General features: G+C 33.1%; 7 protein-coding genes, 3 long non-coding RNA genes and 3 pseudogenes across 12 annotated transcripts; 8 read left to right on the top strand and 5 right to left on the bottom strand.

Moving 5' to 3' along the window:
* The first annotated feature begins 335 nt into the window (after window positions 1-335).
* Window positions 336-984, top strand: LOC128169765 (uncharacterized; annotated as a pseudogene).
* Window positions 985-5,684: 4,700 nt separating this feature from the next.
* LOC128169763 (uncharacterized) lies at window positions 5,685-10,028 on the bottom strand (annotated as a pseudogene).
* Window positions 10,029-14,991: 4,963 nt separating this feature from the next.
* Window positions 14,992-150,702, top strand: LOC128169753 (tetraspanin-9-like). Its single transcript, XM_052835840.1, has 7 exons — window positions 14,992-15,069; window positions 15,231-15,464; window positions 135,565-135,639; window positions 135,741-135,854; window positions 135,968-136,168; window positions 141,263-141,346; window positions 149,405-150,702. Exons 1-7 carry the CDS (start codon window positions 15,022-15,024, stop codon window positions 149,510-149,512), a joined length of 864 nt encoding a protein of 287 aa, XP_052691800.1. The 5' UTR covers window positions 14,992-15,021; the 3' UTR covers window positions 149,513-150,702.
* Window positions 42,849-46,921, bottom strand: LOC128169755 (uncharacterized). Its single transcript, XR_008241593.1, has 2 exons — window positions 46,657-46,921; window positions 42,849-43,141 (listed from the first exon to the last, which is right to left on the bottom strand). It is a non-coding gene; the product is annotated as an uncharacterized LOC128169755 (long non-coding RNA).
* LOC128169754 (uncharacterized) lies at window positions 61,783-63,811 on the bottom strand. The gene is made up of 2 exons (XR_008241592.1): window positions 63,198-63,811; window positions 61,783-62,079 (listed from the first exon to the last, which is right to left on the bottom strand). It is a non-coding gene; the product is annotated as an uncharacterized LOC128169754 (long non-coding RNA).
* On the bottom strand, window positions 63,908-69,015 carry LOC128169751 (uncharacterized). Of its 3 annotated transcripts, none has more exons than XM_052835839.1 (4): window positions 65,486-67,097; window positions 64,316-64,418; window positions 64,144-64,202; window positions 63,908-63,924 (listed from the first exon to the last, which is right to left on the bottom strand). In XM_052835839.1, exons 1-3 carry the CDS (start codon window positions 67,007-67,009, stop codon window positions 64,165-64,167), a joined length of 1,665 nt encoding a protein of 554 aa, XP_052691799.1. In that variant the 5' UTR covers window positions 67,010-67,097; the 3' UTR covers window positions 63,908-63,924; window positions 64,144-64,164. The 3 variants fall into 3 exon arrangements, 2 of the variants coding, with proteins under 2 accessions (XP_052691799.1, XP_052691798.1); XR_008241591.1 differs by lacking the exons at window positions 63,908-63,924; window positions 65,486-67,097 and adding exons at window positions 68,373-68,421; window positions 68,900-69,015 and having other exon boundaries at window positions 64,167-64,202; XM_052835838.1 differs by lacking the exon at window positions 63,908-63,924 and having other exon boundaries at window positions 63,932-64,202.
* LOC128169757 (uncharacterized) lies at window positions 136,573-139,326 on the bottom strand. The gene is made up of 3 exons (XR_008241594.1): window positions 139,051-139,326; window positions 137,961-138,026; window positions 136,573-136,727 (listed from the first exon to the last, which is right to left on the bottom strand). It is a non-coding gene; the product is annotated as an uncharacterized LOC128169757 (long non-coding RNA).
* Window positions 150,703-157,363: 6,661 nt separating the features above from the next.
* LOC128169761 (P2X purinoceptor 7-like) lies at window positions 157,364-158,967 on the top strand (annotated as a pseudogene).
* An 18,759-nt stretch (window positions 158,968-177,726) lies between these two features.
* Window positions 177,727-180,357, top strand: LOC128169758 (uncharacterized). The gene is made up of 5 exons (XM_052835842.1): window positions 177,727-177,857; window positions 178,652-178,841; window positions 179,108-179,163; window positions 179,254-179,748; window positions 179,895-180,357. Exons 3-5 carry the CDS (start codon window positions 179,139-179,141, stop codon window positions 180,098-180,100), a joined length of 726 nt encoding a protein of 241 aa, XP_052691802.1. The 5' UTR covers window positions 177,727-177,857; window positions 178,652-178,841; window positions 179,108-179,138; the 3' UTR covers window positions 180,101-180,357.
* Window positions 180,358-183,731: 3,374 nt separating this feature from the next.
* On the top strand, window positions 183,732-186,630 carry LOC128169760 (uncharacterized). The gene has a single exon (XM_052835844.1). It carries the CDS (start codon window positions 183,940-183,942, stop codon window positions 186,508-186,510), a length of 2,571 nt encoding a protein of 856 aa, XP_052691804.1. The 5' UTR covers window positions 183,732-183,939; the 3' UTR covers window positions 186,511-186,630.
* Window positions 186,631-187,755: 1,125 nt separating this feature from the next.
* LOC128169762 (uncharacterized) lies at window positions 187,756-188,841 on the top strand. Its single transcript, XM_052835845.1, has 2 exons — window positions 187,756-188,278; window positions 188,425-188,841. The coding sequence occupies exons 1-2, from the start codon at window positions 187,756-187,758 to the stop codon at window positions 188,628-188,630; spliced, it is 729 nt and encodes a 242-aa protein (XP_052691805.1). The 3' UTR covers window positions 188,631-188,841.
* Window positions 188,842-192,249: 3,408 nt separating this feature from the next.
* LOC128169759 (uncharacterized) lies at window positions 192,250-195,150 on the top strand. Its single transcript, XM_052835843.1, has one exon. The coding sequence runs from the start codon at window positions 192,460-192,462 to the stop codon at window positions 195,028-195,030; it is 2,571 nt and encodes an 856-aa protein (XP_052691803.1). The 5' UTR covers window positions 192,250-192,459; the 3' UTR covers window positions 195,031-195,150.
* A 1,125-nt stretch (window positions 195,151-196,275) lies between these two features.
* Window positions 196,276-197,344, top strand: LOC128169750 (uncharacterized). Its single transcript, XM_052835837.1, has 2 exons — window positions 196,276-196,798; window positions 196,945-197,344. The coding sequence occupies exons 1-2, from the start codon at window positions 196,276-196,278 to the stop codon at window positions 197,148-197,150; spliced, it is 729 nt and encodes a 242-aa protein (XP_052691797.1). The 3' UTR covers window positions 197,151-197,344.
* Window positions 197,345-254,625: the final 57,281 nt, after the last annotated feature.

Here is a 254,625-nt window from a genome sequence, read left to right on the forward strand (position 1 = left end):
TGAAATTGTGTATACCTTTGAATTTTTACGCACAGAAAAAGATGTCGTCGGGATCATATTCTTAATTCTTTAAAAATCATTTATACCAACTTATATTTGTAATAATCCAGATTAATAACAACATTCGGTGCATTTTGATGTTTTGAGATGACCGCCTAATAACAATCGCAACATAAATCTACACATTCCTGTAGTAAATGCCCCTGTTATAGATTAAAAGAGTTGGTTTATTTTCACATTGATAAAAAGAAAACATTTTTTTGTAGTTTTTATGCAAAAAAATTCAAAGTCGGCCGCCTTAAATGAAATTTTGATTCATTGTTTTTCACTTTCATTTTTTCCTAGAAACCGAAGTTTTGTTTGATATGGTTTCCAGAAAGCTATCAGCATCAACACCATTTTTTATGTTCTTCGGTGAATTAGGACAGGCGTATTCCGAAAAGAAAACATTTAAGGAAACAAAAGACAGCGAATGTTACTTTCTGGCAATGTATGAGTGGTATCAAATGTACCCAGATATAGATCACAAAGAAAAGCTTATAAGTATTCTATCCACACTTGAGCGACAAGACATCATCGACTCTATAAACGACTTCAGTGAAATAAGGTTTCAGGAATTTCATATACATAATGAATGCACAAGTATAGAGGAAAGGGACATGCGTCTTGTCTGTGAATATGAAACGAGATATTTTCGTCATCTGCTTAGATATCTTGGTTTGCGTCAATATGAGTTAGACTCAATAGAAATGGATTACGCAGAAAACACAAAAGAGAAGATCTTCGTGTCTCTTAAAAAAATTACAAGTCAAAAAGTTGTGACTCGAATTGATTTGTGCAGTGCGATCGAATATGCAAGTCAAAATAGATTGTTTATCAGAAAACTTAATTCAGAATGGGAACCAAGGTAATGAATTCTTTTTGTTACATACTTAATGAGAATAATAATTTTGTTGTGACAACCCAGCTAAATGTAGTTGCATGGTCGATTTCTTAAAAGTTTTCTCTATAAATGCACTTTTGGCAGAATTGCAAGTAACTAATACTCGTCTTGGGTGGGGAGCCCCTGGTTTTATGTGTATTTAACTTTGTCAGTAACGATAAGACTTTGTATTAAGAGACGCAAAACTATTAAAAAGTGGGGTGGTATATGCTGTGGTTGTTGCTGGTCAGGTTGTCGAAAAAGGGCTAGTGACAGAGATAAGAAAGGTTCTTCCAAAGACACTGTATTTTGCTGTGTGAACCCAGAGAGTGGATCTCTAGTGACATTACTGAACTTGAACCAATCCCGAAAAAACATTAGGATCCAATAGAAACCCCGACGGAGCGGAAGACTCAAATCTCACAAAATGACCAATAGTACGGGAACAAAATCGACCAAACTAGCACAACAATTACTTGGTACTTGGTACTTGGAAGAAAAATGAAGAATCTCCAAGGGCCAAATACTATAGACCAGACCCAGAGCTGGCACGTTAATACCTGGAAGAGAAGGCCGCGATGTCTACGCAACAGAGGAACGTAGGAGACGCTCAGCGAGAAGTCGCCTCGCCATCCGCGCCGACCCTCTATCCACGGGTGCCGATGATGTATTAATATTTAAGCTGCAGCTGTGAAGAAGTTGTGTATTCCTTATAGAGGAATTGTGATATTTTGTGAAGTAAATTAATGCAAAATGTGTAAAAAGTGCTAAATTTTCCGTATTCGTTCTGGAGAACTACAGGAAGAAACCGAAGACTACGAACCTATGAAGCTAACATCACCCCTCATAAGAAAGGATATTTTGTGGACTTAAAAGCATGCCTTGACTCCGTATATAAATGTGACATTAAGCTGAACCATACTTAGTATTACTTTGATGATGAATTACTATGATCTTCAACTATGGTTATTTCATCTTGGTCATTATTGTCATACTTTATTCATTATTGTTTACATGGTTGAAATGCGATATAATCAAACTATATGATTTTATGTATACATCCTGGTCATAGATTTGTTTTTGTATATAAATGATGTTCCAAGCTGGATGTGGAAACATGTCACTTGATACTATCTCTTAACATAGATGTTCTGACTGATATGTCACTAGAAAGTTCGTCTGACCAAGGGTAGATCAAGGACGCTTTCCTATTCCGGGCGTCAGACATGAGAAATCTCCCTTCGGGTTATTTCTTTTGTTTGGGGGACGTATGTAAACAAATAGCCATGCTATGACCTTGAATTGCTAGTATTACACAATGGTCACTATGATATTTATGTGTACTGTGCAATGAATTGTGGTAATGATAACTAACAGAATAAACTCTGTGACTCTTGTAGCACTGCGTAGTATTCCTAAATGATGTTATGAAACCAGGTGCATAATACGGGCATAAATAAGTGTCATATTTGGCGATTATGTGTCTGCATCGATAGCTTTGGTACTTTATATTGAGTCATGTATTGCATATTCTATATCACTTTTGTAACCTTTGAAACCATTAACTCATGTATACTTTTATATATGATATTTCTATAATGCACGCAAGCGATGCGTTATAATACAATGTAAGTCGGGACACTCAAAGTATAGAATGATTTTATTTGAAAAATTCCGAAAAAAACATGCGATATGTCCTCTAATGAATCAAAAACTTTTTTTACAGAGTGCATTGACATGTTCCTCCAAGAAACACAACACATTATTTTTCATAGTTATATTTGTTTACAATTATACATTCACCATTGTTTAAAGGCACTTAGACACGATCTGACTTAATCGTTTCAAATATTATTTTTGCATTTTCAATGTTTATAATGATATAAATATAGAAGTTTATAATGCTATGTCAAAATGTGTAAGTCAAATATCAAGTTATAAGCAAGATAGAGTTTTTCATACTTCTTTACTTTGTAAACAATGCTCGAATATTGTTATTGTTTACATATGTGTTGTACTGGTGTAAGTTTCAATCAAATGTATCTTTCTTTTGTCGATAATAGTATTTATGAAGGTATCGAATTAGTTTAAATTGTTGTTTACATGTCATTTAGTGTAAGATATGGTATTTTTGTCAACTCTTAACTCTAAATGTTTCTGCTTTGTTTGATTTTAAATTGATGAACTAAAACACATAGTTGAATCGAAATTTGTCATTTAATAACAAAATGACGATAAACTTTATCACATATATACAAATTATATACAACATGTAAATAATATAAAAAACAATGCTTAATACTTGAACATAGTTAAAATTTTGCCTTTAAAATCAAAGGTGAGGGATCAACTTTTGCCATTTTTGACAATAATATTGGTAAACAGTTCTTGGCAAGACAAATATGGAAAATCCAGACAATGAAGACACAGTAGACCAATCAACACTCAATGTTTCACTAGAACAAATTTTGGCCAGACAATAAAATGGTAAATTCATACAATAAGAAAAAAGAGACATTTACGGGCATATATAAGTGACTTAAGGAATAAAAACCTATACCTAAAATTCAGGCAAGTAAAAACTCATAATAAACAATTTTGATTAAACTGATGACGTAAATGACCAATACATGTGTACCTATACCGATATATAATAAACGAATTACGGTTCATTAGGGAGGGATTTACAGATTGAACATCTTTTTAAACTTTCATTTTGGGTGCGTTGTTTTGATTCAAGCTGCCACCTAGTGGTGAAATGGGCAGACAACTCTACCCGTACAAATTACTACAACATTGCCACCTACCGGTTAAAAAGGTTAAAGGGAGATAATTCATGATTGCCAAAAATGCATTTATTTGCATAAATGTAATTTTTTGTCAACTCTTAACTCTAAATGTTTCTGCTTTGTTTGATTTTAAATTGATGAACTAAAACACATAGTTGAATCGAAATTGGTCACTTAATAACAAAATGACGATAAACTTTATCACATATATACAAATTATATACAACATGTAAATAATATAAAAAACAATGCTTAATACTTGAACATGGTTAAAATTTTGCCTTTAAAATCAAAGGTGAGGGATCAACTTTTGCCAAAGTATTACTTAACAAGTAATACCCCCCACCCAGAAATCATTCAGAGTACTTATAATTGTGCAAAAATATTTCATTATACCCTTTTAAGTTGAAACAGAGGCCCCTGACCCCATGTTTCTGTGATGTTAAACTTGAGGCAAGATACTTAAACACAAACCATGTTAAAGCTTTAACCTAGAACTGCAAAAAGAAGTTCAATTAACAAAAATGAAAAACAGAGGCCCCTGACCCCATGTTTTTCTTTTATAACCATAAGTAATATAATGTTATAGCAAAACAAAAATTTGTTTAGAAACTACATAGAACATCGAAATAATGCATGCTAACGAAACAGAAGCCCCTGACTCCATGCTTCTTAGTAAACATATATATAGGACAATATTGTTGCAACAGAAATTATAACAGTCATTTTCATATGTCCCCAAGAACTGCTGTAATTAACAATACGAGTAATCAGAATGTATAATAGTTCAAAGCTCAACCTTCATACTGTCAAAACAGAGGCCCCTGTCCCCATGTTCTCCAGTTTGTTAAAATAATTTGTACCCATTGGATAAACTAAATATTTAACAAGGGAATGCGAATATATTTCCTGTATGCGTTTGACGTCCATCGTCCAAGCAATTGAATTTGTTCATCTGATATTCCCTTTGATTTCGCTAACGTAGCTGCACCTATTCGAAACGAATGCCTTTTGTACAGTTTTGTGTCATAATCTAAATAATTGAGTGATATTTTTAATTGTTGATTGAAATAATGCCTAGAAACTGGTGATTTGTCCTGAAACATGAAAATGGTCCGTCACAATCTCCTCTTATTGATCTATATTCCCACATAGCTGAAACTGCACACAATTGTGGATTTTCTTTGTTTGCCTTTAAATGAAATGTTACTGGAGGTTTCCCTCTGTGATGTTTATAATCAACCATTGTCAAAGACATACTTTCTGGAACACCATTCGGTTGATGACCAAATGAAATTGCTGATAAATTCATCGTATTATTCGTTGTTGACGTAATCTCTCCCACTCGTAAGAAGGCATGAAATGCTAATTAAAACATTGCCTTAAAAAGTGTTCTTTGATAAAAGGATTGGGTACACTGCGGTAGAGCATTTACAATTTTCTGCAAGATCACTGGTGTGATTGAAAGGCGTGTGTCTGGTCTTGCTTTGAGCTTTTGAAACCCCTGCAGTGTCCGTTTCACAATGAAATCTTGGGTTGGATCAGGAAAGCCTTCCATTTTGTTAAAATGTGCCAATGCGGACAATTATGTTGTCACAGTTTGTGGAGACAGTTGTTTTTGATAGCAACAAGAAATAAATAAAACAATATGTTCACTTGACATTGGAAACAATGGTGCACCTGTAAAGTACTTTGATAAAAAAATTTTGTACATTAGTTTCGCTCTGTTGTAAGCATTCCAGGTTGATACTGTCAACACATTTTCTGCTAAATATTTGGACAGGGACATCAGAGTTTGAACATCTCCTCCGGTACTGGTGCCGAATGATGATCCATGTAAGGTGCTAGCTTGTGAAACTCCACTATCTGTAAACGAGATAATTTGTCGCTGAGCACATTATTTACTCCTGGAACATGTTTAGCAACAAATAAAATATTAAATTTTAAACATTGCACAACGAGTTTACGCAGAAGTTTCATAATGGTAGTTTCTTTTGCAGTTTGTTTATTAATTACATGCACAACTCTCTTATTTGACATTTCATGTCCCCATAACTGAACCGCTACCACAATACAAAAAAGTTCTTTAATAGTTATATGATAATTACGCCAATCTGAAGTCCATTGTCCATAGAACCATTTGTTTCCAAATATACCACCGAATCCCAGGCCACTAGCATCTGTGTACAGTTGTAAAGTGATAGATGTTTGCCATGTATCCTCAAGAAACAAAGACTTTCCATTGAAGTTTTGAGTGAAGAGTGACCATGCTTCAAGGTCTGCTTTAGCTTCTCGGTTTAGCCGTCACCTATGGTGAGGTTTGCATAATCCTTTAGTAAGGTCAATTAAGCGGCGTAGGAATGTGCGACCTGGCTGCACTACTGCACATGCAAAATTAAGGAGCCCTACGAGTGATTGAAGTTCCTGTAAAGTGATCTTTTTCCTTTGTTTGTACAATGAAAGTTTTTCACGAATTTTTTGCAATTTCTCCATAGGAAGTCGAATCTCCATATCATTAGTATCCAATTCTTATCCTAAAAATGTTAACATTGTTGTTGGATATACAGTTTTTTCTTGCTTCAAAGGAACCCCTATCTGTTGCATAAATCGCAAAAATAATTCTACTTGACCTGTACATAGAGAAAGACAGGGTGGGCCAACTAACAAAAAATCATCTAACATATGTACACAACCTTCTATACCTAGCTTATTATTGACAATCCAATGAACTTAAACCCATGGGCAATGTCTTGTCATAATAAATATCATGTCCAATTGCAAATCCTAACAACTCATGGTCCCTTGGATGGATGGGAATGTTTTTATATCCATGCTCAATGTCAGTTTTTGCAAGTAATGCCCCCTTTCCAAATCGCTTAATGAATGTCACTGCATCATCTACAGTCTGGTACGTCACAGCAGAAAATTCTTTTGGAATACCATCGTTAATTGATAATCCCACCGGAAAAGACAAATGATTAATAACTCTGATTTCCCCTGGTTTTTGTTTAGGCACTAAACCAAGTGGTGATATTTGAAGGTTTCTAAATGGTAACGTACTTGTAGAAAATGGACCAGCAGCACGCTATTTCTGAGCTTCAAGATCAATTTTTTGTTGAAGAATATTTATGTTTTCTCTGGCTGATTGAAGATAAGTACAATGTCTAAACTGTTTCGACCCACAATAAGGAATCTTAAACCCAAATGTAAACCCATCTAACAAAAATTTAGATTTTGCTGAATCATAACCTTGTAACCACATTTCGAAAGCTTTTACATTAACAGGAGTAACAACACCGGGATTCAGGCTGACCTCATTTTCTGATTTGGTTGGTTGGGTTCTGTTTATTGGAAGTTCCATAAATTCTTTTGTTTGACTCTGATGGTCCATGGCAGTCTTTCTTGGAATGCTCCCCAAAACATCTGCTGCAGATGTGTGAGTATTCACAGCTCGGTCTGGTACAGTTACCATTGTTGTTGTTGTAGCTGAAGCATGGTTATTTGGACTTGCCACGAAAGGGCTGCTGTTGAAATGACTTTTGTTTAGATGTTTTTTCTTGACCATCAAGCCGACTTTTCAACCCAACCTGCAATGCCTCCATGTGTAATTCAGCATTTATTTTTTCCCAGGGCATTTGGGCTGGATTTTCAGCTCTCCACATTCGGAAATGTTCATCGTAATAAAAAGCTGCCTTGTCCCCTACATCATTGCTAAGTTTTTGAATTGTTGCTATGTATTTCATTAAACAAGGCGCTTGCGCAGGGCATTTCTCGCAGTACACCGCTACAAAGATATGAAATGCATTCATCCACTGCTGTAGATTTCTGAAATAATACTTATGTTCCTTTTGCTGAAAAGTAAAAGAATTATCTTTTCCTTGTACTGCTTCAAGTTTAGCAGAGCTCTGTTTGAAAATGAGGGATCCAAGGGGAATGTATTCTTCAGCCCAGATTTTTGACTTTACTTTTACATCGATACCTTGTCCTAATGGGCGGCCTGCATGCAGAGGACCTGTTACATTGCGCAAATTACCGTTTGAGGGCGTTGAGACGACTGAATCAGGTACTTGGTTTGCATTGTCCAATGTCTGCTGCTGCTGTTCAATCGCATCATCCCCAACTGATGTTGCTTGGCAGATTGCGTTGACGTTGACTGGACCTGTCACAAATGTATTCTGTTGTAATTGAGCTACCACTGCACTAGCAATTGTTGAAATAGCCTCTGCTACCATTTCTTTTACGATTTCTTTCACTTTATCCTTAAAACTTTCTGCTGTCCTTCTCCTTTTCCTCGCTTGTGACATTGTGAGCTGTAAAAAAAATTTTAATTTTGAAATTGCTATCGCAAAACAAACATTAAACATAACTGTTAACACAGTATACTTTCCTCTAATTAAATTCAGTTACCACAAAATATGGCAAAACAGACACCAACGTGCCCAAGTTACTTAGCTACCGCTAATAATTGTTACACTGCAAACACAGCTAGATTATCAGAAAATTCAGTTAACACTGATGAAATTCCAAAATAATTAACATTAGCATTATATGTTCTGATCTCAGTATTATATTGCGTAGTAATTAGCCAGTTAGCACCACCTAGTAGTAGCAATCCCATGTGTATTATATAGTAAACACTGTCATTCATTCAATTATGTAATAACGTACACAGTGAGCACTGTCTATAATGCTATGACAAAATATTACTTTGTCCAGACACTATCATGTACTTCAATACATAGCACTTGATTAACACCAAGTGTTAGCTAGTCTTTACCTGAATACTGTTAAACATATTTATAACAGTAAACACTGTTACATACATGTACAGGACAAGGACTAAAATATTCAGTCATTCCTAATGGAATGTAATACACATTAAAACTTGGCTAGCACCAAATATCTTAACCTGTAACCACAATTTAATGTGGAGATAATTTTTTAATCAATGATAAAATAACTGTGTTATACACAATCAACGGCCAGTTACTGAGTTAGTTGATCAGTTCAGCAGAGCTATCACTCCAGCTGTTCTTTTCTGTACTTTGATTGCTTCAAAATAAATCATTACAAAACAAGTGTCATGCAACCAAACTAACAGTAGCACCAGATCATATCCTATTTCCAAGACAAAATACATGCAAGATTTTTCATTATAAACATAATCGAGGATGTTGACAGAATTATTAAATACATAAGCATAATGATGATCACACTCACTGTCACAATTAACAATAATTTATGTAAATAATATCACATATATATCAAGTAAATGGCAAACATCAAGGTATATCCTTTTCTCTGGACTCCATCTTACCCATCACAGTTTATTGCACATAAAATTGCTCCACGGATATTCCTATAATATTTCGGAAGGCCAATTTCCCAATTTAAATGTACCCCATCCTTAAAGTTAGAATGTTCATTTTGTTTAAGTCCTTTTAAATTCCAATAAAAGACATTTGAATCCGTTGCAAGTTCATGCTTTAAAAGTTTGTTTGCTTCAATAACCAAGCTATTATAAATTGAAGGCAAAATATGTCGTGTATTCTCACGAAAGAGGAGTTGACATGCAATGATTTTCACAGAATGTCGTCTAGCAATAAGTTTTAAAATGTTCACAAACCGAAGGATAATGATGCGGACTTCGCTAATTACAATATCCTTTGGGTCTATGTCATTCCCACACAGCTGGAACACTGCATACTTTGGAAGAAATCTACATATGAAATTTTTAAAACGTTCTATATGATCCGGATTAGCGAGTCGTCCACCTGGAATTCCACAATATTCAACACTAATGTTTTCAATTCCAAAATTCTTAAATTTCACATCTGAATCGATATATTGTTTCAGTTTTACGATATGCGAACTCCCCAAAAGCACAACATTGGCCATGATATTTTTAGAACGCTATTTCCGTCTATTTTTAGCCATTCTGATAAATAACGCACACATGACATTGGCGATTCGGAATTGATCTCAGAATAAAACTTCCAATACCATTTTTAGTTAACAAATAACTGTAGATAGCTCGGGCACTGCATAGCTGCGTTTACTATCCTCAGAGACATACATGTATAAGTCCTTCTTTACTCTTAACTTATGAACACATTACGTAACAACCCACGCTATCTTTTAAATCGGATAACCAACGTTATCAATATATAATTTTCGGCATCTAACTGAAGTATCTGATGAATGCACTTACACTGATATTGCTGGCTTAAATTACACAAGCAAATTCCTTGTATTATTTACAGATTGAAGATCTTTTTAAACTTTCATTTTGGGTGCGTTGTTTTGATTCAAGCTGCCACTTAGCGGTGAAATGGGCAGACAACTCTACCCGTACAAATTACTACAACATTGCCACCTACCGGTTAAAAAGGTTAAAGGGAGATAATTCATGATTGCCAAAAATGCATTTATTTGCATAAATGTAATTTTCTCTTCATTGCTTGTTTTGTAAACAACTATAAGGGTTTTGTTTATATAACAATCAATTCTTACCTCTGGATCTCGCTTGTAACTTGGACTTAACATTCGGTATTTTGGTTAATAATTTAAAATGCATACATTTATACATAAAAAATAAAAATTGCATGTTTGATCTCAAATCGTGTCCAAGTCCCTTTAACAGTAAATTTATCCGATATACTAAAAAATCCAGAAACTGTCATAAGACAAAAAAAGCAAAAAAAAAAAAGGTATTCAAATTAGGGTGTTTGGTCTCTATTGAGACATGAATTAATATAAAGGTAATGGAGTTAACATTGCATTGAATAACTGAACATTGCTTTATTAATTCTGTAGCCTTTGATAAACTGTCCTTTAAACAATTATCGGTAAATGAACTACTACAAGTATAACTGAAAAAATCATTTCTATTAATTTGTTTAAAAAAATTAAGCTCCAACATTGCTGCTTCGTGTTGTGATGTTACAAAATCTCCTATGTCGATTTCTTATTTTACCTTAACGAGATTGACACCATTTGATATGACCTATTTGTAAAAGTAAATTTTAACAAAAATAGAATAACCTTTATGAAACCAATGTAATAGTTGGACAATTTTTTATTCATCGTTCATTGAGGTTTCGGTTTCGAACTGGATATGTATCCGAATGGTTAAGCTTTTTAAATGAATTCCATTCTATTATTCTAAATTTTCGCTTTTGTTTGGTGTTTTAAAATCACTCAAATATTTTGTTTGTGTAATGCTGGTTTTTTGCACGGTTGATAAACTTGTATGCATTAAATACAAATATAAATTTTAGCGAACAAATGAAGCAGTCATATTGTTCGATTTTTGTTCGAAGACTTCAGGTAAGATTTTTTAGGTGTTCGCAATTACAAACATTTACGTATAAAAATGTACAGATTAGAAGTCTATTGATTTAAGATTAAATTTATAAAATTTAATTCTATTCATTCCATGTGTGTGATATTTTGATAAATATATAAATCAGTTCCGTGAAGAGATATAAATTTATTAATCATTTAGATAGTAAATAGAAGATACAAACAGACAGCTTGTTCTTTGACTTAAAAAAAAAAACCAGCGTTACTAATGTATTCTACTGTTCAGCTGCACAGTAATCTCATATCAAAATAATTAAATGCATGTATAACATGATTCATCACTGTTTAGTTTTGACTGACCGATACCTTATACACTCATACAAAACGATAAACAACACCAATAATTTATTTAAACCTGTGTAAATAAGACCATTTGCCATGGAAATCTCTTTCTTAAAGCGGCCTTTATGCTTTCCAAATACTGTTATCGGATATTTGTAAGCGAATATAAAATAAAACATAAAGAAGATAATTATAGAACTGAATATCAACGGAAAGAAGGACAAAAAGAAAAATTAAATAAAACAATACAATGCTGCAATCGTGAAAGTTGACAAAATAAACATATCGTAAATTTTTTTTTACCATTTCCCGCCATTTTCTCATTTTAATCATAAAATGTCTTGTTTTTAAGCAGTTTTTCTTTTAGAAAACATTGAGCAACTGCTTGAACAAACAAAATATTTTCACCAAAGATGTATCTTTCCAATACTTATAAGTGACAAAAACTTCGTTCTTGTTCAAAGAGTCGCTCTATATTTCCCATTCGAAAAAAGATAAGAAAAATGTCAATTTTTGACTGATTTTGATTGAATTATAAAAAAATCGTCACTTCTGACGTCATATACAGCCAGTGAGTGGATATAAATCAAATGAATAGGTGAAACACATATTTTATGTCAACTCTTTTATAAAATAATACAACAAATCAATGTATCTGAATCATTTTAAAAATAGCGAATTATGGGGGCCAAATTTGACTAATATCATATATAGTTCTTTGTAATGAAAACCATGTAACTTAAGTCTATGTGAGAGGTGAAGTATCTTTAAACTGCGAGCATGTATAATGTGATTGTTATTTAAGTAGATAATCGAATGACTTTCGGAGGTGGTCATGCGAGACAATTTTTGTTAAAACTTGTGTCAAATAGCAGAATCCACCTGGCTGGGTGGAGAAGTAGTCGCCCTACCAAGTTTAATATTTGTGGAAATCAGGAGTATTTGTATTGTGGTACATTATTAAAGCTTCAAATTTCTTGCAATGAGGTGAATTATGTGATGTTTTAACCCACAAGAAACAAGGCTAAGCTTGAAGGTGAGCCATGATGAACGATGCAGCTTTTAAATAAGGGAGTACTTAAATTATTGCGTGTTGGAAGTACTGCAATAAGTCTCTGGGTGACACGAGAAAAAGTGATGTTTGAGAAGTTGATCAGATCAATGCTATATAGTTGCCAGGATTTGAGATCATGAAATAATAAAAATATGTCTGAGGCTTACATGGACCATTAGATTGTAGATGAGGTCCTCAAAGTAGTAGATTAAAATATAACGTAATGCCATTTCCTGACAACTACGATGGAATGTGTTCACTTGTAAAATGCACACCGGTTAAATGTATACCGCTATTAATTACCATTTCGATGGTAGACTATATTGAACCCTACCTGAAGGAGGCCCTAGATGTTTACAGTTGATTGATGCTGTGTATGCATATGAGCTACAGAAAAATTTGTATCGTCTGCAAGTAGAATTTGGACCAACACACTAATGTCCCTCTGTTTCTATAACACACTACATTCAATCATGGCTATTTGCCTTCGACTGCGTTAATGAAACAGGCTTACGTTAGTTGTAATGGTAGATGTTGTTGTAATGGATATATCCCGTAATTGGATCATATGTAAGCCCATTCCCTAGGAATTAAACACAGGTACTTTTAATCAATATGTGTAAAGAATCTGTGCATAGAGACCATGACTTTCCAGGAAGGGACATGCAGAGTAAATGAATGCAACAAACGAGAAATATTGGTGGTCGTGACAATAAAGTTGACCGCTTAGTATTTTACCTAAGGTGTAAAGATATATGCAAGATATAAGATGATTTGACAATATGACTGGCAAGATGATTATTGGTGCAATTAAAATGCAATTTAAGAGCTGATGATGTTACTGATATATGATATATAGAGATAATTAATATTGATGGGACACCTGATTTAGCAATGAACACACCACACACCAAAAAATGTAGAGTTTGATCCAAAGATAAACATTAGGATGGACTACTAACTTAAAAAGATAAGGTAAGCATTTGACAAACAAGACATCATAAAGAAAATGACAAAAATCATACTAAGTAACACGGGTTACGTAGTTATACAATTTGTTTTTAGATAGAAAATAAACCTGCATCTATCAAATTTGCAATGGGATTAAATGAAGAAAGTATATTACAATCGGACACGTATAATTATGAAAAGGCCAAAACCAGACCTAGTTAATGTTATAATTATCAAGAGGTCTTAAATTGGAAATGAAAAAAAAATACATGACAGTGTAAATGAGGATACAAATCAACGCTAAGGCCTTCTTGAATTTATGAGTATTTAGCTAAATTTGATCTGATCTATTTTGTTGGATACATTCCAAAAAGGAGGTGCCGAGCTTGAGAAAAGCCTGGCAGCATAAATGTACACTAAAATAAAACTGAAACTCTACAAGGCGTAATGACTCTTATCTTATCAAGATTTTACCATAGAGTTAAATGGTATTAACAGTGAAAGCATAGACTGTTTAAGTTTGACTTGTTGAAAACCTCAGAGGATTGATCCGAAGGTTGGCGAAATGACTAATATGAAACTGTAGTTTGAAGACAAAAGTGTTATATATGTTATGGTTTCCTGCACTTTTGGAATGTATAAATTAGAAAGTATGAACAGTAAGACAATCTGCAATGTATACAGTATAAGAGTTAAACGGTACAATTATGCTAATTGCCTGCAATGAGCAAGCCAAACCTGTGTGGTTTGTTTTGGGTGCAAAGTGCTTGAGTTTGTGGGATAATAAGACTTTATATTAAGCAATGAGAGCTAAATCAATATGACCAGAGATGTGAATGGCTGGCAAATACGAGGATTGAATGTGCATTTCATACCTAGACAGGGGTTTTCTAAGATAATTAGACATGTTAACTTGAAGAATGAACTGAAAGAGCTATTCTTGATTGCCACAGGTTACACGTGCAAAATATGTCCTGTTATCTTTTAATTTTTTTTTAAAAGAAAAGGTCCTATGTGAGAACCTTTAAGCATATTGATTGAGGTTGTTTAGTTGTATTTTAATAGGGAAGATACTGTTAGAATATCTCTGGTGTTTGGTATCTATGTAGAAATGAGGATATAAACATTTGATAAAGGCCTGAAGAAACCAATAATATAATGTACTATGATGTCATGATTAATTGTTGATGACATCATCACAAGTCAAGTATTCGGGTATTTAAAAATGAATGATGAAGATGATATCTCTATACTGATATTGTAACACAATACTTTAAGAATTAAGTTTTTAAATAAAAAAATGTGTCATAGAATTCAATGCGCGATTTTTTCATAAAGGTGATGCCTCGTCTCTTTGAGCTCTTTAATGTTTGATGATGTATGGTTATTCCATAAGTTCGGTATTGTGCTTATTGCTTTTAAAATTAAAAATGTTTCGTTAATTTGAATGGGGTGGCTTAGCATCAACCGATACAGAAAGTAATTATTTTTTCAAGTTGATTTTATAGCATGCCCCTTTTTCATATAATGATGTACTAAAATGCTACATTTTTATCATATGTTATCATATAAATAAATAAATAACATGTAGGTTATTTTGGAATTAATATTGAGTATTTTTTAATTGTAGCTACAGAAAATAGAACCAGAGCATAAAAATGGCATTGCTAGATATAGTATTTGGTTTTATGACGTTCAGTACTTTTGTAAGTTATATCGACAGGAATGAGGTTTTTGTTTTAAATATAATAACAAATTCTAGTAATAAAAGTAAAATTTACATATTTTTAAATGAAGTTTTGACTTATCATTTTGCAAACTAACGACATTTTTATAAATGAAATGAGCCCGTGTTTGTATTTTACAGGTACTGGGAGCGTCAATGTTCGTATTAGGAATTTTGGCATTTAAACCTGCAGTAGACATAAACACGGTGGACGTCAGAGATCTTCTTGATTCAATTACAGCATCTTCTTTTCACGTTGGCATCATTTTCGTTTTCCTCATTGTTTTGTTTACACTATCTGGCTTATTTCTTTTGATGGCAGTTGGATATTTTGCATATGGATGCTGTTGTAAATCCAAGATTGGTTACAAAAGGGTAAGTATTTTTGGAATAGTTAAAACAAATAGCCACAAAACCCCCCAAAAACAACAACAAATGAAAATTAAATTACTAACAGTACTGGAATACGGGGTCTTCATGCTTGAGTTAGCCATTGTCCACAGATAAATAGTAAATGTTAAATGAACTTAGGGATTTAGTGAAGGAACGAACAATAAGTTTTGGTTTGATATGCGATAGAAACAAAAGGGGATCACCTAGTCTGATATTACCCTGGGAAGATAGTTCAATATATGCGTAGGAATAATTAATAAAACTAGATACGATCTTGTTACGAGTAACGAGTGGGTCTTTCGTTCAATTTTTTAAACGAATTAACAAAAACCTATTTGATTTTAAGAACGACTTAACAAAAAAAATCCAAATGAGTTTAAGTACAACTTAACAATTATTTTTGGTACGAGTTAACTTTACTTTAAACATTACGCTATTTTTTAAACCAAGGACGAGGAATCAAAATTTCCGGAGAAATCAATTTTTAAACCCCGATATCTCTGTAATACATCGTCCGATTTTAAAACGGCTTTCAGTGTTAGATTCAGCTTATTAAGTTTTACAAAACATATATTCATTTTTGATTTGATCAAAAAATTCATTTTTTCGATAAATTTGTTTCACTTCCGGTTTCGACCGGAAGTGATAGATTTTCATTTTGAGCCTTATTACAGTGGTAAATCGACCAAATCATAACCATTGAAAATTTCAAGCCTCTGTCTTAAAGTGTTTTTGAGAAAAGTCCCGGACGAAATGACTTTTTAATTTTTTTTTAAAAATGATGTCACGTCTAAATGGAGGTGACGTTCTCTTTAAAACTTTCACATTTTTGAGGGACACTAACGTGCAAAAATCTCAAAAAATTCCATCAAAATCGGTTAAAAACCTTTTGAGTTATGAAGCAAAAAAGGACTCAGAAGAAAAGAAAAAGAACTAGAGCAAAGCTCGTTGCAAAGCAACGAGTGGGTCTTCCGTTAATGTCGGAAGTAAAGCTGGAAGTTCCTGTAAGAAGCAGAGCTCTTTAACCGATAACAAGAGTTACTAAAATAAAATGATGAAGAAATCGAATTATTCCTGGTACGACTTCACAAAGTTCAAATGATTTAAAGTACGACTTAACAAAAGCCTTTCCAAAATCAAGAACAACTTAGCAAAAAAAATTCGAATGTGTTACATTACGACCTTACAATTATTTATGGTACGAGTTAACTTTATTTTTAACATGACGCTATTTTTTAAACCAAGGACGCGGAATCAAAATTTCCGGAAAAATCAATTTTTAAAGCCAAATATCTCTGTAATGCATCGTCCGATTTTAAAACGGCTTTCAGTGTTAGATTCAGCTTGATAAGGTCTACAAAACACATATTCATTTTTGATTTGATCAGAAAATTCATTTTTTCGAAAAATTTGTTTCACCTCCGGTTTTGACCGGAAGTGACAGATTTTCATTTCGAGCCTTACGACAGAGGTAAATCGATCAAATCATAACCATTGAAAATTTCAAGCCTTTATCTTAAAGCGTTTTTGAGAAAAGTCCGGGACAAAATGACTTTTTCAAATTTTTAAAAATTACGTCACGTCAAAACGGAGGTCACGTTTTCTTTAAAACTTAAGATTTTTGAGGAACGCCAACTTGCAAAAATCTCTGAAAATTTCATCAAAATCGGTTAAAAAGCTTTTGAGTTATGAAGCAAAAAAGGAGTCAGAAGAAAAGAAAAAGAATAATAACTAGATTCGATCTCGTTGCGAGCAACGAGTGGGTCTTCCGTCCAATTTTTGAATAGATAAGATTAGAGTTATCATTTCAAAGATAAATTCGTAGATCGAAGCGAAAAAAAGAGAAAAATTTTTTGCGGCACTCGAGGCTTGAACCCGGGTCGCCGGGGCCATGTCCACGACTATATCGACTGAGCTACTCGGACTCTCGCTTCAGGACTATGACGCTTAATTTCTCGAGAATGCCTCTATCGATTTTAAAACAAATTACATATTCTGAATCAGTAAAAGGGTCACTATCAGGTGTAAAAATTTCAAAGAAAAATATTAAAAAATAAAAAAGTCGAAAAATTCAATTTTTCAAAATTTCTTCCGGTGACGACCGGAAGTGACGGCGGACATTCTCTATACCGAGGTGCACCAGGAAATTGATAGATCTATCATCTCTGAAAGTCTCAGCTCTTTATCTTTGCTCATTTTTGAAAAACCTGAGAGACAAAATTGACTTTTTAAAATCGTAAACGGACGATAACTTCCGACCGGAAGTGAATTTTCAAAATCTGTTTCAGCGGTATAAATTTCAGATAACGAGACTTTATTCCTGAAAATTTGAGAGAAATCGATCGTCCCATCTCTGAGAAATCGCCTGCACAAAATTTGTAAGACAAAAAAAGAATAATAACTAGAGCAAAGCTCGTTGCAAAGCAACGAGTGGGTTTTCCGCTAATGTCGAAAGCAACGCTAGAAGTACGTCTAAGAAGCAGAGTTCTTAATCTAGTAACAAAGAAACCTAAGTACAAAAAGATAAAAAAAAATCGAATGATTCTTGGTACAACTTAACATAATCCGAATGTTTTTAAGTACGACTTAACCAAAAACCCTTAACCATTTCAAGAACGACTTAACAAAAAAAAAATGTGTTTTAGTACGACTTAACAAATTTGACTTCATTTTAGGTACAAGTTTACTTTACCTTGAACTAACATCTTTTTTCTTAACCCAGAATGCAAAATTAAAATTTACGTAAAAAATCAATTTTGTTTAAAACATAATTCTGAGCAACTTTTCCTCTTCACTGCTTTTCAAAGGATTGACCTTTCGTACTGTGTGCTCGTTGCGTCATTAATTGTCAGAAACTTATCGATGTAAATTTTACTTTACTGTACCTCTGTGAATATTTTCTATGCAAAATTACTATGAACCAGACAACATTGAAAAGGTGAACATTTCAAAGGGCCCCGCTTTTGTTATTTCAGAGAATTCTGCTTTGACCTTGACCTATAACTTGAAATTTTTCCAGCTGGCATAGAACTTTTAATTCAATTTCATTCCCCCTAACATACATGCATTTTTGTTCAATCTGACCAAGATTAAGCATATTTGGAAAATAATCTACTGTCTAAAACTAATTTTAAAAAGATCTGCTATGACCTTCACATTGACAGACTTGGTTCAAGGTCACTGCACGCCATTAACCAATAAACTCTGTAAAGGTAAAATATTAGCCAAATAGGGGCTAAAAGGAAAGTATATCTATGCTCTTAAAATATGGATTTTTGTGTGAACTGATATGACCTTGACTCTTCATCTACAAATATCATTCGAGGTCATTGCATATATTTTGATCAAAGGCATCATGTGGGTGAAGTATGAGGCTGAATGGAGCAAAGGGAGAGACGATATACTCTGGACAAGGATTTTTAAAACTATAATTCTGATATGACCTTCACAGTTTCTTTTCACTGAAAATAGGTTCAAGGTCACTACACACCCTTTCACCCTTTACTCAAAAGCTCTGCTTATGTGAAGTCTGAGCCAAATAGGGGTTAGTAGAAATTACATATGCTCTCAAAAAAAGGATTTTTGCATGATCCGATATGATCTTCACCCGTTACCTAGAAATTTCATGCAAGGTCACTGCACATCGTTTAACCATAGAGACACTCTGTGAGTATTAGCCAGATTGGACCAAAGGGAAAAAAGAAATGCCCCAGACAAGGATTTTATATATATAATTCTGCTATGACCTTAACCTTATACCTAAAAACATGGTTCAAGGTCACTGCACATCCTTCAACCAAAGGAACCCTGTGGATGAGGTATGAGCCAGATTGGGCCAAGGGGAGAGAAGCTATGCTCCTGTCAAGCCATCTCGGATGGACAGACCGACAAATTGATCACTAGAAGGCGCCCGCATAAACATGCCTTTTTATCTAAAATAGTATCCATGCTATCTGCCCATGGTGAATAGTCATCAAAACCATTCATTAGCAGAATTTGATTTCCCTCCTTTTTAAGGTGGTATGGGACATCTGTCGATATTAATGTGGATTAAAGTACTATATAATTGAAAAATTTTCACCGGTTTAGAATTTTCAAATTTTACAATATTTAACCAAAAAATAGCTTTTAAAAATATTTGAAAAGGTAAAAATTGTAAAAACCCCAGCGGGATTCGAACTCATGACTTATAGGTTCCTAGTAAACCCTCTAACCCACTGTGCTAAGGAGTTAGGTGACCATTTTTGAGAAGAAACTACATGTACTTATATAATTACACTTTATTTTATTGTTTATTTCGATAAACAATACGTCACAACATGGAAGTGTCCCATATCACCTTAAACTCGGAACACCTCTGACCTAATAAGATCGCCGCATTAAATACAAAGTTTGATTTAACTCTAATTTGTTTATCATCAAGAAATTCTGCATCGCTGACAAATAAAGTTTTCTTCTGTATAATGAAATACCAATTAACTGACTATTCAGACAATAGCAAGTTTATTGTCCCATTCAACAGCTACTATTTCCCTTGGCTTTGCCTCATTAAATATTTGCTGTCTTGGGGGACAATAAACTTGCTATTGTCCTCAAACCCAGTAAATACTAAATAGGCATATAATATCCTATCCACCTATATTTCATGTTATATAACCTCCCGTTTGTAACCTTCAATTTCACTGTAAAGTCAACATATCTGTCATAGCCGCAAGTTTCACAATTTATTACTGCTTCTCATGTACTTAAAATTTGGGGCCTTAATATTGCTTACCAATTCCAACAAAAGACATCCCTCTAACTATTGGTAATCATTAAAATTCATTTCATGAATCTACGCAACAATGATAAACCTTCAAGTACAGTCACTCTCAATTTTACAAAAATATTGACGGTACTTTATCCGAAACTGTTCCTTGTATCTTTAACTTAGTACACTAACATTTTTATGAAAAGACGGTTTGTCTTAGAATAAGAAAGCTAATGCAATTCTGAGAAAAAGAATACCACATATATTGCCAATTCCATTGAGGTTTAATAAAAATATGGCCATTTAAGTGAACCCACCATTTCCAATTTCCTTTAGTAAACACAGATTTACAGGGTTCTCCATAGTAAAACATCTTTATCTGACCTTTTAGAGGTCAACTTTTGTTCAACCACCTTTAAAAAGAAACCTTATTAGAATAAGAAAGCTAATGCAATTCTGAGAAAAAGAATACCACATATATTGCCAATTCCATTGAGGTTTAATAAAAATATGGCCATTTAAGTGAACCCACCATTTCCAATTTCCTTTAGTAAACACAGATTTACAGGGTTCTCCATAGTAAAACATCTTTATCTGACCTTTTAGAGGTCAACTTTTGTTCAACCACCTTTAAAAAGAAACCTTATTCAATACAACATATGCCTACATGATATAATCATGATAAAAGCTTCACATCACTTAGAAATACCCTTACATGTATACCCCCCACCCCCCAATCTTTTGATTTTCATAAAAAGACATGGTTTGAAATGTTTTACCTAATTTTATGAAACATGTGGCAATTTCCTTGAGTCATTTCTCACACATATTTGAAAACAATCATCAATGATTCTAAAATGTGATCTTTATTTGTTTATTGTATGATTTGTACCATTTTAATTAACAAATAGACAGCTGTCCTGCTTGTGATTTCTTGTTTTCATGAAAAAAGTAAGCTAACAATCATATTTAGTGAATATCTAATCTATTCTGATTTCTAGTCTTCTTCTAACCATGCTAAAACAGTAAGTTACAACCTACAAGTTAGACATCTGCCTTAAATTAGAATTAAATTCAAACACACCCAGGTAGCTGGAGACAGAGTTGATTTCAATGAAAAATGTTCAAATTTGACATGTTTTTCTACTTTTTTATGCATATATACCTTAGAAAGGTAGAAATAGGTTGTTTCTTGTTCATTTCAAAAGTAATTATCATAGCTGCAGATGTTATTTCAAAGTCAAATGTACATTTACATATCCTACATGTAATCTTAATGCAGACAATTAAAAAGAGGGGGGGGGGTTCAATTATGTAAACACATCTAAATATCTTTATGAAATAAAAAATAAAGGAAACATAATTGTATACTTTTATTGAAAAACAAATTTTCACAGCAATTATGAATTTCTTTAAACAGCCTTAATTTTGTTTTCATAATTTCTTATCAAACACAAACCACAACATGGCATGATGCTTTCTTCAAGTTCCATTATTGTTCATGCATTATCGGATTTAATTTGAATTACCAGTAAATAGTCTGTAGAACACAAGGAATATGCATGTGGATAGAGGTGACAGGTTAATCCCAGGAGCTGACCCACAAGAATCAACAGGTACCGGTAAAAGCCATGTGGTAACAAGAGTCTGTTTTGAGCTGAAATAAATAAAAAAAATAATTAGCTGTGTTTACATACATGTACTAGTAATAGCTGTGTTTACATTAACATATGCATAGTATTTCTGTAAAAAATACACTGACCATGCAGTGTAATAAGTATGACATATCCCAATACATGACATAACATTTAGGCAGTACAAGATCAAAAATTTGCATATCAAGTCATAATATAATATTAAAAAATTTTCATAGGTATAAACACTTATCAAATTGAGAAAGAGAGAGAGTTTGAGAGAGAGAGAGTTTATTACCATACTTGTAGTGCAACAGTCAATATTTCAATTCGTAAATTACAAACGAATATTACCCACCGAACAGCGTCAAAGTACATGTACTGGTATTAGCTTCTGGTATACCATTTTTTTATCAATTCTACTGTGTATTTTTTGTTTGCAAATAAATTTAGCGAGGGTTTTTGTTTATTTTCTTATAAATTACATGTTTTAAAAACAATACTACGTGTAATAAGCATAAAACATGTATGAGTAAACTTAATGAAGAATTTTTAATAGATTATTTTTCAAAGAATGTGGTACATTACATGTATGTCAATCTTTATAAAACTAGCGTATATTTCGTGCGCCATAAATTGCAAGTTTTTTGTAAATATCATTTACTTGCATGATAGGTATATATGGTCTAACCAAAATTTTCTTCATAAAGCTACAGCTGTATGTACCACATATATGTTTTGTCACAAGTATACATTTTAAAAAAAAATACCCAAATTCCAACAGTTTAAATAAACTCAACTCATTCTCTGATAAGTTCATTGTGTTTTGTGCGTGCATATCTTATTTGTCTGCTGCAACAGCAGCCAATCAGCGGTAAGCTGAATCCACAAAAAGAAAGTTTGTGTTTTAGGAGCGGGTAAATTGTTTATGCGACACTGTCAAGAAAACCACACCAAATAATAACAAGAAACAAAAATATTCACTTAAATGTATTCTGTTGTAAAGTAAAGGTTTTTAACACTTATTGCATCTTGCAAAACATGTGATGACCTTAATCATCTGTCATATATCTGATATACATGTATATGTAAAAGATGGGAGAAATAACGACGGAACAAAGTGGGATTCGAACCTGGCCCTCTGAATCTCTAGTCAAGTGCTCTACCAACTGAGCTACATGTATCTGGCACCAGTATTCAAACCAGTCTGACCGTCACATTCCTCCCCCTTAAATGATCTTCACCCTCGAAGATCATCCCTGGCAGGATCGAGTTAACCTGTTAGTTCCAGGGGTTGGTCACAACACCAATATTGTAACAGGATGGGAGAAATAATGAAGGGATTTGAACCTGGGCCCCCTGAATCTCTAGTCAGGTGCTCTACCAACTGAGCTATCTGGCACTGGTATTCAAACCGGTCTGATCGTCACATATATAAAGAATTATTTTAAACAATGTTGTTCAATTAAAAATAACACTCGCAACCTTCAGTTTTTGTCTGTAATTAATCAATACTGGCGTGCGATCAGTTCTCGCCGAGTACCATTTCTCACCAGTGCATTGTTACGTCATTTTATCAACACATAAAATTATATACGAAAATATGATGTAACAGTGCACCAGCGAGAAATGGTCCTCGGCGAGAACTGCTCGCACGCCAGTACTGCCAGTAGTCAGATTAAAAAAAGAGAATAAAAAATTACATTTAAAACATTAACAAGGACAATTTAAGTACACATCATAACTGCTAAACAAGAAAAATTATGTGAACTGGTAGAATGGTAGGCATAGTTCTAACTTGTAACCTACATGTACAAGTACATGTACCGGGTACCCGTTGGTCTGCTATACCTCTTTAATGATACAATGATCGGCATCATAAAGATATTAAAGTCATGTTTTAACTCTGAAGTCTGAAGTATACAATTTTATTTACTTGAAGTTATGTCTACAGGGTATTCATGACTACATTTGGAGTCCTCTGCACAAGAATATATGATATGTTTGTAATTAGACCCTGCTTTGAATTTTGAGTTGAAAATTCACAATCTGTTATTTTTTTAAATAGATAAATTCAGTTACCCTTTCCAGTCCCCCATGAACCTCGAGCGAGTCTGAACACACATGAAACATGTAAAAATTACCGGTCATACTAAAACACGCCTGCCGACGCCTGCCGGGGAAAACACGCCTGCCGAGAGAAAACCGCACGCCTGCCGTTTACCTGATGGATTACTTTAATATTTTCTTTGATATTTTATTTAACTTAACTAAATTAAGTATCATAATAACAAAAAGTTGACTTTATATTGATTATTTAGCACAAAATTAGCAAAAATGTTCAATGTTGGTAAAGATAGATAACTCTTACGTAGAATTCATACACCTGCCGAGGAAATCTAGACGCCTGCCGTTTATTTGATGGATTATTTTACTTTTTTCTTTGATATTTTATTTCTTTTAACTAAATAGATGATAATAGAAATCAAAAGTTGATTTTATATTAATTAATTAACACGAAATAAGTAACTATCGAGTAAGCTGATCGCTCTTACGAAGAAATCATACGCCTGCCGATAAAATGTATACGCCTGCCGTTTATTTGATGGATTATTTTTATTATTTCTTTGATATTTTAGTTTACTTAGCTTAATAATTGATAACAGAAATAAAAAGTTGACTTTAAATTCGTTAATTAACACAAAATTGGTAAAAATCGGTAAAATAGATAACTCTTACGCAGAATGCATACGCCTGCCGAGAAAATCTATACGCCTGCCGTTTATCTGATAATTTGTTTTTCTTGGATATTTTATGTTTCCTAACTAAATACATGATCAAAGAAATAGAAGGTTATTTTGTATTCGCTGTTTAATGAAAAATATTATTAAAAATGTTCAAATTATGTAAAGAAGACAGAGTTCTTACCCTTACGCCTGCCGAGATACTGAGTTGTAAGCCTGCGGATTTAATCATTTAATCATGTCTTTTATTTTTATTTCTTGAAAAACAGCTTTTTACATAGTTATCGTTATACTGTATTAGTGTTTTCATACCCTTATTCTTTTGTTGCAACTAATTAAAGATATATTACAAACTCGAATCAGGGACATATGTACTGTTATAATATACATGTACATGACTTTTGTATGTCTCTGCTCGAATTTTAAGATTAAAGATGGTCTCTAGTTTTTCGAAGAACCCTTAAATTATGCATGTATTTTACGTATAATCAAAATATTTTATGTTATATATTCATACGATCTAAAAGAGGTGTCTGAAATAAGAAGGGAAGTATACTGGTGTGAATATATATAATTAATGCACTGTTATACTAAGTTCAGAAATACGTATGGAGTCAAACTGTAAATACTGTGTTGGGTGAACATGTAAATACAAAATTCAAGACATGTAATGGAAATTAATATAAACACCAACTCAATTAATTCAAAAGATGCAATTCGACAATTTCATTTCTTTAGAGAAGTGGACTGGCATAACCTTTATCCGTGTATGAAGGCTATATAATGTATTTCTTAAACAAACAGGCTAGCGTACTTAAATTGTGTAAGCATTCCAGATTTTATAAATAGTTATGCTCCTAAATTATTAATTCTAGTAAATGTATATGGGGAAAGGTTAGACTTTTTAAGCAAAGTGCATTTACATTTTCGTACACAATTAGTTCTGTACAATGTTTGTAACTGTTTACATCTTGAAAACTTTTTCATCTCAAGACATTCACTGCCTAGTTCACCAAACAATATCTAAATCTCTAGATTCTGATTCTGTTTCGCTGCGTTTTTAAAATCAAATATTTACATGTACAGGACATTCATAAGCCTGTAGCAAAATTTTACATTGCATGATATCGGTGTAGCGGATAATTATCCATTCAAGGGAAAGAGGGGTATGGGGGTATCAGTTTGAATATTTAAAAAAAACCGGCTTTTTCTAACAAGAAAATCTAACATAGACTCAATCATACCCCACTATAGACTTTTTAAACCCAATACACGCTTAACCTTCCAGTGATGACTTATTCTGTTCGTAGAAGAAAAAAAGCAGACTTATAGAGCATGCAATTACCAAATCAAAGCAGAACTCTGTAGGTTGATTCAATATTCAACACAATCAATACACCGGTATAATTATTGCAGCTTCATGTTCAGTATATGCTTTATTTTGAGGCTATCATTCAGTATTAAGTTCGTTTCATTTTCCCAAGCTGATGAAAATGTGACCGGGTTAAAATTTTACGATTTACGGTCTCAGTTTTTAATGGAGAAAAAAAAGAACCCTGGTTTAACGTTGTAAAGTGATTCAAATCATGTCAATATTCTTGGTTATTATATAAGCCTGGACTGTCTCGTAAATAATAATGAATGATAATTTCCCCTACAAAATAAGTTTTGTTTTTCTGTATATTTTATAAGCTTCTCGAGGATATACATCGTCGGATACATAGTATCCATACTTAGGAAGATCGACTCGTTCATAACTATTTTTCTGAGTCACCTAAAACACATGAGAGAGAGAGAGAGAGAGAGAGAGAGAGAGAGAGAGAGAGAGAGAGAGAGAGAGAGAGAGAAAGAGAGAGAGAGAGAGAGAAGGGGGCTTGTGTACAAGGTGTGTGATTCACGGTCGTCTTCCAATATACAGGTAGGTAAGGTCTATTGTTTCTTAAGAGACAAAAACCCGTTCAATTCACACAGAATACACAAGAAACTAACACGTGTATGTATACACGTGTATCAGTAGAGCAACGATCATCACCCAAACAAACAAACCCTAACCCAAACAACAAACACCCACACCATAACAAAAACATCTAACAGTGTGCACGTACTTACATGTACATCTATACTATATACTAAATTTTAACCAGTTAACAAGAAACTTTAAAAGGAGTAAAAGCCTCACCTTCTTCAGTAACATCCACATAAATCACACACTTTAATGTCCATCTTTTCTCCTTTATTGCTCGTAGCTTATCAACGGCTGATCGTCGACAGAAGTGTGGCTGTCAGAATTTCCTCGTAAACGATTCACACGAGAAAAATATCCTCCAAACAAATATGTAGTATTGTTCCCTGTGCATGTTCATATGTTTCACAGCAAATTGAAAATGCATGTGTACACCGAAAGAATACACAACTTCTCTTCTGCATTACGGCTCTCTCTTTTCTACAATGCCGTTCGTTACTGTTTACATTCGGCGCGCGCGCGCGGGGGTCACAAACAGGGGAGCCCCGACAAATAGTTGCACATAGAACGTTTAAATAATGTGTGTTCATTTAATTCATAAATGATATAGATGAAAAAAATGAAATTGAATCACAACAATTTATCTAAGACGCAACACAACGTAATGCAGTAAATGCCTGGGCCTTAATGTGGCATTTGTTCGCTTGTGTGTCTATGTAGACATATTAACTCGTTCATGTACGATTCTCACATATTTGTTTTATGAAATTTGAAAAAAAATATAGGACAGAACTTGTTTAATTTGATACCAAATGACATTATTTAATATATTAACAATAACTAAATTAATTTTTTTTCATAAAATGATAACGATTTTTGCTATCAGAAAAATACGTGTATGAGCTGCTGACCCCTAATTATAGGGGCCAGCCCTTTTTTCTTAATTTTAAATGAAAGCTCTCGTTATTCTAAACAATTTTTGTTCTATATGTATTAACAAAATATTTTTAGTTTAAAGGTTATAATACAAAAAGCAACAAAATTTCAGCCCCGAAAAAATCTTAAATGTTGGCGACAAATAGCTCAAAAACTAACAAAGAAATTACCAAAATTTTCATGCCAGCAAAATTATAAAATGTTACCGACAATTTCGCCAAATTTCATGCATCTATCATCTGTAGTTCCCGAGATCAACTCTGGACAAAAGACCCCCCAATTTTCAATTAAAGGGCAATAACTCATTACCAGAAGTGAATTTTAAAAATTTGAAAAAAACGTCTAGAGATATTAATATCATCTACGTACCCTGAAAGTTTCATAGCAATCAGACAAAAAATGTTCGAGAAATCTCGTGCACAAAATTTGCGGGAAAAAAAAAATAATAATAAGAAACAGTAGAATAACAGAAGGGTTTTCCGTTGAAAAACGGAAAACCCTAATAATAATAATAATAATAATAAGAAAAGTGAAAAAGAAACCGAAGAATAATAGAAGGGTCTTCCGCTGAAGACGGAAGACCCTAACTAGAGCAAAGCTCGTTGCAAAGCAACGAGTGGGTCTTCCGTTAATGTAGGAAGTAAAGCTGGAAGTTCCTGTAAGAAGCAGAGCTCTTAAACCAATAACAAGAGTAACTAAAATAAAAAAATGAAAAAAAATCGAATTATACCTGGTACGACTTAACAAACCCGATTGATTTTTAGTACGATTTAACAAAAACCTTTTTGATTTCAAGAACGACTTAACCAAAAAATCCGAATGTGTTTAAGTACGACTACACAATTATCTTTGGTACGAGTTAATTTTACTATAAACATTACGCTATTTTTTAAACCAAAGACGCGGAAACAAAATTTCCGGAAAAATCCATTTTTAAACCCCGATATCTCTGTAATGCATCGTCTGATTTTAAAATGGATTTCAGTTTTAAATTAAGCTTAATAAAAGCTGCTTTGTTGCTTTATAATAAATATCAAATTATTGGTCAGAAAAGGTTTATCATAAAAAGACTTAATAGCCCTTGTACCCCCTAATTTGTGGGCCAGTCCCTTTTTCTTGATATCAAATAAAAGGTCTCGCTAATATAAACATATTTTGTTCTACAAGTGTTTATGAATTGTAAACCGTTCTCGAGGTATATGTACAAATGTGTTTTAGGGGCCGACCCTTTAATCCCTTACCGGGGCCACTAACAACAAAATTTTTGGTTTAATATTGTTCAGAACATTATTTTGAACAATTTTTGTTCTACATTGCTTTTTGAAATATTTCTTCTTTTTCAGCTATTAATGATCATAGTTTTGAGTTCTGGCCCCTTGAAACCCCTAATTACGTAATATATGTCTTAGGTATAGTACTGTTTAGTTGAACAGCTGTACAATGAACATTTTTGCTTCTATAATTAATAACAAAATATTGTTCAATAAAGAGTTATTGTAAAAAGATATAAGAGCCCTTTTGGCCCCTAATTTGAGAGGCCGGCCCCTTTTTCTTGATATCAAATTTAAGGTCTTGCAAATTTAAACATATTTTGTTCAACAAGTGTTCATGAAATGTTAACCGTTCTCGAGATATCTGTACAAATGTGTTTTAGAGGCCGACGCTTTAACTCCTAAATGGGGTCATAAACAAAAACATTTAAGGTGGCATATTGACAAGAACTTTATTTTAAGCAACTTTTGTTCTACATTGTTTTTTAAAAATATTTCTCCTTTTCCAGCTATTAATGATCAAAGTTTTGAACTTCTGGCCCCTTGAATCCCCTAATTACGTAACATATGACTTAAGTATGATACTGTATAGATAAACAGCTGTACAATGAACATATTTGCTTATATAATTAATAACAAATTATTGTTTAGTAAAGAGTTATTGTAAGAAGACTTTAGAGCCCCCTTGGCCCCTAATTTGAGGGGTCAGCCCCTTTTTCTTGATATCAAAGGAAAGCTCGTGAAAATTGAAACAACTTTTGCATTACATGCTTTAACAAATTATGTGCACATCAAAAGGTATTACAGAAAATGTGCAAAAATTTCGTAGAAAAATTTGGTGCTAATTTTCAGGTTCAGGCGAGCTTCGAGGCCTTGATCAATTTTCATAATTGGAAGCATGGGGGTAAATCTACAGACATTCATCTACAAACCCTGAAAATTTTAAGCTTCTATCTTGATTAGTTTCGGAGGATTTGCGTGGACAAAATGACCCTTAAAAATTTACAAAATCGTCTATATCTGAAACCGAAAGTGACGTCATCATGCAAAAATTTGAGAATATGTAGCGACGATGATGTTCTATCACTCCTAAAAATTTCAAGCAAATCAGTTGGGTAGTTTTTGAGAAATAGCGCTCCAAAAAAGTCAGAAAAAGAAAAAAAAGAACTAGAGCAAAGCTCGTTGCACAGCAAGGAGTGGGTCTTCCGTTAATGTCGGAAGTAAAGCTGGAAGTTCCTGTAAGAAGCAGAGCTCTTAAACCAATAACAAGAGTAACTAAAATATAAAATATGAAAAAAATTGAATTATTCCTGGTACGACTTAACAAAATAAGAATGATTTTAAATACGACTTAACAAACACCTTTCCGATTTCAAGAACGACTTAACAAAAAAAATCCGAATGTGTTCAAGTACGACTTAACAATTATTTTTGGTACGAGTTAATTTTACTTTAAACATTACGCTATTTTTTAAACCAAGGACGCGAAATCAAAATTTCCGGAAAAATCAATTTTTAATCCCAATATTTCTGTAATGCATCGTCCGATTTTAAAACGGGTTTCGGTTTTAAATTCAGCTTAATAAAAGCTTCTTTGCTGCTTTATGATTAATATCAAATAATTGGTCAGAAAAGAGTTATTATGAAAAGACTTAGTAGCCCTTCTGGTCCCTTATTTGAGGGGTCAGCCCCCTTTTCTTAATACAGTCATTTCATGCATATCTTTTACAATTTTATGATATGCTATGGTATGCAATTTCAATGATATGCTATGAGATTTGTATGCTATGCTATGAGATTTGTATGCTATGCTATGAGAAATGGAATGAAGAGATGAATGATATGTTATGATATGCTATGCTATGGTATGCTATGCGATTTGAACAAAAAACGCATCCATACACAAAAGAGTTCCACACATTTCGAAGTAAAATAATAAGAAGCCAAAGTTTACCACAAATCTATTATATGAACATTTATTTTTTCAAATAAAAACATTTAAAGCCGAGTTAAAATAGTGTTGTATGCTATGCTATGGTATGCTGTGATATAATATGACGAATGCGATTTTATGAGATTGTATGCTATGGTATGAGATTCAAATACTATGCTATGAGATTTCAATGCTATGCTATGAGATTTCAATGCTATACTAAGCTATGGTGTATGTTGTAAAAGATATGCTTGAACCGACTGTATCAAATAAAAGGTCTCGCTAATATAAACATATTTTGTTCTACAAGTGTTCATGAATTGTAAACCGTTCTCGAGATATCTGTACAAATGCGTTTTAGGGGCCGACCCTTTAACCCCTTACCGGGGCCACTAACAACAAAATTTTTTGTATCATATTGTTAAGAACATCATTTTGAAGAACTTTTGTTCTACATTGCTTTTAAAAATATTTCTCCTTTTTCAGTTATTAATGATCAGAGTTTTGAGTTCTGGCCCCTGAAACCCCTTATTACGTAAAATATGACTTAGGTATGGTACTGTATAGATGAACAGCTGTACAATGAACATTTTTGCTTCTATAATTAATAACAAAATATTGTTCAGTAAATAGTTATTGTAAGAAGATTTTAGAGCCCTCTTGACCCCTAATTTGAGGGGCCAGCCCCTTTTTCTTGATATCAAATAAAAGCCAGTTCGAATTGAAACAGCTTTTGCATTACATGTTTTAACAAAATATTTATACGTCAAATGATATTACGGAAAATGTGCGAAAATTTTGAGAAAAAAATTGGTGCTAATTTTCAGGTTCAGGCGAGCTTCTAGGCCTTGCGCATTTTTCGCAATTGGAAGCATGGAGGGAAATCTACCGACATTCATCTACAATCCATTCAAATTTCAAGCTTTTATCATGATTAGTTTCAGAGGAGATGCGTGGACAAAATGACCCTTAAAAATTTACAAATCGTCCATATCTGAAACCGAAAGTGACGTCATCATTTGAAATTTTATTAATCAGTAGCGACATTGATGCTTTATAACTCCTAAAAATTTGGTGTAAATCGGTTGAATAGTTTCTGAGAAATAACGCTCCAAAAAGTCAGAAAAAGAAAAAAAAGTATAACTAGAGCAAAGCTCGTTGCAAAGCAACGAGTGGGTCTTCCGTTAATGTCGGGAGTAAAGCTGGAAGTTCCTGTAAAAAACAGAGCTCTTAAACCAATAACAAGAGTAACTAAAATATAAAAGATGAAAAAAATCGAATTGTTCCTGGTATGACTTAACAAAATACGAATGATTTTAAGTACGACTTAACAAACAACTTTCCGATTTCAAGAACGACTTAACAAAAAAAATCCGAATGTGTTCAAGTACGACTTAACATTTATTTTTGGTACGAGTTAATTTTACTTTAAACATTACGCTATTTTTTAAACCAAGGACGCGGAATCAAAATTTCCGGAAAAATCAATTTTTAAACCCCGATATCTCTGTAATGTATCGTCCGATTTTAAAACAGGTTTCGGTTTTAAATTAAGCTTAATAAAAGTTTCTTTGCTGGTTTATGATTAATAGCAAATTATTGGTCAGAAAGGAGTTATTATGAAAAGACTTAGTAGCCCTTCTGGCCCCTAATTTGAGGGGTCAGCCCCCTTTTCATGATATCAAATAAAAGGTCTCGCTTATATAAACATATTTTGTTTTACAAGTGTTCGTGAATTGTAAACCGTTCTCGATATATCTGTACAAATGTGTTTTAGGGGCCGACCCTTTAACCCCTTACCGGGGCCACTAACAACAAAATTTTTGGTATCATATTGTTAAGAACATAATTTTGAAGAACTTTTGTTCTGCATTGCTTTTAAAAATATTTCTCCTTTTTCAGATATTTATGATCAGAGTTTTGAGTTCTGGCCCCTTGAAACCCCTAATTACGTAATATATGACTTAGGTATGGTAATGTATAGATGAACAGCTGTACAATGAACATTTTTGCTTTTATAATTAATAACAAAATATTTTTCAGTAAAGAGTTATTCTAAGAAAACATTAGAGCCCTCTTGACCCCTAATTTGAGGGGCTAGCCCCTTTTTCTTGACATTAAATGAAAGGTCTTGTAAATATAAACAAATTTTGTTTAACAAGTGTTCACAAAATGTTTACCGTTCTTGAGATATCTGTACAAATGTGTTTTAGGGGCCGACCCTTTAACTCCTAAATGGGGTCATAAACAAAAGCATTTAAGGCAGCATATTGTACAAAACATTATTTTGAAGAACTTTTGTTCTACATTGCTTTTAAAAATATTTCTTCTTTTTCAGATATCAATGATCAAAGTTTTGAACTTCTGGCCCCTTGAAACCCCTAATTACGTAATATATGACTTAAATATGGTACTGTATAGCTAAACAGCTGTACAATGAACATTTTTGCTTCAATAATTGATAACAAATTATTGTTCACTAAAAAGTTATTGCAAATAGACTTTAGAGCCCTCTTAGCCCCTAATTTGAGGGGACAGCCCCTTTTCCTTGATATCAAATAAAAGCCCGTGCAAATTAAAACAGCTTTTGCATTACATGTTTTAACAAAATATTTATACGTCAAAAGATATTACGGAAAATGTGCGAAAATTTTGTGAAAAAATTTGGTGCTAATTTTCAGGTTCAGGCGAGCTTCTAGGCCTTGCGCATTTTTCGCAATTGGAAGCATGGAGGGAAATCTACAGACATTCATCTACAATCCCTGCAAATTTCAAGCTTTTATCTTGATTAGTTTTAGAGGAGATGCGTGGACAAAATGACCCTTAAAAATTTACAAAATCGTCCATATCTGAAACCGGAAGTGACGTAATCATTTGAAATTTTAATAATCAGTAGCGACATTATTGCTTTATAACTCCTAAAAATTTGGTGTAAATCGGTTGAATAGTTTCTGAGAAATAAGGCTCCAAAAAAGTCAGAAAAAGAAAAAAAAGTATAATAATAAAGAAAAAGAAACCGTAGAATAACAGAAGGGTTTTCCGTTGAAAACGGAAAACCCTAATAATAAAGAAAAAGAAACCGTAGAATAACAGAAGGGTTTTCCGTTGAAAACGGAAAACCCTAATAATAAAGAACGAGAGTAAAGATGGAAGTTCCTGTAAGAAGCAGAGTTATGATACCAACTACAAAGAAAATAAAAGAAAATATTTTTAAAAAATCGAATAATTCTTAGTACGACTAAACAATGTCTGAATGATTTCAAGAACGAATTAACAAAAACCTTTACAATAGAACGACTTAATAAAAAAAATGTCCCGAATGTCTTCAAGTACTAATTAACAATTTCAGAATTATTTTAGGTACGTGTTCATTTAACTTTGAACATAACACTATTTTCTTAACAAAGAACATGGAATCAAAATTTCCGGAAAACTCAATTTTTAAATCCCAATTTTTTTGTAATGCTTAATAAAAGCTCCTTTGTTGCTTTATGATTTATATCAAATTATTGGTAATAAAAGAGTTATTATAAAAAGGCTTAATAGCTCTTCTGGCCCCTAATTTGAGGGAACATCCCCTTTTTCTTGATATCAAATTAAAGGTCTCGCCAATATAAACGTATTTTGTTCTACAAATGTTCACGAATGGTTAACCGTTATCGAGATATCTAAACAACTGTATTTTAGGGGCCGACCCTTTAACTCTTTACCGGGGCCACTAACAACAACACTTATGGTATCATATTGTTCAGAACATTATTTTGAACAACCCTTGTTCTACATTGCTTTTAAGAATATGTCTCCTTTTTCAGATATTAGTGATCAGGTTTTTGAATTCTGGCCCGTTGAAACCCCTAATTACGGAATATATGACTTAGGTATGATACTGTATAGATCAACAGCTGTACAAAAAATATTTTTGCTAATATAATTAATAACAAATTATTGTTCAGTAGAGAGTTCTAGTAAGAAAATTTAAGACCCCTCTTGACCCCTAATTGGAGGGGCCAGCCCCTTTTTCTTGATATCAAATGAAAGGTCTTGCAAATATAAACATATTTGTTCAACGAGTGTACACGAAATGTTAACCCTTCTTAGGATATCTGTATAAATGTGTTTTAGGGGCCGGCCCTTTATCTCCTAAATGGGGTCATGAGCAAAAAATTTAAGGTGGCATATTGTACAGAACATTATTCTAAGAAACTTTTGTTCTACAATGCTTTTCAAAATATTTCTCCTTTTTCATATATTAATGATCGAAATTTTGAATTCCTGGCCCCTTACACCCCTAATTAGGTAACATATGACTTAAGTATGGCACTGTATAGGAAAACAGCCCAACAATGAACATTTTTGCTTCTATAATTATTAACAAATTATTACTCAGTAAAGAGTTATTGTAAGAAGATTTTACAGCCCTCTTGGCCCCTAATTTGAGGGGTCAGCCCCTTTTTCATGATATTAAACGAAAGCTCGTGTAATTAGAAACACCATTTGCATTACATGTTTTAACAAAATATTTATACATCAAAAGATATCAAAGAAAATTTTCAAAAATTTCGTGAAAAAATTTGGTGCCAATTTTCAGGTTCAGGCGAGCTTTGAGGCCTTTAGCAATTTTCATCATTGGAAGCATGGGGGTACATCTACATATATTCATCTACAATCCCTGAAAATTTCAAGCTTCTATCTTGATTAGTTTTGGAGGAGATGCGTGGACAAAATGACCCTTAAAAATTTACAAAATCGTCAATATCTCAAACCGGAAGTGACGTCATCATTTAAAAATTTTATAATATGTAGCGCCGATTATGCTTTCTTTGTCCGACAAATTTCGTTCGAACCGGTTGGATAGTTTCTGAGAAATAGCGCTCCAAAAAAGTCAGAAAAAGAAAAAAAAGAATAACTAGAGCAAAGCTCGTTGCAAAGCAACGAGTGGGTCTTCCGTTAATGTCCAGAGAAAGGCTAGAGGTACCTGTAAGAAGCAGAGTTCTTAAGCCAAGAACAAGAGTAACTAAAACAATAAAAAAAATCGAATAATTCTTGGTACGACTTAACAAAATCCGAATGATTTTCAGTATGACTGAACAAAAACCTTTCCGATTTCAAGAATGTCTTTACAGAATAAACCCGAATGTGTTCATGTACGACTTGACACGATTATTTTTGGTACGAATTAATTTCACGCTATTTTTTAAACCAAGAACGCGGAATCAAAATTTCCGGAAAAATCAAATTTTAAATCCCAATTTCTCTGTAGTGCATGGTCCGATTTTATAACGAATTTCAGCGTTAGATTAAGATAAAAAAAAATTCTTTGTTTTTGCTAAATGAAGGATATCAAATTATCGCTTAGAAAAAGGTTATCATAAAAAGACTTACTAGCCCTTTTAGCCCCTAATTGGAGGGGCCAGCCCTTTTTTCTTTATATCAAATAAAAGGTCTCACAAAAACATATTTTGTTCACATGTATTCACGAATTGTTTAACGTTTTCGAGATATCTGAACAGCTGTGTTTTAGGGGCCGACCCTTTAACTCCTTACCGGGGCCACCAACATAAATTGTTTAGTTGCCATATTGTTAAGAACATTATTCTTAACATTTTGTGTTCTACATTGCGTTTAAAGATATTTCTCCTTTTTCAGATATTATTTGTGATCAAAGTTTTAAACTTCTGGGCCCTTGAAACCCCTAATTACGTAATATATGACTTAGTTATGGTACTGTAAAGATAAACAGCTGTACAGTGAACATTTTTGCTTCTATAATTAATAACAAATTTTTGTTCAGTAAAGAGTTATTGTAAGAAGATTTTAGAGCCCTCTTGGCCCCTAATTTTAGGGGCCAGTCCCTTTTCCTTGATATCAAATTAAAGGTCTTGCAAATATAAGTATATTTTGTTCACCAAGTGTTCACAAAGTGTTAACCGTTCTCGAGATATCTGTACAAATGTGTTTTAGGGGCCGACCCTTAAACTCCTTAATGGGGCCATCAAGAAAAAATTTAAGGTGGCATAATGTACAGAACATTATTTTGAGCAATTTTTGTTCTACATTGCATTTCAAAATGTTTCTCCTTTTTCCGATATAAATGATCAAAGTTTTGAACTTTTGGCCCCTTGAAACCCCTAATTACGTAAAATATGACTTAGCTATGGTACGCTGTAGATAAACAGTTGTACAATGAACATTTTTGCTTCTATGATTGATAACAAATTATTGTTCAGTAAAAGGTTATTGTAAGAAGACTTAAGAGCCTTCTTGGCCCCTAATTTGAGGGGCCAGCCCCTTTTTCTTGATATCAAATTAAAGGTCTTGCAAAAATAAACATTTTTTGCATTACAGTGTTAAACAAAATATGTATAGATCAAAAGATATTTCAGAAAATGTTCAAAAATTTCGTGGAAAAATTTGGTGCTTATTTTCAGAATCAGGCGAGCTTCAAAGCCTTGCACAATTTTCCTAAGTGAAGGCAATGGGGTACATCTACATACATTTATCTACAATCTCTGAAAATTTCAAGCTTCTATCTTGATTAGTTTCGGAGGAGATGCGTGGACAAAATGACCCTTAAAAATTTACAAAATCGTCAATTTCTGAAACCGGAAGTGACGTCATAAGTTCAAATTTTAATAACCTTGAGTATTTACGATACCAAACAAGTTCTAAAAATTTCGTGGAAATCGGTTGAATAGTTTTTGAGATATAAGCCACCAAAAAAGTCAGAGGAAGAATAATAATAATGAAAAAGAATCCGAAGAAAAACAATAGGGTCTTCCGTTGGAAACGGAAGACCCTAACTAGAGCAAAGCTCGTTGCAAAGCAACGAGTGGGTTTTCCGTTAATGTCGGAAGTAAAGCTGGAAGTTCCTGTAAGAAGCAGAGCTCAAAAAATAATTAAATAGTAACTAAAATATAAAAGATGAAAAAAATCGAATTATTCCTGGTACGACTAAACAAAATACGAATTATTTTAAGTACGACTTAACAAACACCTTTTCGATTTCAAGAACGACTTAACAAAAACAATCCAAATGTGTTCAAGTACGACTTAACAATTATTTTTGGTACGAGTTGATTTCACTTTAAACATTACGCTTTTTTAAACCAAGGACGCGGAATCAAAATTTCCGGAAAAATCAATTTTTGAACCCTGACATCTCTGTAATGCATCGTCCGATTTTAAAACGGGTTTCGGTTTTAAATTAAGCTTAATAAAAGCTTCTTTGCTGCTTTATGATTAATATCAAATTATTGGTCAGAAAAGAGTTATTATGAAAAGACTTAGTAGCCCTTCTGGCCCCTAATTTTAGGGGTCAGCCCCTTTTTCTTGATAGCAAATAAAAGGTCTCGCTAATATAAACATATTTTGTTCTACAAGTGTTCATGAATTGTAAACCGTTCTCGAGATATCTGTACAAATGTGTTTTAGGGGCCGACCCTTTAACCCCTTACCGGGGCCACTAACAACAACATTTTTTGTATCATATTGTTAAGAACATTATTTTGAAGAACTTTTGTTCTACATTGCTTTTAAAAATATTTCTCCTTTTTCAGATATTAATGATCAGAGTTTTTGAGTTCTAGCCCCTTGAAACCTCTAATTACGTAATACATGACTTAGGTATGGTACTGTATATATGAACAGCTGTACAATGAACATTTTTGCTTCTATAATTAATAACACAATATTGTTCAGTAAAGATATATTATAAGAAGACATTAGAGCCCTCTTGACCCCTAATTTGAGGGGCCAGCCCCTTTTTCTTGACATCAAATAAAAGGTTTTGTAAATATAAAATATTTTGTTTAACAAGTGTTCACAAAATGTTTACCGTTCTTGAGATATCTGTACAAATCTGTTTTTGGGGCCGACCCTTTAACTCCTAAATGGGGTCATCAACAAAAACATTTAAGGTAGCATATTGTACAAAACATTATTTTGAACAACTTTTATTCTACATTGCTTTTCAAAATATTTCTCCTTTTTCAGATATTAATGATCAAAGTTTTGAACTTCTGGCCCCTTGAAACCCCTAATTACGTAATATATGACTTAAGTATGGTACTGTATAGATAAACAGCTGTACAATGAACATTTTTGCTTCTATAGTTGATAACAAATTATTGTTCACTAAAAAGTTATCGCAAATAGACTTTAGAGCCCTCTTAGCCCCTAATTTGAGGGGCCAGCCCCTTTTCCTTTATATCAAATAAAAGCCCGTGCAAATTGAAACAGCTTTTGCATTACATGTTTTAACAAAATATTTATACGTCAAAAGATATTACGGAAAATGTGCGGAAATTTTGTGAAAAAATTTGGTGCTAATTTTCAGGTTCAGGCGAGCTTCTAGGCCTTGCGCATTTTTCGCAATTGGAAGCATGGAGGGAAATCTACCGACATTCATCTACAATCCCTGCAAATTTCAAGCTTTTATCATGATTAGTTTCAGAGGAGATGCGTGGACAAAAGACCCTTAAAAATTTACAAAATCATCCATATCTGAAACCGGAAGTGACGTAATCATTTGAAATTTTATTAATCAGTAGCAACATTGATGCTTTATAACTCCTAAAAATTTGGTGTAAATCGGTTGAATAGTTTCTGAGAAATAACGCTCCAAAAAAGTCAGAAAAAGAAAAAAAAGTATAACTAGAGCAAAGCTCGTTGCAAAGCAACGAGTGGGTCTTCCGTTAATACCGGAAGTAAAGCTGGAAGCTCCTGTAAGAAGCAGAGCTCTTAAACCAATAACAAGAGTAACTAAAATAAAAAGATGAAAAAAATCGAATTATTCCTGGTACGACTTAACAAAATCCGAATGATTTTAAGTACGAATTAACAAAAACCTTTTTGATTTTAAGAACGACTTAACAAAAAAATCCGAATGTGTTTAAGTACGACAATTATTTTTGGTAAGAGTTAACTTTACTATTAACGTTATGCTATTTTTAAAACCAAGGACGCGGAATCAAAATTTCCGGAAAAATCAATTTTTAAACCCCGATATCTCTGTAATGCATCATCCGATTTTAAAACGGCTTTCAGTGTTAGATTCAGCTTAATAAGCTCTACAAAACACATATTCGTTTTTGATTTGATCAGAAAATTCATTTTTTCGAAAAATTTGTTTCACTTCCGGTTTCGACCGGAAGTGACAGATTTTCATTTCGAGCCTTATTACAGAGGTAAATCGATTAAATCATAACCATTGAAAATTTCAAGTCTCTATCTTAAAGCATTTTTGAGAAACGCCGCGGACAAAATGACTTTTTGAAAATTTTAAAAATGACGTAACGTAAAAACGGAAGTGACAATGTCAGGAAAACTTTTATCATTTTTGAGGGATAATAGTGTGTCATTATCTCTGAAAGTTTCATTAAAATCGGTTGGAAACTTTTTGAGTTATAAAGCCGAGAAGGAGTCAGAAAAAAAAAAGAAAAAGTATAATAACTAGAGCAAAGCTCGTTGCAAAGCAACGAGTGGGTCTTCCGTTAATGTCGGAAGTAAAGCTGGAAGTTCCTGTAAGAAGCAGAGCTCTTAAACCAATAAAGAGAATACCTTAAATAAAAAGATGAAAAAATCGAATTATTCCTGGTACGACTTAACAAAAACCGAATAATTTTACGTACGACTTAACAAAAACCTTTCCCATTTCAAGAACGACTTAACAAAAAAAATCCGAATGTGTTACAGTACGACTTAACAATTAATTTTTAGGTACAAGTTAATTAAATCAAGAACTTGATACTAATTTCTTAACCAAAAACGCGGAATCAAAATTTCCGGAAAAATCATTTTTTGAACTCGTATATCTCTGTAATGCATCGTCCGATTTTAAAACGGCTTTCAGTGTTAGATTCAGCTAAATAAGCTCTATAAAACACATATTCATTTTTGATTTGATCAGAAAATTCATTTTTTCGAAAAATTTGATTCCCTTCCGGTTTTGACCGGAAGTGACAGATTTTCATTTTCAGCCTTATTACAGAGGTAAATCGATTAAATCATAACCATTGAAAATTTCAAGCCTCTATCTTAAAGCGTTTTTGAGAAACGCCGCGGACAAAATGACTTTTTGAAATTTTTTAAAATGACGTAACGTAAAAACGGAAGTGAAGTTTTCAAAGAAACTTCACAAACTTTGAGGAATTATGTTTGCACACAACCTCTGAAAATTTCATCAAAATCGGTTGTAAACTTTTTGAGTTATAAAGCCGAGAAGGAGTCAGAAAAAAAAAGAAAAAGTATAATAATAACTAGAGCAAAGCTCGTTGCAAAGCAACGAGTGGGTCTTCCGTTAATGTCGGATTTAAAGCTGGAAGTTCCTGTAAGAAGCAGAGCTCCTAAACCAATAACAAAAGTAACTAAAATAAAAAGATGAAAACAATCGAATTATTCCTGGTACGACTTAACAATATCCGAATCATTTTAAGTACGACTTAACAAAAACCTTTCTGATTTCAAGAACGACTTAACCAAAAAATCCGAATGTGTTTAAGTACGACTTAGCAATTATTTTTGGTACGAGTTAATATCACTTTAAACAAAACGCTATTTTTTAAACCAAGGACGCGGAATCAAAATTTCCGGAAAAAATCAATTTTTAAACCCCGATATCTCTGTAATGCATCGTCCGATTCAAAAACGGATTTCAGTTTTGAACTCAGCATGAAAATTACTGTAAGATACGTACGTAAAATTTTTAAAATTGAAAAACATGAAAATTCAAAAAAATTGGTTTTGCTTCCGGTTTCGACCGGAAGTGTCCGAATTGAGTTTCCAGCCTTATGTCATAAGTAAAACGATTGTTCTATCTTCTCTGTAAATCTCATAGCTTTATCTTAAATCAAAAATGAGAAAAGCTCCGGACAAAATCACTTTTTAAAACGTGAAAAACGTCAATATCTGACGAAATTGATGACGTCATCAAATAACTTTTTCATATCATAGAGATCTTTTAAATACACATTACACCTGTAAATTACAAAACAATCGATGCAAGCGTTTTTGAAATATTTGAGTTGGAAAAAAAATAAAAAGAATAATAATAATAAGAATAAGAAAAAAAAGAAACCGTAGAAAAACAAAAGGGTCTTCCGTTGAAAACGGAAGACCCTAATAAAAAGAAACCGAAGAATAACAAGAGGGTCTTCCGTTGAAAACGGAAGACCCTAATAATAGAAAGAAACCGAAGAATAACAAGAGGGTCTTCCGTTGGAAACGGAAGACCCTAATAACTAGAGCAAAGCTCGTTGCAAAGCAACGAGTGGGTCTTCCGTTAATGTCAAAAGTAAAGCTTGATGTTCCTGCAAGAAGCAGAGTGTTTAAATCAATAACAAGAGCAACTTAAAGTAAAAGATAAAAATAAATACGAATGATACTATGTACGAATTAACAAAAACCTTAACGATTCTAAGAACGACTTAACAAAAAAAATTATTCCGAAGGTGTCAAAGTACTTAACAAAATTCGATTTATTTTTGGTACGAGTTTGAACTTTACGCTATTTTTGAAACCAAAAACGCAGAATCAAAATTTCTGAGAAATCAATTTTTAAACCCCGATATCTGTTATGCATCGTCCGATTTTAAAACGGATTTTAGTTTTGTACTCATCATGAAAATTACCGTAGGTTACATAATATGTTTAATTTTTAATATTGAAAAACAATGAAAAACCAAAACAAGAGGCAAGTTTTTGAGAACAAGATTTTCAAAGATTTTCTCTATATATTCCTATGTAAAACTTGATCCCCCTCTTGTGGCCCCTCCCTACCCCCGGGGACCATGATTTGAACAAACTTGAATCTACACTACCCGAGAATGCCTCCACACAAGTTTAAGCTTTTCAGGCCGAATAGTTTTTGAGAAGAAGATTTTTGAAAATAACCAACAAATTTTCAATAATTCTCAATTACCTCCCCTTTAAAGAGGGCGTGGCCCTTCATTCAAACAAACTTGAATCCCCTTCACCTAGTGGTGGTGCTTAGTGCCAAATTTGGTTGAAATCTGCCCAGTGGTTCTTGAGAAGAACATGAAAATATGAAAAGTTTACAACAACGACAACAACAAATTGTGATCAGAAAAGCTCACTTGAGCCTTTGGCTCAGGTGAGCTAAAAACAAAATAAAGGAAACATAGTTGCATACTTTTATTGAAAAACAATTTTTCACAGCTAACAATTGTAAATTACTTTAAACAGCCATAATTTTGTTTGTTATAATTTCTTATGAAACACAAACCACAACAAGGCATGATGCTTTCTTAAAGTTCCATTACAGTAACTGTTCATGAATTATCCGATTTAATTTGAATTACTGGTAAATAGTCTGTAGAACACATTAAGGAATATGCATGTATGTAGAGGTGACAGGTTAACCTCAAGAGCTGAAAAGAATCAACAGGTAAAAACCATGTGGCCACCAATAGCTGAAATTAAAAAAATCAATAAGCTGTGTTAATACATGTACCGGTACTTATAATAGCTGTGTTTACATTAATATATGCATAGTATTTCTGAAAAAAAAAATACACTGACCATGCAGTGTAATTAGTATGACATATCCCGATACGTGACATAAGATGGCACAGGACAGTTTTTTTGATACATTTCATTGTGGCCTGGGGACGTGTGTGTTCGGAACCCTGTAACTAGAATTTCGCATTTTACTTCTGAACCTCATGTACCTAACATATGGGGCCTACATATTGAATATCAATTTCAACAAGAGACATCCCTCTAACTAATGATAATCATTAAAAATCATTTCATGAATTTTAGCAACACTCATAACCCTTCAAGTACAGCAACTCTCAATTTTACACAAATATTGACGGGTACTTTATCCGAAACTGTCCCTTGCTACCTTTAACTTACATTAACATTCTCTGAAAAGTCATCTTGTCTTACACTTACAAAGCTTATGCTATTCTGAGAAAAAGTATACCTCATTTTGCCAATTCCATTAAGGATTAAGAAAAATATGGCCATTTAAGTGAGACCAGCATTTCCACTTTCTTCTATTTAACACAGATTCACAGGGCTCTCCATAAATAAAGCATCTTTACCTTATATTATAGAGGTCAACTGTTGTTCAACCTCCCTAAATAAGAAACCTTATTCAAAACTACATACATATACATGATATTATCATGACAAAAGCATCACATCACTTAGAAATACCCTTACATGTATACCCTCCCCCTATTTTTTGATTTTCCTAAGAAGCATTAGTTTGAACACTTTAACCAAATATTATGAAACTTGTTGCAATTCCCTTGAGTCATTTCTGACACATATTTAAAAACAACCATCACTGATATTGAAAATTGATCTTTTCTTGATAAATGGATGAAATGTAACATTTTTTTTCACAAAAAGACATGCCGCCATACATGTGATTTCTTGTTTTCATGAAACAGTAAGCTTAATTTAATCATTTTTAGTGAATATCTTATTTATTCTGGTTTCTAGTCTCCTTTTAACTTTGCTAAAATAGTAAAACCTACAAGTGTGATGTCTGCTCTTAATTAAAATGAAATTCAAACACAACCGGGTACCTGGGGACGGATGAGAATTCCATGATAAATGATCAAATTTTACATGTTTTCCTACATTTTTGATGCATATATACAATAAAAGGGTAAACATTTGTTGTTTCTTGATCATTTCGAGAGTAATTATTATAGCAGATGTTATTTCAAATGTACATTTACATATCCAACATGTAATGGTAATGAAGACAATTGGAAAGAGGGGGTAGCTTTTTGAATTCCGTAAATATATCTAAAATATCACTTTTGGATAGGAAGGAGCAAAAACTTGAGTTTTTTGACATATTGTATACTTTGATAACTGCATTTGTCTACATGTGAATTTTATTTGAAAGAAAAATATGCTGTTTTAAAAAAATTGAGTTATATAAGTCAGGTTGCTTGATGTTATTTCATGAAAGCAGACAGCAAAATTGCTGCAAATTTATCATTTAAATAATTCAATTGATCAAAACTCTTTTACTGTGCAGTATTAATTCTTATCTCAGTAATTAACTTAAGCCTATTAATTGTCATCAGGATAGGAAATACCTACTTTCTAAGCCAATTTACTCTAGTGGTGGTAATTCTACACATTTAAAAGGGATTTACTTCCCTTGTATATTATAGCTAATAAATCATGTAATGACATATATAACCAACAAAATCATCCATTTTCCCAAAATAGACTACTTTTGGTACAAAATCCACTCAAAATTACAGTTAAATGAAAAATCTGAAAATACCATGTAGTCTTGAAACTTACACTAACATTCTCTGAAAAGTCATCTTGTCTTAAACTTACAAAGCTTATGCTATTCTGAGAAAAAGTATACCTCATTTTGCCAATTCCATTAAGGATTAAGAAAAATATGGCCATTTAAGTGAACCCAGCATTTCCACTTTCTTCTATTTAACACAGATTTATAGGGCTCTCCATAAATAAAGCATCTTTACCTAATCTTTTAGAGGTCAACTGTTGTTCAACCTCCCTAAATAAGAAACCTTTTTCAAAACTACATACATATACATGATATTATCATGACAAAAGCATCACATCACTTAGATATACCCTTACATATATACCCTCCCCCTATTTTTTGATTTTCCTAAGAAGCATTAGTTTGAACACTTTAACCAAATATTATGAAATTTAAATGCTTCTATTCTGATCAATTGAATTTTTAAGCAGCGTGAAATTAAAACCATCGCAATTGAAACTTTAGTAAAAATCATGAAATTTTAACACGGTGGAATTAAAAAGACTTCCAGTATTTCATCCGAACAGCCTCAAAGTATAATTTTCTGCTATACCATTTTTTTTAAATGAATTCTACTGGGGTTTTTTTGTGCAAATAAATTTAGCGACAGGTTTTAAAAACAATATTATGTTTAGTATGTATAAAATTTCATAAACAATTTTACAAAGCTTTGGATTTTAGTTGCACAATGAAAAAATGAGGGATTGCACGATAATACATGCTCATTTTGAAATTTAAAGCATTGTTGATTTCTTTTCCTAGATAGAGATATGCACAAAATGATGTTGCTCTGTGATGCTTTGCCAAGATTAAAAGCATGAGAGAGAGAGAGAGAGAGAGAGATCTGAGGCGCATGTAGTATAAATTATTGCATACATTTGTCTTACTGTAAAAATTGTTTACAATGTAGATGTGTTCTGCATGTAAAGTTTACCTAAAATGAATCAATAAAATTCAATATATATAAGAGATAAACTAATCTCAAAGAATTTACAATGTTCTGTGAAATAATCAAATCTTGAGAAGAATGTTTTATAGATATCAGGGAACATTAACCTAAAATCTGAACTTAAAGTTCGTTTCATCTTGCACTCTGTTTTACATGCTCTTTCACAGGTGATAATCATATATAACGGCGAGCCAGACAAAAGTTCTAATTTTAATTAGACTGAATATTTACCATGTCAAATATATTTATTTTATTTTAATTAAGCACAAGCCTGTCTGAGTTCTTTAATTCATTAATTAAGTGGATGTGATATGGTAAAGATCTGCTATATTCAAATATTTAGGATAAAGTTATCATCATGCAAACATGCACTCTAATTACAACATTCTACTCTTGTGTGCCTTTGGACCCCCACCCCTTTTAATTACACTCTTTTACAGTGTGTGGTGTGTTGTTCAATACAAAATAAGACATACATAATAATAAATAGAAATTCAAAAGAGTAGTGTGCAAAACATACACGTGAAAATACATTGGACAGATAAAATCCCGAGATTTCTCAGACTCAAATGCCCGCTTTTATATTGTTACGCACGTCAAAAGCGGAGGTTGGGGTCAGAGGAATGTCGGATTAGATTGAAAAGTGCACAAACACTTTGAAAAGAAAAAGTCAATACGACATATCCTGTATTGAAACATACCTTTAAATCTGTCATACGTTAGTTGAGCTGAAATTTCCACTATCGCGGTCTTGCAGGCCATTCTTCTGACACACCGCTATCAGCTGTTGTTCGCGGTCAAAACATGGCGACTTGACATGGGGAACCGTACGATAATTATTTCGATTAAAACTAATAAGACTAATAAAAACTAACAACGTAATTATCGATCGAAGTAAGGAAATCGTTTCGATAAACACTCTGATTAACTATATAAAAAACGAGGTCGGTTTTATGACCTGTACGAAATCTTTTTAGCGGGAGTTACTTTCAGTGGGAAGTTTGCACTATTTTTTAAACCAATAACGAGGAATCAACATTTCCGGAGAAATCAATATTTAAAGCCCGATATCTCTGCAATGCAGTATCCGATTTTAAAACGAATTTCAGTTTTGTATTTAGCTTTGCAAACTATACAAAATGCATATAATTTTATGTTTTTTATACAGTTTTATGATCAGTACGAATTGTTACAGTAGGAGTTACTTTCAGTGTGAATTTTGCACTATTTTTGAAACCAAGAACGCGGCATCAAAATTTCCGGGAAAATCAGTTTTTAAACCCCGATATCTCTGTAATGCATCCTCCGAATTTTAAACGGTTTTCTTTCAGCATTAGATTCAGCTAAAAAAGCTCTACGTATACGTTTTTTGTTTGATCAAAAAATTCAATTTTTCGAAAAAATTGATTCGCTTCCAGTTTCGACCAGAAGTGACAGATTTTTATCATATAGCTTTGTTACAGAGGTAAATCGACCAAATCATAAGCATTGAAAATTTCAAGCCTCTATCTTAAAGCGTTTTTGAGAAAAGTCCCGGACAAAATGACTTTTTTAAAATTTTAAAAATGACGTAACGTCAAAACGGAAGTGACGTTGTCTTTAAAACTTAATCATCTTTAAAGGACGATAACTTGCTAAAATCTATGGAAGTTTCATTGAAATCGGTTGAAAACTTTTTGAGTTATGAAGCAAAAAAGGAGTCAGAAAAAAAAGAAAAAGTATAATAATACTAGAGCAAAGCTCGTTGCAAAGCAACGAGTGGGTCTTCCGTTTATGTTGGAAGTAAAGCTGGAAGTTCCTGCAAGAAGCAAAGCTCTTAAACCAATAACAAAAGTAACTAAAATAAAAAGATGAAAAAAATCGAATATTCTTGGTACGACTTAACAAAATACGAATGATTTTAAGTACGACTTATCAAAAACCTTTCCGATTTTAAGAACGACTTAACCAAAAAAAAAATCCGAATGTGTTACAGTACGACTTAAGAATTATTTATAGTACGAGTTAATTTCACTTTTAACATTACGCTATTTTTTAAACCAAGGACGCGGAATCACAATTTCCGGAAAAATCAATTTTTAAACCCCAATATCTCTGTAATGCATCGTCCGATTTTAAAACGGCTTTCAGTGTTAGATTCAGCTAAGTAAGCTCTACAAAACACATATTCATTTTTGATTTGATCTGAAAATTCATTTTTTCGAAAAATTTGTTTCACTTCCGGTTTCGACCGGAAGTGACAGATTTTCATTTCGAGCCTTATTACAGAGGTAAATCGATCAAATCATAACCATTCAAAATTTCAAGCCTCTATCTTAAAGCGTTTTTGAGAAAAGTCCGGGACAAAATGACTTTTTGAAATTTTTAAAAATGACGTCACGTCAAAACGGAGGTAACGTTCTCTTTAAAACTTTTACATTTTTGAGGGACGCTAACTTGCAAAAATCTCTGAAAATTTCATTAAAATCGGTTTAAAACCTTTTGAGTTATGAGGCAAAAAAGGAGTCAGAAGAAAAGAAAAAGAATAATAATAATAACTAGAGCAAAGCTCGTTGCAAAGCAACGAGTGGGTCTTCCGTTAATGTCGGAAGTAAAGCTGGAAGTTCCTGTAAGAAGCAGAGCTCTTAAACCAACAACAAGAGTAACTAAAAAAAAAAGATGAAAAAAAAATCGAATTATTCCTGGTATGACTTAACAAACCCGAATGATATTAAGTACGATTTAACAAAAACATTTTTGATTTCAAGAACGACTTAACAAAAAAATCCGAATGTTTTTAAGCACGACTTAACAATTATTTTTGGTACGAATTTATTTTACTTTTAACATTACGCTATTTTTTAAACCAAGGACGCGGAATCAAAATTTCCGGAAAATCAATTTTCAAACCCTGATATCTCTGTAATGCATTGTTTGATTTTCAAACGCATTTCAGATTTGAATTCACCATGGCAAGTTCTAAAAGACTATACTATTGTCTTATTTTGTTCCAAAAAATGAAAATTTCTAAAAATTGGAACTGCTTCCGGTTTTGACCAAAATTGATGAACAAAATTTTAAACCCCCCAGTACATTATAGAATTGATACATCTATCATCAGTAAAAATTTCAAAACGATATCTTTAAAGTTAAGGGAGATTTCTTCCGGACAAAATCACTTTTTTTAAATTTAAGAATGGCCGCCAAATTTGAACGGAAGTGACTTAAATGCTGAAACTTTAAGATCTTTGAGGCACGGTAACTTTACAAAAGCTCTGAAAATTTCATTGAAATCGAATGAAAACTTTTTGAGATATAAAGCCGAGAAGGAGTCAGAAAAAAAATAAAAAATAAAAAAATAATAAAAAGAAACCGAAGAAAAACAAGAGGGTCTTCCGTTGGAAACGGAAGACCCTAACTAGAGCAAAGCTCGTTGCAAAGCAACGAGTAGGTCTTCCGTTAATGTCAGAAGTAAAGCTGGAAGTTCCTGTCAGAAGCAGAGCTCTTAAACCAACAACAAGAGTAACGAAAATAAAAAGATGAAAAAATCGAATTATTCCTGGTACGACTTAACAAAATACGAATGATTTTAAGTACGACTTAACAAAAACATTTCCGATTTCAAGAACGACTTAACAAAAAAAATCCGAATGTGTTCAAGTACGACTTAACAATTATTTTTGGTACGAGTTAATTTTACTATGAATATTACGCTATTTTTTAAACCAAGGAAGCGGAATCAAAATTTCCGGAAAAATCAATTTTTAAACCCCGATATCTCTGTTATGCATTGTCCGATTTTGAAACGGCTTTCAGTGTTAGATTCAGCTTTATAAGCTCTACAAAACACATATTCGTTTTTGATTTGATCAGAAAATTCATTTTTTCGAAAAATTTGTTTCACTTCCGGTTTCGACCGGAAGTGACAAAATCATTTTTTCTGTACATTTGCCATAAGTCAATCCACAGATTTACAATCACAGAAAATTTCAAGTCTTTATAAACAACCGTTTACGAGAAAAGTGCTGGACAAAATCACTTTTTGAAAATTTTTAAAATGACGTAACTAGAAACCGGAAGTGACTTAATGACTAAAAGTTTGAAGGCTTCAAGGGACAAGAAATTAAAATAATCCCTGAAAATTTCTTGCAAATTGGTTGAATAGTTTTTGAGATATAAAGCAAAAAAGAAGTCAGAAGGAAAAACAAGAAGAATAATAACTAGAGCAAAGCTCGTTGCAAAGCAACGAGTGGGTCTTCCGTTAATGTCGGAAGTAAAGCTGGAAGTTCCTGTAAGAAGCAGAGCTCTTAAACCAATAACAAGAGTACCTTAAATTAAAAGATGAAATAATCGAATTATTCCTGGTACGACTTAACAAAAACCGAATAATTTTACGTACGACTTAACAAAAACCTTTCCGATTTCAAGAACGACTTAACAAAAAAAATCCGAATGTGTTACAGTACGACTTAACAATTAATTTTTAGGTACAAGTTAATTTAACCAAGAACTTGATACTAATTTATTAACCAAAAACGCGGAATCAAAATTTCCGGAAAAATCATTTTTTGAACTCGTATATCTCTGTAATGCATCGTCCGATTTTAAAACGGCTTTCAGTGTTAGATTCAGCTTAATAAGCTCTATAAAACACATATTCATTTTTGATTTGATCAGAAAATTTATTTTTTCGAAAAATTTGATTCCCTTCCGGTTTCGACCGGAAGTGACAGATTTTCATTTCCAGCCTTATTACAGAGGAAAATCGATTAAATCATAACCATTGAAAATTTCAAACCTCCATCTTAAAGCGTTTTTAAGAAACGCCGCGGACAAAATGACTTTTTGAAAATTTTAAAAATGACGTAACGTAAAAACAGAAGTGACGTTTTCAAAGAAAGTTCACAAACCATGAGGTATTATAGTTGCACACAACCTCTGAAAATTTCAACAAAATCGGTTGTAAACTTTTTGAGTTATAAAGCCGAAAAGGAGTCAGAAAAAAAAATAAAAAGAATAATAACTAGAGCAAAGCTCGTTGCAAAGCAACGAGTGGGTCTTCCGTTAATGTCAGAAGTAAAGCTGGAAGTTCCTGTAAGAAGCAGAGCTCTTAAACCAACAACAAGAGTAACTAAAATAAAAAGATGAAAAAATCGAATTATTCCTGGTACGTTTTAACAAAATCCGAATGATTTTAAGTACGACTTAACAAAAACCTTTCTGATTTCAAGAACGACTTAACAAAAAAAATCCGAATGTGTCCAAGTACGACTTAACAATTATTTTTGGTACGAGTTAATATTACTTTGAACATTACGCTATTTTTTAAACCAAGGACGCGGAATCAAAATTTCCGGAAAAATCAATTTTTAAACCCCGATATCTCTGTAATGCATCGTCCGATTTTAAAACGGCTTTCAGTGTTAGATTCAGCTTAATAAGCTCTACAAAACACATATACATTTTTGATTAAATCAGAAAATTCATTTTTTCGAAAAATTTGTTTTACTTCCGGTTTCGACCGGAAGTGATAGATTTTCATTTCCAGCCTTATTACAGAGTTAAATCGATCAAATCATAACCATTCAAAATTTCAAGCCTCTATCTTAAAGCGTTTTTGAGAAAAGTCCGGGACAAAATGACTTTTTGAAATTTTTAAAAATGACGTCACGTCAAAACGGAGATGACGTTCTCTTTAAAACTTTTACATTTTTGAGGGACGCCAACTTGCAAAAATCTCTGAAAATTTCATCAAAATCGGATAAAAACCTTTTGAGTTATGAGGCAAAAAAGGAGTCAGAAGAAAAGAAAAAGAATAATAATAATAATAACTAGAGCAAAGCTCGTTGCAAAGCAACGAGTGGGTTTTCCGCTAATGTCGAAAGCAACGCTAGAAGTACGTCTAAGAAGCAGAGTTCTTAATCTAGTAACAAAGAAACCTAAGTACAAAAAGATAAAAAAAAAACGAATGATTTTTGGTACAACTTAACATAATCCGAATGGTTTTAAGCACGACTTAACCAAAAACCCTTAACCATTTCAAGAACGACTTAACAAAAAAAACAATGTGTTTAAGTACGACTTAACAAATTTGACTTCATTTTAGGTACAAGTTAACTTTACCTTGAACTAACATCTTTTTTCTTAATCCAGAATGCAAAATTAAAATTTACGTAAAAAATCAATTTTGTTTAAAACATAATTCTGAGCAACTTTTCCTCTTCACTGCTTTTCAAAGGGTTGACCTTTCGTACTGTGTGCTCGTTGCGTCATTAATTGTCAGAAACTTATCGATGTAAAGTTTACTTTACTGTACCTCTGTGAATATTTTCTATGTAAAATTACTATGAACCAGACAACATTGAAATGGTGAACATTTCAAAGGGCCCCGCTTATGTTATTTCAGAGAATTTTGCTTTGACCTTGACCTTTAACTTGAATTTTTTCCAGCTGGCATAGAACTTTTAATTCAGTTTCATTCCCCCTAACATACATGCATTTTTTGTTCAATCTGACCAAGATTAAGCATATTTGGAAAATAATCTACTGTCTAAAACTAATTTTAAAAAGATCTGCTATGACCTTCACATTGACAGACTTGGTTCAAGGTCACTGCACGCCATTAACCAATAAACTCTGTAAAGGTAAAATATTAGCCAAATAGGGGCTAAAAGGAGAGTATATCTATGCTCTTAAAATATGGATTTTTGTGTGTTCTGATATGACCTTGACTCTTCATCTACAAATATCATTTGAGGTCATTGCATATATTTTGATCAAAGGCATCATGTGGGTGAAGTATGAGGCTGAATGGAGCAGAGGGAGAGAAGACATACTCCGGACAAGGATTTTTAAAAATATAATTCTGCTATGACCTTCACAGTTTCTTTTCACTGAAAATAGGTTCAAGGTCACTACACACCCTTTACTCAAAAGCTCTGCTTATGTGAAGTCTGAGCCAAATAGGGGTTAGTAGAAAGTATATATGCTCTCAAAAAAGGATTTTTGCATGATCCGATATGATCTTCACCCGTTACCTAGAAATTTCATGCAAGGTCACTGCAAATCGTTTAACCATCGAGCCAGATTGGACCAAAGGGAAAAAAGATATGCCCCAGACAAGGATTTTATATATAATTCTGCTATGACCTTAACCTTATACCTAAAAACATGGTTCAAGGTCACTGCGCATCCTTCAACCAAAGGAACCCTGTGGATGAGGTATGAGCCAGATTGGGCCAAGGGGAGAGAAGCTATGCTCCAGTCAAGCAATCTCGGATGGACAGACGGACAAATTGATCACTAGAAGGCGCCCGCATACATGTAAACATGCCTTTTTATCTAATTTAAAATAGTATCCATGCTATCTGCCCTTGGTGAATAGTCATCAAAACCATTCATCAGCAGAATTTGATTTCCCTCCTTTTTAAGGTGGTATGGGACATCTGTCGATATTAATGTGGATTAAAGTACTATATAATTGAAAAATTTTCACCGGTTTAGAATTTTCAAATTTTACAATATTTAACCAAAAAATAGCTTTTAAAAATATTTGAAAAGGTAAAAATTGTAAAAACCCCAGCGGGATTCGAACTCATGACTTACAGGTTCCTAGTAAACCCTCTAACCCACTGCGTTAAGGAGTTAGGTGACCATTTTTGAAAAGAAACTACATGTACTTATATAATTACACTTTATTTTATTGTTTATTTCGATAAACAGTACGTCACAACATGGAAGTGTCCCATATCACCTTAAACTTGGAACACCTCTGCCGCATTAGATACAAAGTTTGATTTAACTCTAATTTGTTTATCATCAAGAAATTCTGCATCGCTGACAAATAAAGTTTTCTTCTGTATAATGAAATACCAATTAACTGACTATTCGGACAATAGCAAGTTTATTGTCCCACTCCACAGCAACTATTTCCCTTGGCTTTGCCTCATTAAATAGTTGCTGTCTTAGGGGACAATAAACTTGCTATTGTCCTCATACCCAGTAAATACTAAATAGGCATATAATATCCCATCCACCTACATTTCATGTTATATAACCTCCCGTTTGTAACCTTCAATTTCACTGTAAAGTCAACACATCTGTCATAGCCGCAAGTTTCACAATTTATTTCTGCTTCTCATGTACTTAAAATTAGGGGCCTTAATATTGCTTACCAATTCCAACAAAAGACATCCCTCTAACTACTGATAATCATTAAAATTCATTTCATGAATCTACGCATCAATGATAAACCTTCAAGTACAGTCACTCTCAATTTTACAAAAATTTTGACGATACTTTATCCGAAACTGTTCCTTGTACCTTTAACTTAGTACACTAACATTTTTATGAAAAGACGTTTTGTCTTAGAATAAGAAAGCTAAAGCAATTCTGAGAAAAAGAATACTACATATTGCCAATTCCATTGAGGTTTAATAAAAATATGGCCATTTAAGTGAACCCACCATTTCCAATTTCCTTTAGTAAACACAGATTTACAGGGTTCTCCATAGTAAAACATCTTTACCTGACCTTTTAGAGGTCAACTGTTGTTCAACCACCTTTAAAAAGAAACCTTATACAATACAACATATGCCTACATGATATAATCATGATAAAAGCTTCACATCACTTAGAAATACCCTTACATGTATACCCCCCCCCCCAATCTTTTGATTTTCATAAAAAGTCATGGTTTGAAATGTTTTACCTAATTTTATGAAACGAGTGGCAATTTCCTTGAGTAATTTCTCACACATATTTGAAAACAATCATCAATGATTCTAAAATTTGATCTTTATTTGTTTATTGTATGATTTGTACCATTTTAATTAACAAATAGACAGCTGTCCTGCTTGTGATTTCTTGTTTTCATGAAAAAAGTAAGCTAACAATCATATTTAGTGAATATCTAATCTATTCTGATTTCTAGTCTCCTTCTAACCATGCTAAAACAGTAAGTTACAACCTACAAGTTAGACATCTGCCTTAAATTAGAATTAAATTCAAACACACCCAGGTAGCTGGAGACAGAGTTGATTTCAATGAAAAATGTTCAAATTTGACATGTTTTTCTACTTGTTTTCTGCATATATACCTTAGAAAGGTAGAAATAGGTTGTTTCTTGTTCATTTCAAAAGTAATTATCATAGCAGATGTTATTTCAAAGTCAAATGTACATTTACATAATATCCTACATGTAATCTTAATGCAGACAATTAAATAGAGGGGGGGGGGGGGGATTTTTCAATTATGTAAACACATCTAAATATCTTTATGAAATAAAAAATAAAGGAGTTCAAACATAATTGCATACTTTTATTGAAAAACAAATTTTCACAGCAATTATGAATTTCTTTAAACAGCCTTAATTTTCTTTTCATGATTTCTTATCAAACACAAACCACAACATGGCATGATGCTTTCTTCAAGTTCCATTATTGTTCATGCATTATTGGATTTAATTTGAATTACCGGTAAATAGTCTGTAGAACACAAGGAATATGCATGTGGATAGAGGTGACAGGTTAATCTCAGGAGCTGACCCACAAGAATCAACAGGTACCGGTAAAAGCCATGTGGTAACAAGAGGCTGTTTTGAGCTGAAATAAAAAAAAAAAATAATTAGCTGTGTTTACATACATGTACTAGTAATAGCTGTGTTTACATTAACATATGCATAGTATTTCTGTAAAAAATACACTGACCATGCAGTGTAATAAGTATGACATATCCCAATACATGATATAACATTTAGGCAGTACAAGATCAAAAAATTGCATATCAAGTCATAATATAATATTAAAAAATTTTCATAGGTATAAACACTTATCAAATTGAGAGAGAGAGAGAGTTTGAGAGAGAGAGAGTTTATTACGGTACCGTACTTGTAGTGCAACAGACAATATTTCAATTCGTAAATTACAAATGAATATTACCCGCCGAACAGCGTCAAGTACATGTACTGGTATTAGCTTCTGGTATACCATTTTTTATCAATTCAACTGTGTTTTGTTTTTTTTGGCAAATAAATTTAGCGAGGGTTTTTGTTTATTTTCTTATAAATTACATGTTTTAAAAACAATACTATGTGTAATAAGCATAAAACATGTATGAGTAAACTTAATGAAGAATTTTTAATAGATTATTTTTCACAGAATGTGGTACATTACATGTATGTCAATCTTTATAAAAATAGCGTATATTTCGTGCGCCATAAATTGCAAGTTTTTTGTAAATATCATTTACTTGCATGATAGGTATATATGGTCTAACCAAAATTTTCTTCATAAAGCTACAGCTGTATGTACCACATATATGTTTTGTCACAAGTATACATTTAAAAAAAAAATACCCAAATTCCAACAGTTGAAATAAACTTAACTCATTCTCTGATAAGTTCATTGTGTTTTGTGCGTGCATATCTTATTTGTCTGCTGCAACAGCAGCCAATCGGCGGTAAGCTGAATCCACAAAAAGAAATTAAGTTTGTGTTTTAGGAGCGGTAAATTGTTTATGCGACACTGTCAAGAAAACCACACCAAATAATAACAAGAAACATAAATATTCACTTAAATGTTGTAAAGTAAAGGTTTTTAACACTTATTGCATCTTGCAAAACATGTGATGACCCTTAATCATCTGTCATATATATATGTAAAAGATGGGAGAAATAACGATAGAACAAACTGGGATTCGAACCTGGCCCTCTGAATCTCTAGTCAAGTGCTCTACCAACTGAGCTACATGTATCTGGCACCGGTATTCAAACCGCCACATTCCTCCCCCCTTAAATGATCTTCACCCTCGAAGATCACCCCTGGCAGGATCGAGTTAACCTGTTAGTTCCAGGGGTTGGTCACAACACCAATATTGTAACAGGATGGTAGAAATAATGAAGAACCAAACCAGGATTTGAACCTGGGCCCCCTGAATCTCTAGTCAGGTGCTCTACCAACTGAGCTATCTGGCATTGGTATTCAAACCGGTCTGATCGTCACATATATAAAGAATTATTTTAAACAATGTTGTTCAATAAAAAATAACACTTGCAACCTTCAGTTTTTGTCTGTAATTAATCAATATTGGCGTGTGATCAGTTCTCGCCGAGTACCATTTCTCACCAGTGCATTGTTACGTCATTTTATCAACACATAAAATTATATACGAAAATATGATGTAACAGTGCACCAGCGAGAACTGCTCGCACGCCAGTACTGCCAGTAGTCAGATTAAAAAAAGAGAATAAAAAATTACATTTAAAACATTAACAAGGACAATTTAAGTACGTTATGTCTACAGGGTATTCATGACTACATTTGGAGTCTTCTGCACAAGAATATATGATATGTTTCTAATTAGACCCTGCTTTGAATTTTGAGTTGAAAATTCACAATCTGTTATTTTTTTAAATAGATAAATTCAGTTACCCTTTCCAGTCCCCCATGAACCTCGAGCGAGTCTAAACATCCATGAAACATGTAAAAATTACACGTTAGTAAACAAACACCCACACCATAACAAAAACATCTAACAGTGTGCACGTACTTACATGTACATCTATACTAGCCTATATACTAAATTTTAACCAGTTAACAAGAAACTTTAAAAGGAGTAAAAGCCTCACCTTGTTCAGTAACATCCACATAAATCACACACTTTAATGTCCATCTTTTCTCCTTTATTACTCGTAGCTTATCAACGGCTGATCGTCGACAGAAGTGTGCCTGTCAGAATTTCCTCGTAAACGATTCACACGAGAACATATCCCTCCTTATACAAATATGTAGTATTGTTCCCTGTGCATGTTCATATGTTTCACAGTAACTTGAAAATGCATGTGTACACCGAAAGAATATACAACTTCTCTTCTGCATTACGGCTCTCTCTTTTCTACAATGCCGTTCGTTACTGTTTACATTCGGCGCGCGCGCGGGGGTTACAAACAGGGGCGCCCCGACAAATAGTTGCACATAGAACGTTTAAATAATGTGTGTTCATTGAATTCATAAATGATATAGATGAAAAAAATGAAATTGAATCACAACAATTTATCTAAGACGCAACACAACGTAATGCAGTAAATTCCTGGGCCTTAATGTGGCATTTGTTCGCTTGTGTGTCCATGTAGACATATTAACTCGTTCATGTACGATTCTCACATATTTGTTTTATGAAATTTGAAAAAAAATATAGCACAGAACTTGTTTAATTTGATACCAAATGACATTATTTAATATATTAACAATAACTGAATTAATTTTTTTTCATAAAATGATAACGATTTTTGCTATCAGAAAAATACGTGTATGAGCTGCTGACCCCTAATTATAGGGGCCAGCCCTTTTTTCTTAATCTTAAATGAAAGCTCTCGTTATTCTAAACAACTTTTGTTCTATATGTATTAGCAAAACATTTTTTGTTTAAAGGTTATAATACAAAAAGCAACAAAATTTCAGCCCCGAAAAAATCTTAAACTTTGGCGACAAATAGCTCAAAAACTAACAAAGAAATTACCAAAATTTTCATGCCAGCAAAACTATAAAATGTTACCGACAATTTCGCCAAATTTCATGCATCTATCATCTGTAGTTCCCGAGATCAACTCTGGACAAAAGACCCCCCAAATTTCAATTAAAGGGCAATAACTCATAACCGGAAGTGAATTTTAAAAATTTGAAAAAAACGTCTAGAGATATTATTATCATCTACATACCCTGAAAGTTTCATAGCAATCAGACAAAAAATGTTCGAGAAATCTCGTGCACAAAATTTGCGGGAAAAAAAAAAAAATAATAATAAGAAACAGTAGAATAACAGAAGGGTTTTCCGTTGAAAAACGGAAAACCCTAAAAAGAAACCGAAGAATAACAAGAGGGTCTTCCGTTGGAAACGGAAGACCCTAATAATAATAGAAAGAAACAATAGAATAACAAGAGGGTCTTCCGTTGGAAACGGAAGACCCTAATAATAAAACTAGAGCAAAGCTCGTTGCAAAGCAACGAGTGGGTCTTCCGTTAATGTCGGAAGTAAAGCTGGAAGTTCATGTAAGAAGCAGAGCTCTTAAACCAATAACAAGAGTAACTAAAATAAAAAGATGAAAAAAATCGAATTATTCCTGGTACGACTTAACAAAATCCGAATGATTTTAAGTACGACTTAACAAAAACCTTACTTATTTCAAGTACGACTAAACAATTATTTTTGGTACAAGTTAATTTTACTTTGAACATTACGCTATTTTTTAAACCAAGGACGCGGAATCAAAATTTCTGGAAATATCAATTTTTAAACCTCAATATCTCTAATGCATCGTCCGATTTTAAAACGGCATTCAGTGTTAGATTAAGCTGAATAAGCTCTACAAAACAGATATTCATTTTTGACTTGATCAAAAAATTCAATTTTTCGAAAAATTTGATTCACTTCCGGTTTTGACCGGAAGTGACAGATTTTCATTTTGAGCCTTATTACAGAGGTAAAATGACAAAATCATAACCACTGAAAATTTCAAGCCTCTATCTTAAAGCGTTTTTAGAAACGCTGCGGACAAAATGACTTTCTAAAATTTTTTGTTTAAATGACGTAACGTAAAAACGGAAAGGTCGTTTTCAAAGAAACTTTAGGATCTTAGAGGCATAATAGTTGCACATAATCTCCCTAAGTTTCATCTCAATCGGTTATAAACTTTTTGAGTTATAAAGCCGAAAAGGAGTCAGATACAAAAGATGTCACCTTTGACCTTCCAAACTGTGCTTGTTGCACCATCAAATGTCAGAAACTTAGCAATGTAAAGTTTATTATATTTCTGTGAATATTTCCTATGTAAAATTACAATGAATAAACATGCTATTCCATCTAACTGTGAAATAGTTTCTATGCTATCTGTCCATGGTGAATAGTCAACGAAAGTTCTCACCAGCAGCATACAATTTCCCTTTTTTAAACTCGGAACACCTCTGGTATAATCCGATCACAGCATTAAATTCAAAGTCCGATAATTCTAATTTGTTTATCATCAAGAAATTCTGCATCGCCAACAAATAAAGTTTTCTTCAGGATAATAATTAAGATATCTATAGCTATTTACTGACAGAAAGACAGACTAAGACTGTTGTGTTGTGTGAGGATGACAGACAGTTTATTGTCCCCCTCAACAGCAACTATTTCACTTGGCTTCGCCCCATGAAATAGTGGCTGTCTTGGAGGACAATAAACTTGCTATCATCCTCATACCCAGTGAATAGGTATATAATGTCCCATCCACATAAATTTCGAGTTATATAACCTCCCATTTGTAACCTGCAATTTCACAGTGTAAAGTCAACACAACAGTCTTAGCCGCAAGTTTCACCATTCAATTTGCATGTACGTATTAAACATTAGGGGTTTTCATATTGCATACCAATTCCAACAAGGGAGATCCCTCTAATGATGATCATTAAAATTCATTTTATGAATCTTAGCAACACTCATAAGCCTTCAATTGTGCAGCATCTCTTAAGGTGGCTCAAAACACCTTGAAATATTTTCTCAAATCAGCAGAAAATTACTTGATTATGATAGATATCATAATTGATAAGAAGTGTTTAAGTCAAATAGGCAAAAAATATGCAAATTTGGATGAACAATTACATTTTCAAAAATTTAATTCAATAAACAGTAACAAAAGCTCCAGGCGGACTAAAACTCAAACGCTTTAGAAACCCAATACTTTAACCATTAAGCTATGACAATATACAACCCAATCAAACGATATTAAGAGTTCAACAAAACATTTAAATCGCCATCTTGTGAAGTAGTGTCTTAAAAAGTATAAATCTAGGTGTAGTGATGTACCTTAATTTTACAAAAATATTAACGGGTACTTTATCCGAATGGTCCCTTGCTATCTTTAACTTAGTACATTTTATGAACAGATGTCTTTGTCTTAGAATAAGAAAGCTAATGCAATTCTGAGAAAAAAGTATACCATATATTGACAATTCCATTGAGGTTTAATAAACATATGGCCATTTAAGTGAACCCACCATTTCCAATTTCTTTTACTCAACACAGATTTACAGGGTTCTCCTTAGTAAAACATCTTTACCTGACCTTTTAGAGGTCAATTGTTGTTCAACCACCTTTAATAAGAAACCTTATTCAATACAACATACATCTACATGATATAATCTTGATAAAAGCATCACATAACTTAGAAATGCCCTTACATGTATACCCACCCCCTATCTTTTGATTTTCATAAAAAGTCATGGTTTGAAATCTTTTACCTAATTTTCTGAAACTTGTGGCAATTTCTATAAGTCATTTCTCACACATATTTGAAAACAATCATCAATGATACTAAAATTTGATCTTTTTATGTTTCTTGAATGATTTGTAGCATTTTAATAATTAAATAGACAAGTATTCCTGCATGTGATTTCTTTTTTCGATGAAAAAAAGTAAGTTAACAATCATATTTATTAAATATCTAATCTATTCTGGTTTCTAGTCTCTTTTTAACCATGATAAAACAGTAAGATCAACAAGTTCAACATCTGCCTTAAATAAAATTAAATTCAAACACACCCGGGTAGCTTGAGGCGGAGGAGAATTACATTAAAAATGTTCAAATTTGACATGTTTTTTTCTACTTTTTTATGCATATATACCTTAAAAGGATGAAAATAGATTGTTTCTTGCTCATTTCAAAAGTAATTATCATTGCTGGTGTTATTCAAAAGTCAAATGTACATTTACATATCCTACATGTAATCTTATGGAGAAAATTGGAAAGAGTTTGGGTGATTTTTCAACTATGTAAACACATCTAAATATCTTTATAAAATAAAAAATGAAGGAAACATAATTGCATACTTTTATTGAAAAACAAATTTTCACAACAATTATATTTCTTTAAACAGCCTTAATTTTGTTTTTCATAATTTCTTATCAAACATGAACAAACCACAATAGGACATGATGCTTTCTTAAAGTTCCATTATTGTTCATGCATTATCCGATTTAATTTGAATTACCGGTAGATAGTCTGTAGAACACAAGGAATATGCATGTGGGTAGAGGTGACAGGTTAACCTCAAGAGCTGAAACCACAAGAATCAACAGGTAAAAGCCATGTGGTAACAAGAGTCTGCTTTAAGCTGAAATAAAAAAAAAATAAATTAGCTGTGTTAACATACATGTACTTGTAATAGCTGTGTTTACATTAACATATACAAAATATTTTTGGAAAAAATACACTGACCATGCAGTGTTATAAGTATGACATATCCAAATATATGACATTAACATTTAGCCAGTACAAAAACAAAAATGTGCATATCAAGTCATAATATCATAACATTAAAATAATTTCTTGGGTATAGACATATCAGATTGAGAGAGAGTGAGAGCAGGAGTGAGCGAGAGAGTTTGTTTTACTTGAAGTGCGACAGCAATATTTCAATTCATAAACTACAAAGGAATATTACCAATCCAAACAGTGTCAAAGTATAAGCTTCTGCTACGTGTATACCATGTTTTGTCAATTCTACTGGGGTTTATTGCGAATAAATTTAGCGAGGGTTTTTTTTTCTTACGAATTACATGTTTTAAAAACAATACTATGTATAATGCGCATAAAAATGAGGGATTAATAATACATGCTCATTTTAAAATTCAATGCACTTTGGATTTCTTTTACAAGATCGAGATATTTTTGTCATAAAATTAAGATGCCCTCTGACAGTTTCATGAGTCTTTGCCAAGATTAAAAGAGAGAGAGAGAGAGAGAGAGAGACAGAGAGAGATCTGAGGCACATGCAGTAAAAATTATTTACATACTATGTAGATGTGATATGCATGTAAAGCTTACCTAAAATGAATCAATATGTATAAAAGATAATCTAATCTCTCAAATTACAATGATTCTGTGAAATACTTATATCTTGAGAAGACTGTTTAATAGATATCATGGAACATTGACCTAAATTCTGAGCTTGATATAATATGAAATTTGAGACTTTTCATCTCGCACTCTGTTTTACATCCCTGTTACACAAGCAATAACCATATAGAGAGCGAGACAAAAGGTCTAATTTTAATTAGATTGAATATTTACTTTGTCAAATATATTTATTTAATTAAACACAAGCCTGAGTTTTTTAATTTATAAATTCAGTGAAGGCGATATTGTAAAGATCTGCTATATTTAAATATTTGGGTAAAGTTATCATCATGCAAACATGCACTCTAATTACAACATTCTATTCTTGTGTACCTTAGGACTCCCACCGCTTTTAATTTTAAATTCTTCATGCAATTTACTACTGATATCCTTTCTTCACTTGCCTCGGATAGTCTTTTAAACACCATCACCAGTCCCGTAAATTCATGTGGTCCACTTTGTTTACATGTAAAAATGGCGACTCTCGATCTCGATGTAAATTCAACATACTTGATTTTCCGAGGTCGGTAGCGTGTTTCGGAGAAAGTCTGAGGCAAATAAAGAGGCGATATCAGTAGTAAATTGCATGAAGAATTTAATGGTACTAATTGTTTTCACAGAATTTGCGTATAAATAAGGTAAATCAGTCCAAAACTAGCGCACGTTTTTCTGCGCAATAAATATACATGTACAATTTTTTCAATGGGTGGCCCTGTAGCTCTCCGGTCTGTCATTATTTTTTCCCGGAGAGCTACAGTTCTGCAGCTACCGTGAAAATACACTGGACAGATAATATTCCGAGATTCCGCTGACTCTAACGCCCGCTTTTATATTGTGACGTACTTCAAAAGCGGAGGTTAGAGTCAGAGGAATCTCGGATTAGATTGAAAAGACTAAGTGCAAATACTCTGAAAAGAAAAAGTAAATACGACATATCCTGTATTGAAACATACCTTTATAACCTGTCATACGTTAGTTGAGCTGAAATTTCCACTATCGACGTCTTGCAGGCCTTGCTTTTTTTTTAAAATGTAGACACACCGCTATCTAGCTATTCCACCTAAAATTAGAAAATGAGAACTCAGATTTAAAAATAATACCAATAGGTCTTGACCTTCAAAGCATGGCTATATATAAAACACATTTCATTGGTTCCTTGGTTATGAATAATTAACTTGCTATAATCACTAATAGCAGAGTAAAGACTATTGTACCAAAGGGCAATAACTCTAACTTTCTCCCAACCAAGAAAATGAATAAAATGAAAGATAACTCTTACCGTCTGTACTTATAGTCTTTTTCAAAATGTTGAATAACAGTGATCCAGGTTGGTTGTATCTGAAATAAAATAAATAAGAGATAAATAAACATATTAACTTTATATAAAAGAGAAAACAAATACTGTAAATAAATTTATGTACCAAAAAGCAGTGAATGCCAAAAAAATATACCTTTTATAAAAAGATTTCCTTCTTGTATGTCAATATTGATCTCTCTCTCTGTTAGTTCAAACTCATTGCCTTCCTTCTTCTCTTTATCATCCCAGTACACAACCTGAAATATAATTTATAGAATTATAATCCTGCCCTTATCAGGAAAATATTTTATAGTTCAAGTACACAGCCTAAAATATCATTTCTTGTTCCAAAATTTTTTCTATTCTTATTACTTGCACATAATATTTGCAATTAATTAAGGCATGTGGCTAATTCGTTCATAATTACATATGTGAAGTACTGTACATTTATATCAAAATGAATTTACCGGTAACTGAACATTTAGGCAACACACCTTACACCAAAAACATTAATATGAACAAATAACATTCAAAAACATGCACAATTAAGACATAAACATACAACCAATGATGATGAGTAGTGAATGCATCATGATGAAGAATTAAACGTTTACTGATGTATTTTCAAATAGATGTATAAAATTATACATGTGTAATAATATATCAAAATATTAATTATTACAGAGAGTGGGAGGTGATTTTCTTTTGTTTTTTGCACACCACCACCCCTCTTTTTGAAAATCATGAACATTTTCCTCACATTTGGGAGATATGATTAAAATATAAGCTAAAAAGTTAAAAACTAAGCCTGTTAGAGTATGTAATTGTGGACAAAGTTTAAATTAAATTTGTCAGGAGAAACAGACTGAAAAGAGATTCATTACATATATGGCAAACAATTCACAATATTTGTAAAAAAAAAAAAAATAAAAATCTTGATGCTTTCTTCTAATAGGGAATATCTGATAATTTTTAGAATGGGAAACTGCTTAATATGGATTTTATTTACACCTTAAAAATCATTCTTTTAGTCGTAGGTGGTAACCATATAGAAATGCATATTATATACAGTATTTTTATAAAAATATTCTCTAATTATTTACTTCGGTGGACCCTTTACAGTGTTGTTTTATTATAAAGTTACCATTTAAAAGGCCCTTTGGGCCCCTTGTATATTTATTTAAAGGATGTTTTACAAAATTCATAATGTTATTAAGTGCCATGCATATAAGTTTAATGCATTGATTATATATGTGAAACAGTGTAAACTCCTCATTGTTAGGATGAAATACTTGACGTATTTGAATATCTGATATTCAATTACTTTGAAAACACCATCTTCGAATCCTCTTATCTCTCCTTCATACTCTTTATTTTCTCCATTCTCCAGTGTCCATGTGTGTATGATGGCTTTGCCCACTAAATCACTTGCTTTGTATTTCGGTGTATTTCTCCTTAACATTATTAGTTTTGTAAGATTTTGTTGTAATTTGCTTATGTCATATATTTTGCCTTTTGATGAGAATTGTAAAAGTTCTTTATAATTTTTGTCGATCTCAAACACTTTCTTGTATATGTTTATTTGTTTTTTTAGGCTTTCCATTTTCCCCTTTTTGGTTCTCAATTTTTCCACCTCCTCCTTGATCTTTTCTTCACTCTCCCACAATCCTACTGTTCTCATGTCCTCTATTGCCTTGTCAATCTGATTAACTTTTCTCTCCTTCTTTCTCTTTGCTTCATTCTCTTTTTGTTCTAAAATCTTCGTTTGTTTAATAAAAAGTTCCTCTTGTCTCTCTCTGTCCTGTTTCATAAAAACTCGATTTTGTGATCTTGCACTATCTATAATTTCCTGCTGCTCTTTCGGATCTTTATCTTTAAGCCAATTTTCTGTTCTGTTGTTGGAATATAAAATGCAGCTTTCTATGCTGTTGACAGTTGAGGTAGAAGCTGCTTTAAGTTTAAAATCCAATTGTCCCATAAGTCTTTCTAAACATATATTATTAGTTGAACATGAGTTACATTCAGGTAAATCACCTTGATGAACATTAAAATACTTCCCTCCTTTTAAAAATTCATGAAACAATTTTGAAACTTTGCTTTTTAAAACAGAACATAAACGTTTTATAAAAACACAAGTAAGATCGTTGTTAAGCGAAGTTTTAAGTAAAAAATCAAAGACACCATCATAAAAACAAGGACCATAAAAAAGTGAAACTTCGTTATTCAATGCTAAAATAGGGTTTTCTACCAATAAATCTAAAACATATAAAAGTCTCTGGAATACACTGCCCATAAGTAAAATGTTTCCAACTTCTGTAGCTTTAACAAAATATGGTTCAGTAATAATTTTACAAATAATACCCAGAGCTCTCAGTAGAGTTAAAAATGTTTTGTTTTGCAAGCATAAAACAATAAAATTCTGAATAAAATTGTAAGAACTTTTCAAAGAATAAAAATACTGCAATATATGTTTATGCATAAAAAAAGTACCAGCAGCATTATAAAATAAAACATTAAAACGGTTACCTCTAATATTTACAATTGGAATATTTTCCACACCATGGTTTTTCATGTAAACCTGTAAAATATTTGGGTCACCTGTCCCATCTTTGTAAAATAATTTTGACACAGATTTTAAAAGAAACAAAATAAAAGGCTCTCTTAAAGAATGGGTATAGCCAGGAAATTTAAAACACAACTCTTGCTCAATATTAAAAATCTCTTCAATGCATACATCAGAAAACTGTAAAAGGGGGTGAACAGAACATTTAAAAGAATGTACAGCATGATCAATGTCTCTAGCTAAAATATCATTAACTTTCTGCTCTGTCGCACACCTGTCAGTCATAAAACATGAAACGTTATTTAAAATATTCTCACTCTCACCCTCTTTCTGCGATATATCACATAAAATTTCTCTTGTTACATCGACATAAGTCTCACCCTTTCCATCACACACCTCTCTCACACCTGCAGACAAAAGTTTCTCACCAGTATTAAATTGAACTCCATAAAAATGTTTTCCCTTTTTTGTAGTAGCGTCTCTATGCATTGTTATGTTACAATTATTTTTCATTTCTTCATTAATTTGATTTCTGGACACAACACCCATTTCACTTGTAAAAATTGCTGCTGTACTTTTGGAGGGAAGATTTTCAACATTGATATCAAATAAATCTAAAACACATTGAATTATTGGTCCAATATGAACCAAACCTATGTTTCTGCTTCTAAAATTGTAGTATAAGTTTCGTAATTTAAAATTATATGGCTTCCCTTTCCCACTCTCCCTAAAATCAATATTTTTTTTAACATGTACAAAATCATCATCAACATTTTCATTTTCTTTCTGAGACAGCAAATAATCAATTTCAGTTTTTAACTGAGCAATCACATTTTTTATGCTATTACACTGTACACTTTTGTCATTTTTTTGAACATTTTCTTTTCTCTTCATTTTTTTTATGACATTTTCTAATTTTTTTATTTTTTCTGTTTGTTTTTTTATTTTTCTGTTTGTATTTTTTACATTAAAAGACCTTATTCTGTCTTTGAGACCTGCATTTTCCCTCCTCAAATGAGTAATCACAATGCTCTGCTCAGATATTATCTCCTGCAGCCTTGTATTACATGTATCTTCCTTGAAATTCTCTTCTCTCTCCATGGATGAATTCGACTGTTTTTCTTCACATCCACTTCCATCACTTGAGGTTTTTTTCATATTGGGTAACTCAAATATATTGTTCACATACTTGTTCAACTTCTCTTTGTTTGTGTATTTCTTAAGTTTTTCTATTTCTTTCTGAATTCGCTTCACTTTATATAATAAACTTACTCGGTTCACCTTCGAATATTCAATTTTTAATCTGTCGCACACTTCATGATGTAGACATTTCATGAAGTTAGCACGGTCTTTGTGCTTCAAATATATTTCACTAACATTTAAGTACGTAAGTACCATGATTATGTGCAAAACAGTGAGTGTTATCTGAATTTTTACCATAAATGCTGTGCAAAATGAAATACCAAACAAAAAATGAAGACAGACACACAAACATAAAGTAAACAAAATGTACAAGACAAAGAAATATACTAAAAAGAAAAAAATAAAGAAAACAAACCAAATAAAATAATATGAAAATGATGAAATGAAAATATCAGGCATAAATTGGTTATGCATATGTAATATATATATAAATATATGTATTTACCTTCTATGGAAAAATTCAAGCACTGTGTCACTCTTTACTCTCTGAAGTCCTAAAATGATACAAATAAATTAATAATTTTTTTTAATGAGAATATCGTTGTCAATCTGCCTTCTTAATGACATTATGTTTGAAAGAATATCTGAAGTATAAAAAGAAATGGACTATATCAAGGGCAGGTAATTAGATTGAGACTAAATTACTGTGTTGACCAATCTACTTAGTTTTAAAAAAATCGTGCAAAAACGTGCAACATTACAAAAAAGAATTTCAATTTCAATAACCATCAATAGCATTTGAAAAATCATTTAGCATGTTTAAATGGATGCTACTTCTTATCTAATTCAAGAAATCACAAAATATACAAATGTATTGACCTTTCCTGCGGATATACTTATATTGGTTTTATTTTATTTAAAGAAAATTAGCAGGTTTTAAAGGGTTCTTGGCAAAGCACATAGTAAACCCAAACACCAACACAGCTTACACACCACTGTCATCAACATAAGAGTCCATCAAGTGAAACTTACCTCGATCTATCTATATGATCCAATCTCCGTACACTATAGCATGCAAATATGGCTACCAGGTGCCTTCCGGTTGTTACTATTTTAAGATTAAGATGGCGTTAACTGGAATAGCTACGCTATCAGCTGTTTAACATGGCGAGTTGAAATGGGGAATCGTACGATGATTATTTCGATTAAAACTAATAAGACTAATAAAAACTAACAACGTAATTATCGATCGAAATAACTTAATTGTATCGATAAACACTTTAATTAACTATTAAAAAACAGAGTCCTGTTTTATGACCTGCACGAATTGTTTTCAGCAGGAGTTACTTTCAGTGTGAATTTTACACTATTTTTTAAACCAAGAACACGGAATCAAAATTTCCGGAAAAATCAATATTTAAACCCCGATATCTCTGCAATGCATCATCCGATTTGAAAAAGAATTTCAGTTTTGTATTAAGCTTTGCAAACTCTACAATATGCATATAATTTTGTGTTTTATATATAGTTTAATTATCAGTACGAATTGTTTTCAGTAGAAATTACTTTCAGTGTGAAATATGCACTATTTTTAAAACCAAAAACACGGAATCAAAATTTCCGGAAAGATCAATTTTTAAACCCCGATATCTCTGAAATGCATCATCCCATTTGAAAACGAATTTTAGTTTTGCATTTAGCTTTGCAAACTCTACAACATGCATATAATTTTATTATTCGCTCAAAAAAATGAAAATTCCGAAAAATTAGAATCACTTCCGGTTTCGACCGGAAGTTACAAAATATTTTTTTTTGTAAATTTGCCATAAGTAAATCCGCAGATTTACAATCACAGAGAATTTCAAGTCTTTATAAACAACCGTTTACGAGAAAAGTCCTGGACAAAATCACTTTTTGAAATTTTTAAAAATGACGTAACTAGAAAACGGAAGTGACTTAATGACTGAAAGTTTAAAATCTTCAAGGGACAACTATTTAACATAATCTCTGAAAATTTCTTGCAAATCGGTTGAATAGTTTTTGAGATATAAAGCAAAAAAGAAGTCAGAAGGAAAAACAAGAAGAATAATAATAATAAAAAAAAACAATAGAATAACAAGAGGGTCTTCCGTTGAAAACGGAAGACCCTAAAAAAACAATACAATAACAAGAGGGTCTTCCGTTGAAAACGGAAGACCCTAACTAGAGCAAAGCTCGTTGCAAAGCAACGAGTGGGTCTTCCGTTAATGTCGGATGTAAAGCTGGAAGTTCCTGTAAGAAGCAGAGCTCCTAAACCAGTAACAAAAGAAACTAAAATAAAAAGATGAAAACAATCGAATTATTCCTGGTACGACTTAACAATATCCGAATCATTTTAAGTACGACTTAACAAAAACCTTTCTGATTTCAAGAACGACTTAACAAAAAAATCCGAATGTGTTTAAGTACGACTTAGCAATTATTTTTGGTACGAGTTAATTTCACTTTAAACAAAAGGCTATTTTTTAAACCAAAGACGCAGAATCAAAATTTCCGGAAAAATCAATTTTTAAACCCCGATATCTCTGTAATGCATCTTCCGATTCAAAAACGGATTTCAGTTTTGAAATCAGCATGAAAATTACTGTAAGATACGTACGTAAAAGTTTTAAAATTGAAAAACATGAAAATTCAAAAAAATTTGTTTTGCTTCCGGTTTCGACCGGAAGTGTCCGAATTGAGTTTCCAGCCTTATGTCATAAGTAAAACGATTGTTCTACCTTCTCTGTAAATCTCATAGCTTTATCTTAAATCAAAAATGAGAAAAGCTCCGGACAAAATCACTTTTTAAAACGTGAAATACGTCAATATCTGACGAAATTGATGACGTCATCAAATAATTTTTTCATATCATAGAGATCTTTTAGATACACATTACACCTGTTAATTTCAAAACAATCGATGCAAGCGTTTTTGAAATATTTGAGTTGGAAAAAAAATAAAAAGAATAATAATAATAAGAATAAGAAACTAGAGCAAAGCTCGTTGCAAAGCAACGAGTGGGTCTTCCGTTAATGTCGGAAGTAAAGCTAGAAGTTCCTGTAAGAAGCAGAGCTACTAAACCAATAACAAAAGTAACTAAAATAAAAAGATGAAAAAAATCGAATTATTTCTGGTACGACTTAACAAAATCCGAATGATTTAGGTACGATTTAACAAAAACCTTTCCGATTTCAAGAACGAGTTTACCAAAAAAAAATCCGAATGTGATCAAGTACGACTTAACAATTATTTTTGGTACGAGTTAATTTTACTTTGAATATAACGCTATTTTTTAAACCAAGGACGTGGAATCAAAATTTCCGGAAAAATCAATTTTTAAACCCCGATATCTCTGTAATGCATCGTCCGATTCAAAAAAGGATTTCAGTTTTGAACTCAGCATGAAAAATACTGTAAGATACATACGTTAAAGTTTTAAAATTGAAAAACATGAAAATTCAAAAAAAATGGTTTTGCTTCCGGTTTCGACCGGAAGTGTCCGAATTGAGTTTCCAGCCTTATGTCATAAGTAAAACGATAGTTCTACCTTCTCTGTAAATCTCATAGCTTTACCTTAAATCAAAAATGAGAAAAGCTCCGGACAAAATCACTTTTTAAAACGTGAAAAACGTCAATATCTGACGAAATTGATGACGTCATCAAATAATTTTTTCATATCATAGAGATCTTTCAGATACACATTAAATCTGCAAATTTCAAAACAATCGATGGAAGCGTTTTTGAAATATTTGAGTTGGAAAAAAAATAAAAAGAATAATAATAATAAGAATAAGAAACTAGAGCAAAGCTCGTTGCAAAGCAACGAGTGGGTCTTCCGTTAATGTCGGAAGTAAAGCTAGAAGTTCCTGTAAGAAGCAGAGCTCCTAAACCAATAACAAAAGTAACTAAAATAAAAAGATGAAAAAAATCGAATTATTTCTGGTACGACTTAACAAAATCCGAATGATTTAGGTACGATTTAACAAAAACCTTTCCGATTTCAAGAACGAGTTTACCAAAAAAAAATCCGAATGTGATCAAGTACGACTTAACAATTATTTTTGGTACGAGTTAATTTTACTTTGAATATAACGCTATTTTTTAAACCAAGGACGTGGAATCAAAATTTCCGGAAAAATCAATTTTTAAACCCCGATATCTCTGTAATGCATCGTCCGATTCAAAAAAGGATTTCAGTTTTGAACTCAGCATGAAAAATACTGTAAGATACATACGTTAAAGTTTTAAAATTGAAAAACATGAAAATTCAAAAAAAATGGTTTTGCTTCCGGTTTCGACCGGAAGTGTCCGAATTGAGTTTCCAGCCTTATGTCATAAGTAAAACGATAGTTCTACCTTCTCTGTAAATCTCATAGCTTTACCTTAAATCAAAAATGAGAAAAGCTCCGGACAAAATCACTTTTTAAAACGTGAAAAACGTCAATATCTGACGAAATTGATGACGTCATCAAATAATTTTTTCATATCATAGAGATCTTTCAGATACACATTAAATCTGCAAATTTCAAAACAATCGATGGAAGCGTTTTTGAAATATTTGAGTTGGAAAAAAAATAAAAAGAATAATAATAATAAGAATAAGAAAAAAAAGAAACCGTAGAAAAACAAAAGGGTCTTCCGTTGGAAACGGAAGACCCTAAAAAAAGAAACCGTAGAAAAACAAAAGGGTCTTCCGTTGAAAACGGAAGACCCTAATAAAAAGAAACAATAGAATAACAAGAGGGTCTTCCGTTGGAAACGGAAGACCCTAAAAAGAAACCGAAGAATAACAAGAGGGTCTTCCGTTGAAAACTGAAGACCCTAATAATAAAGGAAAAGAAACCGTAGAATAACAGAAGGGTTTTCCGTTGAAAACGGAAAACCCTAATAAAGAAAAAGAAACCGTAGAATAACAAGAGGGTCTTCCGTTTGAAACGGAAGACCCTAATAATAAGAATAAAGAAAAAGAAACCGTAGAATAACAAGAGGGTCTTCCGTTGGAAACGGCAGACCCTAATAATAACTAGAGCAAAGCTCGTTGCAAAGCAACGAGTGGGTCTTCCGTAAATGTCGGAAGTAAAGCTGGAATCTTCAGTTAGTAGCAGAGCTTTTAAACCGAATACAAGAGTAACTAAAATGAAGAGATGAAAAAAATCGAATTATTCCTGGTACGACTTACAGTGGTAACAACGTTATTGTTGACAAACGACACGCACGATTCTGATACACGAACGATCACGCACGATACACGGACGATCACTTACTTACTGAATGTTCACGATACACAAACAAAAACGATAAAACACGCAAATGAACGATTCTACACCATTAAACACGCAAAATCAAAATTAATTTTTAAGATTAGAATTAAGAAAACGTATTGCTTTAATTTGTATTGCTTTATGTTTGTGTTTTATTGAAAAGCGGCATGTACAGTAGCAATGCACTGTTTTAAATTTTACGAGTAAACAATTTACACATCCATACAAAAAAAACATATATGATTCATACACAAATTAATTTTTTTCTCTCCATAACGAATAATAACTTAAATGTAAATTAAATGAAGATAATGCATTAACTATACGAAATTATTTACATACGAGATGACTGTTTATGTGATCCAGTTCCCTTACGTACGATTTGAATATGCGGGATAGAGGAAAATTCGATTTTACACATTGAATATTTTCACTAATTACAGTACATAATTGATTTATTTCTATTTATTCTAAATTTTAAAGCGTCTATAAAATTTTTATTTCAAACAAATGTTTACACAATGCTCCAGATAGGAATGCGTATCGTATTCTCATTTGAAAGAAAAACGTTGGGGATAATCGTTTAGTTTAAAACGGGGAGTAGGTAAGATTGGCCGCTTCCATTCAACGTGTCGCTCTTCCTTATATGATTAAAATTATGTGTCAAGACACAATGGATGCTTGATAGAGGCTGACTATAACATAATGCAAAACTAACTCAACCGAACAAAGGATTGAATGAGCTCTGGAATACTTGATAAATGTATTTAACCACAAAAGAGAGAATGAATGTTAACAACTGTCAATGTTCTTCTATAAAAAAAAAAGTTTAAATCAACATTGTTTTACAAAAACTACTTGTCGTTGTTTTAAGAATAAATTCTGAGATTCCGTAAAAAAAGTTTCAAAACGAAAAAACCGCATGATCACGCACGAACCCGCACGGTAAAAAACGCAAACTATTTTTCCTGATACACGCACGATCCCGCACGTTACACGAACGATCACCCACGTTACACGAACTATTTAACACGATTGGCTTGTCAACAATAACGTTGTTACCACTGTAACAAAATACGAATGATTTTAAGTACGACTTAACAAAAACCTTTTCCGATTTCAAGAACGACTTAACAAAAAAATCCGAATGTGTTCAAGTACGACTTAACAATTATTTTTGGTACGAGTTAATTTAACTATTAACTTTATGCTATTTTTTAAACCAAGAACGTGGAATCGAAATTTCCGGATGAATCAATTTTCAAACCCCAATATCTCTGTAATGCGTCATACAATTACAAAACAGTTTTCAGTGTTAGATTCTGCTTATTAAGTTCTACAAAACACATATACGTTTTTTATTTGATCAAAAAATTCAAATTTTCGAAAAATTTGATTTACTTTCGGTTTCGACCAGAAGTGGCGGATTTTCATTTCCAGCCCTATTACAGAGGCAAAATGATCAATAAATAAGCTCGAAAAATTTCAACTTTTTATCTTGAAGCGTTTTTGAAAAAAGCCGCGGACAAAATGACTTTTTGAAATTTTTTAAAATGACGTAACGTAAAAACGGAAATGACGTTACTATAAAAAACTTTAACATCTTTGAGGCATTATAATTGCACATTATCTCGGAAAGTTTCAGAAAAATCGGTTAAAAACTTTTTGAGTTATGAAGCCGAAAAGGAGTCAGAAAAAAAAGAAAAAGTATAATAATAGAAAGAAACCGAAGAATAACAAGAGGGTCTTCCGTTGAAAACGGAAGACCCTAATAAAAAGAAACCGAAGAATAACAATAGGGTCTTCCGTTAAAAACGGAAGACCCTAATAATAATATTAACTAGACACGATCTCGTTGCGAGCAACGAGGAGGTCTTCCGTCCGATTTTTAAAAGGAAATTTAACATCATCGACTTTGATTTTCGACAAAAAACTTGATATGGAAAAAAGAGTGGAGAACTAATGCTTTTTTGTATCACATTTTATAACTTCTCTTATATTGTTTTTTTAAATACTTGCATTTCTTCAAATTAAGATAGAAAAAATATTAAACTTGTTTACCTCTGGCTCCTAAAAACCCTTATTAGGTAACGCAAGAGAAAATCATTATATTGTAAGGATATATAAATGTATTATAATAATTCAGCTTACATAACCTTTCACAAAATAGCTCTTAGTAAAACGCTATAGATCATTTTGAACAACTTTTCTTCTGTACTGCATTTCAAAATATTTTTCCTTTCTGAGGTATGGGTGATCATAATTTTGGACTTTTGGCCCCTTAAAACCCTTAATTACCTAACACATGGAAAAATCATTACATTGCCTGGATACATAAAGGGCTATAGATAAAAGACTTTAGAGCCGTTTAGTTCCCTAATTTAAGGGGGCAGCCCCTTTTTCTTGATATCAAATAAAAGGTCACTTAATTCTAAACACATTTTGTTCAACAATTGTTTACAAATTTGTTACCGTTCTTGAGATATATGAGAAAAAAGGTTTTAGTGGCCGACACAGGACGAAAAACCATCTTTAAGCAAGTCCTTAAAGGTGGCTTAAAGGTGACTTAAAGGAGCTTAAAGGCTATACAACCTTTAAGCCGCCTTTAAGTCACCTTTAAGCAAGTGCTTATAGGTCCTTAATGTCCAAACTTCTTTAAGCCACCTTTAAGCCACATTTAAGCATCTTTAAGTGGCATTTACGCTCTCTTTACACTGCCTTTACACTGTCTTTAAGTGGCCTTTAAGTCAATATTGATCAAGCTGAACAATAAAAAAATATATTAAATGCAAAAGCTCTTTTATAGAGATGGGAGGGGGTCATCCGAGTGATGATATAATTTCCAAGGAAGGGGGGGGGGGGGTTCCAGGCGGTTTTAATCGTCGCTCCATTAAACACAGATCGCTATCATCAGCACCGCTCCGATGGACACAGATTGCCGTTATGAAATTCTTTATAATTTTTTGGGGTTTCAAAATTATTGTAGGGATGAGCGCAGTCTCTGTATCTTAATATGTGCATAAAACTAATTAAAGTATGTTTGTTTCCTATTATAAATTAATCGGTGAAAAATCTCTCTCTCTCTCTCTCTCTCTCTCTCTCTCTCTCTCTCTCTCTCAGTTCATCCGGTTATTAAACAAAATAAAGATAATGAACAAAAAATGCATGATTTAATTTGTTAATCGGTTTAAGGTTTGTATTATTTTTTCAATTTTCATTATTTCTATCATTCTCTAGATCTGCTACATACATGTTAAAGATGAAAAGACTCTCAACTGCCTTTGTTATATCGGGCAGGATATTACTGCTTTGTTTGTCTAGACATAGTTTTGTTCGTTTGTGTATATCTAATTAGAGTCTATTGTTTGTCCAACTTAAGAAAACCCCCTGGAACTAACACAGAATATACAAGATATACACAACAGTTGTGTCGTGTGCCCAGGTGCATGTTTGTGTATATCTAATTAAAGTCTATTGTTTGTCCAACTTAAGAAAACCACTGGAACTAACACAGAATATACAAGATATACACAACAGGTGTGTCGTGTGCCCAGGTGCACGTCATGGTTTCTTAAGGTGTTGAATCTTAGTATGTACGAGTATACGATAAGTCTAATGAATAAAAGTTAATTTACATTTGTAATTTATTTTCAAAGTATTATTTCCTAGCTCTGGGTTTCAAAGATGTTACGTCTACAAATTAACGATACATGTATGTAAGAGTAAAATCTTGAGGCTAATTAATTAATGTACCGGTGATCATAAATAGGGGTTGATTATTTGAATATATGTATAAGGGTAAATATGTCAAATATACCCGGCCTGGCACATCATACAATTGTATGTACAAGTCATTTGCAATTGCCACATGCAGTAAATACGTCACCGGTAATTGGTAATTTTGTTTGTTATAGAATTGATAGTTTATAAATCATGTACATACAATTACATGTAAATATTTAAACATATTGAAACGGAGCCGCGATCATGAAAACCGGGAAATTGCGGGAAATTGAACAAATACCCTAATAGTATCAATGCATTTAATAAAAGAAATGATTTCATTTTCTTTCTTACATTTTTATAGCTATAAATAAGATGAACGTATATCTACTCGGTTTAAATTTATTAACTACATGTAAAAAAGCCTACTACAGTGAACCTAACGGTTTCCATTTAGGAAAATATTAATAATATATTTTTAATAATATATTTTAATATTAATAATATATTTTAATATTAATAATATATTTTAATATTAATAATATATTTTTGTTCACTGAAAACCAAGTTCCGTATTTCATTCTAAATACATGCATGCATGTAATTTATAAATTAGATATAATTGATTGTTACAAACTGAATGGTTTGTCAAAATCTTTTCAAGTAAACACATTCAATACAATGATTCAATATCCACTGATTTATAGGATATAAAAACGCTCATATATATGCAAGTTGTCGTGGCGCAGAGGATGAGTGGTAATGCTAGTAAAGTAAGGGTCCCGGGTTCAATTCTCGCCGTGGCCGGTTTTTTTATGTGTTTTTTTTTTTCATTTTTCTTTTTAGAACAAAAACCGTCTTAATACCTTTTCTTTCATAAAGTGAATACATTTCGTTGGAAATTAAGCACAATATTGAATTAATTTTTTTTTAACGGCTTAAAGGTGGCTTAAAGGTAGCTTAAAGGTGGCTTAAAGGTGGCTTAAAGAAGTTTGGACATTAAGGACCTATAAGTTGTCCTTAAAGGTGGCTTAAAGGTGGCTTAAAGATAGTCTTTAAGCTGCCTTTAAGCCATCTTTACGCTTTCTTTAAGCCACCTTTAAGCAATACATATAGCTTAAAGGTAGCTTAAAGGTGGCTTAAAGATCGTCTTTAAGCTACCTTTAAACACCTTTAAGCTATCTTTAAGGAGGACTTAAAGATGGTCATTCATCCTGTGCGATCCCTTATCTCCCTAAAGGGGCCGTTTAACGAAATTTTGAAGGTTGCATATTGTTAAAAACATCATTTTGAACAACTTTTCTTCTGTACTGCATTTCAAAATATTTTTCCTTTCTGAGATATGGGTGGTTACAATTTTGGACTTTTGGCCCCTAAAAACCCCAAATTACGTAACACATGATGAAATCATTACATCGATTAGATACATAACTGTGAGATGAACATATTTGCTTATATAACATTTCACAAAATATCGTTTAGTAAAGGGCTACAGATTAAAGACTTTAGAGCCGTTTGGTCCCCTTATTTGAGAGGCCAGCCCCTTTTTCCTGATTTTAAAAGAAAGGTCGTGTAAATAGAAACTAACTTTACATTACATGTCTTAACAAAATATTTTTCAGAAATTAGATAATTAAAGAAAACCACAAAAAATTACAACGTTTTTTAATCCCAATTTTCGGGTCCTGGCGAGCATCAAGGAAAATGGCTTCTCGACAAATCTAAAACAAGCAAGCATATCTACCATAACCACTCTGTCTTGCATATAAATTTCAAGTCTCTAACTATAGCGGTTCCTGAGGAGATGCGTGGACAACATCATGCTCCAAAATACAGGAAAAAGGGAGATAATTCAGAAGCGGAAGTGAATTTTCAGACAGGAAGTGGGATGCAAAGAGACATTCACCAAAGACATTATCCCTGTAAAAATCATTAAAATCGATTGAGAAATGGCTGAGAAATTAAGGATGTCTACCAAGGAGAAAAATAATAATAATATAGAATAATGAGAACCCGTAGAAAAACAGTAAGGTCTTCCGCTGAAGACGGAAGACCTTAGTAATGACAAAAGTAACTTAAGTACAAAAAAGATTTTAATAAAATCGAATGATTCTTGGTACGACTTAACAAAATCCGAATGGTTTTAAGTACAAATTAACAAAAAAACATAAACATTTCAAGACCGAGTTAACAAAAAAATCCGAATGTGTTTAAGTACGACTTAAGAAATTTGACTTCATTTTAGGTAAAAGTTAACTTTACCTGGAACTAACATCTAATTTCTTAACCCAGAATGCAAAATTAAAATTTCCGTAAAAAATCAATTTTGTTTAAAACATAAATCTGAGCAACGTTTCCTCTACACTGCTTTTCAAAGGGTTGACCTTTCGTACTTTGTTCTTGTTGCATCATCAATTGTCAGAAACTTAACGATGTATAGTTTACTTAATTTTATTATTCCTCTGTGAATATTTTTATTTGAAATTACTATGAACCAGACAGCATTGAAATGGTGAACATTTCAAAAGGCCCCGTTGATGTTATTTAAGAGAATTTTGCTTTGACCTTGACCTATAACTTGAAATTTTTCCAGCTGGCATAGAACTTCTAATTCAATTTCATTGCCCCTAACATACAGGCATTTTTGTTCAATCTGACCAAGATTAAGCATATCCAGGAAATAATCTACTGTCTAAAACTAATTTTGTTAAGATCTGCTATGACCTTCACATTGACATGGTTCAAGGTCACTGCATGCCATTAGCCAATAAGCTCTGTTTAGGCAAAATATTAGCCAATTAGGGGCTAAAAGGAGAGTATATATATGCTCTTAAAATATGGATTTTTGAGTGATATGATATGACCTTGACACTTGATCTACAAATATCATTCGGTCATTGCATATCCTTTGATCAAAGGCATCATGTGGGTGAAGTATGAGCCTGTTTGGAGCAAAGGGAGATAATATGTACTCCAGACAAGGATTTTTTAAATATAATTCTGCTTTGACCTTCACAGTTTACCTTGAAAATAGGTTCAAGGTCACTACACACCCTTTACTCAAAAGCTCTGCTTATGTAAAGTCTGAGCCAAATAGGGGTTAGTAGAAAGTATATATGCTCTGAAAAAAGGATTTTTGCATGATCCGATATGATATTTCACCCTTTACCTAGAAATTTCATGCAAGGTCACTGCTCATCGATTAACAATAGAGACAGTCTGTGAGTATTAGCCAGATTGGACCAAAGGGAGAGAAGATATGCCCCAGACAAGGAATTTATATATGTAATTCTACTATGACCTTAACCTTATACCTAACAACATAGTTCAAGGTCACTGCACATCCTTAACCCAAAGGAACCCTGTGGATGAGGTATGAGCCAGACTGGGCCAAGGGGAGAGAAGCTATGCTCCGGTCAAGCGATCTCGGATGGACAGACGGACAAACTGATCACTAGAAGGCGCCCACACAAACTAATGCTTTTCTATCTAATTTGAAATAGTATCCATGCTATCTGCCCATGGTGAATAGTCATCAAAACCATTCATCAGCAGAATTTGATTACCCTCCTTTTTAAACTCGGAACACCTCTGACCTAATCAGATCACCGCATTAATTACAAGGTTTGATAACTCTAATTTGTTTATCATCAAGAAATTCTGCATCGCTGACAAATAAAGTTTTATTCGGAATAATAATATACCAATTAACTGACTATTTGGACAATAGCAAGTTTATTGTCTCACCCCACAGCAACTATTTCCCTTGGCTTTGCCTCATGAAATAGTTGCTGTCTTGGGGGACAATAAACTTCCTATTGTCCTCATACCCAGTAGATACTAAATAGGCATATAATATCCCATCCACCTCCATTTCATGTTATATAACCTCCCGTTTGTAACCTTCAATTTCACTGTGTAAAGTCAACACAACAGTCAAAGCCGCAAGTTTCACAATTTATTACTGCTTCTCATGTACTTAAAATTAGGGGCCTTAATATTGCTTAATACCAATTCCAACAAGAGACATCCCATTAACTATTGATAAACATCAAAATTCATTTCATGAATCTACGCAACACTGGTAAATCTTCAAGTACAGTCACTATCAATTTTACAAAAATATTGACGGTTCTTTATCCGAAACTGTTCCTTGTACCTTTAACTTAGTACACTAACATTTTATGAAAAGACAGTTTGTCTTAGAATAAGAAAGCTAATGCAATTCTGAGAAAAAGAATACCACATATTGCAAATTCCATTGAGGTTTAATAAAAATATGGCCATTTAAGTGAACCCCCCATTTCCAATTTCCATTAGTAAACACAGATTTACAGGGTTCTCCATAGTAAAACATCTTTACCTGACCTTTTAGAGGTCAATTGTTGTTCAACCACCTTTAAAAAGAAACCTTATTCAATACAACATGCATCTACATTATATAATCATGAAAAAAGCTTCACATCACTTAGAAATATCCTTACATGTATACCCCCCATCTTTTGATTTTTATAAAAAGTCATGGTTAAAAATGTTTTACCTAATTTTATGAAACTTATGGCAATTTCCTTGAGTCATTTCTCACACATATTTGAAAACAATCATCAATGATTCTAAAATTTGATCCTAATTATTTGTTTATTTTATGATTTACACCATTTTAATTAACAAATAGACAGCTGTCCTGTTTGTGATTTCTTGTTTTTATGAAAAAAAGTAAGCTAACAATCATATTTAGTGAATATCTAATCTATTTTGATTTCTAGTCTCCTTCTATCCATGCTAAAACAGTAAGATACAACCTACAAGTTAGACATCTGCCTTAAATTAAAATAAAATTCAAACACCCAGGTGGAGACAAAGTTGATTTCCATGAAAAATGTTCAAAATTTGACATGTTTTTCTCCTTTTTTAATGCATATATACCTTAGAAAGGTAGAAATAGGTTGTTTCTTGTTCATTTCAAAAGTAATTATCATAGCAGATGTTATTTCAAAGTCAAATGTACATTTACATATCCTACATGTAATCTTAATGCAGACAATTGGATGGGGGGGGGGGGTTCAATTATGTAAACACATCTAAATACCTTTATAAAATAAAAAATAAAGGAAACATATATATATATATAATTGCATACTTTTATTAAAAAACAAATTTTCACAACAATTATGAATTTTTTTAAATAGCCTTAATTTTGTTTTTCATAATTTCTTATCAAACACAAACCACAACATGGCATGATGCTTTCTTTAAGTTCCATTATTGTTCATGCATTATCCGATTTAATTTGAATTACCGGTAAAAAGTCTGTAGAACACAAGGAATATGCATGTGGATAGAGGTGACAATTTAATCTCAAGAGCTGACCCACAAGAATCAACAGGTAATAGCCATGTTGTGCCATGTCAGAACAAGAGTCCGTTTTTAGCTGAAATAAAAAAAAAATAATTAGCTGTGTTTACATACATGTACTAGTAATAGCTGTGTTTACATTAACATATGCATATTATTTCTGGAAAAAATACACTGACCATGCAGTGTAATAAGTATTACATATTCCAATACATGACATAACATTTAGGCAGTACAAGATCAAAAATTTGCATATCAAGTCATAATATAATATTAAAAAAAATTCTTAGGTATAGACACTTATCAGATTGAGAGAGAGTTTGAGAGAGAAAGAGAGCTAGAGTTTATTTCTTGTAGTGCAACAATCAAAAATTTCAATTCGAAAATTACAAAGGAATATTACCCATCTGAACAGCGTCAAAGTACATGTATTTCCTTCTGGTATACCCGCATGTTTTATCAATTCTACCGGTTTTTTTTTTTTGGCAAATAAATTTGGCGAGGGTTTTGGTTTCTTTTCTTTTAAATTACATGTTTTAAAAACAATACTACGTGTAATAAGCATAAAACATGTATGAGTAAACTTAATGAAGAATTTTTAATAGATTATTTTTCAAAGAATGTGTTACATTACATGTATGTCAATCTCTATAAAAGTAGCGTATATTTCGTGCGTCATAAATTGGAAGTTTTAGTAAATATCATTTACTTGCATGGTTGCTATATATATGTCTAACCCAAATTTTCTTCATAAAGCTACAGCTGTATGTACTACATAATTATATGTTTTGTCACAAGTATACATTTTTAAAAAATATCCAAATTCCAACAGTTGAAAGTAACTCGATGAATTTTTCATTCTCTGATAAGTTCATTGTGTTTTGTGCGTGCATATATTATAAGTCTGCTGCAACAGCAGCCAATCAGCGGTATAAGCTGAATCCACTAATAAGAAAGTTTGTGGTTTAGGAGCGGGTAAAATTGTTTATGCATAATGTAGCTGACACTGACTTGAATGCGATGCTGTCAAGAACACCACACCAAATAATATCAAGAGACATAAATATTCACTTAAATGTATTGTGTTGTAAAGTAAAGATTTTAATACAATTATTGCATCTTGCAAAACATGTGATGACTCTTATAATCATCTGTAATATATCTGATATATATGTACAAGATGGGAGAAATAATGACAGAACAGACTGGGATTCGAACCTTGCCCTCTGAATCTCTAGTCAAGTGCTCTACCAACTGAGCTACATGTATCTGGCACCGGTATTCAAACCAGTCTGACCGTCACATCCCCCCCCTTAAATGATCTTCACCCTCAAAGATCACCCCTGGCTCTTCCCCTGGCAGGAGTAAACCTGTCAGTTCCAGGGGTTGGTAACAATACCAATATTGTATAGGGATGGAACGATCCACCGATGCACCACGGTATTTATTTTGACGATATTTGGATCGTTACATTTACCATTAATACATTACGATACCTATGCGAACTTTTTTTTTCTTTTTTCTTTCCAAAAATATCTTAGCTTCATATATCGTCTATTTTTAGTCTGCGCGCCTAATATGAAAGTACAAAGATGGCCGAAAACCTCGTAAAGTTGTCAAACCTGTTAGGAAGCTAAATCTGGAGTGTGGACAACTTTTGGATTACTTGTTAATGAAAAACTAGTGTATATGAGACTTAAGTAATTTGTAAATTGTGCAACGCTCTTTTTAAATATATCAAAATAACTTTGGACATGCGGTAATACATCAACAGATTGAATAAATTTTTAACCCTTATTCATGTTTTCATTTAGTTGCAATGTATCGTAATATGTATTGTATCGCATCTCATGTATCGTGATATGTACCGAATCGGCTAAGTACAGAATCGTCCAAGCCTTAATATTGTCACAGGATGGGAGAAATAATGAAGGACCAAACCAGGAATTAAACCTGGGCCCCCTGAATCTCTAGTCAGGTGCTCTATCAACTGAACACTGGTATTTAAACCGGTCTGACCGTCACATATATAAAAAGTTATTTTAAACAATGGTGTTCAATAAAAAATAACACTTGCAACCTTCAGTTTTTGTCTCAATTCAAGTACACATCAAAACTGCTAAACAAAAAAAATTATGTGAACTGGTAGAGTGGTACGCATAGTTCTAACTTGTAACCTACATGTACAAGTACATGTACCGGGTACCCGTTGGTCTGCTAAACCACTCTAATGATACATTGATCTGATCTAAAGACTTTTTAGTCATGTTTTAACTCTGAAGTCTGAAGTATATACAATTTTATTTACTTGATGTTACATGTATGTCTACAGGGTATTTATGTCTACATTTGGAGTCTTCCGCACAAGAATATGATGATATGTTTCTAATTAGACCCTGCTTTGAATTTTGAGTTGAAAATTCACAATCTGATTTTTTTTTAAATAGATAAATTCGGTCATCCTTTCCAGTCACCCATGAAACTCGAGCAAGTCTAAACATCCAGTAAACAATGTAAAAATTACACGTTAGTAAACAAACACCCACACCATAACAAAAACATCTAACTCTGTAATTCTTAAAAAATTCTTGACCCAGCAGATGTTAAATCATCAAGATATATTTGTAAATTCATACGTGATGCACATAACATAAGAAAATCTATGTACAGTACCAACTACATGTATATTTGTATACTGTATGTATGACTTTCGCCACATGTGGATTTTCTCAATAAATTGAATTATAATTTACACAAAATTCTGGTAAAAAGGAAAGGAAAAAAAAAACAAGTGAAAGGTAAAACATTTGGGATTCAATTCTATCAAAAGGATTTATATTGTCTGGACTAGAAAAATAACATACATAGTGACAGTGTGCACGTACTTACATGTACATTTATAGACTAAATGATAACCAGTTAACATGCTGACATTTTAACCACTATAGACAAGAAACTTTAAAAGAAATAAAAATCCTCACCTTCTTCAGTAACATCCACATAGATCACACACTTTAATGTCCATCTTTTCGTAGCTTATCAACGGCTGATCAATGGAAACATAAACATCCGTCGACATTGTCGACAGAAGTGTGGCTGTCAGAATTTCCTCGTAAACGATTCACACGAGAATATATCCCTCCTTATACAAATATGTAGTATTGTTCCCTGTGCATGTTCATATGTTTCACAGTAACTTGAAAATGCATGTGTACACCGAAAGAATACACAACTTTTCTTCTGCATTACGGCTATCTCTTTTCTACAATGTCTATAACAACATGAACAATGCCGTTCGGTACTGTTTACATTCGGCGCGCGCGCGGGGATTACAAACAGGGGGGGGGGGGCGAAAAATAGTTGCACATAGAACGTTTAAATAATGTGTGTTCATTGAATTCATAAATGATATAGATGAAAAAAAATGAAATTGAATCACAACAATTTATCTAAGACGCAACACAACGTAATGCAGTAAATGCCTGGGCCTTAAAGTGGCATTTGTTCGCTTGTGTGTCTATGTAGACATATTAACTCGTTCATGTACGATTCTCACATATTTGTTTTATGAAATTTGAAAAAAATAGGGCACAGAACTTTTTAAATTTGATACCAAATGACATTAATTAATATATTAACAATAACTGAATTCATTTTTTTCATAAAATGATAACGATTTTTGCTATCAGAAAAATACGTGTATGAGCTGCTGACCCCTAATTATAGGGGCCAGTCCTTTTTTCTTAATTTTGAATGAAAGCTCTCGTTATTCTTAACAACTTTTGTTCTATATGTATTAACAAAATATTTTTAGTTTAAAGGTTATTATACAAAAAGCAACAAAATTTCAGACCCCCCAAAACCTTAAACTTTACCGGCAAATAGCTTAAAAACTAAAAATTATTTTGCCAAAATTTTCATGCCAGCAACACTATAAAATGTAACCAACAATTCTGCTAAATTCAATGCAACTATCTTTTGTAGTTCCCGAGATCAACTCTGGACAAAAGACCCCCCAATTTTCAATTAAAGGGCAATAACTCAAGGGCACTAACCCCGGAAGTGAATTTTAAAAATTTGAAAAAAACGTCTAGAGAGATTAATATCATCTACATACCCTGAAAGTTTCATAGCAATCAGACAAAAAATGTTCGAGAAATCTCGTGCACAAAATTTGCGGGAAAAAAAAATAATAATAAGAAACAGTAGAATAACAGAAGGGTTTTCCGTTTTCAACGGAAAACCCTAAAAAAGTGAAAAAGAAACATTACAATAATAGAAGGGTCTTCCGCTGAAGACCCTAACTAGAGCAAAGCTCGTTGCAAAGCAACGAGTGGGTCTTCCGTTAATGTCGGAAGTAAAGCTGGAAGTTCCTGTAAGAAGCAGAGATCTTAAACCAATAACAAGCGTAACTCAAATAAAAAGATGATAAAAAAACGAATTATTCCTGGTACGACTCAACAACATCCGAATGATTTTAAGTACAACTTAACAAAAACCTTTCCGATTTCAAGGAAGACCGAACAAAGAAAATCCGAATGTGTTCAAGTACGACTTAGCAATTATTTTTTGTACGAGTTAATTTCACTTTGAACATTACGCTATTTTTTAAACCAAGGACGCGGAATCAAAATTTCCGGAAAAATCAGTTTTTAAACCCCGATATCTCTGTTATACATCGTCCGATTTTCAAACGGATTTCAGTTTTGTATTTAGCATAACAAACTCTACAAACCTCATAAATATTTAAAATTGAAAAGAAAAATTCGAAAATTTTAAAACACTTCCGGTTTTGACCGGAGGTGATGGAAACTAAATTCCAGCTTTTTGTCCAAATAAAATTGATAAATACTTCAACACAGAAAATTCCAAGTCTTTATATTCAAGCGTTTTTTAAAAACGCCCTGGACAAAATCACTTTTTTTTAATTTAAAAATTGACGTAACATTAAAACGGAAGTGACGTTGTAGTTCAAAATTTAATATTTTTGAGGCACGTGAATGCTTCATGATCCCTGAAAGTAGCTTGAGTTCTAAAATCGTATAAATCTCCTGTTCCGCAGGACTACCGCCATGTTGTTTCGAGACTTCTACTATAACGCTTTTGGCTACTCATTCTACACGCAATAATTCATGCTAAACGCTATTCTGGAATTTTTTCACCCGAATATGTTTCACTGTTTGCAAAAATTTGTAAACACAATTTGGAAAAATATGGCATTCATCGCTGTGGTAAGGTACTACTTAAGACTGACTTAACAGGCTGATATTCAGACACATTTATCTGTGCTCCCATGATAATTGAGGGGCGTATTCCTGTGTCTGTTATTTCAATACGCATGCGAAAACCCTTTACTATTGTATGTCGTGCGGTGACCGCATCAAAACCAGAACAAGGATTGTTTATTTCATTTTGTTGTGGAAACTGATGAAAATGACATCACATTATTATTTTTGTTGGATATATTGTAAGAATCAACAATATGATGCAAAAAGTATACACTCTGTATGAAATACAAAATTACCGGTATATGGTCGGCTGTGCACCCGAAGAAGGACTGCACTGTCCGTGCAAAATAATTTAGATAACTTTGTTAAATTACACTCTTGTATTTTCTAATATAAAGTGTAGTTTCTTGAGGATCGTAAAATATATTTACATCACATTGTTAATTAGAAATTGTTTTAATAATAATTCTCTAAAATCTATTGTGCAGGAATTGCTGTAAAATATTATAGTATTGCAAAAACTATATTGCTCAAAAAATGCTGTTTAAATGAAATCATGTATTTGGGAAAACTACCCCATTTATATTCTATGACATTTATACACATGAATCGGAATTAAACCACTGTTTTACAGCGTCCATAACATATATCATATATATTATCTAATAAAGCAACTGCAGCGATAAATTGGTAGATTGTTTTTCCATCTCCGAATCCAGTTTGAACTAGTTTTATTGCTTAAGATTCAAACAGATTTTAGTTGCAAAATCGTTTATCTTTGCTTAAATATATCAATCAATACAAGAGCCGGGTCAATGATTGTTTGAGCATATAGGCTGATTTTTTCATTGAGAAATAATAATACTTATACAATATACAAGAAACTTAAAGCTGACATGAATTCATAAATACGCATTATTTCCCTTTTATCTCAGACCCGATATCTCTGTAATGCATCTTCCGATTCAAAAACGGATTTCAGTTTTGAAATCAGCATGAAAATTACTGTAAGATACGTACGTAAAAGTTTTAAAATTGAAAAACATGAAAATTCAAAAAAATTTGTTTTGCTTCCGGTTTCGACCGGAAGTGTCCGAATTGAGTTTCCAGCCTTATGTCATAAGTAAAACGATTGTTCTACCTTCTCTGTAAATCTCATAGCTTTATCTTAAATCAAAAATGAGAAAAGCTCCGGACAAAATCACTTTTTAAAACGTGAAATACGTCAATATCTGACGAAATTGATGACGTCATCAAATAATTTTTTCATATCATAGAGATCTTTCAGATACACATAAATCTGCAAATTTCAAAACAATCGATGGAAGCGTTTTTGAAATATTTGAGTTGGAAAAAAAATAAAAAGAATAATAATAATAAGAATAAGAAAAAAAAGAAACCGTAGAAAAACAAAAGGGTCTTCCGTTGGAAACGGAAGACCCTAAAAAAAGAAACCGTAGAAAAACAAAAGGGTCTTCCGTTGAAAACGGAAGACCCTAATAAAAAGAAACAATAGAATAACAAGAGGGTCTTCCGTTGGAAACGGAAGACCCTAAAAAGAAACCGAAGAATAACAAGAGGGTCTTCCGTTGAAAACTGAAGACCCTAATAATAAAGGAAAAGAAACCGTAGAATAACAGAAGGGTTTTCCGTTGAAAACGGAAAACCCTAATAAAGAAAAAGAAACCGTAGAATAACAAGAGGGTCTTCCGTTTGAAACGGAAGACCCTAATAATAAGAATAAAGAAAAAGAAACCGTAGAATAACAAGAGGGTCTTCCGTTGGAAACGGCAGACCCTAATAATAACTAGAGCAAAGCTCGTTGCAAAGCAACGAGTGGGTCTTCCGTAAATGTCGGAAGTAAAGCTGGAATCTTCAGTTAGTAGCAGAGCTTTTAAACCGAATACAAGAGTAACTAAAATGAAGAGATGAAAAAAATCGAATTATTCCTGGTACGACTTACAGTGGTAACAACGTTATTGTTGACAAACGACACGCACGATTCTGATACACGAACGATCACGCACGATACACGGACGATCACTTACTTACTGAATGTTCACGATACACAAACAAAAACGATAAAACACGCAAATGAACGATTCTACACCATTAAACACGCAAAATCAAAATTAATTTTTAAGATTAGAATTAAGAAAACGTATTGCTTTAATTTGTATTGCTTTATGTTTGTGTTTTATTGAAAAGCGGCATGTACAGTAGCAATGCACTGTTTTAAATTTTACGAGTAAACAATTTACACATCCATACAAAAAAAACATATATGATTCATACACAAATTAATTTTTTTCTCTCCATAACGAATAATAACTTAAATGTAAATTAAATGAAGATAATGCATTAACTATACGAAATTATTTACATACGAGATGACTGTTTATGTGATCCAGTTCCCTTACGTACGATTTGAATATGCGGGATAGAGGAAAATTCGATTTTACACATTGAATATTTTCACTAATTACAGTACATAATTGATTTATTTCTATTTATTCTAAATTTTAAAGCGTCTATAAAATTTTTATTTCAAACAAATGTTTACACAATGCTCCAGATAGGAATGCGTATCGTATTCTCATTTGAAAGAAAAACGTTGGGGATAATCGTTTAGTTTAAAACGGGGAGTAGGTAAGATTGGCCGCTTCCATTCAACGTGTCGCTCTTCCTTATATGATTAAAATTATGTGTCAAGACACAATGGATGCTTGATAGAGGCTGACTATAACATAATGCAAAACTAACTCAACCGAACAAAGGATTGAATGAGCTCTGGAATACTTGATAAATGTATTTAACCACAAAAGAGAGAATGAATGTTAACAACTGTCAATGTTCTTCTATAAAAAAAAAAGTTTAAATCAACATTGTTTTACAAAAACTACTTGTCGTTGTTTTAAGAATAAATTCTGAGATTCCGTAAAAAAAGTTTCAAAACGAAAAAACCGCATGATCACGCACGAACCCGCACGGTAAAAAACGCAAACTATTTTTCCTGATACACGCACGATCCCGCACGTTACACGAACGATCACCCACGTTACACGAACTATTTAACACGATTGGCTTGTCAACAATAACGTTGTTACCACTGTAACAAAATACGAATGATTTTAAGTACGACTTAACAAAAACCTTTTCCGATTTCAAGAACGACTTAACAAAAAAATCCGAATGTGTTCAAGTACGACTTAACAATTATTTTTGGTACGAGTTAATTTAACTATTAACTTTATGCTATTTTTTAAACCAAGAACGTGGAATCGAAATTTCCGGATGAATCAATTTTCAAACCCCAATATCTCTGTAATGCGTCATACAATTACAAAACAGTTTTCAGTGTTAGATTCTGCTTATTAAGTTCTACAAAACACATATACGTTTTTTATTTGATCAAAAAATTCAAATTTTCGAAAAATTTGATTTACTTTCGGTTTCGACCAGAAGTGGCGGATTTTCATTTCCAGCCCTATTACAGAGGCAAAATGATCAATAAATAAGCTCGAAAAATTTCAACTTTTTATCTTGAAGCGTTTTTGAAAAAAGCCGCGGACAAAATGACTTTTTGAAATTTTTTAAAATGACGTAACGTAAAAACGGAAATGACGTTACTCTAAAAAACTTTAACATCTTTGAGGCATTATAATTGCACATTATCTCGGAAAGTTTCAGAAAAATCGGTTAAAAACTTTTTGAGTTATGAAGCCGAAAAGGAGTCAGAAAAAAAAGAAAAAGTATAATAATAGAAAGAAACCGAAGAATAACAAGAGGGTCTTCCGTTGAAAACGGAAGACCCTAATAAAAAGAAACCGAAGAATAACAAGAGGGTCTTCCGTTAAAAACGGAAGACCCTAATAATAATATTAACTAGACACGATCTCGTTGCGAGCAACGAGGAGGTCTTCCGTCCGATTTTTAAAAGGAAATTTAACATCATCGACTTTGATTTTCGACAAAAAACTTGATATGGAAAAAAGAGTGGAGAACTAATGCTTTTTTGTATCACATTTTATAACTTCTCTTATATTGTTTTTTTAAATACTTGCATTTCTTCAAATTAAGATAGAAAAAATATTAAACTTGTTTACCTCTGGCTCCTAAAAACCCTTATTAGGTAACGCAAGAGAAAATCATTATATTGTAAGGATATATAAATGTATTATAATAATTCAGCTTACATAACCTTTCACAAAATAGCTCTTAGTAAAACGCTATAGATCATTTTGAACAACTTTTCTTCTGTACTGCATTTCAAAATATTTTTCCTTTCTGAGGTATGGGTGATCATAATTTTGGACTTTTGGCCCCTTAAAACCCTTAATTACCTAACACATGGAAAAATCATTACATTGCCTGGATACATAAAGGGCTATAGATAAAAGACTTTAGAGCCGTTTAGTTCCCTAATTTAAGGGGGCAGCCCCTTTTTCTTGATATCAAATAAAAGGTCACTTAATTCTAAACACATTTTGTTCAACAATTGTTTACAAATTTGTTACCGTTCTTGAGATATATGAGAAAAAAGGTTTTAGTGGCCGACACAGGACGAAAAACCATCTTTAAGCAAGTCCTTAAAGGTGGCTTAAAGGTGACTTAAAGGAGCTTAAAGGCTATACAACCTTTAAGCCGCCTTTAAGTCACCTTTAAGCAAGTGCTTATAGGTCCTTAATGTCCAAACTTCTTTAAGCCACCTTTAAGCCACATTTAAGCATCTTTAAGTGGCATTTACGCTCTCTTTACACTGCCTTTACACTGTCTTTAAGTGGCCTTTAAGTCAATATTGATCAAGCTGAACAATAAAAAAATATATTAAATGCAAAAGCTCTTTTATAGAGATGGGAGGGGGTCATCCGAGTGATGATATAATTTCCAAGGAAGGGGGGGGGGGGTTCCAGGCGGTTTTAATCGTCGCTCCATTAAACACAGATCGCTATCATCAGCACCGCTCCGATGGACACAGATTGCCGTTATGAAATTCTTTATAATTTTTTGGGGTTTCAAAATTATTGTAGGGATGAGCGCAGTCTCTGTATCTTAATATGTGCATAAAACTAATTAAAGTATGTTTGTTTCCTATTATAAATTAATCGGTGAAAAATCTCTCTCTCTCTCTCTCTCTCTCTCTCTCTCTCTCTCTCTCTCTCTCTCTCTCTCAGTTCATCCGGTTATTAAACAAAATAAAGATAATGAACAAAAAATGCATGATTTAATTTGTTAATCGGTTTAAGGTTTGTATTATTTTTTCAATTTTCATTATTTCTATCATTCTCTAGATCTGCTACATACATGTTAAAGATGAAAAGACTCTCAACTGCCTTTGTTATATCGGGCAGGATATTACTGCTTTGTTTGTCTAGACATAGTTTTGTTCGTTTGTGTATATCTAATTAGAGTCTATTGTTTGTCCAACTTAAGAAAACCCCCTGGAACTAACACAGAATATACAAGATATACACAACAGTTGTGTCGTGTGCCCAGGTGCATGTTTGTGTATATCTAATTAAAGTCTATTGTTTGTCCAACTTAAGAAAACCACTGGAACTAACACAGAATATACAAGATATACACAACAGGTGTGTCGTGTGCCCAGGTGCACGTCATGGTTTCTTAAGGTGTTGAATCTTAGTATGTACGAGTATACGATAAGTCTAATGAATAAAAGTTAATTTACATTTGTAATTTATTTTCAAAGTATTATTTCCTAGCTCTGGGTTTCAAAGATGTTACGTCTACAAATTAACGATACATGTATGTAAGAGTAAAATCTTGAGGCTAATTAATTAATGTACCGGTGATCATAAATAGGGGTTGATTATTTGAATATATGTATAAGGGTAAATATGTCAAATATACCCGGCCTGGCACATCATACAATTGTATGTACAAGTCATTTGCAATTGCCACATGCAGTAAATACGTCACCGGTAATTGGTAATTTTGTTTGTTATAGAATTGATAGTTTATAAATCATGTACATACAATTACATGTAAATATTTAAACATATTGAAACGGAGCCGCGATCATGAAAACCGGGAAATTGCGGGAAATTGAACAAATACCCTAATAGTATCAATGCATTTAATAAAAGAAATGATTTCATTTTCTTTCTTACATTTTTATAGCTATAAATAAGATGAACGTATATCTACTCGGTTTAAATTTATTAACTACATGTAAAAAAGCCTACTACAGTGAACCTAACGGTTTCCATTTAGGAAAATATTAATAATATATTTTTAATAATATATTTTAATATTAATAATATATTTTAATATTAATAATATATTTTAATATTAATAATATATTTTTGTTCACTGAAAACCAAGTTCCGTATTTCATTCTAAATACATGCATGCATGTAATTTATAAATTAGATATAATTGATTGTTACAAACTGAATGGTTTGTCAAAATCTTTTCAAGTAAACACATTCAATACAATGATTCAATATCCACTGATTTATAGGATATAAAAACGCTCATATATATGCAAGTTGTCGTGGCGCAGAGGATGAGTGGTAATGCTAGTAAAGTAAGGGTCCCGGGTTCAATTCTCGCCGTGGCCGGTTTTTTTATGTGTTTTTTTTTTCATTTTTCTTTTTAGAACAAAAACCGTCTTAATACCTTTTCTTTCATAAAGTGAATACATTTCGTTGGAAATTAAGCACAATATTGAATTAATTTTTTTTTAACGGCTTAAAGGTGGCTTAAAGGTAGCTTAAAGGTGGCTTAAAGGTGGCTTAAAGAAGTTTGGACATTAAGGACCTATAAGTTGTCCTTAAAGGTGGCTTAAAGGTGGCTTAAAGATAGTCTTTAAGCTGCCTTTAAGCCATCTTTACGCTTTCTTTAAGCCACCTTTAAGCAATACATATAGCTTAAAGGTAGCTTAAAGGTGGCTTAAAGATCGTCTTTAAGCTACCTTTAAACACCTTTAAGCTATCTTTAAGGAGGACTTAAAGATGGTCATTCATCCTGTGCGATCCCTTATCTCCCTAAAGGGGCCGTTTAACGAAATTTTGAAGGTTGCATATTGTTAAAAACATCATTTTGAACAACTTTTCTTCTGTACTGCATTTCAAAATATTTTTCCTTTCTGAGATATGGGTGGTTACAATTTTGGACTTTTGGCCCCTAAAAACCCCAAATTACGTAACACATGATGAAATCATTACATCGATTAGATACATAACTGTGAGATGAACATATTTGCTTATATAACATTTCACAAAATATCGTTTAGTAAAGGGCTACAGATTAAAGACTTTAGAGCCGTTTGGTCCCCTTATTTGAGAGGCCAGCCCCTTTTTCCTGATTTTAAAAGAAAGGTCGTGTAAATAGAAACTAACTTTACATTACATGTCTTAACAAAATATTTTTCAGAAATTAGATAATTAAAGAAAACCACAAAAAATTACAACGTTTTTTAATCCCAATTTTCGGGTCCTGGCGAGCATCAAGGAAAATGGCTTCTCGACAAATCTAAAACAAGCAAGCATATCTACCATAACCACTCTGTCTTGCATATAAATTTCAAGTCTCTAACTATAGCGGTTCCTGAGGAGATGCGTGGACAACATCATGCTCCAAAATACAGGAAAAAGGGAGATAATTCAGAAGCGGAAGTGAATTTTCAGACAGGAAGTGGGATGCAAAGAGACATTCACCAAAGACATTATCCCTGTAAAAATCATTAAAATCGATTGAGAAATGGCTGAGAAATTAAGGATGTCTACCAAGGAGAAAAATAATAATAATATAGAATAATGAGAACCCGTAGAAAAACAGTAAGGTCTTCCGCTGAAGACGGAAGACCTTAGTAATGACAAAAGTAACTTAAGTACAAAAAAGATTTTAATAAAATCGAATGATTCTTGGTACGACTTAACAAAATCCGAATGGTTTTAAGTACAAATTAACAAAAAAACATAAACATTTCAAGACCGAGTTAACAAAAAAATCCGAATGTGTTTAAGTACGACTTAAGAAATTTGACTTCATTTTAGGTAAAAGTTAACTTTACCTGGAACTAACATCTAATTTCTTAACCCAGAATGCAAAATTAAAATTTCCGTAAAAAATCAATTTTGTTTAAAACATAAATCTGAGCAACGTTTCCTCTACACTGCTTTTCAAAGGGTTGACCTTTCGTACTTTGTTCTTGTTGCATCATCAATTGTCAGAAACTTAACGATGTATAGTTTACTTAATTTTATTATTCCTCTGTGAATATTTTTATTTGAAATTACTATGAACCAGACAGCATTGAAATGGTGAACATTTCAAAAGGCCCCGTTGATGTTATTTAAGAGAATTTTGCTTTGACCTTGACCTATAACTTGAAATTTTTCCAGCTGGCATAGAACTTCTAATTCAATTTCATTGCCCCTAACATACAGGCATTTTTGTTCAATCTGACCAAGATTAAGCATATCCAGGAAATAATCTACTGTCTAAAACTAATTTTGTTAAGATCTGCTATGACCTTCACATTGACATGGTTCAAGGTCACTGCATGCCATTAGCCAATAAGCTCTGTTTAGGCAAAATATTAGCCAATTAGGGGCTAAAAGGAGAGTATATATATGCTCTTAAAATATGGATTTTTGAGTGATATGATATGACCTTGACACTTGATCTACAAATATCATTCGGTCATTGCATATCCTTTGATCAAAGGCATCATGTGGGTGAAGTATGAGCCTGTTTGGAGCAAAGGGAGATAATATGTACTCCAGACAAGGATTTTTTAAATATAATTCTGCTTTGACCTTCACAGTTTACCTTGAAAATAGGTTCAAGGTCACTACACACCCTTTACTCAAAAGCTCTGCTTATGTAAAGTCTGAGCCAAATAGGGGTTAGTAGAAAGTATATATGCTCTGAAAAAAGGATTTTTGCATGATCCGATATGATATTTCACCCTTTACCTAGAAATTTCATGCAAGGTCACTGCTCATCGATTAACAATAGAGACAGTCTGTGAGTATTAGCCAGATTGGACCAAAGGGAGAGAAGATATGCCCCAGACAAGGAATTTATATATGTAATTCTACTATGACCTTAACCTTATACCTAACAACATAGTTCAAGGTCACTGCACATCCTTAACCCAAAGGAACCCTGTGGATGAGGTATGAGCCAGACTGGGCCAAGGGGAGAGAAGCTATGCTCCGGTCAAGCGATCTCGGATGGACAGACGGACAAACTGATCACTAGAAGGCGCCCACACAAACTAATGCTTTTCTATCTAATTTGAAATAGTATCCATGCTATCTGCCCATGGTGAATAGTCATCAAAACCATTCATCAGCAGAATTTGATTACCCTCCTTTTTAAACTCGGAACACCTCTGACCTAATCAGATCACCGCATTAATTACAAGGTTTGATAACTCTAATTTGTTTATCATCAAGAAATTCTGCATCGCTGACAAATAAAGTTTTATTCGGAATAATAATATACCAATTAACTGACTATTTGGACAATAGCAAGTTTATTGTCTCACCCCACAGCAACTATTTCCCTTGGCTTTGCCTCATGAAATAGTTGCTGTCTTGGGGGACAATAAACTTCCTATTGTCCTCATACCCAGTAGATACTAAATAGGCATATAATATCCCATCCACCTCCATTTCATGTTATATAACCTCCCGTTTGTAACCTTCAATTTCACTGTGTAAAGTCAACACAACAGTCAAAGCCGCAAGTTTCACAATTTATTACTGCTTCTCATGTACTTAAAATTAGGGGCCTTAATATTGCTTAATACCAATTCCAACAAGAGACATCCCATTAACTATTGATAAACATCAAAATTCATTTCATGAATCTACGCAACACTGGTAAATCTTCAAGTACAGTCACTATCAATTTTACAAAAATATTGACGGTTCTTTATCCGAAACTGTTCCTTGTACCTTTAACTTAGTACACTAACATTTTATGAAAAGACAGTTTGTCTTAGAATAAGAAAGCTAATGCAATTCTGAGAAAAAGAATACCACATATTGCAAATTCCATTGAGGTTTAATAAAAATATGGCCATTTAAGTGAACCCCCCATTTCCAATTTCCATTAGTAAACACAGATTTACAGGGTTCTCCATAGTAAAACATCTTTACCTGACCTTTTAGAGGTCAATTGTTGTTCAACCACCTTTAAAAAGAAACCTTATTCAATACAACATGCATCTACATTATATAATCATGAAAAAAGCTTCACATCACTTAGAAATATCCTTACATGTATACCCCCCATCTTTTGATTTTTATAAAAAGTCATGGTTAAAAATGTTTTACCTAATTTTATGAAACTTATGGCAATTTCCTTGAGTCATTTCTCACACATATTTGAAAACAATCATCAATGATTCTAAAATTTGATCCTAATTATTTGTTTATTTTATGATTTACACCATTTTAATTAACAAATAGACAGCTGTCCTGTTTGTGATTTCTTGTTTTTATGAAAAAAAGTAAGCTAACAATCATATTTAGTGAATATCTAATCTATTTTGATTTCTAGTCTCCTTCTATCCATGCTAAAACAGTAAGATACAACCTACAAGTTAGACATCTGCCTTAAATTAAAATAAAATTCAAACACCCAGGTGGAGACAAAGTTGATTTCCATGAAAAATGTTCAAAATTTGACATGTTTTTCTCCTTTTTTAATGCATATATACCTTAGAAAGGTAGAAATAGGTTGTTTCTTGTTCATTTCAAAAGTAATTATCATAGCAGATGTTATTTCAAAGTCAAATGTACATTTACATATCCTACATGTAATCTTAATGCAGACAATTGGATGGGGGGGGGGGGGTTCAATTATGTAAACACATCTAAATACCTTTATAAAATAAAAAATAAAGGAAACATATATATATATATAATTGCATACTTTTATTAAAAAACAAATTTTCACAACAATTATGAATTTTTTTAAATAGCCTTAATTTTGTTTTTCATAATTTCTTATCAAACACAAACCACAACATGGCATGATGCTTTCTTTAAGTTCCATTATTGTTCATGCATTATCCGATTTAATTTGAATTACCGGTAAAAAGTCTGTAGAACACAAGGAATATGCATGTGGATAGAGGTGACAATTTAATCTCAAGAGCTGACCCACAAGAATCAACAGGTAATAGCCATGTTGTGCCATGTCAGAACAAGAGTCCGTTTTTAGCTGAAATAAAAAAAAAATAATTAGCTGTGTTTACATACATGTACTAGTAATAGCTGTGTTTACATTAACATATGCATATTATTTCTGGAAAAAATACACTGACCATGCAGTGTAATAAGTATTACATATTCCAATACATGACATAACATTTAGGCAGTACAAGTTCAAAAATTTGCATATCAAGTCATAATATAATATTAAAAAAAATTCTTAGGTATAGACACTTATCAGATTGAGAGAGAGTTTGAGAGAGAAAGAGAGCTAGAGTTTATTTCTTGTAGTGCAACAATCAAAAATTTCAATTCGAAAATTACAAAGGAATATTACCCATCTGAACAGCGTCAAAGTACATGTATTTCCTTCTGGTATACCCGCATGTTTTATCAATTCTACCGGTTTTTTTTTTTGGCAAATAAATTTGGCGAGGGTTTTGGTTTCTTTTCTTTTAAATTACATGTTTTAAAAACAATACTACGTGTAATAAGCATAAAACATGTATGAGTAAACTTAATGAAGAATTTTTAATAGATTATTTTTCAAAGAATGTGTTACATTACATGTATGTCAATCTCTATAAAAGTAGCGTATATTTCGTGCGTCATAAATTGGAAGTTTTAGTAAATATCATTTACTTGCATGGTTGCTATATATATGTCTAACCCAAATTTTCTTCATAAAGCTACAGCTGTATGTACTACATAATTATATGTTTTGTCACAAGTATACATTTTTAAAAAATATCCAAATTCCAACAGTTGAAAGTAACTCGATGAATTTTTCATTCTCTGATAAGTTCATTGTGTTTTGTGCGTGCATATATTATAAGTCTGCTGCAACAGCAGCCAATCAGCGGTATAAGCTGAATCCACTAATAAGAAAGTTTGTGGTTTAGGAGCGGGTAAAATTGTTTATGCATAATGTAGCTGACACTGACTTGAATGCGATGCTGTCAAGAACACCACACCAAATAATATCAAGAGACATAAATATTCACTTAAATGTATTGTGTTGTAAAGTAAAGATTTTAATACAATTATTGCATCTTGCAAAACATGTGATGACTCTTATAATCATCTGTAATATATCTGATATATATGTACAAGATGGGAGAAATAATGACAGAACAGACTGGGATTCGAACCTTGCCCTCTGAATCTCTAGTCAAGTGCTCTACCAACTGAGCTACATGTATCTGGCACCGGTATTCAAACCAGTCTGACCGTCACATCCCCCCCCTTAAATGATCTTCACCCTCAAAGATCACCCCTGGCTCTTCCCCTGGCAGGAGTAAACCTGTCAGTTCCAGGGGTTGGTAACAATACCAATATTGTATAGGGATGGAACGATCCACCGATGCACCACGGTATTTATTTTGACGATATTTGGATCGTTACATTTACCATTAATACATTACGATACCTATGCGAACTTTTTTTTTCTTTTTTCTTTCCAAAAATATCTTAGCTTCATATATCGTCTATTTTTAGTCTGCGCGCCTAATATGAAAGTACAAAGATGGCCGAAAACCTCGTAAAGTTGTCAAACCTGTTAGGAAGCTAAATCTGGAGTGTGGACAACTTTTGGATTACTTGTTAATGAAAAACTAGTGTATATGAGACTTAAGTAATTTGTAAATTGTGCAACGCTCTTTTTAAATATATCAAAATAACTTTGGACATGCGGTAATACATCAACAGATTGAATAAATTTTTAACCCTTATTCATGTTTTCATTTAGTTGCAATGTATCGTAATATGTATTGTATCGCATCTCATGTATCGTGATATGTACCGAATCGGCTAAGTACAGAATCGTCCAAGCCTTAATATTGTCACAGGATGGGAGAAATAATGAAGGACCAAACCAGGAATTAAACCTGGGCCCCCTGAATCTCTAGTCAGGTGCTCTATCAACTGAACACTGGTATTTAAACCGGTCTGACCGTCACATATATAAAAAGTTATTTTAAACAATGGTGTTCAATAAAAAATAACACTTGCAACCTTCAGTTTTTGTCTCAATTCAAGTACACATCAAAACTGCTAAACAAAAAAAATTATGTGAACTGGTAGAGTGGTACGCATAGTTCTAACTTGTAACCTACATGTACAAGTACATGTACCGGGTACCCGTTGGTCTGCTAAACCACTCTAATGATACATTGTTCTGATCTAAAGACTTTTTAGTCATGTTTTAACTCTGAAGTCTGAAGTATATACAATTTTATTTACTTGATGTTACATGTATGTCTACAGGGTATTTATGTCTACATTTGGAGTCTTCCGCACAAGAATATGATGATATGTTTCTAATTAGACCCTGCTTTGAATTTTGAGTTGAAAATTCACAATCTGATTTTTTTTTAAATAGATAAATTCGGTCATCCTTTCCAGTCACCCATGAAACTCGAGCAAGTCTAAACATCCAGTAAACAATGTAAAAATTACACGTTAGTAAACAAACACCCACACCATAACAAAAACATCTAACTCTGTAATTCTTAAAAAATTCTTGACCCAGCAGATGTTAAATCATCAAGATATATTTGTAAATTCATACGTGATGCACATAACATAAGAAAATCTATGTACAGTACCAACTACATGTATATTTGTATACTGTATGTATGACTTTCGCCACATGTGGATTTTCTCAATAAATTGAATTGTAATTTACACAAAATTCTGGTAAAAAGGAAAGGAAAAAAAAAACAAGTGAAAGGTAAAACATTTGGGATTCAATTCTATCAAAAGGATTTATATTGTCTGGACTAGAAAAATAACATACATAGTGACAGTGTGCACGTACTTACATGTACATTTATAGACTAAATGATAACCAGTTAACATGCTGACATTTTAACCACTATAGACAAGAAACTTTAAAAGAAATAAAAATCCTCACCTTCTTCAGTAACATCCACATAGATCACACACTTTAATGTCCATCTTTTCGTAGCTTATCAACGGCTGATCAATGGAAACATAAACATCCGTCGACATTGTCGACAGAAGTGTGGCTGTCAGAATTTCCTCGTAAACGATTCACACGAGAATATATCCCTCCTTATACAAATATGTAGTATTGTTCCCTGTGCATGTTCATATGTTTCACAGTAACTTGAAAATGCATGTGTACACCGAAAGAATACACAACTTTTCTTCTGCATTACGGCTATCTCTTTTCTACAATGTCTATAACAACATGAACAATGCCGTTCGGTACTGTTTACATTCGGCGCGCGCGCGGGGATTACAAACAGGGGGGGGGGGGCGAAAAATAGTTGCACATAGAACGTTTAAATAATGTGTGTTCATTGAATTCATAAATGATATAGATGAAAAAAAATGAAATTGAATCACAACAATTTATCTAAGACGCAACACAACGTAATGCAGTAAATGCCTGGGCCTTAAAGTGGCATTTGTTCGCTTGTGTGTCTATGTAGACATATTAACTCGTTCATGTACGATTCTCACATATTTGTTTTATGAAATTTGAAAAAAATAGGGCACAGAACTTTTTAAATTTGATACCAAATGACATTAATTAATATATTAACAATAACTGAATTCATTTTTTTCATAAAATGATAACGATTTTTGCTATCAGAAAAATACGTGTATGAGCTGCTGACCCCTAATTATAGGGGCCAGTCCTTTTTTCTTAATTTTGAATGAAAGCTCTCGTTATTCTTAACAACTTTTGTTCTATATGTATTAACAAAATATTTTTAGTTTAAAGGTTATTATACAAAAAGCAACAAAATTTCAGACCCCCCAAAACCTTAAACTTTACCGGCAAATAGCTTAAAAACTAAAAATTATTTTGCCAAAATTTTCATGCCAGCAACACTATAAAATGTAACCAACAATTCTGCTAAATTCAATGCAACTATCTTTTGTAGTTCCCGAGATCAACTCTGGACAAAAGACCCCCCAATTTTCAATTAAAGGGCAATAACTCAAGGGCACTAACCCCGGAAGTGAATTTTAAAAATTTGAAAAAAACGTCTAGAGAGATTAATATCATCTACATACCCTGAAAGTTTCATAGCAATCAGACAAAAAATGTTCGAGAAATCTCGTGCACAAAATTTGCGGGAAAAAAAAATAATAATAAGAAACAGTAGAATAACAGAAGGGTTTTCCGTTTTCAACGGAAAACCCTAAAAAAGTGAAAAAGAAACATTACAATAATAGAAGGGTCTTCCGCTGAAGACCCTAACTAGAGCAAAGCTCGTTGCAAAGCAACGAGTGGGTCTTCCGTTAATGTCGGAAGTAAAGCTGGAAGTTCCTGTAAGAAGCAGAGATCTTAAACCAATAACAAGCGTAACTCAAATAAAAAGATGATAAAAAAACGAATTATTCCTGGTACGACTCAACAACATCCGAATGATTTTAAGTACAACTTAACAAAAACCTTTCCGATTTCAAGGAAGACCGAACAAAGAAAATCCGAATGTGTTCAAGTACGACTTAGCAATTATTTTTTGTACGAGTTAATTTCACTTTGAACATTACGCTATTTTTTAAACCAAGGACGCGGAATCAAAATTTCCGGAAAAATCAGTTTTTAAACCCCGATATCTCTGTTATACATCGTCCGATTTTCAAACGGATTTCAGTTTTGTATTTAGCATAACAAACTCTACAAACCTCATAAATATTTAAAATTGAAAAGAAAAATTCGAAAATTTTAAAACACTTCCGGTTTTGACCGGAGGTGATGGAAACTAAATTCCAGCTTTTTGTCCAAATAAAATTGATAAATACTTCAACACAGAAAATTCCAAGTCTTTATATTCAAGCGTTTTTTAAAAACGCCCTGGACAAAATCACTTTTTTTTAATTTAAAAATTGACGTAACATTAAAACGGAAGTGACGTTGTAGTTCAAAATTTAATATTTTTGAGGCACGTGAATGCTTCATGATCCCTGAAAGTAGCTTGAGTTCTAAAATCGTATAAATCTCCTGTTCCGCAGGACTACCGCCATGTTGTTTCGAGACTTCTACTATAACGCTTTTGGCTACTCATTCTACACGCAATAATTCATGCTAAACGCTATTCTGGAATTTTTTCACCCGAATATGTTTCACTGTTTGCAAAAATTTGTAAACACAATTTGGAAAAATATGGCATTCATCGCTGTGGTAAGGTACTACTTAAGACTGACTTAACAGGCTGATATTCAGACACATTTATCTGTGCTCCCATGATAATTGAGGGGCGTATTCCTGTGTCTGTTATTTCAATACGCATGCGAAAACCCTTTACTATTGTATGTCGTGCGGTGACCGCATCAAAACCAGAACAAGGATTGTTTATTTCATTTTGTTGTGGAAACTGATGAAAATGACATCACATTATTATTTTTGTTGGATATATTGTAAGAATCAACAATATGATGCAAAAAGTATACACTCTGTATGAAATACAAAATTACCGGTATATGGTCGGCTGTGCACCCGAAGAAGGACTGCACTGTCCGTGCAAAATAATTTAGATAACTTTGTTAAATTACACTCTTGTATTTTCTAATATAAAGTGTAGTTTCTTGAGGATCGTAAAATATATTTACATCACATTGTTAATTAGAAATTGTTTTAATAATAATTCTCTAAAATCTATTGTGCAGGAATTGCTGTAAAATATTATAGTATTGCAAAAACTATATTGCTCAAAAAATGCTGTTTAAATGAAATCATGTATTTGGGAAAACTACCCCATTTATATTCTATGACATTTATACACATGAATCGGAATTAAACCACTGTTTTACAGCGTCCATAACATATATCATATATATTATCTAATAAAGCAACTGCAGCGATAAATTGGTAGATTGTTTTTCCATCTCCGAATCCAGTTTGAACTAGTTTTATTGCTTAAGATTCAAACAGATTTTAGTTGCAAAATCGTTTATCTTTGCTTAAATATATCAATCAATACAAGAGCCGGGTCAATGATTGTTTGAGCATATAGGCTGATTTTTTCATTGAGAAATAATAATACTTATACAATATACAAGAAACTTAAAGCTGACATGAATTCATAAATACGCATTATTTCCCTTTTATCTCAGACTACCGCCATATTAGTTGTCGAATTCTATTGTTCTGCTCATCGCTACACACCCCCTATATAAGGCCGAGAGCACTATTCATGCTTCACCGCATTCAGGAATTTCATACACCCGAACACGTTACCTTGGACGAAAAGACTTGTAAAAACGCGTTTTGAACAAAAATGATATGACAACCACTGCACTGGCAAGATATATCCAATAAACGACGAAACAAGACAAACTGAAATCCAGGCTCAGATACTTCGAAAATTCCTCGATAATTGTAGACCGTTTTCCTGTGTATGTTATAACATCGCACATGCGCAAACGACACACTGTGGCAGATCGAGCAATGTCAATTATTGCATGGATTTTAGAAACGGGGCGTTTTTGTAGGAACGTATGGAAACGTTGTTACTTTCTTGGATTTACTATTATTCAGCTACTGTGTTGGATGTAGTGTCGCCGGGGTTTTCAAGAAGATGCAGACGTTATGCACTCTGTATGAACGACAAACGTGTTCGATGTGCATGCGAAGTAAGGCAGCTCTGTCTGTGCAAAATAATACGCATACCTTGGACATCCTTTCAAAGAATAAATATATTTTGTATTTCATTGATTGTTGTTTTCTTTATTACGACATTTTACTACAATGTGTAGTTTATGCATTTAGAAGTCCGTGCAACGTGAATGCCTCGCTCGGAAAGCAACCGACCGTAACTTTCTCAACCGGTATATATACCCCAGTGCCAGTAGAGGAGCGATCAAAACTAATATGGCGACTAAATGCTTTTATGAATTCATGTCAGCTTTAATATGGCCATCCAAAAGTTGAACATTTTCTATTCTTTCAAACTGTCTAAATAATATAGTAAGGATATGATACATGTTTGTAAAATTGTACTTCAAATACAGTGAAGTTTGATAAAGTATCCTCCTATCATTAGGCAACACTTCTTTGTTTAAAGCCTAATAACAACGTGCATTTTCACAGAGATAGAACTACAGCCTCATAGTAACTGTAAAATGTGGAGAACCTACCTGTGTGTGCTTCTATTGGATTTGAGATATAAACATGGTTTAATGTCGTTCCCCCCTCTGTAGTAAAAAAATTTACTATCTGTTTAAACCCGTTCTTAGTCAGAAAAGTTTGTATAAGTCCATTTGACTTTGCATCTTCGTTCACATCTCCCAGTAAAATGCACGTCTCGCCTTGCAATCTTACTGTATCTAAGAGAGATTTCAAAGATTGCAAGAAAACGGTTACGTTCAGTGTTGGTGGTCGATAAACATTTACTAGCACTATGTTTTTTTTCAACAACTTGACAACAATGCCTTCAATGTTTTCGACGAAATGATGAATAATCTGTTTTTCATCATCGTTTTCTTTGAGATACAAAGCGACCCCGCCACCTTTTGAATTGTGTAACGACATGTGTTCTCCGCTGTTGCTATACGCCTTCATTCTTGTAAGATGGTAAAACTGAAAGCCACTTAGGCGTAGATGCACAGTATCTTGATCAGACCGTAACCATGTTTCTGTTAGACAAACTACGTCTGCATTTTTAAATCGCTTGTCAGCTTTCATGTGGCAAAAGTGTTTGTTCAAACTTTGAATGTTATGAAGAACTACTATAGTGCTGTTAGAGTGGGATTCAAATGGTTCGTCAAAATCAAGCTTTTGCATGTCTTTCATAGCGGATTTAACATCTGGGTCAGCATACAATTTTTTTAACAACTTTTCTTTGTCATTCGTTTCGATGAATAATCCTTCTTTTGAAGTAACTCTCGTTAATGCCACATAAGCTTGACCGGGAGCAAATGTCTTGTCAAGGTTTACAACAACTTTGTCTACAGTCATCCCTTGAACCTTGTGAGCTGTACAGGCCCATGATAGTTTTAATGGAAACTGGTGTTTTACTATGGCGTTTGATTTTCTCACAACTATTTCTTCTTGAATTCTTTCAATCAAAACCATGTTTCCTTTCTTTGTTCGCTTTCCAGTTTTTCTACCAACGTTATGCCTATCAAATATAACAGCTATAGCTTTAACATTTGCTTTTTCTGCATCTGCATGTTCAAAGTGGGAAATGTATCCCATAACTCCATTGACTAAGCGATCTTTGACATCACAATTTCTTGTCAACATGACACGAGCATCAGCAGCAAAGAGTAACGAGCTTGATAAACTGTCATTTTTGGTTTGGCATGGTTTCTCTCTGAGGCAGAGTTTTCCTGAAGTTTTATCTTTTTGATAATCTTTTGCATCAATCTCTTTTAAGTCTTTGCACTTCTTTCTCAACATATTCAAATTTTATGTGTTCACTTCATCATTAGTTGAATATACATGAAGAACATCTTCAGGATCTTCTCTAATTCAATCATTCACTATGATCATTGTTTCGCTTGCTAAAGGTTCTTGTGAAGCTCTTGTACGGAGCAAATTTAAAGCTCTTGCAAATGGGACATCATTGCGTTGACACATTATCTCAGTCAATTCGACTTCATGGAATAAATCTTGCCAATGGTCAACTGGATATGATGCATTTTCTATATACAGTCTCTCGTCTTTTCTTTGTTTCACAGGTGGAAGTTGGAAAAAGTCACCAACGGCAAGTACACTCCAAATGGGTCCTTGCATTGTTTGATTTGCACCAGTTTCTCTTGAATGTAGTATAAAAGTCGTTTGTACACCATTGATACTTCATCTATTACAAGAATCTGCAAGTCTGAGAGTTTTACTCTAATTTCACTTAAAGTCTGTTCTTTCAATGGTTCGTATGGCAGTGGCATGAACTTTGTCAGAGAGAAAACACTGTGAATTGTACTGCCACCAATGTTGAAAGCAGCTGTGCCGGTAAAAGCAGTCAGTAACACTGATAACGCTTCTGGTGATGACAAACTTCTAGAGAAAAGGCGTGATGCTTCAAAATTAATAGCTTTGACAATCTGACTTTTTCCTGTTCCTGCACCTCCTGTTAAGAATATATGGAATGGCGCTGGGTTTTCATTTACTATTTTTCTGATACACCAGCCTCTCACGTAGTAGAACACTTTCTGCTGGATTTCATTCAAGTTTTGCACCATATTTAACATTTCCTCATTAGAGACGCTTGTTTGTTGAACTTGATACAACACATCAGCTTTGTTCGAGACATTTGGAATATCTGGTATATCTTCTTCAATATGATCGAAATTCTGCTGTGTAGATTTCATCATGACACATTCATCTCTATTCTGTTCTGTCTCGGGACATAGATTTGCCCATGCATCTTCAGGTTCTCCGATGCTTTCATACAAATCTTGGGCTTCATCAATAACATTCTCATTCCCAGCAAAGCAAACATGGTTTGATTCAACAATAACTTTCACTTGTTTTACAGATCTGGTGCCAGGCAATTTTACACATCCCTTGTCATAAAAAGTTGCGTACGTATCAAAATATTTCGGTTTTAGCTGTGATTCATTCCTATATGGTAGGAAAAGCTGTAGTCGAGATTGATAGAATTTCTCTGGTGTTTTCTCTGCGCTAAATCTGGGATATCTCACAACTGCCTCTTTGGTTCTTGTTCTTTTCTGAACAAAACCTTTAGAATTTTGAAGTTCAAAGACATTTTTGTTAACTCCTTTTGGGACTTGTGATTTGGCAAGGACGCGATAATCAGAGCAGAACTCGGCTAAACACATGTTATTAAAAGCCTTATTGTCTGGTCGGTTTTCATACCTTTCAACAATGTTTGTCATGAAAATTTCGTCGCTTTCATCTTCTTCTAGATCATCTTTAGCAACCTGGCATTTGGGCTTCATTTGAGAAAGCAGTTTTGTCATACGAGTAGGATTTTCTCCAACTGGTATAAAGATTACTTTTCTTGAAGCTTCTTTCATTCTCAAATTACAAACTCTGTAGACAGCTTCTTGTGCAGTAACTTCTCTGTGTGTCAAGTATGCAGATCCAATTTTTTTAAATGTTTGTTTGGCATCCATATTTCCTTCTTGGGCTTCAAGTTTTGTTTGTTTCAATAGCATTCCCATTTCCCGTCCAGATTTGGAGATGTATGAGACTATGTATACGATGCAACTGAAGGGATCCAAAACATATTGTATATCCATGTTTGCATCCCAACATTTTAAAAGACATGGGTTGTACTGATTTGTCCACAATTCATCTGGTTGCCTTTTGAGAACAACTGTTAATTTTTTGGACAAAACATTTAATGCATTTTCGTATACGTCTTGATTCAGACAAAGATCATTGAAGATATCCTCCGTTGTTTCAAATTCATGAGAACCACTTTGAATTTTATCCCAAACACTCAATAAAATTTCCTTTGCTTGAGACCTTGTAAGATGTGAATTAGTAACATTTTGCACCTTTTCGTTCTGATGGAGGCCTCGGAAAGTTGAATCTACATTCTGTTCCATTCTTTCTGCACGACTTTGAGTGCTTCTTACTGTGTTGTTGAACATCAAGTACAATTCTTCTCAGTTCCGAATCTTCATTTTCAGTTGGTACTGCACATGTCACGTATTTGTCGATAAATTCAGCCACAGCTTGCTTCCCATCAACACCTATCTTTGGAGCATTTTCCACCCAAAATAAACAATGCATGTGTGGTGATCCTCTTTGTTGAAATTCAACCCTTTGAAAGAAATCTGCTATTTTTCCGATAGGTTCTGACGGTGAATGGATAACTTCTCGTTGAAAGATACGAAACCTGTGTTCGAACATTCTGGCAATAGTAACAGGATTGCTACGCAAAATCTCATTTTTTCTGTCCAGTCTAACTTATCCGGATTTCTTTCATCATTGCGCTGTTTGAGCAAAGAACTGATAGCATCGTTCCATCCATATTCTGTTGAAGAGAACGAACAAAACCACGTTGGAATTCCAAGCTGTCTTAGCATAGCAAAAAGATCTTTTTGAATTGCTGACCAGTAGGCAGGGGTACCTCTTATCGGTTGCATAAATCTAATTGCTTCATCGCTCCTCAACAATTTTGATAGAATTTCTGGATTTTTTAGCATGTCTGAATTTATGACTTTTCCTTTTTCAGTTTTGGTAATCGATTTCCGAATGGAAATCTGAGTTTTTTCAATCACTTGATTTAATTCAGACATATGCTGGCTGAAGAAAATGTAATTTGTATCTTTTGCAAATCTATTATCTGCATTCATCAGTCTGTTATTGAAGTATCGAGCAAGTGTCAATCGTTTATCTCTTTGCTCATCAAATGAGAATTTCCCTGAAGGAAAATGCATCGGAAATGTTTTTGCTTCGTTTCCTTTTTCTTGGAGCATCCGTACCGGATTGTTTCCTTCTGCAGGGGCAATATTGAAGACATCATCAAAAAAATGGTCTAACACTTCCTGTGCAATATCTACAGGTTGGAGACAGCTGTCAATTGCTATTTGTAACTGTTCGTCATCTTCCTTTGATGTTTCAACTTCAATTTGTTCAGCATTTTCATTTGATGTTTCAACTTCATCTTGTTCAGTATCTTCTTCTGTTTCCAAACTCTCAATGTCTCTATTTATAGAGATTCCGGCATACCATCTGTTGTTTTGCTTCAAGTAATCAAGTGCAGTGACAACATGAGTTGGGTTTATGAATTGATATTCATAGAAACTTTTGTAGCTCAGTTTTCTCTTTAATTTAACTCGGAGCAAACGGTTTTCATCCTTGTTTAAAGGTAACAATGTTGTTTTCTTCAAATCAGATGGCACACAAACAACAGGACCATGAACATTCTTCTGTCCACCCTTTGGAAGAGCCATGCCTTTCATGAAAGGTATATGTAAGGAAATCAAATGCTGTTTCAAACTGTTTAAGCGCGAAAGTTCTTCAGGGACTGGCTCGAGAAACATGTCATTAGCTGCAGCTTCGGGTGGAATTTCACCATTAATTATTTATCGGTGGCATGTATAGCAAATCCACAATGATGACTTTGCACAATTTCCTGTGCAGGATGCTTTACAATGATGCAAAAACGTATCTTTAATACAAGCATTTGCCACTTTTGTCGATTTTTCACTTTTGGCATAAACTTCTTTATTGCATATCTGGACTTGAGTTTGAAACAACAATCGATCGCAACAACAACAGGCAAAATCTGGACCCTGAGCAGCATTTCTTTTGAATAGATTTATAACTTCCTTAAAGTTTTCGAGTTTGATTTTCTTATTCAACCTTGTTTTCTTTGACCTTTCTTTTTTCTTTTTATGAATACGTGGTCTAGAATGGTAGTAATGCTTGCTGTTTTCCTGGGACTTCAATCTGAAAGTTTCCACTGTTTTGTATTTCAATGAACTTGTACGAAGGAGCTTTTCTCTGAATTTTACATCACTTGTATATTTCTGTACGCTAGCCCTTTTAACCTTTTCTTTGTGAACATCATCCAAGCGATATTTAGTGATACTTCGTTCTTTCACATTTTCTCTGTGTTTCTCATCTAACTTGTACTTTTTTGAGCTTCTCATTTTCGTGTTATGTCTGTATATGTCATCAGTTTTGTACTTCAGTTTGCTTGTCTTCTTACAGGTTGATCGATGAACACTGTCTGTCTTATACTTCAAAACTCCCTTTTGCTTAATATTCTCTCTGTGTTCTGCATCAGTTTGATAGCGAAATTTTGCTTTTTCTAGCACTTGTTCTCTGTGATCATTGTATTGAGCTCGACTTCTCTTCATACTTTTGCACTGATAAGCTGGATTATTTTGGTATCTCTTTTTATTGCTTTCTTTCAGTGAAATTCTGTATTCATCATCTTCTTTATACTTCATTGAGCCTTTTAGAAGCTTTTCATTTCTGAAGTCAGAATTTTCTTTGTATTTTTTCGATACATTTCTCTTTTGTATTGATTTTTTTCTTTCCTTTATCAATATGTGCTCTTCGTTTAGAATGTACATCTGTTTCTTTACACTTCCAGTCTATTATTTTCCTATTGTTTTCATGTAGAGCAGATGATTCACCGACATCAAGGACAACGTCATAATGATTCTCATTTTTGTGGTTTAAATACAACCAATCGTGTTTTGTTTGGAGAGATACATAGATGTCTTTTCCAGAGAATTTGAGCCAATTGCCGTTTGAAAATGTGAAAATATTGACAGATAACATATCTGATAACGCAAGAATTTCTAATTCTGTGGCCCAGTTTCCTTCTTTTTCCATCACAGACACATGACTTTGCATTGATGATTCATTCGGTCTCAAAAATGACTGAAACTTATCCCTATATTTCAGAACATTACTGCATATCGCACTTCGAATAGCATGATGATGATTTTCTAAACATGTTAGACAATATGAAATAGCTCTGAAAAAGCAATTTCCATCTGCAGTGATATCTTTGCATAACGTAGGTATTCCACAATCTTGAGTTGGCCTTTCAGATGTACAAGCATTTTCTATTACTTGAGAAAACGGTATTCCTAACTTAGTGCATGACTCTTGTTTTGAAGCTTCTGACAGAGGAACAAATTCAAACCTATTTTCTTCTCTATGAAGAAATACAATTTCATCATCATCATCGTCATCATCATCATCATCATTTCCATTAGATAAATCCTCACAATGAATCGTTTCATTTTGTTCTGTAGGGGCATTGGATATTTTGTTGTCATTTTCCACTAATTTTGCACAACATTTTGCTCCTGTTATATTACATTCAACAGCCCTTGAATACCCCATAGAAATTGCAAGCTTCTGGATATGTTTTTCTAATCCCTTAACATCTTCAAACAAAAGTCTTGTACTTTTTCCACTACTACTGAATAAGCCTTGAGGTGATCTTGAATAAGAATCAAATGTAAAGAACAATCCATTTGTTTTACCAATAAGAAATGTATTTCCTCCAAAGCACACAAAACACCCACTTGACTTCAACAAAGCAATTTGTAATGCCTCATACAGAGGGTAAGCAATGAACTCTGCATAGCATGGTTCATCACCATTCAAGCTAATAATACTTGCTAATATTGAATTTGAAGTAAATTCAAATGCTCTGTTGAAACACTCAAAGAACTGTTGTAACTCATCTACTAGTAAGTATCTATTATGCATTGAAGAACTTCTCTGTAGATATGTGTACATTTCATCACCTGTAGCTAAGATCTTGTTCATGTCTTATGTAGTCCAATGCCTGCTGCTTTTAAATTGTTCAAATGCTAGTCCAGCTAAACAGTTTGCAACGCACTGAGTACCAGCATTGTCACCAAACATTGGATGAGCCTGATGGAAGGACCCCTGAACAGATTTTTGAAAAACTGTGTTGTTTACATTACTGTCATTCTCTTGCATAAATGTACCATTTTGAACAAACAATTTATGATGAATATCAATTTTCTCAAATGAAGATTCAGGTTCATGTTTTTTGATGTTCTCATTCATATAACCATTGTCAATGTCTGATACAATTTGAATACCATGTTTCTGGTTGCTTTTCAGCATATTACTATTCTGAATCTCATTCTTTGATAAAACTTCATGTCCACAGTTCATATCAATTTTTTCCATGTCACTATCTATTCTTTGATCATAACACATAGAGTTTTCGGTGACCAAGTCAGTACTGTTTTTACGTTTAGAAGCCATTTTCAAAACCGTCTTTGTTCTCTCATTGTTTTCCGTGACCAAGTCAGTACTTTTTGTACGTTCAGAAGCTGTTTTGAATACTGTCTTTATTTCCTCATCTTTTGATATACTGCTGGGCCCTCTTAGCACGGAGGAGTCCAGCTGCGCCTGACCTGCTGGGCTAGGCTCAAAGCCTTCATCATGCCCAGGTACCCTCACAGGAGTACAAACCCACGCTGGGGAGTCAGGGAACGGTGCCTTTGTCACGTTTTTGACAAATAGACGGCTTCTCCGAGGAGATGGCAACCTCGGAGCAGGTGGATGCATTTTTACACAAGGTGAGGCCTGCATCCTGGCCAGGGTTTTTTCCTCATTAGATGGAAACCCCATCCAACCAAACCCTGGAAAATTACCAGGGGGGGGGGGGGCTGAGATAGCCCCATCTAATGACCCGCAAGGGTCAATAGACTATGAAGTCTCATCTGGTGGTGCGACGTCAGAAGAATTGGCCTGCTGTTCTCTTTTAAATCTTTTCCTCGTCTTATCTTGCTGACGACTACGCCTATTATCTAACTTTGCTCTCTTTGGCATCTAAAATATAAAAAAAATCTGCATTGTATATATTTTTTAATTTAAAAAATTCACATCTTTTGTTTAAATAAAACAGTTAATGAAATGAGTGTTTAAAATAAAATGAAAATTGAATGGTGTTGAATAAAAAACTACAAATAACTAGAAACCATTTAAAATGAACTTCAGAAGTCCTCTTTAGGCTTATGTTGTGAATACATTTGAAAATTTCTTTATTCTAACAAGCATTCCTTGGTGAAATTTGTCAACTTAAATGTTCATTATCATTACTAATCTGAAAGTCAGTGATAGTCCATATTGTCCTTTAACAAATAATTCATATCATGTTTCTTATATGTACAATAACTCTACATGTATTTACTTTTATAATGAAATTAGGCTAAAAAAATTATTAAAGCAGCCAAACGAGAGGTGCTACACAAATCAGGTGCCTGTGCATTGATTATTAAGGTTTTCCGCTCTCAGCGGAAAACCTTACTATTATTCTGAATTTTTTTCAAATTAAGGTCTTCCGTTTCCAACGGAAGACCTTATTGTTATTCTTCGGTTTCTTTTTCCCTATTATTTTTATTCTTTTTTTTTCTTCCCATTTTTGTGCACGCGATTTCTCAGAAACGGCTCAATCGATCTCCATCAAATTTTCAGATGTGATAGATAGTGGTCTGAAGTTGATAGGAAATTTTTTGCACTGATGACGTCACATCCGTTTTGGAGATATTGAGATTTTTCTATTTTTTATATGGGTATTTTGTCTGCGGCCGTTCTCCTAAACTATAAGAGATTTTGAGCTCAAATTTCTACGGTTGGTAAACGAAAGACTGAAGTTTTGCATGATTGTTGTTTTGTATGTTTAGCACTACTGGCGCCAAAGCTCGCTATGGCTCGAAAATTGACATTAAAAAAGCGTCGTAATTTTTTGTGCTTTTCTCTCTTTATCTCTTTTCTGGAAAATATTTTGTTAAAACATGTAATGTAAAAAAAGTTTATATTTACAAGACCTTTCTGCTGATATCAGGACAAAGGGGCTGGCCCCTCAAATAAGGGACCTAAAGGGCTCTAAAGTCTTTTACCCATAACTCTTTACCGAGGGATATTTTGTAATAAATTATAGAGGCAAATATGTTTATCTTACAAATATGAAGCCAAGCAGTGTAACGATTTTCTCATATTTTACGTAATTAGGGGTTTTTAGGGGTCAGAAGTCCAAAACTTTGACCACCTATATCTCAAAAAGAAAAAATATTTTGAAATGCAGTATAAAAGAAAAGATGCTCAAAATGATGTACTTAACACCATGCAACCTAAAAAATTAGGTTCAGCGGCCCCAATAAGGAGATAAGGGACCGGCCCCTAAAACATTCTTTCTCAGATATCTCAAGAATGGTAACGAATTTCTGAACACTTGTTGAACAAAATGTCTTTATAATCAAATGACCTTTCATTTGATACCAAGAAAAAGGGGCTGGCCCCTAATATTAGGGACCTAGAGGGCTCTAAAGTCTTTTTACTATAGTTCTTTACTGAGGGATATTTTGTAATAAATTATAGAAGCATATATGTTTATCTTACAGTTATGAAGCCAAGCAGTATAACGATTTTCTCATGTGTTACGTAATTAAGGATTTTTAGGGGTCAAAAGTCCAAAACTTTGCTCACCTATATCACAAAAAGAAAAAATATTTTGAAATGCAGTATAAAAGAAAAGAAGCTCAAAATGATGTCCTTAACAACATGCAGCCTAAAAAATTTGGTTCAGCGACCCCAATAAGGAGATAAGGGACCGGCCCCTAAAACATTCTTTCTCAGATATCTCAAGAATGGTAACGGATTTCTGAACACTTGTTGAACAAAATGTCTTTATAATCAAATGACCTTTCATTTGATACCATGAAAAAGGGGCTGGCCCCTAATATTAGGGACCTAGAGGGCTCTAAAGTCTTTTTCCTATAGTTCTTTACCGAGGGGTATTTCGTAATAGATTATAGAAGCAAATATGTTTATCTAACACTTATGTAGCCTAACATTATAATGATTTTTCTCATGTGTTACGTAATTAAGGATTTTTAGGGGCAAAAGTCCAAAAATTTGATAACCTATATCTCAAAAAGAAAAAATATTTTGAAATGCAGTATAAAAGAAAAGATGCTAAAAAAAATGTACCTAATAACATGCAACCTTACAATTTTTGTTCAGCGGCCCCAATAAGAAGATAAGGTCCGGCCCCTAAAATATTCTTTCTGACATATCTCAAGAACGGTGACGAATTTCTAAACACCTGAAACAAAATAGTATCAGGCACTTAAAATGATGATCCTCTTTTCCTGTTTTAAATCATGTATAGCTGTTAAATAGCAAAATCAAGATCGAACATAAATCTCCATTTCTAAAATTAGACGGAAGACCTCCTCGTTGCTCGCAACGAGATCGTGTCTAGTTTCTTATTATTTTTTTTCTTCTAGACGCCAACTTTGATCCTTAATATGTCGCTCGTTTGTTCACCGATTGTTTTGAAATTTTTAGGACTGATAACATGCCGCGTGATGTTGTCGTTGCATATTTTAGTTGAGGAAAATCCCTACCCGGTTTTGAGTTATTCCCCTTTTAGTAAAATTTTACGACTTCTTTTGTCCAGGGGGTTTAGCTTTAACGATGACTGACAGAGTCTCAAAAATGGGCTGGTTTGGAAGCTAATGCATTGAATTTGTGCGAGATATATTTTATTTATTATTTAAATGCAAATAAAAGGGTTGGTATGGATGTTGAAACAAAGGTAAGAAAAAAATAAAAAAAAATTCGCGTATTTTCCGTATTAGTTTTCTACCTGATAAAAATTTGTTATAACATGTATTTTAAAAGTTCTTGGTCTTACCAAGACCTTTCATTCGGTATACCGAAAAAGGGGCTGGCCCTTATAATTAGGGAGTTAGAGGCGTCCAAAGTTTCTTGTCAATAACTAAAAAAGGAATAAACATTTCTAATGCATTATTGAAGCAAATTTGTAAAGAAATTAATTTTGAATCCTTCTATAGTATTCAATTAAATGTTTTCGTAATTTCTAGTCAGTATTTGCAGAAACAATTGTTGTCAGTTCGGTCCATTTTGTGTGGGGGTGCGCACGTTTATGAGGTTATGCAAGGGCTTCTTGTAATGCATTAACTGATACATGTAGCGCGCAAAAATAATTCCACATAAAATTCCCAAATGTTTTTAAACATATGTACATTTTCATTTCATATAGATAAACCTCTTTGACCTTATTTTTGTTGTTTGTTTCATAACTGTGCCCCTGTCTATATTTAGATGCATTACGAGTCTCAGGTAACCGATCGATAGGAGAGTGGCTAGCTGTATCCAGGCCGTCGCCTAGATGTGCTTGTAGAGCTGGACGTACACGTTTAACGCCCCACTGTGTTACTGTAACAGAGATATTTTGAATTGTTTCACTACTGGGAGATGTGTTAATAAAATGGTTCCAATGCATGGTAATTAAACTCAACTTTTCTACAATACGTATACACGGCCGTCATATAAAGCACAATGTGTATTACTGACATGACAATGTACGCTGGCAATTTGCGATGGATATAATATAATTATCATCGTGGAGATGATTTTAAAAAGTGAACTTAATATTCGTATACGATAATATTTGAATCCAAAGCCGCTAGTTTTAAGTTACGGTTATTAGGGATATTAATTATGACTTGCCCCGCGTTTCAGGTTTTTTACTTGCAAAACATCTACAAACGAAAATACCAAATAACCTTCAGCAGCAACTTATAAATAATTTATTCCATACACAATTCTAAAGAGGTAATTAAATACATTTTATAAATGCTTTATACTTGTATTCGCTATCTTCCATGGAAAAAAGTGGCATGGAAAAAATGTTGTTCAATGTTCATCAAATACGCTGTAGCCTTAGCAATCGAAAATAATTAAGATAGATTGACAGATCAACAAACATTCAGACCCGCAATGTGTTTTTATTACAAGTTCTATAAAATGTAGACTCAATGACTGAATTCTTTACCGTTTTCCGTGTGGGTTATTTTGAATCACGTGTGTACGTTATGTGTAGCCATATAGATGAACACTTTAAGTGTTTAATTTTTAAAAGAAATTGTGTACATGCAGAGCAACGCAATGCTAGGACAATAAAATTCCAACAATTTATATGGTGAGGCCGGTCAGACTGATACTGGTTCTGCTTGTTCTACAAATAGCGAATGTAAGACGAAGTATTTGGGTGTTATATTTTAAACAAATATAAGTATTGCTTTCTTAAAAGCTTGCATTACTCAACAAAGTATTTTATTGGAATCATTCTTAGTTACCTTAGCTGCTTATATGTACCGCTCTGTCTGTATCCCGGAAAAATTGACTACCATCCGAAATTTTTCATACAAGGTCTACAGACTTGCAGCTAACATTACCTTTAAAAATACATTTTAGAATTTGCCGCTGTTTATAAATTCATTAAAAAGACGCGCAGAATCAAGTGGTAATATATCGTTTGATATGGGATTTATGACGTCTATTTATATTGTTTTCATTAAAATTATTTCATTATTTCAAGCTTGTGGGTGGAATGAAATCAGTTTCACATGTTATATGACATAAAGATGTCCTCTCCCCACTTTTTCTCGAAGCAAACTGTTTTATAAAATTTACATAAAAAATTAAATAATCATGGAGTTGCCCCCCCCCCCTCCCCATTTTGGTAGCATGTAAAGAAAATGGTATGAAAATCATGAAATTATGAGTGAAATTTTGAAAATTTTGGAAAATTCAATTTTTTTTAAAAGTTTTTTTTGCTTGTCAAGATTTGTTGGATGAGTTTGCCCCTCCCCCCCCCCCCCCCCCGACTTTCAAAAACGATGCTACGTGCTTGGAAATTACTCATTTCTTTATTCCCCTCTTTAATAAACAAAACAAATTAACAAACATAACCGATCTAGATAAATATAATTACATGTATCAAAAATAAACTTAAAAAACAAACTACACACTCATTCTTCACCCACAATACTGCCTTTTCGATATTTGTCATCGTTGTAGACCCGTGTAACAATTTGTTAAGTAGGTGCTTGCACGAAAAAGAACCCCTTGCTGATCTACATTTTCATTAACGCATACAGAGAAAAAATATATTTTGATTTATTTTTGAATTTCTTTTGATGTAAAAAAAAAATAGAGAAGAAATTGGTTCTCAGTCTCTCTTTATGCCTGTTTGTTAGCGGTTAATCGGTTCATTTTGAATATCCTTTTGTAATTTAAAAAATGCGATGTAAATTTTTTTCATGCAATATTTCAGATAAAGCAATGAAGAGTTGTTTCTTGGAATATTATTAGACCATAAAATTGTAAAATGCTAACATTGACAATTGTGCCCGATTTCTTTTTTGTTTTTAGGTAAAACTTTATTGATTTAAAAAATGATTCTTTGAGACAAACAAATTGACATAATCAATAAGAGTTTGACAATCTCTAACTGCAGGTCTGTAGATTTTAGTCAGAAAAAGAATCGGATGGACGACCTAGGACACAGATTGTCCATCCGAATTTCTTGAAAATTGCCATTATTTTCGTACGCGGACGCAATACTCACCGAGACTAAATAGTTCGTATCTTAAGTTTTAAGTTTTAACTGCTTTGAAAGGTAATATTGGTTTTTGATAATTATGAACATGAATAATTAAATAAAAATGGTTAAAATTACAGTAAAATTACCGGCATCGGTCTTCTCCGTGCGCGGATCTAGAAGGGGAAGGGTTCCAGACCCCCCCCCCTCCCCCAGCGAAATTTCTTTCAATTACGTGTTCATTTTAAACTTACCAAATATGCATCGGACATCCCTTGGCAAACTCAAATAACCGTCTGACTTTTCAACCCCCACCCCGTAAAAATTTTCTGATCCGCGCATGTTCCCCCTCCTCGAAATACAAAATTATTCTTCAAAACCCCTTGTAAAATTTCCAGGATCTCCGCATATATACTAAGAGATTCATTGGCGCTTGCGTTCGATAAAAATGCGTGTAAAACGTTTGCCAATGGTCTTTTTACCTTCGTACCGGGCATAACCACAGTCCCACTCTGTGAATAAAATACGGCGAATCAAACTAGAAACAACGTGTTAAGATCTGTATTTGCTTATTAACATGTAGTATCATCGTGCAAAATGCACTGTTCAATTATACTTTTTTTACTTTACTTGTAAAATTCAACATCTGTTTAGTAATTTTTTCTCACAGTTTCTTTCTTACATAGTTACTTTTTTATTTAGTGATTGACACTTTTCAGACTTTATATGTGATTTGAAAGAGACAGAGTGTCATGTCTTAAGGACTGTTAATCTCTTAAAACAACATTGTGCAATTATCAGATTTTCATTTCTTGGACTCATCTCTTGATTCATTAAATTATTTTATATCTGTAAACCTTTCAATCAGCTTACTTATATCATTACCTGTCAATTTATACTCATTGTTAAGATTCTTATAAATAGTTATGTACAATTGTCAATGCGCAGTCTGGAATACGGCGGCCCGCCCCGGCCTCGTCCGACTCTCCCAGAGTCTTGAGTCCGGAGGCCACTTCTGGCCATATCCGACTTGTTTGTAACATGTCTGTCTGTTAAATTGTTTGTTGCCATCGTTGAGTCTCGTCCAATAATGTGGAATCCTGCATCAATTGCCTGTTTATTTCTCTGGAACTGTATATCGGTGGACCTTCGGGAATACGGCAAACCTACCCTTCGTTTTAGCTTACGGCCCACAGCGCGCCCCAACCTTTTACCTTATACACTTTACGCCAACATTCCCTCACCCAGTTCTTACTGCACACGACCGATGCAGATCCAGACGAATTCTCTATCACCGTAAAATCTACGCGGTCACAGAAATATAATACTTTGTTTCTCAGTGTTTACACGTCTAATATTGTACTATGGTCGGCTATCAATTTTTTGTAATACGTCACAAGTATGACGCAGCTACGACGAAAAACCTAATCGTTGCTTGCAACGAGCTCGTCTCTAGTTATATTAGTATTACATCACAAAGAGTATATTTCATGTCTTTCATTCATATTAAGGAAACAAATTATGTTTCATTTGTGTCTACCTTCACTGATTTAGCATCACTTGAGTGAAATTTATGTTATTTAGACAAAACTGATGATTTATAGTGCAATATAATCTGTCCATAACCTAATGCTGGATGATACTAAGGCAGTTATACAGGGAGAAAATGTGAAATCATTTTAGAAATACACTGTATAATGCAATCCAAATTTCATGCAAAGCAAATGTACACTTTTTATGCTTTTCAAGAAAGCTTAATGAAAACTTAACTAGTGGTTTCAGAGGATTGTGTTCACAAACAAATCATGGTGCAAGTTTGAACGTTCATTCATGGTAAAAATACAAACATGAGGCCTATAGGCCACATCGCTTTTAATTTAAAAAAGTAGTACTAGTACCAAGGTTTCTATCACGCAAATCCCTCTATTGTTTCCACAAATAAGAGATTCTAAAGAGTTACAACATAATGATGCTAACAGCAGTAAAACAATTGGTGATATTTTTGATTCATTAATTCCAAAATTCTTTTTTTTTAAATTATAAATTTGAGATCAATACTCAGACTTGAGACTGAGTATTATATCGACTCCAGAAAAGTTGGTGATGACGGGGCCTGATGAGGCCCCATCTCGCTTAGCCAGCTAAGCTCTCTCTCTCTCTCTCTCTCTCTCTCTCTCTCTCTCTCTCTCTCTCTCTCTCTCTCTCTCAATAAAGTCATTCCAAACTAAAGAATAATTTCAAATATTAGTATATATAAGGGTATCAATTGTTTTTCGATTTGCAGTACACTATTTTTAATGCAGTTGCACATTTCAATCTCTCTCTCTCTCTCTCTCTTTAATTTTAAGAGTCTGCGTATGTTTAAGCTACATTTTATAGAGTCATTTCAATGATGCATACTATTAATACTTAATATATATTATAATAAATAAGCCAAACAATTGTTTTCCGACCTGCAGTGTACTATTTGTAGTGCAATTGCACTGGTTCTATCGCATGCATTTTTGTGGTTGCAGCATGCTTTTGATGCCCGCGAAGTTACCGGCTGAATGAGTCTAGCAAACTTTGGCTGTCATGAAGTGGGAAAATCGATGGTATTTTGAAACGAGCTCTAATTAAAGATTTTTCTCTTATGAAATAATTTCCATCCCCATTATGGCCCCACCCTACCCTAGGAGATCATGATTTGAACTTACTTTAATCTGCACTACCTGAGAATGCTTCCACACAAGCTACAGCTTCTCTGACCAATTAGTTTTGAAGCAGATATTTAAAAAAAATGTTCTCTATATATTCCTGTGTAAAAATTCACCCCCTCCCTTGTGACCCTTCGCTATCCCTGGGGATCATAATTTTGGAATTTTGAATCCTCAAGGCGCGTAATTCTGTCATAAATTACTTAATTTATCGAAAATAGAAAATGACCTAAATATTATTATAAAGATAAACCTGTTTACCAAATTTCATTTCAGTAAGTGCAACTTCTGCAAAGAAAATGAACAGTAACAACTGCAAATAATTGGAATTTCTCTCAGTGTATGAGGTATATTTCTGTTGAAAAGGGCTCGATCATACCAAAAATCAAACTTGACCTTGATATTAAATTATGATAAATCAGAATACCAAATTGCATTTCAATATGTGTAACCTCTGTGTAGGAAATGAACGAAAACTACAAATAATTGGAATTTTTCTTTGTCCAAGACCCATAACTCTCAAAATTTGCTCGATCATACCCATAATCAAAGTTAACCTAGATAGTATTATGAAAAATCTGTATACAAAAGTTCATTACAGCATGCAACCTCTGCAAAGAAAACGCAGAGAAACAGCATATAATTGGAATTTTTTTTATGTCCAAGCATCATAACTCTGTCAAAAATGACTTGATTGTACAAATTTGACCTAGATCTTATTATAATAAATCTGTATACCAAATATCATTTGAATATGTGCAACCTCTGCAAGTAAAATGAACGGAAACTGTTAGTAACCCTACTTACAGACCAACCGACAAAGAGACAGACGGAGAGCAGCAGAGCAATGTGCCCTGCCTTCGAAAAAGGGGGGACATAAAAATGATTAAACTCAACAGCTAATATATTTTTATTTTTTTAAGTCAAAATCCATGTAATATGAACACCTATAAAATTCTGAAACATGTACAATTGATCTGCAAAACAATATCTTCCCATCTTTTAAACGGTAGGAGGACTTAACCATAGAATAGGGGTAGCAGTATGATACAAAAAATGATAACTAGTTCAACAGCTAATACTTTTATCATAATTTATCATAAATCAAAATCCAAGTAATGTGCACATCTCTGATTTATGTATTTTTCATTTACAAAACAACTTTCAATCTTGAAAAATGCAGGAGGAGTTATCCATACAGTAGTAGTACACTTTTGGCAGCCACCCGCCCCCATTTTCGCAAGCCAAGGGTTTTTGGTCCACTCCGTTCATCATAAACCCTTGGCATTTTTCATTACAAAAACTCTATGACAAGCTGTGTTTTATGATTGGCTGTAGCTGCGAGTAGCTGATCCAATCGCAGCAGTGAAAACAGGCGCTTGTAATTAAACTTTAAAGAAACACACCTGTGATCTTGGAGTGCTTTTAACAAGTTGAGACACAAGTGTTCGAGCTAACTGCCTCCCCAACGGTGGCGGCCACTTACAAGATCGCTTTAAAAACAATATATTTTACTGGTATTGGAAAGAGATAAACAAACTTGTCAAGGCTTGTGCGATAGCATGCGAAGCCAGTAAACATGGAAATTGTACATGTAAAAGTTGCCAATCCAGTTAGTATATACCTCTCTGCTAATGGTTATCTCTTTTAAAGGTTCAATGAACTGTATTTTATTTAATTTTGTCCGGAATATTGTTGATGACAATACCTAATTATTTCAAGGAGTGAAAGCTTTCATATATCAGCAACATTTATAGCCCCAGTACAGGTCCATACAAACACAATATACAAAACATTTTTGGCTTTTTCTAAGTTAAATATCTGAATTCCTATTTAATGGCATCGTTAATTATGTTCCGAAACTCACTAAACAACGTTTTCAAGTTGAATATATGCTGTAGCTTGTATATAACCCTTTGTTTCATTTGATTAAAATGTATATATATATATATATATATATATATATATATATATATATATATATATATATATATATATATATATATATACAGACAAGGGGCCCAACTCAAGTTGTTCGCTTGATCATGATGGCGCCACCGCATCAAGTTTTTGTGACAAAATCTGGCAAAGGTTTATGGGAAGCAGACTGGAATGAAAACATCTGGCTAGCAAAGATGCCCGCCCACTCGACCTTGATTTTCAATATTGAAAAAAAAAAATTCATTAATGTTAATTTAGTCTTCTATAAACATGATATATGCATTTATTCCCTTTCAAGGCAACATAAAATTAATATTTAATTAGATTTTTATCCTGATTTGCAAAAAATATGGGGCATATTTATCATTTTTTTATTCTTCAAAAACACCTTTTTCACCATTCATGTTCAGTAACAACTGCTCTATTCTTTTAAATTGTTAATGCTAATGTGAGTACACAAACCCAATTCTAATCGTTTAATTCCATTTCATTTCGACTTGACTGTAAATGTATGAAGAAATTTGTATCCATATGCATGATATAACAAACATGGCTGGAATCAAACGTTAATCCACATGTTTAGGCAGCCATTAAAATGTTTTCAATTTTTCTGTATACCAAGCCCAATCCCCCCCCCCCTCAAAATTTTATTTTCATAATAAAATGCATCGGGGCAGGCCATTTTCAGAGGGGCAAGCGAGAATGAGAATCTAAAAATTCATTTTATGTGGTGTAATTAACCACTTTATCTTCTAACTTGACTAAGCAAAGTGTAGAAATGATAACAATGAAAGATTAACAAAATGACTCCAAGACAGCACAAATTTAAACTATTCACACAAATATTTTTCTCTCTTTTATATTATTGTAAATTGAGAGGAAAATAATGACCTTCAAGTGGGGAAGTTCACTTATTTATCAAAAGTTTGAATCTATTGTAACAATTATCATTTATCATTCCATTTCGAAACAGATGTTACTAAAATGCAGAATGCAAAACTCGTTTGAACCTGGTAAAATAATAATATACACTTCTATTCTTGTAAATGAAGACATTTTGTCATTTAATTTCAAAATACCTGCACTAGAGTTACTGTCTACATCTTTTGTATTTCAAAATAATGTAGCTAGATGATATATGTATATCTAGTATATTGGACTTCCCAATACAGGTAATTATCGTAAAATAAATTAAAAAGACAAAAACCTACTTTTATTTTCATTAAACTAGCTCAAAATAGCAAAAATGACAGAAAGATGGTGAACACCATTCAACACATTAGTGGGGTCTAGCATCAAAATATATATTTCCAATAAAGCAATATTGAATAACTACATAAGAGTTAATACATTTTGCAGGAGCTTATCAAGAGTATATATATATATATATATATATATATATATATATATATATATATATATATATATATATATATATATATATATATATATATATATATATAATTTAAAATTTGACAAATGTTGAATAAATAAAATGAGCCAATGTTTTTAAGATACATATGCGGATGTAGTTTTGATTGCGACAGAAACTATAAGGCAAATCATAATGCATCTAGCACATACTTTAGATTGAGAATGATTGGTTTATAATAAAATAAACAAAAAAGATGAACAAATAAAATTCGTAAAAGTATGACTTTAGTTATGATGGGAAAACTTTCTAGTATGGCACTCGTTCACTACCGGTAATTAAGTTGATGGTTTCTTGTGCAGGGTGAGTTCATCATGCATCTATCAGGCATATAATATGGATTGGACAAGAAGAGCAATTCGATTTAAAATATAAAATTATGTATGCACTCATCCTTTCAGATTGCATAATATTTTCTAGACCACTGACAGATTGGTAGTTAACCTTATACATAAATTTGTGAAACATGAATATATTCTGTAAACAACTTTACACCTACACGAATTAATGATGTACGTAAACTGGGACTTTGCATTAGGAAAAGATGGAGTTGACTTTCCCCCATTTCTTGATATTAAAGCAGTCTTTTATGTGAAATTCATATTTCGGACAATGTTAAAAATTGTAGTGAAATTTGACGTAGAGAACAGAATTTAGAAAAGAGAAACAATGCATTACAATACCTCTGTGAATATTTTCTATGTAAAATTACAATGAATAAACATGCTTTTCTATTCAACAGTGGAATAGTTTCTGTGCTATCTGCCCATGGTGAATAGTCATCAAAACTATTAACTAAAGCCATTCAATCTCCCTCGTTTTTGTAATCCGGACAATAGTGAGTTCATTGTCACCCTTAACAGCATATATTTTCCTCAGCTTTGCCTTGTAAGATAGTTGCAGTCTCGGGGGACAACATACCTGCTATCCTCCTCATAGACATTGAATATGTAAACATTATTTACCCTTTCAAAGTTTTGAAATAATAATTCTAAATGTATATGTGTCATGCATACCTCTGTTCTAAAATACAATTTTGTGTTCTAATATTAATTTCTCCGACATCAGTTATCAAACTAATGATGTGCCAAAGACTGTTCAGTCGCCAAAACCAAAAGGAGTAATAATTAAAAGGTTTTGCTAATGAACTCTTTAAATTTCACCACAACATTTATACATTTCATTGTTCCAGTTTCACTCACAAGCAAGGCAATTTGAATGAAGGATATTGATAAAACAACCATAAATGTTGTTAGATATGAACAGATGATACAAAGAATACCGCTACTGTTTCTGATAAAAATGACATTACGTACTGAATGCGCTCAATTCCTAATTATGTTGGCCAGATGACCATTGAATGTTTATCTTCAAATATTTTCACCGATCAAAGACAAAATCCATTAGTTCCAGACCAATGCATTCATACAGTTTTCTCTCTGCTTTGACTCAATAGTACGACAAATGAAACGCATACGAATAACCCAAAACTGAAGATATCGCTCGTAACAAGAACGATAACTCTTGTTAAAAAAATTCCCTGTTTACATCCTATACAAAAATCCTAAACAAATTGTCTCATTTAAACAAAAACAATTGAAAATACTTTCAGATGAACAAGAAAATCAAACAAATTCTGACCAGTAATAGTTTTATGCCACATATGGGAAAGTGTTTACCCGCGTCAACTGCATGTGACCCGTTACAAAACAAAAACAAAACTTTCGACTACGTCTATAGCCTGCGGTGATAAGCAACAAAGGAAAAACCATGTGTTGTGGCTTCCCGAATCAACTTTCCAAACTTTGGCCAATACTCAATCAGTGAATTTATAAACAATACATAAATTTAGCAGTTGGCGTTAATAAACTCAGTTTCACTGGTAATTTTCTGTTCGTCCTTCACCTTCACATCAACCAGTAGTTAACTCGTACGATAAATTTTTCGAAAATACACAGTTAATATTTTCAACAAATTAAACCGTTTTCAAAGAAAAGTCGTGAAATCTTACCTTAAAAACACAAAACAATGAATTATGTAACTGTCTGTGCAAAACAATGAATATCTTCGAGTTGCAAGAAGAAAGCATAGGTGTTTACTATTCTCTTAACCAAGTCAGCAGGAATAAAAATTTCCGGAAAAATTGATTTTTAAAGTATTATATCTCAGCAATACATTGTCAGATTTTAAAAAAGAATTTCAGATCTGTATTCAGCATTATAAATTCAACAATACTGTTACCTATTTTTATTTCGATGAAATATTTGAAAATTTAAAAAAATCGGACCTACTTCCGGTTCCGAGGAAAACAAATCAATAAAAATTTTAACCCCCCAGTACACTAAAGAATTGATACATCTATCATCAGTGAAAATTTCAAAACGATATCTTCAAAGTTTATGAAAATTTCTTCCGGTTAAAATCACTTTTTTAAAATTAAAAATGGCCGTCAAATTTGAAAGGAAGTGACGTAAATGCTGAAACTTTGACATCTCTGAGGCACGGTAACTTTACAAAGGCTCTGAAAATTTCATTGAAATCGGATGAAAACTTTTTGAGATATAAAGCCGAGAAGGAGTCAGAAAAAAAATAAAAAATAAAATAATAATAAAAAGAAATGGAAGACCCTAATAAAAAGAAACCGAAGAATAACAAGAGGGTCTTCCGTTGAAAACGGAAGAACCTAACTAGAGCAAAGCTCGTTGCAAAGAAACGAGTGGGTCTTTCGTAAATGTCAAGAGTAAAGCTTGATGTTCCTGCAAGAAGCAGAGTGTTTAAATCAATAACAAGAGCAACTTAAACTAAAAGATAAAAATAAATACGAATGATACTATGTACGAACAAACAAAAACCTTAACGATTCTAAGAACGACTTAACAAAAAAATAATTCCGAAGGTGTCAAAGTACTTAACAAAAATCGAATTATTTTTGGTACGAGTTTGAACTTTACGCTATTTTTGAAACCAAAAACGCAGAATCAAAATTTCTGCAAAATCAATTTTTAAACCCCGATATCTGTTATGCATCGCCCGATTTAAAAACAGATTTTAGTTTTGTACTCAACATGAAAATTACCGTAGGTTACATATGTTTAATTTTTAATCTTGAAAAACAATGAAAAACTTAAACAAGAGGCAAATGGGCCACATCGCTCACCTGAGGAACAATAGGTATGATCAAATCAGCTTAATGGAGTCACAATGCAAACTATCTGGACAATGTACACTGATACAGTCATGTAGATCCTGTATAAATAAAATCCATTGGTCCCCTAAATATTCTTATGTTTATAATCATTAGTTCCTTTTCTAACAGGATGATTTTATATTGATTTTATTGTCATATCGCATGTTGAGCATTGTAGTTCTCAAAAAGATCCTTAACAATAGTTTATATATGGAATATAAACCTACATCAAATTCTGAACCTTCTTGTGAGGCCAAAGAACTTAACAATTATAAAGAATCATCTGGCTGATTAGTTTCTGAGAAGAAGATTTTTAAATATTTACTCTATATATTCCTATGTTAAACTTTGACCCCCCCACCCATTGTGGCCCAAACCTACCCCCGGGGTCATGATTTTCACAACTTTGTATCTACACTACCTGAGGATGCTTCCACATAAGTTTCAGCTTTCCTGGCTGATTAGTTTCTGAGAAAAAGATTTTTAAAGATTTTCTTTATATATTCCTATGTAAAAATCCATTCCCCCATTGTGACCTCACCATACCACCTGGGACTATGATTTGAACAAACTTGAATCTACACTACCTGAGGATGCTTCCACTTTAATTTGAGCTTTTCTGGCCTAATAGTTTTTGAGAAGAAGATTTTCAAAGATTTTCTCTATATATTCCTATGTCAAACTTGACCCCCCTCTTGTGGCCCCTCCCTACCCCCGGGGACCATGATTTGAACAAACTTGAATCTACACTACCTGAGGATGCCTCCACACAAGTTTAAGCTTTTCAGGCCGAATAGTTTTTGAAAAATACCAACAAGTTTTCAATAATTCTCAATTATCTCCCCTTTAAAGAGGGCGTGGCCCTTCATTTGAACAAACTTGAATTCCCTTCACCTAGTGGTGCTTAGTGCCAAATTTGGATGAAATCTGCCCAGTTGTTCATGAGAAGAAGATGAAATAATGAAAAGTTTAAAACAACGACAACGACAAATTGTGATCAGAAAAGCTCACTTGAGCCTTTGGCTCAGGTGAGCTAAAAACAAAATGAAGGAAACACAATTGCATACTTTTATTGAAAAACAAATTTGCATGGCTAACAATTGTAAATTACTTTAAACAGCCAACCCAGCCATAATTTTGTTTGTTATAATTTCTTATCAAACACAAACCTCAACAAGGCATGATGCTTTCTTAAAGTTCCATTACAGTAGCTGTTCATGAATTATCCGATTTAATTTGCATTACTGGTAAATAGTGTGTAGAACACATTAAGGAATATGCATGTGGGTAGAGGTGACAGGTTAACCTAAAGAGCTCAAAAGAATCAACAGGTAAAAACCACGTGGCCACCAATAGCTGAAATTAAAAAAATCAATAAGCTGTGTTAATACATGTACCGGTACTAATAATAGCTGTGTTTACATTAACATATGCATAGTATTTCTGAAAAAAAAAATACACTGACCATGCAGTGTAATTAGTATGACATATCCCGATACGTCACATTAGATGGCACAGGACAGTTTTTTTTATATATTTCATTGTAGCCTCGGGACGTGTGTCTTTGGAACCCTGTAACTAGAATTTCCTCAGTTTCCATTCAGCACAAATACCTTTAATTCACTTTTTATAAGGTCAATCACCAATTTCTGAAGAAAATTACTAATCAAAACCTGTAAAATTTTCTACATACTGGTTTTTATGAAATTTTGACCCTTCCATATTTTGCTAATTTTTCATGATTTTTCAGCTTTTTAGACCTCCCCAGCCAATTCCCTGGAAAGGGTTGACCTTCTGTACCATGTGCATGTTGCTTCATCACATGTCAGAAACTTACCGGTGTATAGTTTATAATGCCCCATCCACCTACTTTTCGTGTTATTTACCCTCCCGTCTGTAACTTGCATTTTCACTCTCAGTGAAGTCAACACAACAGTCATAGCCGCAGGTTTCGCATTTTACTTCTGAATCTCATGTACCTAACATATGGGGCCTACATATTGAATATCAATTTCAACAAGAGACATCCCTCTAACAAATGACAATCATTAAAAATCATTTCATGAATTTTAGCAACATTCATAAGCCTTCAAGTACAGCAACAATTTTACAAAAATATTGACTGGCACTTTATCCGAAACTGTCCCTTGCTACCTTTAACTTACACTAACATTCTCTGAAAAGTCATCTTGTCTTAAATCTACAAAGCTTATGCTATTCTGAGAAAAAGTATACCTCATTTTGCCAATTCCATTAAGGATTAAGAAAAATATGGCCATTTAAGTGAACCCAGCATTTCCACTTTCCTCTATTTAACACAGATTCATAGGGCTCTCCATAAATAAAGCATCTTAACCTGATCTTATAGAGTTCAACTGTTGTTCATCTTCCCTAAATAAGAAACTTTATTCAAAACTACATACATATACATGATATTATCATGACAAAAGCATCACATCACTTAGAAATACCCTTACATGTATACCATCCCCCTATTTTTTGATTTTCCTAAGAGGCATTTGTTTGAACACTTTAACCTAATATTATGAAACTTGTGGCAATTCCCCTGAGTCATTTCTCACACATATTTGAAAACAACCATCACTGATATTGAAAATTGATCTTTTCTTGATAAATGGATGAAATGTAACATTTTTTTTCACAAAAAGACATGCCGCCATACATGTGATATCTTGTTTTCATGAAACAGTAAGCTTATAATCATATTTAGTGAATATCTTATTTATTCTGGTTTCTAGTCTCCTTTTAACTTTGCTAAAATAGTACGACCTACAAGTGTGATGTCTGCTCTTGATTAAAATGAAATTCAAACACAACCGGGTACCTGGGGACGGATGAGAATTCCATGATAAATGTTCAAATTTTACATGTTTTCCTACATTTTTGATGCATATATACAATAAAAGGGTAAAAATATGTTGTTTCTTGATCATTTCGAGAGTAATTATTATACCAAGCGCAGCGAGAGGCGGGCAAAGCCCGCCTCGCGAAGCGAGGATTAATGGTAACACGTTTATATAAGAAAATGAGTGAAAATTGAATGTTGAATCAGGGGTACTAAGTAAAAAAAAAATTTCTTCCAGCTCTGGGCGCCGCCATATTGGCAGCCATTTTGTTTTTAAAAAGTTAGTTCGATCATTGATTGACTGGTTCTTATCGATGTTTATTGCCCCTAGACTCGGTTAAAATGTTCCAGTGTTTCAAAAGAAGGTAATTTGAATTGAAGGAAATAAAAAATGACACCAGATACGTTTCAATAGTGCTTCAATCAAGAAACACGACTAGTTTTATGTATGTCTTATCAAATTATCAGATGGAAAATAAAAACATTAACACCAATATGAACTGATCTTTTAGATACTGAATAAAGTATTCAATTAAATTACCGTTGCATTTATATGAATTAAATTGATAAACAATGAAAGAAGAAATTAAAAAAAAGTTCGGAATAAGGTTACTCTCCTCAGCTATATTTCCGAAGACAAAACGTTAAATACGTTTGAAACATGACGTCATAATGTAGACTGAGCACGCGACGTTTAGTTAAACTTTTGCTAATGATTTGAGTAGGCAACCAGGCGGATCCTACTGCGTCCGTTTCAAATAAATTTTGTTCTACAAAAATCAAACCGCAGTGTTAAATCTGCGCTCGGTCCAACGGTCACACCATTTACATATTAGCAGATGTTATTTCAAGGTCAAATGTACATTTACATATCCAACATGTAATGGTAATGGAGACAATTGGAAAGAGGGGGAGGCTTTTTGAATTCTGTAAATATATCTAAAATATCACTTTTGGATAGGAAGGAGCAAAAACTTGAGTTTTTTGACATATTGCATACTTTGATAACTGCATTTGTCTACATGTGAATTTTATTTGAAAGAAAAATATGCTGTTTTAAAAAGATGAGTTATAGAAGTCGGGTTGCTTAATGTTATTTCATGAAATCAGACCGCAAAACTGCTGCAAATTTCTAATTTAAATAATTCAATTGATCGAAACTCTTTAACAGTATTAATTCTTATCTCGATAATAAACTTAAGCCTATTAATTGTCATCAGGATAGGAAATACCTACTTTCTAAGCCAATTTACTCTAGTGGTAGTCATTCTACACATTTAAAAGGGATTTACGTCCCTTGTATATTATAGCTAATAAATCATGTAATGACATAAATAACTAACAAAATCATCCATTTTCCCAAAATAGAATACTTTTGGTACAAAATCTAATCAAAATTACAGTTCAATGAGAAATCTGAAATTACCATGTAGTCTTGAAACTTACACTAACATTCTCTGAAAAGTCATCTTGTCTTAAACTTACAAAGCTTATGCTATTCTGAGAAAAAGTATACCTCATTTTGCCAATTCCATTAAGGAATAAGAAAAATATGGCCATTTAAGTGAACCCAGCATTTCCACTTTCTTCTATTTAACACAGATTTATAGGGCTCTCCATAAATAAAGCATTTTTTATCGATCTTATAGAGGTCAACTGTTAAACCTCCCTAAATAAGAAACCTTATTCAAAACTACATACATATACATGATATTATCATGACAAAAGCATCACATCACTTAGAAAAACCCTTACATGTATACCATCCCCCTAAGAAGCATTAGTTTGAACACTTTAACCAAATATTATGAAATTTAAATGCTTCTATTCTGATCAATTGAATTTTTAAGCAGCGTGAAATTAAAACCATCGCAAATGATACTTTAGTAAAAATCATGAAATAATTAAAACGACTTACAGTATTTCATCCGAACAGCCTCAAAGTATAATTTTCTGCTATACCATTTTTTATTAAATGAATTCTACTGGGTTTTTTTTGCAAATAAATTTAGCGAGGATTTTTTTCTCTTTTCTTATTAATGACAGGTTTTAAAAACAATATTATGTTTAGTATGTATAAAATTCAATAAACAGTTTTACAAAGCTTTGGATTTTAGTTGCACAATGAAAAAATGAGGGATTGCACGATAATACATGCTCATTTTGAAATTTAAAGCATTGTTGATTTATTTTCCTAGATAGAGATATGCACAAAATGATGTTGCTCTGTGATGCTTTATATTCATCAACTGATAAGATTATCATATGCAAAAAAGTGGTTAATGATTCAGAAATTGCTATAATATCAAAAGGACATCTAATCAAATCTATTTGGATTGTTTCTTTTATTTTGGTCTTTATATTGTAAGTGTTTTCCTCTTTTCAAATACACTTTATGACATTTCCTAGTCAAAAGTGGTTTCAATCATTAAACCCCGATGGAAGTAAACATTCAGTTTTTGAAGATGACGACATTTGTTTTACGTTTTAAAAGGTTTGAAAAAACTATTCTTTTTTAGCGATACATTCTGACACTGACTTTCCCTCCCCGAAATAAATATTTACAGCCAACATAGACTGTGTGCACCCCATTTGTATATACACAGTTTAATAACGAAGAATGAACATTTTGGCCTTCATTTCTATACAGCTAATCAGCATTTCAAAACATCCAAGTCGAAAATAACATTAAACAGTGTAAACAAATGACAATTGTGAAGATGCCTGTAAAAACCTCACAGTTTAGGTTAAATTTTATTGAGTAAATTTTAACGTTTTTGGGCCATCAGAAGTGTTAACAAGCAATCGTAGACTGTTTAAAATGACCTAATTATTAACTTGAAAAGCTTTAGTTTTAACCTCTAACCGAAAAACAAATTTTGAGCTACCTTTTAAAAGTACAAAGGAATCTAAATTATCGGTTACAATTTCAAATATTACACAGAAAAATTGCAGCAAACTACTTTTGAACGAAATTAAAACTAAAGGACAATGAGCTTTGTACATTTTGTAAGGTAGAAGTTGAAACCATTGAGCATATTTTTTATGATTGTCCTAATGTTAAAAAGATATGGTGTGCAGTTAAAGAAATGTTTCTATCAAGGTTTAATTTTCCAATAGCTTTTGATAAGATAGGTGTATTATTTAATACATTGAATTCAACAACAATAATGTTTTCAAAGTTCATAACTTATTGACACTTGTTTTGAAACAGTTTATTTTTGCCTGTAAATACAAAATGGTACCCAAATTGGATATGAGTGCATTGCTTACCATAATAACCGATAGATTACTTATTGAAAAATATTTTCTTTTCAAAAATTTTAATTTCACTCAGTATGAAAAACACTTGAAAAAGATTTGTGATCTACTCTGACTGATGAAATTTTCAAAGAAAAATCGACTTTGATAAATTCATGTATGTCAATAGATTGACAATTTTACTTATCTAAGTGCTCCAATACAATGTTTCTGTACATAATACTATCAGTCTTTCTTTCTTTCTCTCCTATTTCTTTTCTCTCCTATAACCTTCACTATATATATGTATATATATATATATATATATATATATATATATATATATATATATATATATATATATATATATATATATATATATTAGACACTAGCTGATGAGAAATCTTTTTTTTTAATTGTAATTTCACTTGCTATTATAAAAATGAGATGTTCATATGCAATTGTGAATTGAAAATGATGTCAAAATAAAAAAAAAATGTAAGAAAAAAAGAAAAAAAAAAAGCCCACACCGGCTCAAGTTTTCAACGTTGCAAAAACGGGTCAATTTTACATCCAAATCAATATTCTTCGTCACGGCGGACTTAATTTATCATGATACTTCTTAATTGTTGAAGGCTGGGCTAACTTTTAGACAGCTTTATGACCTTTTACCTTCAAATAAAACGTAAAAATTTGTAAGTTTGTATCATTCTTACTATTTCAGTATGGATGCTTAGTCCTGGGATTCTCTCTATTGACAGGTGCAATCTTTGCCTCAACTCTCACAGTAAAAATCGTTGTAGGTATTTTAACGTAAAAATTATAAATGCCTTTGAAAAAAATGAAACATTTTTACAATTTATTTATAATATGTAATTCTTGTAATATCACTATTTTTAGGTGGAAAGTAAAATACAAGAGAGAATGGGTGAATCGTTCAAAGATAATTATGTGGGCGATACGCTTACCAGCAGTAACTCAATATCGAATGCCTGGAATTATATGTTTATGACAGTAATGAATTAACTATTATATTTTTGACAATGATATTGGATAAAGAAATAAAAAAAAGATTGTTTTGAACACAACAAACTTATAATAATTCGAGATTTATTTCTTGTTAATAGATTGACTGTTGCGGAGTGAACTCTGTTCAATCAAAAACAAATGACTTTGATACAACACCTTGGTGTACTTATTCGGGAACATGCCAAGAGGGAAACTCGGAGATTCCCAAAACTTGTTGCTTAAGTGTTGACGAAGACACTTATTTACTTGCTCCAAATGACTGCTACGCAAGTGTTACATCGGGAACATACAATACAAAGGTAATACATAATAAATAAGAACGTTGAATATTGGATTATATTTAACAAAAATTGTAACGGTTTCAATATTTTCTCATAGTTTTGTTCACAGATTTTGGTGTTTTTTTCACTATGGTAAATTATATTCTTACTTCAAATTATTATTAAAGAAATTAAACACTTACTAAATTAATAATCTGCAAAAAACATTTCTGCTTATAAACCCACTTTCAGTGTCGCTGATTATTGAAGCTTTTAATATTTTGCCTAGGCTTGTAGATATTTTAACCATAACACAACCATCCAGTGGTTCAAATTGATTGTGTATGCAGTAAAAACTGAAGCAAATTCAAAGTATGAATTACTCATACGCTTTCAAAAACAATGTGGGTATAGTCCACTAATGCATTTTCCATAGGCGGTAATGTTAATGTTATGGTTCATAGCTCCGGCCCTAATTTTCGTTCAGCAACGAGGGACCTCTTGAATGAAAGCTCATCAAATTGTCTCTTTCCTGTTAAAATTTCGTGGTTTGAAGTCAGATTCGTTTTCCGGCAAAATGCGTCTGTATTGAAAAACTCTGAAAATGAAAGTAAAAGTAGGGAATTTATCAGTTTTGGAAAGGGTGTACATCAAACAATTTCAATTCTTTTCTTCAAATGATAATTCAATTTTGACACTTGTTTTAAAAATTGCAAATCCTCTTTTCTGACATGTATCAGGCATTCTGATTTAAAATGTCCCAATAAATGTATATACACTCTGAAAGTATAGGGACTATTTTGCTGAAAGGCACTACTTTGTTGTCCTACCGATTCTAAAATTAGTTAGAGGGATATACCCAATATAAAACAGTCATTGTGGTTATTTACAATTCTTAGCTAATATATTCACTCTAGACACTATACAGAACCATGATTCCAAATTTGGAAAAATTCAATACATAACTATGGATTTTGCAGCATTGATACACATGCATGAAATTTGAAGAAACAGTCCAGTCATAATTTACCTAAACAGCATATAGCTCATTGGCACTCGATGCTCTTCAAATTGCATAAATTGAGGAAACTTTAATCTCAAGGATTGAAATACATGTAAAACATAAACATTCAATATTTTACCAAATTTATTTTGTACATATTCTTATGAAAAAGCTCATTTATGTCTGATTTTATAAAATTGTTGTCATAAAAATCATGAGTTTTTCTTTAGTTACAAAAAAGAATTGTTTTCAAACACTACGAAAAATGTAAAATAGAAAAGTATAGGAATTTCCCTACCCATCAAGGTATTACACGTAGGTATTGGTTTATTAATAATAAAGTTATATGACTCTATAATGTGAGGCCCTCAGTTCAGTTTTTGCTCCATTTTGATGCTAGCTTGAAATTGTTTTTACTCGTATAAGTGTAATATTTGCTGAACTTTTATTTAAGCCTAATTTCGGAACAAATGCACCATGACTAAACTCATTAAATATATGTCATAGGGAAAAGAAACTTGCTAATAAGGATTTTATCTTTTGCTCTTGTATATTGTTACCATGGTAACAAATTTAACAAAAATTATCAAAAAACATATCCTGTGGAAGAGAGTATTCATGCATTTAACTAAAGTTCAAAATCCAGAAAAACAAGAAATACACACAAAGTCTGTCTGTGAAATATGTATAATCAATGTAAAGTTTCCCAGTATCTATAATATTCTAAATAATATGCATGTAAAATACTGGCCATGCAGGTAATGAGTTTTTATAGGTTCCTTCATTTAAACTTGGACGAGTGAAGTTACAAAAATAAATTTTACTTACATCAAGTGTGGCTCATTGTTGTGTTTTATTCTTTAAAGAAGACTTCCATTTCAATTTACATGTTATCTAAAATGAAATGTTTTGAAATAAATTCTACATTATCCAACACTATTCCCAACATTTGCAATTCCATGTCAAAAGCAGCCATATATTGAGAGAGAGAGAGAGAGAGAGAGAGAGAGAGACAGAGAGACAGAGAGACAGAGACAGAGAGAATTAGAGAGAGGGGGAAAGATACAGAAAGAGAGAACAGATAGGCAACAATAGCTACATCTTCATGCACAACACATCTATACAGCCTAAAGACCCCCCCCCCCCCCAATAACAATCAATATCAACCCCCACCCCAACATATTAATCTATTTTTTCAATAGTATGAATAAATAAATACTAGTAAATATCTACTTAAAATGATTACTGATAATATCATTCAATTTTGATTATGATAAACAAAGATAGATTTTGTGGATTAAGTACTAACCAACATGGTAGCTTCTACATGTTAAAGAGTGCATACCTACATCTTCGGTACATAGTCATGTCACATGCATGGCAAATTAATTTACTCAAATTTAATGCAAATCTATCATCATAAATATAGAATTGGAACCTACCGGACACTAATACAATTCCCTTACAACGCAAACTAATCTTAGATAGCTGGACACTGCTAGAATGAAGTATTTTTCCTCACCGGAAACTTTCTGCTTTTCTACTTTCACTTTTGCTCGCTTGAAATGATCGCACTAAAAACCCGAAGTGATATTTTGTCTCAAAATTTATAAAAGATGTCTTCTAAACTCATATATAATTAGAAACACGCCTACATTTTCATTTTTTTAAATGTAAAAACTCAAAATAAATTACATTCAAGTTAAAATCACAACTTCTTTAATTTAAATTGGTTTTTTGAAAATCCCGGGGGGGGGGGGCTGTTGTGATGGATATTTTCTTGGAAAATATGCTATTAAAATGATTAAACTTGTTGAACTTGTTGGAAATTTAGTTCATTCACATAAAATAGAAGATGTACAAAAGAAAAATGCACGTTTATCATAATAATTGCAAATAAACAAGAAATATGCCTTACCAGCATGGAGCTCAATATGGGTATAGTCCACTAATGCATTTTCCATAGGCGGTAATGTTAACGTTATGGTTCATAGCTTCGGCCCTAATTTTCGTTCAGCAACGAGGGACCTCTTGAATGAAAGCTCATCAAATTGTCTCTTTCCTGTTAAAATTTCGTGGTTTGAAGTCAGATTCGTTTTCCGGCAAAATGCGTCTGTATTGAAAAACTCTGAAAATGAAAGTAAAAGTAGGGAATTTCTCAGTTTTGGAAAGGGTGTACATCAAACAACTTCAATTCTTTTCTTCAAATGGTAATTCAATTTTGACACTTGTTTTAAAAATTGCAAATCCTCTTTTCTGACATGTGTCAAGCATTCTGATTTAAAATGTCCCAATAAATGTATATACACTCTGAAAGTATAGGGACTATTTTGCTTAAAGGCACTACTTTGTTGTCCTACCGATTCTAAAAATAGTAAGAGGGATTTACCCATGTATATGTAAGGACAAAATGCATATAATCATAGTTGGTAATGAAAGAATAGTAAAAAAGAAAAACAATCATCCAAAATAATGAATTTTAACACAAACAGGTTTCTGTAGAAAAATGTTACAGACGCAGTTTTATTTACTTGTAAACATTTTTTTACTTTTATTGGCAAAGACAAAATTGGCGTTCCATACTTTTTAGAGAGAATGAGAGATTTACTTATAAACTGCATTAATGTAAAAATTACAAAACAGTCCACATATAAATGAATAGCCGCGTAATAAAAACAAAAACACCTGAACACTACTTACAGTTTGTTGCAGCATACAAATACAAAAACATGTTGATTGGACTGTGTGTTCTTGTGTTAGTCACACAAAACACAAAACAGGAAGTCAACAATGAAGGAAAAGTAACTATAAATTTGCATAATGAAAGGATAACTCTAAGTTAAAATAAGAAAGATATCTGCAGAAAATACATGTGAATGAAAAGGTGATAATAATAAACTGTCAATCATCTCAATACATACAATCCATAAAACGAAATATGATAATTTAAGAAAACACTAGAATGTTTTTTGACAAAAATTGAACTTTGGCAAAAGTCATATATACAAAATGTTTATAAACATTGCAGTTATTGTTAAGTATGGATGTAAGAAACGGTTGAATTGTAGAATTTCACGTGCCATAGTGAACAAGATTGAATATATTGCTTTGTAAACAACATCTCTGCAATTGTCATACTTTACGACCTATGGAGCAAGTAAAAATTGTAAGTCCAGAGGATATAAACGTACATTTATACATATTATCGCCTGTCGTTTGTCTGAGTTGGTTATTTAATTAACCATTGAAAGCTATACGATCATTGCATTTGATATTATTTATAAAGGAAATAAATCTTATTGGGCTACAGTTTTGAATACCTCAATCAACTTGATTTTAAGTTTATAAATGTCTATATTGTATCAACCAGCAACTGCCTTGTTTTATCGATTGAAGTTACTCTGATTTTTTCTTTTTCGGATATTCAAGGCGTTAAACAATCCAATATATCCAGATAACAATTAAGCGATTGAAAACAATATGACGACCAAATACTTTAATGAATACATATCACCTTATGTTTTTTCAAATGTTGCGTTTTGAATTTCCTTGTTGTTTTTTGCACATTCCCTGTTTGCTTGAAATTCATTTCCATTTTTGTTTCTTTCTTAAATAATTTCTTTCGTCACTAAGTAACACAGCGGTATAATATATGTCCATTATGTGCGGTCCAATGCTTTGATCTGTAAAGTTGGCAGTCTATTTATAAGGTTTGTTGGGATAACGTTAAAAAATGAATTGAAACATGACAGAATATGTATTTTAAAAGATGGCAATAGCTGTAACTTATATCTTGTTATTTTCCTGATTAACAAGTGTGTTATGAACATCAATTGCATATTAAATATACTTGTAATTCACTTCTTAATACGTTTTTAAAGTTCTGTAGCAAAATTGCATACTATTTTTAATTGTATTTAATTTCCATAAAATCAGGATTGAAAACAAACGAATATTGTCAAAAATTGGTTATTTTTCAATTAAGATACGATATTGTACATATATAATTTGACTCTCAGGGTGATTAAAGAAATAATGTAAAATTGTGGATTTGTATGTGTTTGTTACAATAATATTACAAGTTATATACCATGAATTATTATCTAAATGTATCAATGTTTTACATACAGGGATGCTATGATGCTCTTGAAGATAAGGTCTTTATGGAAACAACAACTATAAGCATTGTTACAGGATTATCGACTGTCTGTGCGGTAAAAAAATTCTGTTTTTCATTATTAGTTATCAGTAATAAAAAATATTGAATGGTTTTATATTGAGACAATGTCCCTTTACTTACATCAAAGTAAAAAAAAAATAAGTCTTAACTGAAACTTAAATATATGCCCTTTAGCCAATGATGCCAGTGCTTTGATCACTGAGCTACTGAGATCTATTATTTTGATTGACAGTCATATAAATGCTAGCACAGTGCCTCTAAGTACAGAATGTATAAAGGAACGTTTTTGTAAGAAAGGACTAAACAATACAATACTTTTTTTCACTTATACTGATTTAATGCATCATATAAGAAAAAAGTTAACAGCAAATTCAGACTTTGAATCTGCTTTGGGTCTGCTGTGATACACAGATACTGTGATGCGAATAATGCTTAAAGAAGATACGCAAGATACTGTTAATTCCTTTTTTTACCCGAGTACTTAATCATGCAATTCACCTGTTCAGCACCAAATGGCGAGAACATAAAATCGCGAGCGCCATTTTTTTGTTTTAACTTATCATGGCTAAAAACTGTCAGGAAAATAAAAGCGAGATTTTAAAGTCCCTGAGGACTGCTGCTCGCGATTTTACGCCGATAGTAATTCCTTGCGTTTTATCAGAAGTGTACAGTACATATTTATATGAGAATGAAGATGATGTTTACTCGATATCGCATCAATATTGTCGACTTTGTGATATTTACGATATGGAAAGAGATATATGTATTGGACATGAACGTAAGCAAGCACAGAAAGCAGACCCAGGTTCGGAAAGGGCCTGATTTCTAGTAGGATTGATATGGTCGGAACTCCATATATTACATTTTTACAGTTTTTTGTGCACAACAACGCAGTTTCAAGTTAACCCTTAAGCGTTTCGGGTAAAACGTGTGAGAATAGTGTATAATGTTCATCAACAGTGGCGTCGGAAGCAAATTTAAAAGTTTATATAGAAAAATTCAAAAATGGGCCTTGGTAATGGTGATGTATAACTCTGCAAAAACGTGTGGGGGTGGGGGGTGGGGGTATGCAATCGCTGTCAGCAGGTGAATTCGAGACTGGGCGAACTCTAATGTGTCAAGTTATATCTCTATAAAAACAACTTTGTCTTGGTGACTGTAATACAGGGTGAAAATATATGCGAGTATAGAAGGGCAAACATAACATAGAAATAAAATGATCCACCATATGTAAGCCTTCTGTCTTACGGATCCAATTGAGGGTCAGCTCAAACTTAGTGATGACAAGTCCAGTATTTCTTTCTCAAGCGGTTTTATTAAGCGTGATCGTATAGTTACAATTACATCAGCTAATAGCAGCCCAAATCAAGAGTCTAAGAATCTCTATAAGCGGAATCGATCTAAATCTCTGTTCAACATCATTTTACATGGGTATATATAACATTTTACTTATGATGGACAGCTCTGACTAGTTCGGCCCATATACGACGATCATGAGTGAACATTTAGTGTTCAAAATTAAGATTAATATTTTATTTCTAAATAAAGTAACAAAACTGTCAAAACTGCCAATCAAAGAGTCTGGATGCAGGATGTGAGTCTCCGAGTCCTGGGTCTCGGAGTCCCCCACTTAGCATGAGGCATCACTTACTCATAATACGTTCATTCATACACGGCATAAAAGGTTACAAAGGTTAATATATAGAATACACAATACATGAGTCAATAAAGAGTACTAGAGCTATCGTTGCAGACACAGAATCGCCAAATATGACACTTGTTTTTATACTCTCAATTTGGATATTATTATGCCCGTATTATTTACCTGGTTTTATAACATAATTTAGGAATACTACGCAGTGTTACAAGATTCACAGAGTTCATTTTGTTAATTATCATTAACACCATTCAGTGCGCAGTATCTAGGTACACATAAATATCATAGTGACCATTATGTAATACTAGCAATTCATAGCATGGCTATCTGTTTACACATACTAGCATACAAAAAATTCATTTACTATGAATTGAACAATGAAATTGAAAATGAAAACTGTGACGGATAATTAAAACCAGTGCCAAAGTGGCATTTTTGCACCCGCTTAAAATGCAGTTTCCGAAAAATCCATATATACCAAATAATAGACAATTGTCTAGAGAGTATTTACCTGACAGGTGAGATATTTACCTTTAAAAATTAATATCCCTTAGGAAAAAATAATTTTTCGACAGGAAATATTGACAATCCTATAAAATTTTCTAAAAATCCCATAGAAATTATATTTCATGTAGGAGAATAGTATTTCCTTTCAGATTTCCTAACGTATTTTATCAAGCTTATCGAAATTGAAATTCCTTTTGGAAGTTCTTGTTCTCTGATTGGAAAATTCAAATTTCCTATTGGAATGTTGTTTTTCCTGTGGAAATTTTTTCTTCTGTAGGAATTTATTTTTGAAAGGTAAATATTTCACCTGACAGGTGAGAAACAATGATAACAAAGGTGGTTTTAACTCTGTTAGGATAATCAGCTGTTTTGTGTTTATGTTTGACGTCATAGCGCGCGATAGGATGTGTAAGGTCGTCTGCGAAGTTTAAGAGAGACGCCAGGGATCAGAAAGGAAAGACATTGATGAATCCTCGGTAATCGGCCATGCGGTGCGGGATCTACATTTAACTGTGACTGTTGGACCGTCTTTAACTTTCTGTGAAATGTGATCCGTCTTGTTAACTGTGATCGTCCTGTGAACTGTGATTCGTCCGTGTACGCGTACCGCCCCGTAAAACTGCACTGTCCTGTCGCCATTCGATCAGCTGAGTATCTGTGAACCTTTGTTAAGATTAATTGATTCAGTATTTGTTTATCGTTTGTGTATATATGTAATCTATTAAATGGGTAAACATTAATCGGTTTGACTGGTGTCTTTTGTAAGTGTCGCTAAATTTAGAATTGGTGAAAGTTTTGGGGATAATTTTAGATTTCTAGTTCGGCGCACGTTACAACTCTTCAAGCAATTGTCTATCATATGGCATATTTGAATGTTTCGATAGATGCAGCTTAGACGGGTGCAAAAATGCCATCTTGATACTGGCATTATTATCCGACACAGTGTTAAAGTTAAATGTTAAAAAGAAATACAGTTGATTTCTCTGATAAACTAAAGAATTAATTTTTTTATCAAACATTTTCGTGTTGTACTTCATTTTCCCCATTGCAATGATTTGAATTATTTTTTGAAGAAATTATCCAAAAAAGTGATATATAACTTTTTTTTTATCAAATTCAAATTTGTTTCTTCATTGTAATTATGTGCGGGGCATACTTTTTACAAGATTAATACAATAAAAGATATTGTTTTAAATACGATCAAAATTAGTATTTCTATTAACTCCTGCCTATTTTCATTAATTCTTTCTATTAGAGGATATATGCTAGAGAACCCGATTAAAACGGAAAATGATGAAAATAAAAGCGTGTCTAAAGCATGTGGAAAGCAAACAAGACATTTCGTGCAAATAAAGTTTCGTGTTAACCGTTCAGCATTTCATGCAAACCGTTTAGTGTTTCAAGCAAAGAGTTTAACATCTTTTTTAAACCGTTTACCGTTTCGTGTGACCGTTTAGCAAACGTGCAACAAGCGTTTGGTGTAGTAGTATGTTTTATGGTCTGTATGTTATTCCTTAACATTGATAAAATCAGTTGCGCAGGCACAAAGTATATTGTTAGAATGTCACTTGCCTTCCATCTACACTTACGTTCGGTAATTAGAAGTATGTTTAGGTTGTATGCAAATATGGAGGTCCAGTTAAGATCAGAGGCGGATCCAGCAATTTGGAAAAGAGGGGGTTCCAATTGATGAAAATCAATACGTGCAAAATTCATTACTTGTCAATAAACAATGACTTTTTGAAAGTTTTCCGTGCGTAAATTTAATAAACATTTATCTAGTCACTATCTATATCACATCTATTTCAACATCAGAATGCACTGTATTATTGAGCGTTTTGCTGTTTTGGTTTAGGTAAAGAAAATTTGCATAATTTCTAGCCCTAAAAAAAACCCCAAGTATCCAGCAATAAAAACGTGCGTCTATGCTTAATAGAAAAGAAACACTAAAAAACAAAAAATAATTCGGAATAATTATGACAAGTTATTATAGAATGGATTTTGTTGGTAATTTTTTATGTCTTTGATGCTTAAATTCTGAACTATTTATCGATTTTGATTTATATCGATTGCCTTCTTAAATAAAGGTCTAAATGATCCGATGTGATAAAAGAATGAGGAAAATTTATCTGCTGAATATATGGTACATGTGTAATACAATGGTACAAGCAATTGTTGTCCCATGGTACTTCTGTAATGGGTGCGCTACATGATCCGGTAGTAGTACAGATGCGATCATATATGTATTTAGGAAAGTTTTGAAAAGTTCTGCATTTTCATAATGGTTTACATATAACCCTTTTACTCGGTAGTTTTGTAACAGAATTTCCGATTGTTGGAAACAAAACAAAAAACAGAAAAAAATTCTTTTTTGTGTCTCACGTGGGTATGAGGGTAGCTAGCATTCCAGAAAAAATAGCATAACCCACGTGTTTATTCGGTGTAGTAAACACCGGATGCTGAAGGAGAGTAAAAAAATCGATAGGGTTTTTTTCATATAGGAACAAAATTACGGTACGTTGTACGAAATTCATTAAATAAGCAATTTCATAAGCATTTATTTGAGATTTTTAGAGTATTTATATTATAAATGGGGAAATTGTTTTTAAATAGGGATTAAAAGTTTTAAAAAAAAATTCATTTGTCCCAGAGAAGGGGGGGGGGGGGGGGTTCCGACCCCCGGAACCCCCCTCTTGATCCGCCAATGGCGATGACCAGTTATCGATACCTATCAGACCCAGACGAGTGTAAGAAGAAGGGGTGATTTAAATCAGACTGGATTATCAGTATGATAAAAGTAAGTTAAGAAAATCAGAAATAAACGATGATGCCTTCTCAAACCTAACGATGCATTATACGAGAGGTGCTCAGTGGGAGGGACAACTCTCTATATAATGTTTGGCCATGCAAGCTATGAGCTTTGTTTTTGCTTTGGGAAGAAATTTATCCGAAATCTATTAACAAGCTAATAAAGAAAAAAAAAACATACCCAAATCTTCTAAATCCTAATCCGTGAAAGTGGTAGGGGAGGGATATGTAAGGCAGCTCTAACGTTTTTGTTAAATATGATTTTGTTTTAACTTTGCCAAAAGATTTTATATTGCCTTTTCCTAAGAAGTGTGTGTGAAAGCGGGGGTGGGGGGGGGGGGGGGGGGGGCAATGCCCAAAATTCAATCAAAAAAGACCAGCTAGCAAGCTCACAAATGATAACCCCTCCTTGCTAAGAAAAAAATTCATAATTAAAGTATTTCTTTATTAGAATATAGTAGATGCTTCTTTTTCTTATAGTGACACTAATCTTGCACAATGACCAAAGTTCAGGTCAGGATATATTTACGTACATTTCACAAGCAATCTGTGTGTCAAAATTTAGCTTCTAATCATTTCCATGTATACAAGATATGACACAAACAGGAATTAAGCATTTTTTCCCAAATGAACTAGAACTTGCACTACTTACCCTCGGTCAAGATCATGACAGATCCTTGGGTCATCAACAATCTTCATATTAAAAAGTAACTTCCAATGTTTCTCCTTTTAAAAAGCACAAAGAAGATACAAATCATTAGATTTTTTCTTCCAATGACCTTGAACTTGACAAAATAAACTTGGAACAAATGCATTACACACAGTTAGGTCATTAGTTATCTTTATGTGAAGTAAGAACTTCCAATGTTTTTCAATAAAATGATATGAACCGGACACAAATTTAGCACTTTTATCTGCCAGTGACGTTGATCCTGCCCTAATAATCTTTGTTCAATATTATGACACATTAACAGTTCAAAAGCAACCATTGTTTTAGTTAATATTTTGAATATGCATGTACTGACCAATGTTTTGTATGCACATTTCCACTCTTCTCATCATCGTCGGAACCCAAGCGTTTCAAGGTAGTGCAAAAGAGATACGATAAAATTTTCCTACAATTCAATTTTTCTGATATTTTTATATATTTTTTTTTTGGAATGAAATCTTTTTATACTTTAAATTTGAAAAAAATCCGACCACACAATTTTTGCCCACATCGCCCAAAACCTATCATTGGAATCTCCTTTCAGTGGAGTGTAAAATGAAATAGTCATTGTTATAATTAAGTTATTTTTCAAAATATTACAAATATTTGTGCTGCTATTTAAACAGGAGACCATCCTGTTATTTGAAGATACTGAAATGAATTCTAACTGGTAACTTAAGATATTTCTCATGAGATATAATGTAAAACTAGTGCTTGTGAATACTCTTTTAAGACGAAAATTTGCAGCAGTTAACGGTATCTGAAAAGAAAATGTAAAATTCAAATTTGAATAAAATTTAACAGTATGATTGTCATGACCCTGTAATTAAAATATATCAAATTAAAGAAAATTTAACCATTGGTTTTAGATTAATTTAGGTTTAAGTATGTTTGACGGAGGTATAAATTGATGAAAATCCTAGAAGACGTCATCATATTTAACCTTTGACCTGTTAATATGACCTTGAAATTTCTTTGACATAAAGCCTATACACTGGTGGTGATTGTGTCCAAATTTCAGGTTTTTACTTTGAAAATAACACAAGTTACGCATTTTTAAATGAGATAAGGCTAAATTGCACAAAAATCATATGAACACCACCCAAATATATGTTCAAAATTTTAGTCTTGGGTAATTGATGGGTGTGATTTATATTTTTTTCTTATGATAATGGACTGAAATTAATTTTTACATAATATTAAGTCATTATTTTGTTTATTGAGAAAATATTTCAAATAAATAATTTTAGGGTGTTTCGTACTACCTTAAATCCGTTACACTGTGTCAATTTGAATGTAAATGATTTCTAAGTGGTAAGGTATTCAAAGCTTTTAAAAGTTTGGATACTGAATTTCTACGGTTCTAAATTTGATGTTAAAATATAACACCTTTTATATAATGATTTAAAAACAAAAAATACTCTTTATGGACTCATACAAATATATAATGTGTAGTGAAATCCATAAGTACATTATTTCCTTTATTTAGACTATTTCAGAGATAAAAATAAAAAAATTACTTTGTCTTTGAATGACTATTACAAATTCACAACAGTACATACTTTTTTTTTCTTTCTTTTTTTATACAATTTCTGCCATTTTTAAATCAAAATGAATACGTTTTGTTTTTGACAAAACTACAATATATTTTATATTTTAATTATATGTATTTTCAGTCAAGGCACGCCTTGATTCTTACATTAATACCAATTATTGAAACATTAAAACAGTTTTATAAAGGAATGGTGATTTGATATTGCAAGTTCCCGAGATGAGTTAAAATGACTAAAATGACATATTTTCTTCGTTTATTGTTCTTACAAGAAAATATCAATAAACTAACAATTGCATGAGGTGAAATATAGCCTATGTGTATGTTAAAACGCATTTCATTTTTGGTAAAGGATGTGGGCCCACTTTTTCTCTTTTCACCCGATAATTTGGTGTTTTCGGCTTCCATTAAGAGAAATTGTTTATGATTAAATGACCACTATTGTTAATATCTTGTTAGACATTTATGTTTCGATCATTATTGATCACTTAAATATTTTTTTTCAGAGCTCTGTTCTCAAAATCAATTCAAAACAGAGAAAAAATCTTGTATTACATAAATCCATTAATGCGGGATTTTAATTGTATATTTTTGGCATACAATTTTTTTCAATAAAGAATTTTTATTGTATTAAGTCGATGGAATGACTTATTTGTATTTAACCAGCTCTTGCTTTTTCATAATAGTGGTTATCTATTTCTTGAGGTGAAAACTTCTTTAAACTACGCAATTCTTACTTCTTGAAGTTTAACTGTAATTGACCTAACTTTTCGTTTGAAGGAAATGATTTGGTGAATGGATATTTGCATGTTTTGAGTGCATGAAAACAAAATAATCAAAAACATTTACATGTTTGCAGATAATAAATGGTGTCCTGGCGATTAAAATCCATAGAAAACCCCAAAATATGATAAAATCCACAGACGCCAACGATGAAACTGGATCTCAAAGAGATATTGATGATTGATAATTCTACACACAGCAACAAACCTGTTGCTAAAGGATATAATTTAATACGTAGTTATATGTAGTTGGATTTTTTTTAATACATAATATAATAAACGGTATCATTAAATCACAATCAGTAGAATCATATCTACAAGTGTGAAAAGGTGTGCAAAAAAAAATATAATGATCGTCTTTTTTATGAAACAAATATGAAATATACAAATCATAGAGAGAAAGAGAGAGTGGGTAACATGATATCGTTAATGTTCAATTTTTTAGGTCCTTGTTTGCTCTGCTTTTAATTTGTATTTCGCTACATAGATTTTTGAGACAGTTTACAGTTTGTTATTGTCATTTATTACTTTACTAATACAATGAACATGCAGATTATTATATCTTTTGGTTTGTTATTGTCTAAGATTTTTTAAATTTGGAATTTACAAGCATTACGATCGATTTTGTTCTGCGAAATCTACGGATTAACCCCAATTTTTTGTAAATCATTTTTGATTAGTGAAAAAGTGCATTAATTTGATAATTTTAAGGAATGTTTCAACAATTTCTCTCATAAACGAAATATCTATTTCAAGCCCAAGCAAAAACTTCAAAATTTATGATATATAACAGGATTTTTCTTAAAAATATTTTTGATTTAATGTCATTAATCACCTGCGTCTGTGCAAGTTAAATAGATCATATGCAATACGAAGATTCGCCCTTCACGTGATTACAAAGTTAATATGACGTAACAAAATTTCATCAAATATAATGTTTAACATGGTAGTCAATAAATGTAACACAGATTTTAAAAAATACTCCCGGTCAAAGATTTTTGCGATGATTCAAACAATATCGTTTTCCAGCCGTATTTTAGCCCCGGGACGCCTTAACATTGCTGCGTACGCTTAAATCTACAGGTCATGTGTAAAAAAAACCGGATGAAGTATAAACAAAATCTCATATCTCTAGTATAAACTTTGTAACATTACAGAGGCGATTCTTATGATAATAATTGGTACCCTATATTGCGTTTTGTCTAATTTTAGCAAAGTTTTGCTTGATCACAATCCACCCAGGGGTAAGAAATATTTTGTGTTTAAGAATGATCATTCTATAGCAACCTTTAAAAATTTGGACTACATTTATAATATCACCAGATGTTTTAAAAGAGAATCATGTTTTATATTGAAATAAACTGTCATTTGTTAATAAAATGCAATAAAAAATGTACATTTGTATTTAATAATAATTACTGTTAAACACCGGCAATTTTTTAACCTTTTTATCGGCAATTTACAATATTTCACAAAAAAAACCCCCAAAGGCTTTGGATGAAAACCAAGTTACACAAAATCTAAAAATTACTATTTAAAGTCTTCTATAGAATAAAAGATTCCCGAGTCCATTTTTGAATTATTTGTCTAAACTAACCGTCCTAACCGACCTACCTTATAGTAATTTAGCTCTCTTAAGGACGTTGGCACCTGCAATAATAGTAATGTCAATCATCCGAAAACCACTTGGATATAAAGATGGAGTCCTAAAATGTTCATTTATTTAGACTTTTCTACTTTCGGTCGAAAAGACCTATTGTTATTCTGATGTTTCTTATCATTTTTTTTCTCGACAGAATTTCTGTCAGCGATATTTTGAAAACAGAAAGACATATTGAAACAACCATGCAATAGTCTTATAGCACTTTCATATGACACGCGTATGTAAGGTTTTGGACTTCCAGTTCCGGCAGTTCCGGTTTTGACAAGGGAAATGCAAAAAATTCTTGGAAGCACAAAATCTTTATCATTTTTTGAGTTAGAACATTCAAATTTTAGAATTAGATGCATCTTGTCTAAATGTAAAAAATCAAAAGAGTTGACATTTCTTTATCTCTTACCGTTTTTGAGATATTAGAGCTCAAACTTGAGATAAGGGGAATGAAAAAGAAAAAAAAATCAAAAAACCTTAGGAATTTTATAAGACGCCTAGACATTGTTCAGATAGAAGAATTCAAGATATATTACAAGTTTCAATAAAATATATTGAGTACTTCCGGTTTTATGAGCCTATGAACAATTGTCTATGGGAGTTTCAATGTTAAACTCATATCACGTGTCGTTCGTTTTCTCAAAAAGTTTACAAGTTAACATTACAATATTTCAGATGTATAATAATACACACAATGTATAGTTTTTGGGTAGACAATTCGAAAGAATTGGGGATCTGCAGGGGCCAACGTACAAAACAGCCCTTTAGCGGTAACTTTTTTATTTCTCTTTTGATTTTAAAAATCTTTTTTTTATTATTAAAATAAAGAGTACAATCTTAAAATTTTGGTCCGAGGGGCAACTTTTCAAGTCCTTATAGGGGTTTGAAAGGCCCAAAGATCATCACTTGTTTAAATTTCAATTCTTTATAAGCAAGCGTTATCTAGCTTTGCTGTAAGAATGTAGAGCATAAATACTATAGTCATACCAAGTTTTGTGTCCAAGGAATGAATACTTACTTCAATATGATTTTTTGAAAATATTCTTCTGGAAATTAGAAGTGTAGCTACCTGCAAAGTTCTGGAGTTATCTTTCTTTTCACATTGCATTACTCATAAGTTCCCATCTAAGCAACTGGGGATACCAATGCGTTTAGAACACTTGGAAATAAATTAGAGAATAATTTCTTTAAACATTTAATTAAAAAGGGATAATGGGGCTGTCGAAAAGCCCTTACTTTTTGTTGAATACAAAAAAAGTTCTAGTTATTATTATTCTTCTCGACAAAGTTTCGTCAGCGACTTTTTGAAAACGGAACCGAATAATAAAAATTGAATGTAAGATTTTTAATGCAAATTGTTAAGATCTCCCGTATGTCCCTTTTTGGAGCTCTGGTCTATATACTTCCGGTTTACACCTGCAAAAAAACAAAATTTAAAAGGACCTTTGTATCTATTTTATTTTTTGATTATAAACTAAGAAAATTTGGATTTATATACTTCATAGTATGATATACAAAATTTTAAGCGACAACTTTTTTCTATCTTTTGCTGTTTTCGAGATATTATACTTCAAACTATGAAAAAAAGGGGGGGGGGTGAAAAAAGTAAAAATTGAAATAACCACCATTTTTTTTTTAATGAGGAATGGAAAATGTTAAAACTGTCATAATAATCATATATTTAAAGTTTCGTTTGAAACCATTGAGAACTTCCGGTTTTATACGTTGATAAAAAATCGTCTATGGGTGTTTTAATGTTAAACTGAACTCACGCGTGCCACGTTTTCTCAAACAGTTTTCAAGTAAATATTTTCATATTTAATATTCATATTGAGGGACCTAATTTGCAGACCGGAAAAGGTTTTGGGATTAAAATTTTGAAAGATAAGGGATCTAGAGGGGTCAAAGCCGAAAACAGCCCTTTAGCTGTATCATTTTTATTTTTCATCCGATTTTTAAAATATTTTCGGTTTTAAGTTTTGAGTAAAGAGTACAATTTAAAAATTATGGTCCGTTTTTTGACTTCTTATAGGAATTTAAGGGCGTGAATATTGCAACTTTTTTTAAAGTTGAAAAAGTGATTTAGAAAGAGTTATCTCGCTTTGCTTAATGAACGTAGAACATTAATACTCTAGGCATACCATGTTTTCTATTCGAGAAAAGAATAATTAATTTTTTATTATTTTTTGGAAATATTCTTCTAGAAATTAAAAGTATATTTACTTTTAAAGTTCTGAAGTTATCTTTCTTTGACATTGCATTATTTATAAGGTTATATTTAGGCAACTGATTATACCAAGGCGGTGAAGAATTTGTAAATAAAAAAAATAGATACAATTTTACCTGACATTTAAAATCAAAAAAGGGAAAGGGGATGTCGAAAAGCCCTTACATTTTGTTGAATACAAACAAAGTTCTAGTTTCATTTGTGACCCATGTCACATGCCATTTGTGTTAGAAATATAGGGCCGAAAACAGAAATAAAAATTTTCCTGAAACTTTTGCTAAATTTGAACATGGAAATTGATAATTTGAAGAAATAAAACAAATATTTATAGTCTGAACCATTATTTAGTTATGATTTTAATACTTATGAAGTTGAACACATGTAGTGACAATAAAATGAAAATCTAAGTCAAAGTTTAAACATCTTGCTTTACTGATGGCTTCTAAGGCCAGTACACTATGAACTCAAAAACAGATGTTACAACATTTTGGAGAAACTAAATCATAACGCCCAAAAAGAAATATAGCAATGTCATCTTTCCAAAAACTTTGCATACAAATAGACATACATTTCATGTCTCATTTAAAAATAAAACAAGTATCGGTCACATCTCGAAAAAATTAGATATAGCATGAAATAAGCTAATTTTAGGCCAAAATTGGAGTTACTTTTTCTTAACTTCTATAAAATATAAGCTAAATATGCCAAAATATATCGATATAAATATCAAAATATTCTTTAAAAATGTTTTTAGAATATCATGGATGTATCGTAATACACAAACTATCAAGAAGTTAGGTCTGCACTGAAAATTAGGAAGCCTAAGTAACAGTACTCTTATACTAGTGAGTTATGAAAATTCTTCATTTCCTTCTTGAAAACCTTCTGCCAAAAAATATAGTCCCTTACTTAACTCTGTAAATATGTAGGTTTTTAAAAACAATTTTATTCAATAAAGTTTGTTTGGCATTGTAAAATATAAATATACTACTAGACTTGATATGTGATGCAGAATTTTCAGACTAAAGATGACCCAAAATGGTTACCAAAAACCCAAGAAGTGAACCTCTTTAAGATGGTTTGATACACCTGTCGATATTAATGTGATTTAAAATACATTATAATTGAAATACTTCCACCGGTTTAGAATTTTCAAATTTACAATGTTTCACGAAAAAAAAAAATGTTTTTAAAACTATTTAGAGAGGTAAAAATTGTAAAAACCCCTTGTGGGATTCGAACTCATGACTTATTGATGTGTAGTTAACCCTCTAAACTTGTTCACTACGACGATAGGTGGAAAAATTGGGATAGATCTACTTATATAATTACACTTGGTTTTATTAGCTCACCGAGCTGAAAGCTCAAGTGAGCTATTCTGATCACATTTTGTCTGTCGTCCGTCTGTCTGTCTGTCCGTCCGTCTGTCCGTCTGTCCGTCTGTAAAGTGTAAAACCCCGACCTGCATAGTGTAAATTCTAATTTGTGAAAATCATGACCCTCGAGGGTAGGGTGGGGCCACAATGGGGGGTCAAAGTTTTACATAGGAATATATAGAGTAAATCTTTAAAAATCTTCTTCTCATGAACCATAAGACCAGGAAAGCTGAAACTTGTGTGGAAGCATCCTCAGGTAGTGTAAATTCACAGTTGTGAAAATCATGACCCCCGGGGGTAGGGTTGGGCCACAATGGGGTGTCGAAGTTTAACATAGGAATATATAGAGTAAATCTTTAAAAATCTTCCTTTCAGAAACTAATCAGCCAGGAAAGCTGAAACTTGTGTGGAAGCATCCTCAGGTAGTGTACATTCATAGTTGGGAAATTCATGATCCCCAGGGGTAGGGTCGGGCCACAATGAGGTGTCGAAGTTTTATTACATAGGAATATATAGAGTAAATCTTTAAAAATCTTCTTCTCAGAAACTAATCAGCCAGGAAAGCTGACACTTGTGTGGAAGCATTCTCAGGTAGTGTAGATTCAAAGTTGTGAAAATCATGACCCCCGGGGGTAGGGTGGGGCCACAATGGGGGATCGAAGTTTTACATAGGAATATATAGAGTAAATCTTTAAAAATCTTTTTCTCAGAAACTAATCAGCCAGTAAAGCTGACACTTGTGTGGAAGCATCATCAGGTAGTGTAGATTCATAGTTGTGAAAATCATGACCCCCGGGGGTAGGGTGGGGCCACAATGGAAGGTCAAAGTTTTACATAGGAATATATATGGTAAATCTTTAAAAATCTTCTTCTCAGAAACTAATCAGCTAGGAAAGCTTAAACTTGTGTGGAAGCGTCCTCAGGTAGTGTGAATTCAAAGTTGTGAAAATCATGATCCCCAGGGGTAGGGTGGGGCCACAATGGGGGTTCAAAGTTTAACAAAGGAATATATATGGTAAATCTTTAAAAATCTTCTTCTCAGAAACTAATCAGCCAGATGATTCTTTATTATTGTTAAGACTTTGGCCCCAGGACAATTCTTTGGCCTCACAAGAAGGTTCAGAGTTTATGTACGTTTATATCCCATATATAAACAATTGTTAAGGATCTTTTTGAGAACTGCAATACTCAACATATGATATGACTATAAAATCGTCCTGTTAGAAAAGGGACTAATGATTATAAACATAAGAATATCCAGGGGAAAATGGATTTTATTTATACGGGATCTACATGTATTATTGTACATTGTTTAGATAGTTTGTATTATGACTCCATTAAGCTGATTTTATCATACCTATTGTTCCTCAGGTGAGCGATGTGGCCCATGGGCCTCTTGTTGTTTATTTCGATAAACAATAAGTCACAATATGGAAGTGTCACATACCAACAATCTGTTGAAATTCCCATGGGTACCGGTTGTGCCCATTGTTAGCAGACCTATTTGTGTATTCTAATGAAGCAGAATTTATTCAAAAACTTGTACGTGAAAAAAATAAATCACTCGCTATGTCATTCAACTCAACATTCAGGTATATTGACGACGTATTATCAATTAAAAATTGTTATTTCCATACTTTCGTCGACTCGATATATCCCAGTGATTTTGAAATAAAAGATACTACTGAGTCTGCGTCACCTGTTTCATATTTGGCTATTTTACTAGAAATGGATTGTGACCTAACAACAAAACTTTATGATAAACGCGATGACTTCAATTTTTCTATAGTCTACTTTCCTTACTAATGTAGCAATATACCCTCATCACCTGCTCATGGTGTTTTTGTCTCTCAGTTAAATCGATACACAAGGGCATGCTCTTCGTATGAACAGTTTCTAAGGCGAGGCAAGCTACTGACAACAAGTTGATAAAACAGGACTATCAACAGTCTCGTTTGAAGTCATCTTTCCGTAAGTTCTATGGTCGATACAACGACTTTGTAAGCAAATACAATCTTCCACTGGGTCGCATGCTGACTGACTTTTTCATACTAATTGTCAGACCATTATTGATCACCTTTCCGGTTTTTTTCCCGATTACGACAAAGAGCACACGGCGGGTGTGACCGGTCAGCAGAGGATGCTAACTCCTCCATGGCACCTGATCCTACCTCTATCTTTTTAGAGATCCGTGTTGCTCTGCTTTGAATTTGTATTTTGTTTTATGGATTTTTGAGATGGTTGACAGTATGTTATTGTCATTTTTTCATTAACTTCAAAATATAAACGTGAAAAATGATTTGAACATATGTTTTTGTTAATATGATATGCAATGGGTTTGAACACAATTTTCCATCAACTTGCTAGGTTCTCATCCCGACAAAATACACGAGAAAGGTATTTTATGTACATTTTTTAATTGGGGGGGGGGGTGCAAAGACGTAATCGTTTTATTTATATTTAGACATCCTCTAGAAATAAGATTTTTGTTTTGATTTTATTCATAAAGACAGTCGAGAAGGATAAAAAGGATACAAGTACACACATCTTACAATGTAACATATTGTCTCTTAAAGAATAAGAATATAATTTCGGCCTAAGTCACATGTACTGTATATTACACATATAACTTGTTTCCAATGTGCCTGTACACTACTTAAAGTGATAGTGTCTACGGTTGTGGTGGGTTTTTTTAAGAGTTAAATTGCAAGAAAACTTCATAAGCATGGATAAAAACATGAAAAACAATTTAAAATATGTTCAATACACACTCTAAATACATATTTTGTCCGTAAACTTGCCATTCAGACTATCCATCGATCTCATTAATTATGCATTGTGAGCATTTCCGATGATTGCCGAGCGCTATTCTGGAGTCCCGGATTGCAACGCAATGGACGACGAGGTAATAGCACATGACAGTTGTAAAACATTTCTCATCAGTTTGTAATACTATTTTAAATGCATTTTCAATAATAAAGATACACCTTTTACTATAAAATTGATCTTGTGTAGTTTTTAGACAAACACACAGTCACAAACGTGGGCTTTCCATGATTTGAACAAAACATATCGGAAAGGGGTTCACAAGGGGTTTTTCGTGAATTGGGGAAACAAATAAAAACTTCGATTTTACCTCATTATATTTTAATTTTTGTTTTGCCTTTTCATCTTGTTACTTCTTAAATGGTTTACATAATTATAAGAATGTTCATTAAATTACCAATATAACGTTAAGACTTCATAATACCTGTACGTGTATAAAACTTACATAGATATCTGGCTACTCTAGCAGTACGAGATCAAGATCGCCACTAGCTGACGCGCCCACTTCAAGTCCCGAGATTACGGACAAGGGGAACAGCAGAGAAAGATCCAGAGGCAGGGGAAGATCTAGAGGCAGGGCAAGGGGGAGTCAATCCCGTGGAAGGAGTAGGGGTAGAGGTCGGTCAAGTTCGACTAGGCATGACCTCATCCGACAGCGGAGGGACGAGAGGTTATCCCAGCTAAAGATGCATATTCTTACATGTATATAACACGTGTATATTTCAGTGGGGTAATACATCAATGGCTTAAGTTTACATATGAGATCACTTATTTCCAGTCTCAAGTCGAGCAGATGTCGGCGGAGGGACTGAGGGAATTGGTGATGCAGGTCTGTGAGAGAGACCTATCACTAATTCTTGACGTTGTCCACCACACGTCACAGGAAGAGAGGGAACGTGGTGGCTATCACCCACTGCCAGACAGCGACTCTCCAGATTGGTGTGTTTGCGGTCAATGTCGCGAGATGCCAACAGAAGAGGAGAGAGAGTGCTGCAGACAAACTCCTGTGAACTGCATCTCCTCACAACCGGTATTTTTTTTCTTCATATTATGAAGTTCATAAAAAATATGATTAGGTATATACTCAGATGCAATTTAAATCTACCAAATGTGCTATCATTTCAGGATTTTGACTTCATAGTGCTTGATCCTTTGGTTTTATTGGTGGCTCGTAGGTACAGGCAAGTATTAATTCGCTGCTACACTGCCTGGGCTTTAAACATGTGGGCCTGTCATGATAATGTGAATACAGCAAAACTTTTTTATTTACATATACATTTTATATAGTACTGTGACCAGTATTTTTTTTTTATTGTAGACAGGATATCCTAGCTGCTGGAGAGGACCAGGATCTTAACAAGAGCAATCGACACGCTGCCTACAGACAGTTTATTCTTTGGCGGCATGGGCATCTAGGGGCTGGGAATCGCCGTGTTATTCCTAGTTGTTGTGTTTGGAAAATCGGAGATCAATATCCAGACAGTTTCGGCCAATACAGAGGTTTTGTTGGTGGACGTTTGGGTTGATACCTGATTTTCCAAACACAACAAGAAACAGCATGTCTTAAATACGGAATGTTGTAATTTTTTCTTTGTTGAACATAATCATCCATAAACATCACAATTCAGTATGTTATTATTTTGTTTATCTTAGTAAGTTGAATTTTATTTTGGCAAAGTCACCAATTTACAGCAATTACATGTAAAACAAAGAACTTTTATTGATCAGACACAATGTTTACCTCAAATAATTCAAAATTAAATAATATATAAGTTTGGAATCCTTTACTTGTTTAATTTCAATGTGTTAAATGAGAACACCTAAGATGTATTAAATACAAATTGCACTGGTAAAATACACAACTTGTTCATGAAAACAGATAATTGCACTCAATTTTTTAATGATTGACCCAATTTTAGACCTAAAAAGTGTGTCTAAATTTCACATTCAAATATCAATCCCCCTTTAAGAGCATCTCAATGAGAAAGAAGTGACAAAACATACATGTATATCCCATAACTAAAAGTGAACATTGTTAAACATTTGACTCCATCCAATAATCAATTGTTTTATCCAAATCTTCTTTGGGTTTGAACCTTGACTTTTGTTCATTTACAATTTGGCGAGTTGGTGGAGGTGGAATTGGAGCAAGATGGGCAGATACTCTCCTTGGATCATCTACTTCAAGGGCTACAATTTTGTTCATATCAATGTCGTCGTCTAACCGTTTCTGCAAAATTCTCTGCATAACCTGTGGAATATACTTGTATTCCTTCTGAATCTTGCAGGGGGTGACTGACCAACGGCTACTTTTCTTTTGGGAAACTCTCTGATATCTAAAAATATGATATATACACTGCTTCCTTTAAAAAGTTCACCACCGTTTTAGTATATTACGGTAAAATTATTATTTCAACAATCCATAAATTTTCAATCCGACTGATAAAAGGAAAGCTTGACTTTACCATTAAAGACTTAGGTGTCATACATACAATATCAATGAAGAGCTCTAACATGATTAACTAATTAAAAAAGTAATAGAATACATATTTTATGTATTTCTTATTAGTTGAAAATTTACCTGACAGAGCCATCTTTATTTGTGATCACCGTTCTGTCAAGGTGACCATTATGGTGCAAAGCTGCAAGGATATTTCTACATTGGTACACGGGAGGAGTGTACGAATGTCGTTTGGATGCATACAACAATATCAGATTCTGGAAATTTTCGAGTTCTGCTGTGCTTCTGTAATGTGGAGTGAAAATAATACAAAATAGTTTATGGAAATGTTGAACATAAGGCAAATGCTCTTCTGTGAACAAACACATAGTTTGATCCAACATATATTTTGTTTTACATGTGAAATGGCTTCACTTGTAACATATTTCAATTGATCCTTTTATGATTGAGTCTGGATGGTCGTGGCCATTTTTAAGCTACATTAAACTCTTTCAGATAAAAAGAGCTTTGTATAGAGGTCTAGCAGAGAATTCAAATTTCAAACATATTAACCTATTTTGATTTTTTCTTTAATAATCATTAGTTTATGGTCAAACTTGTCATATTTTATATGTTTAGTGCATATCTTATGGGTAATTTGTCGATCACCCATCTTCCTCAACTTATTTATAATTCATCAATTTCTCAGAAAATTACATAAGTCAATTTATAAAAACTGAAATATGTACCAGTACCTGAAATTTAGATAGTATGGAATATTATTTAAAAGCCTTTTGTCCTACAATGTGTCTGAGGGCCACATGTGCTGGACTGTCTCTTTCCAGCCACCCTTTCTCTCTTTCAGATGTAAGAAGTCTATGTTCACATTTGTTGGTGAAGCTGTATGGCAAAACCCACTCGTGAACATTCACAACATGATGTAAAACACCAATTCAGGTCCCCTGTAAGTTCAAACACAATGTAAAATAGACCATTTGTATTTAAATCACAATACATTTATTTTAGCATGATACAAGCATGCTTCAATCAAATCAAATTAGTATTTCTTTTACCACCCTATTTGCTCTTAAAGTACATTTTACTTTCATAGAAACAAAACAGAATGTTTCAATATATACTGGTATCAAAAGTCATACTAATCTTCACAACTGCAGCTTAATGAAATTTAACTTGAACAAAAATGGTAAGCGTCTTACCTTAAAGTCCTCTACTGATGAGGAAATTTTTGCAGTATACCAATAGTGGTTTACTACATCCTTCGTCCATGCCAACAAACCTTATTTTTTCTTTTCTTGTCCAGCCTACAAAAACATGTCTAATAATAACCAGAAGCAAAGAGAAAAAAATCTCAGGAATCACTCTCACAAGTAATATGTCTACTAACAAGTTAATTATTTCACTTATCATATTGCTGTTTTTTTCTTGTAAGTGAACCCAAGCAAATATTTAACATACCTTTATGATTTTTTCCCCTAAGTTCTTCGTCCCATGCCACACATCGTACGAATGCTTGATATTCGGATATTCTTTCTCTGTAACATGTAATTAAAAAGTTATATAAGTAAAAATTCGATAAAGTATATAGATTTTAGAAACAATTCCGTGCATTAGATGATCTTCCAGTGTAATGCAAACAATGCATAAGTCTACATGACTTGAGTTATGTAAGCTTTGATGTGAACCAAAAAATGCTACCAAGAATAAATTGTTGTTTTAAGGTTTATTTTTTATTTCAAAAAGGTTGGGGTATGTGTTTAAGACAGACTGCACTTGTAAGACAGCAGGTATTTCACTTACTCATCAATGAGGAAATCTGTAAGTGTGCATCTGTCACCACTTCCACCTCTTTCATGTCTTTACTCAGCAAAAACTCTAAGCCTTTCACAAAACAGGCCTTTTCTAAGTTGGTACTTTTCTTCTCTGTCATCCTTATCTCCAGGGTAATAATACATAGTATTCTTTTGGTGGTGTATTCCATAAATCTATAGGAACAATATTGGGCGCAGTGGCCCGGACTGTCCATTCTTCCATCACCTGAAGTGCAAAATATTGTCAGACAAGAACAATAGGACAATTGTGTAGTGTATACTGTGGTTTCATCAATATTCATGAGCAGCAAATTTGACAAAGTTTTGAGGATACTTAAATTCATAGACAACAATTTTATCAATACATTATTCAAATAAATATCATACTTCAATGAATATTTATTTTTTCTCTGATCAACTCCATCAATGAAAACCATAAAAATCGATATTCAACGAATAAATATAAACCACAGTCACCCAATGGAACTACAGTAACATTTATTTTATAAATCACAACAATATACTCATTAATTGCACATTGCCACCCCCCCCCCCAAAAAAAAAAAACAAACAAAAACAAAAACAAAAAAAACCCATTTATCTCTTAATCTTACCCAGAATAACCAAATCTAATCCTCTAAAATCTTCTAATACTGAATTTTGGTAGTCAATCCAGTGTTCTCCAACTGAAGGGACAATATAATGACGTAGCATTCTGTAAAAGGTTGACTCGCTAAGGATTGGAAGCTGTAAAAACTTGGCAAACATGGCAAACTTTTGGAAGTTACTCCCGGATAAGACAACACTAGCAGCAATCATTAAATCTCCACTATGCACCCGCCTGTTAAGGATAGGCTGAGAACACCATCTATGTACAGGGTTAGGGTTAGGGTAAAGGCACTTTGACGAGATGCGTGTGCGGGAATGCGGGACTGGGTTAGGGTTAGGGTTAGGGTGACTGTCAATCATTTCTTTCTATAACTATCTGATGATTTGGTTTCTTATCATTCTTTTGATTGTGACTCTGTTGGATTATATGGATTTTTCACTTCGCGGCTATGTGAAGGCTGTCCGAGGCTAAATATATATCGAATCAAAGTACTGAAAGTACTGATAGGCGGAAGCATGATTGCAAGTTGTCAATGTCATAGTGGTATTATAACTATTTTTACTATTATATGATAACTATTTTCTATTTAAGAATTAGTTTGATAACATAAAACATATTCTAATATGTCAATTAAGGTATATACATGTAGTAAATGTGGAAATACTCTGTTACTGCACCAGATTAGTCTGGATCATGCCTTAAATAAAGATTCAATGAGAAAAGCAATTCAAACATCAAAACAATTGTTTTGTGAAGTACATTCGTATAACAGTTGATACTTATATGCAAGCTGAAATTACAGGAATACATTTTCATTTATTATGCCGATTTATTAAAAATGTTCATTTTGATATCAAAATGATGAAAGAATATTATAGAATTAGAATTTAGTAAACTGAACTTCTGAAACTGTTGTATTTTATTCTTTACAATAAGGCAGAAGTTACATTTGTACATCACTTGATTAAAGTATTTTACAGAATCATGTAGTATGTGTGTCACTTTGCTTATCTGAGAAGCAATAGCCATTGAGAAATCAGCTTCATAGAATAATACACAAAATATCTATAATGTGTTGTAAAAAAGGTATTCAATAAAGAGATTTTGATGTTTTCTTGATATATTCTCAAGTTTAACAGTAACAGGATGATTTCAAAATCATTTTATATATGTGGAGAATTGCAGACCTCTAATTGATCCTCAGATTGCAGTTCATATATTCTGCTGACAAATGTTTAAAACTTAGAAAGAATGTATTTACTTACTGTACTGTATACCAAACATATTTTACAAAGATCAAACATATATGCAAATGTTGAGAATTACAATACAATGTAAAAGCCCAGTAATTTATGGCTAACTATATATTGATATTCAATAACGTACAAATTATGTGTCCTTTACAATTGCTCCATGTTGTACTGTCAAATCACAGGTCTCTAGTATTGAAGATTTTTGAACTTTGAACTTTTAAGTTTTTATTTTAATACAAATGGAATCTTCAAGAGAACTTCCATCATTACAGAACATAGACTTTCAAAGAATCCCTTTATGGCTGCATGCCGTAATAGTGTTTTTGGAAAGCGTGTTATCCTGGAGTGTGCCATTTGTGGTAACAACAATTTCAATTCACTAGTGTTGTCTTGCATCCATTATACCAATGAAAACTGTCTTTTTCAGCAGGATATTCTAAAATGTGTTGATGAAAAAATGAATAATGGATATGTTATCAAGCAATATTTCATTACAATATACTTGACCTCCAATAAAGAAAACATGGATTTAAAAAAAAAATTAATCTATAAAATAATTTGAATTAATATGTGTTTAACCTTAAATAATTTATTTTCAAAAGTATACATGTATTTTGCAAATAAAGGATGAGATATATAAGAAGATCACACAATATAATTATCAAAAATTGTAAGGTTATTTTGGTATATACATACAAGTAATGGAAAATATAGTGATTGAACTGTAAATGAAAGTTTAATTTTTTCTCTCCAAAATTCTTCAGTTTTTAATTGCAGTTAGTACAAGAATATTTACTATATTATTAAAGATATGACAACAAGATATCTGTGAGTCAATGCTCACTAGTGATACCCCTGCTCTGATGTGTATACAAAAAAGCATAGTTAACATTACATGTAATAGGAAGTAGACATCAAATATTTTGAAAAATCAATCCTACCGAATGGCATACCTTAACAAAGACTGAGTTAAAATTTCAAGCATCTGCGATTGTTGCTGAGATATCTTTGACAAAATTCGTGTTATAGACAAACAGACACACAAGGGTAAAACAATATACCCCCTCTCCTTCCGAGCATGGGTATATATAATTAGTTCATACTTAAACAAGAAAACCACGGGGAATATCGTATTTAAATTTAGTTGTATTTACTAACCTTGAAAATGGCGTTAAGGCCATTAAGATGAGGATTCCAGCATATTTCAGATGCCCTGCTTCCATTCAGAAGTTGCAAACGTGCAATGTTTGTCCCTCTTTAAAAGTGCTGAACTTGGAAGCCAACACCGCATTTTTATAGCATCCGTCTTTTTCTTTGTTTTGCTTGAATTTAGCTGTGCACCCAAATTTAGCAACTCTCCCCTTCACCAGATATGAAGAATGATGTTGAGCTCTCATTGTCTCCTCTTGTCAGTTAATGTTAATCAGTTTCTTGACATTCATCTGAAAGAACATATACATATAGAACAAATAGATATATGTTAGGTTATTATCTATAATCATTGTCAGGTATATAATTGAGTCTTTTTGGAATTGCAATTAATCATGAACATGGTAGATAAAAGATATACTGGTATATAGTCCACTTTTTCATGAATTGGAAATTTTAAAATTTAGAAACAAAAGATGCAGTCATCAAAATTATCACATAAATTATGATGTAGAGAAATTTCCATAGGAAATTTTAGTCACTTTCATTATAGAGTAATGATAAGGTAATTCTGATATACAAGTAAATACAGTAGGTAAAAGGATAAATCATATTGATTTTTTTAAAATGTACAATCAAATATCTTTGCAATTAATAGCCTATCTGGAATTTTCATTATATCAACCAATGAATTGTATCTTGTACGATACTTAAAAGCTATATTTGAGATATTTTTAGAGAAAATTCATTTGCATTATTCATGAGTCATTTTTAAACCAAGTTGAATATTGTAATTTGTTGTAAGCAAAATGAATAAACCCTATATCATACAGTGCAGTTCGTAACAAATCATAATATCACCATATGAACATATAGATCTACAAAGATGTCACAAAATATTAAAGGTTTAAAAAAAGGAAATGTTATCTTCCTTTTTATGCGATTCCATTGTGCTAAATTTTAATCTTTAAAGATATCCTGTAGGCCTCGCCTTGTACAGTATTCATAACAAAAGACCGACATTTCAGAATTATCGATGAATACCTAACACAAACAATATAAATTCTTTCATAAAATTTATGTACTTATCTGAGATTTCTCTGATTCTAACCCCCGCTTTTATATTGTGACATGTCTCCTCCGCACGTCACAATATACAAGCGGGGATTAGAGTCAGAGGAATTTCGGATTAAGAATGTACCAGCTCCTCGATCAAAATTATTGTAACATGAAAATCTAAAATGATAAGGCAAACGTTTATACAATGAGAAATAACACATTAATTATCTAACTTACCTTACGTTAGTCGAAGATGGACAGTCACCAGTTGTTCTCAACGTTGGTTTGATGACAAAAATTTTACACTGCATAACGTAATGCAGTATTGTCTGAGATTACTACGCCAAACGTTGGTATGTTTACAAATAATTTATGGACATTGTATCATTCTTATAATTTTTTTTAAATAGATTTATACACACCTTTGTTTTTTAAAAAAAGCATTCATTACCTGTTTCCCTATCAATTTTCCTTCTGTACTCATAAACACGCAATTTCAAATTGAACTATTTTTCCCTCGGAATTTCATCTACAGGCATCAGACTCCGTGCTTATCCTTTGTTTATGTCGCATACCATTGCAAGAGTTATCGTTCGTTCCTGTACTATCAAAAACGTAAATCTACCACCAGCTATCTTTGCTATAGGCATTTTCAATGGATAATTAAAAACGATGAAGTAAAAATTTAGAGACATACCACAGTTCTCTTATCAGAAACGATGTTTAAACGGGGGTCGAACAGTGGGGGGGGGGGGCATAGAGTTGTGTGCCCTTAGTTTAAATAACATCCGATAGTTTACCATGAAAAAGGGCAGGAATTTGACCTATGACGTAGAAGGTCATGAAAGCAATTGCAATAGGCGCTTCCGCCTCAAAATAATTATCATACTATTTTAATTATCGATTTTAACCGAGCGAGTTTTTTGAAACTTTTTTACATAAATTAACAGTGACATCCAACACTATATTTGATGTATTTTTGTGACGTCATATATTTCTCTTAAGCACGTGATGGGTGTATTCTCACACGGTAAATAATCTATAAAATCGCATCGGTGCAAGTGAATAAATATATTAAATCAAAAATATTTTTATGGAAAATCCTTCGATGAGTAATGTATTTTGCAGTTCTTGCTGGGGGTTCATATAAATATTTCGTTTATTTGAAATATTGTTAAAACATTTCGCACCGCCATCGAAATTAGGTACATTTTTACCTTTTAGGCTCGATTTACACAATATCAGGTCAATCGGTAGGTTCCCCCTAGCAAGATTCACATTGGTATTTATTTTCTCTCCCGATTTCACGTAAAATATACTACGATTTTTTTTATCTTTCACTTGCGCAAAGCCGTTTTTTATATGCATATACATATAACCATTCATTAGATTACATGTAGCAGGGGGAGTCTGCAAACCATTAGTTTAAGAATAGTTATTAACCTATTACGAAGCTTTAAAACTGTTGATTTTTTTTATGCTCCATATCGGTGATATTGAATTTAGTATCACTAGTATTTACAACAGTGTCTATGTAAAGGAATGAAGCGGTTTTATTATGCACAATGAATATCACTTATAACGTTACGATACATTCCCTAAGAACGATCAAAAGGAATGCATATCGTGACGTCAAAGTTAACTATGACGTCATATCTTATGAAGTACAGACAAGTGACTTTCTACATATCGCTGTAAAATTAATCGGGCAGCCTTAACATAGCCGCGTTGTTAAAAGTAAATGCATCTTTTAAAATCATTATTTATTTGCTCATTATTCTGCATTCCAATGTTAAGTAGCGATATATATGAAATTTTATAAAAATAGAAATTATTGCTGGGAGTAATTGATGGACTATTGAATTGATCTATAGTTTACAATTAAATTTTAATTGTAGCAAGATATTCATCAAATGTAGGGAATGATTGATATTAATGAAACCTTTTGATATACTTTATTAAGATAATTACGTTAAGAACTTGAGCTCATTAAGCTTAAGATCTAATATTGTTTTACTCTAAGTTAAACCCGTGTATACCCTGGATTCAACTAGTGTATACCCTTGGCTCAACAAGGGTATACCCTGGGTTTACCCTGGGTTGAACCCGGGTATACCCTGGGTTAAACCCGGGTATATCCTGGGTTTAACCCGGGTATACCCTGGGTTAAACCCGGGTATATCCTGGGTTTAACCCGGGTATACCCTGGGTAAAACCTGGGTATACTCTAGGTTAAACCCGGGTAAACTCTGCGTTAGGGTTAGGGTTAGGGTTGGGTTTGAATTAGGGTTAAGGTTAGGGTTGGGTTGGGTTAGGGTTAGGGTTGGGGTTAGGGTTAGGGTTAGGGTAAAGGCATTTTTACGAAAGCATTTGCTGTATCAATTCGTCATGTCACCGAATTGTCACGTGGTCTTTGAAGGGCGGAGTTAAAGCTGGATTGATATATATATATATATATATATATATAGTGATTGTTGTTTAGGTTAAATTTCTTTACCAGCCATTTTACCTTACATTTAAACCTGAAACCATAAACTTGTTGTTGAACCCTGTATGGGGGTTAAGTTTTGAACTTATACTTCGGAACAAGCTCTTTTAAAACAAGAAAGAAAAATCATTAAATGTTCGGGTTTGCATTAAAATTTACAGATATTAATTATTGTAAATGACGACTTCTTAAAACTCCCACAATAGATGTTAAGCTCTAATGTTTGATGTAAAAGGTTAAGGTTAAAAGATGAACCAAAAAGTCTTATAGAGTTTTCTAGGTATTAGTAAAGTTGTTTAAAGTCAACAACACAGACACAACCCCAAGTTTCAAATTTTACTTCTGATTCCCAGGAACCTAACATAAGAAGTTAGGGTTAGGGTTAGGGTTGGAGTTGGGTTGGGTTAGGGTTAGGGTTAGGGTAAGGGTAGGGGCACTTTGCGAAAGTGGGGGTTAGGGGGTTAGGGTAAGGGGGTTCGGGTTAGGGTTAGGGTATAGGCACTTTGACGAGATGCGTGTGTGGGAATGCGGGACTCCTCCCCTTTACTCACGTGACTGTCAATCATTTTTTTCTATAAATACCTGATGATTTGTTTTTTTATCATTCTTTTAATTGTGACTCTTTTGGATTATGTGGATTTTTCACTTGTTAAAGGTAATTGTATCTTTGAAAATCGATATTTATTTGCTCATTATTCTGCATTCCAATGTTAAGTAGCAATTTATATGAAATTTTTTAGAAATAGAAATTATTGCTGGGAATAATTGATGAACTATTGAATTGATCTATAGTTTACAATTAAATTTCAATTGTAGCAAGATATTCATCAAATGTAGTGAATGATTGATATTAACGAAACCTCCTGATAAACTTTATTACGATAATTACGTTAAGAACTTGGGCTCATTAAGCTTAAGGTCTAATATTGTTTCCTCTGAGTTAAACCCGTGTATACCCTGGGTTCAACTAGGGTATACCCTGGGCTCAACAAGGGTATACCCTGGGTTTACCCCGGGTATACCCTGGGTTAAACCCGGGTATATCCTAGGTTTAACCTAGGTATACCCTGGGTAAAACCCGAGTATACCCTGGGTTAAACCCAGGTATATCCTGGGTTAAACCCAGGTATATCCTGGGTTTAACTCGGGTATACCCTTGGTTAAACCCGGGTATACCCTGAGTTAATCCTGGGTATACTCTAGGTTAAAACTGGGTATACTCTGCGTTAAACCCGGGCATACTCTGGGTTTAGGGTAAGTGTTGGGTAAGGGTTGGGTTAGTGTTGGGTAAGGGTTGGGTTAGTGTTAGGGTTAGGGTTAGGGTTAGGGTTAGGGTATAGGCACTTTGACGAGATGCGTGTGCGGGAATGCGGGACTCCGCCTATTAATCCACGTGACTGTCAATCATTTCTTTCTATAAATATCTGATGATTTGGTGTTTTATCATTCTTTTGATTGTGACTTTGTTGGATTATATGGGTTTTTCACTTGTTAAAGGTAACTGCATTTTTTAATATCATTATTTAATTGCTCATTATCCTGCATTCTAATGTTAAGTAGCAATAGATATGAAATTTTATAAACATAGTAGTTATTCCTGGTAGTGATTGATAGACTATTGAATTGATCTATAGTTTACAATTAAATTTCAATTGTAGCAAGATATTCATCAAATGTAGTGAATGATTGATATTAATGAAACTTTTTGATATACTTAATTAAGATAATTACGTTAAAAACTTTGGCTCATTAAACTTAAGGTCTAACATTGTTTTACTCTGTGTTGAACCCGTGTATACACTGGTTAGGGTTAGGGTTAGGGTTAGGGTTAGGGTATAGGCACTTTGACGAGATGCGTGTGCGGGAATGCGGGACTCCGCCTATTAATCCACGTGACTGTCAATCATTTCTTTCTATAAATATCTGATGATTTGGTGTTTTATCATTCTTTTGATTGTGACTTTGTTGGATTATATGGGTTTTTCACTTGTTAAAGGTAACTGCATTTTTTAATATCATTATTTAATTGCTCATTATCCTGCATTCTAATGTTAAGTAGCAATAGATATGAAATTTTATAAACATAGTAGTTATTCCTGGTAGTAATTGATAGACTATTGAATTGATCTATAGTTTACAATTAAATTTCAATTGTAGCAAGATATTCATCAAATGTAGTGAATGATTGATATTAATGAAACTTTTTGATATACTTAATTAAGATAATTACGTTAAAAACTTTGGCTCATTAAACTTAAGGTCTAACATTGTTTTACTCTGTGTTGAACCCGTGTATACACTGGGATGGGTTAGGATTAGGGTTAGGGTTAGGGTTAGGGTATAGGCACTTTGACGAGATGCGTGTGCGGGAATGCGGGACTCCGCCTATTAATCCACGTGACTGTCAATCATTTCTTTCTATAAATATCTGATGATTTGGTGTTTTATCATTCTTTTGATTGTGACTTTGTTGGATTATATGGGTTTTTCACTTGTTAAAGGTAACTGCATTTTTTAATATCATTATTTAATTGCTCATTATCCTGCATTCTAATGTTAAGTAGCAATAGATATGAAATTTTATAAACATAGTAGTTATTCCTGGTAGTAATTGATAGACTATTGAATTGATCTATAGTTTACAATTAAATTTCAATTGTAGCAAGATATTCATCAAATGTAGTGAATGATTGATATTAATGAAACTTTTTGATATACTTAATTAAGATAATTACGTTAAAAACTTTGGCTCATTAAACTTAAGGTCTAACATTGTTTTACTCTGTGTTGAACCCGTGTATACACTGGGATGGGTTAGGATTAGGGTTAGGGTTAGGGTTAGGGTATAGGCACTTTGACGAGATGCGTGTGCGGGAATGCGGGACTCCGCCTATTAATCCACGTGACTGTCAATCATTTCTTTCTATAAATATCTGATGATTTGGTGTTTTATCATTCTTTTGATTGTGACTTTGTTGGATTATATGGGTTTTTCACTTGTTAAAGGTAACTGCATTTTTTAATATCATTATTTAATTGCTCATTATCCTGCATTCTAATGTTAAGTAGCAATAGATATGAAATTTTATAAACATAGTAGTTATTCCTGGTAGTAATTGATAGACTATTGAATTGATCTATAGTTTACAATTAAATTTCAATTGAAGCAAGATATTCATCAATTGTAGTGAATGATTGATATTAATGAAACTTTTTGATATACTTAATTAAGATAATTACGTTAAAAACTTTGGCTCATTAAACTTAAGGTCTAACATTGTTTTACTCTGTGTTGAACCCGTGTATACACTGGTTAGGGTTAGGGTTAGGGTTAGGGTTAGGGTTAGGGCACTTTGACGAGATGCGTGTGCGGGAATGCGGGACTCCGCCTATTAATCCACGTGACTGTCAATCATTTCTTTCTATAAATATCTGATGATTTGGTGTTTTATCATTCTTTTGATTGTGACTTTGTTGGATTATATGGGTTTTTCACTTGTTAAAGGTAACTGCATTTTTTAATATCATTATTTAATTGCTCATTATCCTGCATTCTAATGTTAAGTAGCAATAGATATGAAATTTTATAAACATAGTAGTTATTCCTGGTAGTAATTGATAGACTATTGAATTGATCTATAGTTTACAATTAAATTTCAATTGTAGCAAGATATTCATCAAATGTAGTGAATGATTGATATTAATGAAACTTTTTGATATACTTAATTAAGATAATTACGTTAAAAACTTTGGCTCATTAAACTTAAGGTCTAACATTGTTTTACTCTGTGTTGAACCCGTGTATACACTGGGATGGGTTAGGGTTAGGGTTAGGGTTAGGGTTAGGGTATAGGCACTTTGACGAGATGCGTGTGCGGGAATGCGGGACTCCGCCTATTAATCCACGTGACTGTCAATCATTTCTTTCTATAAATATCTGATGATTTGGTGTTTTATCATTCTTTTGATTGTGACTTTGTTGGATTATATGGGTTTTTCACTTGTTAAAGGTAACTGCATTTTTTAATATCATTATTTAATTGCTCATTATCCTGCATTCTAATGTTAAGTAGCAATAGATATGAAATTTTATAAACATAGTAGTTATTCCTGGTAGTAATTGATAGACTATTGAATTGATCTATAGTTTACAATTAAATTTCAATTGTAGCAAGATATTCATCAAATGTAGTGAATGATTGATATTAATGAAACTTTTTGATATACTTAATTAAGATAATTACGTTAAAAACTTTGGCTCATTAAACTTAAGGTCTAACATTGTTTTACTCTGTGTTGAACCCGTGTATACACTGGGATGGGTTAGGGTTAGGGTTAGGGTTAGGGTATAGGCACTTTGACGAGATGCGTGTGCGGGAATGCGGGACTCCGCCTATTAATCCACGTGACTGTCAATCATTTCTTTCTATAAATATCTGATGATTTGGTGTTTTATCATTCTTTTGATTGTGACTTTGTTGGATTATATGGGTTAGGGTTAGGGTTAGGGTTAGGGTTAGGGTTAGGGTTGGGTTAGGGTTGGGTTAGGGTTAGGGTTAGGGTTAGGGTTGGGTTGGGTTAGGGTTAGGGTTAGGGTTAGGGTGGGTTGGGTTAGGGTTAGGGTTAGGGTTAGGGTTTGGGGTTAGGGTTAGGGTTAGGGTTAGGGTTAGGGTATAGGCACTTTGACGAGATGCGTGTGCGGGAATGCGGGACTCCGCCTATTAATCCACGTGACTGTCAATCATTTCTTTCTATAAATATCTGATGATTTGGTGTTTTATCATTCTTTTGATTGTGACTTTGTTGGATTATATGGGTTAGGGTTAGGGTTAGGGTTAGGGTTAGGGTTGGGTTAGGGTTAGGGTTAGGGTTAGGGTTAGGGTTGGGTTGGGTTGGGGTGGGTTGGGTTAGGGTTAGGGTTAGGGTTAGGGTTAGGGTATAGGCACTTTGACGAGATGCGTGTGCGGGAATGCGGGACTCCGCCTATTAATCCACGTGACTGTCAATCGTTTCTTTCTATAAATATCTGATGATTTGGTGTTTTTATCATTCTTTTGATTGTGACTTTGTTGGATTATATGGGTTTTTCACTTGTTAAAGGTAACTGCATTTTTTAATATCATTATTTAATTGCTCATTATCCTGCATTCTAATGTTAAGTAGCAATAGATATGAAATTTTATAAACATAGTAGTTATTCCTGGTAGTAATTTATAGACTATTAAATTGATCTATAGTTTACAATCAAATTTCAATTGTAGCAAGATATTCATCAAATGTAGTGAATGATTGATATTAATGAAACTTTTTGATGTACTTAATTAAGATAATTACGTTAAAAACTTTGGCTCATTAAACTTAAGGTTTAACATTGTTTTACTCTGTGTTGAACCCGTGTATACACTGGGATCAACTAGGGTATACCCTGAGTTTACCCTGGGTATACCCCGGGTATACCCTGGGTTTACCCCGGGTATACCCTGGGTTTACCCCGGGTATACCCTTGGTGTACCCAGGGTATACCCTGGGTTAAACCTGGGTATATCCTGGGTTTAACCCGGGTATACCCTGAGTTTATCCCGGGTTTAACCCGGGTATACCCTGGGTTTACCCCGGGTATACCCTGGGTTAAACCCGGGTATACCCTGGGTTAAACCCGGGTATACCCTGGGTTAAACCCGGGATTATATGGGTTAGGGTTAGGGTTAGGGTTAGGGTTAGGGTTAGGGTTGGGTTAGGGTTAGGGTTAGGGTTAGGGTTAGGGTTGGGTTGGGTTGGGGTGGGTTGGGTTAGGGTTAGGGTTAGGGTTAGGGTTAGGGTATAGGCACTTTGACGAGATGCGTGTGCGGGAATGCGGGACTCCGCCTATTAATCCACGTGACTGTCAATCGTTTCTTTCTATAAATATCTGATGATTTGGTGTTTTTATCATTCTTTTGATTGTGACTTTGTTGGATTATATGGGTTTTTCACTTGTTAAAGGTAACTGCATTTTTTAATATCATTATTTAATTGCTCATTATCCTGCATTCTAATGTTAAGTAGCAATAGATATGAAATTTTATAAACATAGTAGTTATTCCTGGTAGTAATTGATAGACTATTAAATTGATCTATAGTTTACAATCAAATTTCAATTGTAGCAAGATATTCATCAAATGTAGTGAATGATTGATATTAATGAAACTTTTTGATGTACTTAATTAAGATAATTACGTTAAAAACTTTGGCTCATTAAACTTAAGGTTTAACATTGTTTTACTCTGTGTTGAACCCGTGTATACACTGGGATCAACTAGGGTATACCCTGAGTTTACCCTGGGTATACCCCGGGTATACCCTGGGTTTACCCCGGGTATACCCTGGGTTTACCCCGGGTATACCCTTGGTGTACCCAGGGTATACCCTGGGTTAAACCTGGGTATATCCTGGGTTTAACCCGGGTATACCCTGAGTTTATCCCGGGTTTAACCCGGGTATACCCTGGGTTTACCCCGGGTATACCCTGGGTTAAACCCGGGTATACCCTGGGTTAAACCCGGGTATACCCTGGGTTAAACCCGGGTATACCCTGGGTTAAACCTGGGTATACTCTAGGTTAAACCCGCGTTTAATCTGTGTTAAACCCGGGCATACTCTTGGTTAAACCCAGCGTATACCCTGGGTTTTACCCGGGTGTACCCTGGATTAAACCATGGTAAAGGCCGAGTTATATTTAGGTTTACCCCGGAATATACCCTAGACTATACTCGGGTTTAACCCAAGGTTGATCTTTGAGAATAGAGTTTAATATATATTTTTGTTAAACATTTAATTAATTGAGATATAATGCCGGGTAATTATTTCTTATCATCATCTAAGTTGAAAATTAGATATTATAAAAAAAAAAAAAAGCTTTTCTCATTACGAGTGTCTAAACACGTCATATTTTTTAAAAATTTTAGATGGATATGGAAGATACGAAACAAACTTTTTCTGAAACGGTGTTGGAGAATTTCAACCTAGCCAAGGCGTACAATTCTGTATCTGAAACACCACAACTCTTTTTAAGAAGGGATGATCGGATTTTTGGAAGATGCCTGACAGTCGATGAAGTAGAAAGAGAAGTATGGTTGAGATATTCCTTTGACATTGATGGATGCGTTGTGGAGTTTAAATCTTTGGCCGCAATAAGAATGCCCGTGAGACATATCACACTGTTTCCAAATGATAATGCAAGTCTACGGAACGTTAGAGGCTTTTTGAAAAAGCACGTCAGATTAACAGAATACAGTAAAAGCGAACTTATGACCTTCTCAAACAGCTTAGGGTTCCAGCTATTTTATGAAAGAGGGTGGGAATGTTGGATAGCTTTAATTCCTATGCACCAGATGCATTCAGTTGCATTATCCATTCAGCAAGTGAGACAACAAGCCATCGCCACATTTCTTCAGCTGAGAGAGAATTTTAAAAATACACTAATGGCTCTTGCTTTGCGTGGAGAGGCTAGAAGAACTCTCGAAAAGAATGACATAAATGACGTTCGAAAAATGTTCATTTTACCTGACGATTGTTATGCAATACTCGATGCTTTGCAAGCATCTTTAAACTAACTGACCCAAACTGGACTTTTGAGACCAATCATATTTTGCTTCCGCTTTGGTGAAAAAATGACCTGTGGATTATCATTGTCAGATTTTAATACCCAATTTACATTGCGTACAACTATCCATGTTGCTGCAAACATACTGTCAGACTCTGAAGAAGTTGATCTTCTTTGGTCTACTGCGGGATTGCAACAAATCATCGGCCACAGAGGAACACTTTGTACATGCTTATCATTCAAAGACTGTGCCAACTATCAGAGCAATCTAGATGGAAGACCAATGGATATCAAAACTTGTTTGCGGACGATTTGTCGTTTTCCACACGAGGTGCAGTTTGTTCAACTTTACGCTGACATTCCACATCGTCAACCCAATTGTCGATATCATCCAGTGTCGGGTTGCATTGTTGGAGATATGTGTTTCCCACGATCGACAGCAGAGGCATTCCTACGCGACGCTGATCATTATATATCTACATTGCAAAGCAACTGGACATTACTAAGGAGAAGTACATGTAGGATTGAATTTGTTGTTTCGCAGGATTCAGTTGCTGACCATATAAATGCTATGGATTTTATTAATTTAACCAATCTAGAAGTACTTTTAGAAACTGTACCTCTGTTGGTGCCTTTTCCTTTGCATATTCTAACCTGCATTCGACATTTGGGTTTATGGATTTGCAAGGAACTTAAAGAATTATTGAACGAGTATAAAAAAACAGGAAATGTGCGTGCCACCTGGCAATCCTATCAGTTGGAACTAGCCTCCGAAAAACTTTTGTGGGGAAAGCCACTTTGTGGAAGGAGTACATCTTACTCTGTCAATCTAGGACCAGGAGCTCTTGGTCCCAGTAGAAGTTCAACTGACCACTATGGATTTCTATCTTTAGAAGTGTACTCAACCTGTATGCAAAACGAATATAGCATTCCCCCACAAGAAATATGGACAACATCTGAGGTCATATCTAAGATGATAAAACGGTCAGTGGGATTGCACGATCACTTGGATGGCAGCTATGGAGTCATTGGTCGACATTTGGTTGTTGCCTTACTACATGACCTGCACGAAACTGGCAAGGCTGCCAGTTACGTTCTTTTTGAAGATTTCCTACGAGAGATAAAATCTTGCAAGACAACATTTAAGACAGTCGGTGCTGTAACAATTAGATCGCTGGTCAAACTGTTAACAACAAACAGAAGAACAAATTCCCAAATGGTTTTCCCCAGCTTGTACCTGCTCTTGGATAAAAGTAATATATCAGTGGCAGAAGTCATAAAAGCTGGTATTCTTGAACTTGACCTTAAACATTTTCCAGCTGTTACAACATATGACAGGCATGGGAATATGACACTGACTTGGTCATTTAATGATAAATTCTGGACGGTTGTATATGACAAACGTTCTACAGATATCACAGAAAACACACTTGTCACAATATCAGATTTAGTAAGAGGTGAATTGGAAAAACGGGGGCTAATATACCCAAGTAAGATTAAGAAAACCCCAAAGATTCTTCCTTGGTTAACAATGTGCCTTCGAAGGCTCCAGAAAGAAAATATGGATATGGAACAATTAGTAATAACAATGACGTATATCAGCTGTATTGCACTTTTGATGCAGGGCCAATATGTCGAATATGACAGGTTAGCTTTACTGACGATCGACCTACCGGTAGATAAAAACAAACTGATCGCCTTGGAGATTTTGTCAAAGTTGCAATTGGCCAGCTTTAGATTTCGCAATTTGCAGTTAAATCGCTTGCACTTCACCATCCCACATAAACTTGAAATGGTGACAGGAGCAGAAAAGAAAAGTACGAAGAAGGGAGAAACAAAGCAATCAGAAGAGGTTACTACCAATGACAATAAAATCGAAGAACTCCCCCCAAAATACGTCGATCATGACAATGCTGACGATGACCCTATTCTATTTGATAAAGACATCGGACATCGAAGAACTTCCACTTGCTTCCCGATTTCTACATCCTTGAAAGCTCCCTGGTCAGCCCAAGAGTTGGAATTCCTGCATGCTCAAAGGTTGGCAGAAGTTGCCATTCGTGAAAAATACGAACGCTTTAAATTACAGTGTTTAAGATCAAATATTCCTTTCCGTACATTTCGGGCTTTTGAAACAAAACTACAAAGACTTTCAAATAAGTAAATATATGCTGCAAGAAGCATAATTTAATTGCATTTACATTTAACAGTTATGTGAGTTATAAGTCATGTTTGATTATAAGCAGGATATTGTTGATTTCGGAATTTCTACATCGGCAATCACTAAAGCAAATAAATTTTGTCTAAGTTTATTTTTGTCTGAGTATTTAATTTGGAAGTAAATGTGAAAAAAGTAATCTTTGACTTTTATTTCTTTATCAAACATTTATCAGGGAGTTTGTGAAATTTAGAACATTTTTTTTAACTTCTTAAATAGTTTCCGTCGAGTCTATTTTTTGATAATGTATTGTGTAGAGAATGGAAGTACTTAAGAATAAAAAATTCTTTAGATGGCTAAAAGTTTCTTGTGAATCAACCTAATGAACTAAGAACTTCAATTAAATACTGAGAAAGGGTTTTTTTTCTTCAAGGTCATGATTTCACAAAGTCTCCATTTATGTTGAATAAGAAAATTGAAAATGTTTTTAATTTTTTTTTATCATAGTGTATAATTTTATTAATGGTTTAAGTTCGCAGACAGATCTTTGTCCGCAAACATAGCGTACTAAATAAATCACGCACAAAAAAGTATGAATGAACTATTTCACTTCTTTTTGAACTGTTTTATAATTTAAAACGGCAAGATAATCTTTTACCATAACTTGCAATTACAGGACAAAGTAAACTCTAATATTTGGCAGTTGCAAATGCTTACTCGAACGTTGAGCTTATGGATTGATGATACACAAGCCGTGTTAACTAGTCTTTCCCATCACTCAGAGCGCCTGCTAACGTTAACACAGAAAGCACAGTCATTGTTTCCTTGTCACTCCTTCAGTGCAGACGGTGATTTTCTTAGGAGAGGTAAGCAATTCATTAATTGAAAGTAATCAGTATACCTAATGATAAAGAATGTTTAGAATGCAAAATTAATTTCTTGTTTGTCTAAAGGAAGTTCAAATAAAAAAATAATAATATTAAATCATTCTACAATTTTAGAATATGTACAGACTTCCATAGATAAGATTAAAATGACTCAATCAAACACAATTGGTTTTGTTCTTATAAAACAAAATATTTTGTCACATACGTTTATTTTAATTATTTTACGATGTTCCTGTGCATTACAGATTCCTCACTTGTCTTGAATTAAATAGCAGTATGGAGAATGACTGGCTATCCGAAGGTAATTTTTATAACATAGATATTGAAACATTGTTTAATATAGCAAGCATATTACAACTTTACATGCATGTTTTTGAATCATATTTGATAGATGAAAACGATCCAAAGTATGAAGCCTTAAGAGAATTTGTCCTTGAGACTCTCGGGAAGTTCAGTCGTAAAATAAGAGAAGTTGGTATTAAGCTTGAAAACCTTGAAAAAAAATTGGACTCAGGAACAGAATGTGCCAAGTTCGAAGCTGATTTGGACCAGATTCATAAGAAAATTGATAAAGAGGTGAAGCCTGAATTTGAAAACGCACTTTCCTTCCAAATTAGTCAAGTGAACTCGAGAATAGACGAGTTAGAAATGGCTCTAGTAAATCCTAAAAAGAGAAAAATGATAGACAATGAAGAATTTGAAGAAGAGGAAACAGAAGCTAAGATCGCGACATCTGTGGAAGAATTAAATGAAAACATAAGAAAAGAAGTCGCGGAAGTGTTCAAGAGCATCGAAAGGAGCTACCGCAAAGAACAGGAAAAAGTTTCGAAGTTACAGCTAGCGTACATTCATTACTGGCTGGGATTGCAGGAAACCATTTCTCCAAGTAAGTATAATATACTCCATGTATAGCAACGGGGAAACGTTTATAAATAAATTAAAATAAAAGAATGAATGCCAGTTTCATTTATTCGTAATGCTTATGCTTTGAGATAGAATGAGAACTCAAAAAGTGTTGTTTTGTTACAATAGCAAAAATGGTAGACATCCAAAATTTGATAAAAGATGGTGTGGAGGATCGCATATGGAGCGAGGGATGGAAGCCAGACGTTCGCGGGGATTTCACCAACTATTTACAGGACAAAGTAAAGAAAATAGTCAAGAAGAAAAGAGCAATCAACGAAAGAACAAAGCTCCAGCAAGAGCTAGACAACTTGGTTGGGAATGATTTGCAATAAAAGTTTGCTTATGGTTTGTGTAAAAAGAAAAGCATCTGTTCACTAAGTATTGCTTATCATTTATGTTATCCTTTATGTAAACCTTTTGTTAGTGCAAGGAAATTTGCTAAAGTAATGAAAGGTAAAAGAAGCAGGAAGCTATATATTATATTAACATTATGTTGATGTAAGGAAAGTAACTTCATAAAATATATGTTGATGTCATTTTTGATAAGAGTAAAAAATGAGTATGTTTTAACAACAAATATGAAAACTAATAAACGAATGATCTTTAAAATAATTTGTTGGTTAGTTTTTCAACAGTCCGCCCAGCGCAACATCAGTAATACATAGTGGATAAAACTTTATCCCTTTAAAAATCCAAGTTTGGGAAAGTTTAATGTATATTTAATTTCAACAGCCTCTGTACAACATTATCCCCGAATATCAAGGTCTGGGATTAGATTTTAGATGATAAACCCGGGATGACCCTAAACATCAGGGTTAGCTCGGGGTTAGGGTTAGGGTTAGGGGTTAGGGTTAGGGTAAGGGTTAGGGTTAGGGTAAAGGCATATTTACGAAATCATTTGCTGTATCAACTCGTCAATGTCACCGAATTGTCACGTGGTCTTTGAAGGGCGGAGTTAAAGGTGGATTGATATATATATAGTGATTGTAGTTTAGGTTAAATTTCTTTAGCAGCCATTTGACCTTACATTTAAACCTGAAACCATAAACTTGATGTTGAACCCTGCATGGGGGTTAAGTTTTGAACTTATACTTCAGTAGAAGCTCTTTTAAGACGAAAATAAAAATCATTTAATGTTCCGGTTTGCATTAAAATTTACAGAAATCAATTAGGCCTACATATTGCAAATCAATTTCAACAAGAGTCCCCCCTCTAACTAATGATAATCATTAACAATCATTTCATGAATATTAACAACACTTATAAGCCTTCAAGTATAGCAACTCTCAATTTTACCAAAAAAATTGGACGGGTACTTTTTCCCCCCGAAACTGTCCCTTGCTACCAAAAGGTTCTTCGATTTCAACTGATTGTCTATGATTAAGATTACTGTAATATAAGCAATATATTCCAAAACATTTAGAAGGTTTCCTTGTTGATTGACCATACAGATAATTTAACGAGAAACAGAAAGTCATGGGCTAATTCATTGGGGTGGAACTTTTAAACAAAAGCATTTATCATTTAACTAATGCTGTCTATTTCTTTGTATTGATGTAATAAAAGATAGATTAGGCTGCAAATATTAAAACAAAGAGACTTAGTAGGTTTCCTATGTGATTAAATTGTACTGACATTTCAACGCGAAGCCGAAAACCATGGGTTCCCTCATGGAGGTTTAAATTCAAGTTAAAAGCACATTTCTTTGAAATCTTACTGGTTATTTCTTTGTATTGATGTTGAAAAGATACAGAAAAAGGTGCCAGGATAGATTCCAAAAGATTTAGGAGTTTCCCTTGGTGATTAACCATACTGATAATTTAATGAGAAACAGATAATCATGGGTTCTGTCATTGGGGTGGAATTTTTTAACAAAAGCATTTATCACTTAACTAATGCTGTTTTATTTCTTTGTATTGATGTTATAAAAGATAAGTTAGGCTGCAAATATTTACACAAAAAGACTAAGTAGGTGTCCTGTGTGATTAACTGTACTGACATATCAACGCGAAGCCAAAAACCATGGGTTCCTTCATGGAGGTTTAAATTCAAGTTCAAAGCACTTTTCTTTTAAATTTTACTGGTTATTTCCTTGTATTGATGTAATAAAAGTTAAAAAAGGGTGCCAGGATAAATTCAAAAAGATTTAGGAGTTTTTCTTAGAGACTCACTATACTAATTTTCTCTGTATGAACTGAAAATTATGAGCTCTTTTTTGGGCTGCAATTTCTGAATAAAATGATTTCTCACACTTAATTAATGCTGATTTTCCCTTGAATTCATTTAATAACAGGTAATTTAGGGTGCACATATTAATCAAAGCAGGTTTAGGGTTAGGGTTAGGGTTAGGGTTGGGTTGGCGTTAGGTTTAGGGTTAGGGTTGGGTTGGGGTTAAGGTTAGGCTTAGGTTAAGGGTTAGGGTTAGGTTTAGGGTAAGTGTTTCGGTTAAATTGAAGTAGGGTAAAGGCATATTTACGAAATCATTTGCTGTATCAACTCGTCAATGTCACCGAATTGTCACGTGGTCTTTGAAGGGCGGAGTTAAAGGTGGATTGATATATATATAGTGATTGTAGTTTAGGTTAAATTTCTTTAGCAGCCATTTGACCTTACATTTAAACCTGAAACCATAAACTTGATGTTGAACCCTGCATGGGGGTTAAGTTTTGAACTTATACTTCAGTAGAAGCTCTTTTAAGACGAAAATAAAAATCATTTAATGTTCCGGTTTGCATTAAAATTTACAGAAATCAATTAGGGTTAGGGTTAGGGTTAGGGTTAGGGTTAGGGTTATGTTGGGGTTAGGGTTAGGTTTAGGTTAAGGGTTAGGGTTAGGGTTAGGGTTAGGGTTAGGGTATAGGCACTTTGACGAGATGCGTGTGCGGGAATGCGGGACTCCGCCTATTAATCCACGTGACTGTCATTCATTTCTTTCTATAAATATCTGATGATTTGGTGTTTTATCATTCTTTTGATTGTGACTTTGTTGGATTATATGGGTTTTTCACTTGTTAAAGGTAGCTGCATTTTTTAATATCATTATTTAATTGCTCATTATCCTGCATTCTAATGTTAAGTAGCAATAGATATGAAATTTTATAAACATAGTAGTTATTCCTTGTAGTAATTGATAGACTATTGAATTGATCTATAGTTTGCAATTAAATTTCAATTGTAGCAAGATATTCATCAAATATAGTGAATGATTGATATTAATGAAACTTTTTGATATACTTAATTAAGATAATTACGTTAAAAACTTTGGCTCATTAAACTTAAGGTCTAACATTGTTTTACTCTGTGTTGAACCCGTGTATACACTGGGATCAACTGAGTTTACCCTGGGTATACCCCGGGTATACCCTGGGTTTGTCCCGGGTATACCCTTGGTGTACCCAGGGTATACCCTGGGTTAAACCCGGGTATATCCGGGGTTTAACCCGGGTATACCCTGAGTTTATCCCGGGTTTAACCCGGGTATACCCTGGGTTTACCCCGGGTATACCCTGGGTTAAACCCGGGTATACCCTGGGTTAAACCCGGGTATACCCTGGGTTAAACCCGAGTATACCCTGGGTTAAACCTGGGTATACTCTGGGTTAAACCCGCGTTTAATCTGTGTTAAACTCGGGCATACTCTTGGTTAAACCCAGCGTATACCCTGGGTTTTACCCGGGTGTACCTGGATTAAACCATGGTAAAGGCCGAGTTATATTTAGGTTTACCCCGGAATATACCCTAGACTATACTCGGGTTTAACCCAAGGTTGATCTTTGAGAATAGAGTTTAATATATATTTTTGTTAAAAAATTAATTAATTGAGATATAATGCCGGGTAATTATTTCTTATCATCATCTAAGTTGAAAATTAGATATTATTAAAAAAAAAGCTTTTCTCATTACGAGTGTCTAAACATGTCATATTTTTTAAAATTTTTAGATGGATATGGAAGACACGGAACAAACTTTTTCTGAAACGGTGTTGGAGAATTTCAACCTAGCCAAGGCGTACAATTCTGTATCTGAAACACCACAACTCTTTTTAAGAAGGGATGATCGGATTTTTGGAAGATGTCTGACAGTCGATGAAGTAGAAAGAGAAGTATGGTTGAGATATTCCTTTGACATTGATGGATGCGTTGTGGAGTTTAAATCTTTGGCCGCAATAAGAATGCCCGTGAGACATATCACACTGTTTCCAAATGATAATGCAAGTCTACGGAACGTTAGAGGCTTTTTGAAAAAGCACGTCAGATTAACAGAATACAGTAAAAGCGAACTTATGACCTTCTCAAACAGCTTAGGGTTCCAGCTATTTTATGAAAGAGGGTGGGAATGTTGGATAGCTTTAATTCCTATGCACCAGATGCATTCAGTTGCATTATCCATTCAGCAAGTGAGACAACAAGCCCTCGCCACATTTCTTCAGCTGAGAGAGAATTTTAAAAATACACTAATGGCTCTTGCTTTGCGTGGAGAGGCTAGAAGAACTCTCGAAAAGAATGACATTAATGACGTTCGAAAAATGTTCATTTTACCTGACGATTGTTATGCAATACTCGATGCTTTGCAAGCATCTTTAAACCAACTGACCCAAACTGGACTTTTGAGACCAATCATATTTTGCTTCCGCTTTGGTGAAAAAATGACCTGTGGATTATCATTGTCAGATTTTAATACCCAATTTACATTGCGTACAACTATCCATGTTGCTGCAAACATACTGTCAGACTCTGAAGAAGTTGATCTTCTTTGGTCTACTGCGGGATTGCAACAAATCATCGGCCACAGAGGAACACTTTGTACATGCTTATCATTCAAAGACTGTGCCAACTATCAGAGCAATCTAGATGGAAGACCAATGGATATCAAAACTTGTTTGCGGACGATTTGTCGTTTTCCACACGAGGTGCAGTTTGTTCAACTTTACGCTGACATTCCACATCGTCAACCCAATTGTCGATATCATCCAGTGTCGGGTTGCATTGTTGGAGGTATGTGTTTCCCACGATCGACAGCAGAGGCATTCCTACGCGACGCTGATCATTATATATCTACATTGCAAAGCAACTGGACATTACTAAGGAGAAGTACATGTAGGATTGAATTTGTTGTTTCGCAGGATTCAGTTGCTGACCATATAAATGCTATGGATTTTATTAATTTAACCAATCTAGAAGTACTTTTAGAAACTGTACCTCTGTTGGTGCCTTTTCCTTTGCATATTCTAACATGCATTCGACATTTGGGTTTATGGATTTGCAAGGAACTTAAAGAATTATTGAACGAGTATAAAAAAACAGGAAATGTGCGTGCCACCTGGCAATCCTATCAGTTGGAACTAGCCTCCGAAAAACTTTTGTGGGGAAAGCCACTTTGTGGAAGGAGTACATCTTACTCTATCAATCTAGGACCAGGAGCTCTTGGTCCCAGTAGAAGTTCAACTGACCACTATGGATTTCTATCTTTAGAAGTGTACTCAACCTGTATGCAAAACGAATATAGCATTCCCCCACAAGAAATATGGACAACATCTGAGGTCATATCTAAGATGATAAAACGGTCAGTGGGATTGCACGATCACTTGGATGGCAGCTATGGAGTCATTGGTCGACATTTGGTTGTTGCCTTACTACATGACCTGCACGAAACTGGCAAGGCTGCCAGTTACGTTCTTTTTGAAGATTTCCTACGAGAGATAAAATCTTGCAAGACAACATTTAAGACAGTCGGTGCTGTAACAATTAGATCGCTGGTCAAACTGTTAACAACAAACAGAAGAACAAATTCCCAAATGGTTTTCCCCAGCTTGTACCTGCTCTTGGATAAAAGTAATATATCAGTGGCAGAAGGCATAAAAGCTGGTATTCTTGAACTTGACCTTAAACATTTTCCTGCTGTTACAACATATGACAGGCATGGAAATATGACACTGACTTGGTCATTTAATGATAAATTCTTGACGGTTGTATATGACAAACGTTCTACAGATATCACAGAAAACACACTTGTCACAATATCAGATTTAGTAAGAGGTGAATTGGAAAAACGGGGGCTAATATACCCAAGTAAGATTAAGAAAACCCCAAAGATTCTTCCTTGGTTAACAATGTGCCTTCGAAGGCTCCAGAAAGAAAATATGGATATGGAACAATTAGTAATAACAATGACGTATATCAGCTGTATTGCACTTTTGATGCAGGGCCAATATGTCGAATATGACAGGTTAGCTTTACTGACGATCGACCTACCGGTAGATAAAAACAAACTCATCGCCTTGGAGATTTTGTCAAAGTTGCAATTGGCCAGCTTTAGATTTCGCAATTTGCAGTTAAATCGCTTGCACTTCACTATCCCACATAAACTTGAAATGTTGACAGGAGCAGAAAAGAAAAGTACGAAGAAGGGAGAAACAAAGCAATCAGAAGAGGTTACTACCAATGACAATAAAGTCGAAGAACTCCCCCCAAAATACGTCGATCATGACAATGCTGACGATGACCCTATTCTATTTGATAAAGACATCGGACATCGAAGAACTTCCACTTGCTTCCCGATTTCTACATCCTTGAAAGCTCCCTGGTCAGCCCAAGAGTTGGAATTCCTGCATGCTCAAAGGTTGGCAGAAGTTACCATTCGTGAAAAATACGAACGCTTTAAATTACAGTGTTTAAGATCAAATATTCCTTTCCGTACATTTCGGGCTTTTGAAACAAAACTACAAAGACTTTCAAATAAGTAAATATATGCTGCAAGAAGCATAATTTAATTGCATTTACATTTAACAGTTATGTGAGTTATAAGTCATGTTTGATTATAAGCAGGATATTGTTGATTTCGGAATTTCTACATCGGCAATCACTAAAGCAAATAAATTTTGTCCAAGTTTATTTTTGTCTGAGTATTTAATTTGGAAGTAAATGTGAAAAAAGTAATCTTTGACTTTTATTTCTTTATCAAACATTTATCAGGGAGTTTGTGAAATGTAGAACATTTTTTTTAACTTCTTAAATAGTTTCCGTCAAGTCTATTTTTTGATAATGTATTGTGTAGAGAATGGAAGTACTTAAGAATAAAAAATTGTTTAGATGGCTAAAAGTTTCTTGTGAATCAACCTAATGAACTAAGAACTTCAATTAAATACTGAGAAAGGGTTTTTTTTTCTTCAAGGTCATGATTTCACAAAGTCTCCATTTATGTTGAATAAGAAAATTGAAAATGTTTTGAATTTTTTTTTTATCATAGTGTATAATTTATTAATGGTTTAAGTTCGCAGACAGATCTTTGTCCGCAAACATGGCGTACTAAATAAATCACGCACAAAAAAGTATAAATGAACTATTTCACTTCTTTTTGAACTGTTTTATAATTTAAAACGGCAAGATAATCTTTTACCATAACTTGCAATTACAGGACAAAGTATACACTAATATTTGGCAGTTGCAAATGCTTACTCGAACGTTGAGCTTATGGATTGATGATACACAAGCCGTGTTAACTAGTCTTTCCCATCACTCAGAGCGCCTGCTAACGTTAACACAGAAAGCACAGTCATTGTTTCCTTGTCACTCCTTCAGTGCAGACGGTGATTTTCTTAGGAGAGGTAAGCAATTCATTAATTGAAAGTAATCAGTATACCTAATGATAAAGAATGTTTAGAATGCAAAATTAATTTCTTGTTTGTCTAAAGGAAGTTCAAATAAAAAAATAATAATATTAAATCATTCTACAATTTTAGAATATGTACAGACTTCCATAGATAAGATTAAAATGACTCAATCAAACACAATTGGTTTTGTTCTTATAAAACAAAATATTTTGTCACATACGTTTATTTTAATTATTTTACGATGTTCCTGTGCATTACAGATTCCTCACTTGTCTTGAATTAAATAGCAGTATGGAGAATGACTGGCTATCCGAAGGTAATTTTTATAACATAGATATTGAAACATTGTTTAATATAGCAAGCATATTACAACTTTACATGCATGTTTTTGAATCATATTTGATAGATGAAAACGATCCAAAGTATGAAGCCTTAAGAAAATTTGTCCTTGAGACTCTCGGGAAGTTCAGTCGTAAAATAAGAGAAGTTGGTATTAAGCTTGAAAACCTTGAAAAAAAATTGGACTCGGGAACAGAATGTGCCAAGTTCGAAGCTGATTTGGACCAGATTCATAAGAAAATTGATAAAGAGGTGAAGCCTGAATTTGAAAACGCACTTTCCTTCCAAATTAGTCAAGTGAACTCGAGAATAGACGAGTTAGAAATGGCTCTAGTAAATCCTAAAAAGAGAAAAATGATAGACAATGAAGAATTTGAAGAAGAGGAAACAGAAGCTAAGATCGCGACATCTGTGGAAGAATTAAATGAAAACATAAGAAAAGAAGTCGCGGAAGTGTTCAAGAGCATCGAAAGGAGCTACCGCAAAGAACAGGAAAAAGTTTCGAAGTTACAGCTAGCGTACATTCATTACTGGCTGGGATTGCAGGAAACCATTTCTCCAAGTAAGTATAATATACTCCATGTATAGCAACGGGGAAACGTTTATACTTAAATTAAGATAAAAGAATGAATGCCAGTTTCATTTATTCGTAATGCTTATGCTTTGAGATAGAATGAGAACTCAAAAAGTGTTGTTTTGTTACAATAGCAAAAATGGTAGACATCCAAAATTTGATAAAAGATGGTGTGGAGGATCGCATATGGAGCGAGGGATGGAAGCCAGACGTTCGCGGGGATTTCACCAACTATTTACAGGACAAAGTAAAGAAAATAGTCAAGAAGAAAAGAGCAATCAACGAAAGAACAAAGCTCCAGCAAGAGCTAGACAACTTGGTTGGGAATGATTTGCAATAAAAGTTTGCTTATGGTTTGTGTAAAAAGAAAAGCATCTGTTCACTAAGTATTGCTTATCATTTATGTTATCCTTTATGTAAACCTTTTGTTAGTGCAAGGAAATTTGCTAAAGTAATGAAAGGTAAAAGAAGCAGGAAGCTATATATTATATTAACATTATGTTGATGTAAGGAAAGTAACTTCATAAAATATATGTTGATGTCATTTTTGATAAGAGTAAACAATGAGTATGTTTTAACAACAAATATGAAAACTAATAAACGAATGATCTTTAAAATAATTTGTTGGTTAGTTTTTCAACAGTCCGCCCAGCGCAACATCAGTTATACATAGTGGATAAAACTTTATCCCTTTAAAAATCCAAGTTTGGGAAAGTTTAATGTATACTTAATTTCAACAGCCTCTGTACAACATTATCCCCGAATATCAAGGTCTGGGATTAGATTTTAGATGATAAACCCGGGATGACCCTAAAGGGTTAGGGTTAGGGTTAGGGTTAGGGGTTAGGGTTAGGGTAAGGGTTAGGGTTAGGGTAAAGGCATATTTACGAAATCATTTGCTGTATCAACTCGTCAATGTCACCGAATTGTCACGTGGTCTTTGAAGGGCGGAGTTAAAGGTGGATTGATATATATATAGTGATTGTAGTTTAGGTTAAATTTCTTTAGCAGCCATTTGACCTTACATTTAAACCTGAAACCATAAACTTGATGTTGAACCCTGCATGGGGGTTAAGTTTTGAACTTATACTTCAGTAGAAGCTCTTTTAAGACGAAAATAAAAATCATTTAATGTTCCGGTTTGCATTAAAATTTACAGAAATCAATTAGGCCTACATATTGCAAATCAATTTCAACAAGAGTCCCCCCTCTAACTAATGATAATCATTAACAATCATTTCATGAATATTAACAACACTTATAAGCCTTCAAGTATAGCAACTCTCAATTTTACCAAAAAAATTGGACGGGTACTTTTTCCCCCCGAAACTGTCCCTTGCTACCAAAAGGTTCTTCGATTTCAACTGATTGTCTATGATTAAGATTACTGTAATATAAGCAATATATTCCAAAACATTTAGAAGGTTTCCTTGTTGATTGACCATACAGATAATTTAACGAGAAACAGAAAGTCATGGGCTAATTCATTGGGGTGGAACTTTTAAACAAAAGCATTTATCATTTAACTAATGCTGTCTATTTCTTTGTATTGATGTAATAAAAGATAGATTAGGCTGCAAATATTAAAACAAAGAGACTTAGTAGGTTTCCTATGTGATTAAATTGTACTGACATTTCAACGCGAAGCCGAAAACCATGGGTTCCCTCATGGAGGTTTAAATTCAAGTTAAAAGCACATTTCTTTGAAATCTTACTGGTTATTTCTTTGTATTGATGTTGAAAAGATACAGAAAAAGGTGCCAGGATAGATTCCAAAAGATTTAGGAGTTTCCCTTGGTGATTAACCATACTGATAATTTAATGAGAAACAGATAATCATGGGTTCTGTCATTGGGGTGGAATTTTTTAACAAAAGCATTTATCACTTAACTAATGCTGTTTTATTTCTTTGTATTGATGTTATAAAAGATAAGTTAGGCTGCAAATATTTACACAAAAAGACTAAGTAGGTGTCCTGTGTGATTAACTGTACTGACATTTCAACGCGAAGCCAAAAACCATGGGTTCCTTCATGGAGGTTTAAATTCAAGTTCAAAGCACTTTTCTTTTAAATTTTACTGGTTATTTCCTTGTATTGATGTAATAAAAGTTAAAAAAGGGTGCCAGGATAAATTCAAAAAGATTTAGGAGTTTTTCTTAGAGACTCACTATACTAATTTTCTCTGTATGAACTGAAAATTATGAGCTCTTTTTTGGGCTGCAATTTCTGAATAAAATGATTTCTCACACTTAATTAATGCTGATTTTCCCTTGAATTCATTTAATAACAGGTAATTTAGGGTGCACATATTAATCAAAGCAGGTTTAGGGTTAGGGTTAGGGTTAGGGTTGGGTTGGCGTTAGGTTTAGGGTTAGGGTTGGGTTGGGGTTAGGGTTAGGCTTAGGTTAAGGGTTAGGGTTAGGTTTAGGGTAAGTGTTTCGGTTAAATTGAAGTAGGGTAAAGGCATATTTACGAAATCATTTGCTGTATCAACTCGTCAATGTCACCGAATTGTCACGTGGTCTTTGAAGGGCGGAGTTAAAGGTGGATTGATATATATATAGTGATTGTAGTTTAGGTTAAATTTCTTTAGCAGCCATTTGACCTTACATTTAAACCTGAAACCATAAACTTGATGTTGAACCCTGCATGGGGGTTAAGTTTTGAACTTATACTTCAGTAGAAGCTCTTTTAAGACGAAAATAAAAATCATTTAATGTTCCGGTTTGCATTAAAATTTACAGAAATCAATTAGGGTTAGGGTTAGGGTTAGGGTTAGGGTTAGGGTTATGTTGGGGTTAGGGTTAGGTTTAGGTTAAGGGTTAGGGTTAGGGTTAGGGTTAGGGTTAGGGTATAGGCACTTTGACGAGATGCGTGTGCGGGAATGCGGGACTCCGCCTATTAATCCACGTGACTGTCATTCATTTCTTTCTATAAATATCTGATGATTTGGTGTTTTATCATTCTTTTGATTGTGACTTTGTTGGATTATATGGGTTTTTCACTTGTTAAAGGTAGCTGCATTTTTTAATATCATTATTTAATTGCTCATTATCCTGCATTCTAATGTTAAGTAGCAATAGATATGAAATTTTATAAACATAGTAGTTATTCCTTGTAGTAATTGATAGACTATTGAATTGATCTATAGTTTGCAATTAAATTTCAATTGTAGCAAGATATTCATCAAATATAGTGAATGATTGATATTAATGAAACTTTTTGATATACTTAATTAAGATAATTACGTTAAAAACTTTGGCTCATTAAACTTAAGGTCTAACATTGTTTTACTCTGTGTTGAACCCGTGTATACACTGGGATCAACTGAGTTTACCCTGGGTATACCCCGGGTATACCCTGGGTTTGTCCCGGGTATACCCTTGGTGTACCCAGGGTATACCCTGGGTTAAACCCGGGTATATCCGGGGTTTAACCCGGGTATACCCTGAGTTTATCCCGGGTTTAACCCGGGTATACCCTGGGTTTACCCCGGGTATACCCTGGGTTAAACCCGGGTATACCCTGGGTTAAACCCGGGTATACCCTGGGTTAAACCCGAGTATACCCTGGGTTAAACCTGGGTATACTCTGGGTTAAACCCGCGTTTAATCTGTGTTAAACTCGGGCATACTCTTGGTTAAACCCAGCGTATACCCTGGGTTTTACCCGGGTGTACCTGGATTAAACCATGGTAAAGGCCGAGTTATATTTAGGTTTACCCCGGAATATACCCTAGACTATACTCGGGTTTAACCCAAGGTTGATCTTTGAGAATAGAGTTTAATATATATTTTTGTTAAAAAATTAATTAATTGAGATATAATGCCGGGTAATTATTTCTTATCATCATCTAAGTTGAAAATTAGATATTATTAAAAAAAAAGCTTTTCTCATTACGAGTGTCTAAACATGTCATATTTTTAAAAATTTTTAGATGGATATGGAAGACACGGAACAAACTTTTTCTGAAACGGTGTTGGAGAATTTCAACCTAGCCAAGGCGTACAATTCTGTATCTGAAACACCACAACTCTTTTTAAGAAGGGATGATCGGATTTTTGGAAGATGTCTGACAGTCGATGAAGTAGAAAGAGAAGTATGGTTGAGATATTCCTTTGACATTGATGGATGCGTTGTGGAGTTTAAATCTTTGGCCGCAATAAGAATGCCCGTGAGACATATCACACTGTTTCCAAATGATAATGCAAGTCTACGGAACGTTAGAGGCTTTTTGAAAAAGCACGTCAGATTAACAGAATACAGTAAAAGCGAACTTATGACCTTCTCAAACAGCTTAGGGTTCCAGCTATTTTATGAAAGAGGGTGGGAATGTTGGATAGCTTTAATTCCTATGCACCAGATGCATTCAGTTGCATTATCCATTCAGCAAGTGAGACAACAAGCCCTCGCCACATTTCTTCAGCTGAGAGAGAATTTTAAAAATACACTAATGGCTCTTGCTTTGCGTGGAGAGGCTAGAAGAACTCTCGAAAAGAATGACATTAATGACGTTCGAAAAATGTTCATTTTACCTGACGATTGTTATGCAATACTCGATGCTTTGCAAGCATCTTTAAACCAACTGACCCAAACTGGACTTTTGAGACCAATCATATTTTGCTTCCGCTTTGGTGAAAAAATGACCTGTGGATTATCATTGTCAGATTTTAATACCCAATTTACATTGCGTACAACTATCCATGTTGCTGCAAACATACTGTCAGACTCTGAAGAAGTTGATCTTCTTTGGTCTACTGCGGGATTGCAACAAATCATCGGCCACAGAGGAACACTTTGTACATGCTTATCATTCAAAGACTGTGCCAACTATCAGAGCAATCTAGATGGAAGACCAATGGATATCAAAACTTGTTTGCGGACGATTTGTCGTTTTCCACACGAGGTGCAGTTTGTTCAACTTTACGCTGACATTCCACATCGTCAACCCAATTGTCGATATCATCCAGTGTCGGGTTGCATTGTTGGAGGTATGTGTTTCCCACGATCGACAGCAGAGGCATTCCTACGCGACGCTGATCATTATATATCTACATTGCAAAGCAACTGGACATTACTAAGGAGAAGTACATGTAGGATTGAATTTGTTGTTTCGCAGGATTCAGTTGCTGACCATATAAATGCTATGGATTTTATTAATTTAACCAATCTAGAAGTACTTTTAGAAACTGTACCTCTGTTGGTGCCTTTTCCTTTGCATATTCTAACATGCATTCGACATTTGGGTTTATGGATTTGCAAGGAACTTAAAGAATTATTGAACGAGTATAAAAAAACAGGAAATGTGCGTGCCACCTGGCAATCCTATCAGTTGGAACTAGCCTCCGAAAAACTTTTGTGGGGAAAGCCACTTTGTGGAAGGAGTACATCTTACTCTATCAATCTAGGACCAGGAGCTCTTGGTCCCAGTAGAAGTTCAACTGACCACTATGGATTTCTATCTTTAGAAGTGTACTCAACCTGTATGCAAAACGAATATAGCATTCCCCCACAAGAAATATGGACAACATCTGAGGTCATATCTAAGATGATAAAACGGTCAGTGGGATTGCACGATCACTTGGATGGCAGCTATGGAGTCATTGGTCGACATTTGGTTGTTGCCTTACTACATGACCTGCACGAAACTGGCAAGGCTGCCAGTTACGTTCTTTTTGAAGATTTCCTACGAGAGATAAAATCTTGCAAGACAACATTTAAGACAGTCGGTGCTGTAACAATTAGATCGCTGGTCAAACTGTTAACAACAAACAGAAGAACAAATTCCCAAATGGTTTTCCCCAGCTTGTACCTGCTCTTGGATAAAAGTAATATATCAGTGGCAGAAGTCATAAAAGCTGGTATTCTTGAACTTGACCTTAAACATTTTCCTGCTGTTACAACATATGACAGGCATGGAAATATGACACTGACTTGGTCATTTAATGATAAATTCTTGACGGTTGTATATGACAAACGTTCTACAGATATCACAGAAAACACACTTGTCACAATATCAGATTTAGTAAGAGGTGAATTGGAAAAACGGGGGCTAATATACCCAAGTAAGATTAAGAAAACCCCAAAGATTCTTCCTTGGTTAACAATGTGCCTTCGAAGGCTCCAGAAAGAAAATATGGATATGGAACAATTAGTAATAACAATGACGTATATCAGCTGTATTGCACTTTTGATGCAGGGCCAATATGTCGAATATGACAGGTTAGCTTTACTGACGATCGACCTACCGGTAGATAAAAACAAACTCATCGCCTTGGAGATTTTGTCAAAGTTGCAATTGGCCAGCTTTAGATTTCGCAATTTGCAGTTAAATCGCTTGCACTTCACTATCCCACATAAACTTGAAATGTTGACAGGAGCAGAAAAGAAAAGTACGAAGAAGGGAGAAACAAAGCAATCAGAAGAGGTTACTACCAATGACAATAAAGTCGAAGAACTCCCCCCAAAATACGTCGATCATGACAATGCTGACGATGACCCTATTCTATTTGATAAAGACATCGGACATCGAAGAACTTCCACTTGCTTCCCGATTTCTACATCCTTGAAAGCTCCCTGGTCAGCCCAAGAGTTGGAATTCCTGCATGCTCAAAGGTTGGCAGAAGTTACCATTCGTGAAAAATACGAACGCTTTAAATTACAGTGTTTAAGATCAAATATTCCTTTCCGTACATTTCGGGCTTTTGAAACAAAACTACAAAGACTTTCAAATAAGTAAATATATGCTGCAAGAAGCATAATTTAATTGCATTTACATTTAACAGTTATGTGAGTTATAAGTCATGTTTGATTATAAGCAGGATATTGTTGATTTCGGAATTTCTACATCGGCAATCACTAAAGCAAATAAATTTTGTCCAAGTTTATTTTTGTCTGAGTATTTAATTTGGAAGTAAATGTGAAAAAAGTAATCTTTGACTTTTATTTCTTTATCAAACATTTATCAGGGAGTTTGTGAAATGTAGAACATTTTTTTTAACTTCTTAAATAGTTTCCGTCAAGTCTATTTTTTGATAATGTATTGTGTAGAGAATGGAAGTACTTAAGAATAAAAAATTGTTTAGATGGCTAAAAGTTTCTTGTGAATCAACCTAATGAACTAAGAACTTCAATTAAATACTGAGAAAGGGTTTTTTTTTCTTCAAGGTCATGATTTCACAAAGTCTCCATTTATGTTGAATAAGAAAATTGAAAATGTTTTGAATTTTTTTTTTATCATAGTGTATAATTTATTAATGGTTTAAGTTCGCAGACAGATCTTTGTCCGCAAACATGGCGTACTAAATAAATCACGCACAAAAAAGTATAAATGAACTATTTCACTTCTTTTTGAACTGTTTTATAATTTAAAACGGCAAGATAATCTTTTACCATAACTTGCAATTACAGGACAAAGTATACACTAATATTTGGCAGTTGCAAATGCTTACTCGAACGTTGAGCTTATGGATTGATGATACACAAGCCGTGTTAACTAGTCTTTCCCATCACTCAGAGCGCCTGCTAACGTTAACACAGAAAGCACAGTCATTGTTTCCTTGTCACTCCTTCAGTGCAGACGGTGATTTTCTTAGGAGAGGTAAGCAATTCATTAATTGAAAGTAATCAGTATACCTAATGATAAAGAATGTTTAGAATGCAAAATTAATTTCTTGTTTGTCTAAAGGAAGTTCAAATAAAAAAATAATAATATTAAATCATTCTACAATTTTAGAATATGTACAGACTTCCATAGATAAGATTAAAATGACTCAATCAAACACAATTGGTTTTGTTCTTATAAAACAAAATATTTTGTCACATACGTTTATTTTAATTATTTTACGATGTTCCTGTGCATTACAGATTCCTCACTTGTCTTGAATTAAATAGCAGTATGGAGAATGACTGGCTATCCGAAGGTAATTTTTATAACATAGATATTGAAACATTGTTTAATATAGCAAGCATATTACAACTTTACATGCATGTTTTTGAATCATATTTGATAGATGAAAACGATCCAAAGTATGAAGCCTTAAGAAAATTTGTCCTTGAGACTCTCGGGAAGTTCAGTCGTAAAATAAGAGAAGTTGGTATTAAGCTTGAAAACCTTGAAAAAAAATTGGACTCGGGAACAGAATGTGCCAAGTTCGAAGCTGATTTGGACCAGATTCATAAGAAAATTGATAAAGAGGTGAAGCCTGAATTTGAAAACGCACTTTCCTTCCAAATTAGTCAAGTGAACTCGAGAATAGACGAGTTAGAAATGGCTCTAGTAAATCCTAAAAAGAGAAAAATGATAGACAATGAAGAATTTGAAGAAGAGGAAACAGAAGCTAAGATCGCGACATCTGTGGAAGAATTAAATGAAAACATAAGAAAAGAAGTCGCGGAAGTGTTCAAGAGCATCGAAAGGAGCTACCGCAAAGAACAGGAAAAAGTTTCGAAGTTACAGCTAGCGTACATTCATTACTGGCTGGGATTGCAGGAAACCATTTCTCCAAGTAAGTATAATATACTCCATGTATAGCAACGGGGAAACGTTTATACTTAAATTAAGATAAAAGAATGAATGCCAGTTTCATTTATTCGTAATGCTTATGCTTTGAGATAGAATGAGAACTCAAAAAGTGTTGTTTTGTTACAATAGCAAAAATGGTAGACATCCAAAATTTGATAAAAGATGGTGTGGAGGATCGCATATGGAGCGAGGGATGGAAGCCAGACGTTCGCGGGGATTTCACCAACTATTTACAGGACAAAGTAAAGAAAATAGTCAAGAAGAAAAGAGCAATCAACGAAAGAACAAAGCTCCAGCAAGAGCTAAACAACTTGGTTGGGAATGATTTGCAATAAAAGTTTGCTTATGGTTTGTGTAAAAAGAAAAGCATCTGTTCACTAAGTATTGCTTATCATTTATGTTATCCTTTATGTAAACCTTTTGTTAGTGCAAGGAAATTTGCTAAAGTAATGAAAGGTAAAAGAAGCAGGAAGCTATATATTATATTAACATTATGTTGATGTAAGGAAAGTAACTTCATAAAATATATGTTGATGTCATTTTTGATAAGAGTAAACAATGAGTATGTTTTAACAACAAATATGAAAACTAATAAACGAATGATCTTTAAAATAATTTGTTGGTTAGTTTTTCAACAGTCCGCCCAGCGCAACATCAGTTATACATAGTGGATAAAACTTTATCCCTTTAAAAATCCAAGTTTGGGAAAGTTTAATGTATACTTAATTTCAACAGCCTCTGTACAACATTATCCCCGAATATCAAGGTCTGGGATTAGATTTTAGATGATAAACCCGGGATGACCCTAAAGGGTTAGGGTTAGGGTTAGGGTTAGGGGTTAGGGTTAGGGTAAGGGTTAGGGTTAGGGTAAAGGCATATTTACGAAATCATTTGCTGTATCAACTCGTCAATGTCACCGAATTGTCACGTGGTCTTTGAAGGGCGGAGTTAAAGGTGGATTGATATATATATAGTGATTGTAGTTTAGGTTAAATTTCTTTAGCAGCCATTTGACCTTACATTTAAACCTGAAACCATAAACTTGATGTTGAACCCTGCATGGGGGTTAAGTTTTGAACTTATACTTCAGTAGAAGCTCTTTTAAGACGAAAATAAAAATCATTTAATGTTCCGGTTTGCATTAAAATTTACAGAAATCAATTAGGCCTACATATTGCAAATCAATTTCAACAAGAGTCCCCCCTCTAACTAATGATAATCATTAACAATCATTTCATGAATATTAACAACACTTATAAGCCTTCAAGTATAGCAACTCTCAATTTTACCAAAAAAATTGGACGGGTACTTTTTCCCCCCGAAACTGTCCCTTGCTACCAAAAGGTTCTTCGATTTCAACTGATTGTCTATGATTAAGATTACTGTAATATAAGCAATATATTCCAAAACATTTAGAAGGTTTCCTTGTTGATTGACCATACAGATAATTTAACGAGAAACAGAAAGTCATGGGCTAATTCATTGGGGTGGAACTTTTAAACAAAAGCATTTATCATTTAACTAATGCTGTCTATTTCTTTGTATTGATGTAATAAAAGATAGATTAGGCTGCAAATATTAAAACAAAGAGACTTAGTAGGTTTCCTATGTGATTAAATTGTACTGACATTTCAACGCGAAGCCGAAAACCATGGGTTCCCTCATGGAGGTTTAAATTCAAGTTAAAAGCACATTTCTTTGAAATCTTACTGGTTATTTCTTTGTATTGATGTTGAAAAGATACAGAAAAAGGTGCCAGGATAGATTCCAAAAGATTTAGGAGTTTCCCTTGGTGATTAACCATACTGATAATTTAATGAGAAACAGATAATCATGGGTTCTGTCATTGGGGTGGAATTTTTTAACAAAAGCATTTATCACTTAACTAATGCTGTTTTATTTCTTTGTATTGATGTTATAAAAGATAAGTTAGGCTGCAAATATTTACACAAAAAGACTAAGTAGGTGTCCTGTGTGATTAACTGTACTGACATATCAACGCGAAGCCAAAAACCATGGGTTCCTTCATGGAGGTTTAAATTCAAGTTCAAAGCACTTTTCTTTTAAATTTTACTGGTTATTTCCTTGTATTGATGTAATAAAAGTTAAAAAAGGGTGCCAGGATAAATTCAAAAAGATTTAGGAGTTTTTCTTAGAGACTCACTATACTAATTTTCTCTGTATGAACTGAAAATTATGAGCTCTTTTTTGGGCTGCAATTTCTGAATAAAATGATTTCTCACACTTAATTAATGCTGATTTTCCCTTGAATTCATTTAATAACAGGTAATTTAGGGTGCACATATTAATCAAAGCAGGTTTAGGGTTAGGGTTAGGGTTAGGGTTGGGTTGGCGTTAGGTTTAGGGTTAGGGTTGGGTTGGGGTTAAGGTTAGGCTTAGGTTAAGGGTTAGGGTTAGGTTTAGGGTAAGTGTTTCGGTTAAATTGAAGTAGGGTAAAGGCATATTTACGAAATCATTTGCTGTATCAACTCGTCAATGTCACCGAATTGTCACGTGGTCTTTGAAGGGCGGAGTTAAAGGTGGATTGATATATATATAGTGATTGTAGTTTAGGTTAAATTTCTTTAGCAGCCATTTGACCTTACATTTAAACCTGAAACCATAAACTTGATGTTGAACCCTGCATGGGGGTTAAGTTTTGAACTTATACTTCAGTAGAAGCTCTTTTAAGACGAAAATAAAAATCATTTAATGTTCCGGTTTGCATTAAAATTTACAGAAATCAATTAGGGTTAGGGTTAGGGTTAGGGTTAGGGTTAGGGTTATGTTGGGGTTAGGGTTAGGTTTAGGTTAAGGGTTAGGGTTAGGGTTAGGGTTAGGGTTAGGGTATAGGCACTTTGACGAGATGCGTGTGCGGGAATGCGGGACTCCGCCTATTAATCCACGTGACTGTCATTCATTTCTTTCTATAAATATCTGATGATTTGGTGTTTTATCATTCTTTTGATTGTGACTTTGTTGGATTATATGGGTTTTTCACTTGTTAAAGGTAGCTGCATTTTTTAATATCATTATTTAATTGCTCATTATCCTGCATTCTAATGTTAAGTAGCAATAGATATGAAATTTTATAAACATAGTAGTTATTCCTTGTAGTAATTGATAGACTATTGAATTGATCTATAGTTTGCAATTAAATTTCAATTGTAGCAAGATATTCATCAAATATAGTGAATGATTGATATTAATGAAACTTTTTGATATACTTAATTAAGATAATTACGTTAAAAACTTTGGCTCATTAAACTTAAGGTCTAACATTGTTTTACTCTGTGTTGAACCCGTGTATACACTGGGATCAACTGAGTTTACCCTGGGTATACCCCGGGTATACCCTGGGTTTGTCCCGGGTATACCCTTGGTGTACCCAGGGTATACCCTGGGTTAAACCCGGGTATATCCGGGGTTTAACCCGGGTATACCCTGAGTTTATCCCGGGTTTAACCCGGGTATACCCTGGGTTTACCCCGGGTATACCCTGGGTTAAACCCGGGTATACCCTGGGTTAAACCCGGGTATACCCTGGGTTAAACCCGAGTATACCCTGGGTTAAACCTGGGTATACTCTGGGTTAAACCCGCGTTTAATCTGTGTTAAACTCGGGCATACTCTTGGTTAAACCCAGCGTATACCCTGGGTTTTACCCGGGTGTACCTGGATTAAACCATGGTAAAGGCCGAGTTATATTTAGGTTTACCCCGGAATATACCCTAGACTATACTCGGGTTTAACCCAAGGTTGATCTTTGAGAATAGAGTTTAATATATATTTTTGTTAAAAAATTAATTAATTGAGATATAATGCCGGGTAATTATTTCTTATCATCATCTAAGTTGAAAATTAGATATTATTAAAAAAAAAGCTTTTCTCATTACGAGTGTCTAAACATGTCATATTTTTTAAAATTTTTAGATGGATATGGAAGACACGGAACAAACTTTTTCTGAAACGGTGTTGGAGAATTTCAACCTAGCCAAGGCGTACAATTCTGTATCTGAAACACCACAACTCTTTTTAAGAAGGGATGATCGGATTTTTGGAAGATGTCTGACAGTCGATGAAGTAGAAAGAGAAGTATGGTTGAGATATTCCTTTGACATTGATGGATGCGTTGTGGAGTTTAAATCTTTGGCCGCAATAAGAATGCCCGTGAGACATATCACACTGTTTCCAAATGATAATGCAAGTCTACGGAACGTTAGAGGCTTTTTGAAAAAGCACGTCAGATTAACAGAATACAGTAAAAGCGAACTTATGACCTTCTCAAACAGCTTAGGGTTCCAGCTATTTTATGAAAGAGGGTGGGAATGTTGGATAGCTTTAATTCCTATGCACCAGATGCATTCAGTTGCATTATCCATTCAGCAAGTGAGACAACAAGCCCTCGCCACATTTCTTCAGCTGAGAGAGAATTTTAAAAATACACTAATGGCTCTTGCTTTGCGTGGAGAGGCTAGAAGAACTCTCGAAAAGAATGACATTAATGACGTTCGAAAAATGTTCATTTTACCTGACGATTGTTATGCAATACTCGATGCTTTGCAAGCATCTTTAAACCAACTGACCCAAACTGGACTTTTGAGACCAATCATATTTTGCTTCCGCTTTGGTGAAAAAATGACCTGTGGATTATCATTGTCAGATTTTAATACCCAATTTACATTGCGTACAACTATCCATGTTGCTGCAAACATACTGTCAGACTCTGAAGAAGTTGATCTTCTTTGGTCTACTGCGGGATTGCAACAAATCATCGGCCACAGAGGAACACTTTGTACATGCTTATCATTCAAAGACTGTGCCAACTATCAGAGCAATCTAGATGGAAGACCAATGGATATCAAAACTTGTTTGCGGACGATTTGTCGTTTTCCACACGAGGTGCAGTTTGTTCAACTTTACGCTGACATTCCACATCGTCAACCCAATTGTCGATATCATCCAGTGTCGGGTTGCATTGTTGGAGGTATGTGTTTCCCACGATCGAGGGTTAGGGTTAGGGTTAGGGTTAGGGTTAGGGTTAGGGTTAGGGTTAGGGTTGGGTTAGGGTTAGGGTTAGGGTTAGGGTTAGGGTTAGGGTTAGGGTTAGGGTTGGGTTAGGGTTGGGTTAGGGTTAGGGTTAGGGTTGGGTTAGGGTTAGGGTTAGGGTTAGGGTTAGGGTTAGGGTTGGGTTAGGGTTAGGGTTAGGGTTAGGGTTGGGTTAGGGTTAGGGTTACGGTTAGGGTTAGGGTTAGGGTTAGGGTTAGGGTTAGGGTTAGGGTTAGGGTTAGGGTTAGGGTTAGGGTTAGGGTTAGGGTTAGGGTTAGGGTTAGGGTTAGGGTTTGGGTTAGGGTTAGGGTTAGGGTTAGGGTTAGGGTTAGGGTTAGGGTTAGGGTTAGGGTTAGGGTTAGGGTTAGGGTTAGGGTTAGGGTTAGGGTTAGGGTTAGGGTTAGGGTTAGGGTTAAGGGTTAGGGTTAGGGTTAGGGTTAGGGTTAGGGTTAGGGTTAGGGTTAGGGGAGTGGGTCAAAAAGCACACTTTTTGTAACTTAAAAGCACACTTTTTGTAACTTAAGCCAAAAAAGTGTGCTTTGTAACTTAAAGAAGTGTGCTTTTGTAACTTAAGAGTGTGCTTTGTAACTTATAAAGTGTTAATCGTAACATAAAGTTTCAGGGTTTGCCGACTTTGTCTGTTTTCATTTTTGACCGTTAGCGTATCCTTAAATAACATCGAAAACGGTCTCTAACCCTCTGGGTCCCGTCGCAATATCTTCGATAGTCTCTGAGATAGCTAACCCCGGTAGCGACACTTTTGTAACTTAAGGACCATCATGGATCAGATATCCAGAGTCGGGGGGTGAAATTGTTGAACGCTTATAAATCGTTAAAATAAACATTATATCGTTAACTAATGAGGTTTATCGCATTGTCTGGACATCGAAATACTTGAATTTACATAAACGTATTCATGTTGCTGTCTATTTTTGGAGATTTTCTGACCCGAACTAGTCACTTGATGTATTTTATTATTTGATAGGGTGAATTTTTTTAACGAGTCGAAATCGACAAAAACTCGATTAAATTGTTACTCGATTAGTATTGTCGCATTGCCCTGTCATGGAAATACTTGAATTAATGTCAAGATAGTCCTTTTTCTCTATTTTTTTGGAGATGTTTGAACCTGATTGTTATGTATTATCAATGCAGCTCTGACTATGCGGGGCCACTAGGCTATCTGCCCACTTTGCACCAGCTTTCTGTTCCATTATGCCTAGGGAGGGAATTGAACCCTCGTACATAGTCATAGAACTGCATACTACCTACAAACAAACAAGATTTATCTCTGTCTCTCTCTTTCTCTCTCTCAATTAGATTACATAATCACCAATACAGCTGATATGGTGTATTCGAGCACATTTCCTGTTATCAACCAGGAAAAGGAGTGGGTTCAATTCCCACTGTCAACAAAAAATGGTGATACATGCACAATCTTATAAGTATCTTTTGTCAAGCACAACACTTCTTCTTATAGCTATTTGTGACATTTTCTCTAAGAAGCACTTTGAATGTTTTAGAAGCAATTTGTCCTATCATTATGTATACAGTTCTGACTATGTGGGGCCACTAGGCTATCTGCCCGCTTTGCACCAGCTTGTTCCATTATGCCTAGGGAGGGAATCGAACCCTCGTACATAGTCATAGAACTGAACTACTTACAAAGATCTCTCTCTCTCTCTATCTCTCTCTTAATTAGATTACATAATCACCAATAAAGCTGATATGGTGTATTCGAGCACATTTCCTGTTACCCCCCAAGAAAAGGAGTGGGTTCAATTCCCACTATCAACAGAAAATAGGTGATACATGTACAATCTAATGGTTAACTTTTATCAAACAAAACACTTGTTCTTATAACTATCTGTGTCATTTTCTCTAAGTAGCACTTTGAATGTTTTAGAAGCAATTAATTCTATCGTTATGTATACAGCTCTGACTATGCGGGGCCACTAGGCTATCTGCCCGCTTTGCACCAGCTTGTTCCATTATGCCTAGGGAGGGAATTGAACCCTCGTACATAGTCATTGAACTGTACCATTTACAAACAAAGATCTCTCTCTCTCTTTCTCTCTCTCTGAATTAGATTTCGTAATCATCAATAAAGCTGATATGATGTATTTGAGCACATTTTATGTCATCAACCAGGAAAAAGAGTGGATTTAATTCCTACTAGCAATAGAAAAAAAGAATACATGTACAATCTACTGGTTAACTTTTATCAAGCACAACACTTCTTCTATTTGTGACATTTTCTCTAAGAAGCACTTTAAATGTTTTTGAATCAATTTATTCTATTATGATTATAATTACAGCTCTGACTATGCGGGGCCACTAGGCTATCTGCCCGCTTTGCACCAGCTTTCTGTTCCATAATGCCTAGGGAGGGAATCGAACCCTCGTGCATAGTCATGGAACTGTACTACTTAAAAACAAAAAATAAACGGTTTAAAGGTTATTTAGCTGATAATCCTTCAGCATATGGAGAAGACCATCTCAGTAGTGTACATGAAGGGGTGGATACTGAACTTATAGCTAAATACATTAAATTTCATCCTGTTTCTACAGGATTAAAAGATAAAAATACCAAAGCAAAGTGATTAAGAATATAGATTTTTAAATGATAAATTCATAACAATGGCTTTCCTACAGGGGGTGTAAGTTCAAAATAATATGATTATCCTCTAAACTAATGGTCATTACTTCTTTGTATCAATGTAACTTAGGATAAATTAGGATATAAATACTGATCTATTAAGATTAAGGGGGTTTACTTAGCGGTTAACGATACTGATTTTTCAATGATAAAATGAAAATTATGGGTTTTCTGATGGGGGTTTGATTTTGAAATAAAGGGATTTTTCCTAAAGGTAAAGGTGTTTATTACTTTGTATTGATGTGATATAGGTTAAATTAGGGAACAAATATTGATCCCAAAAGATTTAGGGAGTTTCTTAAGTGATTAACTATACCGATTTTCAACAAGAAATTGAAAATTATGGATTGTTTTAGGGGGGTATAATTTCTTAATGAAAGAATTTTTCCTGAAACTAATGCTGATTATTTCTTTGTATTTATGTAGTCAAGAAGAAATGAGGGTGTAAGTCTTAATCCCAAACGTTTTTGGGGGTCTACTAAGCGTTTAACTATATCCATTTTTGAACGTTAAACTGAAGAATATGGGTTCTTTCCTAGGGATGTAATTTCTTAACTAAATGATTTTTCATTTAACTAATGCTGTTTAATTCTTGGTATTATTGTAATAAAGGATAAATGAGGGTTGAGGTAACAATTCTGAAACATTTATGGGGTCTCTCAAGCGTTTAAGTATTACCGTTTGTTAATGCTAAAATAGAAAAAATTGGTTCTTTCTTGGAGTTGATATTTCATAATGAAATGATTTTGCCTTCAACTATTGCTGTTTATTTCTTTGTATTCATGTAATGAAGAATAAATACGCATGTAGGTATTCATAACAAAAGATTTAGGGAGTTTCCTAAATGATTTACTACACTGATTTTTTAACGATAAAATGAAAATTATGGGTTTTCCCTGAAGGTGTTATTTCTCAATAAAAGGATTTTTTCCTGAAACTAAAGCTGATTATTTCTTTGTATTAATGCACTAAAGGAGAATTGAGGGTGTAAGTCATAATCTCAAAAGTTTTAGGAGGTCTACTAAGCGTTTAACTATATCCATTTTTTAACGTTAAAATGAAGAATATGGGTTCCTTCATGGGGATGTAATTTCTTAATAAAAAGATTTTTCATTTGACTAATGCTGTTTATTTCTTTGTATTCATGTAATTAAGATTATATAAGGGCGTAAGTATTCATACAAAAAGATTTAGGGAGTCTCTTAAGCGTTTAATTATATCAGTTTGTTAACGTTAAAACGAAGAATATGGGCTCCTTCATGGGGGTGTAATTTCTAAATAAAAAGATTTTGCCATAAATTAATGCAATTTATTTCTTTGAATTCATGTAATTAAGGATATATAAGGGTGTTAGCATTCATACCAAAAGATTTAGGGAGTTTCCTTAATGATTTAATATACTGAATTTTAAACGATAAACAGAAAATTATGAGTTTTCTCAGGGGGTGTAATTTCTTTATAAAAGGATTTTGCCTAAAGCTAATGCTGATTATTTCTTTGTATTAATGTATTAAAGGATAAATTAGGGTGTAAGTATTAATTTTTAAACATTTATGGAGTCTCTTAAGCGTTTAAGTATATCCATTTGTTAACGTTAAAATGAATAATATGGGTTCCTTCGTGGGGGTGTTATTTTTTAATAAAATGATTTTGCCTTAAACTATTGCTGTTTATTTCTTTGTATTCATGTAATTAAGGATATAAAAGGGTGTAGGTATTCATACTAAAAGATTAAGGAGTTTCCTAACTGATTTACTACACTGATTTTTTAACGATAAAATGAAAATTTTGAGTTTTCTCAGGGGGTGTTATTTCTCAATAAAAGGATTTTCCCTAAAACTAAAGCTGATTATTTCTTTGCATTAATGCACTAAAGGAGAATTGATGGTGTAAGTCTTAATCCCAAAAGTTTTTGGGGGTCTTCTTAGCGTTTAACTATACCTATTCTTGAACGTTAATATGAAGAATATGGGTTCCTTCCTGAGGATGTCATTTTTTAATTAAGTGATGTTTCATTTAACTGATTTTGTTTATTTCTTTGTATTCATGTAATTAAGGATATATAAGGGTGTTAGCATTCATACCAAAAGATTTAGGGAGTTTCCTTAATGATTTAATATACTGAATTTTTAACAATAAACAGAAAATTATGAGTTTTCTTAGGGGGTGATATTTCTTTATAAAAGGATTTTGCCTAAAGCTAATGCTAATTATTTCTTTGTATTAATGTATTAAAGGATAAATTAGGATGTAAGTATTAATTTTTAAACATTTATGGAGTCCCTTAAGCATTTAAGTATATCCATTTGTTAACGTTAAAATGAATAATATGGGTTCCTTCGTGGGGGTGTTATTTCTTAATAAAATGATTTTGCCTAAAACTATTGCTGTTTATTTCTTTGTATTCATGTAATTAAGGACATATAAGGGTGTAAGTATTCATACTAAAAGATTAAGGAGTTTCCTAACTGATTTACTACACTGATTTTTTAACGATAAAATGAAAATTTTGAGTTTTCTCAGGGGGTGTTATTTCTCAATAAAAGGATTTTCCCTAAAACTAAAGCTGATTATTTCTTTGCATTAATGCACTAAAGGAGAATTGATGGTGTAAGTCTTAATCCCAAAAGTTTTTGGGGGTCTTCTTAGCGTTTAACTATAACTATTTTTGAACGTTAAAATGAAGAATATGGGTTCCTTCCTGAGGATGTCATTTTTTAATTAAGTGATGTTTCATTTAACTGATTTTGTTTATTTCTTCGTATTCATGTAATTAAGGATATATAAGGGTGTTAGCATTCATACCAAAAGATTTAGGGAGTTTCCTTAATGATTTAATATACTGAATTTTTAACGATAAACAGAAAATTATGAGTTTTCTTAGGGGGTGATATTTCTTTATAAAAGGATTTTGCCTAAAGCTAATGCTAATTATTACTTTGTATTAATGTATCAAAGGATAAATTAGGGTGTAAGTATTAATTTTTAAACATTTATGAAGTCTCTTAAGCGTTTAAGTATATCCATTTGTTAACGTTAAAATGAATAATATGGGTTCCTTCATGGGGGTGTTATTTCTTAATAAAATGATTTTGCCTAAAACTATTGCTGTTTATTTCTTTGTATTCATGTAATTAAGGATATATAAGGGTGTAAGTATTCATACCAAAAGATTAAGGAGTTTCCTAACTGATTTACTACACTGATTTTTCAATGATAAAATGAAAAATTTGAGTTTTCTCAGGGGGTGTTATTTCTCAATAAAAGGATTTTTCCTGAAACTAAAGCTGATTATTTCTTTGCATTATTGCACTAAAGGAGAATTGATGGTGTAAGTCTTAATCCCAAAAGTTTTTGGGGGTCTTCTTAGCGTTTAACTATACCTATTTTTGAACGTTAAAATGAAGAATATGGGTTCCTTCCTGAGGATGTCATTTTTTAATAAAGTGATTTTTCATTTAACTGATTTTGTTTATTTCTTTGTATTCATGTAATCAAGGATATATAAGGGTGTAAGTATTCATATCAAAAGATTTAGGGAGTTTCCAAACTAATCAAGTCTACTGATTTTTTTAACGATGAACAGAATATTTTGAGTTTTCTCAGGGGGTGTAATTTTTTTATAAAAGAATTTTATCTGAAACTAATGCTAATGATTTCTTTGTATTAATGTATCAAAGGAGAAATACGGGTGTTATTATTGATCCCAAAAGTTTTAGGGGGCTTCCGCAGCAATTAACTATATCCCTATTTTAACATTAAAATGAAGAATATTGGTTTCTTTCCAGGGATGTAATTTCTTTATAGAAATATTTGTCCTTAAATTAACACCGATTATTTCTTTGTAGGAATGTATTAATGGATAAATAAGGGTGCAAATATTGATCCGAAAAGATTTCGAGGGTTTCCTTAGTGTTTTACTTCACTGATTTGTTCACGTTAAACCGAAATTATTCAGCTCCTTGATGGGGTATAATTTTATAATAAAAGGAGTTTACTTGCACTTATGGAGATTATTTCTGTGTATTAATATCATTAAAGATAAATAAGGGTACAATCATTGATTACAAAAGACTTAACAACATTTTTTGTAAATGTCTCACATGTATACACACTTTTCTGTATATTCGTTCGTCATTGTATGAAGTTTACAACATTATTCTGAATAGTATATTTCATCGATAACACTTAAAAGAAACTATTATAACAGTTTAAGATGTGTAACTACATTTAGTTTAAACGCTTGACACCCAACATGTATTGTACACAATGTACATATAACATTCGTCAATTATATGTTGTAAATAAACAACTACGGGATCAACAGTTGACAAAACAATCAACTACAGTATAAAGAACAATTATTTACACTTATTTTATGCAAACCTACCTTGCATTTGTCTAATTTAATCCCAAAACACATGTATAATCCATGTCACCTTGAAATCATTTTGTCACAAATGTTTTTTTTCAACACCGAGCCCGATCGAATCTCGAACCCGATAATTTCCGGCTAGTGTTTTGGGCCTTTTTCTCTGTTGTAATTGGTGTAGAATAAAACTGAAATAGAACAAGAATATTTGATTTATTTCCAGTAACTCTTATTGCCATAATCACAAGAATTTATGGTCCTTACAAAAAAGTGTTACTTGTAACTTAATCCAATATTTTGGTCCTCTAAACCCCAGAGATTTATTTTAAGGAAATTCATGAAATATTGCATCAAATGGACATTTTCTTCATGATTTATTGTTTATTGTAAAGTTCTTAAGAGATTATAACTACAATATTTCACAGTTAAAGCCTCTGAAAAAATTTGGACCCCCTCGAGTAAGCCCATATTTCTCTACTTTTGGTCAAATAAAGCACATACTGTAGGGGGTCTAAATTTGTAATGCTCCTTGTAAATATTAATTTCTGCCTGATCTATTCTTTAATTACATGTATTCAAGAGAATATAACAAATGAATTTCACAATTAAAGCCCTTTAAAAGTTTAAGGGACCTTGGAGTAGACCCATTTTTTTCAATTTTGGATAAAATAAAGTGCATACTGCGCAGGGTGTAAACTAAAAATAAGTATCATATTGTTGATTTCTACATGATTTATTGTTTATTGTAAAGCCCTTAAGAGATTATAACTGAAAAACTCTACAGTTAAACCCTCTGAAAAAAATTTGACCCACTTGAAAAAGCCATTAAATTTCAATTTGACGATAAATATTGGGCATAGTAAGTCCCTTCGGAAACCCTCTAAATCTTAGGTATCAATATTTCAAGCATTATTTGTCCTAATACACATATATACAAAGGATATAGGACCCTTAGTTAAAAGAATTACCCCTCTGTTATGAATTTATACCCCCTCATTATACCAATAAATTTCAATTTGACATTAAATATAGGGCATACTAAATCCCTTTGGAAACTCTCTAATCTTTGAATACCAATATTTCAACCCTTATTTACCTTAATACACATCAATAAAAAGGAATAAGGACCATTAGTTAAAAGAAATACCCCTCTGTTATGAATTTATACCCACCTAAGAAAACCTATAATTTTTTATTTACCGGAAATAAGATGGTATAATAAATCCTATCTGACCCCCAATAAATCTCAAAGTATGAACAATTCAACCCTAATTTATCCTAATACACATTATAATGAAGGAATAAGAACCACTAGAGCAAAGGACCATCTCTTGATTATGAATTTATACCCCCCTCATTATACCAATAAATTTCAATTTGACGTTAAATATAGGGCATACTAAATCCCTTCGGAAACCCTCTAATCTATGAATACCAATATTTCAACCCTTATTTATCTTAATACACATCAATACAAAGGAATTAAGACCTTTAGTTAAAAGAATTACCCCTCTGTTATAAATTTATACCCAACTAAGAGAACCTATAATTTTCAAATTACCGAAAATAATATAGTACACTTAATTCATTCTGACCCCAAATAAATCTCAAAGTATGAACATTTCAACCCTAATTTATCCTAATACACATTATAACAAAGGAATAAGAACCACTAGAGCGAAGATCTATCGCTTGATTATGAATTTATACCCCCCTGAGTACACTCCTAAATTTTCATTTGACGACAAATATATGGTATACTAAATCCCTCCTGACCCCCACTAAACCTTTAAGTATTAATATTTATACCCTATTTTATCCTAATACACATCAAAACAAAGGAAGAAGCAGCATTAGTTTAAAGAAATACCCATGTATTATGAATTTAAACCCCCCTGAGAATACCCCAAAATTTCCATTTGACGTAAAATATGAAGCCTACTAAATCCCTCCTGACCCCCACTAAACCTGTGAGTATAAATATTTCTAGGCTACTTTATCCTAAAACACATTAAAACAAAGGATTTAGCAGCATTAGTTTAAACAAATACCCCTGTATTATGAATTATTACCCCCCAGAAAATGCCCAAAAATTCCATTTTGACGTTAAATATAATGAATACTAAATCCCTCCTGACCCCCACTAAATCTTTAAGTATTAAAATTTCTGCCCTATTTTCTCCTAGTACACATGAAAACAAAAGATTTAACACCATTAGTATAAAGAAATACCCCTGTACTATGAATTTATACCCCCCAGAGAATGCCCAAAAATTTCCATTGAACGTTAAATATTTGGTATACTAAATCTCTCCTGACCCCCACTAAACCTTTAAGTATTAAAATGTCTACCCTATTTTATCCTAATACACATCAAAACAAAGGATAAAATACCATTAGCTTAAAGAAATACCCATGTATTATGAATTTATACCCCTGTGAGAATACCCAAAAATTTCCATTTGACGTTAAATATATGGTATACTAAATCCCTTCGGAAACCCTCTAAATCTGTAAGTATCAATATCTCAACCCTAATTTATCCTAATACACATCAAAACAAAGGAAAAAATACCATTAGCTCAAAGAAATACCCCTGTATTATGAATTTATACCCTTCTTAGAATACCCAAAAATTTCCATTTGACGTTAAATATAATGAATACTAAATCCCTTCTAACCCCCACTAAATCTTTTAGTATTAAAATGTCTGCCCTATTTTATCCTAGTACACATTAAAACAAAAGATATAACACCAATAGTATAAAGAAATACCCCTGTATTATGACTTTATACCCCCCAGAAAATGCCCAAAAATTTTCATTGAATGTTAAATATTTGGTATACTAAATCCCCCCTGACCCCCACTAAACCTTTAAGTATTGACATTTCTACCCTATTTTATTCTAATACACATCAAAACAAAAGATAAAATACCATTAGCTTAAAGAAATACCCCTGTATTATGAATTTAAACTCCTCTGAGAATACCCAACAATTTCCATTTCACGTTAAATATAATAAATACTAAATCCCTCCTGACCCCCACTAAACCTATAAGTATTAATATATTTACCCTATTTTATCCTAATACACATTATAACAAAGGATTTAGCAGCATTAGTTTAAAGAAAAAGCCCTGCAATATGAATTTATACCCCCCTGAGAATACCCAAAAATTTCAATTTGACGTTAAATATAAAGCATACTTAATCCCTCCTGACCCCCACTAAACCTATGAGTATTAATATTTCTCCCCTTATTTATCCTAATTTACATTCAAACAAAGATGTTAGGACCCATAGATAACAGAAGTACCCTTGTATTATCAATTTATATCCCCCTGAGTATATCCATAATTTTCAATTTGACGTTAAATATATGGTATACTAAATCCCTTCGGAAACCCTCTAAATCTGTAAGTATCAATATTTCTACCCTTAATTATCCTAATGCATACTAAGAGCAAGGAGATATCATGACCAGTTTAAAGAAATACCCTTGTATTATGAATTTATACCTGCCAAAGTAAACCCATAATTTTGAATTTCCCGCTAATTATATGGTGTACTAAATCCCCTGGACCACCTCTTAATCTATAAGCATCAATATTTCTACCCTCATTTATCCTTATATACATTCAAACAAAGATGTTAGGACCCATAGATAACAGAAGTACCCTTGTATTATCAATATATACCCCCCTGAGTATACCCATAATTTTCAATTTGACGTTAAATATATGGTATACTAGATCCCTTCGGAAACCCTCTAAATCTGTAAGTATCAATATTTCTACCCTTAATTATCCTAATGCATACTAAGAGCAAGGAGATATCATGACCAGTTTAAAGAAATACCCTTGTATTATGAATTTATACCTGCCAAAGTAAACCCATAATTTTGAATTTCCCGCTAATTATATGGTGTACTAAATCCCCTGGACCACCTCTTAATCTATAAGCATCAATATTTCTACCCTCATTTATCCTTATATACATTCAAACAAAGATGTTAGGACCCATAGATAACAGAAGTACCCTTGTATTATCAATATATACCCCCCTGAGTATACCCATAATTTTCAATTTGAAGTTAAATATATGGTATACTAAATCCCTTTGGAAACCCTCTAAATCTCTAAGTATCAATATTTCTACCCTTAATTATCCTAATGCATACTAAGAGCAAGGAGATATCATGACAAGTTTAAAGGAATACCCTTGTATTATGAATTTATACCTGCCAAAGTAAACCCATAATTTTGAATTTCCCGCTAATTATATGGTGTACTAAATCCCCTGGACCACCCCTTAATCTATAAGTATCAATATTTCTACCCTCATTTATCCTAATATACATTCAAACAAAGATGTTAGGACCCATAGATAACAAGAGTACCCTTGTATTATCAATTTATACCCCCCTGAGTATACCAAGAAATTTCAATTTGACATTAAATATATGGCATACTAAATCCCTTCGGAAACCCTCTAATCTCTGAATATCAATATTTCAGCCCTTATTCACCCTAATACACATGAAAACAAAGGAATAAGGACCCTTAGTTAAAAGAATTACCCCTTTGCTATGAATTTATACCCACCTAAGTGAACCTATAATTTTCAATTTACTTGAAATAATATGGTATACTAAATCCATTCTGACCCCCACTAAATCTCTAACTATGCACAATTCAACCTTAATTTATCCTAATACACATTAAGATGAAGGAATAAGGACCACTAGATCAAAGTATTTCCTCTTAATTATGAATTTATACCCCCCTCATTATACCAATAAATTTCAATTTGACATTAAATATTGGACATATTAAGACCCTTTGGAAACCCTGTAAATCTCAAAGTATCAATAGTTCAACCCTTATTTATCCTAACACACATCAAAACAAAGTAATAAGAACACTTATTTAAAGGAATTACCCCTCTGTTATGAATTTATACAAATCTGAGTATTCCCATAAATTTCAATTTGAAGTTAAATATTTGGCATACTAAATCCCTTCAGAAATCCTCTAATCTCTAAATATCAATATTTCAGCCCTTATTTACCCTAATACACATGAAATCAAAGGAATTAGGACCCTTAGTTAAAAAAATTACCCCTCTGCTATGAATTTATACCCACCTAAGAGAACCTATAATTTTCAATTTACCGAAAATAATATGGTATACTAAATCCATTATAAACCCCACTTTTTCTATAAGTATGAACAATTCAACCCTAAATTATCCTTATACACATTATAACAAAGGAATAAGAACCACTAGATCAAAGGATTACCTCTTAATTATGAATTTATACCCCCCTAAGTGAACCCATTAATTTCAATTTGACGTTAAATATAGTGCAAACTAAATCCCCTCTGACACCCTCTAAATTGTTAAGTATGAATATTTTAACACTAATTTATCCTGATATACATAAAAGCAAAGAAATAACCACATAAGTTTAAAGTATCACCCCTTTTTTGAGAATTCGGAGCCCCTTAAGTGTTACCATAATGTTAAATAAACGTTAAAGATATGGTAGCGACATCTTTGAAGTTGTCGATCATGATCATTATCCTTACGTTAATTCAAGTATTTCGACATCCTGTCAATGCGATAACCCTTAAAAGTTAACGGTATTGACTTAATTTTAACGATTTTGATCCTCTCAAAAAATTTACCCTATCAGTGATGATGAGGAAAAAAGTGACAAAAACAGGGTCACGGTACTCCGAAGTTATCTATTATTTTGAAAATCTTTACGTTATTTCAAGTTTTTCGACATCCAATCAATGCGATAATCCTAAATAGTTAACGATATAATCTTGATTTGAATGATTTATATCCGTTCAACAATTTTCACTTTCCCCCACTTTTCAAGAGATTAAGTTACGAGGCACAGGACCAAGCCCGTGGTTAGACATGTCGTCGAGATCTGGGCCGCTATGGGAAATCTTGGATATTTTGACGCGGAATATGGTCTCGCGACATGAAATAAAGTGGATTACATAAAAAAGTAACCGATACAATCATATTTTAGATCTATTTTGACGCTTTTTGGATTTCCATTTGGACTTAGAAATTTTGACCGAAAATGCAATTTACAAGAGAGCACAGGGTAAACCGTACAAAATAGGATCCTTCTTTGCATATATCTGAGATATATCCACCGAAACATGATAATTTTTCCCCATGAGTTCAGAATATAGGAATAAATAAAAAAATAACAGCCGAAAAGGGATGTTTTTAGTGGAAAAATAGAGATTTTAGGGGGTCTCAAGGTCATTAACATAAGATAGGTTAAATGTTTGCATATATTTAAGATACATGTGATAAAACATAATGATTAATGCAAAAAAGTCTGCTAACCCTGCATAAATAAAAGAATTAGAGCCAAAAAAGGACAAATTGACCATTGAGTTACCAAAAATGTGCCAGATTGTAAGTTACAATACTCATTAATTAGATGTCCCAGGTGAGCTAAAAGTGACTAAGGTTAATGAGTATTGTCCAAAGTATCATTAGTAACCAATTGTTTTCCAATTACAGCATAAAAAATGCTAACCCCAGCATTGGACCAGTTACTATATAACATGATTAAAAAAATTAAGTTACAAAGCACACTTTTTAGAAGTAGTTCTCTGACGTTATTTCCGGTTATTTCTGTACCAAGTCTAGCTAAAGTATACAACTCATTAAAATCTTGCTAATTATACCTGAAAATAACTATTAGAACCAAAAAATAAGCTAACCACAGGTGGTTGAAAAGTGTGCTTTTGTAACTTAATCCCAAAAATCGGAAATTTTGAAAAATGCGATATTTTCCAAAAAAACGATTTTTGAGCAGGAATAAAAGCATAACAGTGTTCCTTATCTAAATTCCAATCTTTCCACCAAGTTTGAATGCTCTAGGACGATAAATAAGAAAAGTGTTGAGGAAGACTGAATTTTTTGCACCATAGTGAAGATGATCTGGAGATTTGTATACCCCACCAGACCTAAATTTTTTCCTGAATTTTGAGAGCTTTTTTACTTTTAGGGGGTTAGGTGGGGGTTTGAATCCATCTTAAAAAACAGAGAGCTAACCCCAATTGGCCACCCAGAACGTTTCTAACCCCCTGTAAATAAAGGACCAAAATGAAAAGTGTGATTTGTAACTTAAAAAAATTTTGAGTTCCAAATTTTTGGACTTCCAATAGGGGGTTAGAGGACTTTTTCATTTTAGATTGTAGCTTTGACCTATATAAACAATCTAAAACAAACAGGTCCTCTAACCCCGGGGTTTTAAGCCCTAACCCCAGCCTTTGAAAGATTAAGTTACAAAAAGTGTACCGCCGACGCTAATTAGGGTTAGGGTTAGGGTTAGGGTTAGGGTTAGGGTTAGGGTTAGGGTTAGGGTTAGGGTTGGGGTTAGGGTTGGGGTTAGGGTTAGGGTTAGGGTTAGGGTTAGGGTTAGGGTTAGGGTTAGGGTTAGGGTTAGGGTTAGGGTTAGGGTTAGGGTTAGGGTTAGGGTTAGGGTTAGGGTTAGGGTTAGGGTTAGGGTTAGGGTTAGGGTTAGGGTTAGGGTTAGGGTTAGGGTTAGGGTTAGGGTTAGGGTTAGGGTTAGGGTTAGGGTTAGGGTTAGGGTTAGGGTTAGGGTTAGGGTTAGGGTTAGGGTTAGGGTTAGGGTTAGGGTTAGGGTTAGGGTTAGGGTTGGGGGTTAGGGTTAGGGTTAGGGTTAGGGTTAGGGTTAGGGTTAGGGTTAGGGTTAGGGTTAGGGTTAGGGTTAGGGTTAGGGTTAGGGTTAGGGTTTGGGTTAGGGTTAGGGTTAGGGTTAGGGTTAGGGTTAGGGTTAGGGGAGTGGGTCAAAAAGCACACTTTTTGTAACTTAAAAGCACACTTTTTGTAACTTAAGCCAAAAAAGTGTGCTTTGTAACTTAAAAAAGTGTGCTTTTGTAACTTAAGAGTGTGCTTTGTAACTTATAAAGTGTTAATCGTAACATAAAGTTTCGGGGTTTGCCGAATTTGTCTGTTTTCATTTTTGACCGTTAGCGTATCCTTAAATAACATCGAAAACGGTCTCTAACCCTCTGGGTCCAGTCGCAATATCTTCAATAGTCTCTGAGATAGCTAACCCCGGTAGCGACACTTTTGTAACTTAAGGACCATCACGGATCAGATATCCAGAGTCGGGGGGTGAAATTGTTGAACGCTTATAAATCGTTAAAATAAACATAATATCGTTAACTAATGAGGTTTATCGCATTGTCTGGACATTGAAATACTTGAATTTACATAAACGTATTCATGTTGCTGTCTATTTTTGGAGATTTTCTGACCCGAACTAGTCACTTGATGTATTTTATTATTTGATAGGGTGAATTTTTTGAACGAGTCGAAATCGACAAAAACTCGATTAAATTGTTACTCGATTAGTATTGTCGCATTGCCCTGTCATGGAAATACTTGAATTAATGTCAAGATAGTCGTTTTTCTCTATATTTTTGGAGATGTTTGAACCTGATTGTTATGTATTTTCTATGCAGCTCTGACTATGCGGGGCCACTAGGCTATCTGCCCACTTTGCACCAGCTTTCTGTTCCATTATGCCTAGGGAGGGAATTGAACCCTCGTACATAGTCATAGAACTGCATACTACCTACAAACAAACAAAATTTATCTCTGTCTCTCTCTTTCTCTCTCTCAATTAGATTACATAATCACCAATACAGCTGATATGGTGTATTCGAGCACATTTCCTGTTATCAACCAGGAAAAGGAGTGGGTTCAATTCCCACTGTCAACAAAAAATGGTGATACATGCACAATCTTATAAGTATCTTTTGTCAAGCACAACACTTCTTCTTATAGCTATTTGTTATATTTTCTCTAAGAAGCACTTTGAATGTTTTAGAAGCAATTTGTCCTATCATTATGTATACAGTTCTGACTATGTGGGGCCACTAGGCTATCTGCCCGCTTTGCACCAGCTTGTTCCATTATGCCTAGGGAGGGAATCGAACCCTCGTACATAGTCATAGAACTAAACTACTTACAAAGATCTCTCTCTCTCTCTATCTCTCTCTTAATTAGATTACATAATCACCAATAAACTGATATGGTGTATTCGAGCACATTTCCTGTTACCCCCCAGGAAAAGGAGTGGGTTCAATTCCCACTATCAACAGAAAATAGGTGATACATGTACAATCTAATGGTTAACTTTTATCAAACAAAACACTTGTTCTTATAACTATCTGTGTCATTTTCTCTAAGTAGCACTTTGAATGTTTTAGAAGCAATTAATTCTATCGTTATGTATACAGCTCTGACTATGCGGGGCCACTAGGCTATCTGCCCGCTTTGCACCAGCTTGTTCCATTATGCCTAGGGAGGGAATTGAACCCTCGTACATAGTCATTGAACTGTACCATTTACAAACAAAGATCTCTCTCTCTCTTTCTCTCTCTCTGAATTAGATTTTGTAATCATCAATAAAGCTGATATGATGTATTTGAGCACATTTTATGTTATCAACCAGGAAAAAGAGTGGATTTAATTCCTACTAGCAATAGAAAAAAAGAATACATGTACAATCTACTGGTTAACTTTTATCAAGCACAACACTTCTTCTATTTGTGACATTTTCTCTAAGAAGCACTTTAAATGTTTTTGAATCAATTCATTCTATCATGATTATAATTACAGCTCTGACTATGCGGGGCCACTAGGCTATCTGCCCGCTTTGCACCAGCTTTCTGTTCCATAATGCCTAGGGAGGGAATCGAACCCTCGTGCATAGTCATGGAACTGTACTACTTAAAAACAAAAAATAAACGGTTTAAAGGTTATTTAGCTGATAATCCTTCAGCATATGGAGAAGACCATCTCAGTAGTGTACATGAAGGGGTGGATACTGAACTTATAGCTAAATACATTAAATTTCATCCTGTTTCTACAGGATTAAAAGATAAAAATACCAAAGCAAAGTGATTAAGAATATTTTTAAATGATAAATTCATAACAATGGCTTTCCTACAGGGGGTGTAAGTTCAAAATAATATGATTATCCTCTAAACTAATGGTCATTACTTCTTTGTATCAAGGTAACTTAGGATAAATTAGGATATAAATACTGATCTATTAAGATTAAGGGGGTTTACTTAGCGGTTAACGATACTGATTTTTCAATGATAAAATGAAAATTATGGGTTTTCTGATGGGGGTTTGATTTCGAAATAAAGGGATTTTTCCTAAAGGTAAAGGTGTTTATTACTTTGTATTGATGTGATATAGGTTAAATTAGGGAACAAATATTGATCCCAAAAGATTTAGGGAGTTTCTTAAGTGATTAACTATACCGATTTTCAACAAGAAATTGAAAATTATGGATTGTTTTAGGGGGGTATAATTTCTTAATGAAAGAATTTTTCCTGAAACTAATGCTGATTATTTCTTTGTATTTATGTAGTCAAGAAGAAATGAGGGTGTAAGTCTTAATCCCAAACGTTTTTGGGGGTCTACTAAGCGTTTAACTATATCCATTTTTGAACGTTAAACTGAAGAATATGGGTTCTTTCCTAGGGATGTAATTTCTTAATTAAATGATTTTTCATTTAACTAATGCTGTTTAATTCTTGGTATTATTGTAATAAAGGATAAATGAGGGTTGAGGTAACAATTCTGAAACATTTATGGGGTCTCTCAAGCGTTTAAGTATTACCGTTTGTTAATGCTAAAATAGAAAAAATTGGTTCTTTCTTGGAGTTGATATTTCATAATGAAATGATTTTGCCTTCAACTATTGCTGTTTATTTCTTTGTATTCATGTAATGAAGAATAAATACGCATGTAGGTATTCATAACAAAAGATTTAGGGAGTTTCCTAAATGATTTACTACACTGATTTTTTAACGATAAAATGAAAATTATGGGTTTTCCCTGAAGGTGTTATTTCTCAATAAAAGGATTTTTTCCTGAAACTAAAGCTGATTATTTCTTTGTATTAATGCACTAAAGGAGAATTGAGAGTGTAAGTCATAATCTCAAAAGTTTTAGGAGGTCTACTAAGCGTTTAACTATATCCATTTTTTAACGTTAAAATGAAGAATATGGGTTCCTTCATGGGGATGTAATTTCTTAATAAAAAGATTTTTCATTTGACTAATGCTGTTTATTTCTTTGTATTCATGTAATTAAGATTATATAAGGGCGTAAGTATTCATACAAAAAGATTTAGGGAGTCTCTTAAGCGTTTTATTATATCAGTTTGTTAACGTTAAAACGAAGAATATGGGCTCCTTCATGGGGGTGTAATTTCTAAATAAAAAGATTTTGCCATAAATTAATGCAATTTATTTCTTTGTATTCATGTAATTAAGGATATATAAGGGTGTTAGCATTCATACCAAAAGATTTAGGGAGTTTCCTTAATGATTTAATATACTGAATTTTAAACGATAAACAGAAAATTATGAGTTTTCTCAGGGGGTGTAATTTCTTTATAAAAGGATTTTGCCTAAAGCTAATGCTGATTATTTCTTTGTATTAATGTATTAAAGGATAAATTAGGGTGTAAGTATTAATTTTTAAACATTTATGGAGTCTCTTAAGCGTTTAAGTATATCCATTTGTTAACGTTAAAATGAATAATATGGGTTCCTTCGTGGGGGTGTTATTTTTTAATAAAATGATTTTGCCTTAAACTATTGCTGTTTATTTCTTTGTATTCATGTAATTAAGGATATAAAAGGGTGTAGGTATTCATACTAAAAGATTAAGGAGTTTCCTAACTGATTTACTACACTGATTTTTTAACCATAAAATGAAAATTTTGAGTTTTCTCAGGGGGTGTTATTTCTCAATAAAAGGATTTTTTCTAAAACTAAAGCTGATTATTTCTTTGCATTAATGCACTAAAGGAGAATTGGTGGTGTAAGTCTTAATCCCAAAAGTTTTTGGGGGTCTTCTTAGCGTTTAACTATACCTATTTTTGAACGTTAAAATGAAGAATATGGGTTCCTTCCTGAGGATGTCATTTTTTAATTAAGTGATGTTTCATTTAACTGATTTTGTTTATTTCTTTGTATTCATGTAATTAAGGATATATAAGGGTGTTAGCATTCATACCAAAAGATTTAGGGAGTTTCCTTAATGATTTAATATACTGAATTTTTAACGATAAACAGAAAATTATGAGTTTTCTCAGGGGGTGTAATTTCTTTATAAAAGGATTTTGCCTAAAGCTAATGCTAATTATTTCTTTGTATTAATGTATTAAAGGACAAATTGGGGTGTAAGTATTAATTTTTAAACATTTATGGAGTCTCTTAAGCGTTTAAGTATATCCATTTGTTAATGTTAAAATGAATAATATGGGTTCCTTCATGGGGGTGATATTTCTTAAAAAAATGATTTTGCCTAAAACAATTGCTGTTTATTTCTTTGTATTCATGTAATTAAGGATATATAAGGGTGTAAGTATTCATACCAAAAGATTAAGGAGTTTCCTAACTGATTTACTACACTGATTTTTTAACGATAAAATGAAAATTTTGATTTTTCTCAGGGGGTGTTATTTCTCAATAAAAGGATTTTTTCTAAAACTAAAGCTGATTATTTCTTTGTATTAATGCACTAAAGAAGAATTGATGGTGTAAGTCTTAATCCCAAAAGTTTTTGGGGGTCTACTTAGCGTTTAACTGTACCTATTTTTGAACGTTAAAATGAAGAATATGGGTTTCTTCCTGAGGATGTCATTTTTTAATAAAGTGATTTTTCATTTAACTGATTTTGTTTTTTTCTTCGTATTCATGTAATAAAGGATATATAAGGGTGTTAGCATTCATACCAAAAGATTTATGGAGTTTCCTTAATGATTTAATATACTGAATTTTTAACGATAAACAGAAAATTATGAGTTTTCTTAGGGGGTGATATTTCTTTATAAAAGGATTTTGCCTAAAGCTAATGCTAATTATTTCTTTGTATTAATGTATTTAAGGATAAATTAGGGTGTTAGTATTAATTTTTAAACATTTATGAAGTCTCTTAAGCGTTTAAGTATATCCATTTGTTAACGTTAAAATGAATAATATGGGTTCCTTCATGGGGGTGTTATTTCTTAATAAAATGATTTTGCCTAAAACTATTGCTGTTTATTTCTTTGTATTCATGTAATTAAGGATATATAAGGGTGTAAGTATTAATACCAAAAGATTAAGGAGTTTCCTAACTGATTTACTACACTGATTTTTCAACGATAAAATGAAAAATTTGAGTTTTCTCAGGGGGTGTTATTTCTCAATAAAAGGATTTTTCCTGAAACTAAAGCTGATTATTTCTTTGCATTAATGCACTAAAGGAGAATTGATGGTGTAAGTCTTAATCCCAAAAGTTTTTGGGGGTCTACTTAGCGTTTAACTATACCTATTTTTGAACGTTAAAATGAAGAATATGGGTTCCTTCCTGAGGATGTCATTTTTTAATAAAGTGATTTTTCATTTAACTGATTTTGTTTATTTCTTTGTATTCATGTAATCAAGGATATATAAGGGTGTAAGTATTCATATCAAAAGATTTAGGGAGTTTCCAAACTAATTAAGTCTACTGATTTTTTTAACGATAAACAGAATATTTTGAGTTTTCTCAGGGGGTGTAATTTTTTTATAAAAGAATTTTATCTGAAACTAATGCTAATGATTTCTTTGTATTAATGTATCAAAGGAGAAATACGGGTGTTATTATTGATCCCAAAAGTTTTAGGGGGCTTCCGGAGCATTTAACTATATCCCTATTTTAACATTAAAATGAAGAATATTGGTTTCTTTCCAGGGATGTAATTTCTTTATAGAAATATTTGTCCTTAAATTAACACCGATTATTTCTTTGTAGGAATGTATTAATGGATAAATAAGGGTGCAAATATTGATCCGAAAAGATTTCGAGGGTTTCCTTAGTGTTTTACTTTACTGATTTGTTCACGTTAAACCGAAATTATTCAGCTCCTTGATGGGGTATAATTTTATAATAAAAGGAGTTTACTTCCACTTATGGAGATTATTTCTGTGTATTAATATCATTAAAGATAAATAAGGGTACAATCATTGATTACAAAAGACTTAACAACATTTTTTGTAAATGTCTCACATACACACTTTTCTGTATATTCGTTCGTCATTGTATGAAGTTTACAACATTATTCTGAATAGTATATTTCATCGATAACACTTAAAAGAAACTATTATAACAGTTTAAGATGTGTAACTACATTTAGTTTAAACGCTTGACACCCAACATGTATTGTACACAATGTACATATAACATTCGTCAATTATATGTTGTAAATAAACAACTACGGGATCAACAGTTGACAAAACAATCAAGTACAGTATAAAGAACAAATATTTACACTTATTTTATGCAAACCTACCTTGCATTAGTCTAATTTAATCCCAAAACACAAGTATAATCCATGTCACCTTGAAATCATTTTATCACAAATGTTTTTTTTCAACACCGAGCCCGATCGAATCTCGAACCCGATAATTTCCGGCTAGTGTTTTGGGCCTTTTTCTCTGTTGTAATCGGTGTAGAATAACACTGAAATAGAACAAGAATATTTGATTTATTTCCAGTAACTCTTATTGCCATAATCACAAGAATTTATGGTCCCTACAAAAAAAGTGTTACTTGTAACTTAATCCAATATTTTGGTCCTCTAAACCCCAGAGATTTATTTTCAGGAAGTTCATGAAATATTGCATCAAATGGACATTTTCTTCATGATTTATTGTTTATTGTAAAGTTCTTAAGAGATTATAACTAAAATATTCCACAGTTAAAGCCTCTGAAAAAAATTGGACCCCCTCGAGTAAGCCCATATTTCTCTACTTTTGGTCAAATAAAGCACATACTGTATGGGGTCTAAATTTGTAATGCTCCTTGTAAATATTAATTTCTGCCTGATTTATTCTTTAATTACATGTATTCAAGAGAATATAATAAATGAATTTCACAATTAAAGCCCTTTAAAAGTTTAAGGGACCTTGGAGTAGACCCATTTTTTTTCAATTTTGGATAAAATAAAGTGCAGACTGCGCAGGGTGTAAACTAAAAATAAGCATCATATTGTTGATTTCTACATGATTTATTGTTTATTGTAAAGCCCTTAAGAGATTATAACTGAAAAACTCTACAGTTAAACCCTCTGAAAAAAATTTGACCCACTTGAAAAAGCCATTAAATTTCAATTTGACGTTAAATATTGGGCATAGTAAGTCCCTTCGGAAACCCTCTAAATCTTAGGTATCAATATTTCAAGCATTATTTGTCCTAATTCACATATATACAAAGGATATAGGACCCTTAGTTAAAAGAATTACCCCTCTGTTATGAATTTATACCCCCTCATTATACCAATAAATTTCAATTTGACATTAAATATAGGGCATACTAAATCCCTTCGGAAACTCTCTAATCTTTGAATACCAATATTTCAACCCTTATTTACCTTAATACACATCAATAAAAAGGAATAAGGACCATTAGTTAAAAGAAATACCCCTCTGTTATGAATTTATACCCACCTAAGAAAACCTATAATTTTTTATTTACCGAAAATAAGATGGTATAATAAATCCTATCTGACCCCCAATAAATCTCAAAGTATGAACAATTCAACCCTAATTTATCCTAATACACATTATAACGAAGGAATAAGAACCACTACAGCAAAGGACTATCTCTTGATTATGAATTTATACCCCCCTCATTATACCAATAAATTTCAATTTGACGTTAAATATAGGGCATACTAAATCCCTTCGGAAACCCTCTAATCTTTGAATAACAATATTTCAACCCTTATTTACCTTAATACACATCAATACAAAGGAATTAAGACCTTTAGTTAAAAGAATTACCCCTCTGTTATAAATTTATACCCAACTAAGAGAACCTATAATTTTCAAATTACTGAAAATAATATAGTACACTTAATTCATTCTGACCCCAAATAAATCTCAAAGTATGAACATTTCAACCCTAATTTATCCTAATACACATTATAACAAAGGAATAAGAACCACTAGAGCAAAGAACTATCGCTTGATTATGAATTTTTACCCCCCTGAGTACACTCCTAAATTTTCATTTGACGACAAATATATGGTATACTAAATCCCTCCTGACCCCCACTAAACCTTTAAGTATTAATATTTATACCCTATTTTATCCTCATACACATCAAAACAAAGGAAGAAGCAGCATTAGTTTAAAGAAATACCCATCTATTATGAATTTAAACCCCCCTGAGAATACCCCAAAATTTCCATTTGACGTAAAATATGAAGCCTACTAAATCCCTCCTGACCCCCACTAAACCTGTGAGTATAAATATTTCTAGGCTACTTTATTCTAAAACACATTAAAACAAAGGATTTAGCAGCATTAGTTTAAAGAAATACCCCTGTATTATGAATTACTACCCCCCAGAAAATGCCCGAAATTCCATTTTGACGTTAAATATAATGAATACTAAATCCCTCCTGACCCCAACTAAATCTTTAAGTATTAAAATTTCTGCCCTATTTTCTCCTAGTACACATGAAAACAAAAGATTTAACACCATTAGTACAAAGAAATACCCCTGTACTATGAATTTATACCCCCCAGAGAATGCCCAAAAATTTCCATTTACTGTTAAATATTTGGTATACTAAATCTCTCCTGACCCCCACTAAACCTTTAAGTATTAAAATGTCTACCCTATTTTATCCTAATACACATCAAAACAAAGGATAAAATACCATTAGCTTAAAGAAATACCCCTGTAATATGAATTTATACCCCTGTGAGAATACCCAAAAATTTCCATTTGACGTTAAATATATGGTATACTAAATCTCTTCGGAAACCCTCTAAATCTGTAAGTATCAATATTTCAACCCTAATTTATCCTAATACACATCAAAACAAAGGAAAAAATACCATTAGCTCAAAGAAATACCCCTGTATTATGAATTTATACCCTTCTTAGAATACCCAAAAATTTCCATTTGACGTTAAATATAATGAATACTAAATCCCTTCTGACCCCCACTAAATCTTTAAGTATTAAAATTTCTGCCCTATTTTATCCTAGTACACATTAAAACAAAAGATTTAACACCAATAGTATAAAGAAATACCCCTGTATTATGAATTTATACCCCCCAGAGAATGCCCAAAAATTTCCATTAAATGTTAAATATTTGGTATACTAAATCTCTCCTGACCCCCACTAAACCTTTAAGTATTAAAATGTCTACCCTATTTTATCCTAATACACATCAAAACAAAGGATAAAATACCATTAGCTTAAAGAAATACCCCTGTATTATGAATTTATACCCCTGTGAGAATACCCAACAATTTCCATTGAACGTTAAATATAATGAATACTAAATCCCTCCTGACCCCCACTTAACCTATAAGTATTAATATATTTACCATATTTTATCATAAAACAAAGGATTTAGCAGCATTAGTTTAAAGAAAAAGCCCTGCAATATGAATTTATACCCCCCTGACAATACCCAAAAATTTCAATTTGACGTTAAATATAAAGCATACTTAATCCCTCCTGACCCCCACTATACCTCTAAGTATGAATATTTGTACCCTATTTATCCAAGTACACATGAAAACAAAAGATCTAACACCATTAGTATAAAGAAGTATCTCTGTATTAGGAATTTATACCCCCCAGAGAATGCCCAAAAATTTCCATTTGACGTTAAATATTTGGTATACTAAATCCCTCCTGACCCCCACTAAACCTTTAAGTATTAATATTTATACCCTATTTTATCCTAATACACTTCAAAACAAAGAATAAAATACCTTTAGCTTAAATAAATACCCATGTATTATGAATTTATACCCTTGTGAGAATACCCAAAAATTTCCATTGAACGTTAAATATAATGAATACTAAATCCCTCCTGACCCCCACTAAATCTTTAAGTATTAAAATTTCTGCCCTATTTTATCCCAGTACACATGAAAACAAAAGATTTAACACCATTAGTATAATGAAATACCCCTGTATTATGACTTTATACCCCCCAGAGAATGCCCAACAATTTCCATTGAACGTTAAATATTTGGTATACTAAATCTCTCCTGACCCCCACTAAACCTTTAAGTATTAAAATGTCTACCCCATTTTATCCTAATACACATCAAAACAAAGGATAAAATACCATTACCTTAAAGAAATACCCCTGTATTATGAATTTATACCCCCATGAGAATGCCCAAAAATTTCCATTTCAGTTAAATATAATGAATACTAAATCCCTCCTGACCCCCACTAAACCTATGAGTATTAATATTTCTACCCTCATTTATCCTAATTTACATTCAAACAAAGATGTTAGGACCCATAGATAACAGAAGTACCCTTGTATTATCAATATATACCCCCCTGAGTATACCCATAATTTTCAATTTGAAGTTAAATATATGGTATACTAAATCCCTTTGGAAACCCTCTAAATCTCTAAGTATCAATATTTCTACCCTTAATTATCCTAATGCATACTAAGAGCAAGGAGATATCATGACAAGTTTAAAGAAATACCCTTGTATTATGAATTTATACCTGCCAAAGTAAACCCATAATTTTGAATTTCCCACTAATTATATGGTATAGTAAATCCCCTGGACCACCTCTTAATCTATAAGTATCAATATTTCTACCCTCATTTATCCTAATATACATTCAAACAAAGATGTTAGGACCCATAGATAACAAGAGTACCCTTGTATTATCAATTTATACCCCCCTGAGTATACCAAGAAATTTCAATTTGACATTAAATATATGGCATACTAAATCCCTTCGGAAACCCTCTAATCTCTGAATATCAATACTTCAGCCCTTATTCACCCTAATACACATGAAAACAAAGGAATAAGGACCCTTAGTTAAAAGAATTACCCCTTTGCTATGAATTTATACCCACCTAAGTGAACCTATAATTTTCAATTTACTTGATATAATATGGTATACTAAATCCATTCTGACCCCCACTAAATCTCTAACTATGAACAATTCAACCTTAATTTATCCTAATACACATTAAGATGAAGGAATAAGGACCACTAGATCAAAGTATTTCCTCTTAATTATGAATTTATACCCCCCTCATTATACGAATAAATTTCAATTTGACATTAAATATTGGACATATTAAGACCCTTTGGAAACCCTGTAAATCTCAAAGTATCAATAGTTCAACCCTTATTTATCCTAACACACATCGAAACAAAGTAATTAGAACACTTATTTAAAGGAATTACCCCTCTGTTATGAATTTATACAAATCTGAGTATTCCCATAAATTTCAATTTGAAGTTAAATATTTGGCATACTAAATCCCTTCAGAAATCCTCTAATCTCTAAATATCAATATTTCCACCCTTATTTACCCTAATACACATGAAATCAAAGGAATTAGGACCCTTAGTTAAAAAAATTACCCCTCTGCTATGAATTTATACCCACCTAAGAGAACCTATAATTTTCAATTCACCGAAAATAATATGGTATACTAAATCCATTATAACCCCCACTTATCTATAAGTATGAACAATTCAACCCTAAATTATCCTTATACACATTATAACAAAGGAATAAGAACCACTAGATCAAAGGATTACCTCTTAATTATGAATTTATACCCCCCTAAGTGAACCCATTAATTTCAATTTGACGTTAAATATAGTGCAAACTAAATCCCCTCTGACACCCTCTAAATCGTTAAGTATGAATATTTTAACACTAATTTATCCTGATATACATAAAAGCAAAGAAATAACCACATAAGTTTAAAGTATCACCCCTTTTTTGAGAATTCGGAGCCCCTTAAGTGTTACCATAATGTTAAATTAACGTTAAAGATATGGTAGCGATATCTTTGAAGTTGTCGATCATGATCATTATCCTTACGTTAATTCAAGTATTTCGACATCCTGTCAATGCGATAACCCTTAAAAGTTAACGGTATTGACTTAATTTTAACGATTTTGATCCGCTCAAAAAATTTACCCTATCAGTGATGATGAGGAAAAAAGTGACAAAAACAGGGTCACGGTACTCCGAAGTTATCTATTATTTTGAAAATCTTTACGTTATTTCAAGTTTTTCGACATCCAATCAATGCGATAATCCTAAATAGTTAACGATATAATCTTGATTTGAATGATTTATATCCGTTCAACAATTTTCACTTTCCCCCACTTTTCAAGAGATTAAGTTACGAGGCACAGGACCAAGCCCGTGGTTAGACATGTCGTGGAGATCTGGGCCGCTATGGGAAATCTTGGATATTTTGACGCGGAATATGGTCTCGCGACATGAAATAAAGTGGATTACATAAAAAAGTAACCGATACAATCATATTTTAGATCTATTTTGACGCTTTTTGGATTTCCATTTAGACTTAGAAATTTTGACCAAAAATGCAAATTACAGGAGAGCACAGGGTAAACCGTACAAAATAGGATCCTTCTTTGCATATATCTGAGATATATCCACCGAAACATGATAATTTCTCCCCATGAGTTCAGAATATAGGAATAAATAAAAAAATAAGAGCCGAAAAGGGATGTTTTTATTGGAAAAATAGAGATTTTAGGGGGTCTCAAGGTCATTAACATAAGATAGGTTAAATGTTTGCATATATTTAAGATACATGTGATAAAACATAATGATTAATGCAAAAAAGTCTTGTAACCCTGCATAAATAAAAGAATTAGAGCCAAAAAAGGACAAATTGACCATTGAGTTACCAAAAATGTGCCAGATTGTAAGTTACAATACTCCTTAATTAGATGTCCCAGGTGAGCTAAAAGTGACTAAGGTTAATGAGTATTGTCCAAAGTATCATTAGTAACCAACTGCTTTCCAATTACAGCATAAAAAATGCTAACCCCAGCATTGGACCATTTACTATATAACATGATTAAAAAAATTAAGTTACAAAGCACACTTTTTAGAAGTAGTTCTCTGACGTTATTTCCGGTTATTTCTGTACCAAGTCTAGCTAAAGTATAGAACTCATTAAAATCTTGCTAATTATACCTGAAAATAACTATTAGAACCAAAAAATAAGCTAACCACAGGTGGTTGAAAAGTGTGCTTTTGTAACTTAATCCCAAAAATCGGAAATTTTGAAAAATGCGATTTTTTCCAAAAAAACCGATTTTTGAGCAGGAATAAAAGCATAACAGTGTTCTTTATCTAAATTCCAATGTTTCCACCAAGTTTGAATGCTCTAGGACGATAAATAAGAAAAGTGTTGAGGAAGACTGAATTTTTTGCACCATAGTGAAGATGATCTGGAGATTTGTATACCCCACCAGACCTAAATTTTTTCCTGAATTTTGACAGCTTTTTTACTTTTAGGGGGTTAGGTGGGGGTTTGAATCCATCTTAAAAAACAGAGAGCTAACCCCAATTGGCCACCCAGAACGTTTCTAACCCCCTGTAAATAAAGGACCAAAATGAAAAGTGTGATTTGTAACTTAAAAAATTTTTGAGTTCCAAATTTTTTGACTTCCAATAGGGGGTTAGAGGACTTTTTCATTTTAGATTGTAGTTTTGACCTAAATAAACAATCTAAAACAAACAGGTCCTCTAACCCCGGGGTTTTAAGCCCTAACCCCAGCCTTTGAAAGATTAAGTTACAAAAAGTGTACCGCCGACGCTAATTAGGGTTAGGGTTAGGGTTAGGGTTAGGGTTAGGGTTAGGGTTAGGGTTAGGGTTAGGGTTAGGGTTAGGGTTAGGGTTAGGGTTAGGGTTAGGGTTAGGGTTAGGGTTAGGGTTAGGGTTAGGGTTAGGGTTAGGGTTAGGGTTAGGGTTAGGGTTAGGGTTAGGGTTAGGGTTAGGGTTAGGGTTAGGGTTAGGGTTAGGGTTAGGGTTAGGGTTAGGGTTAGGGTTAGGGTTAGGGTTAGGGTTAGGGTTAGGGTTAGGGTTAGGGTTAGGGTTAGGGTTAGGGTTAGGGTTAGGGTTAGGGTTTGGGTTAGGGTTAGGGTTAGGGTTAGGGTTAGGGTTAGGGTTAGGGTTAGGGTTAGGGTTAGGGTTAGGGTTAGGGTTAGGGTTAGGGTTAGGGGAGTGGGTCAAAAAGCACACTTTTTGTAACTTAAAAGCACACTTTTTGTAACTTAAGCCAAAAAAGTGTGCTTTGTAACTTAAAAAAGTGTGCTTTTGTAACTTAAGAGTGTGCTTTGTAACTTATAAAGTGTTAATCGTAACATAAAGTTTCGGGGTTTGCCGAATTTGTCTGTTTTCATTTTTGACCGTTAGCGTATCCTTAAATAACATCGAAAACTGTCTCTAACCCTCTGGGTCCCGTCGCAATATCTTCAATAGTCTCTGAGATAGCTAACCCCGGTAGCGACACTTTTGTAACTTAAGGACCATCACGGATCAGATATCCAGAGTCGGGGGGTGAAATTGTTGAACGCTTATAAATCGTTAAAATAAACATTATATCGTTAACTAATGAGGTTTATCGCATTGTCTGGACATCGAAATACTTGAATTTACATAAACGTATTCATGTTGCTGTCTATTTTTGGAGATTTTCTGACCCGAACTAGTCACTTGATGTATTTTATTATTTGATAGGGTGAATTTTTTGAACGAGTCGAAATCGACAAAAACTCGATTAAATTGTTACTCGATTAGTATTGTCGCATTGCCCTGTCATGGAAATACTTGAATTAATGTCAAGATAGTCGTTTTTCTCTATATTTTTGGAGATGTTTGAACCTGATTGTTATGTATTATCTATGCAGCTCTGACTATGCGGGGCCACTAGGCTATCTGCCCACTTTGCACCAGCTTTCTGTTCCATTATGCCTAGGGAGGGAATTGAACCCTCGTACATAGTCATAGAACTGCATACTACCTACAAACAAACAAAATTTATCTCTGTCTCTCTCTTTCTCTCTCTCAATTAGATTACATAATCACCAATACAGCTGATATGGTGTATTCGAGCACATTTCCTGTTATCAACCAGGAAAAGGAGTGGGTTCAATTCCCACTGTCAACAAAAAATGGTGATACATGCACAATCTTATAAGTATCTTTTGTCAAGCACAACACTTCTTCTTATAGCTATTTGTTACATTTTCTCTAAGAAGCACTTTGAATGTTTTAGAAGCAATTTGTCCTATCATTATGTATACAGTTCTGACTATGTGGGGCCACTAGGCTATCTGCCCGCTTTGCACCAGCTTGTTCCATATGCCTAGGGAGGGAATCGAACCCTCGTACATAGTCATTGAACTGAACTACTTACAAAGATCTCTCTCTCTCTCTCTATCTCTCTCTTAATTAGATTACATAATCACGAATAAAGCTGATATGGTGTATTCGAGCACATTTCCTGTTACCCCCCAGGAAAAGGAGTGGGTTCAATTCCCACTATCAACAGAAAATAGGTGATACATGTACAATCTAATGGTTAACTTTTATCAAACAAAACACTTGTTCTTATAACTATCTGTGTCATTTTCTCTAAGTAGCACTTTGAATGTTTTAGAAGCAATTAATTCTATCGTTATGTATACAGCTCTGACTATGCGGGGCCACTAGGCTATCTGCCCGCTTTGCACCAGCTTGTTCCATTATGCCTAGGGAGGGAATTGAACCCTCGTACATAGTCATTGAACTGTACCATTTACAAACAAAGATCTCTCTCTCTCTCTTTCTCTCTCTCTGAATTAGATTTTGTAATCATCAATAAAGCTGATATGATGTATTTGAGCACATTTTATGTTATCAACCAGGAAAAAGAGTGGATTTAATTCCTACTAGCAATAGAAAAAAAGAATACATGTACAATCTAATGGTTAACTTTTATCAAGCACAACACTTCTTCTATTTGTGACATTTTCTCTAAGAAGCACTTTAAATGTTTTTGAATCAATTTATTCTATCATGATTATAATTACAGCTCTGACTATGCGGGGCCACTAGGCTATCTGCCCGCTTTGCACCAGCTTTCTGTTCCATAATGCCTAGGGAGGGAATCGAACCTTCGTGCATAGTCATGGAACTGTACTACTTAAAAACAAAAAATAACGGTTTAAAGGTTATTTAGCTGATAATCCTTCAGCATATGGAGAAGACCATCTCAGTATTGTACATGAAGGGGTGGATACTGAACTTATAGCTAAATACATTAAATTTCATCCTGTTTCTACAGGATTAAAAGATAAAAATACCAAAGCAAAGTGATTAAGAATATAGATTTTTAAATGATAAATTCATAACAATGGCTTTCCTACAGGGGGTGTAAGTTCAAAATAATATGATTATCCTCTAAACTAATGGTCATTACTTCTTTGTATCAAGGTAACTTAGGATAAATTAGGATATAAATACTGATCTATTAAGATTAAGGGGGTTTACTTAGCGGTTAACGATACTGATTTTTCAATGATAAAATGAAAATTATGGGTTTTCTGATGGGGGTTTGATTTGGAAATAAAGGGATTTTTCCTAAAGGTAAAGGTGTTTATTACTTTGTATTGATGTGATATAGGTTAAATTAGGGAACAAATATTGATCCCAAAAGATTTAGGGAGTTTCTTAAGTGATTAACTATACCAATTTTCAACAAGAAATTGAAAATTATGGATTGTTTTAGGGGGGTATAATTTCTTAATGAAAGAATTTTTCCTGAAACTAATGCTGATTATTTCTTTGTATTTATGTAGTCAAGAAGAAATGAGGGTGTAAGTCTTAATCCCAAACGTTTTTGGGGGTCTACTAAGCGTTTAACTATATCCATTTTTGAACGTTAAACTGAAGAATATGGGTTCTTTCCTAGGGATGTAATTTCTTAATTAAATGATTTTTCATTTAACTAATGCTGTTTAATTCTTGGTATTATTGTAATAAAGGATAAATGAGGGTTGAGGTAACAATTCTGAAACATTTATGGGGTCTCTCAAGCGTTTAAGTATTACCGTTTGTTAATGCTAAAATAGAAAAAATTGGTTCTTTCTTGGAGTTGATATTTCATAATGAAATGATTTTGCCTTCAACTATTGCTGTTTATTTCTTTGTATTCATGTAATGAAGAATAAATACGCATGTAGGTATTCATAACAAAAGATTTAGGGAGTTTCCTAAATGATTTACTACACTGATTTTTTAACGATAAAATGAAAATTATGGGTTTTCCCTGAAGGTGTTATTTCTCAATAAAAGGATTTTTTCCTGAAACTAAAGCTGATTATTTCTTTGTATTAATGCACTAAAGGAGAATTGAGAGTGTAAGTCATAATCTCAAAAGTTTTAGGAGGTCTACTAAGCGTTTAACTATATCCATTTTTTAACGTTAAAATGAAGAATATGGGTTCCTTCATGGGGATGTAATTTCTTAATAAAAAGATTTTTCATTTGACTAATGCTGTTTATTTCTTTGTATTCATGTAATTAAGATTATATAAGGGCGTAAGTATTCATACAAAAAGATTTAAGGGGTCTCTTAAGCGTTTAATTATATCAGTTTGTTAACGTTAAAACGAAGAATATGGGCTCCTTCATGGGGGTGTAATTTCTAAATAAAAAGATTTTGCCATAAATTAATGCAATTTATTTCTTTGTATTCATGTAATTAAGGATATATAAGGGTGTTAGCATTCATACCAAAAGATTTAGGGAGTTTCCTTAATGATTTAATATACTGAATTTTTAACGATAAACAGAAAATTATGAGTTTTCTCAGGGGGTGTAATTTCTTTATAAAAGGATTTTGCCTAAAGCTAATGCTGATTATTTCTTTGTATTAATGTATTAAAGGATAAATTAGGGTGTAAGTATTAATTTTTAAACATTTATGGAGTCTCTTAAGCGTTTAAGTATATCCATTTGTTAACGTTAAAATGAATAATATGGGTTCCTTCGTGGGGGTGTTATTTTTTAATAAAATGATTTTGCCTTAAACTATTGCTGTTTATTTCTTTGTATTCATGTAATTAAGGATATAAAAGGGTGTAGGTATTCATACTAAAAGATTAAGGAGTTTCCTAACTGATTTACTACACTGATTTTTTAACGATAAAATGAAAATTTTGAGTTTTCTCAGGGGGTGTTATTTCTCAATAAAAGGATTTTCCCTAAAACTAAAGCTGATTATTTCTTTGCATTAATGCACTAAAGGAGAATTGATGGTGTAAGTCTTAATCCCAAAAGTTTTTGGGGGTCTTCTTAGCGTTTAACTATACCTATTTTTGAACGTTAAAATGAAGAATATGGGTTCCTTCCTGAGGATGTCATTTTTTAATTAAGTGATGTTTCATTTAACTGATTTTGTTTATTTCTTTGTATTCATGTAATTAAGGATATATAAGGGTGTTAGCATTCATACCAAAAGATTTAGGGAGTTTCCTTAATGATTTAATATACTGAATTTTTAACGATAAACAGAAAATTATGAGTTTTCTCAGGGGGTGTAATTTCTTTATAAAAGGATTTTGCCTAAAGCTAATGCTAATTATTACTTTGTATTAATGTATTAAAGGACAAATTGGGGTGTAAGTATTAATTTTTAAACATTTATGGAGTCTCTTAAGCGTTTAAGTATATCCATTTGTTAACGTTAATAAAAATGAATAATATGGGTTCCTTCATGGGGGTGTTATTTTTTAATAAAATGATTTTGCCTTAAACTATTGCTGTTTATTTCTTTGTATTCATGTAATTAAGGATATAAAAGGGTGTAGGTATTCATACTAAAAGATTAAGGAGTTTCCTAACTGATTTACTACACTGATTTTTTAACGATAAAATGAAAATTTTGAGTTTTCTCAGGGGGTGTTATTTCTCAATAAAAGGATTTTCCCTAAAACTAAAGCTGATTATTTCTTTGCATTAAAGCACTAAAGGAGAATTGATGGTGTAAGTCTTAATCCCAAAAGTTTTTGGGGGTCTTCTTAGCGTTTAACTATACCTATTTTTGAACGTTAAAATGAAGAATATGGGTTCCTTCCTGAGGATGTCATTTTTTAATTAAGTGATGTTTCATTTAACTGATTTTGTTTATTTCTTTGTATTCATGTAATTAAGGATATATAAGGGTGTTAGCATTCATACCAAAAGATTTAGGGAGTTTCCTTAATGATTTAATATACTGAATTTTTAACGATAAACAGAAAATTATGAGTTTTCTCAGGGGGTGTAATTTCTTTATAAAAGGATTTTGCCTAAAGCTAATGCTAATTATTACTTTGTATTAATGTATTAAAGGACAAATTGGGGTGTAAGTATTAATTTTTAAACATTTATGGAGTCTCTTAAGCGTTTAAGTATATCCATTTGTTAACGTTAAAATGAATAATATGGGTTCCTTCATGGGGGTGTTATTTTTTAATAAAATGATTTTGCCTTAAACTATTGCTGTTTATTTCTTTGTATTCATGTAATTAAGGATATAAAAGGGTGTAGGTATTCATACTAAAAGATTTAGGAGTTTCCTAACTGATTTACTACACTGATTTTTTAACGATAAAATGAAAATTTTGAGTTTTCTCAGGGGGTGTTATTTCTCAATAAAAGGATTTTCCCTAAAACTAAAGCTGATTATTTCTTTGCATTAATGCACTAAAGGAGAATTGATGGTGTAAGTCTTAATCCCAAAAGTTTTTGGGGGTCTTCTTAGCGTTTAACTATACCTATTTTTGAACGTTAAAATGAAGAATATGGGTTCCTTCCTGAGGATGTCATCTTTTAATTAAGTGATGTTTCATTTAACTGATTTTGTTTATTTCTTCGTATTCATGTAATTAAGGATATATAAGGGTGTTAGCATTCATACCAAAAGATTTAGGGAGTTTCCTTAATGATTTAATATACTGAATTTTTAACGATAAACAGAAAATTATGAGTTTTCTCAGGGGGTGTAATTTCTTTATAAAAGGATTTTGCCTAAAGCTAATGCTAATTATTTCTTTGTATTAATGTATTAAAGGACAAATTGGGGTGTAAGTATTAATTTTTAAACATTTATGGAGTCTCTTAAGCGTTTAAGTATATCCATTTGTTAACGTTAAAATGAATAATATGGGTTCCTTCATGGGGGTGATATTTCTTAAAAAAATGATTTTGCCTAAAACAATTGCTGTTTATTTCTTTGTATTCATGTAATTAAGGATATATAAGGGTGTAAGTATTAATACCAAAAGATTAAGGAGTTTCCTAACTGATTTACTACACTGATTTTTTAACGATAAAATGAAAATTTTGAGTTTTCTCAGGGGGTGTTATTTCTCAATAAAAGGATTTTTTCTAAAACTAAAGCTGATTATTTCTTTGTATTAATGCACTAAAGAAGAATTGATGGTGTAAGTCTTAATCCCAAAAGTTTTTGGGGGTCTACTTAGCGTTTAACTATACCTATTTTTGAACGTTAAAATGAAGAATATGGGTTTCTTCCTGAGGATGTCATTTTTTAATAAAGTGATTTTTCATTTAACTGATTTTGTTTATTTCTTTGTATTCATGTAATAAAGGATATATAAGGGTGTTAGCATTCATACCAAAAGATTTAGGGAGTTTCCTTAATGATTTAATATACTGAATTTTTAACGATAAACAGAAAATTATGAGTTTTCTAAGGGGGTGATATTTCTTTATAAAAGGATTTTGCCTAAAGCTAATGCTAATTATTTCTTTGTATTAATGTATTTAAGGATAAATTAGGGTGTAAGTATTAATTTTTAAACATTTATGAAGTCTCTTAAGCGTTTAAGTATATCCATTTGTTAACGTTAAAATGAATAATATGGGTTCCTTCATGGGGGTGTTATTTCTTAATAAAATGATTTTGCCTAAAACTATTGCTGTTTATTTCTTTGTATTCATGTAATTAAGGATATATAAGGGTGTAAGTATTAATACCAAAAGATTAAGGAGTTTCCTAACTGATTTACTACACTGATTTTTCAACGATAAAATGAAAAATTTGAGTTTTCTCAGGGGGTGTTATTTCTCAATAAAAGGATTTTTCCTGAAACTAAAGCTGATTATTTCTTTGCATTAATGCACTAAAGGAGAATTGATGGTGTAAGTCTTAATCCCAAAAGTTTTTGGGGGTCTACTTAGCGTTTAACTATACCTATTTTTGAACGTTAAAATGAAGAATATGGGTTCCTTACTGAGGATGTCATTTTTTAATAAAGTGATTTTTCATTTAACTGATTTTGTTTATTTCTTTGTATTCATGTAATCAAGGATATATAAGGGTGTAAGTATTCATATCAAAAGATTTAGGGAGTTTCCAAACTAATTAAGTCTACTGATTTTTTTAACGATAAACAGAATATTTTGAGTTTTCTCAGGGGGTGTAATTTTTTTATAAAAGAATTTTATCTGAAAGTAATGCTAATGATTTCTTTGTATTAATGTATCAAAGGAGAAATACGGGTGTTATTATTGATCCCAAAAGTTTTAGGGGGCTTCCGGAGCATTTAACTATATCCCTATTTTAACATTAAAATGAAGAATATTGGTTTCTTTCCAGGGATGTAATTTCTTTATAGAAATATTTGTCCTTAAATTAACACCGATTATTTCTTTGTAGGAATGTATTAATGGATAAATAAGGGTGCAAATATTGATCCGAAAAGATTTCGAGGGTTTTCTTAGTGTTTTACTTTACTGATTTGTTCACGTTAAACCGAAATTATTCAGCTCCTTGATGGGGTATAATTTTATAATAAAAGGAGTTTACTTGCACTTATGGAGATTATTTCTGTGTATTAATATCATTAAAGATAAATAAGGGTACAATCATTGATTACAAAAGACTTAACAACATTTTTTGTAAATGTCTCACATACACACTTTTCTGTTTATTCGTTCGTCATTGTATGAAGTTTACAACATTATTCTGAATAGTATATTTCATCGATAACACTTAAAAGAAACTATTATAACAGTTTAAGATGTGTAACTACATTTAGTTTAAACGCTTGACACCCAACATGTATTGTACACAATGTACATATAACATTCGTCAATTATATGTTGTAAATAAACAACTACGGGATCAACAGTTGACAAAACAATCAAGTACAGTATAAAGAACAAATATTTACACTTATTTTATGCAAACCTACCTTGCATTAGTCTAATTTAATCCCAAAACACAAGTATAATCCATGTCACCTTGAAATCATTTTATCACAAATGTTTTTTTTCAACACCGAGCCCGATCGAATCTCGAACCCGATAATTTCCGGCTAGTGTTTTGGGCCTTTTTCTCTGTTGTAATCGGTGTAGAATAACACTGAAATAGAACAAGAATATTTGATTTATTTCCAGTAACTCTTATTGCCATAATCACAAGAATTTATGGTCCCTACAAAAAAAGTGTTACTTGTAACTTAATCCAATATTTTGGTCCTCTAAACCCCAGAGATTTATTTTCAGGAAATTCATGAAATATTGCATCAAATGGACATTTTCTTCATGATTTATTGTTTATTGTAAAGTTCTTAAGAGATTATAACTAAAATATTCCACAGTTAAAGCCTCTGAAAAAAATTGGACCCCCTCGAGTAAGCCCATATTTCTCTACTTTTGGTCAAATAAAGCACATACTGTATGGGGTCTAAATTTGTAATGCTCCTTGTAAATATTAATTTCTGCCTGATTTATTCTTTAATTACATGTATTCAAGAGAATATAACAAATGAATTTCACAATTAAAGCCCTTTAAAAGTTTAAGGGACCTTGGAGTAGACCCTTTTTTTTTCAATTTTGGATAAAATAAAGTGCAGACTGCGCAGGGTGTAAACTAAAAATAAGCATCATATTGTTGATTTCTACATGATTTATTGTTTATTGTAAAGCCCTTAACTGAAAAACTCTACAGTTAAACCCTCTGAAAAAAATTTGACCCACTTGAAAAAGCCATTAAATTTCAATTTGACGTTAAATATTGGGCATAGTAAGTCCCTTCGGAAACCCTCTAAATCTTAGGTATCAATATTTCAAGCATTATTTGTCCTAATTCACATATATACAAAGGATATAGGACCCTTAGTTAAAAGAATTACCCCTCTGTTATGAATTTATACCCCCTCATTATACCAATAAATTTCAATTTGACATAAAATATAGGGCATACTAAATCCCTTCGGAAACTCTCTAATCTTTGAATACCAATATTTCAACCCTTATTTACCTTAATACACATCAATAAAAAGGAATAAGGACCATTAGTTAAAAGAAATACCCCTCTGTTATGAATTTATACCCACCTAAGAAAACCTATAATTTTTTATTTACCGGAAATAAGATGGTATAATAAATCCTATCTGACCCCCAATAAATCTCAAAGTATGAACAATTCAACCCTAATTTATCCTAATACACATTATAACGAAGGAATAAGAACCACTACAGCAAAGGACTATCTCTTGATTATGAATTTATCCCCCCCTCATTATACCAATAAATTTCAATTTGACGTTAAATATAGGGCATACTAAATCCCTTCGGAAACCCTCTAATCTTTGAATAACAATATTTCAACCCTTATTTACCTTAATACACATCAATACAAAGGAATTAAGACCTTTAGTTAAAAGAATTACCCCTCTGTTATAAATTTATACCCAACTAAGAGAACCTATAATTTTCAAATTACCGAAAATAATATAGTACACTTAATTCATTCTGACCCCAAATAAATCTCAAAGTATGAACATTTCAACCCTAATTTATCCTAATACACATTATAACAAAGGAATAAGAACCACTAGAGCAAAGAACTATCGCTTGATTATGAATTTATACCCCCCTGAGTACACTCCTAAATTTTCATTTGACGACAAATATATGGTATACTAAATCCCTCCTGACCCCCACTAAACCTTTAAGTATTAATATTTATACCCTATTTTATCCTCATACACATCAAAACAAAGGAAGAAGCAGCATAAGTTTAAAGAAATACCCATGTATTATGAATTTAAACCCCCCTGAGAATACCCCAAAATTTCCATTTGACGTAAAATATGAAGCCTACTAAATCCCTCCTGACCCCCACTAAACCTGTGAGTATAAATATTTCTAGGCTACTTTATTCTAAAACACATTAAAACAAAGGATTTAGCAGCATTAGTTTAAAGAAATACCCCTGTATTATGAATTACTACCCCCCAGAAAATGCCCGAAATTCCATTTTGACGTTAAATATAATGAATACTAAATCCCTCCTGACCCCAACTAAATCTTTAAGTATTAAAATTTCTGCCCTATTTTCTCCTAGTACACATGAAAACAAAAGATTTAACACCATTAGTACAAAGAAATACCCCTGTACTATGAATTTATACCCCCCAGAGAATGCTCAAAAATTTCCATTTACTGTTAAATATTTGGTATACTAAATCTCTCCTGACCCCCACTAAACCTTTAAGTATTAAAATGTCTACCCTATTTTATCCTAATACACATCAAAACAAAGGATAAAATACCATTAGCTTAAAGAAATACCCCTGTAATATGAATTTATACCCCTGTGAGAATACCCAAAAATTTCCATTTGACGTTAAATATATGGTATACTAAATCTTTTCGGAAACCCTCTAAATCTGTAAGTATCAATATTTCAACCCTAATTTATCCTAATACACATCAAAACAAAGGAAAAAATACCATTAGCTCAAAGAAATACCCCTGTATTATGAATTTATACCCTTCTTAGAATACCCAAAAATTTCCATTTAACGTTAAATATAATGAATACTAAATCCCTTCTGACCCCCACTAAATCTTTAAGTATTAAAATTTCTGCCCTATTTTATCCTAGTACACATTAAAACAAAAGATTTAACACCAATAGTATAAAGAAATACCCCTGTATTATGAATTTATACCCCCCAGAGAATGCCCAAAAATTTCCATTGAATGTTAAATATTTGGTATACTAAATCTCTCCTGACCCCCACTAAACCTTTAAGTATTAAAATGTCTACCCTATTTTATCCTAATAAACATCAAAACAAAGGATAAAATACCATTAGCTTAAAGAAATACCCCTGTATTATGAATTTATACCCCTGTGAGAATACCCAACAATTTCCATTTCACGTTAAATATAATGAATACTAAATCCCTCCTGACCCCCACTTAACCTATAAGTATTAATATATTTACCCTATTTTATCATAAAACAAAGGATTTAGCAGCATTAGTTTAAAGAAAAAGCCCTGCAATATGAATTTATACCCCCCTGAGAATACCCAAAAATTTCAATTTGACGTTAAATATAAAGCATACTTAATCCCTCCTGACCCCCACTATACCTCTAAGTATGAATATTTGTACCCTATTTTATCCAAGTACACATGAAAACAAAAGATCTAACACCATTAGTATAAAGAAGTATCTTTGTATTAGGAATTTATACCCCCCAGAGAATGCCCAAAAATTTCCATTTGACGTTAAATATTTGGTATACTAAATCCCTCCTGACCCCCACTAAACCTTTAAGTATTAATATTTATACCCTATTTTATCCTAATACACTTCAAAACAAAGAATAAAATACCTTTAGCTTAAATAAATACCCATGTATTATGAATTTATACCCTTGTGAGAATACCCAAAAATTTCCATTGAACGTTAAATATAATGAATACTAAATCCCTCCTGACCCCCACTAAATCTTTAAGTTTTAAAATTTCTGCCCTATTTTATCCCAGTACACATGAAAACAAAAGATTTAACACCATTAGTATAATGAAATACCCCTGTATTATGACTTTATACCCCCAGAGAATGCCCAAAAATTTCCATTGAACGTTAAATATTTGGTATACTAAATCTCTCCTGACCCCCACTAAACCTTTAAGTATTAAAATGTCTACCCCATTTTATCCTAATACACATCAAAACAAAGGATAAAATACCATTACCTTAAAGAAATACCCCTGTATTATGAATTTATACCCCCATGAGAATGCCCAAAAATTTCCATTTCAGTTAAATATAATGAATACTAAATCCCTCCTGACCCCCACTAAACCTATGAGTATTAATATTTCTACCCTCATTTATCCTAATTTACATTCAAACAAAGATGTTAGGACCCATAGATAACAGAAGTACCCTTGTATTATCAATATATACCCCCCTGAGTATACCCATAATTTTCAATTTGAAGTTAAATATATGGTATACTAAATCCCTTTGGAAACCCTCTAAATCTCTAAGTATCAATATTTCTACCCTTAATTATCCTAATGCATACTAAGAGCAAGGAGATATCATGACAAGTTTAAAGAAATACCCTTGTATTATGAATTTATACCTGCCAAAGTAAACCCATAATTTTGAATTTCCCACTAATTATATGGTATAGTAAATCCCCTGGACCACCTCTTAATCTATAAGTATCAATATTTCTACCCTCATTTATCCTAATATACATTCAAACAAAGATGTTAGGACCCATAGATAACAAGAGTACCCTTGTATTATCAATTTATACCCCCCTGAGTATACCAAGAAATTTCAATTTGACATTAAATATATGGCATACTAAATCCCTTCGGAAACCCTCTAATCTCTGAATATCAATACTTCAGCCCTTATTCACCCTAATACACATGAAAACAAAGGAATAAGGACCCTTAGTTAAAAGAATTACCCCTTTGCTATGAATTTATACCCACCTAAGTGAACCTATAATTTTCAATTTACTTGATATAATATGGTATACTAAATCCATTCTGACCCCCACTAAATCTCTAACTATGAACAATTCAACCTTAATTTATCCTAATACACATTAAGATGAAGGAATAAGGACCACTAGATCAAAGTATTTCCTCTTAATTATGAATTTATACCGCCCTCATTATACGAATAAATTTCAATTTGACATTAAATATTGGACATATTAAGACCCTTTGGAAACCCTGTAAATCTCAAAGTATCAATAGTTCAACCCTTATTTATCCTAACACACATCAAAACAAAGTAATTAGAACACTTATTTAAAGGAATTACCCCTCTGTTATGAATTTATACAAATCTGAGTATTCCCATAAATTTCAATTTGAAGTTAAATATTTGGCATACTAAATCCCTTCAGAAATCCTCTAATCTCTAAATATCAATATTTCCACCCTTATTTACCCTAATACACATGAAATCAAAGGAATTAGGACCCTTAGTTAAAAAAATTACCCCTCTGCTATGAATTTATACCCACCTAAGAGAACCTATAATTTTCAATTCACCGAAAATAATATGGTATACTAAATCCATTATAACCCCCACTTATCTATAAGTATGAACAATTCAACCCTAAATTATCCTTATACACATTATAACAAAGGAATAAGAACCACTAGATCAAAGGATTACCTCTTAATTATGAATTTATACCCCCCTAAGTGAACCCATTAATTTCAATTTGACGTTAAATATAGTGCAAACTAAATCCCCTCTGACACCCTCTAAATCGTTAAGTATGAATATTTTAACACTAATTTATCCTGATATACATAAAAGCAAAGAAATAACCACATAAGTTTAAAGTATCACCCCTTTTTTGAGAATTCGGAGCCCCTTAAGTGTTACCATAATGTTAAATTAACGTTAAAGATATGGTAGCGATATCTTTGAAGTTGTCGATCATGATCATTATCCTTACGTTAATTCAAGTATTTCGACATCCTGTCAATGCGATAACCCTTAAAAGTTAACGGTATTGACTTAATTTTAACGATTTTGATCCGCTCAAAAAATTTACCCTATCAGTGATGATGAGGAAAAAAGTGACAAAAACAGGGTCACGGTACTCCGAAGTTATCTATTATTTTGAAAATCTTTACGTTATTTCAAGTTTTTCGACATCCAATCAATGCGATAATCCTAAATAGTTAACGATATAATCTTGATTTGAATGATTTATATCCGTTCAACAATTTTCACTTTCCCCCACTTTTCAAGAGATTAAGTTACGAGGCACAGGACCAAGCCCGTGGTTAGACATGTCGTGGAGATCTGGGCCGCTATGGGAAATCTTGGATATTTTGACGCGGAATATGGTCTCGCGACATGAAATAAAGTGGATTACATAAAAAAGTAACCGATACAATCATATTTTAGATCTATTTTGACGCTTTTTGGATTTCCATTTAGACTTAGAAATTTTGACCAAAAATGCAAATTACAAGAGAGCACAGGGTAAACCGTACAAAATAGGATCCTTCTTTGCATATATCTGAGATATATCCACCGAAACATGATAATTTCTCCCCATGAGTTCAGAATATAGGAATAAATAAAAAAATAAGAGCCGAAAAGGGATGTTTTTATTGGAAAAATAGAGATTTTAGGGGGTCTCAAGGTCATTAACATAAGATAGGTTAAATGTTTGCATATATTTAAGATACATGTGATAAAACATAATGATTAATGCAAAAAAGTCTTGTAACCCTGCATAAATAAAAGAATTAGAGCCAAAAAAGGACAAATTGACCATTGAGTTACCAAAAATGTGCCAGGTTGTAAGTTACAATACTCCTTAATTAGATGTCCCAGGTGAGCTAAAAGTGACTAAGGTTAATGAGTATTGTCCAAAGTATCATTAGTAACCAACTGCTTTCCAATTACAGCATAAAAAATGCTAACCCCAGCATTGGACCATTTACTATATAACATGATTAAAAAAATTAAGTTACAAAGCACACTTTTTAGAAGTAGTTCTCTGACGTTATTTCCGGTTATTTCTGTACCAAGTCTAGCTAAAGTATAGAACTCATTAAAATCTTGCTAATTATACCTGAAAATAACTATTAGAACCAAAAAATAAGCTAACCACAGGTGGTTGAAAAGTGTGCTTTTGTAACTTAATCCCAAAAATCGGAAATTTTGAAAAATGCAATTTTTTCCAAAAAAACCGATTTTTGAGCAGGAATAAAAGCATAACAGTGTTCTTTATCTAAATTCCAATGTTTCCACCAAGTTTGAATGCTCTACGACGATAAATAAGAAAAGTGTTGAGGAAGACTGAATTTTTTGCACCATAGTGAAGATGATCTGGAGATTTGTATACCCCACCAGACCTAAATTTTTTCCTGAATTTTGAGAGCTTTTTTACTTTTAGGGGGTTAGGTGGGGGTTTGAATCCATCTTAAAAAACAGAGAGCTAACCCAAATTGGCCACCCAGAACGTTTCTAACCCCCTGTAAATAAAGGACCAAAATGAAAAGTGTGATTTGTAACTTAAAAAATTTTTGAGTACCAAATTTTTTGACTACCAATAGGGGGTTAGAGGACTTTTTCATTTTAGATTGTAGTTTTGACCTATATAAACAATCTAAAACAAACAGGTCCTCTAACCCCGGGGTTTTAAGCCCTAACCCCAGCCTTTGAAAGATTAAGTTACAAAAAGTGTACCGCCGACGCTAATTAGGGTTAGGGTTAGGGTTAGGGTTAGGGTTAGGGTTAGGGTTAGGGTTAGGGTTAGGGTTAGGGTTAGGGTTAGGGTTAGGGTTAGGGTTAGGGTTAGGGTTAGGGTTAGGGTTAGGGTTAGGGTTAGGGTTAGGGTTAGGGTTAGGGTTAGGGTTAGGGTTAGGGGTTAGGGTTAGGGTTAGGGTTAGGGTTAGGGTTAGGGTTAGGGTTAGGGTTAGGGTTAGGGTTAGGGTTAGGGTTAGGGTTAGGGTTAGGGTTAGGGTTAGGGTTAGGGTTAGGGTTAGGGTTAGGGTTAGGGTTAGGGTTTGGGGTTAGGGTTAGGGTTAGGGTTAGGGTTAGGGTTAGGGTTAGGGTTAGGGTTAGGGTTAGGGTTAGGGTTAGGGTTAGGGTTAGGGTTAGGGTTAGGGTTAGGGTTAGGGTTAGGGTTAGGGTTAGGGTTAGGGTTAGGGTTAGGGTTAGGGTTAGGGTTAGGGTTAGGGTTAGGGTTAGGGTTAGGGTTAGGGTTAGGGTTAGGGTTAGGGTTAGGGTTAGGGTTAGGGTTAGGGTTAGGGTTAGGGTTAGGGTTAGGGTTAGGGTTAGGGTTAGGGTTAGGGTTAGGGTTAGGGTTAGGGTTAGGGTTAGGGTTAGGGTTAGGGTTAGGGTTAGGGTTAGGGTTAGGGTTAGGGTTAGGGTTAGGGTTAGGGTTAGGGTTAGGGTTAGGGTTAGGGTTAGGGTTAGGGTTAGGGTTAGGGTTAGGGTTAGGGTTAGGGTTAGGGTTAGGGTTAGGGTTAGGGTTAGGGTTAGGGTTAGGGTTAGGGTTAGGGTTAGGGTTAGGGTTAGGGTTAGGGTTAGGGTTAGGGTTAGGGTTTGGGTTAGGGTTAGGGTTAGGGTTAGGGTTAGGGTTAGGGTTAGGGTTAGGGTTAGGGTTAGGGTTAGGGTTAGGGTTAGGGTTAGGGTTAGGGTTAGGGTTAGGGTTAGGGTTAGGGTTAGGGTTAGGGGAGTGGGTCAAAAAGCACACTTTTTGTAACTTAAAAGCACACTTTTTGTAACTTAAGCCAAAAAAGTGTGCTTTGTAACTTAAAAAAGTGTGCTTTTGTAACTTAAGAGTGTGCTTCGTAACTTATAAAGTGTTAATTGTAACATAAAGTTTCGGGGTTTGCCGACTTTGTCTGTTTTCATTTTTGACCGTTAGCGTATCCTTAAATAACATCGAAAACGGTCTCTAACCCTCTGGGTCCCGTCGCAATATCTTCGATAGTCTCTGAGATAGCTAACCCCGGTAGCGACACTTTTGTAACTTAAGGACTATCACGGATCAGATATCCAGAGTCGGGGGGTGAAATTGTTGAACGCTTATAAATCGTTAAAATAAACATTATATCGTTAACTAATGAGGTTTATCGCATTGTCTGGACATCGAAATACTTGAATTTACATAAACGTATTCATGTTGCTGTCTATTTTTGGAGATTTTCTGACCCGAACTAGTCACTTGATGTATTTTATTATTTGATAGGGTGAATTTTTTGAACGTGTCGAAATCGACAAAAACTCGATTAAATTGTTACTCGATTAGTATTGTCGCATTGCCCTGTCATGGAAATACTTGAATTAATGTCAAGATAGTAGTTTTTCTCTATTTTTTTGGAGATGTTTGAACCTGATTGTTATGTATTATCAATGCAGCTCTGACTATGCGGGGCCACTAGGCTATCTGCCCACTTTGCACCAGCTTTCTGTTCCATTATGCCTAGGGAGGGAATTGAACCCTCGTACATAGTCATAGAACTGCATACTACCTACAAACAAACAAAATTTATCTCTGTCTCTCTCTTTCTCTCTCTCAATTAGATTACATAATCACCAATACAGCTGATATGGTGTATTCGAGCACATTTCCTGTTATCAACCAGGAAAAGGAGTGGGTTCAATTCCCACTGTCAACAAAAAATGGTGATACATGCACAATCTTATAAGTATCTTTTGTCAAGCACAACACTTCTTCTTATAGCTATTTTTGACATTTTCTCTAAGAAGCACTTTGAATGTTTTAGAAGCAATTTGTCCTATCATTATGTATACAGTTCTGACTATGTGGGGCCACTAGGCTATCTGCCCACTTTGCACCAACTTGTTCCATATGCCTAGGGAGGGAATCGAACCCTCGTACATAGTCATTGAACTGAACTACTTACAAAGATCTCTCTCTCTCTCTCTCTCTCTATCTCTCTCTTAATTAGATTACATAATCACCAATAAAGCTGATATGGTGTATTCGAGCACATTTCCTGTTACCCCCCAGGAAAAGGAGTGGGTTAAATTCCCACTATCAACAGAAAATAGGTGATACATGTACAATCTAATGGTTAACTTTTATCAAACAAAACACTTGTTCTTATAACTATCTGTGTCATTTTCTCTAAGTAGCACTTTGAATGTTTTAGAAGCAATTAATTCTATCATTATGTATACAGCTCTGACTATGCGGGGCCACTAGGCTATCTGCCCGCTTTGCACCAGCTTGCTCCATTATGCCTAGGGAGGGAATTGAACCCTCGTACATAGTCATTGAACTGTACCATTTACAAACAAAGATCTCTCTCTCTCTTTCTCTCTCTCTGAATTAGATTTTGTAATCATCAATAAAGCTGATATGATGTATTTGAGCACATTTTATGTTATCAACCAGGAAAAAGAGTGGATTTAATTCCTACTAGCAATAGAAAAAAAGAATACATGTACAATCTACTGGTTAACTTTTATCAAGCACAACACTTCTTCTATTTGTGACATTTTCTCTAAGAAGCACTTTAAATGTTTTTGAATCAATTTATTCTATCATGATTATAATTACAGCTCTGACTATGCGGGGCCACTAGGCTATCTGCCCGCTTTGCACCAGCTTTCTGTTCCATAATGCCTAGGGAGGGAATCGAACCCTCGTGCATAGTCATGGAACTGTACTACTTAAAAACAAAAAATAAACAGTTTAAAGGTTATTTAGCTGATAATCCTTCAGCATATGGAGAAGACCATCTCAGTAGTGTACATGAAGGGGTGGATACTGAACTTATAGCTAAATACATTAAATTTCATCCTGTTTCTACAGGATTAAAAGATAAAAATACCAAAGCAAAGTGATTACGAATATAGATTTTTAAATGATAAATTCATAACAATGGCTTTCCTACAGGGGGTGTAAGTTCAAAATAATATGATTATCCTCTAAACTAATGGTCATTACTTCTTTGTATCAAGGTAACTTAGGATAAATTAGGATATAAATACTGATCTATTAAGATTAAGGGGGTTTACTTAGTGGTTAACGATACTGATTTTTCAATGATAAAATGAAAATTATGGGTTTTCTGATGGGGGTTTGATTTTGAAATAAAGGGATTTTTCCTAAAGGAAAGGTGTTTATTACTTTGTATTGATGTGATATAGGATAAATTAGGGAACAAATATTGATCCCAAAAGATTAGGGAGTTTCTTAAGTGATTAACTATACCAATTTTCAACAATAAATTGAAAATTATGGATTGTTTTAGGGGGGTATAATTTCTTAATGAAATAATTTTTCCTGAAAATAATGCTGATTATTTCTTTGTATTTATGTAGTCAAGAAGAAATGAGGGTGTAAGTCTTAATCCCAAACGTTTTTGGGGGTCTACTAAGCGTTTAACTATATCCATTTTTGAACGTTAAACTGAAGAATATGGGTTCTTTCCTATGGATGTAATTTCTTAATTAAATGATTTTTCATTTAACTAATGCTGTTTAATTCTTGGTATTATTGTAATAAAGGATAAATGAGGGTTGAGGTAACAATTCTGAAACATTTATGGGGTCTCTCAAGCGTTTAAGTATTACCGTTTGTTAATGCTAAAATAGAAAAAATTGGTTCTTTCTTGGAGTTGATATTTCATAATGAAATAATTTTGCCTAAAACTATTGCTGTTTATTTCTTTGTATTCATGTAATGAAGAATAAATACGCTTGTAGGTATTCATAACAAAAGATTTAGGGAGTTTCTTAAATGATTTACTACACTGATTTTTTAACGATAAAATGAAAATTATGGGTTTTCCCTGAAGGATTGATTTCTCAATAAAAGGATTTTTCCTGACACTAAAGCTGATTATTTCTTTGTATTAATGCACTAAAGGAGAATTGAGGGTGTAAGTCATAATCTCAAAAGTTTTAAAAGGTCTACTAAGCGTTTAACTATATCCATTTTTTAACGTTAAAATGAAGAATATCGGGTCCTTCGTGGGGATGTAATTTCTTAATAAAAAGATTTTTCATTTGACTAATGCTGTTTACTTCTTTGTATTCATGTAATTAAGGTTATATAAAGGCGTTAGTATTCATATAAAAAGATTTAGGGATTCTCTTAAGCGTTTAATTATATCAGTTTGTTAACGTTAAAACGAAGAATATGGGTTCCTTCATGGGGGTGTTGTTATTTCTTAATAAAAATTTTTTGCCATAAATTAATGCAATTTATTTCTTTGTATTCATGTAATTAAGGATATATAAGGGTGTTAGCATTCATACCAAAAGATTTCGGGAGTTTCCTTAATGATTTAATATACTGAATTTTTAACGATAAACAGAAAACTATGAGTTTTCTCAGGGGGTGTAATTTCTTTATAAAAGGATTTTGCCTAAAGCTAATGCTAATTATTTCTTTGTATTAATGTATTAAACGATAAATTAGGGTGTAAGTATTAATTTTTAAACATTTATGGAGTCTCTTAAGCGTTTAAGTATATCCATTTGTTAACATTAAAATAAATAATATGGGTTCCTTCGTGGGGGTGTTATTTCTTAATAAAATGATTTTGCCTAAAACTATTGCTGTTTATTTCTTTGTATTCATGTAATTAAGGATATATAAGGGTGTAAGTATTCATACCAAAAGATTAAGGAGTTTCCTAACTGATTTACTACACTGATTTTCTAACAATAAAATGAAAATTTTGAGTTTTCTCAGGGGGTGTTATTTCTCAATAAAAGGATTTTTCCTAAAACTAAAGCTGATTATTTCTTTATATTAATGCACTAAAGGAGAATTGATGGTGTAAGTCTTAATCCCGAACGTTTTTGGGGGTCTACTTAGCGTTTAACTATACCTATTTTTGAACGTTAAAATGAAGAATATGGGTTCCTTCCTGAGGATGTCATTTTTTAATAAAGTGATTTTTCATTTAACTGATTTTGTTTATTTCTTTGTATTCATGTATTTAAGGATATATAAAGGTGTTAGCATTCATACCAAAAGATTAAGGAGTTTCCTAACTGATTTACTACACGGATTTTTTAACAATAAAATGAAAATTTTGAGTTTTCTCAGGGGGTGTTATTTCTCAATAAAAGGATTTTTCCTAAAACTAAAGCTGATTATTTCTTTGTTTTAATGCACTAAAGGAGAATTGATGGTGTAAGTCTTAATCCCAAAAGTTTTTGGGGGTCTTCTTAGCGTTTAACTATACCTATTTTTGAACGTTAAAATGAAGAATATGGGTTCCTTCCTGAGGATGTCATTTTTTAATAAAGTGATTTTTCATTTAACTGATTTTGTTTATTTCTTCGTATTCATGTAATCAAGGATATATAAGGGTGTACGTATTCGTATCAAAAGATTAAGGAGTTTCCTAACTGGTTTACCATACTGATTTTTTAACGATAAAATGAAAATTTTGAGTTTTCTCAGGGGGAGTTATTTCTCAATAAAAGGATTTTTCCTAAAACTAAAGCTGATTATTTCTTTGTTTTAATGCACTAAAGGAGAATTGATGGTGTAAGTCTTAATCCCAAAAGTTTTTGGGGGTCTTCTTAGCGTTTAACTATACCTATTTTTGAACGTTAAAATGAAGAATATGGGTTCCTTCCTGAGGATGTCATTTTTTAATAAAGTGATTTTTCATTTAACTGATTTTGTTTATTTCTTCGTATTCATGTAATCAAGGATATATAAGGGTGTAAGTATTCATACCAAAAGATTAAGGAGTTTCCTAACTGGTTTACCATACTGATTTTTTAACGATAAAATGAAAACTTTGAGTTTTCTCAGGGGGAGTTATTTCTCAATAAAAGGATTTTTCCTAAATCTAAAGCTGATTATTTCTTTGTATTAATGCACTAAAGGAGAATTGATGGTGTTAGTCTTAATCCCAAAAGTATTTGGGGGTCTACTTAGCGTTTAACTATACCTATTTTTGAACGTTAAAATGAAGAATATGGGTTCCTTCCTGAGGATGTCATTTTTTAATAAAGTGATTTTTCATTCAACTGATTTTGTTTATTTCTTTGTATTCATGTAATTAAGGATATATAAGGGTGTTAGCATTCATACCAAAAGATTTAGGGAGTTTCCTTAATGATTTAATATACTGAATTTTTAACGATAAACAGAAAATTATGAGTTTTCTCAGGGGGTGATATTTCTTAATAAAATGATTTTGCCTAAAAATTTTGCTGTTTATTTCTTTGTATTCATGTAATTAAGGATATATAAGGGTGTTAGCATTCATACCAAAAGATTAAGGAGTTTCCTAACTGATTTACTACACGGATTTTTTAACAATAAAATGAAAATTTTGAGTTTTCTCAGGGGGTGTTATTTCTCAATAAAAGGATTTTTCCTAAAACTAAAGCTGATTATTTCTTTGTTTTAATGCACTAAAGGAGAATTGATGGTGTAAGTCTTAATCCCAAAAGTTTTTGGGGGTCTTCTTAGCGTTTAACTATACCTATTTTTGAACGTTAAAATGAAGAATATGGGTTCCTTCCTGAGGATGTCATTTTTTAATAAAGTGATTTTTCATTTAACTGATTTTGTTTATTTCTTCGTATTCATGTAATCAAGGATATATAAGGGTGTAAGTATTCATATCAAAAGATTAAGGAGTTTCCTAACTGGTTTACCATACTGATTTTTTAACGATAAAATGAAAATTTTGAGTTTTCTCAGGGGGAGTTATTTCTCAATAAAAGGATTTTTCCTAAAACTAAAGCTGATTATTTCTTTGTTTTAATGCACTAAAGGAGAATTGATGGTGTAAGTCTTAATCCCAAAAGTTTTTGGGGGTCTTCTTAGCGTTTAACTATACCTATTTTTGAACGTTAAAATGAAGAATATGGGTTCCTTCCTGAGGATGTCATTTTTTAATAAAGTGATTTTTCATTTAACTGATTTTGTTTATTTCTTCGTATTCATGTAATCAAGGATATATAAGGGTGTAAGTATTCATACCAAAAGATTAAGGAGTTTCCTAACTGGTTTACCATACTGATTTTTTAACGATAAAATGAAAATTTTGAGTTTTCTCAGGGGGAGTTATTTCTCAATAAAAGGATTTTTCCTAAAACTAAAGCTGATTATTTCTTTGTATTAATGCACTTAAGAAGAATTGATGGTGTAAGTCTTAATCCCAAAAGTATTTGGGGGTCTACTTAGCATTTAACTATACCTATTTTTGAACGTTAAAATGAAGAATATGGGTTCCTTCCTGAGGATGTCATTTTTTAATAAAGTAATTTTGCATTTAACTGATTTTGTTTATTTCTTTGTATTCATGTAATCAAGGATATATATGGGTGTAAGTATTCATATCAAAAGATTTAGGGAGTTTCCAAACTAATTAAGTCTACTGAATTTTTTAACGATAAACAGAATATTTTGAGTTTTCTCAGGGGGTGTAATTTTTTTATAAAAGAATTTTATCTGAAACTAATGCTAACGATTTCTTTGTATTAATGTATCAAAGGAGAAATACGGGTGTTATTATTGATCCCAAAAGTTTTAGGGGGCTTCGGGAGCATTTAACTATATCCCTATTTTAACATTAAAATGAAGAATATTGGTTTCTTTCCAGGGATGTAATTTCTTTATAGAAATATTTGTCCTTAAATTAACACCGATTATTTCTTTGTAGGAATGTATTAACGGATAAATAAGGGTGCAAATATTGATCCGAAAAGATTTTGAGGGTTTTCTTAGTGTTTTACTTTACTGATTTGTTCACGTTAAACCGAAATTATTCAGCTCCTTGATGGGGTATAATTTTATAATAAAAGGAGTTTACTTGCACTTATGGGAATTATTTCTGTGTATTAATATCATTAAAGATAAATAAGGGTACAATCATTGATTACAAAAGACTTAACAACATTTTTTGTAACTGTCTCACATACACACTTTTCTGTATATTCGTTCGTCATTGTATGAAGTTTACAACATTATTC

This window comes from Crassostrea angulata, unplaced genomic scaffold, assembly GCF_025612915.1.
Source record: "Crassostrea angulata isolate pt1a10 unplaced genomic scaffold, ASM2561291v2 HiC_scaffold_206, whole genome shotgun sequence".
In the NCBI taxonomy this organism is placed as follows: Eukaryota; Metazoa; Mollusca; class Bivalvia; order Ostreida; family Ostreidae; genus Magallana; species Magallana angulata.

Coding starts and splice junctions, on each gene's coding strand:
- LOC128169750 (XM_052835837.1), top strand. CDS start 196,276: ATGCATGTTTTTGAATCATATTTGATAGATGAAAACGATCCAAAGTAT. Junction 196,799..196,944: donor GCAGGAAACCATTTCTCCAA/GTAAGTATAATA, acceptor TTGTTACAATAG/CAAAAATGGTAGACATCCAA.
- LOC128169760 (XM_052835844.1), top strand. CDS start 183,940: ATGCCCGTGAGACATATCACACTGTTTCCAAATGATAATGCAAGTCTA.
- LOC128169758 (XM_052835842.1), top strand. CDS start 179,139: ATGGAGAATGACTGGCTATCCGAAG. Junction 179,164..179,253: donor GAATGACTGGCTATCCGAAG/GTAATTTTTATA, acceptor CATATTTGATAG/ATGAAAACGATCCAAAGTAT. Junction 179,749..179,894: donor GCAGGAAACCATTTCTCCAA/GTAAGTATAATA, acceptor TTGTTACAATAG/CAAAAATGGTAGACATCCAA.
- LOC128169751 (XM_052835839.1), bottom strand. CDS start 67,009: ATGACTGACAGGTGTGCGACAGAGCAGAAAGTTAATGATATTTTAGCT. Junction 64,419..65,485: donor TCGAAGATGGTGTTTTCAAA/GTAATTGAATAT, acceptor ATTATATTTCAG/GTTGTGTACTGGGATGATAA. Junction 64,203..64,315: donor AGGAAATCTTTTTATAAAAG/GTATATTTTTTT, acceptor ATTTTATTTCAG/ATACAACCAACCTGGATCAC.
- LOC128169753 (XM_052835840.1), top strand. CDS start 15,022: ATGGCATTGCTAGATATAGTATTTGGTTTTATGACGTTCAGTACTTTT. Junction 135,640..135,740: donor CTCTCACAGTAAAAATCGTT/GTAGGTATTTTA, acceptor CACTATTTTTAG/GTGGAAAGTAAAATACAAGA. Junction 136,169..141,262: donor CGGGAACATACAATACAAAG/GTAATACATAAT, acceptor TTTTACATACAG/GGATGCTATGATGCTCTTGA.
- LOC128169762 (XM_052835845.1), top strand. CDS start 187,756: ATGCATGTTTTTGAATCATATTTGATAGATGAAAACGATCCAAAGTAT. Junction 188,279..188,424: donor GCAGGAAACCATTTCTCCAA/GTAAGTATAATA, acceptor TTGTTACAATAG/CAAAAATGGTAGACATCCAA.
- LOC128169759 (XM_052835843.1), top strand. CDS start 192,460: ATGCCCGTGAGACATATCACACTGTTTCCAAATGATAATGCAAGTCTA.